Below are 248,082 nucleotides of genomic sequence, written 5' to 3'. Positions count from 1 at the left end.
GAAAAGGCTTTCTTGACACGCTTAGATAATAACATTCAATAGAAAGTAGATTTTACTCAGAGTATATTACACGTTATTTTGATCTATTCATTTCTGCTATTCATCTGTATCCTACAATCTCCTTCACCCCTACTCTTTGAAGGTATGGATGCTTGATGGATAAGATAAAACGTAGAGACATGTAAAAAAAATCATTATCTTTCACGAATCATAAAAATTTTCAAAACATTTCCCTGTTTTTCCATGCATTCTCTCAAAACTAAGTTGCGATCATCAATAAATTTAACCAATATGGTTTAATTTAAAGCTCACGCTTAGATAGTGTAAATGCGCTAAATGACTGATTATTTCTCTTTTTTTCAATCTAGCTTTGTTCAACTGTTATCGCAATAACAATGACCTGCAGGGTGAAGAATTTTCAAAATCTTCATTAATAAAAAAATTTTTCTATACGTATATGAAATAATTATGTTAAGATTTTTTTGTTTATTCCTATTGAAATCCTTTTTTTTATTTATCAAGTACATAAAGAAGATTGTCATCAATATTTTTCCTTTTATTTCAATATATTTTAAAACTTTCGGAGGCCACAGCTTTATTACAAAGTATACATCCTTTTATAAATATTTATACTATGTAGTTAACGAAACTTTTTTTTTTTCATACGAATCAAAACTGTTATGTTAATTTTATTTTTTTTTTATATTTAAAATAAAATAACTCTTATCAAAGTTGAAAAAAACATATAGTTTCTAAAGTTCAAATTTACATTTTTATTTTATTTTAAACTTATTATTTCATTTTCGTTCTTGGTATTGATAATTTATTGATAAATTATTAATAAACAAATTCAAACATGGTTTTTTTTGTAAGATCTATTTAATTTTACAATCCTTTTCTTGTTTTTCTTTAATGAATTATCATTTTTTTTTAAAAACTCCTTCAATCTAAAAATTTATTCATTATTCAATTTCACCTTCCCATCGATGTTAAATAATACTGACATTTTTGTTGAATTGATTTATTTTTGCTATATTACCTTTTTTTCTTTATTGATTTTTTTTTTTTTTGAGACCTAGTTAGTCACAGTAATTATTTATAAACTAATTCAAACGTTTTTTTAATGGTCAATTTAATTTTACAACCCTTTTCTTATTTTTCTAATGAATCATCATTTAAATTCTTTTTTCCTATCTTCTTCCTAAATGTTCATTCATTATTGAAGTTCACCCATCGAAATTAAATAATACTGGCATTTTTGTTGAGTTTATTAATTTTACAAAAATACTTTTATTTTATTTATTGAATTTATTTTGAGACCTATGCCTCCCCATCGAAGGTCTGTGAATATTTACTTCATAAAGTCTTGTTTTTTTTTTAATCTTTCAAAAAAAAAAAATCTGAAACAAATTCATTTATATTTTAGATTTATTCGCCAGGCCTTACTATCAAAAGCAAGTTTCAAGTTATGTCCAAATCTTCGGAAACTTATCTCATTACTCGTTTGAGGCATTAAACATACTGAAACATATTTTTTCAAAAGTCCAACAAAATCTAATAAGTTTTTTTTTATTTATTTTTTTTTTTCATGAATCGTATTGTTTTATTTTGTTTTTTAAGATATTTTTATATCGAAAGAGTTAATTAATTATTCAACTCCGCCTTCCCATCGGAGTCAAATTATATCTATTGAGGCATGTTTCATTTATGTTTCACACATTCTATCTTTTTTTTTTTTGAGATCCCATGTTGGAAATCAATCATTACTGGCCTCGAAATCATAAGACACACTTTTTTTAATTTCGCAATATCTGTATGTGTTAACACGAATCATACGGACCTTTGTTTTGAGTATTTAAAAAGAGCTTTTTTTGCTCAATTTTTGATATAAATTGTTCATTATATTCGAAATTTTTTGTCATTGTTGTTATATTCTTTTATTGAATTCGATTTGAGAATTCCAAATTGTCATTAATTTTACCATCAAAAATTTCTGTCTTTTTATTTTCACATAAATCGCGCGTTCGTTTTTCCAAGAATCTTTTCGATATCAGTTTTATTAAATTTTATTTCAAATTATATTTTTACAAGAATATTTTTAAATATTTTGAGGTTTTTTTTTTTGAGCAATTGATAGAACGTAAAAATTCCTTATTTTTTTTAAATATCAAACTATCAATTTCAATTGCTTTTGTCAAAAAATGAAAATCGAATTTTCACAGAGTTTATATTGAGAATCTTTTTTTAACATTACACTATTTTTTAACTATTATTCTTCGTTAAATTTTTCCACTGATATCCAAATTATTAAATTGATAATTGCCTGCTACGAAATCATAAGATAAACAATTTTCCATATTTTGCATTTTTGATTTTCAACGAATTAATTTTTTTTTTCTCGATGAACTTCGATGTTTTTGCTTTTTTCGAAAGAGTTTCATTCATTCTTTTTCTGAGTAACTTCCCTGTTCCCTTGAAATTCATTTCCCACATTCTTAAAAAGGCATTATTCAAAGAAACCTAAGAAGCTTTTCTTAATTAAATATAATTATTAAATATAATCTCAATTTATTTTACTTTTACCACTATTGCTGGAAATACTTGTTTTTCTTCTTTTTTTTTTAAGAATTTCGCCTTCTCATCGAAATCCGTTACATTTATTATTGAACTTCGCCTTCTCATCGAAGTCAAATATTATTTATCAAGAACTTCGCCTTCCCATCGAAGTCCATTACATTTCAATTCATCATTTTTCTATATTTTTTTTCTTTCAATGACAACAAAAACATCTTTTGAGAACTTCGCCTTCCCATCGAAGCCCCATTCTAAGCTCATTATTGTAATTATTATTTTTCCATCAATCATTCAGGATCTTCGCCTTCTCATCGAAGTCCTGTTTCTGAAAAAGCTTCTTAGATTTCTCTTTCTTTTTTTATTTTTTTCGAAAATTTTCATTTTACGGAAATCAGATTCCTAAATTCATCATTTCATTCAATTTTCACACTTGCTTTTTTTTAGTTCCTAAGGCACTCACTGATCCGAGGAGTCCCACCCGACTGCGCCAATGTCGTATTCTTCCCAAGAAGCTTTCGAACAACTTCATTCAGAATTTAAAACTCGCGTCCGTTGCCTCTAAAATTCGCCAATAAACTGACTCTAGATCTATAACCGTTTTTTCTTTCCCTTTTTTTCCACTTCTGAAAAGGCTTTCTTGACACGCTTAGATAATAACATTCAATAGAAAGTAGATTTTACTCAGAGTATATTACACGTTATTTTGATCTATTCATTTCTGCTATTCATCTGTATCCTACAGGCTGCACTCTAAGACAACTTGCAGATGACGGAGTAGTGTCTGTCACAGGATCTACTGAGTCTCATCTGCACAGGCCTTTACAAGATACTTTAGACAGATTGTCTTCCTGGGCTTTGGGGCTTGGGATTGAGTTTTCCCCTCAGAAAACGGAAATGGTTGTTTTCTCTAAGAAACGTAGACCTGCTCAACCTAAGCTTCAACTCCTAGGCAGAACGATCACTCAATCGAGGAGTTTCAAGTATCTTGGGGTTTGGTTTGATTCCAAGTGTACCTGGAGAGCCCACATTGAGTATCTGAAAGGAAAATGCCAACAAAGAATCAATTTTCTCCGATCAATTACTGGCACCTGGTGGGGAGCCCATCCAGAAGATCTTATCAAATTGTATCGAACAACTATTCTATCCGTTATGGAATATGGTAGCTTCTGTTTCCAGTCAGCTGCCAAAACTCACCTCATCAAACTAGAGCGTATCCAATACCGTTGTCTCCGTATCGCTTTGGGCTGTATGCCCTCAACACACAACATGAGTCTTGAAGTTTTGGCAGGAATACTCCCTTTGAAAGATCGATTCAATTTACTATCACTTCGGTTCCTCATCAGGTGTGAGGTCATGAACCCATTGGTGATTGTAAATTTCGAAAGGTTACTTGAGCAAAATGTTCAAACCAGATTTATGTCTATATACCATATCCTCATGTCAATGCAGGTAAACCCTTCTTCGTATTCTCCAACTCGTGTTTGTAGCCCAGACTACGATCATTCTTCTGTCCAGTTTGATTTGTCTATGCAGCAGGAAATTCGTGGAATCCCGGATCCGCATCGTCCTCTTCTGATTCCAAGAATTTTCGAAGCTAAATATAGACACGTCGATGCTGATAAAATGTACTTTACCGATGGATCACTTATAGAGGAAACAACAGGATTTGGAGTGTTCAACGAAATATCCAGCGCATCTCACAGTCTCCAGTCACCATGCTCTGTATATGTTGCAGAGTTAGCAGCTATTCACTGGGCTTTGAATAGTATCGCCACACGACCTATTGAACACTACTATATTATAACTGATAGTCTCAGCTCTGTTGAAGCAATCCGCTCTATAAAACCAGGAAAATTCACGCCGTACTTCCTCGAAATGATACGAGATATATTGACCACTTTATCAAGACGTTGCTTTTCTATCACCTTTATCTGGGTCCCCTCACATTGCTCAATAGCAGGCAATGAGAGGGCAGATTCCCTTGCAAAAGTGGGTGCGATGGAAGGCAACATTTACCAGCGTGAAATCGTATTCAACGAATTTTACTTCTTGGCTCGAAGAAACTCTCTTGTCAATTGGCAGCGTAGATGGGACGAGGATGAGTTGGGTCGGTGGTTCCACTCGATTATCCCAAAGGTAAGCCTTAAACCCTGGTTTAATAGATTGAACCTGACTCGGGATTTTATTCGTATATTTTCCCGTCTCATGTCCAATCATTATTCCATGAATGCGGTACTCTATCGTTTAAATATTGCTGGCAGCAATTTATGCGGATGTGGTCTAGGTTACCATGACATCGAGCATATTGTTTGGTCGTGTGAGGACCACCTATTCGCCAGAGCGAACTTTATAGATTCCCTTCGGGCCCGAGGAAAACCACCCGACGTTCCAGTGAGGGATGTATTAGGTATGATGGACTTGGACTATATGTTCGAGATATACCTTTTCCTAAAAGCTATCGATCTTCGACTATAATTCTCTTTATTTTCATATTTCCCTTTCTATCTTTCTTTTTCTTCAAAAAAAAAAAAAAAGTGAACTAGATCTAAGTACACAATTGTAATCAAACAAAACGAGTTTGGCTCCTTAAAGCCTAAAGGTATGAGCCGTTTCAAATAAATAATTTACAAAAAAAAAAAAAAAAATAGTCTTCCGGTAATTGTTCCGGAACGACAAAATTTTGCGACGTGTTCGTTGGTTGCTGTTCCGGCTCGAACTGAACTCGCTAAGTGTTTTCAGTCCAACAAAGAGAGTTCAATTTTTAGTTCATAAGGTCGAACTCAGCTTTGCTCCCTCGCCGAAGGAAAAAAACGGATCAATTTTGAGTTCGCAGTTCGAACTCCATTTTGAACCATAGCAAGGAGGAAAAAGGGTACTTAACTTTAAGTTCATAGAATCGAACTATGTTTTGAACCTCGGTCGTACTTAATTTTGAGTTAAAATAAAAGAGCGTGCAGGTTGCTCTTCACAACAACAGCAATGGTGAACACGTTCCACACTCCACCAGAACAAATCGTTATACATATTTATCAATTAAACCGCGCGCGTTCATATTTTCGAAATTTATGAAGAAATTAGTGTACGTACATAATTGTTCAACCATTTGAACTTGAGTGTTGAAAAGAGCTTAAATATAAAAAAAAAAACATACCGGTATTGATTTACGAGAAGTAAAAGTGAAATCTCCCGGAAGTTGACCCTTGAGCAGCCATGCTGGCGAAAGTTCAATCAAACGCCGTTTTGAGACCATTCAAATTTGAAGGTGTGACTACCAGAATATCCAATGTCGATATGTGTCGGAGCCCTTGAAAAGTTAGTCGGTAAGTGAACGGAATAAGTTGAAATATTTTTATGATATTTGAAACGTATCTACTTGATTTTTTCATTCAAATATTTCACGAGCCTCTGAAATCTTTATTATAGTAACTTTTGTCCTAAAATTAAGCAAATTGATATTCTATACCGAATGTAAAACAGAAAAGCAATGAAATATCTCCTTTTCTATGTTTCATTACCACCAAAATTGGCCACCTAGAAATTTATCAATTTTGGCCATTTTCTTGTTGGTTTGTCTTGTCAATTCTTCAACTTTAAAGAATTAAACGGTTTTTTCTCAAATCAGTCATGGTTTTGTTTTCGCCATTTGAAGTCTGTTTTGTTTTTTTTTTCAATAATTTTGGGCTTTTTCGTTTGTTTTGTCTTTTTAGTTCTTTTTTGTCTTTTTTTCTGTTTTGTCTTCTTATTTTTTTGTCTTTTTCGTTTTTTTTGTCTTTTTAGTCTTTTTTTTGTTGTCTTTGTTGTCTTTGTTGTCTTTGTTGTCTTTTTTGTCTTTTTTGTCTTTTTTGTCTTTTTTGTCTTTTTTGTCTTTTTTGTCTTTTTTGTCTTTTTTGTCTTTTTTGTCTTTTTTGTCTTTTTTGTCTTTTTTGTCTTTTTTGTCTTTTTTGTCTTTTTTGTCTTTTTTGTCTTTTTTGTCTTTTTTGTCTTTTTTGTCTTTTTTGTCTTTTTTTTTTCTTTTTTGTCTTTTTTTTTCTTTTTTGTCTTTTTTTTTTTCTTTTTTGTCTTTTTTGTCTTTTTTGTCTTTTTTGTCTTTTTTGTCTTTTTTGTCTTTTTTGTCTTTTTTGTCTTTTTTGTCTTTTTTGTCTTTTTTGTCTTTTTTGTCTTTTTTGTCTTTTTTGTCTTTTTTGTCTTTTTTGTCTTTTTTGTCTTTTTTGTCTTTTTTGTCTTTTTTGTCTTTTTTGTCTTTTTTGTCTTTTTTGTCTTTTTTGTCTTTTTTGTCTTTTTTGTCTTTTTTGTCTTTTTTGTCTTTTTTGTCTTTGTTGTCTTTGTTGTCTTTTTTGTCTTTTTTGTCTTTTTTGTCTTTTTTGTCTTTTTTGTCTTTTTTGTCTTTTTTGTCTTTTTTGTCTTTTTTGTCTTTTTTGTCTTTTTTGTCTTTTTTGTCTTTTTTGTCTTTTTTGTCTTTTTTGTCTTTTTTGTCTTTTTTGTCTTTTTTGTCTTTTTTGTCTTTTTTGTCTTTTTTGTCTTTTTTGTCTTTTTTGTCTTTTTTGTCTTTTTTGTCTTTTTTGTCTTTTTTGTCTTTTTTATCTTTTTTGTCTTTTTTGTCTTTTTTGTCTTTTTTGTCTTTTTTGTCTTTTTTGTCTTTTTTTGTCTTTTTTGTCTTTTTTGTCTTTTTTGTCTTTTTTGTCTTTTTTGTCTTTTTTGTCTTTTTTGTCTTTTTTGTCTTTTTTGTCTTTTTTGTCTTTTTTGTCTTTTTTGTCTTTTTTGTCTTTTTTGTCTTTTTTGTCTTTTTTGTCTTTTTTGTCTTTTTTGTCTTTTTTGTCTTTTTTGTCTTTTTTGTCTTTTTTGTCTTTTTTGTCTTTTTTGTCTTTTTTGTCTTTTTTGTCTTTTTTGTCTTTTTTGTCTTTTTTGTCTTTTTTGTCTTTTTTGTCTTTTTTGTCTTTTTTGTCTTTTTTGTCTTTTTTGTCTTTTTTGTCTTTTTTGTCTTTTTTGTCTTTTTTGTCTTTTTTGTCTTTTTTGTCTTTTTTGTCTTTTTTGTCTTTTTTGTCTTTTTTGTCTTTTTTGTCTTTTTTGTCTTTTTTGTCTTTGTTGTTTTTGTTGTCTTTTTTGTCTTTTTTGTCTTTTTTGTCTTTTTTGTCTTTTTTGTCTTTTTGTCTTTTTTGTCTTTTTTGTCTTTTTTGTCTTTTTTGTCACTTTTGTCTTTTTTGTCTTTTTTGTCTATTTTGTCTTTCATTTTTTTTTGTCATTTTTTGCTTTTTGTTTTCTTTGTCTTTTTTGTCTTTTATTTGATCTTTTAATAGACTTTTTTGTCATACATATTCATTTGAAAAATGACACTTTTTAGTATCAATCAGGCACTATAAGAAAAGCCTTACAAGGGTCAGGTATAAATCAGCAAAGCAAATATTCTAAGGCCAAAAAACACTAAAAAAAGACAGGTGATTCCCACATGAATTTCAAATTAGTTTAATAACTAGACTTTCCACATCAACTCAAAACTGCCATAATTTTCATCTTCAATTTGTCCAACCCGATTTGATTCTCCGTTTCATAGTAGGGAAGTAATTTCATTTTTCCATACCATGCCACCAACCGGGGCCATCGAATGCCGTCGCTGACCGGGCATGCAATTTCCGCCGTGCTCAAAGTTGCCACTATCGAAAAGTCCGCAATTGTAAGCTGTGTGTAATAAGAAACGTTTGAATAATTAAAAGCATCAAGGACACATGGCTACCGGCTTTCATTTTAACCAACCTCATCACATGCGACAAAGCTGGATTTATTCAAATAGGACTCCAAATAGTCGAACGCTTCCTCGATTGGTTTTGTGTGTTCCGATAGGTGTTTGATTGTCCCTCGAAACACTTGTTGCTGGAAAATAATGATAGGTTCAATTGATAAAATTTTCAATCGTTACATTTAGCTAATTACAAATAATTCTGAATCCCGTCTGAACAGGACGGCATTGTTGAAGCACAATCTATTGTGCACTCGGGCCCGTTTCTTAGGATCTTTCAATGAAAACGGCGAATCCATCCCGTACTCGTCGCAGAGGTACATCAATATTGCATGACTGTCGGTTAAAATGAGGTCGTCGTGCTGCAAAACCGGTACCGTGTGCAGTGGATTGAGCTGAAATATGAAAAGGCTGTAGAAAAATATTGATGTGTATTTTTGAATAAAAATCTTACCTTAATGAAACTTTCTTCCAAATGACCTCGAGAAAACAGATCAATCCATTTGAAGTCAAATTTATCTTTGATTCCTAGAGCTGCAAGTGTCAGCAAAACGCTTCGAACTGGTGGGCTAATGTCATCATAATAGAGAACCGGATTGGGCATGATTTCGCAGCCTATGGGTGAAAAAAGTATACATTTAATATTGGTAAACCTTAATGTCCATTTTTGAATATGATAATTTCCAAAAATATTCTTGGTGTTACTTTTTAAACGATGTGTTTAAAAAGCTTATACCTCTTTTGTAGAATGGCATGAAATCAGAACTGTAATACGTACATTTAATTTGCAACCCAAGCAACCAGAATTCCTTTAAAAAAGAATGGAAGCTTAATCAGCTCTCGTTTGTTTCTGAAGAGAATGCTAATCAGCCCAAAATTCTCTTAAAGCTTAAAGCTTAAGGTTCTTAAAGCTACTTTGAAGTTCGTTTAGGTGGCTGTAGAGAACGCTATTCAGCTTCTAAGAGAATGTCAAGAAACTTCTACGCGCCGAAACAAAAATCCGATTGACAGATTGCTCTGACAACCAGATGTCAGATTACTAGGTTGCCGGTCTATCATGGTCTATCTCATTGATTTTATTTACATATATTGTTTTGATTACAAAAGCTGCTTACGCCTAGAGAATTGAACCGTAGCTCTCTAGGTTGCAATGAAACTCACCAGCCTCTCGACCAATCCAGCATTTTACATTTTTGCATTTCATTGCCACTTTTATAATTAGTATTTAAACTTAATGTCATTTGAGATTATTGAATGGGTTGGTCAGTAGATTGTACCGTATTTCGTTTAAAGGACTTTCAGTACACAATATGAATAATAACAAAAATTAGCATCATCAAAAATTTATTCGAATATCTTAACATTTATAAGAAAAATTCGAAAAAATCTAGAATTCCATTTGTAAATATCAGTACATATATAAACAAAACAAATACCATGACAAGAATTTGACTGACATTTTTGACATGTCTCTTAGAATTCCCATATAGGTTCTTTAAAACACCTTTAAGTATCTTAATGGTGCGTTAGAAAGTTTTACGCGAACGTTATCGACCTTCTTGAAAGAAGTTCCATTAAAAGCGCTTAGAAGTTCCGTTATCGATAATAACCAAAGGACTGAAGCAACTGTCAAATCACATACAAACGGACCGTACCGACTTTTTGGAACCAGAACGTCAGTTCCCCTTTGATTTCAATGGCATTTTGGTACCAAAACGTCAGTGCGGTACTGAAATGTCAGTTCGGAAATTTCCTTCTCTTTCAGCCCCTTGATAATAACCTTTCAAAGGGAGATGGAAGTTTCTGAGTAACTTTTACGCGACAAGAGTCACCTGAAGTTCCCGTAAAACATTTTTTCAGCCAAATGTGAACTTCTGAGTTCCATCTTTAAGTAAAAACGCGACTTTTGGTTGCTTGGGAAGTTTATCACCGATGAAGCCTGGTTCACACTTCCCGTGAAAATGAACGTGAAAATGTCTTATTTTGTCAATAAATCAAAAACGCGACACAACTATAGTGTATGTAATATGGTGGTGTAAAGTCAAACTGGTCTTGTTGTTTAAAATCTCCTAGAACAGTTTTTATCCCGATTTCCCCGATTTTCACTGCAGAAAATTTATCATAGTGGGGGAATCGGACAAACAGTTCTAGGAGGTTTTCAACAACAAGAACAGTTGAATTTTATCTTTCAAAATTTTCCCATCGATGCCACCCTATTAAAAAATCTAGTTTAGTCGCGTTAGTAAATTGACCTGTTAGGAAGCACAAAAAAGATCTTTTTCTTTTTTAAAGATACCCAAACTACTAAAATTCTATTTAAACTAAGTCCTAGGAAATCAATATTCTTAATGTTCACTAACCATTGTCGACGATAAAAACAGAAAACAAGAAGCCATTTGAGAAATATGTATTGAATCGTCGTAGAGTCGTTAAGAGCTGAGTTGAGAATTGGATATCCCTGGTACCTATACAGTTGGGTGGGCTTTAATTGATGTTGTCTACCAACTTGAATTGATTTAGCTCGTTAACCGCAAAGGTGACATCGCGAAGCTGGAGCTCAGATTAAATTTCTTCGATGCTTCTCGATTGTTCAAAGTGAGAAATTGAAATGTTTGAATAGATCCAACGCAACAAATAACATGAGAGTGCCTAAACTACACATAATATGTACAGTACGTAAGGTTATAATTTGAAATTTGACAAAAATATTAAAAAAAAATACGAAAATTATAAACAAAAAAGGACAAAAATTTGAAAAAAAATATAAAACAGGAAAAAAAATTACAAACATGACAAAACTGACAAAAATGACAAAAATGACAAAAATGACAAAAATGACAAAAATGACAAAAATGACAAAAATGACAAAAATGACAAAAATGACAAAAATGACAAAAATGACAAAAATGACAAAAATGACAAAAATGACAAAAATGATAAAAATGACAAAAATGACAAAAATGACAAAAATGACAAAAATGACAAAAATGACAAAAATGACAAAAATGACAAAAATGACAAAAATGACAAAAATGACAAAAATGACAAAAATGACAAAAATGACAAAAATGACAAAAATGACAAAAATGACAAAAATGACAAAAATGACAAAAATGACAAAAATGACAAAAATGACAAAAATGACAAAAATGACAAAAATGACAAAAATGACAAAAATGACAAAAATGACAAAAATGACAAAAATGACAAAAATGACAAAAATGACAAAAATGACAAAAATGACAAAAATGACAAAAATGACAAAAATGACAAAAATGACAAAAATGACAAAAATGACAAAAATGACAAAAATGACAAAAATGACAAAAATGACAAAAATGACAAAAATGACAAAAATGACAAAAATGACAAAAATGACAAAAATGACAAAAATGACAAAAATGACAAAAATGACAAAAATGACAAAAATGACAAAAATGACAAAAATGACAAAAATGACAAAAATGACAAAAATGACAAAAATGAAAAAAATGACAAAAATGACAAAAATGACAAAAATGACAAAAATGACAAAAATGACAAAAATGTCAAAAATGACAAAAATGACAAAAATGACAAAAATGACAAAAATGACAAAAATGACAAAAATGACAAAAATGACAAAAATGACAAAAATGACAAAAATGACAAAAATGACAAAAATGACAAAAATGACAAAAATGACAAAAATGACAAAAATGACAAAAATGACAAAAATGACAAAAATGACAAAAATGACAAAAATGACAAAAATGACAAAAATGACAAAAATGACAAAAATGACAAAAATGACAAAAATGACAAAAATGACAAAAATGACAAAAATGACAAAAATGACAAAAATGACAAAAATGACAAAAATGACAAAAATGACAAAAATGACAAAAATGACAAAAATGACAAAAATGACAAAAATGACAAAAATGACAAAAATGATAAAAATGACAAAAATGACAAAAATGACAAAAATGACAAAAATGATAAAAATGACAAAAATGATAAAAATGACAAAAATGACAAAAATGACAAAAATGACAAAAATGACAAAAATGACAAAAATGACAAAAATGACAAAAATGACAAAAATGACAAAAATGACAAAAATGACAAAAATGACAAAAATGACAAAAATGACAAAAATGACAAAAATGACAAAAATGACAAAAATGACAAAAATGACAAAAATGACAAAAATGACAAAAATGACAAAAATGACAAAAATGACAAAAATGACAAAAATGACAAAAATGACAAAAATGACAAAAATGACAAAAATGACAAAAATGACAAAAATGACAAAAATGACAAAAATGACAAAAATGACAAAAATGACAAAAATGACAAAAATGACAAAAATGACAAAAATGACAAAAATGACAAAAATGACAAAAATGACAAAAATGACAAAAATGACAAAAATGACAAAAATGACAAAAATGACAAAAATGACAAAAATGACAAAAATGACAAAAATGACAAAAATGACAAAAATGACAAAAATGACAAAAATGACAAAAATGACAAAAATGACAAAAATGACAAAAATGACAAAAATGACAAAAATGACAAAAATGACAAAAATGACAAAAATGACAAAAATGACAAAAATGACAAAAATGACAAAAATGACAAAAATGACAAAAATGACAAAAATGACAAAAATGACAAAAATGACAAAAATGACAAAAATGACAAAAATGACAAAAATGACAAAAATGACAAAAATGACAAAAATGACAAAAATGACAAAAATGACAAAAATGACAAAAATGACAAAAATGACAAAAATGACAAAAATGACAAAAATGACAAAAATGACAAAAATGACAAAAATGACAAAAATGACAAAAATGACAAAAATGACAAAAATGACAAAAATGACAAAAATGACAAAAATGACAAAAATGACAAAAATGACAAAAATGACAAAAATGACAAAAATGACAAAAATGACAAAAATGACAAAAATGACAAAAATGACAAAAATGACAAAAATGACAAAAATGACAAAAATGACAAAAATGACAAAAATGACAAAAATGACAAAAATGACAAAAATGACAAAAATGACAAAAATGACAAAAATGACAAAAATGACAAAAATGACAAAAATGACAAAAATGACAAAAATGACAAAAATGACAAAAATGACAAAAATGACAAAAATGACAAAAATGACAAAAATGACAAAAATGACAAAAATGACAAAAATGACAAAAATGACAAAAATGACAAAAATGACAAAAATGACAAAAATGACAAAAATGACAAAAATGACAAAAATGACAAAAATGACAAAAATGACAAAAATGACAAAAATGACAAAAATGACAAAAATGACAAAAATGACAAAAATGACAAAAATGACAAAAATGACAAAAATGACAAAAATGACAAAAATGACAAAAATGACAAAAATGACAAAAATGACAAAAATGACAAAAATGACAAAAATGACAAAAATGACAAAAATGACAAAAATGACAAAAATGACAAAAATGACAAAAATGACAAAAATGACAAAAATGACAAAAATGACAAAAATGACAAAAATGACAAAAATGACAAAAATGACAAAAATGACAAAAATGACAAAAATGACAAAAATGACAAAAATGACAAAAATGACAAAAATGACAAAAATGACAAAAATGACAAAAATGACAAAAATGACAAAAATGACAAAAATGACAAAAATGACAAAAATGACAAAAATGACAAAAATGACAAAAATGACAAAAATGACAAAAATGACAAAAATGACAAAAATGACAAAAATGACAAAAATGACAAAAATGACAAAAATGACAAAAATGACAAAAATGACAAAAATGACAAAAATGACAAAAATGACAAAAATGACAAAAATGACAAAAATGACAAAAATGACAAAAAAGACAAAAATGACAAAAATGACAAAAATGACAAAAATGACAAAAATGACAAAAATGACAAAAATGACAAAAATGACAAAAATGACAAAAATGACAAAAATGACAAAAATGACAAAAATGACAAAAATGACAAAAATGACAAAAATGACAAAAATGACAAAAATGACAAAAATGACAAAAATAACAAAAATGACAAAAATGACAAAAATGACAAAAATGACAAAAATGACAAAAATGACAAAAATGACAAAAATGACAAAAATGACAAAATTGACAAAAATGACAAAAATGACAAAAATGTCAACAAAAATCACAATAAAAATCACAACAAAAATGACAACAAAAATCACAACAAAAATTACACAAAAGTTACAACAAAAATAAAAACAAAAATTACAACAAAAATTACAACAAAAACAACAACAAAAATGACAACAAAAATGACAACAAAAATTACAAAAGACAAAAATGACAAAAATGTCAAAAAAGACCATTTACAATTTATTTGGTAAAATTAACTGTTGTTCGGTAAAATTACCGAGCTTTTATAGACCGCTGTGAATGTTCAATGCTCATCAAACAAATCACCGATCGTTCGGTAGAATTTTCCAACATACCGATGAAAAATAATACCGAACTCTCGGAAGTACAAATGCAAACTTCATAAACTTAGCTTATTCGGTAAAAATCCCCGGCATTTTCTATTTTTCACTGTATTTCACGTTACAAAATTACTTAACTGGTTAACGAATTCCGTATCTTGAGAATTCGGTAAAAAAATACCGATGTTATTGATACCCGCTTACTGTGTATCTCTGTAGTGTTGTTTACCTTTTTTATTCGTTATGTTTCGCGTACGAAATACGATACTCAAGAAACGTGCGCGGATTAACGATTCGAACTGGTACACACAACAGAACAGACAGAACTGAGAGTTTCAGGTGCTGAGAGCTCTATTTAGAATAAGAAATCTTCTCAAGATTACCGCATTAGTAGGGTAAACGACTCTTCCCTCGTTGTATTATTAAATACAGTTTAAACCTCCAACAGCCTTCGGTCTGTTTCTTTTTGGATTTTTGTTACTTTTCTTTTTTTTCTAATTTACACGTTTTACTGCTGGTAGTCAGGTTACCACATCTGATTCTCAAACGTTCCTCTGGGCATCTTTGGACTTTTCATCTTTTTGTTTTTTTTTTTCATCCAAGTTCTGCTTATCTTGAGAGGACGAAAAAAGAAACAAATCAAACGCACAACAAATCCAATCTGCCTCTGAGAAAAGCTGAATGAATAACTGAGCATCAACTCGAAGATGATTCTTGAAAAATGAAATCACGACGAAACATGTATAATGTGCATTCCAATTTTCAGAGCACAAGAAAAATCTGAAATTGCATTTAAAAAACTTTATTCAACGGCAATCGGTGCTGTTTAAACTTCAAACTTATGTGCTTCATTGCCACGCTGTGGTGATATCCTTTACCATGATCAGGAATATTTTACTCCACTTCCTTCTGATTTGCAGCCAGCTTGGCATGAAAAAACGCAGCCAAATCCTCAGCACCGTCCTGGTTGATGCGTTTATAATACGGCAAGGCAGCCATCTGGGCCATCCAGCGGCCCAAGTTCGGATACTGACCGGCATCAACCGGAAACACGGCATGCATCGAAGCAATACTGGTAATGCAGCTCAGATCCGCCAACGTCATCCGGTTTCCGACGATGTACTTATCGACAATCGTATCGTTAAGCAGCTGATAGGCTTTATGTATGTAATCAATTTTCTCCTGCGGCGTGTCCGTGGACTTGGTGAAAAGGACTGGTTCCTGGAAAAGTAGAGGTTCATATTAATTTGTCCACTTAGTCACATGACAAAGTCAATTAGCAAATGAAGTTTCTTACCAAATAGAAACGAAGCCTTGCGAAAAGTACCCCAGAATCGAAATGAAGGGCGGCATTTATCTTCGATTGCGTTACGATGTCCTGCGGATAGAGCGATCCGTCTCCATACTTTTGGGACAGATAAATGTTTATTGCGTGACTATCGCGAACGATGGTCCCATCCTCATCGATTATCAACGGCACGGTATGCTGAGGGTTCAGCTGAAAAAAAAATTTAAAAAATACTTATAATAACTGCTAATCCACTAGTCGTCAATAAAAACACATACTTTTAGATTGCGATCTAAATCTGTCGCTAAATGTAAAGTAAACTTGCGAATAAGATTGTTCCGCTAACTGTAGAACGCTGAATTGCCTAGTACTGATTTGTCCATATACGAAAATTGAAATGTTTATGGATTGAATCCAGAAGATGGATAAATGGATAATTCTTTTACCCCTGGATCTATGCAACATAGAAACTTTGCGCCAAGCGCGAGTATAAGAAAAGGTTAAAAAAAATTGACACAATAGGAATATCAGAGGAGTTATGGACATACGGGAAAATTACAAAAATATAACACATATGACGGGAATAACTTAAATGACAAAATTTACAAAAAAGGCAATAATCAATCTAAAAGCTATCTCTATTCATCTCATTTTACAGCACCACATTTCTTCCTGCCTAGATATATCTTCAAACGCTCACTGAAGAAGATAGTAAGTTGCTATCAAAACACCGGTATCTGCACTTTTCTTATACCGTGGTTGAATTAAAAGGAATCTTTTGATTGCTTTGTTCAATAGAATAAGTCAACCAAGTCCTCAAAAAAACTTGAAATTTTGCTGTTCAGTCATAGACAATTCTCCTCTCCTGAAACAAATATTTCATTCTGGTTTATCAAAAAACTTATATGAAAGGCTAGGATGATCAGTACTAAAAAACCAAAACCCACGAGACCAAGTGTCAGGTAGTCAAGATCCCCCAACATCAATTTTTTAAAGCATGTTAAAACCACCAACCTTAACGAATTCCGGATCCAAATGTTCCCCGGCAATCAAATTTAACGGCCTTACTTCCAGCTCCAGACCCAACACTTTGGCGGTGAGCTCAACGGAACGTCCCGGAGGGCTCACTTTGGTGGTATACAGGACAACTTTTGCCATTATTTCAAGATTTTTTTTTCGCGATTGAAGGAAAACCCAAGCTAAGGATAGCAATAACCAACCGTTCGAGAAGGACTAGGAAACCTCAATAGCCTGACGTGGATCTTATAGGCCAAAGGCTGTGTTTGAGTATGAATTTTTAATGAGGCAAACGAAATCGGGCTTATTAGAGAACTGCAAATATGGAACTTTCGACTAAGAAGCTTTTGGTTGACGCTGATGACGTTATAACTTAGGGTTGAATAAAAAAAAACCTTTGATCTAACAGTTAAGAAGGTTGAAAGTACAGCAATCAAGTGGATTACATGATGAAAGAACTTCTTACAATTGGTGATAATGTAAGATGAACGCAACATTAAAGTTGCAAGCCATACGAGGCGTGAAAGCCACTTTGAAATGTTCTTCAAATTTAAAAAAACCGTAAATTTATTGTTAAACCCTACCCTCGACATTCAGACATTTCGGCATGTCAACGAAGGTTTATTAAGCCGTACCTCAGATATTGTGTTACTAACTTTCCGGGAAAAAAATATCACGCTACATTTTGATGTATTAATTTACAATACAAAAGCGCTGCAACTCTAAGAAAACCTATGGAGGACATTTCACAGAGAAAAGCAATCCTTGAGATTTCTAACCGGAAGGAACATTTTCATATCATCTTCTTACATTATCAGTTTAAATACGTAACGCAGCACTTCGGACAATTCGTTCATAACAGCGATGAACAGAATGTTTCCTAAGTGACTCCCTTGTGGTACACCACCTGTTGATTGACAACTCAAGCAACAGACATTCAAATTATTAATACGCAAACAACCTCTCTCATATTATATGGTATCTATTGCTTAATAGGTATTTCATTTACGCTTTTAAAACATGGCATGAAAAAATTAAATTGTTATATAAAGTCGAAAAAATTTAAAAATTTAAATAAGATTTTTGTCAGTTTTGTTATAATGTATTGAACTTTAATTATCGTGCGTACAGATTCTGTGAACAAAAATTTAATGGTTTTTCTTTCTTATTCGTCTGGAAATCGGAAATTCAACAAATTGAAGCTTTTGGCAAAGTTGTAAATGATAAGATATCGGAATAAGAGACAGGTTCTGAATGCCCATATGAAGGCAGGTTAAATGCCTATATCAAGAAAAATAGATTAGTCTTATAAATTTTTTACTTTTTATCATTGAAATTGAAGAACTTCATACTGATCCGATAAAAATACGATATGAACAAAATATTACCATGAAATACCCAGACAACCATTTGGTGGGTATTTCGAATTTGCAACACAAATATACGTGCAAATATATGTGTAAACATATCGTATATAATGTAGCAAAACCAGTAGGGGAGAGAGGGGATAATTGATCCCCTTTTCTTATTTTCACCATATCTTTTTGGATTAATTTAGCAACTCGTCGTCTTTGACATTTTCTGACAGCTTGTATCTTCAAGTTTCTATGATCCAAAAATTAGAACGATACTTGAACCCGGTGATGCGCTAGAAGCATTTTCGTGGGAGTAAAAAAATTGCGATTTTTCTGAAGTTAGGGGAGACTTGATCCCCTATTGAAGGAGACTTGATCTTTTATTCAGGAAGCCCTAATCCTTGCATAAAAATCATACAAAACCCCAAGATAGAATGTTAATTGATTATTTTGGTCATGTTTGTTCTCAATTCACAATTTATAGCAGACATAAGAAGAAAATTCTATAACTTTGTCTCAACGCTAATAACATTGCATACTTAAAGGCGCTATTTTTTATAATTAATAGAAAATTAATTATTTTTGCTCTTTTCTTCAGACAATTGTTTGATAAATATTAGTTTTTGGATAAATATTAGTAATTTCGTAATCAGCAATCTAACGATCAATTCAGAAGAAGAATATGCCGTTTGGTAGGGGGATCAATTGTAACCAACTCTAGGGGATCAATTGTACCCATAATCAACATTTTAGAAAACTTTTTCTGGAGAAAGTTGAGAGTTTTCCATTGCTATGAAAATATGGCATTATGAAGTTCATTTTACGCTCGAACGATTGATACATTGGAACAAATATTTTTTTCATAATTTTCCCATGTAAGGAACATTTTAAAGTGATGAAAAAAGATCTTCAAGTTACATTTTGTGAAATTTTTCAAACAAAGTTCAATTACTCAAACAATTATTTTGTTAAAAATTTTTAAACTACAAGCATTGTTATTTTGCTCATTTTGGCACATTTTTCTAGAACATTTGATCTTTGTAAGACATTCCAGTTTCGAGATATAGCTAAGGAATCAAGTATCCCCAGGGATCAAGTATCCTCATTCTCCCCTATATACGTATCACTTTGGAGGCCATATAGGTACATTAGCAAACATATTCTTGATTAGGATTGTATTAAATTACGATTTGCACGACTTGTCATGCGCATCATTTACGACTACCCTCATTCTTTTTGGAATATACTATGACAAATTACATCATCATATATGTAGATGATTGAGGTTGTAATATACGACATTTTTCGTAACAATATGGAAAGTTTGACGACTTATTTGGTTGTCTTTTGCGACTTGAGTGCAGGGCTCTCATTTTCCGTCAGTTGAATAAAAATAAGATTATTATTTTTTTTTGTACTTTAAACTAAATGGATTATTCATCCCCAAAAATAATAAAAATAAGATTATTTCAAAGAAATGCGTTTTTTGCTGTCAAATTCAAGTTTATATCGTACAAATTTATTATTTGCCTGATTGTCGATTTTTTTCAACGTTCATGAAGTTATTGTCAGTACCTGGACTTGATCCCCTAACCATACGATCTGCAGCTCATGATGGTTCCTCGACGCTATCTGGAATATATAAATTCAAGGGGATTTGCTTCAAGGCATTAAACCAAAAGCAAATCGTATATTTCTATAACTTGAATCTTTTAAATCGTAGAACACGTTATCGATGATCTAAAAATAGACCAACATTTTGAAGCCTCCTTTAATACGATTCCAATCATCGATGTCCCATTATCATAAACGATATTATTGAACTTTTTTGTATTCTTTTACGATTGCCAGCATATACGTTTTACGAAAATCAGACATGCGAATTAATTTGCAAAGGTATACGATTGCATGCACATTATTACGAATCAATGCAGTTATATACGTTTTTTATTTCGAATTATTTTATGCATAGCACGACAAAATCTCTCAGTCACGGCTGATCACCGTATATCGGTTGTTTCAAGGATTTATAGCGAATTGTCGTACACAAAGGTCGAGTTCATATGTACATAAATACGAGTCTCTCTTCTTGTCGTAATAAAATCATGCAATGCTTTTAAATACGATAAAGAATATGCATGGACCGCACATTGTAGGTGCAGATATACGAAAATGAGTATAAATAACATTCTATACGATGTAATCTGTTAAAGAAAATACGACTTCTGGTTGTCTGGGTATGGCCATATGGAATAACTAACTATGTTTCATGCAAAAGAACTAGTAATGTAAAATATTTCACCAAAATTTCAGCCTTGACGTATGCTTAACATCCGTTTCTACCATTTCCAATTCAATAGTATCACAATATGGCAAGTGGTGATAAAATATAGCTAAAAACATAAATATGCGCATTTAGCCCGCCAGTTTCGGAAATCGGCTATTTTGACTTCTTTTATTACAAAATTATTTTCACAAAAACTGTAAGAGATTTTAACAGAAAAATTGCTCTAACGTATATAAAACAGATGTCCGCTCATGTGCATATAGTTTTTAGACTCCTATTTATTGGAATATGGGAGAAAATTAGTGCTTTCCTTAATATGCGCATATAGCCCGCCTCTCCCCTACAAACAAAATTTATATGGAGCCTCTTCCTTTCTTCTCTCTCTACACTGTAAAGCGTAAGGGTCTATAACAATCGTAAAAACATGTTTCGTAACCAAGTACCTTTCCATGCCATATTTGTTTCCATTTATTGGCTTCGTTAGCATAAATTGAGAACTTATGCTAACAAAATTGTATTGGGCTCACCTCCTTCCTGTCATGTACCTACTCAAAGAAAGGAGGATGGTGTGTCAGATAATGATAGAATCATACCAAAATCATTTTCAATGTTAAGTTTTGTCCATTTCTCGGATTTTGTAAAAAAAAAGTTAAATGTTAGCTTTCCTCTTCCCTTCCTATGTTCCCAATTCTATCATCCTACTGCATAAAAAAGAATTGTTTCACATAAAAAAAATTCTCGTATTGAAATACCATCGCATGCCAAATTTGGTTTTATTTGCGTAGTTAATTTTTGAGTTATGCATAAACTTGAAAGGGAGTACCATCCCCCCTTCTGTTCTCCCCATTGAATGGAGGGGTGAGAATTTAATATTCATGAAAGTGTTTTTCGTACTCAAATACTTTTTGATGTCAAATTTGGTTTAATTTGCTCGATTAATTTTCGAGTTATGCAATAAAATTGTATGGAAGCCCCCCTTTCCCCCTTTATATCTTTCCGCTGAAAAGGTGGACCTTCAATTTATGAAAAAAAACGTTTCTCGTATCCAAATACCCTCACATGCCAAATATGGTTCAATTTGCTCGATCTGCTCTCCAGTTATACTTAGAAATTGTAAGGGAGACCACTCCTTCCCATTTTCATCCACCTCTTTGAAGGAGTGAGGGAAACCCAATATTCATAGAAGCATTTCTCGTACTCAAATATCGGTCCGTGCTAAATTTGGTTCCATTTGCTGTTGTAGTTCTTGAGTTATAAAGTAAAAATTGAATGAAACTCTCAAACAATCATTAGAACATGTCACGTTCCCAAATACCCGCCCATGCTAAGTTTGGTTTCATGTGCTTAATTAGTTTTTGAGTTATGTAAAAAAATATAAAAGAGGCCCCCTCCCCCCTTTATATCTCCTACTGGAAAAAGGGTGGGGTCTCAAATAATCATAGAAATATGTTTCGCATCCAAATACCCTCCCATGCCAAATTTGGTTCCATTTGCTTTATTTGTTTTTGAATTATGTAAAAAAAAAATGAAATAGGCCCTCTCCCCCTTTCTACTGGAAAAAGGAAGGGGTCTCAAATAATCATTGAAATATTTTTCGTATCCAAATACCTTCCCATGCCAAATTTGGTTCCAATATCTTGATTAATTTTCGAGTAATATGAAAAATTGTAAGGTATCCCCCATCGCCCCTATCTGTCACTCCACTGAGAGGAGGGAGAAGCCTACCTTATATTCATAGAAATATTTCTCGTTCCTAAATACCACCCCATGCCAAATTTTATACCATCTGCTTGATTGGTTCTCGAGTTATGCAAAAAATTGTCTATTGTTTGGAAGGCCCCTCTCCCCCTTCATGAGAGAGGGAGGGGTCTCAAATCACAATAGGAACCTTCCTCTGCCTCCAATACTCCCACCTGCCAAGTTTCACGCAAATCGTTGATTGTTGATTCTTTGACGGGAGGGGCCTTTGTGAACCATAACTATCAGAATTTGTAAATGTATGCATTTCCACAACATTTGATGAGAATCACTTTTATTGTATTTTATGATTATTTTGCATGCCCAAATCTCACATGCTCTCCATGCCAAATTTCACATCAATCGGTCTAGTGTTTGAAGCTTATTGAAGCTCTAAAAGCATCATTTTTCAATACATATTGCCTCATAACTTCAATACAAACCCAAACTTTGGAAAATTGTTTCCCTTCGATAGTTTTCAGCAAGCTGTTTTGAACCGTTTTTGTGAATAGGCTTAATGTATTAATACGATGTTCAATAATTTTGGAAACCGACCTTAACGAGTTGAAATATAAAAATAAAATAAGATAAAATAAATAAAACATTGAAATATAAAAATAAAATAAAATAAAATAAAATAAATAAAACATTGAATATTTTGAAGTTTCCGAAGAGCTGTAAATGGGAATGCAGATGGATTCGTTGTGGTGTTGCCAAGGTGATTTGAGCTGGTTTCCGGTACGATTTTGCTTGGCTGAGAAATTCAACATCGCAGCAACAATATTTTTTCGTCCATTTCAGCCATAAACATCTGTTTGTTGTTTTGAAAACATTGGTAACAGTATTGATGAACTTCTCCCATCACTGACTTTATTCTCAGGGTGACACCATTCGTTTTTCGTGCGCAAACTAGAGTAATAAAAAAGCACAATGACAGCAATTAGTTCTGGGTTGTCACAGAATGAAAAAAAAAAAACACGCTATAAGAATGTGCTGCTAATCCCAAATTCCAAGCTCCTTTCTTTTGTACTATGTGCAAAATTGATCGTCTCCGTCAATTACGGAGTAACAACCATTGGTGACGTGGAACTTGTTCTACCGAACCACACCAACAATTGAAGAGCTCGGAATGTTTTTCAGGCCAAATTTGAAAATTCGTCATAAGGAACAATTTTCAAGCATTTCGGGCTCAAAGATAAAAGGTGGATCTGAGTAATCAAATAAGCTAAGCCAAGCTAACGGTTGCAGCGTGCCTAGTTTGTATTCAAGTAGCTTACGCTGTAAATACTGCGGGCGAATAATTCAGAGGCCTCATCCGAATTATTTGCATTTTTATTGTCGGAAGAATTGTTTTTCGGGATATGTAGTCTTTTAATTTGTTTTTATGACCCGTTCACTCTGTCATATTTCTTGTTGAAATTCTCAAAAAAAGTTAATAGATCCGAAACTTGAGAATTGGTCAAATCATGAGCCACATGATTAGGATAAGGAGAACAAATACATGAAAAATGATGACAAATACAATATTTCTGAGTTGAACAAATCATATTAATAATTTTGTCATACTAATTTAACATTTTTTAAATGTTAGTCACTGCATTTCATGCCCTGATCACTTCTGATTCCGAATGTTCTCCTCCAGTCTTTTGTGATAAAGTGCAGCCAGCTCCTCGGCACCATCCTGATTGATCTCCTTGTAGTATGGCAGCTTCGACATCCGGTTTATCCAACGCACCAAATTCGGATACTGTCCAGCATCGGCTGGAAAAATGGCATGCATAGAAGCGATACTAGCGATGCAACTCAAATCCGCCAGAGTCATGCTGTTCCCAACGATGAAGTCGTCAACGATCGTGTCATTCAACAGCTGATAAGCCTTGTATAAGTAGTCTATCTTGTACTGAGGCGTATCGCTTGAGTCGGTATAGAGAATTGGCTCCTGTTTGTGTGTGGAGGTCACGAAAAAATAAATTTGAATTGTGCATATTTCACGGGATACCAGTTGAATAATTACCACATAGAAACGTAAACGGGCAAACAGCACCCCGGACTCGAAATGCAGAGCAGCGTTGATTTTCGCTTGAATCTTATTATCCTTCGGATAAAGTTTACCATCACCATATTTATTAGACAGATATATGATGATGGCGTGACTTTCGAAAACAGTTGTACCATCTTCATCGATGATCAACGGAATTGTGTGTTGAGGATTCATCTGTAAACAATAATTGTTTAGAATGCAAAGCATTATGATTTATGAATTTCAAGGTCAAACATTTTACCTTCACAAATTCGGGCTTCAGATGGTCACCGGCGATCAAATTGATCGGTCTTATGTCCACCTGCAGTCCCAAAGCCTTGGCGGTTAATTCAACAGCACGGCCTGGAGGGCTGAGCTTTGCAGTATACAGAACTATTTTTACCATCGTTCAAGCAAACTTAAGCTGAAAATCTAGAGATCCGGATTGAACAAACGTTCGAAAAGGATTGACCATTTCCGATCGCACAATTGTGACAGGAAAGTTTTCATTTAGGTACTCGTTAAAGCTTATTTGCAAGTACCTTCCTAGGTTTGTTCGACAAACATCTGCCTCCAACTATTGCACTTATTTCGAACCGGTTACACTCAAAGCTAGAAGAATTCCTCAGGGTTCGATTCCTCTTTAACTTTAGAAAGATACTAGCACATCTTTCCTTGGATAGATTTGAAATATATGAACGATTAAGAGTCATGGTTTAAGTAAGTATAATTCATCTGTATTTAAGAAAGTTGACATGAACAGTCTTTAGTTATCTTTCTGGTTCTGTATAATAATGATTTAAAATATATTTGAGTGCATACTTACACTAATCAAGAACTTATCATTTCGAGCAAAATGTTCTACGTGCTGCAATGAATGATAGAAAACAAACGTACATATATAGTGTGGTGCATTTGTACGTTTATTGCATTCCATGCCAGATGAGACTGATTCAAATAGCTTAGTCTTACCTATACTGATTAAAACAATTGCCTAAAAACATTTTAAATAGTTATATTTCTTAACAGTTTGATTGCTTCGGAACTATTATCTATACCCTTAGAGAAATTTCAGACAAGGTAGTACTTTTTTTTATTTTTTGATAGGAGTTTAACCCGTTAAGGTCATTCTTTCTCGGACAAGGTAGTACCGAAAACCTTGTTTGAAATATCTTTTCGTGCTGTTCTAACTTTTTAATTTAACAAGTGATGCTTAGCTCCAAAAATGTAAATAAGCTGAGTGACAACCCGTATATCATGTCCAAAAGTTAATAACAAATGAATAAATAATTCATCATTCGTCTATTGCAACTGGCAAGGCATCGAACCGTCATAGTACTTGATAGGTACACTTTTGGTTATCAATGACTTGGCATGGAAAAAAAACGAACAATCTCAACTGTTGAAAAACTGCACACTCATTTCGGTATTCTGGCAACGTTAGAACGTTCTTAACGAAAACGACTTTATTAGATAATAAATCACAACAGAAACTGCGTTTCATAGGGTTCACAGCTGAGAAGGTATACCTATAGACAAAAATGATATTCTCTACATTGCTAGCAAAACTCTTTCTCATTAAGCATCATATCGAAAAATATGTCAAAACGCAATCACAATGAATAGAGAAATATTCAGTATAGCATTGAAGCATTGGTCAATTAGCATTGACCTGAACCAAACTTAATCGAAGAAAAAAAAGTACATAAATTGAAAGAATTTTTACAATCAATTTTTTTTTTTTTTTTATTTACAAAAGGTTTTATTAGGCATTTTACTTATAAAGTTTTTATGTGCCGGGAGTATTTTTCCTAACTTTGGGTTAGTAAGAAGGGGGCCGTAATCGTCGCGGCTACTCAACTGTTAATTCAACTATGTATAGGAAAGGAAAGGGGATTAACTGGGGTCACTTCCAAGAACAGTTTCCGTTAGGGTCCGGTGGTGGCTTCCTGTAGCTGTGGTTTCGATAGCTACCTCAGGGTTTTCGACTTCCTGGCCAGCCTTCTTTGTGGTGTTGTAGGACCCGTCGGATGAAAGTTTGTTCTAATAAATAGACGAAAAGAGCATTAGATAGAGTACAGACAGAGGGGAAGAGGACTAAACGACCAGTTCAGACATTTTAAGATATTTGTATATAGGGTACAAATATTCAAGATCTAAGTTTGCAAAGATGTCTCGAATTGGAACACCAGGTAGTTTACTTCGGGCCCTAAGGGTATCCAGTAGCCAAGCCCTCGATCGATCAAACCGTTCACACGTGCACACAACATGATCAATGTCGTGGTAGCCATCCCCACAAACACAAACATTGCTTGTAACTAGTTGTATACGAAACAAATGCGTGTCAAGCCGGCAGTGATTTGACATGAGCCGAGAAATCACGCGAATGAAATCGCGACTCATGTTAAAATGCTTAAACCATGCCTTCGTCGGAACCTTAGGGATAATCGTATGGAGCCAACGTCCCTTTGTGCCATTGTCCCAGCTAGACTGCCAAGCGTTAATCGCTAAAGTGCGAGGTATTGAAAAATATTCATTGTAAGTTATTATCCTCTCAAAGATTTCACCTTGTAACGCGCCCACCTTAGCCAATGAGTCCGCATTCTCATTGCCTTGAATAAGACAATGAGACGGGATCCAAGCTAAGGTAATCTTGTACGAATTTTCGATCAAAGCGCCCAATAGCCCTGAAATTTCCAGCAAAAAATGGGAAGAGCGCTTCATCAGTTTCATCGATCGAATCGCATCAACGGAGCTGAGACTATCCGAATAGATGAAATAGTGGTCTACGGGCAGAGTGCGAATGTGTTCCAAGGTACAATAAATTGCGGCTAGTTCGGCAACGTAAACGGAGCATGGCTCTTGAAGCTTGAAAGAAGCTTCAAAGCGCTCATTATACACTGCGAAACCAGTCGCGCCGTCGATTCTAGAACCATCAGTAAAGAACATTTTTGTAGGGTCAATTTCACGTACTTTGGATGCAAAGATTGAAGGAATGACGTTGGGTCGGACGTGATCTGGAATTCCACCGATGTCAGCGGTCATGAACAGATCGAATTTTATTAAGGAATTACTGATCGGGTAAAAGTGACTCGTGTACGAATTTAACAAAGAAGGGTTTATTTCTAACTGATTAAAAGTTTTATAATTTACAATCAATTTCTTAACAATAATTTTTGTACAACCCCAAGTGGGGTGAATAGGGACAGTTGTTATTTATTGAGAAACTGCACCCATAGAAGAGGTTGCAAAAATTAAAAGCCTTTTTAGCACTTTTCTGTGCCGAAAATGCGCTGAAAAGTGAACTGTATGCCAAAGATGATATGATTGGAAAATCACTACTGGCATAAAGACACGGACTCTCAAGCAAAATGATGCATGACTGCTACATTCAAGCGGAACAAGAAAAACATTTTATGGCATCCTATTGGATAATTCATCAAAAAAAAAAAAACATTGTGAGAATCGAACTCACTGCAACATTCTCATCTCGGCTTGCCAGTCCGATATCTTGCCCAGTGTACCATTTCTGTCGGTTAGCAATCGAAGGTTTATTGTCATAGTCTTTCTACCACTGTAGATTACCAAAAAAAAAACGCAATGCAATGACCGAATACCAGCCGATTTACATCCATACGCACAGCTCATCTTGGCTGATGTTTTTTTGCCGACGGTTGGAAACAAAGAATGTTTTTTTTTCTAATGCCGGTTTATACAGCGCTCGATACATCATTCGACAATATTCTTGCTAGCTGATTGTTTCCATCCTGCTTTGTCTTGTAACAGAATATTGGATATGTTTTGTTAGGTTTCTTTCAGAGGGAGGGCTGCAATGCGGTTGCGCTGGGAGGAAAACGCCAGTCAATAGAAAGCTTATTAATGCCGGTCCGGCAAAGAGTATTATGCCAATAACTTCACCTCCAAGGAAGTTCATTATTGGAGTAGAGTCTGATTTGTGGGTGTGGTGTACTTAGAAACTGTTAAACAATAAAAATGCGTTCATGTTAGCTTCCATAATTGAAAACGCATAACAGTGCATAGTTTTTCGCTTTGTAGATATTTTTTTTTATTTTTTCCAATCCCCAGCAATAACCCTCTTTGTCACCCACACTTTTAATCGAAGAAATGTGGAAATATAGAAATGTAGGTTGTTTTTTATCTCCTGCGGCAAAAAAACTCAAATATAGGGTGATCGATCAAAATTTGGTCAAGGGAAAACGCGTGTAAATCGGCGAAATCGTTCATTTAAAAAATCAAATGAAATTTCTTTTTCAAGTTTAATTCATATAAAATTCAGGAAAAATATTCAGTTAGGCTTCCGCTTTTCCAAATCCGAATTGCCGGGCCTTACGTCCACCTTCTTCGCCGCAGAAAGCCATATTGGCTTGAACTGCTGCTCGTCCTTAGCAGTTTTTTGGTCTTCTTTAGGTTCCGCTTGACAATAGCCCAGTATTTCTCAATCGGGCGGAGCTCTGGCGTGATGGGTGGGTTCTTGTCCTTGGGAACCACCTGCACGTTGTTGGCGGCGTACCACTCCATGGCCTTTTTATCGTAATGGCAAGATGCCAAATCCGGCCAAAACAGTACGGAACAACCGTGTTTCTTCAGGAAAGGCAGAAGACGTTTATTCAAACACTCTCACGTAAATTTCTTGGTTGACAGTCCCGGAAGCTATGAAAATGCTGCTTTTCAAGCCACAGGTAAAGATGGTTTGCCAAACCAGATATTTCTTCGCGAACTTTGACAGTTTCATGTGCTTGAAAATATCTGCTACCTTTCCCGTTCCTTTTGCCGTATAAAACTCCTGTCCCGGAAGCTGCTTGTAGTCGGCTTTGACGTAGGTTTCGTCGTCCATTACCACGCAGTCAAACTTCGTCAGCATCGTCGTGTAGAGCCTCCGGGATCGCGTTTTGGCCGTCGTATATTGTTTATCATCGCGATTTGGAGTCACTACCTTCTTGTAAGTCGATAATCCGGCTCGTTTTATGGCTCGATGCACGGTTGTAGACGATACACCCAGCTTATTTGCGGCATCTCGAATTGAGAGGTTAGGGTTTCGGCAACTACCGGCAACTCTCTTTGTCGTCTCAGCGGCTTCCGGTTTTCGATTTCCCCCCGATCCAGACTTCCTGGCTGTCGACAAACGTTCCCCAAATACTTTCATTACATTTGTAACGGTTGATTTTGCAACTTTTGGCGATTTTGCCAGCTTTGCGTGCGAGTAGGTCGGATTTTCGCGATGAGCGAGCAAAATTTTGATACGCTGCTCTTCTTCCTTGGACGACATTTTGACAACTGAAGAGTGAATTCCAAAATCAAAATAGAAAGCAACATTCTACACAGACACACCTTCAAAATGAGGTGTTCAGGCCCTTTCTTCTAGCATCATCTTAAAAGTAAATCTTCTTCAGTTTCATATTATTTTCCAAAATCTTGACGGAATTTAAACACTTTTATGGACATGTCCCGATTGACCCCACGATTAATGGGACCAAGAATGTTTTTGTTAAAATATGTCACCGTTCAAAGCAGTTTGAACTTATTGTCTCACTTTTTCGCTAAAATAATGTTGAATGAGTTCTTCATCATATATCAAACTGGTAAACGTGTGACATCACTATTTTAAATAATTCCAAACAACAAATTTCGTTGTATTAAGTTTAGAGATTATATCATTGAAGCATATTTTTTAAATTTATTCAAACAACATAAGGTAGATTGAATTTATATTTGATTTTAATCAAATTTTGGGGGGGGGGGGGGGGGGGGATTATATTATTGCAAGTATTTTTGACATTACTGTGGAAAGTTAAAAAAACTTGATTTCATTCACAATTTTGTTGGGACCTGCAAAACGATTAGATTTATGCGTTAAAATCTAAAATTTCAATTTGATTACATCTTTAAAAATTCGTTAAATGAGGCAAAGTAAACAAATAAAAAACTTCTATAAGTTTTTTCACACAGAGTAAAATTACTTGAAGTCTTGAGGAAAGTTGATAGTTGATTCAAAGCTTTTATTCCTAGAAAGTATTTTGTTGTTTTCGAGTTTTGTTAAAAATTGCAGAACTTCTTTAAATTGTTTTTAACTATTTTGAAAAGTTACTTCAATTAAAAAAAGGTAATAGAAAAACTGCATATTTAGTTTCAGGGCCTTGTGTAATTTATCAAAACCTTTTCTAATGTGACGTTGAGCATTTAGAAAAATACAAAATTACATTGAGACATGAGGCATGAGGAACCTCAATTTGATGTAATTTTCACTACTCAAAATTAGAACTCGCGACATTTTTGGAAATTTTTATCGTTTTCAAAGGTGGAATGTTTAACAGGCTTCTCATAACCATCTGGAAGATAATTAGCGAATTTAGTTCTAAGGGCTTGAGCCACAAACGTTTTGATGAAAAAGTTGCTAAGTCGGGTAAGACGGACACCTTAAGGTCGGGTACATTCAAAAGGGGACATATTACAATTGATCAACTGATTGCGATACCCAAAAAAAAGAAAGGGTTTGTGATATAGATTAAAGGTTATCCAGCTGTTTTTCGAGTGTGTATTTGATTGGAGTGCTTTGGACAAAAGGCGTTAAAATACAATCTACGTTCTAGAGACAGTGGATATGTTTATTGTGCAAAAGGTTCAAACAAACGCATTATTGAAATAAATGTATGTATGTCAGTTGTTTTCGATTGAACCCTCTACGGATGGAACATGTTATCTCTAAATTAGCTGGTTTATCAATCGAAGCTTTCTGATAATGGTGAATTGAAATACGAGCCGCACCGTATGTTATCGCAGTACATTTCGAATGAAGATGAACCCATATGGTTCCGTCTCCAGCTTAGCCGGACTTATTCTCCACGGCTGAAACGACGTGCTGGGCCAACTGGACCGCTCCACTTCCGTTGGCTTCCTCGTAGTAGGGCAGCGTCTTCAGCCGATCGATCCAGGCGTGCACCTTCGGGAACTTCTCCTTCTCCAGCGGAACAACGCCCATAATGGTGGCGATCGTTGAAATACAGCTGAAATCCGCGATGGTCAGAGAAGATCCGCAGACATAATCATCCACCAGGGTATCTTCCAGCAGTTGATAGGACCGTTGAATGAAATCAACTTTTTCAGCCGGCATTTCCTTGCTGCCACGGAAGATAATTGGCTCCTGAAATGAGAATAAATTGATTTGAACACGATATGTTTCTCTAATTTTGCACTTTGTGGGGTAGGTCAAAATAGCCGGAGAGAGTAATTTTGTACGTTTCAAATGACAACTATACTTACAAACAGAAATCTCATACGAGCAAACAGTACACCCGTTTCAAAATGCAAAGCGGCATTCACGCGAGCCTGTTTGATGATATCTTTCGGGTAGAGACTGTCATCTTTGCCATACTTGGAAACCAGAAAGATCATGATGGCGTGACTCTCCGGAATGATTGTGCCATTATCATCCAAAACCGGAACCGTATGTTGAGGATTGATCTGTAAATTTAAAAGTTTTAGTAAGAAGAAAAATTTTCCCCAAAATAATCAACAGTAAGTTCACACCTTAACAAATTCCGGAGTCAAGTGCTCACCCGTAACCAAATTTATGACTTTTTGTTCCAACTCGAGCCCCAGTGCTTTGGCAGTTAGTTCGACCGCACGACATGGGGGACTGAGATGTAGGGTATAGAGAATGGGCTTGACCATTTTTGCAAAGCACTTCCAATTCACCGGCCGGTTCAAAATGTACTGGCGAATCGGTGCGACGCTGGGATGAAACAAGTTGTTATCTCATGATGGGACGGCCAGTCGCCTTGGCTTCACAGAAACATAGCCAGAGATTATATTTCACACTGAACTGTGTAGGTGTGTCGTTTCACATAATATTGAGAGAGTCGTAAACGACAACGTATCACCAACGTGAACTTGTTTAAACGATATCTTCGAACCAGACTGGCGATTGGTGTGACGCGCGTATTTTCGAAAAAAAAACATGACTCGGAACTTTGGAAGATCTAGGTTTAAGACTAAAATGAAGCTCTTGTTTATTTGGAGATCATCAGTTTCTAAAAACTTACATAAATCTGAATCTACAGTTCAAGCCCCCTCGAGGCACCTCCTATCCACATTATTCAATTACATATTAGAAAAATATGATAAGGTTCCAGACTGATTATGGTTTTATCAGTTCAAAAATAAGCTTTAATTATCACCGTGGAAAGGTGTCGCATCAGTTCATCTGTATTTTGAAACCCATGTACAAATAACTTACAGATGGTCAACAGATTTCTTTTTTTTTTCTAAGAAAAATAAATTTTTATTCTATCCTTGATTTATTTAAGCAATATATTGAACTTAAAAAATACTGCTGCTTATGAGAAACGATAACAATATATTTAGACCTATTCTTCCAAAAAATATTGTTGAAGCGTATTGAGACTTCGATTAATTTCAAATTTCAGATTTAAAAAGATTTCATTTTTATTCTTGACTAAAAACAGTTTAAGGGTGCCGAATTGTGTTTCTGTTTGTCTTTTGGTTCCTTAAAAGTACTATTTATAATCATTTTCAAATAACACCGTGCAGCATTCCAAACTGTGTAAGATCGCATAATACTACTTCTACCATCAAAACTTCTGTTATCTCAAAAACATGAAAAAAGACTTGAAAAATCGATCTCGATCGGATTTTTACAGATGCATTAAACTTATACACCCAGATATCAGACTCTACTCCAATAATGATCTTTCTTGGAGATGGAATTACCGGCATAAGATTCTATGCCGGGTTGGCACTAACAAGCTTTCTCAAATCATATCCAATCACACGACAAAGCAGGACGGAAACTATCAGCCAGAAAGGATACTGTCCAATGATGTATCGAACGCTATGTGAGTTGGTATATCAACCGGCAATAGAACAGTTTTCCATTCCCGTCAAAGAAAAAGGAGGATGAAAAAAACCACCGGCCAAACGGCAGACGGCCAACGTAGAGCGTTTTTTTTTGTGATCGGGCTTTGCAGGAGGACTATGGCAGTAAACCTTCGTTTGCTAACTGACCCAGTTGGTACACTGGTTAAGTTATCGGACTGGCAAGTCAAAATAAAAATGTTGCGTTGGGTTCGATTCGCACTTTTTTTTAATTTTGGGATAAGTTGTCGAACAGGATAAATATCCCATAAAATGTGTAGTGGTCACTGGTCATGCATCATTTTGCTAAGGAGCTCGAGTTTTTATGCCAGTACACTCAAAAATAACTATAGATATAGATATCAGTTGAATTAGGTGTCAACTAGAACATAAATATGGTTGTTTGATTCTGACCCAAGATTTCGATCAAGCCAACCATCAGATTATGTGATGACACAAAATTGGCTATGGCTAAACTAGCGATACTTAGCCGAACAGGATGGCTGTTTAACCATAACTGCTTAAGCTTGCTTCATTTAGAATTGGAACAAACTTTTGCTCATATTGTGGCGTTCCTGGTGGACAGATTTAGAAGTTTTTGGCACCAACGTGTCGGGAATTCTGTCAGATTCACGAATGTGTTTTTGACATTCCGCAAATCGACTGTACTTTGCAAACAATTAACATGGAAGCCGAAAGAAGGGAAAAAATTCTGCATAGTTTTTTTTTTTTTTGGAAAATCCATTGTGGTCTGCTGCTAGGCTAGCTAAACAGCTGAAATTGCCCAGAAATACCGTATGGCGCATTATCAAACGGTATAAACAAACATGTGGAACTGGCGACCGGAAACTACAGGGTCCGAAAATTGAACTGCTATATGACTTCAACAGTAATTATTTCGTTGCACACGAAACAGTATTGAACGACCCCTCGTCGCTTTGTTTACATTAAGTCTTAGCTATCATTGGATGTAAGTACTCAGTACTAAGACTTTTGTAATCAGGTGTTATCCGGAAAAATGGATCTCGAACAGAAACGTAGCGCGGTGGTTGCTTTGTTCCTAGCTGGCAAACGGCAGAAGGACATAGTTCGTGAGCTGTCCGATATAAGTGTGTGCAGAAGTTTTGTATACCGTACAGTCAAAAAATACCTGGAGTCCAGAAGTGCCAAAAAACGGTATGGTAGTGCCACTAAATTGACAGAGGATCTCAACATATCGGATCGAAGTCTCCGTCGGATCCTGAAAGATAAACTTCAGACCAAGCCCTACAAGATACAAAAGCTTCAAGACCTTACGGTGAAGCAGAAGCGAGAACGGGTAAAAAGAGCGAAGGCGCTGCTGAAGAGAGCCGCGGAAGGAAGGCTGAAGAATATCGTGTTTACCGACGAGAAACTCTTCACCGTGCAGCAGTTCGTGAATAAGCAGAACGACAGAGTTTGGTTGCCAGCCAGATCACGAAGCCATGTCGACTTGTTGACGGCCACCTGGTGACAGAAATTAGCATCGGTGATGGTTTGGGCCGGAATCGCCCGTGATGGCCGGACTCCGCTGGTTTTTGTCCCTGAAGGAGTGAAGATCAAACCAAAATACATATCGGGAACTAGTTCTACAGAATGAGGTGATATACGCGATGACTGTGAGTTACATAGTTTTTTTTCCTCTTGGCCAACCTATTCGTTACCAGCAATAATCTATGCTAACCTGCTATGGTTTTTTTTTGTTTTTAAATGCATTTTTTTTTTGAAAATAATACTTTAAAGGAAATTAGCCCTTATTCTGTTGGTTACACGAATCGTCGTATTTGTTCCAAGTCGAATTGAACTAGAGGCCCATTGATAGTAGCAGAATGAAATTGCCAAAAAATATAGTGATTAGATTAAGTAGTTTGCTGATTTTTGTCATTTTAAATGTAGGGTCTGCTCTTGAATCCTTTTTGAATTCAGACTTAGAAATTTTTATTCTTTTTGATGGATAACGTTTTGAGGGATGATGCCTGCACGAACTTCTCTGTTACCAGAACAGTTTTACAAAGCGTCCTTTTGAGTGATAAACTTAACATATGCCACATGAATGTTCAAAGTTTATGCGCCCGGCGATAAAGCAAATTCCTCGAGCTAAAAAACATATTTACTCAAAGTAAGGTCGACATTATTTTTATGACTGAAACATGGTTGAGTGATGTTGTTAGTGACACAATGATAGCTATTGATGGTTTTAATATAATTCGTAATGATCGTAATAGGAATGGTGGTGGAATATGCATCTATATTAAAAAATCTCTTCGTATTGAAATAATTGAAAAATCTAATAATAGTAACGGCTTATCTCATGGTTATCCAACAGAATTTATCTTAACTAAACTACACTTGGGAGCAAACAAATTATTCTTTGGAGTCTACTATAATCCTCCGGATGTTGACTGCTCTGAAACATTGCAATATCATGTACAGCAGTATTCCTTAACTTGCAACAATAGTTTTCTTATAGGAGACTTTAATACAGACATTATGAGAAAATCGCGTAGAATAGATTGTTTTAAAGATACAATTTCCAGTTTTTCATTTCATTGCATAAACTCAGAACCAACTTTTTTTCACAATAATGGTTGTTCGCAATTGGATCTGATTCTCACTGATACACTAGATAAAATTAATCTTTTTAGCCAAACTTCAAATCCAGGTGTTTCACATCACGACATGATTTTTGCATCTCTTAACTTTGAAAAAAAAATAAGAGCAAATGGGCTACTGGTATCGCGACTACAAGCATTATAACGCAAGTGAGCTTTTTGCAAATCTCTCCAATTTGCACTGGGATTCATTTTTTAGCATAAATGATTCCGATATGTTAGTGGAATTACTGAATAATTTCCTAACAGAAATACACGATCTATTCTTTCCCTTAAAATTTAAAAAGTTCCGTAATCATAGCTGGTTCAATAAGGACATACAAGTTGCAATGATTAATAGGGATCTGGCATACAGAACATGGAAGCGTTCTCGGAGTTTAGCCGATCGAAACCGATATAAAGTTTTAAGAAACAAAGTGACCTCATTGATTTCGGATGCCAAACTCAATCAAGAAAAGCGTTCTATAAATTTGAGTGTTCCTGCCAGAAAATTCTGGAGTAACTTGAAAAGAATTGGTTTATCTAATACGCTTCAATCTTCCACAAATTTCAGTTCCACTGCAACTGAAATCAATTCTTTTTTCACTTCGAATTTTACCATTAATAACAACGCAGTTCTGCGACTGCCTGAGAACTCTAGAGGGTTCCGTTTTCGGATTGTGGAAGAATATGAATTGTCAATTCTGTATCTCAAATCAAATCCGATGCTGTGGGCATAGATAATATTCCGATAAAACTTATAAAAATTCTCCTGCACTCTTTATTACCATTATTAACTCATCTTTTCAACACCATTATTTTAACTTCAAAGTTTCCCGTTTTGTGGAAACGGGTGAAAGTTATACCTATTCCAAAAAAATCAAACGTATCAGATATTACCAATTTTAGACCAATCAGCATTTTGAGCTCATTATCTAAGGTATTTGAAAAGCTTATTAAACAACAAATATATGATCATATCGGTGAACATAACTTTCTCAGTGAGTTCCAGTCCGGTTTCAGACCTAATCATAGCACTGAAACAGCGTTAATGAAAGTGCACAATGATATAGCCCTTGCCTTGGATAAAAGAGGAAGCGCATTACTTCTGTTAATTGACTTCTCGAAAGCTTTCGATAGGGTTGCGCACAACAAACTTGTTCAAAAACTGGTACATAATTACAATTTTTCTAAACATGCGGCTGAATTGATTTTCTCGTACCTTCAAGCGCGCACGCAATCCGTTTATTTCAATGGTGTTTTTTCGGAATTCTCAGAAATTGATTCGGGGGTTCCTAAAGGTTCTATTTTGGGCCCTATTCTGTTCTCGCTATTCATAAACGATCTTCCTTTGGTTCTGAAGTTTTGCTCAGTGCATCTTTTTGCTGATGATGTTCAGATATACGCAAGTACTGATGGTTGTTCTTCCTTACAGCAGTTAGGTGCCCAAATGAAACATGATCTTTCTAAATTCCACGAGTGGGCTGTTGATAACCTTCTGCCTATTAATCCAGCAAAAACAAAAGCACTTTTCATCAACAAGTTAACTCCATCTGTCCTACCTCCTAAACTTTATTATGATGGACAAGAAATTTCGTTTGTAGACCACGCTGAAAACCTTGGTGTTATTTTTGAACAAAGTTTCTCTTGGGACCGTCAAATAATCTCCCAATGTGGTAAAATATATGGATCTTTGAAAAAGCTCTACTTGACAACTAAACATTTGGATACCTCAACGAAACTCCGCCTATTTAAGTCGTTTATCTATCCTTTATTCATCTACGGTGATTTTCTTTATCAAAACGCTTCGGAGAGATCTATGAGAAGACTTCGCATTGCGCTGAATTCTTGCGTCAGATATGTTTTTAATCTTACAAGATTCTCACACGCCTCACATCTTCAAAAAGATTTATTAGGATGTCGCTTCGAGAGTTTTTATGCTTTCAGATCCGTTACTGTTATTCATAGGATTCTTTCCTCAGGTAAACCGGAGTATCTAAGTTCTGTTTACTATAGTAACTCGTTTTTCGTGAGAGGTATCGTTAACTGGAACGTTATTCCTTTCCATGTAAAATCTATTAGATCTAGGTCAGAGTTCAAGAGGGGTTTATTAGCAGGACTTGCAGATTAAGAACGACATAATCTTTAAAAAACGAACGAACAAAAATTTAGCTAGGAAAACACATCAGTATAACACATTGTAACAAGTTATAAGATTGTATCTTACGTTACATAATGGCAATAAATAAATAAATAAATAAAATAAATGTCGACGAACTGTGGGCACGTCGACATTTTGGTTCCAAGGATTGGGTTTTCCAACAGGACTCGGGGCCGGCTAACAAGGCGAAGAAAACCCAACTTTGGATTGTGCAAAATTTCCCAGGTTTCATTTCGAGCTCCGAGTGGCCGGCGAGTTCGCCAGACCTGAATCCTATGGACTTCGCTGTTTGGAGTAGGGTAACGGACTTATTTTGGACCAGAGGACCAATTTTGGGCCACCTTATCTAGCTCTCTTATAAAGCAACTAATAATGAAAAAATTAAGTGCATTACATTAAGTGTCCGGGCTTCAACAATATTTGCTAAAAAATTTTATGATTATTTGTTTTATTAGAGAGCTAGACAAGATGGTCCAAAATTGGCCCTCTGGTCCAAAATAAGTCCGTTACCCTATGTTGGAGGTCGAAGTCTGCTCTAAGAAACATAAAGGCGTGGAGGTCCTGAAGCGACATCTAGTGGCAGCCTGGGATAAAATACCACAAGAACACCTGCGTGCCTCGACCGTCTGCGGCGAGTGGTTAAACTCGGGGGCGAACAAGTCTAACTTTTCCAGTGAATTTTGAAAAAGTTATTTGTTTTCAAGAGAAATTGAATGAATTTGAAATAGAAAGTTGTTGTTTTGATCAATTTATATGTTTATTTCAATGTAGCACTTCAATTGCCGGACCCTGTAGGAAAAAAAGCCAAATGTAGATCAATTTTAGCAATAAGCAGGAAAAAAACCCCTATAAGTCAAATCAACCTCTCATGAACGGTTTGTATCGGTGTAGTAATCGATGTTGATCAGGCAGAATTATGGGTTCAACCAAAAATTAGTGATATGGAAGAACCAACCATAAGAATTTTGATAACAACTTGTAGATTTTTTTTATCCGCGTATATTAACGCTTCCTCCAACTGTTGCTTAGGAACTCTCGGAGTCTGTTGCCGCTATCCTACTCTATCTATACAAATCTCATTTAAAATTTTCCTCTTCTGTCCTCCGTTCTGTTTTTTCTTTCCGGGTCAGCCAGACGCTTATGAACTCATAATAAAAAAAACACTGGTCCTGATAATGATACCCATTATTATGGCAAAATTATAACTGACAACTTACAAAATATTAGTGGTGCATGTTTGTTCCGAAGCTAAAGATAGCACAGTTTTCGTTTTCATTTTGTGAATTAAATTTATTGATTCAGCAACCCACACATCGAGATAGTTTCTTCTATACTAAAACGAAACCGGTCTTAAGCTTTGGTTTGCTATAAACGTTCCGACTTAGCGTTAGTATGTATTTGGTACGTTTCTGCAAATTCATGCGCAACGCAACTGCGCGCTCAGTGCCTTTTTGATAGTCGAAGAGAGAGTGGTTGTATTCTAGACTAGTTCGGTTGGCAAAAATCGGTAATTATGATTCCATCGAAAATAGCTCTGTACACAACTCGCCGGTCACCGGTCGGTCGAGCCGTTGAAATTACCGCCAAAATGATCGGTCTGGAGATGGATATAAAAATTGTGGACCTCGCGAACAAGGAACATATGACCCCTGAATTCCTCAAGGTTCAATGAATTGAGTAAATGGTAGCTAAATTATCATTAATCAATTTTCACTCCAGCTCAATCCTCAACACACTGTCCCGACAATTGTCGACAATGGAGTGGCACTTTTCGATAGCCATGCAATTAACGTCTATCTGGTGTCGAAATATGCTAAAGATGATAGCTTGTACCCGAAAGATTTGGTGAAACAAGCTCGCATAAATGCTATGCTGCATTTCGATTCGGGGATTCTTTTCGCGCGTCTACGCGGAATTCTCTATCCCATCTTCTATGGAGGATCACCGGAAGTGCCGCAGGAAAAGCTAGACGCTATTCATGAGGGTTATGGACTGTTGGAAGCTACACTTCGTTCGAACTTTTTGGTTGGTAACTCGCTCACGTTGGCCGATATCAGCTGCAGCACCTCGCTGGCGACCTCATCCACATTGTTTCCCGTTGACGGTGAAAAGTGTCCAAGGGTGTTGGATTATTTGAAACGCTTGGAAAGCACCATTCCCGATTATCGAGAGTACAACACTGTCCGCGCAAACGAGGCTCTAGCTCATTTGAAATTGAAGCTTGAAGAGAACAAGAAGAAATAAATTTCGGCTTCAATATTAGAAAGCATCTTTTAAAAAAATATGTAGACAGAGCGCTTAATCCGGTCCATACTTTTATACATTATACTTCTTTTTAGACCTTTGCCAACTCTTTGGATTCAAGACCGGCAGCAAAAGAAATGATGGGTTAGATCCACGTACATTTTAAATGTTTGAAACATGAATGGTCCGAAGATGCTGCCTTGTGGAGCATCGGAAGTGATATTAAGATAATTTATATATGTATCAAATACAGGATGAGTTGTAGCATTCGTTTTTTTTCTTTAAAAATTCGTGATTTCTGCTGTTGAAAAACCCAGGGATATAATTAGTTATAAATAAAACAAAACAATCAATGAGTATCACAGCCTTTTTTGTATGCTGTTTATCCACCATGTGTGCACGGATTCACCGCAGTTTCTGCCTAAGTATGTGCTCACATGCATTCTTTAGATTATTAAGTTCGACAAATTTCCAACGCAATGTGCGTACACCATACCCGGACCCCATGGCTTCGTATGAACTGTTATGGAGTGAATGTATTGTGTTGATGTAAGTATATTTTTGAAGAACGAGTCATTCAGGTGGGCTAGTTTACTTACAGGTATTCCGGCATTCGTGTATTAATATACCTGGCCAGCTTGCAACTGATTGAACATTCTTATCATATAGTCAGTTATAAGAGGAAACACATCTTACCTGTCGGCCACTTATGGGATTCGAACCCAAAAGTTTTCTTGCCGAAACCGGGAATCGAACCCAATACGCCTGGCATACCAAAACCAGACTCGCGCCAGCCTATCCGCTAGACCACATCGGCGCTATTATGAGTATCACAGCCTTTTTTGTGCGTACAAAAATCATGTTGAAGGAATTTTATGTTGATTGAGTTTGTTTTTCACCGCTAGTTTTGATGATATAGTTGATAAGTAATAGAAAATTGATCACGAAACGTTTTTGTTAAAAACAGTTTGTATCTTCAAATGTTTAAGTCACCGTTGTTGTTATCTTCTCGTTTTTTGGATTGATTTTTTTCGGTGATTCAATGATTTAACTGCCGTGTAGTTTACGTTTCGGTTTACTTATTTTATTTCAACCATCTTCAGAACTAATTTTTGTAAAAAATAAACGGAAAATTTTTTTTTAATTAAATATTATAAACTTTCTCATCTTTCTTATCTACTATCTTTCGCTTACACTAATAGCTTTTCTACACCCGCTGGGGCGGTCACATTGTTTTTCTCTAGTCACTGTTGATGCTGCTGCTGCTGCGGCTAGCTGTCGACTGAATGTGTTCCGTTTTGCGATGTAGTTCCATTTCCTCTTTTTCCCGCAGTTTTTTCCACAGTCCGTTGTACACGCTCGAGATGCCTTTTGTGTCCTGTTGGATGTTAACTGCACGATTCTCTCGCATCTTTATGTGTAGTTTTTCAGCTATCCGACGGTGTGTTGTGTTTGGGATTCGTTCGAGAATTCTCGTTTTCGGGAAATCAAACACATGACCGGGGCCGTTTTCCAACGCATGCTGAGCTAGGCCTGTAGCTTTCTGTTTAAGACGCACGGTGGTTTCATGTTGTTTGATGCGTTTGGCAAGAGTTTGCGACGTTTGCCCGATGTACTCATTTCCGCAAGCGCATGTGATGGCATAAACGACATTTGTTTGTTGCATTATCGGAATTGGGTCCTTAAGTTTCGTAAAGATGTTGGACTTGATTTTGTCGCACGGCTTTGGAGCTGCAATCAAATCATGTTTGCGCAAGATCTTTGCAACTTTCTCGGTCAGACACGGTATGTATGGCAACGACATGAAACGGCTACCGTCGGGTATGTGTTGCTTATTTTCGAGGGTGTTATACAAATTGTGCACTCTTCTTTGTACAACGCTGTCTATCATGTTTTGCGGATAATTGTTTTTTCTTAATATCGACTTGACTGTGGTGATGCTGGTTTTCCTATTTTCGGCATCCGACAGTTTCAAAGCACGATCGATCAGCGCGTAAGCGGTGTTGATTTTGTGTGTGTATGGGCTTTCCGAGAAGTAATCTAGGTAGCGACCATCTGGTTGTTTGGGGTACCAAGTCTTCTCAATTTTTCCATCTCTTCTTAGCAACGTCATATCTAGGAAACGGATTGTTTGCTCATTTTCTCTCTCGATGGTAAATTTGAGACTCGTGTGTGCGGAGTTGAATTCGGCGAAAATTAACTCCACGTCCTCTTCGCGGGCGACGATGAAACAATCATCCACATATCGTTTGTAGACAGAGAGGTGTATGTTTTTTTCCTTCAATCTGTCGATGCATTGTTTTTCCAGCTGCTCCATCGCGATGTTTGCTGCAATACAACTAATTGGTGAGCCCATAGGGACCCCGTGGACTTGCTCGTAGAATTTTTTGTTGTATTGGAAAAAAGATGCTCCCAGTACAACTCTCAGTGCTTTGCCGAATGACGCGAGCGGGATGGTCGTGTATTTCCTAAGTATATGCCATTTGTCTTCGACGTATTCGTATGCGCTTGCCGTCGGTACATTCGTGAAAAGAGAGATGACGTCTAAAGATAACATCACGCACCCTTCTGGAACTTGCACTTTCGAAATTTCGTCCGCAAATTCGAAACTGTTTTTCACGTGGTATTCTGTTTTCCCAACAATATTCCCGAGGCACAATATCTGGCATCAATCCTCGGGAATATTGTTGGGAAAACAGAATACCACGTGAAAAACAGTTTCGAATTTGCGGACGAAATTTCGAAAGTGCAAGTTCCAGAAGGGTGCGTGATGTTATCTTTAGACGTCATCTCTCTTTTCACGAATGTACCGACGGCAAGCGCATACGAATACGTCGAAGACAAATGGCATATACTTAGGAAATACACAACCATCCCGCTCGCGTCATTCGGCAAAACACTGAGAGTTGTACTGGGAGCATCTTTTTTCCAATACAACAAAAAATTCTACGAGCAAGTCCACGGGGTCCCTATGGGCTCACCAATTAGTTGTATTGCAGCAAACATCGCGATGGAGCAGCTGGAAAAACAATGCATCGACAGATTGAAGGAAAAAAACATACACCTCTCTGTCTACAAACGATATGTGGATGATTGTTTCATCGTCGCCCGCGAAGAGGACGTGGAGTTAATTTTCGCCGAATTCAACTCCGCACACACGAGTCTCAAATTTACCATCGAGAGAGAAAATGAGCAAACAATCCGTTTCCTAGATATGACGTTGCTAAGAAGAGATGGAAAAATTGAGAAGACTTGGTACCCCAAACAACCAGATGGTCGCTACCTAGATTACTTCTCGGAAAGCCCATACACACACAAAATCAACACCGCTTACGCGCTGATCGATCGTGCTTTGAAACTGTCGGATGCCGAAAATAGGAAAACCAGCATCACCACAGTCAAGTCGATATTAAGAAAAAACAATTATCCGCAAAACATGATAGACAGCGTTGTACAAAGAAGAGTGCACAATTTGTATAACACCCTCGAAAATAAGCAACACATACCCGACGGTAGCCGTTTCATGTCGTTGCCATACATACCGTGTCTGACCGAGAAAGTTGCAAAGATCTTGCGCAAACATGATTTGATTGCAGCTCCAAAGCCGTGCGACAAAATCAAGTCCAACATCTTTACGAAACTTAAGGACCCAATTCCGATAATGCAACAAACAAATGTCGTTTATGCCATCACATGCGCTTGCGGAAATGAGTACATCGGGCAAACGTCGCAAACTCTTGCCAAACGCATCAAACAACATGAAACCACCGTGCGTCTTAAACAGAAAGCTACAGGCCTAGCTCAGCATGCGTTGGAAAACGGCCCCGGTCATGTGTTTGATTTCCCGAAAACGAGAATTCTCGAACGAATCCCAAACACAACACACCGTCGGATAGCTGAAAAACTACACATAAAGATGCGAGAGAATCGTGCAGTTAACATCCAACAGGACACAAAAGGCATCTCGAGCGTGTACAACGGACTGTGGAAAAAACTGCGGGAAAAAGAGGAAATGGAACTACATCGCAAAACGGAACACATTCAGTCGACAGCTAGCCGCAGCAGCAGCAGCATCAACAGTGACTAGAGAAAAACAATGTGACCGCCCCAGCGGGTGTAGAAAAGCTATTAGTGTAAGCGAAAGATAGTAGATAAGAAAGATGAGAAAGTTTATAATATTTAATTAAAAAAAAAAAATTCCGTTTATTTTTTACAAAAATTAGTTCTGAAGATGGTTGAAATAAAATAAGTAAACCGAAACGTAAACTACACGGCAGTTAAATCATTGAATCACCGAAAAAAATCAATCCAAAAAACGAGAAGATAAAAACAGTTTGGTGACCCAAAAGGCACCGGAAAAAACATATGGGAGCAAAAAGTCATTTTTTGCAGCGGTCTAGTGGGACACCCTTTACTTGGCTATCAAAAGCTAAAGCCTACTAAGCTTTCAAGAAATTTTCTGCCTGCAGAGGCTGAGCAAATCCGGGCAGTTTTATCAGAACTTTTTTTTTTTGTTTCCAATTAGCATGACCTTTCCAACTGATAATTTCTACCATGCTGTTTCACGGTATTATTGTTAATGCTGGCTGGTAGTAACTTGGTAGTATGGGAGTTTTCTCCGATAATTCCGACCACGCTTCAGTGTGCGATGTTGCTATAAATATTCTAATTTGATTATGCAAATTGAGATTTGGACAAATTTCTGCGCCACGTAACTGACCACTGATCAGAGTCTTTTAGGTGGTCGAGAGAGTTGTTTGTTTAGCGAGTTTCAAGTTCAAGCATTCGATACGATTTCAGTGAAAATGGCTCCCATTGTGATGTACACCACCAAACGGACACCGGCTGGTCGAGCCGTCGAGATCACCGCCAGAATGATCGGTCTAGAGCTGGATTTAAAAATAGTGGATCTTGTGAAGAAGGAGCAACTGACACCAGAATTCCTTAAGGTAATCAGAATTTGTCAAACACTGTGTAGTTAGTGTTAATCAATTTTTAATCCAGCTCAATCCACAACACACCGTCCCCACGATTGTCGACAATGGAGTGGCGCTGTTCGATAGTCATGCCATAATCATTTATCTGGTGGAGAAATACGCAAAAGATGATAGCCTGTACCCGAAAGATTTGGTGACACGAGCACGGATCAATGCTATGCTGCATTTCGATTCCGGAATTCTTTTCGCTCGTCTTCTGGCAATGGTCCAGCCCATCTTCTACGAAGGATCACCAGACGTGCCCCAGGACAAGCTGAACGCAATCCATGGAGCTTACGATCTGATGGAAGCGACACTTCAATCAGATTTTTTGATTGGTAACTCGCTCACCCTGGCCGATATTAGCTGCTGTACGACACTGTCGACGCTGGACATGCTGTTTCCGATTGATGCTGGAAAATGTCCCAAGTTGGTTGCTTATATGAAAAGGCTGGAGGGTGTAATTCCCGATTATCACGAGTACAACACTGTGCGTTCTGAAGAAGCTCTGGCTTATCACAAATTGAAGCTGGAAGAGAACAAAAAGAAATAAACTCAAGTTTCTTTAAATTTCAAATGAGTGTGTTTTCTTTTTTCCTCAAAACTTGGTTCTGCTCATTCAGTTGTTGTGTTATGGCCATGCGTGAAGGCTTATCGAGATGAGGGCATGACTTGGCGTAGCTGCGCATCAGAAGTGGATATAAGTTTAAATATGGTTATACAAATAACACTGCCTTCTGCATGTTCTTATTTTAAGTGCTTTCGTTCGTTTGTCAAAACGTTTCCATCTTTTTTCTCGAGAAGATAAAGAACCAGTTAAAAAAATCTACAATAAAAGCAACTGATGATTAAAAAATGAAAGTATAGGGTTCTTGAAGTTTCTATTTATAGAATTTTAAGGTTCTTAGAAGGACTCTTTTATCCCTATTTAAAACTTCAAATATTGACAAACACATGTTTGTGTCTGTATGTCTACAGCTTATTAATTAATCGATTAAGAGGAATATTCAAACTTGGAAGGATGCTTCGAATGAAGTTACGAAAAATATCATAGAGACTCGTTCAAACGGACTCGTTGCGCTTCCTCTTCCCATGCGCTTCCCCGACCCCTTTCCATGATCCGATCTGGCATAAATTAGCATGGGACCTTGTGTTATGCCAAGGATCAATTTAAGCCTGCAGTGCGTAACATTCTCAAAAATCGGCTGATTTGGGGAACTCTAATACACACGGATGCCGTGACACCTGTGGAAAATGTACAGTATTGAAAATGTTATAAATTCACCTGATTGACTTAAATATACAGATTATACTAACAGTTACATGTCATATATTCACTACATATCAGCTCACACAAAGTCATAGTGCCAGATATGATGGACACTTCATTGAAGATTTGTCAAGCTATCTAAATAATGTATATGGATCCATACTTTGGTAAAACTGCGGTGAATCCGTGAACCCATGGAGGATTATCAACATACAATATACATACCAATAGAAGTAATATCCTGTTCAGCAATGGTCTGATGCAATTTACGAGAAAACTCAAGGGATTAATAGAATCCATAAGTGACATTTATAAAAAATTGTTCTAAAAAAGGGATAGCTTCCTTTTTTAGAACAATTTCTCTTAAAACATATGGCGTTATTAAGGCCGGAACAAATTTCAAATCCTTCTTTTGTCACTAGGAGTTGGAACATCGCGAGGAGGGGTGGGGGGGTCAATAAAAAATAATGCGAAAAACAAAGAACTTGAAATAAATTGCACGAAATATGCCTCTTATATGCCACAATGTTGCATACTATATCATTGCACGGAACCTACAAATCAAGTAATTTTTTAACGAAAAATTAAAGAAAATCAAGAATACAGAAGGTAAAATAACGATTATCTTCCACAATTTAGTTTTTTGGTCTTGTAATCTTTCAGATACCAGTATTTTTTTTTTAAATTTACATAAAATACTTCAAACTTTATTTATTTCCCCCTTCGGTTTTTTTAGAAAATTTCGGGGGAGGGGGGAGGGGGGTGGTTTGACAAAAGAAGAAATTTATATTTGTTCCAGCCTTATTTTTGCAAATCTTTATCTAAAAGGCATACCTTTAGGATTTAAGGAGCTATACTTATTTTGTCTGTTTTCAATTGTATGTTAAATCCAGTTCATCAGTAACCACACAAATTGCTGCCAGCAATATCAAGCAATATTTGGACATGAGACGAGAAAATATACGAATAAAATCCCAACTTAGGTTCAATCTATGAAAGCAGGTTACCTTTGGGATTTGGCTTTTCACGGCTCTGAGTGGTAGTATTTCTTGCTTCGAGTGGTAAGTATCTCGAGTGGTTATTGGTTTAAGTGGCTTAGGGGCCCGACATTGACTCTGAATGGCTTCTGTCTCTGACTCTGAGTGGCCTTTTCACGACTCTGAGTGGTAGTATTTCTTGCTTCGATTTATTTTATTTACATAGTATTCCGTCTCACGACATAACTTGACGAACATAATTCCTAAAATTCACTCGGTTCATAGCAACCGTTCTCCAATTTCTTGGGCACCCCACGTTCGCTAGATCACGCTCCACTTGGTCTAACCACCTCGCTCGTTGCGCCCCCGCTCGTCTTGTTCCTACCGGATTCGTAGCGAACACCTGTTTTGCAGGACAGTCGTCCGGCATTCTCGCAACATGTCCTGCCCAGCGTATCCGGCCAGCTTTCACCACCTTCTGGATACTGGGTTCGCCGTAGAGTCGCGCGAGCTCGTGGTTCATCCTTCGCCTCCACACTCCGTTCTCCTGTACGCCGACAAAGATGGTTCTTAACACTCGTCGCTCGAATACTCCGAGTGTACGCAGGTTCTCCTCGAGCAATATCCATGTCTCGTGCCCGTAGAGAACAACCGGTCTAATAAGCGTCATATACAGGTTACACTTCGTGCGAGGGCTAAGTCTTCTCGACCGCAGTTGCTTGTGGAGTCCATAGTAGGCACGACTTCCGCTGATAATTCGCCTCCGGATCTCACGGCTGGTGTCATTGTCTGCGGTCACCAGTGAGCCGAGATAGACAAAGTCTTCGACTATCTCCAGCTCGTCGCCGTCGATCGTGACCTTGTTATTACTGGACAAGCGGGTTCGGTCGGTCTCGGATCCGCAGGCCAGCATATACTTCGTCTTGGACGTATTAATCATCAACCCAATCCTTCCTGCTTCGCATTTCAGTTTGCGGTAGATCTCCTCCACCGCCGCAGATGATCTGCCGACTATATCAATGTCATCGGCAAAGCAGATAAGTTGACTGGATCTGTTGAAAATCGTGCCCCGCATTTCGCCCACCGCTCGTCGAATAACACCTTCTAGCGCCACGTTGAACATCATGCAGGATAGACCATCACCTTGTCGAAGCCCCCTGCGCGATTCGAATGAACTCGACCATTCACCGGAGATCCGCACACAGCACTGCGTTCCATCCATCGTCGCCTTGATCAGTCTGATCAGCTTCCCGGAAAAGCCGTTCTCGTGCATGATTTTCCATAGCTCGTTACGGTCGATCGTGTCGTGTGCGGCTTTGAAGACGATGAATAGATGGTGCGTAGGGACTTGGTGTTCCCGGCATTTTTGGAGGATTTGCCGTAATGTGAATATCTGGTCCGTCGTTGACCGTCCCTCCATGAAGCCGGCCTGATGACTTCCCACGAATCTGTTTGCTTGTGGTGTTATGGGGCGGAGTGGGATTCGGGACAACACTTTGTAGGCGGCATTGAGGACAGTGATCGCTCGGTAGTTCTCACAGTCCAATTTGTCGCCCTTCTTGTAGATGGGGCATATTACACCCCCCCCCCCTTCCACTGCTCCGGTAGCTGTTCTATGTCCCAGATCCGTATTATCAACCGGTGTAGGCAATCGGCCAACCTGTCCGGGCGATGTACCTTCCCCCACCGTCTTGATCTCCTGCATGTGCGCCGTTCAGCTGTTCATCGAAGTGCTGCTTCCACCTTTTGATCACCTCACGATTGTCCGTCAGGGGGGGTATCCTTATCCCGGCACATTTCGGCTTGCGGCACGAAGCCTTTGCGGGATGCGTTGAGTTTCTGATAGAACTTTCGTGTTTCTTGGGAACGATGCAGCTGCTCCAGCTCCTCGAGCTCCTCCTCCTCCAGGCGGCGCTTTTTCTCCTGGAAAAGTCGGACTCGCTGCCTCTTCCGCTGTCGGTGATTTTCCACATTTCGACGGGTGCCTCTCTGCACTACTGCCGCCCGCGCGGCATTCTCTTCGTCCATCACCCTCCTACTCTCCTCGTCGAACCAGTCGTTCCGTCGAGATCGCTCCACATAACCGATGACGTTCTCCGCAGCACTGTTGATGGCTGTTTTGATGGTATCCCAACAGTCCTCGAGAGGGGCTTCGTCAAGCTCGCCCTCTGCCGGCAGCGCTGCTTCGACTGATTGCGCGTAGTCTGCCGCGACCTCAGGTTGCTTCAGCCGCGCGATATTTAACCGAGGCGGGCGCCGGTTTCGCGTGTTGTTCACTACGGAAAGTTTTGGGCGCATCTTCACGATCACCAGATAATGGTCCGACTCGATGTTGGCGCCCCGACAGGATCTGACGTCGATGATGTCCGAGAAGTGCCGGCTGTCAATCCAAACGTGGTCGATCTGTGATTGCGTTTGGTACGGTGATCTCCAGGTGTACTTGTGTGGGAGGCGGTGCTGAAAAAAGGTACTACGTACGGCCATTCGTTTGGAGGCGGCGAAATCAATAAGTCTGAGGCCGTTCTCGTTGGTCAGCTGGTGCGCACTGAACCTTCCAATTGTCGGTTTGAATTCCTCCTCCTGGCCGACCTGAGCATTGAAATCCCCGATGACGATCTTGATATCATGTTTTGGGCAACGGTCGTATTCACGCTCCAGCTGCGCGTAGAATTCGTCTTTGTCGTCACCGCTACTTCCGAGGTGAGGGCTGTGCACGTTGATGATGCTGATGTTGAAGAACCGGCCCTTGATTCTCAACCGGCACATTCGAGAGTTGATCGGCCACCACCCGATCACGCGCTTTTGCATCATTCCCATCACTATAAAAGCTGTTGCAAGCTCGTGTGTGTTGCCGCAGCTCTGGTAGATGGCACGACCATCTGGATACGTTCGTACCGTGGAGCCCTTCCAGCATACCTCCTGCAGCGCTACGATGTCGAATTTGCGGCTCTTCAATTCGTTGGAGAGCACGTGGGTACTGCCCACAAAATTTAGAGATCGTCAGTTCCATGTTCCAAGTTTCCAATCGCTAGTCCCTTTTCGTCGCGTGGGCCTTGCCGATTTCCATCCGAAATTTGTTGTTCGTTGTTCGTTGCTTATGTTTTTTGTAGTCACAGGCTCGCAAGGCCCGCAGCTAACCCCACTATCTCGCAGGAGGACCGTCGTGATGTTGCTGTTTTGGGTCCCGAACACCACCAGGACGCTGTTGCACTCCGCACGCCGCCCCTGACATGGAGAACAGACGCGTACGAAGCCCCCTGACTCAGTCTGCATGCGACCAAAGCATCCACCGGGGTTGGGTACCCGATCTCCGCTAAGGTTGCTCGCACCCAAGCTAGCACCACGGGGAGGTAGAGAATCGGAGTTGCAGACAAGAGGTTATATGACCACTACCCGAAGATTGGGTGTATGGGGTCTCGAGTTGCACATTGTCTACCGTTCACTAGCCACACATTTCTTGCTTCGAGTGGCAAGTATCTCGAGCGATTCTTGGTTTAAGTGGCTTCGAGTGACTCAACTTTGATTACGAGTGGCTTTCACGACTTTTAATGAATGAAGATGCCTGGAATGGAATGGACCTGGTGGAATAAGGTAGCTAAAGCGATGGACGAAGGCCGCCTTATGAGCCGTGTTACTGGAAAAATCAGGTTTTTTTCGAAACCGTGACAAATGATTTTATCCGTATTTTTTCTTAAAAGTATGAAGAAAATGCTACATTTGTATAAACAAGATCTTGAATTCAATAATAACTAACTGAAATACAAACAATTGTTTTTGTTCTGAAGCAAGCTTTATACAAAAATTGATGACCCGGATCGGCCATTCGAAATTCTTCGTTAAAGGTGGCGACTGGGGATCTTTAATCGCGAGCATCTTGACTACGTTTTTCCGCGATGGCGTTTTAGAAACTCACATGAACATGTGCGCCTTGGATAGCCCGACCACGATGCTGAAAACCGTCATCGCCAGCCTTCATATGTCATCGAAATATGTCCCTTATTATTTTCCTGCTCTATCAAAATTGAAGGAGCTGATGCTTAGTCAAGTCAGGATACATGAACATCCAGGCCACCAAACCATCGACTCGAATCTCGTTGGGAATCCCATAGGACTTGCAAACATTCTGGAGTCTCGACCTGAACCAATCCGGCCTACCGACAGCTTGCCGGAGATGTCTGGAGAAGTACTTCACTATGGATGCTTTGCTGGACAACATCATGCTGTAGTACCCACGAGATGCGCCAAATTTCGTTATGAGCTGGCTCACACTATCGATTGGGCCCTCAAAGATCGCTTCGTCAATCTGATGCATAGCAAACATTTCGAGAATCAAGGACATTTTTCCGCCATGCAGTTGCCAGCCGTCCTCACCAAGCACTTTATCGAGTTAGTGAAGAAATTTGAAAATGTTAACCTGTAGGCTAGTTTTCTCGTGAGAAATGTGTCATCTTATCATCATCTATCAAAGGTGATGGAAAAGCGACGTTTTGATAAAGCACTCAAATCATCCCGTATCTTCTCGAGAAAGTACGGAGAGTGCTTTCCCAGTTTTATTGAGTAATTGCTTTAACAGAACTCGAACTATCCGTTACGACATAGCAAGGTTCAGCAGGCCGTGAAGCGACACTGTCCAAAGTCCAATGCATAGCTGCTACTCTGTAAGGCATCGTACACAAATTACGTAACGCATGTTGGGGGGAGGGAGGTTGAGTCTGCGTTACTTGCTGTTACATAGGGGGGAGGGGGGGTACATGGTTCAGTTACGTAACAAATTAATGAAAAAAAACATAAAGAAAAGAATACCTAGTAATTTTCTTTTTTTGGCGAGCAAATCTACGCACCCCTTGTTCGAAAGCGTCAATGGTGGTTAAGTAGGTGCGTTCAGGGAAACACTGTTCATCAACAGCTTTTTCCCATGGACTGGATTTCAACTGGGTGTATAAACTACCAGAGTTCGATGAAATCATGCGTTATCAAGGAGAGATCAAGCCCATTGTAATTATTACCGTTGACGGGGGCCCAGATGAGAACCCCCGTTACTTTTACTTTTAGTTTCAAAATTGAATATGGGGGGGGGGGGGGGGTATTTAGCGTTACGATCAAACGTTACTTATTGTTACTTAGGGGGGGGGAGGGGGTCTAAATTCTAGATTTTTTGTGTTACGTAATTTGTGTGCATATTGAATGAAGGTTTTATGAAGCGCTTGATATTTCGTTAAAAACTTCAAATCCCGTTGATTTCTCTATTAGAAACCCATCGGTAAACAGTAAACAACATTTTATGAGCTTCGTCCTGTCTATATTTAGAATTTGGTATTTTTTTTTAAAGATGTTTATGTTTACCTGCATCGACATAAAGAGCTAAAATATAGACATAAATCTAGATTTTGTTTAAGTAGTCTTTCAAAATTCACAATTACCAATGGGTTCATGACCTCACAACACTGATGAGGAACCGGAGTGCTAGTAGTTTGCAGCCGAAAGCGATTCGGAGACAACGATATTCAATATACTTGAGATAAAATATGGCGTTAAGAAGTTCATATTATTCTGCAACAATTACTCTATTGGAAAAAGTGATTTTGACATAATTTCTTTATGTGAGAAACGTGTAAAAATGATGAAAAAAGATATTAACCACAGTTAACATTGTTCGGCATTAAAACGTTAATCGCTAATTTGCCTGCTCCGTTTTTGTTAGATAATTATCGTTTTCACTTAGATTTTCATAAAATTTTTGTACTTGCGTATGAAAAAACTCTACCACAAGCAATGAGTCAAAGAAGAATGCTAATACATGCTTTTGTCCAGTCTCTGGCGTTAAATCGCTAATAGTCCGCTACTTTTTTGTTGACAAATTTATTTTCTCACAGGATTTCTGGTGAAGTAACGGATAAACAAACTCCACTAGGTGAAATTCTTCAAGTAATAATGCTGATAAATGTTATTTTCCACAAGGTGGTGGAGTTTTTTTTAGCCGTAATTTCACCAAAGTTAAAAAATTAATATACAAACAAAAATGTAGCGGACTAACTAGCCAAAAGCGTTTTAATGCCGGCCTCTGACAGTTTAATAACTTTATTTTCAAGGTAACAGCTACGTCGTTTAGGGCAAATTTTTCAAAAACATTTGATTTTTTTAAGATATTCCAGTTACGACATGGCCGAGGAGTCACCCCAGAGATGAAGTCTCCTCAGTGAGGAGTCCTCACTCTCTCCAACAGATTTTCCAACCTCTTATTTCCTTTTCAACCATCTGAATTTTTTTTTTAATTCAAATTTAAACGTTGTTGACTGTACCGGTGCGCACTTTTGACCGTTTGACTCAACACTAAACCGAAACCGGTCTGTTGCCATCGTTGTTGCTATAAATACTCTCACTAAGCGTTAGTAGGTCCCTATATGAAGGTATTGGATACGTTTCTACAAATTTCTGCGCCACGCAACAGAGCGCTCACTCAGTGTCTGTTTGGTAGTCGGTCGAGAGAGTTGACTGCTTCAAATTGATCTTTCCCGGTGGCACGGTTCCAGTAGAAATGGCCCCAATTGTATTGTACACAACTCGCCGGACGCCGGCCGGTCGAGCTGTCGAAATAACCGCCAAGATGATCGGTCTGGAGCTGGATGTTAAAATTGTGGATCTCGTTAACAAGGAACATTTGACTGCTGAATTTCTCAAAGTAGGTAGATTTGATTAAATAACAGGTAAAATTTCATTAATACATTTTTGTTATTAGCTCAACCCACAACACACCGTCCCAACGATTGTCGATAATGGAGTGGCACTTTTCGACAGTCATGCAATAATCATCTATCTGGTGTCGAAGTATGGCAAAGATGATAGCCTGTACCCGAAAGATTTGGTTACACAAGCTCGGATCAATGCTATGCTGCATTTTGAATCAGGGATTCTTTTCGCGCGCCTGAGAGGAATGCTTGAACCCATCTTCTACAAGGGATCAGCGGAAGTCCCACAGGAAAAGCTGGACGCCATCCATGGAGCTTACGATCTGTTGGAAGCGACACTTCAGTCGGACTTCTTGGTAGGAAACTCGCTAACCTTGGCCGATATTAGCTGCAGCACTTCACTGTCAACTTTGGCCACGCTGTTCCCAATTGATGCTGGAAAGTGTCCTAAGCTAGTGGCTTATTTGAAACATTTGGAAAGTGCCATCCCCGGTTACCAAGAGTACAACACTGTCCGTGCTGGAGAAGCACAAGCGCACTTCAAGCTGAAGCTGGAGGAGAACAAAAAGAAATAAACTCATATTTGAAATGTCGGCAAATAATTGTGTTTTATTTATTTTTGCGATAAGCTTATAACATAAGGGAACAGCATTTTTGGGGCCTATGTTTCAATAACTGATGTTGGAGGATTTTTATCAGATTTTACTACTACGTGTAGTTTTGTTTTTGGCCTTGTTTAATTAGCATAAAATTTAAGAATACATTTTTTACTTCAAAATCTGTCGTGATTCGTGACATTAGGATTTCAGATTCAGATTCAGATTTCAGATTCAGATTTCAGATTCAGATTTCAGATTCAGATTTCAGATTCAGATTTCAGATTCAGATTTCAGATTCAGATTTCAGATTCAGATTTCAGATTCAGATTTCAGATTCAGATTTCAGATTCAGATTTCAGATTCAGATTTCAGATTCAGATTTCAGATTCAGATTTCAGATTCAGATTTCAGATTCAGATTTCAGATTCAGATTTCAGATTCAGATTTCAGATTCAGATTTCAGATTCAGATTTCAGATTCAGATTTCAGATTCAGATTTCAGATTCAGATTTCAGATTCAGATCTCAGATTCAGATTTCAGATTCAGATTTCAGATTCAGATTTCAGATTCAGATTTCAGATTCAGATTTCAGATTCAGATTTCAGATTCAGATTTCAGATTCAGATTTCAGATTCAGATTTCAGATTCAGATTTCAGATTCAGATTTCAGATTCAGATTTCAGATTCAGATTTCAGATTCAGATTTCAGATTCAGATTTCAGATTCAGATTTCAGATTCAGATTTCAGATTCAGATTTCAGATTCAGATTTCAGATTCAGATTTCAGATTCAGATTTCAGATTCAGATTTCAGATTCAGATTTCAGATTCAGATTTCAGATTCAGATTTCAGATTCAGATTTCAGATTCAGATTTCAGATTCAGATTTCAGATTCAGATTTCAGATTCAGATTTCAGATTCAGATTTCAGATTCAGATTTCAGATTCAGATTTCAGATTCAGATTTCAGATTCAGATTTCAGATTCAGATTTCAGATTCAGATTTCAGATTCAGATTTTAGATTCAGATTTCAGATTCAGATTTCAGATTCAGATTTCAGATTCAGATTTCAGATTCAGATTTCAGATTCAGATTTCAGATTCAGATTTCAGATTCAGATTTCAGATTCAGATTTCAGATTCAGATTTCAGATTCAGATTTCAGATTCAGATTTCAGATTCAGATTTCAGATTCAGATTTCAGATTTCAGATTCAGATTTCAGATTCAGATTCCAGATTCAGATTTCAGATTCAGATTTCAGATTCAGATTTCAGATTCAGATTTCAGATTCAGATTTCAGATTCAGATTTCAGATTCAGATTTCAGATTCAGATTTCAGATTCAGATTTCAGATTCAGATTTCAGATTCAGATTTCAGATTCAGATTTCAGATTCAGATTTCAGATTCAGATTTCAGATTCAGATTTCAGATTCAGATTTCAGATTCAGATTTCAGATTCAGATTTCAGATTCAGATTTCAGATTCAGATTTCAGATTCAGATTTCAGATTCAGATTTCAGATTCAGATTTCAGATTCAGATTTCAGATTCAGATTTCAGATTCAGATTTCAGATTCAGGTTTCAGATTCAGATTTCAGATTCAGATTTCAGATTCAGATTTCAGATTCAGATTTCAGATTCAGATTTCAGATTCAGATTTCAGATTCAGATTTCAGATTCAGATTTCAGATTCAGATTTCAGATTCAGATTTCAGATTCAGATTTCAGATTCAGATTTCATCTTAGATCTCAGATTTCAGATTCAGATTTCAGATTCAGATTTCAGATTCAGATTTCAGATTCAGATTTCAGATTCAGATTTCAGATTCAGATTTCAGATTCAGATTTCAGATTCAGATTTCAGATTCAGATTTCAGATTCAGATTTCAGATTCAGATTTCAGATTCAGATTTCAGATTCAGATTTCAGATTCAGATTTCAGATTCAGATTTCAGATTCAGATTTCAGATTCAGATTTCAGATTCAGATTTCAGATTCAGATTTCAGATTTCAGATTCAGATTTCAGATTCAGATTTCAGATTCAGATTTCAGATTCAGATTTCAGATTCAGATTTCAGATTCAGATTTCAGATTCAGATTTCAGATTCAGATTTTAGATTCAGATTTCAGATTCAGATTTCAGATTCAGATTTCAGATTCAGATTTCAGATTCAGATTTCAGATTCAGATTTCAGATTCAGATTTCAGATTCAGATTTCAGATTCAGATTTCAGATTCAGATTTCAGATTCAGATTTCAGATTCAGATTTCAGATTCAGATTTCAGATTCAGATTTCAGATTCAGATTTCAGATTCAGATTTCAGATTCAGATTTCAGATTCAGATTTCAGATTCAGATTTCAGATTCAGATTTCAGATTCAGATTTCAGATTCAGATTTCAGATTCAGATTTCAGATTCAGATTTCAGATTCAGATTTCAGATTCAGATTTCAGATTCAGATTTCAGATTCAGATTTCAGATTCAGATTTCAGATTCAGATTTCAGATTCAGATTTCAGATTCAGATTTCAGATTCAGATTTCAGATTCAGATTTCAGATTCAGATTCAGATTTCAGATTCAGATTTCAGATTCAGATTTCAGATTCAGATTTCAGATTCAGATTTCAGATTCAGATTTCAGATTCAGATTTCAGATTCAGATTTCAGATTCAGATTTCAGATTCAGATTTCAGATTCAGATTTCAGATTCGGATTTCAGATTCAGATTTTAGATTCAGATTTCAGATTCAGATTTCAGATTCAGATTTCAGATTCAGATTTCAGATTCAGATTTCAGATTCAGATTTCAGATTCCAGATTCACATTCAGAATTCAGATTCAAAATTCAGATTCAGATTTCGGATTCAGATTTCAGATCCAGATCTCAGATTCAGATTTCATATTTTAAATTCAGATTCCAGAATCAGATGTCGGGTTCAGATTCTGATTTTTAATTTCAGATTCGGATTTCCACGCTCCATCAAGCCACGCTGAAAGAAGCTGATGTGTTGATGATTTATCTTATCTTCGAAAACATATGCACATTTTGAATCTGTTATTCTTTTTTGGCAACGATTAGATTGAATTGTTTTGTCTCTAGTTTTAAGACGAAAGCGAAGTCAGTCTTCATTGAGTCGCCGATCTGAGAAGTTCAAGAAAAATGCCTCCAATAGTGATCTATACAACTCGCCGAACACCGCCAGGTCGAGCTGTAGAACTGACGGCCAAGCTTATCGGTTTGGAGCTGGAGGTGAAGTGGCTTGATCTGACTAAAAAGGAGCATCTCACCCCGGAATACCTGAAGGTGAGCTCACATAATTTAAGGTACATTTTCGAAGATACGATTAATGTAGTAATTTTGTTTTAGATGAATCCCCAACATACGATTCCAACAATGACAGATAATGGAGTGCCATTGTTCGACAGTCATTCGATAATGATTTACCTGGTATCAAAATACGCCAAAAATGATGACCTGTACCCGGAGGATTTGGTGATGCGTGCCCGGATAAATTCGATTCTATTTTTCGAAGCAGGTGTTATGTTTCCCCGAGTTAGAGCAATTTTGGAACCAGTTATCTACCAAGGATCTACGGAAATTCCACAGGTCAAGGTCGATGCCATCCATGCCGCATATGACTTGTTGGAAGCAACCCTGCAGTCGGATTATCTCGTGGGAGATCGATTAACTTTGGCTGATATAAGTGTGAGCACTTCGCTGTCAACGGCAGCTGGCCTTTTTCCGGTCGATTCCGGCAAATATCCGAAGCTGGCAGCATACATGAAGCATTTGGAAAAGAATATGCCACACTACCAGGAATTCAATGTCCAGCGGGCAACTGAAGGGATTGACTACTTCTGGCATAGGATGGAGTTTAACAAACAAACGTGAAGAAATAGTTTTCGTTGTGAAGTGTGGTTGAATGAAACTATTATTGAAAAAGTTTATCGATAAAGTCATTTTTATTCAACCATATTTATGGTTAAATTAAAACGAATTTGTCGAAATCCACTTCTCATTCATATATGTACATGAAGACACTTTGCAAAATATTTCAAAATACAATAGGTACTTACAGTTGTCAAAGAGACATTTTGTTGAAAAAAAATCAATTGTAAAAGAACAGTCCAAAAAAATCGCATTAACATGCAACCAGGGTCGAAAAAGTGGAGATTCAATATCCAAACCGATCAGAATTTTTTTTCTCTCGAATCACCATAAAAACATCAGGTCACCTCCCCAGAACCAAACACTTTTGTTCATTGACGTTTGAAATAGTATTGTTCTTTCATCGTTTTCATTCAAACCAACTCACATTGGAGCCCAGTGAAAAGCTTTGTTTGATTGATGCAAATTTGTGCCGCAGCATAATGGTCAGCTATACGTTGTACACATAGATACCTACTTATCAAGGTTAGAGCAACTCCTACTCACTGTTGCTGCTGCTGGGGGTGATCACGACACGACAATGAAATGCGGTTCGGCCTTTCCAAATACCAAAGTGCCTTTTATGGGAATTCTGTCTGTATGTGGAAACAGATGTTAGCCCGATATAGTTAACAGAATAAAAGTATGGGCTTGCAGCGGTCTAACTAATGTACAAAATATAATGTACACAAAACTCCTAGTCCTTTTGACGAATAATAAAATGGACGTTAAATTTAAGAAAAATAATGCCGTGATTCATGTTTTCAAGAGTACTTTGGAAGGATTTTCCGAGAAGAAAATTTATTTTCCAGATTGCAAATCTGGTTTCTATTGGAAGTTCATGGGCTGAAAACATGTTAAAGAGACAAAGTAGTATTGAAAATCTAAGATAATCAAATTGAATAATTTTTGTGATTTGTTATTCCAGTTGATAATAAACCTCAAAAATGTTAGTGCTCTTATAGGATTGCTAGCACTGTATGCCATAAACAAAACTTTCGAAAAGCTTGGGTTTAGTAAAACCATAACATAGACATGTCCTGTGCAATGACAACATTTTATTCCAATTTTTTCCTAATTTTAGTCTTAGATTTGGGTTATTATAAATTTAAAAAAAAATGTTAAAAATCTACTCACAATCTGATTTTGTATTTTTATATAGCTGATTTGAATCGGGTTCACATAAAATATAAATTAAAATAAGTCGTTCGACTTTGCGAAATTTTGGAAGCATCTTTATGAGAAATTTAGCCCCATGTTTAGCAATGTAAGCTTTGTAATGTAATTTTTCTTACCTTTCTTTTTTTCCAGACAAAGCACGTTCAATAGTCTAATCCCCCATTTAAATTCCTACACGACTATCAAAGCATTGAGATTCCAGTCTTCAACTTATAACACAGAATTTAATTATTTTTTCTTTCTCTATGAGGAAATCCAATTATATGCAAATGGTTGGTTCCAAAACGCTGCAATTTATAAAAATCGGTCCATTATTTTTCAGCACTAAGTCAGTACAAATAGTTATGCAGCAACATATGAAACGCTCCTCATTCGTTTTTCAAGATCTAAAACTTTTATTCTGTTTTTATAAGCTTCATGGATTTTATAATAATTTCATAATATGTGTTGCACGAACTACGAAAGAAAAATTTTGTTTAGTAACATTATGTTCCATTTTTTGATAAGTTTTTTTTGCCAAATATAGGTAATATAAATAAAAACTCGCCGCCTTCTACCTGAAATAGCCCTGAATAAGGGTACTCAAACTTATTCGTACTCAAACAACCTCTCTTACATATAAGATATGTTTCCTTTTGCTTTATTGATCTTGATTTATGCCAAAAACTTGTATGGAAGCCCTCATTGGTTGATAAGTTCTTAAGTGAAAAAAAAAATAGAACCCCCTCCCTTCTCCACACTGCAATCATAGAAACATATCTCGTACCCAAATACCGTAAAAACCATGTTATAAAAATGGTTGACCATGTGTGGTATCATATTTCTAAACTTGTGTCCTATCAGCACTTGTCATATCAGCACTTGTCATGGTATGAAATCTCTAGCGATTTTTTAAACTGAAAATTACTATGTTTTTCTTTATTCAAGCTAAAAATGCAAATTAAATTCATATAAGCTTTAACGCAATGAATCAAGGAAACGATTGGTTTTGAAAGAAGGAAAAATATGTATTTTATTTATCCGACCGAAAAACGTACGTTAAGATTTTCATTATTCGAAAATTTGACCTAATCACGGCAATGTTCTCTTTTTTTTTTTTTTTTTTTTTATTCTGAGGGACATATGTATGTGCCTATTTAACCCATTTTCAAAATAAACTATTCCTCTTTAAGCTTTTGGTTGTTCTGATTTAAAAATTTCCTGAACATTGGTGATGGTGATCTTCATTCTTATTTCATTTATTCAAGATTAAGCTGTTCAATGAAAATCGATTGAAATGAAAAGATTTTCAAAATTGAATAGATCGAGTAGGAATAATCTGCTCATGCTTCGACGGTTTTATAAGTCTATTTTATTTTCTGAAATTTCTATGCAAACATAATCCAAAATCTTAAGTGATGATTTTCGTGCCGAGAAATCAACTTTCATATGTCTTAGACAAATATGTACAATATCTTTAAAAAAATCAGTTATCGTTCGTTGCATTACTAAATTAGTTCTCAACAAACTCTCGCTTAAAGTAAAATATTCAAAAATGTTGGCAAAAAAACAATTTTTTAATTCTGAGCTCTAAACGTACATTTTTCGAAGATATGATGGCTATCATCTTACAAATCGATGTCCGTGAGTTCGAGCCCAAGAGCAAACATCGAACACAGTTGTACCGGATAAGTTTTTCAATAACGATCCGCCAACTGTAACGTTGATAAAGTCGCGAATGCCATAAAGATGGTAAAACGACTGTAATCGAAAAAAAAAAAAAAAAAAAAAAAAAAAAATCTTACATCTTACATCTTACAAATTGCCAACCACCAACGCACAGAAAGTGTACTATGTACGCCGTGACAGGGATTCGATCCCATGCCCGCAGTCTTAGAAGACTTGAAGGCTATCCTATACGCCACGGGCTGCGGCTTTGAAGCTGTTAAAGCATACAAATTTAACAAATTTGGTTTGCTCATCATTCCCTTGCAAAAATTTCATGACATCAAAATGACTGCGATTTTAATAAAAAATTTCGAAGGAAAAAATCGTTACGTAACGATGAGCATAATCCCCCCTCACCTATGTCACAATTCGCAAACCACCACCCCCCCCCCCCCTCCTAGGAGAGTTACGTAATAAATGAAGGCCCCCTAGGGAAAGTCGAGTGAGACGGACACAGCGGGTAAAACGGGCGCTTTCAGTATTTCGGAAATTACAATGTTAAGAAAAATCTAATGATGGGAAATTTTTTTCCTAGGTGTATTAACACTTTCGAGACCCTTTGTTGATTTGCAGCAAGCAAAGATTCAGAATAGTAAACAAAACAAACAAAAACCTTCAGGCTGCACCACTCGATGTATTTTTCTCTACTCAGAAAATAGTCCAGAACTCGCAACATTATCGGAAATTTCAAGCGTTTTCAACGGCGGGATCTTTATTAGGATTCTCTTAACAATGACAAAAATTACAAAAATGACAAAAATTACAATCTTTATTAGGATTCTCATTGACCAGCTGGAGGAAAACCATCGAATTTAGGTCGAAGGGCAAAAACCTCTTGAAAAAAAAAGTTGCTAGGTCAGGTAAGACGGACACTTCAAGATCGGGTAAAATGGACATATAAGTTTCTTCAGATATTTCATGTTTTTTATCGGTTTGATCCTCCATATGCTTTCAGAAGACCTTGGAAAGTGCAATTGTCTGTCAAAAAGTACTTAGTATCTCGAACAGGCCATAAAAACTGCTAAAAGTTGATCCCTGATGAAAACAATCCTATTGGAAACGGAATTACGAAAACCACACTGTTCCGCAACCGTATTCGGACCAGTTGGTTCCATTTTGGTTTAAAAACATTTTTCAAATGCCTGTTTCACGAAAATATGTACTGGTGAGAAGTTTTATTAGATTTTTCAAATGAAATAATCATCACTCTGTTTGTGACATTCCAACTCTTTTCTCTCAATTTGTATCACTGTGATGTCTTCTAAAAAATTGTAGCCAGGGAAATTTCCTATTAACACGTTCGTCGCCACGTCACCCATATTCGGCAGACGGGTGTATTTCCTTGGGGGCCCCGTCACATCAAAAAGCAGGTGACGCTCTCTTACTTGAGTTTACCGCTCAGCATCGCCACACGTTTCAAATATGGGAGTTCTCCCTCTTTACTTTCTCTCTCTGAAAATTTCTTTGGGCCCGGTAGCAAAACTACCAAAATGAGCGTGGCGACGAACGTGTTAAATCATGTTATTGACATATGATGTTGGATTTGCGCTAAAGGTTGTATTGTTTTAATAGCCATCGTCCCCACTTACCCCGCGTCCCCACTTATCCCGGTGTACCTTATTTAAAAGGTCAAGTTTCAGGAAACAGCAAATATAATAAAAAGTAACCTTGATTTGAAAAAGGTGGTTCATAGTATGCATGATAGATGGCGCACGTATTGCCCAAAGATTAAAATTAAAAAAAAAAACTTCATCAAAAACAACTTGACAGAACACCACAAAAATATGCATAGATAAACATTACATTACCAGGTAACTTTGCTGAAAATTTCATCAATAAATGCATTCAAAAGTTATTCACAAAACAAAGTGTTGCATTTTTTTCGAATACACTCCTTAGATTCTGTTTTCTATTGAAGTTCCTTTTGAAATTTTTCAAAAATTTAAATTGAAAGTCAATTGGAAAAGAACTCCAACAATAATGAGAAATAAACGTTAGTTTAGTTATTTATAGATCTTCATAGGTCCGAAAAAACAGCACTTTTAGGAAAACTTCAAACATTGGCACCCTCTTTTTGTAAGGGTGGACTTAAATCAAAAAGACAAAAATATTGAATTGATTTTGTTGTATGTGAACATTTAGTATTCTAATCACATTAGTTCATATAGATATGTATCATATTATGCGGTAATATACTTGCTCGAACGAATCTTGCCCATTATCTTTCGAGCAAATGTGTTACTGAACCTACATAAAAGTGAAGTAAAAGTGGATAAGTGGAAAACCTCTTGAGGCAGGAAAAAAAGTTCAGTCCCTTGGACTCTCGCTTATCCACGTTCTACTGTAGATGAAACGTTTATTAAAGTTGTCGAGAATCATAACTACAAAAATTCTGTGAAATTTCAGATTTTTCTGTGATTTCAGCATCCTTGAGATGGTTGCTTCTAATGCCCGGCCCATGGTGATGGTGGAAACAACCCACCAAAGGGGAAAAATCGGTTGACAAAATGGGTGCCTAACTTTTGGTTCGTGGAAACAAAAACGAAAATTATATGGGAGGGTCCCTTTTTTAAGGTAGGAAGAGCTCAGAACTATTAACTCGAACTTTCTCATGTCCAATTATGTCACTAAGCGAAATTATCTTTTTTCTATTTTTTTATTCTAAAATGCGACGTCGATACACGTCATCGACGCATTTTAGAATATCGGTTAGTTAAGTCGCATGTTGCTGTTTAGTTGGAGCGGTTGGTATATTTAGTTTAAAATTCAAGATCATTAAATCACGTTTATCATCTCTTTAAAAATCAATAAGGAGTGTACTAGAAAACAAAAATGCAACACTTAAATATTGCAGGTGATTATATTGATTTTTTTTTATTTCAATTAAAACCTTTAATCAACACTCCGTCTTATCCGTTGATAGGTATACTACAAAGCTCTTAAAAGAGCTTTACTATTTATTTCAGCCTATCTCTCGTTCAGGTAAGGTAAGACGTAAGAACACCGTTTGCTCGTGCGAGCTCTGGATGAAACATAAAACGACTATCTCATCGACGGCACACGAACCGTAGCTGATGAAGATGGCATTGGGGATGGTTTGTTATTTGCTGCAGAAGATTATTTGAGACATTTCATGATGCTGACATTCAAGGGACTGATATCGTAGCTGACAAGCCCTCTCTATGGTCGTTAATTGAAGAGCGTTGTCATCGGATGGTTAAGATAAATGGTTGAAAGCAAGTATTTCAATCGAACTATTCCATTACTTAACAAATTATGTTATTTGTTCAAAAAAAAATCGTTTTGAATTTCCCTGATTTCCCGTTTCTGTTATTCTAATGAAGGAATAAAATACATCAACATTTAGCATTATAAAACATGCAAATTACTAGATTAGCTTCAGAGGTTCATAATTTAACAGTTATATGTACGCAAGTAAGTTGTTCCATTTAATATGTACGCACATAAATATTCTAATGCAACGTAACAGTCCGGCTATGGTCATTTCAGTCAGTCTTGGTCTCAACGGGGGACGAAACGTGTGGGTCCAAACTCCGGGATATTGCAAATGCAGTTGAGAAAAAAACTGGTTTTTTCTTTCATTTTTCTCATCCCATTCAAGAACCAGTTTCTCTCCTTCTTAAAGGTACAACAACACAGCTTTTCTCGATTTGATCTATACACACACCGAAAGTCACCGCATATGCAGAGACAGCCCAGCAGATTCGATCGTTTACTTTTAACCTCGTTGCTTGGTTGTTTTGGATTTGGACTTGAGTCCCTTCCTTTTTGGTCGATCGTGGCCCAGAACCACACGAGATTCCTCTTAAGGATCGGTGCTGTTCGGGTGAATGAGATTCGATATGGATTGAGTAGGTATCTATTCGAAATGGAATGAGCATTCAAAGTGGAGGAGAGCACGTGTGCCGAAACTGGTCGGTTGGTAAAGTTTTCGCGAGCTTTTCAGAACGAGAAACCCGATTGAGGAATGTAATGAATACTTCCAATGTTCTTTTAAAATATACTGTTTTGAACTGAAAAAACAATGTCAAAATTTAAATATTTTCAAGTTGGTTATCAGAAAAGATAAGGAGTGTTCAGAAAAGATGACACTTATTTTAAAAGGTATTTGAGAAAAAAAATCTTAAAATTAGGTTGAAAAATAGTAAAATAGTGTACATCTCAACAGATGTATGTAAATTTAACGGCTTACCTCTAGTATGTATAGCATGATTTTTTTTTGAAAAATGATTTTGTGAAATTTCGAACAATTTTTAACCAACTCGGACATTTTTTATAAATTTTTCAAATAATCAATCCGGCATCTTTGTTACATTTCTACATCTTTTTTATCATTTAGCGAATAAAAACAGTAAAAAAAACTATTCCTTGTGGTTTTTTTGACAATTATAGTAAACTCCACCAAAAGGGGGTTTTGGGTACTAGAGAGTCGACTGTAACATTAAGTGCCTTTCCGAATACTTCATGGTGAATTCCGTATCCTTCAACTGTTTCATTTATCATTTGTGAATAATCTATCTGCCACATGATTTGTTTTCTCGACCCATACCGAAATGAATACCTAAACTTACAACTTTTCAACATAACAACAATTCTAGTTTCTATATTTAATTCATAACATAAAATAACCAGTGTCCACTTTCGCTCGAGAACAGTCTTCATTTTACCAATTAGTCAGAACCACAACTTTTGGTACGAAATTACAGTAATTCAACTTTCTAACTCATTAGCAGACTCACACTTTGGCCTTCAGTGTGCTGCTAGTTCTAGTTTCATAAAGCATTAAGAAGTTCTGTATAGGGCATAACGGTTAATTTCTTGTCGTCATAAAATTTTCACCTCATACATATATCTCACTTTTAAATAGCCATCTGTCTTGAAAAGAGAAATGTGAGCAAAGCTGTTGGAGGTATAATTTCAAGATCTTTGAGAATTTTATAACATTTTTCAACAGAACAATACAGATTTTTGTACAAAAATTACAAAATGAAAAACATCGCTGATAAAAAATCTAACAAACAAAAACAGGATAACACCTCTAAACATTATCAAAATGACAAAACTGATAAAAAGAAGCAAAAAAAAAAGTAAAGAGATGAGAGCAACACGAAAAGGATGAAGAATAAAAAATATATGAAAAACATTTAAAACATCACAAAATAATTTGATGAATAACAATCACAGCAAAAAAATCATGACTACTAAAATAACAAAGGCAACGAAAAACTGTAAAAATAAAAACAGTCATCTCTAAGATATTTAAAACAAAAATGACGATAAAAACAAAATAGAAAAAAAAAACACAAAAAACCTTAATGATTTAAAACAATGACAAAAAAAAATCACAAAACGGATACCAATAACAAAGATTTTGAAAAAATTACAAAAATAACAAAAGAGAAAAATTAACACAAATGCACACAAAAGATCAAAACGACAAACTTTCAAAAATAACAAAAAACATAAAATTCCAAAAAAAAAAATTGTTTACATTGTTGTGAAGGAAATTTTATTTTTTTTAATTGGTAAAATTGAAATTTAAATCATTTCCTTATAATGCTATCCCTGACGTTACTTAAATTTTTTTATCTTTACCAATATTTGAATTTTTGTAAATACAGACCCCGTTCGTTTTTGACAACACATCCGTAAATTTTGTGTTGCTAAGATTTGATGAATTTTTTTCAACTGTTTTTTTTGACACAAATGACAAACATAACAAACATAACAAAAATAACAAAAATGACAAAAATGACAAAAATGAGAAAAATGAGAAAAATGACAAAAATGACAAAAATGACAAAAATGACAAAAATGACAAAAATGACAAAAATGACAAAAATGACAAAAATGACAAAAATGACAAAAATGACAAAAATGACAAAAATGACAAAAATGACAAAAATGACAAAAATGACAAAAATGACAAAAATGACAAAAATGACAAAAATGACAAAAATGACAAAAATGACAAAAATGACAAAAATGACAAAAATGACAAAAATGACAAAAATGACAAAAATGACAAAAATGACAAAAATGACAAAAATGACAAAAATGACAAAAATGACAAAAATGACAAAAATGACAAAAATGACAAAAATGACAAAAATGACAAAAATGACAAAAATGACAAAAATGACAAAAATGACAAAAATGACAAAAATGACAAAAATGACAAAAATGACAAAAATGACAAAAATGACAAAAATGACAAAAATGACAAAAATGACAAAAATGACAAAAATGACAAAAATGACAAAAATGACAAAAATGACAAAAATGACAAAAATGACGAAAATGACGAAAATGACAAAAATAACAAAAATGACAAAAATGACAAAAATGACAAAAATGACAAAAATGACAAAAATGACAAAAATGACAAAAATGACAAAAATGACAAAAATGGCAAAAATGACAAAAATGACAAAAATGACAAAAATGACAAAAATGACAAAAATGACAAAAATGACAAAAATGACAAAAATGACAAAAATGACAAAAATCACAAAAATGACAAAAATGACAAAAATGACAAAAATGACAAAAATGACAAAAATGACAAAAATGACAAAAATGACAAAAATGACAAAAATGACAAAAATGACAAAAATGACAAAAATGACAAAAATGACAAAAATGACAAAAATGACAAAAATGACAAAAATGACAAAAATGACAAAAATGACAAAAATGGCAAAAATGGCAAAAATGACAAAAATGACAAAAATGACAAAAATGACAAAAATGACAAAAATGACAAAAATGACAAAAATGACAAAAATGACAAAAATGACAAAAATGACAAAAATGACAAAAATGACAAAAATGACAAAAATCACAAAAATCACAAAAATCACAAAAATCACAAAAATCACAAAAATGACAAAAATGACAAAAATGACAAAAATGACAAAAATGACAAAAATGACAAAAATGACAAAAATGACAAAAATGACAAAAATGACAAAAATGACAAAAATGACAAAAATGACAAAAATGACAAAAATGACAAAAATGACAAAAATGACAAAAATGACAAAAATGACAAAAATGACAAAAATGACAAAAATGACAAAAATGACAAAAATGACAAAAATGACAAAAATGACAAAAATGACGAAAATGACGAAAATGACAAAAATGACAAAAATAACAAAAATGACAAAAATGACAAAAATGACAAAAATGACAAAAATGACAAAAATGACAAAAATGACAAAAATGACAAAAATGACAAAAATGACAAAAATGACAAAAATGACAAAAATGACAAAAATGGCAAAAATGACAAAAATGACAAAAATGACAAAAATGACAAAAATGACAAAAATGACAAAAATGATAAAAATGACAAAAATGACAAAAATGACAAAAATGACAAAAATGACAAAAATGACAAAAATGACAAAAATGACAAAAATGACAAAAATGACAAAAATGACAAAAATGACAAAAATGACAAAAATGACAAAAATGACAAAAATGACAAAAATGACAAAAATGACAAAAATGACAAAAATGACAAAAATGACAAAAATGACAAAAATTACAAAAATGACAAAAATTACAAAAATGACAAAAATGACAAAATGACAAAAATGACAAAAATGACAAAAATGACAAAAATGACAAAAATGACAAAAATGACAAAAATGACAAAAATGACAAAAATGACAAAAATGACAAAAATGACAAAAATGACAAAAATGACAAAAATGACAAAAATGACAAAAATGACAAAAATGACAAAAATGACAAAAATGACAAAAATGACAAAAATGACAAAAATGATTTTTTGTCATTTTTGTCATTTTTGTCATTTTTGTCATTTTTGTCATTTTTGTCATTTTTGTCATTTTTGTCATTTTTGTCATTTTTGTCATTTTTGTCATTTTTGTCATTTTTGTCATTTTTGTCATTTTGTCATTTTTGTCATTTTTGTAATTTTTGTCATTTTTGTAATTTTTGTCATTTTTGTCATTTTTGTCATTTTTGTCATTTTTGTCATTTTTGTCATTTTTGTCATTTTTGTCATTTTTGTCATTTTTGTGATTTTTGTGATTTTTGTCATTTTTGTCATTTTTGTCATTTTTGTCATTTTTGTCATTTTTGTCATTTTTGTCATTTTTGTCATTTTTGTCATTTTTGTCATTTTTGTCATTTTTGTCATTTTTGTCATTTTTGCCATTTTTGTCATTTTTGTCATTTTTGTCATTTTTGTCATTTTTGTCATTTTTGTCATTTTTGTCATTTTTGTCATTTTTGTCATTTTTGTCATTTTTGTCATTTTTGTCATTTTTGTCATTTTTGTCATTTTTGTCATTTTTGTCATTTTTGTTATTTTTGTCATTTTTGTCATTTTCGTCATTTTTGTCATTTTTGTCATTTTTGTCATTTTTGTCATTTTTGTCATTTTTGTCATTTTTGTCATTTTTGTCATTTTTGTCATTTTTGTCATTTTTGTCATTTTTGTCATTTTTGTCATTTTTGTCATTTTTGTCATTTTTGTCATTTTTGTCATTTTTGTCATTTTTGTCATTTTTGTCATTTTTGTCATTTTTGTCATTTTTGTCATTTTTGTCATTTTTGTCATTTTTGTCATTTTTGTCATTTTTGTCATTTTTGTCATTTTTGTCATTTTTGTCATTTTTGTCATTTTTGTCATTTTTGTCATTTTTGTCATTTTTGTCATTTTTGTCATTTTTGTCATTTTTGTCATTTTTGTCATTTTTGTCATTTTTGTCATTTTTGTCATTTTTGTCATTTTTGTCATTTTTGTCATTTTTGTCATTTTTGTCATTTTTGTCATTTTTGTCATTTTTGTCATTTTTGTCATTTTTGTCATTTTTGTCATTTTTGTCATTTTTGTCATTTTTGTCATTTTTGTCATTTTTGTCATTTTTGTCATTTTTGTCATTTTTGTCATTTTTGTCATTTTTGTCATTTTTGTCATTTTTGTCATTTTTGTCATTTTTGTCATTTTTGTCATTTTTGTCATTTTTGTCATTTTTGTCATTTTTGTCATTTTTGTCATTTTTGTCATTTTTGTCATTTTTGTCATTTTTCAATAAAGAACAAAAGGTTTTTATTTTCATTTTTATCCATCTCGTCATTTTGATTGTTTGTCATTCGAAAAACTAGTTGACATTTCAAACTCCTGGAGTGTACAAGAAAACCTAAAATATTTTTTTTGTCTTGAAAACCACTCTTGTATTAACTCTTCAATGCATTACTTTTTTTAAATGAAAATAACAGTTATCGATTCATTCAGTGGAATAATAACATTTCAATAAGAATTACACAACTGAACAAGTTAGAAGCCGTTATATTGAGTATTATAAAAGTTATGACAAATAAAAGTTTAGCAATTATTTAAAAAATTCTTAATTCATTGCAGTACAATTTTGCAATTTTTTTCCAAACTTTTTCCTGCACCTAATAAGTTTGTTATTGTTATTTGAAATTGATTGTAATTGTAATTGTAATTGTTTCTTTATTCAGTGACGATAACCTTTTTGTAAAATTACATTGTATCAGGTCAAGGAGATTTCAGTGGGAAAGCAAATAGAACAATGGAATGAATAAACACTATTTTAAGCTAACAATGAATTTAAAACTAATCAAACAAAAACAAGTATTGGAGGTAATTTAAATTAACAAAGGAGACGAAACGAAAAAAAAGGTGACTATTGCAGCAAGAGTTTGTATGTGGTTTTGAATGTGTCATATGAGGGTTTTTCTTTGACGGAGATAGGCGTTCCATTCCAGAGCGACGCCCCAAAAACAAGCACGCTTTTCCTTCCAGATGTACCATGCCTCGGAATGATGAAACATTGGGTCCTCTCTTGACGTCCTCTTTGCAGATGTTGGGTAACATATTTTGGTAGAATGTTGTGATAAGCTTGTCGCATAAAGCAGCATATTCGGAGTTGATAGTTGGAGTCCAGCTCGTGACCAAGGATGAGTCGAGTCTCTGCCCCGGAGGTTGAAAACAAACCGTACAGCTGACTTAAAACACATATTTAGTCGCTTCTTGAGAGCGGCTGCTAATCCAGGATAATAGATAATGTCGCAGTAAGTCAGCAAAGGAACTATCACGGATTGAACCAGTTTGAGGCGAGTAGGTCGAGATAGTACGGAAGAGAAACGACGAAAGGTTCTGAGGGTACCAAAAACCTTTGCTACGACGTCATTCACTTGCTGGGTCCATGAGAGGTTGACGTCCATGTAAATTCCAAGGTTCTTGACTGAGGTTGAAAGTGGTACAACTTCTCCTCTAAAAACTACTGCCACGTTCGGCACAATTGTTCCGGTTTTACTGAACACAATGGCTTGGGTCTTTTTCGGGTTCGGTACGAGACAGTTGTTATTGGACCATTCCACGATTCTTGTCAGATCTTGATTAACTTGCTCGATGAGGTGGTCTACTTCGCCAATAGAGCCAGAGATGTAGAGCTGTAAATCATCTGCGTAGAGATGGTATTGGCATTTCATCAAAGCGATCGGTAGACTATTGATGTACAGGCAGAAAAGAAGCGCACTTAGACAAGAACCCTGTGGAGTGCCATCGATGAGCTCTCGGTCAGTTGACAGGCTCGTACCAAGACGTACAATTTGTGAACGACTGTTCAAAAAGGATGATATGAGGTCTGAAGCTTCGCTTGTAAAGAAAAACTCGTTTTCTAATTTACTTCTTAATAGGCGATGATTGACGCAGTTGAACGCCAGAGAGAAGTCGACAAGCACCATGACTGTACAATCTCCTTTATCTAGACCGCTATAAATGTCATGGGTAACCTTTGCGAGTGCGGTAGTGGTGCTGAAATTTTTTCTGTACCCAGACTGATGCTCAGCAAGAAGAGGAGGTGTAGAACAGTCAAGATAATCAGTTATCTGGGAAAGCATGACTTTTTCGAAAATTTTCGATATTGCTGGTAACACACTGATAGGGCGATAGTCTTTGGGTTGAGCGGGAGCAGAAATCTTAGGGATAGGAGTAATAAGAGCCTTTTTCCAGATATCAGGGAATGATTTAGTATCGACTATGGAGTTGAAAAGTTCACAAAGGATGGGAAACACAAAAGGACACAGGAGTTTCACAAACGAAATAGGAATCTCGTCGGTACCAGTAGCGTTAGAATGTATGTCGTATATTTTGCGACTGATTTCACCAGCATTAGTGTGATGAAAGCTAAAAGTTGGTCTACGATCGACGTGGTTTTGTACCGGTGTTGGATGATAAGTACTGATAGGTGGTAGCATCTGTCTGTGACCTTCAGAGAAGAATGTATTCAGTTCTTCAACGTTCCCTTCGATACAGGAAGGGTTGTCTTTAGGGTTGTTATGTACACCTTCCCGTTTAAGATTACTCCACAAGGTTGATTAGGATTTAATATAATAAAATGACAGAATTTGCAAATCTTAAGAAATAACAGCAATTTTCCAAAAACCACTTGTTTCAAAAAATAAAAAAAAATTATTTTTGCAACTTTTCCGCATACTTTGATCGATAATTCACACATAGGTATTTTAAAATATCGTAATAAAAATACCATGGGCTATTTTCTTTCAATTTCTAGAATAATTTTTGTCGATACTTCATATAAATATATCCTAGCTTTGGCGAGATATTCGAATTTTGATGAAAGCAAAATCCAGGTATGATAAAAAAAAAATAATCAGGAAAAAATGTCGGAATTACTTGAAACTTTTAGTTTTTCATAAATTAAAAGCTTACAATTTTTTAAAGGTTTATTTCGATAAAAATAACTCCGAATCATTTGTGTTTGAATTCAAAAGTCAAATTTTATCATAACAAAATTTTAGAGTTCTGCTTACTTTGAAAATAATGTGAATATATAAATATCGTTGGTTTTCCAACAATTCCGAGTATCACTGGACGCACCAAAATTCTACTGAACTTTACATTGAATATCCTTCATGTTTAAATTCTCCTTTTTTTAATTTTGGGGGTCAATTTATCGAAACATTTAGTGCTTTAAAAACCCCCTTTGAGAAGTCCAATTCAGCTGAAATATTGCACAAATTAGTTTCGATTATGACCTTTTTCCAATATTCATGCAGTGAAGAATTTAATTTTGATATGAAATAACGCAAAAATGCACACAATATCGAGATCTGGTGTTATCTCGAAAAATAATGTTTGGTCAAAAATTGACTTTGAAATTTCAAAAATTAGCTGGTCCCTCATCAAAGGAAATCTTTCTGGAATAAAAAACCAAGAAAGTCGATTCTTGGCAAAAACTCTGTATTCGAGATAACACTAGATTTCGATATTTTATGCATTTTTATGTCATTTGGCATCAAAAATAAAATTCCGATTTTTCCGATTTACTATGGTCCTCCCTCAGGTGGTTTTGAGGATAAAAACCGAAAATTCCCATTTAAACTCCTTTCAAATGCCTTCGAAATATTAAAATATTGTGTTCTCAAACGTCGTCACGACCTTTCGGGACACCGGAAAAATTTAAATATGATCATTAAAACTTCCTCAATCAAAAGTGCATATGTGAGTAAGTATTGTCGAAAAATGGTTCCCAATTTGTCACACCGAACCCATCGGGACCAAACCGACCCTAAGGCAGCAATTTACCTGTCCCCGCGCCAACTTCTTGATTGAGCGCGTCGTGATCGCTGAAAAGTTTACACAAAACAGAGAACAAGATTATGAAAACACCTCTAGAAGAGAGGTAAAGCCTGATTGGCTTCTAGGGTACCAACCAGACCCATCAACAAACAAGATTTTTCTTTTCTTCAGGTATCCAGCTAAGCAAGTTGTTCGTATTAAACGGATTAGAACTTATTTGTACTTCAAACTCTCTTTCTTCTCTCTGTTGTGTTGTGTTCCATTCTATATGAGAAGTACGGGTACAGTTTGGGAGTTTTGCTTATTGGACCCCAACCAACACTCACCTGTGATGTCAGGTGAGTTGAGTGGTTTAAACTTTTTCAGTTTAAGCGACTGCTCTTTTCTGCTTCTTTCTCTCTCGAGTTTAGGGTTCCATCCATCCGGAGTACGGACTCCTCCATGACTTGACTGACGACATAAATGTTTAAAAACCAACCTTTCCGTTTAGTTCGGTTTTCATCGCGAGCGTGATCGGTTTGATATTTGGTTTGGTAGGTCGGCAGTTTAGTTACTGGGATCGTCACCATTTGGAGCCCCTCTAAATATCTCCAGGGTGTATGGTGGTGACCCCATCGTGAAACGCACAATACTCGCGCGAGCTATTCAAGTTCCGCATGGCCGTTTCTGGGGGGAAAGAGCGTTGGGAAGGAAGCAGGATGGGGATCGACTCTCCTCGCAGCTTCACGCTTTCGGCCGAAGAATGTTGACAGCCATGAGCTTTGGAATGACTGCGATAAATTATTGTACCGATGATGGGATGTGAAGTTGATTAACGAAAATCTGTGTCAAGAGTGCGCGGGTGATCTGTCTGTCTGTCTGTTTGGGTTAGGAGATGAAGAGTCCCATCACATGGGAGGTGATGCTGATGTCGACCCAGTGCTGTGGGGAGAGACGATCCATTGAGATTCGCCGTTGATGTTTTCACCCGGCGTGGCGGGACAGATGGCAAATTGAAGTGCCATTTGGTGCGTCACCTCACTGGAGCGTGTAGAAATTGGCATCAGATCAGTTGTAAAAGATCAAACTATTGTGTGCAAATTGGTTAACTCTCGACTCCATCAATGAAAATAGGCGCCCTTTTGTGCAGAAGGAAATTGCAATTGCCAAGTGACTCCTGAAGACGACGACTAAATACGTGAGATGACTGCAATTAACTTCAAAACATCTTGTGGTGTTGCGACACGCGGACTCAGTCAACTTGTACGGTTAGAGATGATCGTGAGGCTGCTGCCGGGCTCAAGAATATTCAAATTGGAGTCGTATACAAATTAGAGCAATTGCTGAGCAGCGAAGTTCATGCTTTGCATAATTTATAAGTACATGTAGAACCTGAAGTTATGTATAACTGTGTTTTGATTTAAAAATAAACCTGCATTTCAAAGGTTCTATCAGCAAACACCAGTAACTGTATAATTGTATTGTATAATTATTTTGAATAACAAAGAATAGTGTTGGTTTTCTCTATTTAAAAAACGGAACAATAGAAATCTCTCGACCATAGAGCCAAATTTTAAAATCTTAGACCAAGAAACAGAATTCCAGAATATAAAGACGCCTATGGGATTCAGAGTTGTTATTTTGGTTTCAATATTGCATAACTTAGATTTCGAATTCCATATTCAAATAGTTACAGATTCAGCTGTATCTCAAATTTCAGGCAACAACTGATATTCAAATATTGTTCCACCGACCGTGGTCTATAGGATAGCGTTTAAGTCTTCTAAGCCAGAGGTCATGAGATCGAGTCTCGGTCACGGCATACAAAGTACCTACTCTTTTTGTGTGCTGATGGTGTTAGCATTAGTACGATGCTAGCTATTAAACTAAGCTTGCCAGAATTTTTTCAGCACCTATCCGGGCCGGACAATTCCGGGCAATTTTATATAAAAACCTGGCATTTGATCTCCAAATTGTCGACCAAAAATCCGGGCAATATCCGAGCTAAGTTTGTCGAAACCCAGGAATTACTCAACAAAAATCAAGAAAAAATAGTGAAAAAAAATTTTATTTGACGTATTCCATCAACAGGTTTTGAATAATATTTTAGGCTTCCAAAAATACTTTTCAGGATTATTTTGATTACTCTTGCTAAAAAAAAATCATTTTGGAGGCATGAATAGAAAAATGGACAACACAATTTGTTATATTTTGCAAAATAAAGTGAATAAATTCGGGCAAGATCCGGGCATATTTTGATGAAATCCGGGCAACCGGGCCGGGCCGGACTGTTCCCAAATTTTGTATTAAATATCCGGGCAAACCCGGATAAAACCGGGCAATCTGGCAACCTTATATTAAACCCTTGAAATATGTACGCTTTAGTTTTAAGTAGAATTTAGATCTCTTCACAGAAGTTTCACTGAAATCCTAGATTAACTGGAAATCTGTTATTTTTAGAACCAACTTGAAGATGGATTGTCTCATTTTAAATTTTTATTTTTACTAAGACTGTTAGATATTCAGCACACTTTGCGCTTACATACATTATGTAAAATTTTGTCACCAATTAAACGAGTTCAAGTTTTTTCACTAAGTTTTTTTTCCTATACTTAATACCAAAAATCGACTTCAATATTTCAAAAATCACCTAAGGAGGAATCAAAAGTATTCGAAAAAATCAAAATTTTAATTTTAATTTTGATGCCAAATGACTTAGAAATGCATGAAACGTCGAGATCTGGTGTTATCTCGAAAAAAAAGTCTTGCCAAAAATCGACATTCAAATTTTTTTTTAATTTCGTCATTTTGACTCTAAATTTCGACGTTTCATGCAATTTTTGGTCATTTGGCATAAAAATTAAAATTTCTATTTTTTCGACTTCCTTTGGTCCCCCCTTAGGTGTTATTTGAGGCTTAAAATTCTAAACTTTGAGATCTTTGAGGCGGTTCTAAATCAGGTTCGAATGAGCTGAAATTTTGCGGAAGTCACTTTTTGTTGACCAATCTAAAAGATGTATAAGGTCGGTTTTCGGAATTCGACATGACTCATTTGGCTGCCACCCTAACCTACTTTCATACCAACTTTTGCGAATACACGAAACGAAAACCTTATAGGTTCAAATAGTTCGTTGAAGTGCGATCATAGGAAATCGGATGAGAAGTAATCTTTCCCATTCGGTTGAAATTAGCTGTAAATACTGAACACCTAGCCGTTGGAAGAAAAAAAAAATGAAAAAAAAATGACAGATAATTCCCTTGAGAAAGCCAACAAGAAATGGTTGAAACGTTGGGAATTTCAAATAGAAAGTTGTTTGATTAGAAACTTAAAAACTTCACGGGTTTTGTTGGATTAGATTTACAATAATTGTTTGTTCCGATTAACCCCATAACACGATTCGCCTCTTTTTGTATCAGATTTTTTTTTCAATCATTTTAGTAGGTACTTATTTTTGTTCCAGACAACGAAACTCTGAATTAACTTTTTTGTATCTGTATTCGAATCATCCAATCGACATCGTCTGATGTAATTCTAATTATTTGTTATTAAAAGGCTGCGTAGAAAAATTGTAAATTTCGTATTCAAATCCTGTATGTTGTAATCAACCATTTGATTAAATATTCTGTCTGAATGTAGATAATCCACCATGGGTGCACGGATTCACCTTAGTTATTAGAATTGGAATTCTGTCTAAACTATGAATTTCAAATATCGTTGTTTTAATTCTAAATTCAATTTATAAACTTTGGAATCAACACTCTGTACCAGAGATGCCATCGTGCCTGATTTTTCAAGTTTTGCCTGATATTTTGAGGCTCATCCTTACATCGTGATAAGCTATTGGATATCTCTGATTTTTGGAAATAAGCCTGATTTTGCCTAATTTTTGCGAACGTGATGAAAAATTAGAAAACATTAGATACCATTTCTGAAGTAAAAATGTGGAGCACCGACCGAATAAAAAAGGTCATCACTTTGAGCAAAATTTCCATTTATATGACGTATATTGATTTTAATCTCATCAGTCTCTGATTTAAAAAAAATGTTGGCAATCCTGCTCTATATTATGAAATCTGAACTGGGTTCTTAAAATTAAAGAATTCATCATTGATTTAAATTAATAAGTCCTTATTTTACTCTTTAGTTCAAGTCCTTATAAGCATACTTAAAAAAGATTTACATTAGCCAAATTCGTGAATGTTTCTTGTGCATTCTCTCAAAATATGTTCAGATTCGAAATCTGAATTATTAGGCACGAATAACATAAAGATGGCAAAGTTTCGCCAAAAAAAAACTGGAAAAAAAATTAATTTTGAGATTCTTAAAAGCTTCGATAAACTTTACCGGTTGTTTATATCTAATAGAAAATTGATTTTTATTTTTGCAATTCCATAAGGATTATGATATTAAATCATTTTAAATTTCGTATCGAAGAATCAAAAATTTACCGGGGGCAACTATTTGAACCGAGTTCTAAATTTCAAAGTTTCTCTAACCATTCGTAGGAGTATTTACACTGTATTTATTTGAATTGTTAAATTTTGAGACGAAAAGCTTCAATTATTAAATAGGAAATTTGAGATTTGATTTTATAAATTTCGACTGCAGGATAAGAACTCTTTTAGTAAAATACAAATTTATAAACTACTTGCGAAACAATTAATGTATTAATATTTATATATTTTTTTTAACTCTTCTTTTTGATTTAAAAATTTTCTATTTTAAATACAAACCAAAATTTGTTATGTCCATTTTGAATTTAAATTCTATATTACCAGTGTATAGCAATTAGCAATTCATCATTACCGATTTTTTTTTAAACAATCTTAAGAAAATATCAGGAAACTTGAGATCTGCATTTTGAAGGCTCTTCGATTTTTATTCTAATGTTTGTTATCAATAATTGTGTGAATTTTTTTTTATTATTTCAATCCCAATTCTAAGATTCCTGAGATTTACATCTGTCCTTTTAATTTAATTTTTCACCAAGCTTGAGAAATTTTCATTCATAACGCGTTTTTTTTTTAATTTTGGACATTATATCTTTTGATTTCTAAATTTTTGATACTCAGCTCTGACTTCTGAATTGATACGAAAAATTGAATTTTGACCTCTAAGAATTCATCTTCCGAGTTGTGGATTTAAAATTTTTCATTTTCGTCCTGTTGATGATATTAATTCCTGATCACGAGACCGCTATTTAAAGTTTGCCATTTTAAAATGTTGAAAACTACAAACTATTTATCCTGAATAAAATTCTCATTTGAAGAATCATGGATGAGCTTTAAACCAAAACGAAGCTTTTGAGGGTTTGAGAAATTCAAATATGACCTCAAATCTACTCAGTCTAATGAAACATAGATTCAAGATTGAATTTGAATGCATAAAAACAGGCTTTTCATTCCAAAATATTAATTTTTTGAATCGGTCAAACACTATTTTTCAGTTGTAAATTGTAGATGGCAGCTCTATCCTGCTGTTAAACTAAATTGAAACTCATTTTCGACTATCTCCGGGGTTAAAGGGTGATACGGTCAAAATTTGGTCAAGGGAAAACGCGTGTAAATCGGTGAAATCGTCTATTTAAAAAATCAAATTAAATTTCTTTTTCAAGTTTAATTAATATAAAATTCAGGAAAAATATTCAGTTAGGCTTCCGCTTTTCCAAATCCGAATCGCCGGGCCTTACGCTTAACCCCTGCCATCAGATTTTGTACCGCCACCTTGTCCACCTTCTTCACCGCAGAAAGCCAGTTTGCCTTGAACTGCTGCTCGTCCTTAGCAGTTTTTTGGTCTTCTTTAGGTTCCGCTTGACAATAGCCCAGTATTTCTCAATTGGGCGGAGCTCTGGCGTGTTGGGAGGGTTCTTGTCCTTGGGAACCACCTGCACGTTGTTGGCGGCGTACCACTCCATGGCCTTTTAACCGTAATGGCAAGATACCAAATCCGGCCAAAACAGTACGGAACAACCGTGTTTCTTCAGGAAAGGCAGCAGACGTTTATTCAAACACTCTTTCCCGTAAATTTCTTGGTTGACAGTCCCGGAAGCTATGAAAATGCTGCTTTTCAAGCCACAGGTACAGATGGCTTGCCAAACCAAATATTTCTTCGCGGACTTTGACAGTTTCATGTGCTTGAGAATATCTGCTACCTTTCCCCTTCCTTTTGCCGTATAAAACTCCTGTCCCGGAAGTTGCTTGTAGTCGGCTTTGACGTAGGTTTCGTCGTCCATTACCACGCAGTCAAACTTCGTCAGCATCCTCGTGTACAGCCTCCAGATCACTAAATCAAATAATTAGAATTGTATCAAAGTCACTAAAAAGTAAACTTCTTGCACCGATAATTAATCAGAATAATGTTATATTTTTTTTCCGATGAAAATTGATGGACCAGATGGCTAGCTGTATTATTGGTATGATGAGATGAGCAGAAACTTGGACGGTGGTATATTCTAGGCTGGTAAGTTTTTGCAAATCCATAGAATATTTCTTCAGTGTTTGGAAACTACCTTGAAATGATAAATCTGGGCCTTAACAAACCCGGGAAATCAATATTGAGACTTAATTTGGTTTTGACTGCAAGATAGTGCTGACATCTACAACTTGAAACTTGAAAAAGTGTGGTAGTTAAAAAAAATTTTTGAATTCCAACCTTTTTTTTCTGATTCAAAATGAATCCAAAAGGTTTGTTTCAACGTCATGTTCATGAAAAAATTAAGCAGTTTGGTGTAGTATTATAGCTGAAATGTTAAATTTCTTATTGATAGAAAAAAAAATTCTGGGGTTCTCATCCTGTCGGATGATTTATCCCTAAATAGAGGAAAATCTCTGAAAAACCTCTTGAAATCCCTTTGGAATACTAGAAATTGCCTGAAAATGCAGGTATCTTTTAAAATAGTTCGTAAAAGAATTAAGGTTCACTTTAACACTGTAAATTTTCATAGATAATCTTGATTTTTGTAGAATAACAAAAGTGGTACTATTACTTCGCACCCTTTTTTCATATTTTTGGTCCTCAACGCCAATTGCTCACCCAAAATATGTATAATTATGTTTGATTAATCTATTGAACAATTTTAATCAAATTTTAGAAGAAAATTTCGATAATTTCCATTCTTTCATATTTGAACAAGCAAAACACACTATTTACATAAATTAAGTACTTATTCAATTTAGTTAGAAGTTTCTGACTTAAAAATTTGACTTTCTCATTGCCTATTCTATATTTTTGTTAAATAAATTTAGAGTGTCAGGAGTTTAAAAATGTACAGTCTCAATTCTAGTTTTTTTTAAGGAGCATCAAAATCTCAGCTTTTTATTTTGATTTATGAACCCGGATGCCTCTCAGATGACTTGTTATATTCCGAGGTTTTAGATACTTATTAAGACCGAATTTGAAATTTTTGACTCACATGCAAGATAAGACAAAAACTGAAACTGATTTTCCAACAAAGATGTCTAGACGTTAAATTAAGTTCATGGTTTTTATTTTTTTTCAATTTTATACATATTTGAATTTCAAAAATAGATTATAGGATATAGTGCGCTCGAGAAGAGTAGGAAGATAAGTTTTCAATTTCAAGGACGCCCGAGTCGTTAGAAAAGTGTATTTTAAATTTACATGTAAAAAACCGCAATAAATTCAAGGCAAGCATAATAAAAACTTCGCTGAAAATAACTTTGGAACGAGTGTATGAAAGGTTTGTTTGGAGCCTATAAGGTTTGAGACACCGAAGGAAGAAGTTTAAAAAAGTCTGAAACTTTAAAACCTAGAGAGAAACTATTCAATGACAATCGATGAAAAAAATTGGGAGGTTTGGAAGTAACAATTGTTTCACAGTTCATTGATTTTCGTTTCGTTACAGTTGTACAAAAAACTGTTGTCCGATAGCAAAACCAAATCAGTGATTAATAAACATGAAGATAGTGACATCCGGGTGAAGAAAATGTGAGCGCAACTTTTTAAATGAAAGTGGATACCAGTAGTGTTCGACAGAAACAAAAGAAAAAAACGGGAAACGACCTAAAGTGAAATGGCAACGACCAACCGTAATCGCAACAACATTCTCACGCTGAACGGAACCGGTGCTCTGAATGGGATGCACCTACATCCCTATCATCATCAGCCCCAGCTGGCCGAACCTCAGCACCCGCAGCCATCTTCCCAGGACAGCACCGGAAGCAGCAGTCACATCGAAGGACTCCCGAAACCGTTCGTATCCGCCATGAAGACCCTGTTCGACATAATGGACGATAAGAAAACCGGTTTGGTGCGGCTGGCAGACATCGAAGATCGATGGCAGGATGATGGATCCAAGGGCCTGCCGAGGGGTGTAATTGATAGCTTGCGCAAAGTTACACCCTCAAGTGGACTGCTTTCGTTCGAGCGTTTCTGCAGCGGTCTCAAAATCTGTCTGATACGCAACCAAACAGAAAAAAATCGAACAAGGCTTGGAAAGGAATCGGAAAAAATGCCCCTTTCCCCGGCCAAATTGTCGGTGCGTCCTCCTTCGGCCCCCCTACTTGACCTAGATACCTTGCCGAAAACTTCTTGGAATATGAGTGCAAATACGGCAACCGTGAGGCCCAACAACGCAATGCCGGCACAAAAAACGCTCAGTATGCCGCAGCTGAACCCGGACAGTGACTCAGATTTGGTCCTCGAATCACCACCCATCATCCTCCCGGGCACCTTCGGCCCTCCCAAACCCCCACGAGTTTCTCTCAATTTGGAACGCAATCAACAAAACAACAATCCCGGCATCGATAAGGCTGAAATTCGAAACGCGTTGCAACACTGGCAAATGTCGCTGCTGATGAGCGAATCAGACAAACCGGATAAGTCTCATCTCCGGTTGGCCCGCGGGTCAGCCGATGGCCAGATTGACCAGTCTACGAGTTCATCACCCTCGCTGCAGCAGCTTCATGCGTCGTCGCTCGGCGGAGGGCTGTACCAGAAGAAGTCTGGCGGTGGCGGAACGGGAAATCGTCGGCGGGAACCCCGGAGACATACGCTGCAGAACGGAATCGACTACAACATGCTCAAGCGGCTGAAGCAGATCGAACAGGAGAAAGACATCCTGGTGCAGGGACTGACGGCGGTGGAGAAAGCGCGCGATTGGTACCTCAAACAGCTGGCCGTGGTGCAAGATAAGATCAAGTATCTCGGGCGGTCCGGAGCACATGTGGTAAGTGTGGGCTGGGGAAACCTGTTTATGGTTAGATTCTAGCTTTGATTAATAACGAAGAGATTTGTACTCAAATCTAAATATTTTAATCAGAAAAACGAACTGCAATTTTTGTTTGCATAATCGAATCATCAACCATGCAAAGCCAGCTTTATTTACTTCTCACGTCTTCTCACGATCGGTCAGCTAAGGTGACAAAACTCATGACCGTATTTTTCCAAATGATTAGTTATATTCATTTCAAAAGCTGGGTATAACCATCTGTGGCCTGGCTGTATGGCAGAGACCGTTTTGGAATAATCCGTCTGTTGCTGTTGCGGCCGTCACACATTTGATGATGACAAGTTTGCCTCTAAACATTAGCTAAGTAACGAACGCGCGGGGATGATTATATCGATGTAAAACCAAGCTTACAACTAAATGCTCTGTGGAATGTTGTTTGTTGGTTGAATTAAGGAGTGAAACATCTGATCGATCGTTGAACTGGGATATAATTTTTTTTGTTTTTTTTTTGTTTGTTATTGAATTATAGAGACTTTAAACTAAAAGTTCATTCATGTCTTAGTTAACTAAATTTTATCTAGCATGTCGATTTCTTTAAGGAATATGATAACTTAATTTTCTATTTCTGTATTGTCAATGCAGTTGAAATTTGAAGTTTTCCCGCTGGTGATTGGCAACCATGCCAACCAGCGACGATGAAAAAATCATCAAACACCTTTGCAAATGGCAACTTTTTCTTTTATTTGGTTCCCACACTTGGAAGATAATTGATAGATGTCTGGTCAAAATGAAATGTCGTCGGAGATGTCGCCGTCGCTGATGTTGACGAAAACTCCGGTCAAGGGATTCAGCGACAGTATCGTTGCACAACATAGTTCTTATTGATGTAGGGGAGATAAGGGCATAACGAGCATCCGGGGCATAGTAAGCACTTCTCTTTTCTACAAAAGTATGTATTTTTCAAATAAATTTTCCATGAGGATTAGTTTCTGCTATAGTATTAATTTTTCAGCCAAAAAATTACTATCCTTATCATTTTTACATAAATATTAAAAAAACCAACTAGGTTCTCAAGTGACGAAAATATTATAATTTTTGAGCACCGGAAAATAAACTCTTATGATCGTTGAATCGTCTTCATCAATAATGTATGTATGTACTGCAACATGATGTACACATTGTTATTTTGATTTTAACCATCATAAAATTTTCGATTTTTCAATTTGAAAATGCGTTTATATTTTTACTTGTTGACTCGGGGCGAATAGAGCACCATTGATCAGGGCACGATAAGTATTTTCTGCCGTAGAATCTAGCAGCGAATTCAATTCAACTGAAGTCAACTGAATTATAGAGCTAAAGCTTGACTAGTTTACATCTGGCGATTTAGCCTATTGGTGAGTGTCGTATCTCAGCCTACAGAAATATTTTTCTGCCGAACTTTACCACACATCAGCCAACAGCAATAATCGCAAATAGAATGATCACCCTCTCTATTCTACTATTTCACCATACCTATAGCCTATCACACAGTTCTCTCTTTTAATTGAAAGAGAGAATCAATTTCTCCCGAGCAGTTAGTTTCAACGGTTTTTATAGCAAACTGCTACCAGTCAAATGGTAACTGATATTATGTGTCATATACACTGAATCAAATTATTTATCCTTTCTTCAAATTGATTTTTTCAATATAAAATTCTCAATATAAGTGTCATTCACTACAGTGAGGTGTCGGAGATGTAATCAAAAGAATCGAGTTCCATTCCTGGTCGAGGTGATATTTTTTTATTTACCATTCATGATTAATTATTTTCATTGTTGCATTATATGGCTATTTAGTAGCATCATCAGCCAAACAAAGCACCAGAAACATAATGTATGAGTGTTTGTAAATTGTTTGTTTTCTACTAACAGACATCCATTATTTTGTTATTGCTTTGTTTGATGGATCTACTACTCACCGTTTTGTGCAAAATGCATCGATCATGAATGGTAAATGAAAAAAAACTTGCCACGATCAGGAATCTATCTCGAGTCCTCTGATTACCAATAGGCCAAATCGTCAGATGAATTCGCTGTTAGATTGAACGGCAGAAAACGCTCATCGAGTCCCGATTAATGGTGCTTATACTGCCCCATGGGGTGTTCTCATTATGACTGATTGCCAGCTTTCAGCAAAAAAAATTAAAATACATTTTAAAACGTTTTTATCTACTTTTTCAAGTTTCAGCCAGTTAGGAAATAGACTTTTTAATGTCTGGACACGAAACAATGATGCAAATCACATATTCAAGTTGTTTTCTATGGTAAAATAAGCGCCCTTCTTAAGGTGATCATTATGCCCTTATATCCCCTATGTATTTCATGAAATTGTTGTAAGTTGTAAGTTATGATTCCATTTCTGATTACGAGATTACTAATATTTATCCAATAGCTAATATTCATCCATCAATTATCTGAAGAAAAGGGCTAAAATAATTGATTTTCTCTTGTTTATAAAAAATTGCGCCCGTAAGTATGCAATGTCATAAGGGTTGAGAATAAGCTATAGATTTTTTTTCTGACAATTATAAATTGTGAAATGAGAACAAACATAGCCAAAATAGTCAATTAACATTCTATCTTGGGGTTTTGTTTGATTATTTCCATGGATTAGGGCTTCCTGAATAAAGGATCAAGTCTCCCCTAACTTCAAAAATATCGCATTTTTTTTACTCCCACGAAAATGCTTCTAGTTCATCTACGGGTTCAAGTATCGTTCTAATTTTAAGAGCATTGAAACTTGAAGTTACACGCTGTCAGAAAATGTAAAAGAGTGCGAATTGCCAATTTTTTCCAAAAAGATATGGTGGAAATAAGAAAAGGGGATCAAGTATCCCAACTCTCCTCTAACCTTCCTTTGCGGTTAGGGTCTGTATGACCCGATCTGTACTTTCTCGAAGCGATATCTCAGAATGGGTTACATGAAATTTTCTGACTTTTCCTAAAATGAAGAGTTAAAAATGTTTCATTTTTAGATTTTTGAATAGGCTTACTAGAGTCACCCAGCAAAAAAAAAGGACAATTAGCCGGTAAGGGTCATATAGACCCGGATAGATGTTTTAGTTATAAAAAAAAAATTACGGAACCGATTTTCATAAACACTACCAATATGAAATCGTTCAAATGTCTGCTATCAGATTCGTCATAAATTTGAGTTTTGATTTTTATGGTCCTAACAAAACAACCTTAAAGTGGAAAATGCCTTAAAAATGGGTGTTTTGCATCAAAGATAAATTATTTTGTTGAAGTCGTATTGAAAATGTTTTGATTGATTTGTATTCAGATAGATTGAGAGCTCATTTTGAAATAACAAAAAGACTTGGTTTCACAGACCACAGCTGGTTATTTGAAAAGTTCATAAAAATAGTTTCAATGACTTTCAATTGCCAGTCTGTTCAATAACGTTCCACTCCAGTGATGAATTCATAACGAAGAGATTGATAGGGTGACTAATTCTAGTATTAAATCATAGAATTTCAACATATTGAGGACCAAATCTGAGGTTTATCGACTTTTACTTTACGCTTTTTGTTACCCTGAAAACAAGTACTCTGAACAGGGCCGTAGGAAGGACCGCTTCATGGGAGGGGGTTTTGATAACCGATTTTTTTAAAGTTATTTTTGGTCCAAAAAATGTATGAATGAAAAAAAAAATTGGAAAATAATGTAGTTCAGTACTATTTGACTAATAATTTTAAAGGTTTTTTGACAAAAAAGATTTTTGTATGAAATAGTAACTTTTGAAAACACGTTCAAAAATTTTGAAAATTGTAAGCAACATTTGTATAATGAAACCTTTAGAACTTACTTTTATCAGTGGTTACAAGTTTTGAATTTGCTCAAGAGTCTGGTAGATTTAGCTTATATGATTCGAGCATAGAATAAGTTTTTTTTCAAGTAAGCATTCAAATTCTTGAAAAAAAAATTCTATGGTTAAATCAAATAAGTTAAAACTATCAAACTCTTGAGCAGTTTTTAACCATCGATATAAATAAATCAAATTTTCAAAAGTAAAAGTAAGAGATTAAAATTGTTTCGGTTCAAATCATAATGTTGCGAACTAGATCCATGATTAATACTTTAGTTTGTAAGTTGGCTCTTGAAAAAATTGCAGCATTCCTAATAGTTGTACAATAAACGTAGAAAATATGATATTTCTTGTAATTTTTTTTTTTTTTAGTTATTAAGTCATGTTTCTTGATCAGCAAATTAAGAGGAAGAATGACCAAGATGGTTAAAATCCTCTATAAATAAACAAAATAGAACAGAAATAGATCAGCAAATGTTTTCCATTAAAAATCAATTCCATACTTAATATCCTATATAGATTTTTTTTTGAAAATAAAATCAGATATTTTCATCAAACAAAACATGCAAAATAAACTCAAATTTCTCTTTTTATTTGTGATTTTCAGCCGAATTGTGTATACAAATAGACTTTGATTGAAAATTTGAAATTTAGACATAATTATAAGTCTTTGGATCAGTTTCTAAGTCGTTAAACAAAAATTATGAAAGTCCCCTGTTTCATAATCGAGAAAACATATTTAGTACATAAATCCCCTTTATGCAAAATTTTCTCGATCATTTCTCGAGTTATTAAAAAAAAGTATGGGTGCACCCCTTTTCCTTTTCTAGTCGCCCTCTCCTGGAAGTTTCCCGAAAAACCAAAGAAACCTTTCTTAACCTCCATCCCAATTACCCTCCCATACAAAGTTGGTTTCTTTCGTATGACTAATCCTAAGATATGCATGGGACTATTTTATCTTCCTTTCCTACCGCACTCAATGGAAGAAGGATGGGATCCCAAATAATTATAGATACTGTAACTCTTACCAGAATTCAAATCCACACCAAATCCAGTTTCCCTTCAAATGATTAATTTTCGACATCTTTAAAAAATGTGGAGGCCCCAACCACTTTTCCCATTTGTAAGCTGGGATGAAGGAGGGATCTCGATAACCATAGAGTCTTTTTCCGTATCCAAATATCATCCCATGGCAATTTTTTTTTAAACGAACACTAACACATACAGGATCTCAATGAAACTTTATGTTTCCTCGAAGAGAGTCCTTTTTCTTAACTCTAAGCGTACATCTTTCGAGGATATGATGGCTAGCATCTAACAAATGCTAAAACCACCAACCCACAGAAAGTGTACATGTATGCCGTGACTGGGATTCGATCTCATGCCTGCTGGCTTAGAAAACTTGAAGGCTATCCTCTACGCCACGGGCTGTGACTAAATTCATATCCATTAGCTCGATTATTTCTCAAAGTTATGAAAAAATTGCATAAGCGCCCCCTTCCCCCTTTCTGTTTCTCTTATGGAAGGTGAGAAGGGCTTCAAACCATCTTGGAAACATTTCATTCTCCCAAATACTCTCGCATCCCACCTATTTGATTCCCCTCGCTTGTGCAATTCAGTTATTTAATATAGCAAAAAATTGTATGGGCTCTTTTCCCCTTTTCTATGCTCCCAATGCAAGTCGGGAGCAGTTTCAAACAACCATAGAACCTTTTCCACCATGCAAATAAATCTCCAATTTGGTTCCATTTGCTCGAATAGATATCGATTTATTCAATAAAAATTGTATGGAAGCCTGCTTTTTATCTCCCCACTGAAAGAAGAGAGGGGTTTCAAATTATCATAGAAACCTTTCGCGTATCCAAATACCCTCGCATGCTAAATCTGGATCCATTTGCTTGACTAATTCTCGAGTTATGTAAAAAATGGTAAGAGAGTCCCCCTCCCCCTCTTAATATCTCCCCACTGGAAAAGGGAGGTTTACAAAATATTCATAGAAATATTTCTCGTAGCCAAATGTCCTCGCATGCCAAATTTGGTACCATTTGTTTGAATGGTTCTCAAGTTATGCAAACATTTCTCTTTGGCTTGGGAGACCCTTTCCCCATCTTCCAGAAGAGGGAGGGGTCTCGAACTGAAATAGGAACCTTTGTTGGCCTCAGAAGCACTCAGCTGCCAAGTTTCATGCAAATCGGTTCTGTAGTTTCCGAGTCTATAGGGACTGAAATCCATTTTTGTATAAGAAAGAATTCAAATACGACACTTCATTAAACTCATGAATTTGAAATCTGCACATTTAATCCATTTTGTGTTGAAATACGGTTGAGCAAATTTCTAAAATTTCTCGTTGTATGTTTGTCGCGATTCTTAGTTTGAAAAAAAATTCACAAAAAATTAAAGTTCAGTTAGATTCTACTAGTTTCCAGGTTTTTATAGATTAAATAATTTATCAGCCCATTTTTATAAATATAAGCTAATTATTCAGTAAAAAACCAATGGTTTTAAAGAAGAAAATCAATGATTTTTAATTTTTTCTTATATTTCCATTCATGACATATGACATCGGAAAGCAAAAACTTTTATTACTTTAAATCAGTGGTTTTCAAACTTTTTCCACTCACCGCCCCCTTTTGCTATTTTTTGGAGCTCAACGCAACCATTAACCATTTCATTAACATTCAAACAGCAGAACCAATATTTGGGACATTCTTAAGTTCTTTTGACAAAATTACCCAATTCTGACATCTCTGACATTCTTAAGTTTGTGCAAAAATATTCTATCTTCAAATAAAATTCATTATTGACGAAATTAAATAACTACAAATCTTCAGAATGCTGGATAAAAGCGGAGCGTAAAATATGATAAGTTGTGTTACCTACTTGATCAAAAAGATAAAACAAAAAATATATCTTTTTATATTGTTTTTTAAACATCATTTTTTGAGGAAATTAAAATTATTTTTGAAATAAAATAGACTTGTTGGAAAAAATAAGGTTATCTACCCTGAAATCGGTTCGAATTTCCAATTTGCGAAACTGAATCGTCAAATGCACGGTTAAGTGTTTTTACTTTAACATTTGGCTTAAAATAAACTTCACTAGCTTCCAGATTTGTGCAATTCATAATTGAATTTATATTCAATTTATCAAATTTTTAATCAATTTATTCTGAGAATTTTGGATGTTGATAAAAAAAAAATCAGCTGGTGTCAAGAAATTTAAAAAAAGGAGCATATTACTGAAACTTTCTCAGAAAAATGTATCAAGATTCCAGTATGAACTAAATAAAAGCATTTATGAGTCTTTAAACTAGCTATATACCAATCATTAAATTTCAGCCATATTAGAGATTAGTGAGGCCGCAAATTTTTTCCAACACGCAATGAGTACTTTTTACGCATTGCGTTTTATACGACAATTTTCGACCAAAATACAATCTTTGAACCGTAATAACTTTTCTGTTTCAAATCCAATATAGTTACAGTCTTCGGGGGAAATATTTGTCTCATTTTAGGCGTTAAGAAAATCAACCATAAAAAACAATCAGCTAGTGATGAAAAAAGTTATTGATGAAAAACCAGTATTTTTCGTTTCTTCCGGGCAAAATACCTCAAAATTTTATTCACGTTTGAAACTCAAGCAACCCTTCCCTATGGTCAGATCTTCCTGAAACTTGGCATGAGACCTTCTGGTAAGCTAATAAATAATTTTGACTTGGTGCGAGTGAGATTTATCATGTTTCATTGTCCCTATACTATGATAAGTGTACTGCGGTTCGTTCAATTATTAAAAACTACACAAAAAACTATTATGGTAAAGTAGCCAGAACTTCTTCAAATTTCAACCGATTTTGTTAAATAACCACTTGAAATCTTTGTTTTAAATTGACATTTAAGTACAAAAGAAAATCAGATTTTTTAAATGCTACCATCGAGTCAAAACCTTTCGTTGAAACAAAATTTTCTCTAAAAAAATGCGTTTTTGATAATTTTTTTCCTCATAAAGTCACTTATATCAACAATACTGTTGGTCAAATGCAAAAACATTGTTCATATGATCGATAGAAAATTTATTCACCTTCAATATGCAGAAAAGAGATTTCAAATTACTGTTATGCAGTCCGAGATATTTTAATCTAAGTACAAGAACTTTTTTAATTTTTCCGAAATTTTATATTTGGAGCATAACTCAAAAACGGTTCTACTGAGATTTTTTTTAATTTCATTTCCGGATTCAGCGCCCGATTTTACATTGGAAATGACCTTCAGTTTACTGAGTTCAAAAATGCTGTAAACTAGTGTAATCAAAGGTTTGAAGAACCTCTTAGCTGAATGAAACTATGATTTCAAAGTAGTCGAAGATTCCTTTGAATTCAGCTACAGTATTTGAAAGACCCAAATACTAGTATTTCACTAGCTACTTGCTAGCATCCTCAGTGGGTTATCGACTTGTCGACTTGTCGATAACCCACTGAGGATGCTAGCAAGTAGCTAGTGAAATACTAGTATTTGGGTCTTTCAAATACTGTAGCTGAATTCAAAGGAATCTTCGACTACTTTGAAATCATCATTCCTTTAGTTTAACCCAAAATAAACTTACAAAATGTACTCTGTGAAATTTTAAAAACAATCATCTTAAATCTAACTTTAATTTGGTACTTAGTTTTGCAATTCAATTTCATTGTTGTCCAAGACTTACTTGTTGTCATTTTAATTCTATGTTGTTTCGTTATGAATTATGACATTATAAATTTTGATATGACTTCACCGCCCCTCTGAGCCCATCCAACGCCTCCCAAATTTCAAATCTGCACTCGCCGTCCCCCTGGAAGCTCTAAACGCCCCCCAGGGGGCGGTAGGGACCACTTTGAAAACCATTGCTTTAAATGAATCTTAAAATGCGCCAAAGTTTAGCTGGCATAGTGAAATTTCATTATTTCAACCGGGATGGTCACGATCATCGTTCCAAACATTTATTCAAAGTTTATAATTTTTTTGAAGATTTTTTACTACTCACTGCACAATATCCGAGAGCTAAGAAATAATTGATGCTCAAAAAAATTGTCTACGAAGTTCCGATTTCAAAAATACACATAAAAAGTTTTGAAACTGGCACTGGACACTGCAAAGGACTGATAATCTACAGTGCTTCTGAGAAAAAAAATTATTCATGATGAAATGAATTTACTTTGAAATTAAGATTTTAGGTTCTTGTATAAAAACGATCTATAAAGAATTTTTCCGGTTTCGATTTAAAATTCCCGGGGTTCTCCAGGTCTCATTTTCAATTCCTGGATTTTTTTGTCTCATTTGGAACTTGGTTCTGTTCTTGTTATCCCGGTTTTTCTTGTTTGCTGGTCAGCCTGTTTCAAACAAAAATGACAAGGATGACAATTATAACAAAAAAAGGCATTCAAAAAAACATTTTTGTTCAAAAATTGGTGTTATCTATCATTTAACTTTAATTTTTAGTAATTTTTTGAATCCATCATAGTCGATAACAAATGGACTTCCCTATCGAAAAACTATAACTAGATAATAATTTTTGCCTAATAATATACGAAGTTACTGTCTTCGACAAAGTTGTTATGCGGAAGATTTGCTTCTAAAAATTAATAAATTGGCACAACGGCCATTACCAGGCTTGGTTTCACAAAAAAATGTGTGACATGGAATTCCTCACTTGAAATTGATGTTTGAAATAAAGACTCGAAAAATGGATCGTCCATATCAACTGTTAAATATTTTTGATATATGGAGGACATGAAAACGTGCACACGAGGGTTTAATGGGACTCAAAACGAATTTTTACACTCAATTTTTAAGAATTAAGATTTAAGATATCATTTAAGATGCCAAATGGAACAATACAACAGTTACTATTCAGGTAGCTCACAAAATTTCAATTTTTGATTTGTGTTAATGAACGTTGGTTGAAGAATTTTATAAAATGTTATTACAGCAATCAAGGAAATTTTAAACAATAGGGCTTTGGACGGCTAATCGATGTTGGGCAATTTCAAGTTGCTATCTAGAAATCCTTAGATATCTTGCAACTTTGGTATGAGTTTCAGTAGTATGAACAAGAGTTTCTTCAAGATTTTTTTTCTTTTTTTTTTTGGTAAAAAAAGCTTTGAATTTTCTTTCCCAACATTTTTATCTATTTACCCCGAAGCTTAAGCGTATTCTCATAAAAATATTTCAATACGTTTTTTTTTCAGGAAATATGGACCGACGCACACCAGGAACGTTTGGATCTGCAGCGGGCTAGGGTGTTGGAAGTGAACCGTCACCTGACGACCCTCGCCGATAGCTGGGAACGGGGAGGTTTTCCGATGCACATGAATCTTGCCCTGCGTCCGACCGGGCCCTACAACTACGGTCATCTCCACCACCCACAACAGCAGACACAACAGCCTCAACGAGCGCAAGGTCAAGCCCAGCCGACCGGAAACATTACTTCCCCCCAGAAACAACAACAACAACAGCAACAACCGGATATGACAATGGTGCGATTGAAACAACAAAACGTGGCGCTGTCGGAAGAGATCAATCAGAAGAACGAAAAGCTATCACTACTGGAGCGGGAAAAATCATCTCTCATCCGGGAGCTGTTGCAGATGCAGCGAAACAACCGAGCCAGCAGCATGACATCGAACACCGAGGAAATGGTCTTTTAAAACAAAGGAAAATTTCAACCAGCAACGTGTTCGGTTTAGGTTATGTTGATTAACTTCAAGAAGATTTCATATGTTGGTTAGTTCAATTTTTGAGTTACGATCGAGTGCTAGTCAATAGCAGTTTTTATTAACACAATTATAAACTAACGTTTCTTCCAGTTTGTGATTTACTTTAATCGTGACAACACTACAAGATTTGAGAAATATAAATTTAAAAACTAGATTATCGATAAACAGGTTGTGTTTTTAGTTTTGAAAAGAATGAAATATCACAAAAATCACAGGTATAAAAATTATTATTATTCAGCTTCAAATTTTGATTCAGACTTCCATATCAGCTTTAGAATCAAATTTCAGATTACAATTTAAGATTATAGATCTAGATTTCAGTTTTAATACATTGAGGACCGCGACGAAATCTTAGCCGGGAAAGACCGAAATTTGGCATTCTATATCTCAAAATGCACTGGACCAAATTTAGATAGTTAAGTATACTTGAGTTACTAAAAATTGATGTGATAAAATGTAATTTCAGATTACAGATTTCAAATTTCAAATTTCAGATTTCAGATTTCAGATTCAGATTTCAGATTCAGATTCAGATTCAGATTTCAAATTCAGATTTCAGATTCGGATTTCAGATTCGGATTTCAGATTCAGATTTCAGATTCAGATTTCAGATTCAGATTTCAGATTCAGATTTCAGATTCAGATTTCAGATTCAGATTTCAGATTCAGATTTCAGATTCAGATTTCAGATTCAGATTTCAGATTCAGATTTCAGATTCAGATTTCAGATTCAGATTTCAGATTCAGATTTCAGATTCAGATTTCAGATTTAGATTTCAGATTCAGATTTCAGATTCAGATTTCAGATTCAGATTTCAGATTCAGATTTCAGATTCAGATTTCAGATTCAGATTTCAGATTCAGATTTCAGATTCAGATTTCAGATTCAGATTTCAGATTCAGATTTCAGATTCAGATTTCAGATTCAGATTTCAGATTCAGATTTCAGATTCAGATTTCAGATTCAGATTTCAGATTCAGATTTCAGATTCAGATTTTTGATTCAATTTCAGATTTTAGATTCAGATTTCAGATTTCAGATATCAGATTCAGATTTTAGATTGTGATTTTAGATTCAGATTTCAGGTTAAGGTTTCAGATTCAGATTTCAGATTCAGATTGCAGAATCAGATTCAGATTTCAGATTCAGATTTCAGATTCAGATTTCAGATTCAGATTTCAGATTCAGATTTCAGATTCAGATTTCAGATTCAGATTTCAGATTCAGATTTCAGATTCAGATTTCAGATTCAGATTTCAGATTCAGATTTCAGATTCAGATTTCAGATTCAGATTTCAGATTCAGATTTCAGATTCAGATTTCAGATTCAGATTTCAGATTCAGATTTCAGATTCAGATTTCAGATTCAGATTTCAGATTCAGATTTCAGATTCAGATTTCAGATTCAGATTTCAGATTCAGATTTCAGATTCAGATTTCAGATTCAGATTTCAGATTCAGATTTCAGATTCAGATTTCAGATTCAGATTTCAGATTCAGATTTCAGATTCAGATTTAAGATTCAGATTTCAGATTCAGATTTCAGATTCAGATTTCAGATTCAGATTTCAGATTCAGATTTCAGATTCAGATTTCAGATTTCAGATTCAGATTTCAGATTCAGATTCAGATTCCAGATTCAGATTTCAGATTCAGATTTCAGATTCAGATTTCAGATTCAGATTTCAGATTCAGATTTCAGATTCAGATTTCAGATTCAGATTTCAGATTCAATTTCAGATTTTAGATTCAGATTTCAGATTTCAGATTCAGATTTCAGATTCAGATTTCAGATTTCAGATTCAGATTTCAGATTCAGATTTCAGATTCAGATTTCAGATTCAGATTTCAGATTCAGATTTCAGATTCAGATTTCAGATTCAATTTCAGATTTTAGATTCAGATTTAAGATTCAGATTTGGGATACCAGAATCAGATTTCAGATTTAAATTTAAGATTAAGATTTCAGATTCAGATTTCAGATTTCAGATTCAGATTTGAGATTCAGATTTCAGATATAAGATTTCAGATTTTAGATTAAGATTTTAGATTAAGATTTCAGATTCAGATTTTAGATTAAGATTCCATATTGAGATTTCAGATTCAGATTTCAGATTCAGATTTCAGATTTAGATTTCAGATTCAGATTTCAGATTCAGATTTCAGATTCAGATTTCAGATTCAGATTTCAGATATCAGATATCAGATTTCAGATTCAGATTCAGACTTCAGATTCAGATTTCAGATTCAGATTTCAGATACAGATTTCAGATTAAGATTTCAGATTCAGAATTCAGATTCAGATTTCAGATTCAGATTTCAGATTCAGATTTCAGATTCAGATTTCAGATTCAGATTTCAGATTCAGATTTCAGATTCAGATTCAATTTCAGATTTAAGATTCAGATTTCAGATTCAGATTTCAGATTCAGATTTCAGATTCAGATTTCAGATTCAGATTTCAGATTCAGATTTCAGGTTCAGATTTCAGATTCAGATTTCAGATTTCAGATTCAAATTCAGATTTCAGATTCAGATTTCAGATTCAGATTTCAGATTCAGATTTCAGATTCAGATTTCAGATTCAGATTTCAGATTCAGATTTCAGATTCAGATTTCAGATTCAGATTTCAGATTCAGATTTCAGATTCAGATTTCAGATTCAGATTTCAGATTTCAGATTTCAGATTCAGATTTCAGATTCAGATTCAGATTTCAGATTCAGATTTCAGATTCAGATTTCAGATTCAGATTTCAGATTCAGATTTCAGATTCAGATTCAGATTTCAGATTCAGATTTCAGATTCAGATTTCAGATTCAGATTTCAGATTTCAGATTCAGATTTCAGAGTCAGATTTCAGATTCAGATTTCAGATTCAGATTTCAGATTCAGATTTCAGATTCAGATTTCAGATTCAGATTTCAGATTCAGATTTCAGATTCAGATTTCAGATTCAGATTCCAGATTAAGATTTCAGATTCATATTTCAGATTTAAATTTCAGATTCAGATTTCAGATTCAGATTTCAGGTTCAGATTCAGATTTCAGATTCAGATTTTAGATTCAATTTCATATTTTAGATTCAGATTTCAGATATCAGAATCAGATTTTAGATTTAGATTTTAGATTAAGATTTCAGATTCAGATTTCAGATTCAATTTCAGATTTTAGATTCAGATTTGAGATTCAGATTTCAGATATCAGATTTCAGATTTTAGATTTAGATTTTAGCTTAAGATTTCAGATTCACATTACAGATTAAGGTTTCATATTCAGATTTCAGATTCAGATTGCAGATTCAGATTTCAGATTCAGATTTCAGATTCAGATTTTAGATTCAGGTTTCAGATTCAGATTCAGATTTCAGATTTCAGATTTCAGATTTCAGACTCAGATTTCAGATTCAGATTTCAGATTCAGATTTCAGATTCAGATTCAGATTTCAGATTCAATTTCAGATTTAAGATTCAAATTTCAGATATCAGAATCAGATTTTAGATTTAGATTTTAGATTAAGATTTCAGATTCAGATTTCAGATTCAATTTCAGATTTTAGATTCAGATTTGAGATTCAGATTTCAGATATCAGATTTCAGATTTTAGATTTAGATTTCAGATTCAGATTTCAGATTCACATTTCAGATTAAGGTTTCATATTCAGATTTCAGATTCAGATTGCAGATTCAGATTTCAGATTCAGATTTTAGATTCAGGTTTCAGATTCAGATTCAGATTTCAGATTTCAGATTTCAGATTTCAGATTCAGATTTCAGATTCAGATTTCAGATTTCAGATTTCAGATCTCAGATTCAGATTTCAGATTCAGATTTCAAATTCAAATTTCAGATTCAGATTTCAGACACCCATATGCTTAACTTTTGGTGTAATGATTACTGTGAAACATCTACTTTTGGAATGCCGAAAATATTCAACAATAAGACAGAGTATATAACCGGAAGGAGGACTAGAATTGATACTGCAAAACGAAACAGAAAGTGAAGAAAAACTGATAAGATTCCTAAAAATAAGTGAATTGTACAGTGAAATTTGATGAAAAATTGTAGAAACGTTATTTTCCAAACACGAGGGTGAAAACTTAAGGTTAATCCCTCTAAAAATAAACGATACAAAAAAAAAAAGAAAAAAACTTCAGATTTCAGATTCAGATCTCATGTTCAGGTTTCAGATTCAGATTTAGAATCTGAAATTTGGACCTGAATCTGAAATTTAAATCTGGAATCTTTGATTTAGATTTTAGATTCAGGTCTAAATTTCAGATTCAGATTTCATATTCAGATAACATATGCAGATAACAGATTTCAGAACCATTAGATTTGGAATGGAAAAAATAGTACATCTTGAAATAGTTTATTGTTTGTTTCCCATCAAAATGATTTCCATTACTGAAATCAAAGTAACTCCAAGGATAGTCTTCCGAAGTTTTATTATTATTAATATAATTAAGAATTCTTTCAAAAGGATTTCGGATCAATGACGACGACATTGTGTATTTCAGATATGAAGTATATAAATGTATAAGCGTTCTTCTTTGTAAATTTGAAGAAGTGTACAACCGCTTGCTTACTTTACATGGCAATAAATCTAACATAATTAATTCTTGAATTATTTGAAAATAATTTAATCGGTTGAAATTTTCAAATAAGATTCAAGTTTCAACATGAATGATGAATTTCGGTTTTCAGTAAGTACATTTTGAATTCAATAAAATGTGTTTAAGCATAATAATGTAATATGAATAGAAAAATATAATGAAAAAAATCATACCTATTTAATTGTGCTTCACGTTTAGCTCTTCAGTGCAGTATTGATAAACTTTGTTTGATTGTTGAGTAACGTTCTTCATTTGCTTTTATTTGCCTGTTTTTGGACGATATCCCAATTTACACCATTGATCGGCAACTCACTTCGGATGAACGGCGACAGCCAGGTAAGATGCCATCGCTGACCCAGGACCATGCGTAGATTTTCTCGCCAACCGAGGTCATAGTCAAGGCATCCCCGTTCATGGACCACTTGTCCACTCAATATCAGGCGACCATGGTAGATGAGTAGAACCCCGGTGAATAACATTCCGACCATATTTATCAGATAGATGACTAGATAATACTGCTTCGTTGAGGTGTCAATCACAAGCATGGCCAGGGGAAAAACTATTTTGACTAGTGAGGTCCAATTGCGGAACTCTTCTCCCCGGACAAACCAGATGAAATAATTGTTCAGTATGCTTGCGTACAGTGTCGCAACGAACAGATGCAGTACAAACAAGATGAAGTATCGGTGGTTTTTGTGACCGATGCAACATCCGGTGAAGACGCAGTGGTGATCTCGTTTCAAAATGCATGCTTTGCAAGTGTTACAATGCCAAGCTCGGGGTGGAGCAACAGCTTCACACGTTGAACACAAATGCCACGATCTGGAACCCAAACCTCCAGCTACGGCCACGTTACTGGGCACGTTGATAATCTCCGTTCCACAGCTAGTATCGCACATGACCACGGCCAGCATGTTTACGCTGATGTTGAAAAGTAGAAAGATTGCCGGCACAAAATGTATCCAATTGAACACGGAATCCGACCCGTGAACGCCCGGTATAACGACGTAAACTTCGAACCAAAAGGTAACCGGAATAATCGCTGCCATAAATGCTGTAGCAACGGCATCTTGCACCGACCGAGGTAGGAATCGCTTCCGTATTTTCATAGTTTACGATGTTCAAAATCAGTAATCTTTGGAAAGAAAAACTACAGAAAAGCTTAGCAACTTTTGTGATGATGGGAGGATAAACAAATGCTGCAACCCCACCCCTAGACGAACACGCGCGCGTGACAGCAGCATAAATTTGACAATATGCTTTGTTATGCTGCCATGAGGCTAGCAGCGCCATCTAAACGTGATACTAGTAATGTCTCTCTGCTTTATCGAGCTTCAAAAATTCAAAACGACGGGTACGAAAAATACTTCTGATATGTGGAGATGGATAACGCAAAATTAAACACGTTTCGAGAGAAATCATTAGTAAAACGTGATATAACTTTAACCTCTCAATCTGGAATGTATAATGTGATTTTTTTTTATATTCAGAGGGTGTTTAAAATGGTAAAATGTCGATATCTGATGCAGTGCAAGGTAAAGTCAAGATCATGGTGTTCCTAAAATCATTGTTTTGTCCGAAAATAGACTTTCTGGATTGTAAACTTAATTCTTTACTAGAGCGTTCCAATCTTTTAACAAAGGCATAGTCCAATTTTTTTTTGAAAAATAAAAGAAAATGTAAAATACAGCGAATTGCAAGAAAAATGAAACGACGATAATGGCATATCTTGCAAAAACAACAGAATTTTTAAATAATAAAAAAAAACCTAGAGTAATGAAATTTACTGAATGCCAAAAGTTTGTTTTTCCCGTCATTTTGGACCTTTGACATTTTTGTAGGGGAGAGTGGGGTCACGTGGGCCATGGGGAAACGTGGGCCACTCTAAATATCTCAGCTGTGTGTTGAGATAAAAATCCCAATCCAACTGTCATCTTCGTCGTTTTGCGTGAGCATGTTTTTTTATATGTGTTGTTGACTTATGTACGCAACATATGATTCTTTCATTTATCTAGCCGAGAAAAATGTACTTACATATTTAAACCAGCACCCGCTAATTGCATCGATGGGGAACTTAAAGTTCATAACAAAAATATGCTCATACGCTTATGATCTTAGTTTTGTCATGTTCTTTCACGAGGAATTTATGATGAAACATCAATGAGTCATACAAACGCAACCAATTTGAAAATCATATAGCTTGTGAGGTACATTTTGTGGGGTATCTTGGGACTTGGGCCACCTTTATTTTGGTGTATTTATACACATTCAGAACTTAAAATATGTTATTACTATATGTAAAGTTTTCTTATGCCAAATTAAGAGCTATGAAAAATGTTTTGTCTATCTTTTCTAATGCGATAGAGACGAACATAAATCCAATATAAGTATAGAATTTTGCCGAAACGTTCGCGAGCCAGGTTTTATGAACTATTCGATCATACACAACTCTCTTTTTCATTTCCTTATCTGAAATTGATTTAAAAAAACGAAATGAATTATGAAATTTCAGTTTTGGGTCAACTCATAAATTTTGCGCGTGATCTAGTCAATTTGGATTTAATGGCCCACGTTTCCTAACTGTTTTTCAAAATCTAAAAAAAATAACATTTTTTAAAACAAACAGAATTCGGGAGATTGATATATTTAAAAAATAATAAAAAAAATGCCTAATGATACCTTAAAAATTTAGAAAACCTTTCCATTTTTTTTTTCTTTTTATCTTTTATAATGAAAAGGTTATGAAACAAAGAAAAAAATTGGCCCAAGATAGATCAATTGTTTTCCTTGAAAGTTAACGAAGATTTATTTATTATTACAGCAAATGTCCTGTAAAAAAGTCACGTAATTTGGTTTTCGACCTGTAAAATTACGGTAAATGTCCTGCTCCTTTTTGTTACAGGACATTTGCGTAATTTAACAGGAAATAATTAATGTAATTTTTGAAATATTAAGCAATTTTTTTCGTTCATTTTTCGCTTATTGTGTCGCTATATCTTTTTTTGCAAATTTTGCAATTATTGTAATTTATTTGTTTTAGTTTTTGATGTTTGTGTTTTTATGTATTGTTTTTATTTTATTTTATCTTATTTTATTTTTATTGTAATTTTTATAGGTTTATTTGAGATAATGTTTTGCAAATGCAATTGAATTTTTGTTTTTTTTTTTCGCAAGCCATACAATTTTTTTTAATTTTAAACAATTCTTATTAAGGGGATTTTTTCCTTCATTGTAATTTTGTCGTTCTGGTCATTTTTGTAATTTATGTAATCTTTAAAATGTTAGTGATTTTTGTTATTTTTTGTCATTTTTGTCTTTGTTTTTTTATTATTTGTGTGATTTTTTTCTTCACTGTAATTTTGTCGTTTTGATCATATTTGTAATCTTTGAAATTTTCGTAATTTTTGTTATTACTTGTCATTTTTGTCTTTGTCATTTTTTATAATTTGTGTGATTTTTTTAATTAATTTCTTTATTTGAAAGGGCTCATACCTTTGAGTTTTAAGGAGCCAAACTCGTTTTGTGTTTATAATGTGTTGCTTTTTTTAATTTTTGTCATTTTTGAAATTTTTGTCTTTAATGTCTGTATTTTTTTGAATTTTTTTTTTGTTTTTTTTTAAAATTTTTGTATTTTTTGTAATTTTGGAAATGTTGGTAATTTTTGTAGTTTTGGTTATTTTTGTAATAGTAGCACTGAGTAAAAATAGACTGCGGTTTGCACACAGGGTTAACATCATGGTTTAAAAATCTAAACGGCATGAGTCCGTATTGCTATTCAAGTTCCTCATTTCGAAATATAGAAGAGTTACTCACAAGGATAATTTCTCATTCAACAAAAAAAACCAAACGATCTAATTTTCGAGAATTTTATTTTGACTGCATCGGGTTTGTTATTTTGAAAGAGAACATAAAAGTAGACAAATATTACTCGGTTACAACACTTAGCGTATATAGAACGGAATTGTACAGTTTTCGAAATGTGGCTTCATCGGTGTGCACAGTTTATTTAATATTATTTCACTAGATCAATCGGTTTAATGAGGACATTTCTAAAATGTCGCAAAAACGCCGTCGAGGTGTTCTTCTAATGGCACAAAAGTTGGTAAATATGGTTTCGTGAAGAAAAAAATCATCCATCTCTTTTGGACTTAACGAGCAATAAAATTTGAAAATTACAAAGACATTTCTAAATTGAGGCAGTGGCTAAAATGATCAATAAAAAACATCACAAGCAAATTTGCACTGGTATATTCGTACACTTTTTCTTTCATTTTATTCTATCTAAATTCGTTGCTGGGAGGTTTTTTGACTGGACAGTGGATTGATTTTTTTTATCGTACGGTTATCGAAAGAAGGCAGTATTTTGGTTCTATTAACAAATAACTAGAGGAAACTAGCACAGTTTTCAGCGCACCCAAACACGGTTTCTTCTCTTTTATAAAAGCTACAGGAATTTTAACTTGTATACTTACATACGTTTTCAGGTTTTTACATATTTTTGGTTTCATTTGGGACTCTAGTTAAAGATAAATTCTTAATCTTAAAATCCCTAACTGCATCTAAATCTCTTTTAAAAATAACTTAAGAAAGCTTTCTGTGTAAAAATAGAGATTTTTCTGATCTTCATATTGCTGTGTTACGTTTAGGAAAAAAAAACTTCGTGAACTAAACTCGCATACACACATTACATCGGGATATTCTCGATAATAAATTGCCTGCCTTCAGCGTTTGTTGCTGTGGTCGTTCGAACTGCTGATGATCTTCTAGTGAAACGAGCCAGAACGAGGTCTGTGTCTCGTAGTAATGGCAATGACCCTTTCCGCCATTACATTCGATGAACGGTGTGGCACGGAAGTCTTCTAGACAGGAACCAGGTCCTGATAGAGACTGACCTCCTCCACCATGGCCGTGGGAAGTGTGCTGTAGAGAAATTTAAAGTAAATGTAATTTTTATCCATAATAACTCTCCATAAAATCAAACTCACCATCAAGAAACTGTATCCGATCCACAAACTATCCCAGCCATTCGGGCAATTTGGAATTGCCAGGGTTTGACTGTGCACAGCTATCACATTAGCAGGAGCCTCGCATACTGTGCACCTCGAAATGTAAGGACGCATCTCGTGTTCGGTAACTGGCATCATAGGAATTGGCGCGGATGTGGACAACCAGTACGTCCTGTCGTTCCTTGAGGCGTAGTTGCATACATTGTTTTGACCGCATGCTAAAATAGGCAGTGTTGAGAATTTACGAACACAAGATCCTGCGGAACCCAAATCTTGGTTGTGAGGATAATCGTTGCCATCAATGTATAACAGCGAATAACCATCCCAAAGTTTGACGTGTCCTGGTTCACATTGTGGAATTTCCTCAGACTGACTGTGTCGGACCAACAAAATTCCGGTCATATAATCAGGAGCGTGTGTACATGGTTGACCCGGCTCTCCCTTTGGACCAGGTGTTCCAGGGAAACCATCACGACCAGGTCGACCTTCTAAACCGATTTCACCCCTAAGACCCTGAAGACCTCGGGCTCCTTCCAGACCACGTAAACCAATTTCTCCAGGAGCACCTGGAGCCCCGGGAATACCAGGAGGTCCTTGCAAACCAGGTAAGCCTTTGTCTCCCTTAGGACCATCGTAGCCTGGCGGACCAGGTGGCCCGTTCCGCTGAGGAGGCAAAATTGGCGTTTCACCTTTTTGACCCTTTTCTCCAGGAGCGCCGTCCAAACCATTTGGTCCTCTAATACCTCTATCTCCTTTCTCACCGGTCATACCAACTAATCCAGGAACTCCCTCAAGACCTTGCGGACCACGTTCACCTTTGATACCTTGAGGACCATTAAAACCATCACGCCCATCTCGACCACGGTCACCTTTATCTCCTTTAGGACCCGGAAAACCTGGTGGTCCAGGATTACCCTTTTCTCCTGGGAAACCTCTATCACCTTTAGCACCTGGCGGTCCGAGGAAACCATCCTTGCCTGGACGGCCCTCAATACCGGTATCTCCCCTGTCACCCTTCTCACCTTGTCGACCCAACGGGCCAGGTAATCCAGGTGGGCCCTCAGGACCCGCCAATCCAGGCAATCCTTTATCACCTTTCTCTCCAGCAGGACCCAAACCACCATCGCGACCATTTTTACCAGGTCTTCCTGGCAGACCCTTCTCCCCTTTAACAACTGGACAAGGTTCACCCTTTTCTCCTTGAAGACCAATATCACCTTTCATTCCAGGCAATCCATTTAGTCCTGGAGGTCCCGGGAATCCTGGTGGACCTGGTACGCCTTGTGTTCCCTTTAGACCGACCTCACCAACTAGTCCAGGTAAACCGACCCTTCCAGGTAAACCAACGGGACCAGGAAGACCAGCTTCGCCCTTATCTCCTTTCACATCCTGTACAGAAGCCGGTGTTCCCTTTTCTCCAGGAATACCTCTTTCTCCTTTCAAACCCATGTAGCCTGGTGGTCCCGGAGGACCAAGGTCTCCCTTTTCACCGCGTTCTCCTCGCTCGCCGATACGTCCCGCCTCTCCTTTAGAACCTTTCTCTCCATCAAGGCCTGGTAATCCTGGAGCACCTTCAGGACCTGGGGTACCATCCATACCAGGAGAACCGGGAATTCCTGGGAGACCCGAATTGCCTTTATCTCCTTTCATGCCTGGGAATCCAGTCACGCCAGCATCACCCTTCAGTCCATCAATGCCTGCCAATCCATTCAATCCAGGGTTACCACGGTCTCCTTTTTCTCCCGGTGGACCTGGTCGTCCGTAGCCAGGAAGACCGGCATCACCCTTTCCTCCCGGCACACCATTTAATCCAGGACGACCATCCACTCCTCGCAATCCAGGAGCACCAGGTTCTCCCTTTTGTCCCTTCTCCGACGATGAGCCAGGTTCGCCTGGCATACCAGGAGCACCCGTAAATCCTCTGTCTCCTTTCTCGCCAGGCAGACCACTGAGACCATCTAATCCAACAGGACCAATCAAACCTTTGTCACCTTTAGAACCAGGAGGACCTGGGGGACCAGTCAAGCCTGGAGAACCAGTTAGACCGTATTCTCCTTTGTCTCCCTTTTCACCGCGTTCACCTTTAGGACCTTGTAAGCCTGGCAAACCTGGAGCTCCCGGCAAACCTTGAATACCCTTGCGTCCCAGGAAACCTTTCTGTCCGTCATTACCAGGAGGACCGGTATCACCTTTCTGGCCTGGCCATCCAATAACTCCTGGAGCGCCGACGTCTCCCTTCAACCCTGGCAGTCCTTTCACACCATCCATACCTGGTCGACCAGGAGCACCCGGAAGGCCAGCAGGTCCTTTTGGACCAGGTTCACCTTTAGGCCCGACTGTTCCTGGCAAACCTGATATACCAGGAGTACCAGCATCTCCTTTCTCTCCTGGATATCCAACAATACCTGGTGGACCTGGTTCACCGCGATCTCCGCTACCACCTCTATCGCCTTTCGGACCACGAAGACCTTGATTACCCTTTGGACCTGGAGGTCCTACCATTGACAAACCAGGATCACCTTTCGTTCCTTTAGGTCCGGGTAGTCCAGGAATTCCTGGATTGCATTCTTTACCGGGATTGCCGGGGAAACCCATCGGACCTGGATTACCTTTTTCTCCTCTCGGTCCAGGTAAACCACGCGGACCAACTGGACCAGGCGGCCCCTGTGGTCCTTGACTACCACCTAGTCCTGTCAATCCTCTATCACCCTTATCTCCTTTCTGGCCCATAACTCCAATTGGTCCCATAAAGCCCTTTTCTCCAGGAGCACCAGGGGGACCCTTAATAGCTGCTTCCAAATTTGGAGGTATACTTGCACAACGTCCTGGCTCTCCCTTCAAACCTGAGTAACCTTTATCTCCCTTCTCTCCGGGATATCCTGCATTTCCTTTGAAGCCTTGCTCTCCTCGGATGGATTCACCTGCTTTTCCTGGTGTGCCATCTCGTCCTGGAGCTCCAGGTGTTCCATCTATACCTGGTTCACCTGGTCTTCCTTTATCTCCCTTGATACCGAAACTACCTTTAGGACCAACAGGACCACGTGGCCCGAATGGTCCAGGCTCACCCTTCACACCAATAGGGCCTGGTTCTCCACGATCTCCCTTCATGCCTTTCTCAGGCTTAAGTTGATCCAAATCTACGATTGCAGATTCTCCTCGTTCTCCTGGCGCTCCAGGTACACCATTCATACCAGCTTCACCCTTGATGCCAGGTGCACCACGAGGACCAGGACTTCCATCAACGCCCATTTCACCAGGATATCCACGTTCGCCAGGTGTACCAGGAGATCCTGACCTGCCTGGGGGACCATCATATCCACGCTCACCTTTTTCTCCTTTCATACCTGGTCGACAGTCAGAGCAGCGTCCTCCAATTTCACCCTTTTCTCCTCGTTCACCTTTTAATCCTGGTAACCCCGGACGACCAGAATCACCTTTATCTCCATCACGTCCTGGGCGTCCCGGAAGACCAGGGCGACCCTCTTTTGCATCGCCAGGAGCACCCAAATTACCTTTGAAACCACGTTCACCTTTTTGTCCTTTCAAACCCGGGAATCTGAAATTATTTTAATCAAGTGGTGAATCTTTTCTCATAAATGCTAAACTAACGACTTACCCGGCCATTCCTGCGTTTCCTTTCTGACCAGGAATTCCAATTCCAGGCTCTCCCGGTTCACCTCTCAAACCTTCGGGTCCTGGTGCACCCGGGAATCCTCGGGGACCTTGAGGACCTGGAAGACCTACGGCTCCAGACTCTCCTTTCTCACCTTTTTCTCCGGGAATACCTTCGGAACCTGGACGGCCAGGAATACCCAGACCACCTTTAGGTCCAACCTGTCCACGTGGTCCTGGTTCTCCGGGGAATCCATCCATTCCTTTTGGTCCTTGAGGTCCAGGATGACCTCTTGGACCTTTGGGGCCTGGTAAACCTGGGCGCCCTTCTCCACCACCAGGAGGCCCTTGAGGTCCAGGAATACCTTGTAAACCAACAGCTCCATCTCGACCGGGTTCACCTTTTGGACCAGGATTTCCTTTGAGACCATGCAAACCTTCAACGCCTCTATCTCCTTTTTGACCGGGTAAACCAACAGGACCAAAGTTACCATCACGACCCTTAAAGAATAAAACCATTATTCGTTTGCATAGATTTTAATGTTGATAGAAATTACTCTTATTCCAGGTTGTCCGGGTAAACCTTTTTCGCCCTTCAATCCCCGGTCTCCTGAGGGTCCCCTTTCACCTGCTTGCCCTTTCTCGCCAGGGTAACCAGGAATTCCACCATCACCTTTCTCTCCTTTTTGACCCTGTGGCCCAGTTACTGTTTCACTACCGGTTGCAGCGCCTATTTCCACTCCCTTTTCACCCTTTTGCCCCTTATCTCCTTTGATACAGATACCTTTTATACCCTTATCACCTTTAGGACCAAGTGGACCGGGAATACCTGGCTGCCCTGGTCTTCCTTCGAACCCTCGTTCACCGGATTCTCCTTGCCGTCCCTGAAGCCCTTCAGCACCATCTTGGCCAGGTTCACCCTTCTGACCTTTGTTGTAGTTTTCCGGATCTCTCGCAGGTTCTCCTTTGTCACCTTTGTCTCCCCGCAAACCGGGATAACCTCGAGGTCCAGGTTCACCTTTCAAACCTGGTAGCCCGGGAAGACCGTCTGTTCCATTGCATCCATCAACACCAGGAATTCCAGGTGCCCCCGGAGCACCCGGTAGCCCGTTTGTTCCAGGAACTCCCGGATAACCGGGTAAACCTTCCCGTCCTCGGTCACCCTTGGGTCCCATCGGCCCAAACGGACCAGGCTCACCTTTCGATCCTTTACTACCGGGGAGACCTTCCGCTCCCGTGAAACCTTGCATACCTTTCGGCCCTTGCAATCCCGGTGGACCAGGGAATCCCCGGTTACCTTTCTCGGCAAAGCATTTCGGTAAACAACATCCACCTGCACTGGAACAATTTTTAGGTGGGGGCCCTTGAGCACCAGTAACTGTATCTATTATGTTATAACTAGGATCGATGTATGGCTGAGCTGGCCGGTCATATTCTCGTTCGTTGCGGTTGAATAAACCGACGCCTCCCGTCAGATCTTGCCAAAATTGCTAAAAATTGATGGGGAAAACCAAAATGTAACATACCATTATTCGATGCAAATACTGATCACATTTTTTATAGCCACTGATAGTTACCGCATATGTGTGCTGTCCAAACCACACAAGAAGCGTGGTTGTTATTAACCTAAAAATAAAAAGAAACGTTAGCAATAATTGAGCATCGGGTGGCATAAAAATAACGAATATGTATGAGAAGCCAATTCAAATCTTGGTTAGTGAAAACAGTGTATCAAAGTTCAAGTTGCAAGTGCCGACCATTGGGTGCGATAAGGCGCTTCTGCGTATTCTTGGCAGAAAACTTTCTCTTATCGCTGAATGAAACATACAGAAAATTACTGAATGAGCTTGAGGTTCCGCGCGCGCGTAACTACTCGGTGGAGAGGATATCCATAAGATATAAATTTTGCAGCTGGTAACAAATGAGTTTTGGGATTTGGATAAATTGTTACTTGGTGAGATTTTTCAGGGGTAAATGACTTTTTTGTGTTGCTAAGAACAACTCTAATATTTGATGTATGATTTTACATGCCTATCAGGGTGGTCCGAAAAATGAGTTTCAGACCTTGGGGCTCAAGCTGTTCCTAAAAACCTTGGGGCTCAAGCCGTTCCCAAAAATAGCAGAGGTCCCCTTGTAAATTCATAGCTAATCCGACCAACTCAAAATAGAGGCAATTTAGCACTTTATCAAATATGTTTAAGCAAAAAGGTACCTACATATATATCTCACTTGTAGAAAACATAAAAATATCTGATTATGAAATATTCCAGCATTGATTAAGGTTTTATAATGTAAGTTTGAATGATTGTGTGATATTTATTGAACCAAATCTGCATCGTGTTTCTCAATAAAGCAGCTATTCTCAAAATTTGCCTCACGAAACGGCCGTTTGAAAAATTGTAGTTGTCTTTTTGATTTTTTTTAAATATTTTAGCTCGGCAATTTTTTAAAATTCCACATCGAATTCTACTCAAACATGGCCCAAATAAGCTAGTTTGACAGTTATATTATGAAAATAGCTTAGCTTAGCTTAGCTTAGCTTGATTGACTACTCATATCCACCTTGAATCATTGAACCCGAAATGCACCTTAATGTGTCTTGATAAAGAATTTAAAAGTATTCTATTATACTCTGTGGTTGATTTCTAAATTTGGTTTAAATATGAGTCAACACATTTCGGATTCCAAGATCGCAGGCGTGGCTCAGTAGAACGAGTTCCACATCGCCAATGGTTGCTACTCCGTGATTGACCGAGGCCATCAATTTTGTTCAGAGGTCAAATGAACGGAACCTGGGATTGGCTACACATTCACAATGCACAAAACTGATGCTCTCTCTTTGAACATCAATAACGGCGCCGGCCACGTCCTAGTAGTCAATGGATAGATTGGAAAAGGTAGGAAAGGATGAAAGATCAATTTTATGCCTTAGGACCGAGGTCACCTCTGCATCCTAGCAAAACAATTATCGTTTGGAGGTTTGGGTTCAAGGATTTGATTGGGAGACACTTTTGACTAGTGTGATCAAAACTATTGTCACTACACTACTGAAACCTAAACAAAATCTGCCTTTATTTTGAAGTATTTTCAATGAGATTTATTTCGCACCTAAAATCAGTAAATTTATGGATTAGATAAACTAGTTGAAAACATCTTTACCGAATTTTGAAATCTATTGCAAACCAATCACAAATGTTACTAAACTTTACTCTTATTTAATTGATTGATTTGGTTATTTCTGAATTGGTCGACTATTAAATACTGAAAAGTCGACTATTAAATACTGAATACTGAATACAATTAATTTAAACAAATAAAAAGCGTTTATTTGTAAATTTTTTGCATATGTATATGGTTACTTTTTGGGCGATAACGCTATCACATAAAAGATACTAATTTTTTTCCTGATTTTGCTTAAATGCTTAAAGAAACAACGGATAATGGAAGGAATTGGTCATTTTTTTTATTTTATAATTTATTTTGGCTTAGCAATCCCTACCTTAATGTAGGAAAGACGCAGGACGAATTTTTCAATTGTTATTTCATTGCGAAAGCGCGTTTAGTAAACACCATTTACTTTCATTTTTATTTAATTTTACCTTCATTTTTAAGTCTATGACAATTGACATTCTAAAATTATTAGTTAATTAAATTTCATTTATTTTGTTACATTACTTTGAAATTATTTTTTAAATAGGTTTTGAACTTGTTAAACAATCAATATGAGAATGAGTTATTATTTCATAGATGTGTGTCTAATTGCCATAGCAAAAAACATAGCTATTATAATAAACACCTTAGACCGTAAAATAATAATTTAATAAAAACGCAGACTATAGATTTCAAGAATTATATACTTTCTCAAATGATGTTTAATGATTCTTGAGACTAAATTTTCTGGTATATCTTGATGTTGTTTTAGTAGACATGCAAAACAGTATCAAAGTCGGCTGACATTGGCTGTCTGACACTGATAATTTGCAGCTCTGGTTCAGTCTTATGAAAAAAATCTTATCGATTGATGGACGAAATCATCAATATACTTGTTGAAAACACTCGACTCATATCGGCTAGCATAAAAGTTTCTATGCAATCCAAGTTTTGGAATGTTTCCAAAATTCGGAACGAAATATTTCCTGCCTACAAATACCCAGACAGGAAAAATCGCCCGAAATCGGCCCGATTTTTGTCCGTACATCTGCTCGATCGGTCCGAAATCGTATAAGAAATCGGGCCGAGTTTAGTAGAAAATCGTGCGAAAATGAAACACTTTTTCGGACGACGATAAGTTTTTCAACCAGTTCGAGCAGGTCAAATGTCAAAACAAGCGAACCGATTTCGGACCGAAACCGAACGGTTTTTCGAACCGTTTCTGAGCCGATTGCCATAGCGTCTATCCAAAAAAAGGACCGATATCGGACCGAAACCGAACGATTTTTCGAACCGTTTCTGGGTCGATTTCCCTAGCGTCCATCCGAAAAAAGAACCGATTTCGTGCCGAAACCAAACGATTTTTCGACCCGTGTCGGGACCGATTACCCGGGGTGCCAATATTTCAGGTTTTTTTGTTCTTTGCAAAAAATCTAAGGTTTTTTTTAAATGTTTATTTCTTTTTGCATATTTTACAAGAATACAATCAATTATTGTTATCATTTATCTTAAATCTATCAGTACAAATAACATAAACTAATAGTTACCATAACAATCATAGATTAAAATTGAATTTTCTTAATGCTGTTGCATGACATTGGGTAACATTTTTATAGGATCTAATGTGCCTATACATAATTTTATTTGTTTTGTTACTTTTTGTATTTATGGTTCCTAACCAGTTAAATAAAAAAATATCATCATTACTACAATCTATAATATTCGTTAAAAAAATATTAATGATCAATGTTATCAACCTGGTACGTATTATTTCCTCTTAATTACTAAGGAAATAGCTAATATTTTGGCGTAATGTGTATACTACTTTTCTGAACTTTTAATTAGCAATTAAACTGTCTAATTCAAGTAACAATAAACATATCACGGTTTAAAAAATGACTTGAATCAACTTGAACCATCAAACTGACCTGTTCAAGCTAGGACTAATCAGCGTTTATCTAGTTCTATGTATCTTTAAAAGTAAGATTGTTTAGACAATTTAGACAATTCAATCGCTGGATTAATTAAGTATTTTTTAAAACAACAGTATGCATACTTGTTAAATAAAAGACTACTCTGAGGCTTAGCTATAGCTTTGGGTCTGTCTACTGAAAAATTACTGAACATATTACTTGATCGGGTTTTATAAGCGATACCTTACTTTAATACTATGTAAAAATAACCTTAATTTCCTATTTGTTTTCATGCTTCAAGAGTTCACACGAGAACCTATTCTTCACTTGGGCCTTACTGATAAACTCTTCGAAAGTTTAAAATTCTTGTTTCGTTAACAAGAGATATTCTGATCTTGTGGTTCCATTCAAGAACCTATTTCCGTAGATTGAGTAATATTGTAAAATTGATTAATACATATTTTAAAAAAAATTGTTTAAACGTTGTGTTTGGCAGCAAGTTCCATTTCTAAAGTACAGTTACGGTGGTAGTTAGACTTAACTGTCAGCAGCAGGATGGGATCTTATGACCGACCAACCATTTTATGATTGCGGGACCACCAAAACAGGTTTCAAATGTAGCGCCTAATGAAAAACAAGTGTAAGATATACATATGTAGATTGTTTTGGGAAAAAAAACTTACTGTTAAGTAATTGCCGACATAAGTTAAATGAACACATAACCACCGTTATCCAGTTGTGGTTAATTAGCTAATTTTTGGTACCTTTGGATCGGCAGTTTCATCTGCTCCAAATAGTTGTTGTTCTCCTGTCAGGATGCTAATTGAACCGGTAAAACCGAATATGGCCCAAGCAGAGATAGTTTTTTTTGCTGTAAGTTAAGTTAAAGAAAAATGGTTTGAAATATAGAATCCAATGGTTTGTAATTCAACTTACTGCTAGTCGAATTTCGGCCGCCACAAATGCTTCAAGTTTACAAAAGGTTACAGCTACTTAGGTATAATTTTTCATCCAGCTGATGGCCTCGCAGAATTACGGTCGACATTGGCCAGGGGACCAAAGATACTCCTTACACCTAAGTGAATTCTGATTGTGTAGAATCTTGTTCGCACATTTTCTGTTCGCGTTTTTGATTTTCCGTTCGATCCTCTTCTGCCTGGTCCATTTTAGCTCCCTTTCTTTGTGCTCGATTAACAGATAACACGTCGGAAATGCTTTTCTGGCAAAGTAGAGCCTTTCTGGCAGTCAAAACCAGTTTCCGATTACCACTCTTGGTGATCATTCCTTTTCCAAGCGGAACAATCCATCACCACCGATTAGACGGGATACTAGAGTACGGGACTGGCGGGCCTGGTGATGATATCGTGGAAAGGTAACTTCGGTGTCCGATGGACCAAATTCAAAACCAATCTAGAAATGAACGGCGTGAGAATGACGATGTAGTCAAATTGAATGCGATAATTATGGTACATTATTTACCTACCTTCTTCATCGAAATTTAACAAGGTAAATTGTGTAGTGGTGGCAAATAACTGTTTTGCTGGAATATCCGTACGAGAATCGAAGGTAATTGAGTTTGTTCCTACCGATGTTGGTTGCCTGTTAGTCACCGGAGGTGTTAAAAAACGCATCCCCGGATTCATTTAATATGTTTTTCCACTTTTGAATCACAATGTATTTCTAGTGCAATGTTTGTTCGGCCTGAAACACTACTTTTCACAATTTTGCAAAACATTTCAACGAGAAACGATGCGAAACGTTTAACGCGATGACGTTTAAAAATTTCCCGCCCAGATAAGAAAAACGGCACGAAATCGGTTCGATTATTATCCGTTCATCGGCCCGAAATCGTAATCAAATCGAACCGAATTTTGACAAAAATCCAATTTCTGCTGCACTGCACTGCCCGTGTTTCGTTTTGTTCATCGCAGCACTGCAGAAAATATCGTCTGTTTTCGAGCAATCGAGCAGGCGGATGGAAATCGAACCGAAATCGGATCGAATTCTAACCGCTAGAATTCGAGTGGCGCCAACTCTGTTTTGCAATCGGCCCGATTGAGCAAACCTTCCTGACAGGGTATCTACGGTGTCAAAACCTCTAAAATATGTTTTTTTTTTCAAATTATTATAAAACATCATTTGAGAATGATGAATAATAACTAATAATGCATAAATTTGCAAAGTACTTATCTTTACATCGTCCTTAGATTATCGGAGAAGCTGGATTTCAGTCTAAGTTGGTCCGGGAGGCGTAGCACCAGTCCCCTTTACCGCAGCGTCTCAAAAACTTAACACTTATTCCTCCGATTCGAACGCCGAAAATCCACTTTCTCTTCATTAAACACTACAAAACATTGGACCACTATTAAACTTTGTAAACGTTATAACTGGATTTTTGCTAAAATTTCCTGTTTTTTATAAATTTTCGGAAGCAAGGAAACAAAGGAAAAAAAACGCGGCCGATCCCGGGCACGGCTTACTGAGACCTCCTTTGACAGTTATATTATGAAAATAGTCGAAAAACAATTCCAGAAACCACACGGTATTTAATTTCAAATTATAGGTTTTGGAATCATGATTTGGCAACTTGAAATTCACATTTCGAAATAAGAATTTGCCATTAAATCTCAAATTCAATATTTCACACTATTAAGTCTTACACCTTTCCAGTGAGAGATGTACTAGCTGTGCTAGATTTGGACTAAATACGTGTTTGAAATCTACCTTTTTCTAAAAGCTATCGATCTTCGTCTATAATTTTTTCTTATTTTCGTATTTCCCTTTCTATCTTCCTTTCTTCTCTCACAAAGTGTTAAGTTAAGCCAACAATTGTAAACTACAAAAATCGATTTTGGCTCCTTAAAGCCTAATGGTATGAACCGTTTCAAATAAAGGAATTGTAAAAAAAAGACAAATACCTGAATTCTGACATTTCATCACTGATGCTAATCATAATGCAGGGAACAGAATTGTGAATCCTCATTTGAAAATTAGAAATTTGGCACTAGCAGGGAGATAGCACAAAATAAAACATATTTACAAATATCAGGAAGCTAAACATTGAACATTTGAATTAGCCAAACACGTTCTTGAATGTTCCTGAAGATGAATACACAATTGAGTGGACTCTAGTCAGAATAAGTAATTATTGACGAATTTAAAACGCCATAGTGCTTTATGAATTTATGAAACGTTTCGGCGGCTTATGCTGTTAAAATATAGAGGATCTAGTTTGTTCAACAATATGAAAAATTCTAAAGTTATTCATTATTCATATAAAATCTTTAATATGAATATCTTAGAAATATTTCTTAGTGTTGCAAGGAATATAAACTAACTTTTTTCAATCAATATTCCCTACTTTAGAAAATAAACACTTGCATATCACGAACTAGAGTTTTAAGAAAATAATTTATTGCATATTTGGACTCAACAAATTATCTTTGTTATTCTTAGTTAAAAACCAATGTACCTTCATGCAATTTCCTAGGTCCTCCCACTGTTCCCATGTTCTTTTTTTAATTCAAACTTAACCATTTGATAGGATTTTAGCCATTTGTTCTGTACAGGCTTTCTCATAGAAAATGTCAGTTTTTTTAATATCCAAAAATTATCATAGATAGACCATAAAAATAACTCTAAAACTACATATATCTATATGAAGGTAAAAAGTTAAACTTTCATATAAACAAACCCATTTGCTTCTAAATGCTATCATTTTATCAGGAGAGGTGTTTGTTTGTGAGTGTTCGAAAAAACAGATATTTTAAAACTTTAAAACTACAGTTTTAGTAGTATAAAAATGATTTTGACAAATTTGGGGAAACTGAACTGCACTAGTTTGGCAATCAGTTTTTTTTCTATTAACTTTCTTTTTTAGAATTCAAGAATAAACAGTTTAAATAAGTTTAATGAAATTTTAAAAAAATAATAATTTTGAAACAATAGTTATCTTAGGTACTTTTTGAAGCATAACTTATTTTTTTGCTGTTCTAAAAAATCAGTCAATATAAAGGAACGTTAATATCTGGTGAAAAAAACGATCAATTGAGTGAGCGAAAAAAGGGGGAGGCCTTGCGGGGGGGGGGGGGGGGGTATAATCAGTTGCAAATGAGTCTACAATATAAGCTACACACTGCTGCTCTTTCCCCCATGCATTTCACTGAAAATTATTTAAAAAAGTATTAAACAAGAGATGAACAACGAAAACTTTCTAAAAGTTTCTCTATATACTCATTTCATTATCTTTCAACACAACTTACACATCATTTTATAAAACAACCAGCAATTCTATAATATGCGGAAACATGTTGATTTTTTTTAATATGTAGGTATATCTGGTTCTAAATATTAGCTTTCTGGTGTTTTATAAATTTGCCGATAAACTACCTAACAAACATAACTAACGGGCATTAAATTCTTCATTGGGGTATTATACTAAATCGTGATTTGGAAATTTAGGGTTATTATTTTAAAATTTGGAAACACAATATATAAAATCAACACTTTAAATATAAATTAGGTAGAAAATACGCTTATCAAAATCAGTTTCAGGGCTTGTGATATAGCTCAGTTGGCAAGTCAGTTGCTTTCTGAGCCGATGTCCGTGAGTTCGAGCCCAAGAGTAAACATCGATCACAGTTGTACCGGATAAGTTTTTCAATAACTTGTCCGCCAACTACATCGTTGATATAAGTCGCGAATGACATAAAGATGTTAAAACGACTATAATCGAAACAAAAAAAAAGAAAAAAAAATCAGTGAACAAATATTTCAAGTATTTCAGTGTTATAACCATATTCACCCCCCTATATGACTTTCTTAAATTTGTCATTTCATTAAAATTCAAAACAAAATCAAGAATTTCGAAGCTCTGAATTTGAAGCAAATATAAAATGTAGAACGATTTGCTCGTGTTAATTTAGGCATATGAGGGAAATTAGTGACAATTTAAAAAAAAAATTGTCCCTACATTTCATTGATAGCAAATACAAAGTCAACAGTCAACAACACACTTTTGTTGAGTTACTTATCAACAAATGTTATTTGGTATAATAATTCAGTCCAGGGAATCGCAAGTTACAGCCGCTTGAGTTTGGGGGACTGGGTACTGAGAATAGTTCCAACTTTTTATAGAAATTCGATCTTTTGCGGGTATTTTATAACGGTTTTTTGCCGCTTGAGGGGGAGGGATCATCGCGAGCACCACCGACACCCCCCCTCCCCCCATAGAACAGCGTATGAGTACACGGCATGCGGCTTGAGTGTATTTATTGCTTTAATGATTTTTTATTTACAGTCTAAGATTATTTCATGCAAAAAATTAAGATTTTGTGCTCAAGCAAGATGATGATCTTTCAAGTACCGTCAACTGGGGCAACATGCAACAATTTTCAACTTCAATGGCTTCTATAAAAATTTATCTTCACAGTTAATCCTACCCCTTATGTATCAAAAGTTATAAGGATGATGGGACATCAAATTGGCGTTGTAAGAAAAATTATTGGTTTCTTTAGTAATTTTTTATTTTCTAAATCATGCGATTTCACCCTCCTTAGAAAATGGGGTAACTTGCAACAAACCTTTTTTAATGAAAAATCTTATGAACACGTACAAAAATTTACAGTTTTGATATATTTGCGATGCCCTAAAGACCATTAAACATGACAACACTAATTGCAGTAATTTTTTGGTCTGTAAAATCTAATTTTCCCATTTTTTCTGAAAATAGGGATGCTGCATACATTTAGGGGTTAAATAACACTTCGAAAAATTCTAAAAGCTCAAATCATAAAAATAATCGGCTTTTCCAGTCTGTTCACGGATCCAAAATACCTTTTTTTCTTATTCCGACGTTTCGTTCTTTATTTGAACTTTTTCACAGGAATCTACTACAAACATATTGTGAAACTAATTGACAACAAAAAGGTAGTTAATTATAAACTTACGGAGAATTGTGGTAGTGCTACAAACTAGTGATCGGAGTGTTTTTGTTTTTTTTAAGTTGTGTTTTTGGAGTTCTCTCTAGACAGTAAATTTCCCTTTTTTAAATATTTTTTATACTTTTTTAAAATGATTCCTTATCTAAGTGTTTCTTTTTAATATTTCTAGCGTTTTGATGGTAAAAAGTGTCCAATTAATGTATGCAATTTAATTTCTAATGATCCTCCAGACAAAGAAACACAATTCTCTGTAAGTTTATAATTTACTACCTTTTTGTTGTCAATTAGTTTCACTATATGTTTGTTGTAGATTCCTGTGAAAAGTTCAAATAAAGAACGAAACGTCGGAATAAGAAAAGAAGGAGTTTTGGATCCGTGAACTGACTAAAAAACCCAAAAATCTTCCCGTTATACAATTTTACCAGTCGTAAACAATTATCTACCCATGAAAAAATGCGAACTTTAGCTATAGTAACATAAAAATAATTGTAAGGATGAATGAAATTTCAATGTTTACAAACGCGTGATGCAAAACATTCATATTCCAGCACATGGAAACGAGATTTACAAGGTGTTTGTTTGATTTGTATTTAGTTGCATTTTACCCCATACACCTAAATGAATTATAGAAATATTTATTTAAACAAAAATGGGTGACTGTCCGAAAAATATTTTTACACCAACAGTGTTGGTATAGCGTGAGGAAACCAGTCAAAAGTTTGTTGGTAATTTTATCAAGCCAATCCGTCATACTGGGTAAAGTTTTCTTCGGCATCAAAAAATGTTAAAATTTGTACATTTATTGCTTGATTTTTCAAATTTTGTATAAAAACAAAAAATTTGAAAAAGCTAGCTTAAGATGCGAGAAATTATGTCATCATCCTTCGTTATCATGAAAAGATAACTTTATTACAATACATTAATTAAAAATTGATTCAGTATGGTGTTATATGAATGTTGCATCGAACCCCGCTGTTGCATGATGCCCCGATTGACGGTATCTAATAGAAACGTAAAATGTACAATAGTCATGATTTTACAAGACGGCTATTTTTTTTTATTTCAAAAGAAAACAGCGTTACTAAAAAAACTAGCTTTACATAATGTTTTTTTTTTAGTTTGAATACATCTGTGTTCATAATCGATGTTTTTTGTGAAGTATTTTGTCATAATTTAATTGTCATGATAAACAAATTCATAACCTCAACCATTTTGGCCGGAAATGCTTGAATGCTAAGGACTTATTGGAAGTAAGCTTTCCTATAAGCCATATTTAACGTATATGCTCTCGACGGAAACCTTTTTTATCTGAGACGTTTTATCAAACTTTTAATTATTCGCGTCTTTAATAGGGAAGCTTATGCCGTGTTTATAATGTTTTATAATTTAAGGCGATTTTAAAGCAGTTGGCGCATGGAGTTAAAGAGCCATAATTTAACATCTAGAAAAAAAATTGCAGTTTGTTGATTTTTGCATTAACACTGAAAGGCCCAAAGTGAATTGTTATAAATTTTTTACTTGCCTCAACTTTTGAGCTTCTAAATTCTTCTTTCGCTTTCCAAATTGAAAATTCAATCAAGTGACTAAATTTTTTTTCCGTAAATTATACATATTTGCACGAAACAATGTAATTTGTTGTGTTGATTAAGAAGATTTCAACAGTATATTTTAGTGTTCAATAACGGCAAATCAGTCCATTTTTGTTTTTATTAACGACATTTAACTTATTCCGACGTTTCGGTGTTTATTGACACTATCATCAGGGATCAAAGTTGTCGTTGATTACTTGTTTTTTTTTGTGAAAACCGACTGTTCGGATTATTAAATAATCTTTATTTAACGTAGAACCAATTTCAAATTCAAAATTTAATTTTTCTCCCTAAAACTTTCTATGAAAAGCGCCGTTCTGTGCTTTTCATAGAAAGTATTGAATTTGAAATAGTTCCGACAGTACTTTTTAACAAAAAAAAAAGAAGTAATAAACGATAACTTTGATCCCTGACGTTGGGATAAATTAAACGTCGTTTATAAAACAAAATTGGACTGATTTGCCGTAATTTGTAATTTTTTCTCAATTTTCAGAAACTCCTAGAAACTTTTGTTATACAACAGGTCTTGGGCCGTCCAAAAAGTAAGTTCAATAAATTCAAAATTAATTTCTGGGATCAGAACTAGCATCACAAATTTTACGAAATTAGGATTGTCTTTCGCATAGTTAAAGGAGTTAAAAAAATAATTTTCAACAATTCATCATTCGTGTCTTTTATTTTCTTGGCTGGACCAACGCGAAAAAGTACAATCATCAAAATTTTATCATTCAAGCAACATGGCTTCGCCGCTCGGTCAGAACATATTTTTCCTTCAACTCCAACGAATCACTGAAATACGAATCTCAGAAAATCTTTGCATTCAGTCGCTTTCAAAGTATGCAGACTTGCACTTTGCTCACCAGGTTCATGACAATGCAGTTTTGGACGAAGGGATAGAAAAAAAACCCTCTGAGTTCTGTGAATTTCTGTTCATTCCTTTCCAACAGCCGCAGACGACTACACTTTCGGAACTCAGATGGACATTTAAATTCACAGGTGGTGGCAATGGATTCAAATTGTGACATCCAAAACTGTTAAACTATCTACTGGAAAAGTAACAAGATTCTCACCATTTCACAGGGGCGCCCATTTTAGTGGCGGCCCCGGAAGCCCCAGGTTGAGGGCTCGCTCAGAAACTACTAGCAGCTTATCGTGGCCAGCTTTAGGCCGTCACACCGTCAAAGGAAATTTGAACTCTCTCTCCGAACTTCGCGCAACGCAGCTCCTGAACACGTTTAACACTTGGTGGTGATTTTTTTCTGGCAGCTTTGCTTTGATGATCGTGGTTCCGGACACTAATTGGTGTATTTTTTTCGCGTTATTGCACTTTGGCCACCGATGCTCGAAGGCGTCCTATTTTTTCCCCCACAACCACAACAAGATCTTTCCTATATTTAAAACTTCTTTAAATATATTTAAGAAAACAAATGTCAACACCGCGCGTAACCCCTACCGGATTAGAATTTCTTTTTTTTTTTTTGCTTTGACGGGACCTTTCCTGCGATCTAAGAAACACTAATTTAGAAACATCACTAATGATAATTCATTCCGACGAGGAAAACTGTCTCAAATTCTGCCTTGTTCTTAGATGCAGAAAGTGATTTCCCGCGCAGAGCGCCATCCAATTTTACGATTCTGTTATTCCACGTGTTCCTAATGGGCTCCGACTCACTTCGCGTAGATCCAGTGTCAGATCCCGTTCAAGCAAGTGGAAAATGGGAAAACCGTCGCCTCTTACAATGAAGAAAAAAAAAAAAAAACCTTCCAATATATGTTGCAACAGTTTTCCCTTTTCCCACTGTCCAAGTCTTCAATGTCACTCCAGTTGAGCGGCCGAAACGCCACGATCGCGAGAAGTTTCACAGAACCCTAAGAACCCACTCCGAAAAGGGCGATCCTCGAACTATCCAGCAGGAGGGAAGAAAAATATACAAGGAGAAAACCCACGAAATACACACGTTTTCTTCGAGCGGAACTCCGACGGGCGGCCACACTTTCGATCTAACGCGTCCGATCGTTCACTGCTTACTGACTCGATCTTGGAAATTTTAGTGTTCCCGTAGCAGGTCCCGGCCCGGAGTTGCGCGCGACTGCAATCTTCTTCGGCGACCGAGAAGGAATCAGGAAAACCGAAGGAATCCGGCCGGTAGGGATGATCGAAATTTCAGCATTTTCGGCATTGGCTTATGATTTTGAATTTTTTAAATTGGAATTTTGAATTGTGATTTTAACGTATTTTGCTTACTGACTACTAATTCTCAACTCCGATACTTTATTTGTAATTGTAGTTGTTTTTTATTGATTAAATTTCAGCCCATCGATAGTAAATCATAGTTGGGGTAAAAGAAACACAACTTCATAAAATGAAATAAAATATAATGTATATGAGATTAAATAAAATTATTTATTTAATTCTAATTTAAACTATTCTGTCAAGCACCAAGCATGTAGTTATTCTAAAGTGAAAGCTGATGAAATAGTGTTTTTTTTTTGTCTGATAGGTAGTGATACGGAATTATTTTTAAAGGGGTCGTCCATATAACAAAAATACTGTTTAAGTAAAATTGACGTTTATATTCATCGGACTGAGATTAAAATTTTCACATTGGTGATTTAAAGGACGGGCAATTGATTTTAATTATCTAATTTCGGGTGAGAAGACAGCAAAAAGTGTCGTTCATATGAATTTTTAATTGTTTTTGTTATATTGACGCTCACACATGTTGAATTGTGATGAAAATTTGCACATGGGAGTTTTAAGGGACGAGTAGTTGATTTCAGGTGTCAATTTTGGAGCATAGGTCGGCAAATAGGGATCGTCCATATTAATTGTTCACTGTTTTTGCTATATTGTCGTGGTAACGCCTCAGACTGAGATCAAATTTTGTACACGGGAGGTTTGAGATACTGGCAATTGATATCAGGTGCCCAATTTTGGATCAGGAAAAAGAGGTCATCCATACGAAATATTTACTGTTATTGTCGTTATTATTACGCGATATTGTCGTGTTCATACATCGGATTGCAATGAAAACAAGTACCTACATGGGATTTTTACAGCACGGGGGCAATTGATATCAGAAGTCAAATATTGGGGCAAGGGCCGTCCCTATTTATTGTTTAATGAATCTGCATCAATTACGTTACTATGCATCGAATCGAGACGGAAATTTATGCACGGGAGTTTTACTAAATGGACAAACTATTCCTGTATTTAAATTTTGAACCAAACGACGGAAAAAGAAGCTTGATATGGACATCAACTATTTTACCCTCTATAATTGTGTAACCATGCTTCGGATCCAGGCGAAAATTCATAAACGCAAGTTTCACAGGAGGAACGATCTACGTACTTCTGATTTCAAATTTTGTATCGGAGTCCTTCATATTAACTGCTTATAATTTTTGCAGTAATTTCGTTATTATGCATCGGATCGAGACAAAAATTTGAACATGCGACTTTCACAGTTTTATAGACAATAAATAGAATCTTTGGAAAATACTGTTTTATATTTAATGCAATATTGTTGTGAAAATGCATCCTTATTACAAATCAGCTAGTCCATATAAATACAAATGAATTTCTTTCCGACTGTTCCCTATAGACTCGAAAACTACAAAACCGATGTACTTGAAACTTGGGAGGTGGCTTCTGAGGCCGGGGAAGGTTCCTATTATAGTTCGGGACCCCTCCCTCACACTAAAAGCGGGAAGGGGAACTCTCAAACAAATGTAAAAAGTTCTCATAAATCGAGAACTGACCATGAAAATTGAACCAAATTTAGTATGGGAGTGTATTTCGGTACGAGGAATGTTTTGTTTGGAACTTCTTCCTTTCTTCAGTGGGAAGATAGGAAGGGGAGTGGGGGACTCTCATACAATTTTACATATAACTCGTCAACTTATCAAGCAAATGGAACAAAATTTGGCGTGTATGGGTATTTGGATACGAGGAATGTTCCTAAGGTTATTTGAAACACCTCCCTTCTTCCAGCGGGGAGAAAGAAAAGGGGAAAGAGAGTTTCATACAATTTTTACTGCATAACTCGAGAACTGTTTCAGCAAATGAAGCCAAATTTGATATGGAAGGAGTGGATGAAAAGGGGTGGGGTCTCCCATACAATTTTCAGCATAATTTAAGAGCTGATCGAGCAAATGGAACCAAATGTGAGGGTATTTCAATACAAGAAATGTTTGCATGATAATAAATGGAATTCCTTTCTTTCAGCGGGAAATAGAAAAAGGGGGGGGGGGGGCTTCCATACATTTTTTTTGCATTACTCGAAAATTATTCGAGTAAATGAAAACAAATTTGTCATTCAAGGTATTTGAGTACGAGAAATATTTCTATGAGTATTGTACTAACCCCTCCATCCATGGTTAAAGGAAGAAAGAAAATATTTTGCCACTGTAAACAGATATCGCAGCTTCCTTTCCTGCCGTTCTGATTCAAGTAGTGGTGGACTAGCTGTACTTGTTAAAGAATCGCTTATCGTCACAGAAATTGAGAACTTACACGTTGATGGCTTCCATTACATTCACTTGCGTCTTAGACCGGGCGGCGTACCAATTGAAGTATCAAAAAAACTTAATCGTGCTAAGGCTGATGCAAAGAAAAACTACTACAACAAACTCTTTCAAAAATCCAATCAGAAGCAAACCTGGAAGAATTTGAACAACCTGATAAGATCAAGTGATTCGCAAAAGAAACGATAAAGATAGAATTGAATGGAGTTGTTACGGAGGAAGGTAAAACAGTCTCCAATGCGTTCAATCAGTACTTTTGCAACATTGGAACTCAGCTCGCTGCCACCATTCCCAGAAATATTAATAGCAATGAACAACGTTGTGATCGCAGCAGTAATAGTATATACTTTCGACCAGCTACAGAAGAAGAAGTTATTCTTAAAATAAGTAAGCTTGATTCATCAAAGAGTCCAGGACCAGATGGAATTCCAGCGCAATTTGTCAAGGCGAATCATTCAATTTTGGCTCCTTTAATTAGGAACATCTTCAACGAACGTATCCAGAACGGTGAATTCTCAGAATTCCTCAAAACCGCACGAGTTCTACCGATTTACAAAGCAGGAAAAAGGACAGACTGTAGCAACTATCGACCTATCTCGATATTATCGGTGTTTAGTAAGCTCCTAGAACAGCTTTTAGCAGATCGCGTCTCGCAATTCCTAAAAACAGCATAAGTTATTATATAGCTACCAGTACGGTTTTCGCGAAGGATCAAGCACTCTAACAGCAGCAACCGAGCTAGTAGATGCCATTCATAGTGCCCTGGATAATCGGAAGTTCATGGGGGTGTTATTTTTGGACTTGAAGAAGGCTTTTGACACAATCGACCACGCAATTTTACTTCGGAAACTAGATACGCTTGGAATCAGGGGAAATGCGAACTCCCTCTTCGCTAGTTATCTAGCCGGAAGGAAGCAATACGTCCAAATAAACCAGTCATCTAGTGACCTAGGGAACCTACCGGTTGGAGTCCCCCAAGGTAGCAATCTAGGGCCTCTCTTGTTTATCCTGTATGTAAACGACCTACACAAATTAAACTTACATGGTAAACCTAGACTGTTTGCGGATGATACGTCGCTGTCGTACGAACATTCCGATGTCGGGACGATTATATCGCAGATGTCAATGGATCTTGAAAAACTTAAAGCCTACTTCGATACGAACCTTCTCTCGCTCAACCTGGATAAAACCAAATACGTCATTTTTAAATCGACCAACCGTTTGCCTACACAACACGATCAGCTCCAAGTTAACACTACTGTAATACAGCAAGTCCAAACATTTAAATACCTGGGCCTTAAGTTCGACGAACATATGAGATGGGACGCGCATATAGACTGCCTAAGAAAAGATCTAAGTGCCATACACAGCATCCTTTGGAAGATATCAAGTTTTATACCCACAACGCAATTAACATGTTTGTATCATGCATTCGTGCAAGCAAAGTTACAATACATGATCTCAATCTGGGGAGCTGCGAGAAAAAAGGACATAAAAGCACTCCAAACCATGCAGAATCGATGCCTAAAAGCGGTGTATAAACGACCAAGACTTTTCTCCACTCTCGATTTATTCCAAGAAGCCTCTCAATCCATTTTACCAATTGCCGCATTAAGGGAGCTGCAAGGTGTCATACAAATTCACAACAAGCTGCACAATCCACTGTTCCACTTCAATCAACAGATCCAGCAGCTGAATCACAGATTTCCCACTAGATCGAGAGGAAATCTAACGCATAGAAGAGCAAATACCGAGAAGATGAAGAGATCCCCGGAGTATTTCAGCAAGATGAAATACAATAACTTTCCACCATATTTAAAGCTAGTAACAAACAAGGCCAGCTTTAAACGTCAAGTCAAAGCCTACCTTAAAGCCAACCTAACAAACTATATAGCATAAATTAGAATCAAAACTAACTAAGTCGTGAAACATGTGACCAGCAAGTCCTAAAAAGCCCCCTTAACAGAGAGTAATCTCACTGGGGGCCTGAGAAAGTCAAATTCCTCACATAGTATATATCTGCCATTAATCGCCACAATACCATTCTGCTTTTATATTCCGTCTCCACTAGCCACCAGCCACCACCCGCCACAAAACCCCCGCCACCAACCTCCTCCACAAAGTCATCACAGCCGAAAAAAAATACTGTATAATAGTGAAGCAAAGAAATTATGTTAAATTTGAATTTTGTAAATAACTTTGAAAAGATGCGTAAAAAAATGAATAAATAGTGAGGAGGTTTTATGCCTTTGGGAGAATGGTACCTATAGGAAGCCAACTCCCAGGGGCTTTTCCCTGCTCTTAAAAAAAAAAAATTAAGAACTCCAGTGGTCATGTTTTTGTAGGACTATCTAGAGCAGGCATGTCAAACTCGTATAAGTGTGCGGGCCGCATTAAAAATCTTTCATTTCAAAAAATAATATTATTTCCTCTCGAAGCAAATAAAATCTTTTTAATATTTTGTGGCAGGAAAGCCAGCGTACTTCTGTGTACTAGGGAATTTTGTGATAATTTAAGACGGGGCTACGCGGGCCGCATTGACCAAGGCCGCGGGCCGCATGCGGCCCGCGAACTCCCAGTTTGACATGCCTGATCTAGAGTATTAAAATAATTGAATCCCGAACATTATTCTCGACTCTAAATTCGAAGTATAAACTTAATATTTGATACTTCTTTGAATGTAGGGGAAAACAGTACAGAACGTATCAGTTAAACATTAGCGCTATTTACAGCGCTAAAAATCATGTAAGAACCGAATTGAACGTTTACGACGATTCAGGGATTTATTTTACGACTTAATGGAAAGAAAAATAATGATAAATACTCAACTTTGATGATATTTTTGTTAAAAATTCAACTAGCTAGAGATGGTTGACCATGGGGTTGAACGCCGAAATTAGTGGACAGAACGCACCATACCGGAATGGTGGTCAGAAATAGAATAATGATTATATGGAATTTAATGATTGCTACATCAAATATTTAGTAACATGTTCATCGATTTTTTTTTAACTAATCATACTTTGGCAAAAACTCATTTGTTATTGCTAAACGTATCAAAAATTTCGGTTTCTGAAATATACTCTTTTTGGTATCCTTATAGGTACAACACGCGTTCAAGTATGTAACGAAATTCAATTTCTTGGCTAATATTGCGGCAAATATGGCGGCAGATAATTTTTTGAATCAAATATTAGGGCAACTTTTATAATTGAAAAAGGACGAAATTTGATATAATTATGCATTCTTATCGTAATTTGAGAGTCAGCAAATAAAAAGAATGACTCAAAAGTTAACAGCATTTTAAATTTGAATTGAAATTAAAATATTTATTTTGAAAATTAATTTCACGGCTATATCAGTTAACTTTTAATTTCTCTTAGTGAGAACATTTCAAGATTTCGAAAATGATAGATGGATAGAGGAAGATTAGAAGAAAACTATAGGTGTTGAAAATGTGCAGGTAAAAATTTTTTAAGAAGCATTTTCATCACATACTCAACTTTTGTTCACCACGGACCAACTATTTTGAAATGTTAGAATCGGACAGGGGTAAGTCAACATGACACAACAGTTGATCTTACGTGGTTTGCACCGCCAAAATTGCAGTGCGAACGAACAAAAGGAAAGCATGTGCAACGTTTCGATGATGTAGGTTTCTACATTCAATTTTAGTATTCGACACAAAAGTTTCAATTTTTGACAAGCACACAGGAATTGCTTATCTACTTCAAGGCGTATTTACCAAATGGAAATGTGTTTGAATAAATTTTTTTTATAATTTTTTTGTTATAATTTTTTTGTTATAATTTTTAATTTGTTGAAAAATTGGAGTTGGAAAATTTATCAAAAAAAACACTACAGTCGAAAATTACACCCACAAATCATACTTTCCTCCAATAATTTATTAACTATTTTGGAGGTAGAATCATTGGTACGAAATTTTAAGCCGGACCGGCATTAACAAGCTTTCTAATAACTGGCATTGTCGCAACCGCATTGCATATGTCTGAAAGAAACCAAATAAAACATATTCGATATACTATCACAAAACAAAACAGGAAGGAAACAATCAGCCAACATTATATAGTCGAATGAAGTTCGATTCTCACTATAATGAATTATCCAATACGATGAAATTCCCATAAACTGTTTTTTCTGGCTTCGCTTGAATGTAGTGGTCATGCAACATTTTGCTTGGGAGCTCGAATCTTTCTATCAGTAGTGTTTTTCCAATCATATCATCTTAGGGACAGTACATTTTTCAGCGCATTTTCGGCCCAGAGATTTGCTTAATAGGTATTGGTTTTTTGCAACCTCTTCTATGGGTGTAGGTTCTCAACTAAGGTTATTTCAAACAAATTATTCAGAAATTCAATGCTATATCCTGTGAAATGTTTGTCGTAATTTATTTATATAAGGTAATGAGTAATATTATTGATCTGCACGGCCCTTTTCGTTGTTCGATCTGGCTCAAATTTTGCAGGCGCAACGTACGAGATTTTCAACGGTAGGAAGATTTAGGCCACTATATTTTGTGGAGGAGAAAGGAAACTTCATCCCGTTTTCCCTTTTTTTTTCATCATATCTTTTTTAAAAAATTTAGCAACTCACCGTCTTTTATATGTTCATGTTTACATGTTTACATAGAAATACATACAAATACATGTAACTTAAAATTTCTTTGCTCCACCAACTTAAATTATTAGAAGCATTTTTGAAGGGGGGAAAAAATTGTGATTTTTTTCTAGTTAAAGGAAATTTGATCCTTTATTCAAGGATATTTGAACTTTCATTCATGGACGCTTCAACTTTGTCAAAAATCAAGCAAGTCGAAAGATAAACGGTAGATAGACTATTTTCTATATTAGTTTTTATTTATCAGTTTCAAAGTTTTAGATACAGACAGTTATAAAGGTTTTTCCATAACCCTATTGTCATAGCATACTTTCAGGCGATAATTTATAGTTTTTAGACAAAATTGATATTTTAGGTTTTTATTAACCAGCCAATCATTGGATAAACAATTATTATTGGATAAACATAAGTTATGTCATTCTAAATTGTGATCACATCTCATTTAGTTGAAAAACATGTCTTGTTGAACTCAAGGGATCAATTGATCCCATAAGTAACATTTAAGAAATCTTTAAAAAAAATAAAAGTTGATATTTTTGATAATCTATGTTCATGTTAGAAACATTTACGCTAAAAAAAGATCTTAAAGTCACATTGTGTTAAATTTTTCATCAAAAAGTCGACACAGAAAATATATTTTTTTTCAATTCTGGCACACAAGGGAATGCGAATCAACTTTAAAATGTAAGTCATATAAACATATTGAGGATCGCTTAGAACACTTAACGAGAAATCACCAAGATTCGGAGATTTATATCCCTACCACACCCTTTGACAAATTTGGAATTCTTTGAGTAATTTTAAGAGTTTTATTTGATTTGATATAGAAAAAAAGTGTGATGGTTAGATTTACAGGTTAAATAAATCATGAATCTTCTAAGTTTAGCAAACTCGTGTCGAGCGTGCTACGGTTTATCTCGTATCTGATCCGCAGTGTGCTAATTAATGATCGTTTTTATTTAATATTTTTAAATTTTTGGCTATTTTTCGGTCTTGGATTTCAATCAAACAACTTTTATTTGTGAAATGCCCGACGTTTCGACCATTTTTGGTGGTCTTCCTCAAGGGTACTGGAATTTATTAGTTTCAAAAATTACAATGAGCATTGTTAAGAGTCTGGTTTAAAGAGTGTAAACTCACTTGTCTAATGGTTGTTATTGTCAGATTTCGTTTTTTTCCAACGTTCAGGTGTCCAGTCTTCGCTGCTCTTCTGTGAATACATATTTGTTATATTTAAATTCTATTTCTAGCTACTGTCTCACTGTTAAATTACTTTTTCGATCGGGATTAAAAAACAATGTTTCATCCGATTTGCGATGGCGCACTGTAACTGTCGTTTTGAGTTATGGAATCTATTGTGTGGAATATGTGGATGGGGTTGGAAGCTGGACTATCTGAGGTAATGAGTGGAAGTTGGTTGGATTGGTTCTTTGCTGTGTGTGGGTTTTGTGGTTTGGAACTATTACTATTACTGAATTTTGATGTTGTTCTGACTGATTGTAAAATTCCTGTATAAGTGGTATTGAGTTTAGCTGTGTCTGTCCTATTTAATAATTCGTTCAAATGAGTTTTTCTTCACGTAAGCTGTATATATTATTTCAAAATAGGATGCTTCGTCCTATACGCACAACAATATAACTGCCAAAAAACGTATGTGACCCGAATTCTCAAAATCCCTTGATTGATTAATAATAGAAAAAACTGCATCGTTAAACTGCATTCTGCTGAGAAATCGTGCATCAAGTTCCGATGCATCCGAAAAGCAAACATCTGCGAACATCCCTAGCGCCAGGAGGGAGACCCGATCGCAACGATCTGCTGCAGCATGGAATCAGCCCAACTCCTCGCGTGAAATCAGTACTGTTTCGAACGTTCAGAACATTCGATGGTGCGCCGACTGTCCGAACAACGATTTTTCTGCCTCCGCTTGATAGTCAGTCGCACGCGCGTAAGCTCCGTTCGATTTTCTCTCTCCCAGTTTGACAGCACGCGAAAAATATCAGCTTCCTTCATTGCCGGAAGTCAGGATCTTAATACACGGCTTAATTGCTACCGATATCTCGTTTGATTGACGTCCAACAATCAGGGTGCAAGAAGGTGCAATTCGGTGAAGAACATTTGTGCACAATAATAACAAAAATGCGCGGTTAGGCGTCGAACCCTCCGGGAATTTTTCGTTCCGTTTCGTAGACACTGACTGGAAGGACTACCAAAGATAGTATAGTGTTTGCCAAAAGTCATAAAAATGCTGCAACCGGCAGGCCCAGTGCTCGTGGGCCTGGGCGGAAACTTTCTGCGAAGGATACGGCGATCCGGGCGCAAACCGAGCGTGTCGTTCGACTTTTACAGTGCTTTAATTCTAGTGATATCGATAGTGCTGCAGCTGGTGGATCGTTCGAATGCTGTGGTATGTAGTTTGCTTACTAAGTATTTTAATTTTTTATTCTAAAGTTCACTGAATTAATACCTAACTGGGTACCTTAAAACCACGTAGATGATGGATTCGACAAAAAAAAAACATTAAAAAACCTTTGCATCCTCCAGAAGAATATTTCGAATAAACTTCATCGCAAAATTTATCATGTTTTTATCAGACTCCTGACACGCGTAAGAAAAAAATAACAGGTATGTTCTGTAGCTTATAATTGTGGAATACAATCAGTACTTTCACGTTCGTTTAACCCGTAAAAATGTTTTACATACATTTGTGATCAGTTTGAGGTTAAATTCTCCCGTAAGTAATTATTTCAAAAGTCCCCCCCTCTGAAAAATTTGAATTGTGTTTCTTATTGATTTAAAAAAAATATAGTAAAGACTTTTTTAACTGCTAGATTCAAGCCGACTTGAAAACTATAAATGACCCTTTAAGTAGAACAGAACCGCTGCCTGTAGTTAGGTCTTCTAGAAATGGTATAAAAAACATTAAATTGTTTAAAAAAAACTTTAAACAAAAAATTCAAAAAGTTTTTATTTTATCAAATCGTTATGATTATAGCTTAAGGTTGTCAGATTGCACGGTTTTATCTGGGTTTGCCAAGAAATTCAATATAAAATTTGGGAAAAAATCAGTCCGGCCCGATTCCCGGATTTCATCGGAAATTGCCCGGAATTTATTCTCATTCTCAAATAAAAACTTAAAAAACAAATTGTGTTGCGAATTTTTTAAATTTATTATGCGTTCAAAACGAATTTTTTTGATCATATTTCATAAAAATCATCAGGATTTTGGAAAGTCTAAATTACAATTTAAAATCTGCTGATTAATTTGGATGAAAAAAACTTTTTTTCAACTTTGTTTTCTTAATTTTTGATGAGTAATTCCTAGATTTTTACCAAATTTGCCCGGATATTGACCGGATTTTGAATCAAATGACTGGATTTTGCCAGTTTTTTATATGAAATAGTTCGAATTTGTCCGACCCGATTTCCTCAGAACTCAACCTGAAGAGTGCATGGTTGACGTCCTGAGAGTTTGCATACATAAAATCGAATGTCGACTGTCAGATATGCAAACATAGAGAAACCACCGCTGTCACATTCCTGCATTTATAATCGAAACATCTTCTTCTATTACAAATATACACAAACTACGCCCAAAATTTTAAAGTAATCTCGGTTTTCGGGACAAGGTTTAAAAGTCTTGCATCGCGCAGCTTCTGACCCTGCCTATAAAGTTTTTTTTAAACTTGACCCAATTTGCTTTGTCATTCAAGAATCTTTTAGTGAATTTCCGGAAAAATGCGTTAGATTATGTATAGGTAAAATATTACAGTTGGAATGACGAAGTTGAAAAAGTCAAATTTTCGCATAATTGTTGTAGCGCAGGTCCCATATGTTGGAGAAATCAGTAATTTCAATCGAATTTACTCGATTTTTGGTCCATTGGTCCAGGCATGGTCAACCGGAACCAAAAGTTCAAGTATGCGGAGAAGTGACATAAACTTAAAAAAAATCATTTAAAAAAAGGTTGTGTGTATTTAATAGTTGCACAGGCAAATTTGATGTCGTGCCAATGTTGTCCTGCCAAATGTTGTCCGATTTTTTTCAAATGGTTGCACCTTCTAAAAGCCTTCTAAAGGCTCAGCACCACGTGTTCTAAGGAAATGATATTTGATACGAAAGCTATTCATGTGGACTTCTAGTTCAAATGAAATTTAATTTGGAGACGGCTCTTTAAGGAGATAGCTATATAAACTGTCTAAAGCACTATGGAAAAATTTCAACCCTGAATCTAAAAAAATTGAAACCTCCGGTTGGAGAACCTTGAATAGTAGGACTTATCTTACGTAAAATTTTTAAGAAATTAAAATCTGCTCTCGGATTTGACCTGAGTTTTTTTACTGGAGTGACATTGAAATTCCATAAAACGAACCAAAAAGTTCTTTAACACTATTTTTTTTAATGTACTAAAAACAGATGAAAAGATAGTGAGTCGCGATTTGATTAGACCCCCTATACCACTATAAAAAGATGTCATTTTATAAAATAATTGCATTTTGTTTAACTTGAAACTTTGGAAATTGATCGATTTTTTAATACCTAATAAATGTCAATAAGATTTAGGGTCAAAATTTTCCCACAGTTTAACCCTAATCCGCACTTGAGTAACTTTATAAGGCTTGTAACTTTATTAGGATGAATCCAAATAAAAAAATCTTCGGGGTTATTCAATGAATTCTCGACATCTTTTATTTTGCATCAATACATTTTTTTATAGACGCACTCTGAAAGTCCAGGAAAAACAACTCTCTTATCAGACCTCGGGTTTCAATTTGACACTACTCTCTTGAATTCGCTATATCTCTCTCTTGTTTCTCAACCGATTTTTACACAATTTATAGATTTGAAAACCTCGTAATGTAACTCAAATAAGTTTCTCAGACAATATTCAACTATATCCCTTCAGTTTTCCTTTAATCTGAGACATTGTAAATTGACAAAAGGTTCGAAAAAACAGCTACTTTTGAAAATTGGTCAAAAATTCTGTGTTCCACATTTTGACAATCTAAAAATGCAAAAATGTGCCAAATTACGTCATTTTTTTCAATTCTCTTTTCAAAATTTATCTGGTATGACTTAAACAATTGACGGATCATCAATAAAAAGTACGGTTTTTACAGCACTTTTTTACTTTTTTTGTGATCATGATCTTAAGAAATTTAAACAAAAATATAAATTCTAACGTGCAACTTATAGTTTCTAACTTCAGCTTTCTTGGACACCAAGTGAATTTTTTGAGCATGCCGTAGCTGATCTACAGTATTTTCGGATTTTTTTTTCTTAGACTTTGAATAACTAAGAAAAATATTTGAGTTACATTATGAGGTTTTCAAAACTATAAATTTTGTAAAAATCGAGAGAGACATATATTGTCAAATTGCACAGAATTTTGAGAAACAGAGGTTTTGCAGAACAAACTTTAGATTTTTCACATAAAATTAAGAAATAATGGTCGGTATGAAGAATTTCAATATAAATTTTATAAAAAGGTAGTCCCTCAAAGCCAAAGTAGTTAACGTGACCTTCACACTTTTCAAACATTGCAAGTTGCCCGAATTTCCTACGATTTTAATAGACTCAATACTTTTGTTTTAAGATATGACGGTTGAAAAAATATATTTATTAAATATGGAGAACAGTTTATCATAATTAACTTTAAATTAATAAAATTATCTTAAGAAGGAAGGCCCTATATCAAACAAATATCAAGAAATTTTAATTTTTTTGTCAAAAATCACATTTTATCTGTCCTAGACCGGAACAAATATCAATTTCTTCTCTTGTCAACCCTCACTGGGTTTCCCGAACGGGAGAACAAAAAAATTTTGAAGTATTTTATGGAATTTCCGAAAAAAATTATCAAATATCCGAAAGATTACAAGAGAAAAAAAAAGAATTGTTGAAGATGACAGTTATATTACTTTTTATATTCTTGGTTTTATTGAATTTTTCGATAAAAAAATTGATTTATTGGTTTTGTGCAATAATATAGTATGCATTTTTTTTGCATACAAGCTTTTGTGCAATTTATTCCAATTTATTGTTTTTTTAACACTATTTTTTTTCATTATCATCCCCCCTCGCGATGTTCCAACTACCAGTGACAAAGAAAGGATTTGAAATTTGTCTCGGCATAACTTAAGCTAAATTATTGAAAATTATTATTGTAGTTGCAGTTGAAGAAGCACATAAAATATCGAAATTACTACTTAAACACAATTATCCACTTTTTAGCGTCATATGAAAAGGCAATTCGAGTTTTAATCACTTGCATGAAATAAATGAATTATCAGATCTTATCAAGATTAAGATTAGACCTCTTACTAAAAAAAACGATTCGAAAAATGTTTTGTTCTGCCGTAAAACCTTCTTTTCCGTTGGAGGAATATAATGGTTTTAGTTAAAATTAGCAGGAAAACCGCGCGAACGAAAACAAGAAAAAATCATTATAAAAATCATATTTTACAGCCAAAAATATCGTAAAAAGCCTTATTTTATCAGAAAACATTCCAATTAACTTGACTCAGTGTTGTTTTTGAAAATAAATTGATAGAAGTCAGATCTGAAATATTGACAATTTTAGTCATCCTGTGCAACGATGAGGAAAGAACAACGATTGGCAAATCGTCCTATATCATAATTCTGTGCTATTTGCGACAAAGTATCTGTGCTTCCAAATAACTTACATATAGAGAGCCTTTAAGAATACGAAAATAACTGTTTTCAAAATGGTTTTTTTTTAAATCCTGTCATTCTTTTCTACATTTTTAAGACTATTCCACGACCTTATCAGAATTCCATCTCTTCAAAAAAATAAAATTAATCTTTTAATTTAAACTGAAAGGTTTTTGAGTAATCATTTGTCAATGACGAAAAACCTGTTCAACGTGTAGTAAATTCAGACTTAAAAGTTTGAATGAACATTCAGTACTTCAGATGATATTCTCCTAAATTTTATTTCTTATGTTCACCACGGATATTGCTGGAATTTTGGGTTGATAATTTTGAAACCAACTGATCGTATTTTGCAAGATTTAAGATGATATGCTCGGTTTGCCCTGCCCAGATATGTGCTAAAAAATTTCAGACAAGCTTTGTTTAAAATGAAATGCTGCAACCAGACAAAATAAAGGTCCCCCTAAAAAACTTGTCCTAGTGAAAAATTAAGCGTAATTATGTGTCACCAAGCATCAGTCTAAAATATGAGATGATTTGGTTGATTCCTGAGTTAGCGTAACGAGCTTCACTTTTGTATGGAAATTTGTATGGAATAAGAAATTTTTGCACATCAAATCATCCAGGAAATTCGAATAAGCATGGAATGATGTTAGTCTTTGATTTTTGGTTTTGACTATTCTTAAGCTTCATGATTTGCTAACATGACAAGCATCTAAGCATTTCATGAATAAAGTTAAAACCATTTAAAAATAATAAATCTGAATCCATAAATCAATTAATTACCTGGCTATGCAAAGCAGTTTTTTGAAATTTTTTACTCTCATCCTGCGGTTTCACAGCATTTAAATAAGCAGTCAAAACGCTTTAATTAAAAAAAAAAAACGAAAAAAAAATTGGATCTTTTTTGCTGGAGTCGTCATAAATAGAGTTTTTTAGATTTGTGTTTACCTCTGTATCTAAATACATTGAAGTTCTTTTTAAGCATGATCGTCAGGATAGAAAAATTAAAAAATGAATTGGACAAAACCCGAACATTCAAAAAATAATGTAAAAAAAAATAAATTTTTCAATTTTTTTTTCATTATTTCAAATGTCATTTTTTCGGACTTTGTACTAAATACACTGATTGAATCTTATTGTGAATTGACAGAGCTGAATTTGACAAATATTTAACAATTCAGGAAAAGTCCCTATTCATTTCATTTTACAATTTTAATTGATAATTAATGGCATTTCGATGAAATATACATACATTCTAATAGGAATAATAATAGGAAGAATATCAAATGAAAGTAATGGAAATTATAGACGGATAGATTAGGTTAGGCGGCACGAAAGGTGTTGAAAATAAGCCAAGAGCGTGATTTGAGAAAACTTCTTACCGCACAAGACCAAATTTGTGTCATCATTATCTTTTTTCAATTTTCAGTTAGGGATTGGCAAATTGCACTATAAATTAAGAAATTAAAAAAAATTAAACTGTCATGTTTTAGGATTATTTTTCTTTTAGCATTTAAAACGTTTAATTTGGCTTTATGAATCTTAACATAAATTCAAAAGCTGATTTTTTTATCTTGATTTTATTTTTGTTGATCCAGTTCAAGTGTTTATATTCTTATAGTCACTTGTGCTTGATAGATTGTTTTTTGGATCTGATATCTGGTACGAAACTTTTTTTTGCATTTTTGTGTATTGGTTCAGATTTTTCTCTATACTTAAATGTTTCGAAATTTTAGGTGGCATGCTTGTTACTTAAATGTTAAATTTTTATATTTTTTTAAGTTTCCTTTTTTCTGATTTGAAACTGAGAGTTGGATCTAATATCAAGTTAAAGTCCTATATTGCTAAACTTTGGAAAAGTTCCTTCTAACCACTGAGCATAGAAGGTAGTGTGCATTTTCCAATGTTTCCTGATTCTCCAATCCGTTCTTATGATAGTGATGCAATTTACTTGGGAATCACAAAATTGATAACATTCAATTCTCAAACTGACTGAATAAATTCCTAACATCTTCTACAAATCAACATCTTCTACAAATAACATCGAATATCATTTCTGGGTACCAGTTAGTTTTGTGCTTTGTTCACGTGAATTGCACTGGATGAATCAAGGAATATTTTTCATCTAAAGTTATATTTTTTGCAACTTCCAGTACATCTCTGGCGATTTTTGAATGAAAAATTTTGTTTTCCCATACAAAATTAAAACTCCTTCTAGACATTATGGAGCGCTTCCAAAATTTGTATTGCTATTTCTGGCTGCAAACACAACCAAAAAAAGTTATGAGAGATGTAAAAATTTAAAATTTAAAATTCCCATACAAAGCTTGCAGCAGTCCAATGTATATATGTACATTCAAATGGTTAAGTCATTTGAAGCGATTTGTGATTTATTTTATAAGGCAACAAAACATGTTATATAAAGCTACCAGATTAACAAAAAAATGACAAGGTCTCAAAAAGATGATTTCGGCAAAAAAAAAACATTTTTGATATAACACCAGATTTCGTAGTTATGTACATGCATTTTTAAGTCATTTTGCATAAAAAAAAAAATATTTCCCCGATTTCTTTTGCTCCCCTTAGTGATTATTGACGGTCCAAAAATCAAACTTTGAGCTCTGGAGTACCTTTTTATAAAGACTTATTGAACTGAATTTGGGCACAAGGCAGTTTTTGGGCCAATTTTTTGGATCAAAAAAGATAAATGGTCCGTTTTGAAATTCGAAGATGAAATTTTTGCACAAGTTTTTAAGGCTCAACGACCTTTGCTTCCGAAGTCATCGCAATTACAATTTTTTTTTCTTAGGGGGGGGGGGGGGAGGGTCTAACGGGTATAAAAAAAACACCATTTTCACGATTTTTTTCTAGAGCTATCGTTCAAACAAATGTATTCAAATTTTTTGCATTATACAAAGCATTGTTAAAAGAACATTTAGTAATTTTTTCGTTGAAAAATATTGAAAAATGAGCCGGTGACGGAGCACTTTCGAGGATGCCTTTTTAGAAAACAGGATTTGCGGTGGACACTGTATCTCAGCACAGAATCATCTGAAGTCAAAAAATCAGAACAAAATATTTCTTATAGATGTTTTTCTGGACCCCAATGTTTTTATTTAACTTAAAAAATTTTTTATGAAATTTTTGTGGCTGTTTGAAGTAAAAACTACGATTTTTCACGAAAAAATCCGCCATTTTTCACCTATAAAATCTCCCCAAAGTAAAAAAAAAAACAAATAAGAAAAACGTTGGGGTCTGGTATTTTATATGTAGAAAATATGTTCCAAATTTGAAAAGAATCGGATAAGTAGTTTTCAAATGACGATGTCCACGGACTTTAAAAATGTGCTTTCGAGAAAAACGCGTTTGAAGTTTCTGGTCTTGCTTTCTTGCATTATTAGATAGGAGGAGATAAGGCCTATAATTTCTACAGTTTTGCTTCAATTGACTTGAAAATTTGACACAACATTCTTGAAATATTTTACAATAAGAAAATAAAAAAATAAAAAAATCGATTTTTTGAAAGCGTTAGACCCTACCCCCCCCCCCCCCCTTAAATTTGCGAATTTCTAGGGTAAAATGGGGAAAGTTGATCCATACACAAAACATTACATCTTGAAGCTTGATTCAAGTACTTCATCAAACAAAGACACTTGTCTCCAGGCGTCCGTTTTTGAGTACGGTTGGCATGAATTAGTTGAATGCTTAGTTTTTAACGAAAAAATAGAGATTTCTTGTCATTATTAAAATAAAGCCATGTTTCAAATGCACATAACTTTATCAATTTTCTGACGAAATAAAAGTAGCACATCAAAGTGCATTGAAATTTGATCAGCTTTTCAAATAAAATATTTAGAAAAAAAAATCAAACAAAATTTTTTTAAACAAAATCGTTAAAAAAAGTTTTAAAATTGTTTAAAAGTTTCAACTGTATCACCAAATATTCTGCAAAAAATACCCTTTTATAGCATTCTTGATGTTGCAACCTTCAGCATAACACAACATCTAAGCTGGAAAACATTGACATTCGCAGACTGTATCTCAGAAACCACTCGACCAAACTCTACAAGTTTAGTATCTTTGAGTAGACGAAAGTAGACGGTGTGTTTAATTTAGTTGAATATAAAAACATATGGGAGCCTATTTGCAAGGATAAGTTGCCAGCAAGTTGGGTGTACCTATCGATTGGGCTATTGAGGGAACCAAAAAGATGAATCTGAATGTTGAAAAATTCAAAAACGAAATCATCAGTTAACATAAATATGTTCTAGAAATTCCATACATATTGTTTATGGTTCCTTTTTGGTAAAACACTAAAAGCTGAAGTCATCATGACATGTCAGTACCTTTCCTAGTATCTTTTTTCGAAGAATGATCTTTCACAATAATTTTCCTGTTTTAAACTTTTGTTCCTTAACTTTAGTTTGATCGATGACGTTCAAGCTCTCCTGTCAAGAAGATTTTTTTCGTTGAACTCACACCTTACCACAATTCAGAGTGCTTGAAAGGTCGGATCAGCAACAATAATCAGTGAAACCTTCAAATTATAGCCATGCAAAGTAATCCAGGACACGCTGATCATGATCTTCACTCTTCCTGGAAGCGATAAAAGTAAAGAAAAATAAACCGCACCCTGCTACACTTGTGAATTGTTCACGCCGCAGAAAAATTCACACTCAAAGGAGTTATTTTTGATAAGATGTGGCGCGCAAATTCAGAGCAAATACCGATCGGCAATGCAACCAGTTTTGAGTCGTCTTTTCGAAAAAAAAAATGGCTCAGCTACAGAGTCAACTCGATCGTTACATTCAGCTAACACTGCCGGGCGCGCGCAAAGACTTGAAAATGCTGATAAGTGCGGATTCCGAATGCACGACCCGCGGCGGCTTGTGGACTTTTCTTGTCCAGGCAGCGTATTTGGTTCCCCGGTCATCAGCGCAAATAGAAATGGATGAGTTGAATGTGCTAATCGAAGACTTGCGCGGCCTTTATTCGAATACACCACGCTATAAATTGTTAGACTTTAGGACATTTAACACACCGAGCGCTGGATTTCGAAATTTTGGCATTGATGTGTTCCTCCTGGAGCGACCCCTGACAAACGCGAGGTTATCAGACGTCGTGGTCTGCTGGCAGTTTCTGTTTTGGGGTTGTTAAAATGTGTGCTCTCTATCATGAAGCTCGAGTGTGGAAATTTGAGATCATTGCTAGTCCTGTTGTTAAAGCATCATTTTAATTTGTTTTTTTTGGTAGGTAGAATATACAAAAATGGTTTTTATACAGCATTTGTTTGTGCCAAATTAAAATTCTGTCATTTTGTGAACCTCATGTATTACTACAGAGGGTGCCCCAATTTCAGAATCTTTGAACATTACATCATAACAGACCGAGCTATTTCACTCGATGACATCCTAGCCGAGCGACAAAACTATGCTCCATTTTATTCTAATCTACAACAAAACGTCTTCCTTCCGGGAAACAAGTTAGCAACTGGGGCACTGGACGTAACACGTACTACTAAATAGCGCCAACGCCTATTTTCCCATGATAGAAAGTGAGAAATTTACTCCAGTCGCTCTGATAACACTTGCTAATAACTATGCCGACCCGAATGCTGATAACAAAAATGTTAATTCCAACATGCTGCGAGTCTAACTATTTTTAATTATTTCACAACTAGGAAGATCACTGCTGGTGAAATCATTACCGAATTTTAATCACCGCATTTGAGTGGGGAGCGTCAAGGGTCACCACACGAAAGTGTTATCAACCAAAAAGTGAAATAAACAAACCTACGCGTTTATGAATTGCTAAACATGCTTACAACTGATAACGGCATTTTTTCTTACTGTTCTGTTGTTGGTATTGAGTTTAAATAGGAAGAATCCTATTAGATACAATTTAAAGGAATATTGAAAAAAAGGTTTGATTGATAATTCTCTTCTAAAAATAATGTTGGACTTAATAAGTACAGTATCCAATGCCGGGATTTTATAATCGGCTATCTCCAATAAATAGAGCTAAATTACTAAAAATGTACACAAAAAAATGGAAAAATACCCAACAGGCAATATCCAATAAATAGAGCTAAATTACTAAAAATGTACACGAAAAAAAAATACACGAAAAAAAAAATGGAAAATGGATCAGATTCCGAAAATAAAATGATCGTTCTACTTTGAAATGTAGCTTAGACCAGGGCCGTAGGAAGAACCGACTCATAGAGGGTTCTGTTGACAAAAATTTTCCTATAAAAGTTTTGCTTGAACTATGTATACTGCCGTTGGAAGCATAATTGTCACATGTTACATTCTGAAATTTCCTACTTTTGAATGTCTAGAGGACTTATTTCAAAATTTTTGTTTCACATATCAAAATGTAACATGTGACAATTATGCTTCCAGGCAGCGGCAGTATACATATAGAAAAGTAAAAAAAAACTTGAAATACAAAAAATTATTAAGGTTTAAGTTATTAAGTTTAAAATATAAATAAGGAATTTTGAAGGCTTCATTTTAGTAGTAAAAAAAATGTAATTAATAAAATTTGTAAATTATAAGCTTATCATTTTTAACCACACGCATTACCATTTTAAGCATTGGTGAATATGTATGAATATGTAATAATGATTTTGGGAATTAAAGTAAGACAACGTAACCTCAAGTCTTGCCCAAAATTTTTTTGGAAACACGTAAATAGTCAGCGTAAGGAACCTGGTATACCTTCAAACATGTTTTTGGACGGCATCACGGCGAACTCTGATCGTGGAATCTGCGATCTCTTCGCCCAAAAATTTTCCAGTATCTTCACTTCAGCTTCAACATCCCCAGAACATTTAGCTAGTGCTGTCAGGAACGTTTCGCCATTGAGCTTCTCAATAAATGGTATTGAAATCGAGAAGGCCGTCATCTCTAAAGCAGCAACAAAGCTCAAGAATTCCTTTTCTACGGGCCCGGACGGGATACCAGCTGCTTTTTTGAAAAGTTTCATGCCTGTTTTGCTGACCCCTATTCGGCTCGTTTTTCAAGCTTCGCTTGATACAGCCACCTTCCCTCTACTATGGAAGGAAGCTTACATGTTCCCGGTTCATAAAAAAGGAGATAGGAGAGATATTAACAATTACCGTGGAATCTCTGCTTTATGTTCTATTGCCAAACTATTTGAATTGGTGGTCTTGGATCCTTTTTTCACGTCCTGCAAAAATTACATCTCCAATGATCATCACGGATTCATGCCCAAACGCTCTACAACAAGTAACTTGCTAACGTTCACTTCTGTTGTGCATGAAAGTTTTGCTGCCAAATCTCAAACTAATGCAATCTATACCGATCTGTCCTCTGCATTCGACAAGGTGAACCATGAGATTGCCATCGGAAAACTCGAACGCCTAGGATTCTGTGGTAAGCTGGGTTGGTTCCGCAATTACTTAACCGGTCGTAAATTGATTGTTCGAACGGGTGACACCTTCTCCAGGCAGTTCCCAGCCACCTCTGGTGTGCCCCAAGGTAGCCAACTAGGACCGATAATTTTCCTACTTCATTTCAACGACGTGTTGTCACTCCTCGACGTCCCCAAACTTCGCTATGCCGATGACCTAAAACTATTTTACACCATAAACGACCACGACGACATAAATTTTCTGCAATGTCAATTCAACCTCTTCACTGATTGGTGCGACATTAACTGCCTGCCATTAAACCGCAACAAATGTGCAGTCATCAGCTTTTCTCGTGAGCGGCATCCTTTAATTGCGGAGTACTTCCTAGGAGACGAACCCATCTCACGTGTGAACCACGTTAACGATCTTGGCGTAATCTTAGATCAGCGCTTGGAATTCAAGGCACAAACCAACTACGTGATTGACAGAGCATCCAGAAGTCTCGGTTTCACGACGTGTATTGCCTGAAAAGCCTATACTGCAGCATTGTTCGTTCCATCCTTGAATACGCATCAGCTGTCTGGTGTCCCTACTACCCGAACGGTGTCGATCGGCTCGAGGCTATTCAGCGGCGATTCTTGCGATACGCCCTTAGACACCTGAACTGGCAAGACCGTTTTCGCTTGCCTGGCTACGAAAATCGATGCCACCTCTTAGATATCGATACTCTTCAAGCTCGCAGACAAGCAACACGTGCCTCAATCGTCGCCGACCTCCTGACATCGCGAATCGACTGTCCCACGCTACTGGAGGCTATTCCGCTTAGTGTACGACCCCGTGGTCTTAGAAATCTGGATATTCAGTTGTACATTCCCTTTCGAATGAACAATTACGAAGCTAAAAGCGCCCTCATCGGCTCAATGAGATCGTTCAACCGTTTTTCGGTGCATTTTGACTTCGACGTTTCGAAGGATGTTTTCCGAAGAAAAGTGAAACGGGCCTTGAGAACCCCATAGTTAGACTAAATGTTATGTTTTTAATTTTAATTTTAAGTAATCATTTGGATCAACATGTGATCCGTTAATAAGAAATAAATAACAAATAACAAATAACAAATAAATAAAAGATTAGGATTGTGGTTCAAATCAGATTTATTATCGTACCTAAGGAGTGGACTCAAAAAAAAAATGCAAAACTTTGTTTTGTGAATAACTTTTGAATTCATTGATGTAAATTGATGAAATTTTCAGCGAAGCTACCTCTTAATGTAATGTAAACATATGCAAATTTTTTGTGATGTTCTGTCAAGCGATTTATAAGATAGCGTCCAATGAGAAAACTTTTCGGCTTTAGCTTTTGGGCAACACGTGCGCTATCTATAATGCATACTAGGAACCACCTTTTTTTTAAATCAAGGCTGTTTTTAATTAAGTTTGCTGTTTCTTGAAGCTTGACCTTTTAAATAATTCAAAAATTTTGAATTTTATCGAAGTTTTAACATATTAGCCAATTGTTCTCCTTCGACACAAAAACAACATATTTAACTTTTTATCAGTTCACCACCGTTTTCGCGTGATGGCACGATTAAAGATCCAACTTAAACAACTTTGTGGGACTTATTGAAGTGCTTTGCAGAGAAAACGGTCGCATTTGGAGGTAATCTGCATTGTATTTTTAGCCATTCATCGTGTCAATCGTGATGAATGACTGAGTAATTTGCAGTTTCCACCGATCGCTGGCCTCCTCAAGTACTAGACATTAATTTTTTATCATTTTTTCTCCTTATTTATTTCCAAGAAATATAGGCGAGACTTGTCATAGAAAAGTTGCTGTTTGGAAACCTGCCCGATGACCGCTCAAGAGTTCGTTTTGCAGTTCATTACTAAATTTTTCAAAATATCTTCCCACAAGCTGTCCAAATGTTTTGCGTAAGGTTTGACCACCGTATTTTGTTTATTTTACCGGTGGGAAGCTTTTCTACCTTATAGAAATGAAGTCAGACCTATTTTTAATTCATTGTTAACGCTTTCTATATTCATATTTTCGGATTGAGCTTGAAAAAACCTCTCACTTCATGGAATTAATAATCTTCACTGTTATTGAAACTTTAGCTCACTGTTGGGTCCTCAAGGACTTCTTTAACGATTCAACATGAGAACTTTGGTCGAATAGTTGATTTCAAGCTGTTTTTTGGTCTCTCACTGTGATATTTCTAAATTTTTCTTCATCCTGCCCAAAAAAAATTGTCAATGAACTTCAGTATTGAACGCTATCTCGAAAATTATTTGACAGATTGTAAAAAAATTTTTGTAATCGTACACATTACATTACTAGGTAGCTTCACTGAAAATTTCATCAATTTCCATCCATGCATTCAAAAGTTATTCACAAAGCAAAGTGTTGCATTTTTTTTTTGTATACACTCCTTAGTAAACTCGAAAAAAGTTTAAGAATTTAGTAAGAAATTTTGTTTTTGAAAAGTCTGCAATATAAATAATGTTACACAACAAACCAATAAACTATATTTTCAACTGAATTTTCACTCGAAAATAAAGTACAAGTTCTTTGACCCAAAATAAATTTCATTGTTTATTTAGTTCATAATTAGAATCTTGTAAATACAGTAGTTTTTCGATTTTATTCACCGTGATAATGGCAAAACCGTGAATCTGGCGAAACTTAATAATATAAAAATGGAAAAAATGGCAAATGATTTATGAATGATTTCCAAAAACAAGTGATAAAATCGAAAAACTACTGTAACTACTGTAGTTAAAACTTCGCTTTTTTTTTAAATTCTGAAAACGATTTAAAAGTATTTATTTTAAATCCAAATTTAAAAAATGGTTTTTAATTTTTTTTCTGGATTTTTGATTTTGGAACTTGTAAGGTTTTTTTTCAAACGGTATCTAGTTACAAGAATTAATAGTGTTATATTTCTAAACGATCCTGAACAAAATGCTCCAAAATTCCATACAGATTTCAGGCTCGTTCAGGGTTGTCAACTGTTTTTGGAAAAAAGTCTGGAAGATTTTGAAAAAATCTCTGGAAATGGCTGGAAAAATCTGGATTGCCAACTATTGAAGGTGGTGACCCTTTTTTTTTGATCGCCAGATGTCAATGTTACAGATAGCTACTAATCGTATGTCTTTATCCATGTTAGTTACGTTACCTGCCTTATTCTCTTCTCAATTATTTAACATTCATCTTCGAAGCATTTGCCATTATTAAAAACTTTCAAACACTTCTGAATTCATAATTCAAACATTTTTATCATTTCCTGCCATATTACACCATGATCATTTTGAATTTTCATAGTTACTTAGAACAAATTCAGTTCGAACCCAAAAGTCTGAAATTGTCTGGAAGAAATGGCAAAAGTCTGGAAACCTAAACAAATTTCTGGCAGAAGTCCAAAAAGTCTGAAAGATCCATAGAAAATCTGGAAGGTTGACAACACTGGGCTCGTTGCGCCGATCGACATGGCTTTATTTTTCTTGCAACGCGAAACATTTTCAAAAATATAGAATACAATTTGTGTGAAATTTATAAGATTCATGAACAAATAAAATTAACATAATTTCTACAAATACAACGTTTATTTAACGTTAATTGAAGAGAAACAATTTGCGAACTTATTATTTTTTCTGTTTTGATGGAAAATGTACCCTGGTAGATCAACCTGGTCCTGTGAGGTTGAAGTCAATCTCTTCAAACAAAGATTTTTCATCAGAATATTCAATAGAAAAATTCATGAAAGGCATTTCTCTATTAATTTTAAATAATTGTACGTTTCTTGCGCATTTGCCTGATTGATCGAGCATTGGAAATGGACTTCCACTTTTTATGAGTTGATGTTTAACAGTAAATTTACGGCTAGCGCTTCAACGTTAACCCAATAACCTCATACAAATATTTGTATATTGAGACTATCCCCAAATTCGAGACATCCTCCATAAAATTATGACTAGAAGTCAGGAATTTGTGATTCACTCATTGGGGATTAAAAGAGAAAAAATAACAAAATTTGATAACCTTTTGTCCACTAGATTGGGTTTGGGATTAGGGCAAATGGGTGTAAGTAAAACACATGATGATAAGCCCCTTTGTCTCCAAACAAACTCTGACTTTCAGTTTGCAGGATTTTTCCAACGAGATCAAAACATAAGAAAATACTGTAGAAAAAAATGAATAACATAGCATATGATGCTTGGCAGTCAAGGATTCATTTTAAAATCTAGATGGTTATCTCGATTTTGTCAATTGTGCTGCTTACACCCCTTTGGCTCCAAGAGCCTCATATACCGTCAAACGGGGCATCATGCAACAGCGGGGTTACATGCAACATTTGTATACCACAGATCTGATTTAATTTTTAATTTAATGTAATCTAATCAAAATATCATTCAACTCTAAAAAAAACCGAAAAAACATACCTCAGAAAAATTATTGCAGTTCATGCATAACATACTCAAAAAAATATCTATCTTATGCAGATGAAAGCTTAAGTTATGGTCTACATAATGAAGTCAAGAAATATGTTTTTTAATTTTTTTTTAAATGAAAGGGTCATAAAAAGTTCAAAAAAGTGGTCTGAAAAACCTACTTTTCATTCGATTGCTAGTAAAGACTGTTTGAGGGGTGGTAAAGTTGAATAAATAACATATGACTAAAAAATTTATTCTAATTCTAACATTTTGTTGTATTTAGATTTTTGATACCACGAAAAATGAATTTACTATAATTTTTCAAAGTTTTTGAGTGTGTAATGCATGAGCTACAATAATTTTTCTAAGGTATTTTTTTCGGATTATTTTCTTTCCAGCTCAAGGCCGGATTAAGGGGGGGGGGGCAAAAGGGGCAATTGCCCCGGGCCCCCGGCTCAGGGGGGCCCCCCGAGGGAAAAAAGTTTTAACATTACTTTAATCATACTACTACAAATCTATGAAAAGAAATCAAAACTAGAAAATCGGAATGAAAACTTGAAATATAACAACAAAAGGGGCCCCGTGAAATAATATCTAGAAGAATTATTCTCTCACATATTTAAGTTAAAGAGGCCCCCTAGAGTAACAAGGAAATGAGTTCTCCCGAATTTTGCGAGCTGAGAATATCAAAATCTTGGTATAGAATAACAAAATTTACAACCCGAAATCTGGACAAAAATAATGTTAACCGAATTCGAAAGAATTGAAAAAAATTAAGAAGAGTGTGAGGCAAAACAGCTGAAATTATATTTTTTTTATCGAAACATATCAGGTAAAATAGAGAGAAAACATCTCCTCATTTTCATTACAAACAAACGTCTTGCACAATAATAATGTTTGTTATCAGGCTAATTTTCCAAGTAATGGCTGCTGCACTAAAATAGCAGCTAATTTCGCCAAAACTGAAGCTCATTGCTTAGAGAAGCTTTATGATAAACATTTAAGAATTATATCCGGGCAGTAAACGTGTTAATATCGGATTTTTTTTAATAACTTTTCACTTTTCAATCATTGTTATTGAAATTTCCGTTGGTCTATAAATTCCTTTTCCCTGCCTATCCTTGAAAAAAAATCTTCAAAAAAAACTGTAGTTGCTTGAATTGGCCAATCGGCAGTACTGAGTTTCTATATTGAATTTCCATCCCAATTTCTGTCTTAGACTAGAAATTCGTATTGAAACATTTTCAACTGATTTAACCAAAATTCTATCCTCTACTGAAGTAAGTATCCTGAATTCAGCATATCATTTTTCATATGATCGTTCTTAAATTATCATAAAAACGATCTCATAGTTGAGTAGCTAATATCATTGAGTGATTTTCTTAACATGAATATTTCTATGTTTTTAATCTTATCTATTTCCAGATTCAATTTATTGAGATTTTCAAGACTGTTGTTTTTTTTCAGTGCCTGAAATTTAGTTTCATAGTATTTCTGAATTTTGAGAACTCAGGATCTTTTTTAAAGTAACTGAACTCATTTGGATTCCTTATCTGAATTTTTGTTTTATTGTTTTGTTATTTTGTGTTTTAAGCATTTAATCTCTATTCTGATTTTTTTTTTCAATATATCAATTTAGCATTCAAACCCCTTTGGCTTTTAAGCAATCGCGATTCGATGCATCGAATGAAAATTTTGTCACATATCAATTCAGAATATCAATTTGATTTTTTTATCTGATGCGAATCATATGCATAAACATCTCACGAAAATGTTTATTTTTTCAAAGATATAAAATTGAAATTCTTATTTGATGCAATTTCTGCTTTGTTATTTGATATTGATATTTTGTTTCTCAAACCTTGATATGAAACTACGATTCAGATTTGAGACACTAAATTGTGGTATTAAATATAAACTGATTTAAATTTTTGAATTCCTAAACTCTTAATTCTGTATCCCTATGGCATTTAAATTTTGTTATATTGTTTTTTTTTTTAATTTTGTATCCTATGTTTTGAATCTTCATGATACTTTCCAATCGTCATTCGGTAAATATTTCTCGATTAAGCACAAACCAGACGATTGATGATAAAATGAAAATCATTTATAATATCTATCCGGTCATTTTTCCTGAATCAGTGAATTTTAGTTGGTTATTAGGGTATAAAAAACAAGATTTTTTATATCTTTATTAGAGAGACTTTCAGCTTTTGGCTGGTTCGCCTCTTTAAAAATGAAAATTAAATTTTGCATTTGCAGTTCAAATCAGAGCTTTCATTTTAAAGATATTTTTAAACTCTTCCGCAATGTTTGCACGAGATTAATTAACCATTTTTTATTTGTAGATACCAGAAACTATCTTCTACGCAGACAACATGGATATTTCAAGACAGTTCACTGAACTTATCTCCAGTTCTTTTAAACGTTTAAATTTATTCTCTGGGATATCATTTGAAAAAAAAAATTAATCTAGGGGCCCCCCGAGAAAAATTGCCCCGGGCCTCCCTATGGCTGAATTCGGCTCTGTTCCAGCTGAATTACGGGGAAACTAAAAGCTTCAGCTGTAAACAGGGTCCGGCAATTTAAGTGCTACATTGAAATAAATAAATGAATTGATCAAAACAACAACTTTTTATTTCAAACTGATACAATTTCTCTTGGAAACAAATTACTTTTTCAAAATTCACTGGTAAAGTTCGACTTGTTCACCCTTGAGTTTAACCACTCAAGGTGCTACGAGATGTCGCTTCAGGACCTCCACACCTTCATGTTTATTAGAGCAGACTTCGGCCTCCAACATACTCCAAACAGCGAAGGCCATAGGGTTCAGGTCTTGCGAATTCGCCGGCCACTCGGAGCTCGAAATGAACCCTGGAAAATGTTGCGCAATCCAAAGTTGGGTTTTCTTCGCTTTGTGAGCCGGCGCCGAGTCTTGTTGGAAAACCCAATCCCTGCAATCAAAATGTCGACGTGCCCACGACGTGGCCACGGTTCGACGACATTCTGTAGAACACTAGTTCGATATGTATTTTGGTTGATCTTCACTCCTTCAGGGACAAAAACCAGCGGAGTCCGGCCATCACGGGTGATTCCGGCCCAAACCATCACCGATGCTGGTTTCTGTCGCCGGGTGGCCGTCAGCAAGTCGGCATGGCTTCGTGATCTGTCTGGCAACCAAACTCTGTCGTTCTGCTTATTCACGAACCGCTGTACGATGAAGAGTTTCTCGTCGGTAAACACGATATTCTTCAACCTTCCTTCGCTCTTTTTACCCGTTCTTGTTTCTGCTTCACCGCAAGGTCTTGAACCTTTTAGATCTTGTAGGGCTTGGTCTGAAGTTTATCTTTCAGGATCCAACGGAGACTTCGATCCGATATGTTGAGATCCTCTGCCAATTTAGTGGCACTACGACGAGGAGTTCTCTTAAGGCGCTTCTTGGCGATCTTCGCCATGGCAGGTGTCACCACAGTAGGTCGGCATCCCCCACCTTACCATTTTTTGGCACTTTTGGTCTCCAGGCATCTTTTAACTGTACGCTATACAAAACTTCTGCACACACTTATATCGGACAGCTCACGAACTACATATGTTCTTCTGCCGTTTGCCAGATGGGAAGGCAACCACAGCGCTACGTTTCTGTTCGAGATCCATTTTTCCGGATAACACCTGATTACAAAAGTAACACTTATATCCAATGATAGCTAAGACTTAATGTAAACAAAACGACGAGGGGTCGTTCAATACTTTTTCGTGTGCTATGAAATATTAACTGTTGAAGTAATGTAGCAGTTCAATTGCTCGACCCTGTATAATGTTCCAATCATATTTTACTGACATTACAAGGTTTCTAGTGATATAAGTTTCGTCGTAATTTAGTTGAATGATTAATGGCATTTCGGTGAACTATACATTCTAACAGGAAGAATATCAAATGAAAGTAATGAAAATTATAGACGGATAGATTAGATTAGGAAGCATGAAAGGTGTTGAAAATGAGCCAAGAGCGTGATTTGAGAAAACTTCTTGCCACTTCTTGCGGCAAATTTATCAAAAACCACAAATTTGCATACGTTTTCATTAGATTTTTCATTAAAAATAAAGTTTGTTGCAAGTTACCCCTTTTTCTAAATATAATGAAAATCGCATGTTTTTAGAAAAATTGAGAATAACTGAAGAAATCAATATTTTTTCTGACAACGTCAGTTTAAAAGTTTTGATGCATAAGGGGTATGATTATCTGTGGACAATAGATTTTTAGAAGCCATTGAAGTTGAAAAGTGTTGCATATTGTCCCAGTTGACGGTAGTCTGAATCATTCACGAATCGAATGTGAAAACTGCCCGAAACATCAAACTGAATGTTTCCGCCCCGAAATCTGTAATCGCGATGAAAAACAGATTTCTCCGATTGAGTACAAATAGCTATACAGACAGAACAAACGTAGCGCAAACTCCTCCGCGAATATCTGATCCGTTCCCGTTAAACAGGCTAGCGTTATAGTATACACTCTGTTAGCACCGAGCGGAACAGATTGGCGAAATGTAATGTTTTTCCGATGACAAACAGCACCAATGATTTGTTTAGGATCGGTTGGAAACCGAAAATTTCTCCATTGCGCATCGGTTTGATGGCCACCACAATGTCTCTTCGCGTAGGTCAGAGAAATAGTTCACGGGATGGTGGGGAAGGTTTTGTTTGCTGGCCGGGCCCGTTCCTTCGTGACACTTTGTCGTCTTGGCAGAGCAATCATAAATAACAATTTAGCAAAGCAATGAAAATCTTTACACTAGTCGTCGTTTAAGTTGCACAAATTGAACAATTATACCCTTAACCGGCTTGTGCTCCATTTGCCCGGTAATATGTCATTTCGTTTGATCTAAGCTTAACTGATTTCTCTATGCCCATATGGCCGGCCATTGTGGTTTTGTTTTTCTTAATATATAGATGACAAAACCGCAAAATGATGCAGTCGCTTTATGAATGCACTTTTTTTTTGCTAGCTCCGCGGCCTGCCTGCCGGATCAAGATCATATGCTACGATGAATTTCGCAGGCAGGAACACTCCTCTGCCCTGGATGCATTCGGCTATCGGTTGCATTTGTCGTCATCTTGGAATACGCTTTCGTATTTATAAAATCAAACATGTGATTTCCGTATTTCTGCTGCGCCGGAGTTGGTCCGGGTTTTCAGATGGAAAGTGATGACATAGTTCTGTCGTTGAGCCGCGCCGCCACCGAGCACATTTTCGATCCAGGAGGAAGGAGGTAGTGACAATGTTTTTTCTCTTATAAAGAATGCATTTACCATTCCACCCACCGGCACACTAACGATGACGACGACGGCAGCAAAAATGCATTTGCATTCGGCTTTTTTTCACCTCTTCTGTTCTGCCTGCCATTCCATTCAGTATTCAGTAGAAGTGAGTGCACGCGTCTGAGTTTAAACGGAATCTCTAATAATTATTATGTCATCTGGAGGTCCTCAAGGCGCGCGGATGCCGGCGACATCTGTAAAGGCCATTAAACCACAAATTGGTCGATATGTTACGTGCGTGCGAAAAAATAGATCGATGCAGAGCGCTCCCATTCTTGGTGCTTATGTCTGTTTTGGAATTTTAACAACTACCTTACGATGTAAGAAACTATGTCATCATCATTTTGTTATCATAAACTGATAATTTTAATGCATTAAATAAAAATAAAAATTGAATAAGTGTTGTGGTATACAAATGTTGCATCTAACCCTGCAGTTGCGTGATGCCCCGCTTGACGGTATGAAAAAATATGGGGATAACCTTGACTCTTTTCTGGAGCCGCTGGAAATCTCAAACCATAAGAGGAACATATGTATCTTGTACTTAATTATCTACCCATGTAAAATTCGGTCTCAATTGTTCTCGAATTATGCAAAAACTATTGTATGGGAGACCTGCTCTCCAAATAAGGAGGAGTCTGGAATAATCATAGAAACATTTCTTGTATCAAAATACTATGTCAAATTACATCCCTTTTGCTCGAGTTTTTATTTTATGGGAGCCCTCCTCCCTTGTCATGACCCCACTGAAAGGAGAAGGGAGTCTCAAACATTAATATTTAAAAATATATGAAAAATATGACTTTTCTGTCTCAATCTGCGGCTATCGTTTTTTCCTATCTTTACAAGTTACCGTTTTCCGCATAAACAATTGATCATCGATCTTTTGTGGAATCTATTTTTCACAGTACAAACAAATTCAGCTGGTCAATTCATCGCTGATTTTCATGATTTCTTCAGACGCAAGCCACCGAAAAAGTCCCCCTATCAATGACACTCGCCGCTAACCGCTTGGTATAAGTAATGTGCGAACCGATCCGATCCATAACTGTTCACTGGGCTGGGATCGATTGATATTGATGGTCGGCAATGTTTTGAGAAATTTCCCTCAATGAGAATGATGCAACTGGTCTTTCGCTCGAACCGAGACACGTGTTTATTCGATCTCCTCAACCGGGGCACGATTGCAAATGGGAAGCCAGCCTGTTCTCTAACAACACATTTTCACACCAAACCTGTGAAATTTGAATTTTCCTTTTGATGATCTGTAAAGGAAATTGCTGTACCTATATCCTGTATTTCGGAATTGAAAAGTGAATGTTTTCCGAGAAATGGGAAGTTCGATCGTTCACGTTTTGTACGTGCGGAAAATTTAACCAGACTTTGCAACCAACATATGACAACACTATCGAGCAGTGGTTAGTGTATTTTGATGGCTGAAACAAATTAGAAAAACATTATATCACAGTTCGAAAATAGCCGTGACGCATGGAAACCGAACACACCCCATCCTATTCTGTTGAACACCAGCAGCATATGATCCAGACCTCTTCTCGTGTAGTGCAATGCAAATAAACGAAAACAGTATTTATAACAATAACAATAATAAAACATTGACTAAACCGCCTCGGCCGGGAACTATTCGACTTTCTTAGTTCGTTCTGTATAATGACTGCATGGATCGGGTGCACTATGTAGAAATGCACATCTGCACATTCACACACCGACTAGCGCAAATCGGCACCATCAGCAAGTATTTAGGTACGCTGAAAGTGCCACTCTGGAAGAACCGAATACATTGCAGAACTTTATGCGATAAATTTAAAATTTTACGATCTTGCAAAATGCAACGTATCTCGCAAGCGGGTGATATTCTGGAGCGAAATGAGCAGAATATTTCATACATAAGTTCGTGTGTAAATCAACCATGGTTAGGCTCGAGAATGAATTACTAGGTTATTAGTCTTCATTCATGTGCTGCTAAAAGCTGGAAATCATAGCGTAGAAATATGTAGACATGTGTGATTGCTGATAATGCGATGTGTAATTGCAATTGTGAATACGATTTTATCTTGCTCCGTAGAGTTATTACGCGTGAAGACAGGCGTCTGCAGAGAGAGTTTTTTTTTGTTTTCATTCAAGTCGTTAAATTTAAATTTTCGAAAATATTTTTTTAGTTCAGTGTTAACAACACGGTGTGTTTAGCACAGAAGCTTAGTTTTATGATTAAAAACAACTTTTGCTCTACGAAAAACTTTATAGATGAGGAAGCTTGTTGCCAATTTTTTTAAAAATTGCATAACCACAGGGGTAATCGAGCTTGAGTTTCAGTACTCTATCGGTTGAAGTTTTACACATTTCAACCATTTTTTCTCAACTTTTGAAACATATTAAGACAGACTCATAGCTTTATTTTGATATAATTTTTGTTTAAATTGTTATATAACTGATATATTTCAAATTATAAGAAAAGTGAATATTGTACATATTTTTCGAATTGTTGTCTTCGTTTCCGGAGCTCTTCTTCAGACTGGGTTTATGTTTCATCACTTCTGCCCTTCTACCTAACTGAGTATATTTTTTCTCAAAAAATCAATCCAGAATGTTGAGAACTCTTTTTTTAAGATCGTTTTTTTAAGATCGAAAACACAACGATGAAGGATTTATGCGGCTACCAAATTGATAGTTTTTGGATAAATAGGTCCATTTGCAGTTTTCTCATGTTTTCATGTTTCTCACAGATGTAGCTTTTCACAGCTGCTTTTCAAAGAGTTGTCACTAGTAGGGATTGTTCGATTAACATATATTGAGAAATTCTACACAAAAAGTAAATAAAAACTACTATGGTTTTATGTCGATTTTAGTATACCCCATCTAAAGGCGGGGCTGGGCACCAGTAGGTAAAGGCAAATGTTTCAAGCGAAGAAAACAGCAATTTTTTTTTTCAAAAATTGAAAATAAATTATTTTTGTATCATGTTCAGGAAAATGTATTTTATTTTTTACTCTCTGAAACTAATTTAATGCAATGAAAAGGTTATGATTTTTTTTACTTCTACTCTTTATCAAATTTTGTAATCACTGACCCTCTACCCCAGAAATCTTCTGCTACACAACATCAATTAATAACAACTCTCATATTGACAGGAAATAAATTTAAATATTAACTTTACTTTAGATTTTCTGTTCACGAACCGGTCAAAGGAAGAAAGAAGGAAAGATCGCACATTTATCGTAAATCAGTTTACTCAAATCGTAAATGCCGAATTAACGTATTCTCAACTATTTGGAGACATATTTACGAATTGACTATACTGCTATCCGATTCAACTTTTTTTGGGCAAAGCTTCTAGTAAATGAATGATAGAAAATCACTCAATACCAGCTTGTATACGATGGTTATTGAAAATGTCTTAATATTAGATTTGGATTATCATTTCTATTACGATTTCATGTTAGCTGGGGAAACAACTTTCAAATTTATTTTTAGTAATAGCCAAGCAGTCTTTATAATCCGAACATAAAAATTTATTATTTGTCCAACGTTTCGGTGCCTGTTTGCACCATCTTCAGGGAAACTGAGATAGTTTAATATAAATGTAAGATTTCAGTTAGAATAAAGGTGTTATTGTGGTAGAGAAATTCGACTGGAAATATGTTTTTTCGGGGAGTTTTTTCGGCTTGCAGTCTTGTTTTTAGCAAAAACGACGTATTGATTTACGTTTCCAACGTTTCGATCCTTATTGGATCTTCTTCAGGGACTAAAATAGTGTTTATTTAGTTAGTTCTGCTGATTATAATTTATGCTTTCTTACCGAAAAAATGCCGTTTTCTTGTGAGTGTCGACCCGGTTGGTCGTGTAAAGCTGTCTGTTCGCGCCAAACAGCAGCGCGATTCGATCGACAAACAAAGTAGAGCTATCACGTCAGCTACAAGCAGCATCAATTGTTGTACCTATGCCGCACGCATCTGCAGTGTGCAAAACCAACAGTGCGTGTGTGCTGCAGTATGAGTAGGTAGTTAGAGTAGGTAATAGAATGATAGCCAATTGTACTCGACCGTAGTCAGCAGCGAGACAGTAGCAAGACAAAGCAATAGTACGAATCAATCATCGGTGTCGGTCAGTCGGTCAGATGGTTTAAATACAGTCCACTTTTTGCTTTTTGTTTTCGAAGTTGAGCGTTTTTCTTTTAAGTGTAGCAAATAAATGTGTTCCGTGAACATATCACAGTACTGCGTCGTGTTGTTAAATAACTATCCGATCGTCATACGTCTGGGAACTTTCGCGGGTTAACCGAATCAGTGAATTTCCGGGGATTGGCCCCAACATTTGGTCCTTAGCGACCGGATAAACCGCGAAGTTTGTGCGCGTTTTGTGATTGGACATCTATTGTGCGTCAATGTTTTGTCCTGTGAAACCAATTGTGTTGGCTTGGCTTGTGCTAGCCTAATTTTGTGAAGTTCCTTTTATGACCGGGTGGCTTGAGTTGATCCCGTTTGGTTTTTGCTTACATCGAATGGCCTTTTCTGGGTGATTATGCGCACAGGGAGCCTTGGCGGGCAGCTAGTGAAGAGTACCGAAGAAGCAAGTTTTCGCCAAAGATGTGTATTTTTTGAACGGTAATTCTGTTCTCTTGGGGGCCCAAGTGTGGGGAAAATTCTGTTGGAAAAATACTAAAAATCACAATGGAAGAAGCGTAACTCGGTACTTGTACTATACACTGTGGAGTCAACGACATAAAGTGGCCAACATCGGGGAATCAAATTAAATGGTTTTACATTGAATGGCATAAGTGAACTTATTCGTTGTGAGCCGTTTGTATAACATTGGTGCCTTCGAAATTTGTGTGTCTGACGGATTTCGGTACGAGATTCCTGATTAGTGCAACTTAAATGCGACGCAAATGAACGTTGTATTTCGAAGCGGAGCTGCATGTTCAAGCAGAATTTTGGAAGGATTCTTCGCAGACTGGAGGACGACCTGGCAATTACAGATAAGTACTAGTAGATAGAGTGTGCGTGTGAATTATTTTTGAGTGGTCGAGGTGGCTTGCATGCGAGGATTTTGAATGATTGGTTATTTATGTTGTTTTTACCCTCCGGTAGACTGAGAGCAGCCGCTTAGCGCATGAAAGCTCATCATTGACTGATGCAAATGCTGATATTTTCATCAGAAATTAAATATTTCGCTTGTATATGCTAATCAATTCGCCGCCGTTGAGGTCTCGTAAGTGATTTTTTAGTTCGTGTTCGTAAAAAGTGCTAAGTGATACAAAATGGCTGACGAGCTTCGACACTTGTCTAAAAAAGAACGAATCTTAGAAAATTTACTTGAAAATTTGGAAGATTTCTTAGAAGAATACGACGATGTTCGAGATCAAGGGTCACTCCAACCACGATTAGCCAAATTAGAAGAAGCATACAATACGTTTTGTGCAGTGCGGATTGAGATTGAGTCTATCTTAGAAGATATGGATTCGGTGAACGAAAAAGGTGACGACGACGACGACGAGGAAAGAGCGATGAGAAAGGAAACTCGAAACAGGGAAAATAAGAAAATTTTCAAGGAATTCGTGAACCGGTATTTCTTGCTTAAACAACAGCTACTGTCGAAGATGAAGGTGATTCCTGCTCGACCAACAGAACGCAGATCTACTGTTTCCGATTCAGTTTTACCGTGTCATACGAAATATCCTGAGTTGACGCTGCCAACATTCTGCGGAGAACTTTCGGAATGGATCAACTTCCGGGATAACTTCAGGTCACTGATTCACGACAACGCACAGCTCAACGACATGGACAAGTTCAATTACCTTCGAACATCCTTGAGAGATGACGCGCTCCTCCAGATTAACCAGATCCAAGTATCAGCGCTGAATTACGGCCTGGCCTGGAACATTTTACAAAATAAGTACGAGAACCATAAGTTAATAGCCCAGGAGCACATGAGAGCACTTTTCGCAGCACCTGTAATGAGGACAGAAAATTTTGAAGGGTTAAATGCGTTGCTGACGACATTCAAAACTAACCTTCAACAGTTGGAAAAATTGGGCCAGAAAACAAGCAATTGGAGTACCCTATTGGCGTTCATGTTATCACAAAAACTGGACACAGATACATACCGCCTCTGGGAAACTCACCATGCTTCTAAAAAAGTGCCTTCCTACGAAGCCATGGTTGAGTTCCTAGAAAACCAGTGTTTTATCTTACAGTCGACGGCTAGTCGAAGTGGGAACGATAACCGATGGAATTACAGAGCCCCCATAAGCCACAGCACGATTGCAGTAGAGAGATCATGCCCTGTCTGCAGAAATGGACCGCACAAGACCGAAGATTGTTCGAGATTCAACCGTATGAGGGTAATCGATCGAAAAAGTTTAGTTCGACAGTTAGGTCTGTGCTTCAACTGTTTGGATTCCGGACATTTTGTAGCAGACTGTTTGTGTGATTCCTGCCCAAAATGTGAACAACGCCATCATTTTCTGTTGCATCCGTACTCTCCAAGCCAAAGTAGCCGACAGTACGTACAGAGTTATTCTCAATCTCCACGAAGACCTCAACGCGCGGACAGTCAAACAAGAAGGCAACCTGATACTCATCAAGCTCAGTCCCGGATGAATAGCGATCAGTTTACACAAAACAACTTCCAATCTCTACAACAGCCACCTCCCACAAACACGCCCACAGTTAGTCACCACACTACTCTACTCAGCACACAACGGAACACCCACACTACTCTCTTATCAACAGTCGTTGTTTTGCTAGCCGATAACAACGGGAAAAAAGTCCTAGCACGTGCATTATTAGACAATGGGTCTCAACTTTGTTTAATGACAGAGAATCTGTCGGAAATATTGAAATTGAAGCGTTTTCAAGAAATTCTTCCCATAAAAGGGGTAGGAGGGTCTATGAATGTTTCAAAGGAATCTGTTTTAACTCGTATTGCGTCACACACGTCGTCGTTTAGTACTGCCGAAATGAAATTCCATTTGCTGCCGGAAATCACCTTGAATTTGCCCCAGAAAAGCTTTGACACTAGCACCTGGAATCTACCATCGTCCATCAACCTAGCAGATCCTGATTTTAACAAATCAAGTTCAGTTGATCTAGTGTTGGGAGTTTCAACTTTCTACGACTTGTTGTTAACGGAGCAGATGAAGATCACTGATGCAGGCCCAATCCTACAGAACACTCACCTGGGATGGATTGTCGCAGGAGAACTACCGGAAACCACAGTTATGTCGTGCAGCGTAATGATGTCTAGAGAGCTTTCTGGCGATTCAACGAAGGATTTGTTTCACTGCAAGTCTCGATTTTGGAGATCTGTTTTCTTCGTACTCTGTCTCGTTTCATTGATCACGTCGCATTTGTTCGACTATTTTGTCAGTCCAGTTTTCGTCCAAATCAAAATGTTTCTCCAAGAGCTTTGGGAAGAAAAGCTTTCTTTGGATGCAACGTTGGAAAATCAGCGCCAATTGTATTCGCTGAAGTTTAAGGACAAGATAGATGGACTCTTAGAACTATCGACTCTCCAATGGATACTCTTCGCTACACCACTGCGGACAGACAATTTTCCTATGTTTTCGACGATTCGAGACAATCAGCCATGGTTAAGAAATTCATCAGAGCATTAGAAAACCACCATTGTCGTCGCAGTTCCTGGACAGCTTTGTGGTAGTTATGTCTAGGAGAAAGAATTAAAACTAAAATATTTTAAATAAGGCTTTCTGAACAGCTTTAAAATTAAGCCTTGTATACAAAATGCTTAATATGTTAATTTCGACTGGAACGGTTGGCTGTGTAAACAGGGCTATTTTAATGTGCATTTAGTTCATTGCCGAAAGTATGAAATTGCTTTTAATTTTTGGTTGCATGATTACTTATAGGCAAGCGTGTGAATAGAAGTGTTGGATGAATGGAATGGATGAACCTGAGTGGCGCTTTTAAGCAAAATGATATGAGTGAGAAAGAATGAGAGAGAGTACATGTGCAAGAAAAGGATAGTCAATTGACGGAAATAGATTGGTGAATGAACTTTTTATGTGGATCATTCTGTAATCCAAATTTGAAGAGGAAAGGTGGCATTTTCCTAGCCAGAGTTCGAGAAGTGTAGTGATAGTTGGAATTGTGAACCGAAAGCTGAAGGCGATTGAAGAAGAAACGTCACTTTCAAGGAAAGTTACCACAATGGCGCAGTAAAGTCTCCCAAACGTGAGTACTAGAAGGTAGAATTATATGAAATTAAAAAAAGTGGCGTCAGGTTGTATCATTCTGTCTTCAACTTTAAATTCGTTCAGTTTGGATTGTCCCGGCAGTGATGCCAAGTTAAAGGTTTTGGCTTACTTCAGACTTTGAAAATGATTAAATCGCACGTGAGAAATGAAGACAATGTTGTTGCTAGAGATGTCAAGAAATCATCCATATTATTGATTTGCTACCTTGATACCATATTTTGAATTTTTGTTTTTCCTTTTGTGGTCAATAGGTGTGCTCAAACACTAATTCTACCTTCCAAATACTATTACTTAACCCTTACTGTTACTCATAGATTAAGAAATTTGGTATTGTTCTGTTTTATTTTCGATACTTGATTTGTATATGGTAAGTTGCAATGTTGAAAAGCGGTCATAGGGGCTATGGAGAGGAAGAAACTCGAGAGGAAATATTGATGGATATTTTATTCCTCTTATATGTTTTAATTGAATATTTATATTTTAAGCCCATTCGGTACTGATTTGAAAAGTACAATGACATGGACCCTTAAACTTTCAAGTGAAAGAATCTATTTTAAGAAATCATCCAAATGAATTTAATTTAAAATAAAATACGAATTTGCTTCTGATTTGTAATGCGTGAGTTCAGTAAAACATGACTATGGTGATATAGTGTACGGTTATTGAAATGTTCGTTAATTTGCATTAATAATTGAAAATGATATTAGCAGTTAAAAGCAATTCTTGATAACTCACACTGTTATCTATCACAATGACAAATAAATTAAAAAAACCATTCATTTGATTGGTTGTTAAATTATTCCTGTAAATAAAAAAAAAAACAACTAATTTTCATTGATTTTTTGAGTTTTGAAAAGAAGGGTGTCAATCTATTGGCACCATGATGCTGTGATGAACATAATTCTTTAAAAATATTGAACGAAATTCTCTGACATAATTATATTGATGCAATGATAAAATATAAAAGAGATAACTCGCGGGAGGTCTGGTTCAGTTCGGCTCGTGCGAGACGACACGAATCGGATTATAATTGAGATGTAAAATTGAGATCAATTTTGCATAAGCAATGATGAAATGAGAGAGTTCTGAATGACAATAATCGAAAGACAACTTGCGACAGGTCAAGTTCGGTTCGGTTCGTGCGACAGGCCACGAATCGGGTTATGATTACGATGTAAAGTAAAAAAAAAATTGATGCAATGATAAAATGACAATTCTGAATGAGATAAATCAAAAGATAGCTTGCGACAGGTCAACTTCAGTTCGGTTCGTGCGACAGGCCACGAATCGGGTTATGATTACGATGTAAACAAAAAATTGATGCAATGATAAAATGACAATTCTGAATGAGAAAATTCAAAAGATAACTTGCGACAGGTCAAGTTCAGTTCGGTTCGTGCGGCAGGTCACAAATCGGATTATAATTGAGAGGTTAAAAAAAATGATACAATGACAGTTCTGAATGATAACAATCAAAAGATAACTTGCGAAAGGTCAAGTTCAGTTTGGTTTGTGCGACAGGTCACGAATCGAATTATGATTGAGATCTAAAATTGATACAATGATGAAATGAGAGAGTTCTCAATGACAATAATCAAAAGACAACTTGCGACAGGTCAAGTTCAGTTCGGTTCGTGCGACAGGCCACGAATCGAATTATGTTTGCGATGTAAAAAAAAAAGAAAGAAAATAATAATAATATTCTGATGAATAAACAGATGAAAGAGCTCTAAACCAAATAAGTAAACGATAACTTCAGTTCAGTTCGTGCGAGTGGTCATAAATCGAACTTTGATTTAGATGTAAATTACAATTGGTGCAATGATGAAGTGAACATGATAAACTTTTGAACAATACACGAGCCTAGCTGAACTCGTACGAATTTCGTTTTGCTTTTAATCATTAATTCGTGAAGATGCGTTCAGAATACAGAATCCGATGCATTATATTGAGTAAAACATTCAACGGTGTTTAAAGTCACCACTTTTTCTTGTCCTTCAACTTGAGATTCTAATTAAGATGTCGGCTGAGTTTAAAAAAATACGTGAGAGTGTTTTCTTCTCGATCGGCTGCAAGTCATTTATAAGAAAAACGTGTGCTATTTATTTATAGGAACGACTCCTTTGCTTAACCTTCACACTAAAATTGAATACACAGTATAAATTAATCGCCATACACCAAATTATTGCACAAAATACTGAAATTTTATGTAGACAGACTCTTTTTTCATGGCCCGAAATGCGATATTCGAAACATGTTTTCCTTCCTTAAAAATTCCCTTGTACAATATTTTCTATTCAAATTGAATGCCAAATAACGTCAACAGCTTGAAAACAGTGAACAGGTTATATAGAAGACCCCTTTGCCGAACCTTGATGTAAAATTTCAAGCCTGTGAATAATAGAGCGTCCCTCAAAACTCCTATGTAGGAATTTTCTTCTCAATCCAATGTATAATAACGTTAATATTGCAAAAGCGTTTAACAGTTCATATGAACAATACTTGTTTGGCAACCCCTGACCCTGAATTAGGTACCTGGTATTGACGGCTTGTCCCTCAAAACGCTCATGTGCATATTTTCATCACAATCCGATATATGATATCGCCAATATCGCGAAAACTTTAAACAATTGATATGGAGGAATACTTTGGCATATCCCTGTACCTAAATTTGAAACCTGAATATTACTTCTCATTCCTCAAGACACTCACGTACAAATTTTCATCACAATCCGTTGTATAATAACGCCAATATCGCTAAAAAAAAAAACTTTTTTTTTGTATAGACGACCTGAGAATCTGGGAACATTTTTCATCATTTCTGATCCTAATAAGCATCCTTGCCAAATTTTAGTTCTCTAGGTTTGTAGACGGCTGAGCTTATACAGGAAAACAAACATACAGAAATTGTTTTTTATATACAAATATTTTGCAACATATCGTCCGCATGAAAACGATTAGAGACCAACTAGAGAAAACTTTCGACTTCATCCGATACTATTTAAAATTCATAATATTTGGATTTTTCAGAATTTTATTTCATTTTGTTGTAAATTTAAGGTTTGAAATTTCAAGTCCTGTATAGATATACATATTTTATTATAAAATTAATGAATCTCCGTCTAAATGTCGTGTTAAAACTGCAGGATCGATTGGTGTGATAAAACTAGGCAAACTCAGATAGTTACTTGAAATATTCAATTACGTCATGTTAAAGTTCTTAGAGTGAGGGGGAAGTACTTGGATTAGTTTAAAATATTTAACATATCTCAATTCGAGAGCACAATCTCTATAGAACTCTTGAAATTAGGGTTAAGGCTGATGAACATTTATTAATTTGCAGAAGTGTTTTTCAGAGAGTAGGGAATTCAAATAAATAAAGATACCTCATAGTAGTTAATTACTGGATCCAGTTGTCATGTTTTAAGTGTTAACGGAATTCAATCACTTGAAATAGACCTATAACATATTATTGTTGATACCTAACTCATTGCATAAAGGTGGAACAAATCAGAATTTAAACTGAATACGGCAGATGATTTAAAAGCTAAATTCTGTATATAAATTTAAATAAAATATATCAAAGAAAGTTGAAGATCAATATTCGGTATTCATATTCTTGTTTAATCAATATCATCAAAATATGCAATTGGAGAAACGCATATTTTGTTGTAACCTATATAACGATTTTTTACTTATCAGGATCAAAATTATTCATATTTTCGTTTTATTGATAACATTTTAATAGATTACTTAAACTTATAAGACTATTTATGCCGATTGCAACTTTGGTTTTAAAAAAACTTGGAACAGATCACTTACATTTTATATTGGAAAACAATAATCCATAATTCATATTTGTACTTAAGCATAGTTTCTTGTTATTTCTATAGCGTATATCAAATGGGCCAAGAAAACAAGATTAAAAAATGAGTACCCATGCTTTCATAGATATCTATACTGTTTTAGGCATCGAAACGGGTTATACTGATGTGTTAGAAACCTTAACCATAACAGTTCTGATAGTTTCTCTGAAGAGTTTAATAATACTTTTAAAAACTATCGGAAATATGTTTGGTTAATAATTGTATAATAGCGTGAGAGAACTCCATTAGGTGCTCGAGCTTTTCCGATAGCCAGTTGTTCAGGGATCACATATAGTCACTTGTAAGACGGCATTTCGTTTTGATGATAAGTTAAGATTTTCTGGAAAAAATCCAATTCAAGAGTTACAAAAAAAAAAAGATGTAAATTGTGACAACTAAGAAAGAGTAAATTTCTTATTATACAATTTAGGTTTATTTACTTACTTTCTTCTATCATTCTCTGCAAATGGTATAGTATGTACTACATTTGAACTGCGTTCTCAAAATTTCCTGTAGACATTCTAGTAAAAATGAACGAACATGACATTCTCTCAAAATTTCATGTTTAGGTATACGTTGTCCACACACTAACTGCATATTTTCGGTTCTAATTCGCTTTGGGGCAACCGCACGAACTGCATAATATCCATCTCCTAAAAGAATTGTTGGGCCTCGAATAAAGTTGGTAACGGGTGGTCTGGCTATAAGGAGTAGCTGCCACAATTTTGTTGATGAATCAGGCAAATTTTCCTGGGTCTGTGGGTCGAGATGGCAATGCATAAGTATATCGGATCACAGATGGTATCGGTTGCCAAGAGATAATAAAGCGTAAACTAACAAAATTTACAGGACAATATAAAAGATGGACTTACATTTGGACATCGAACGTTGTGCTCACCAGCTGAGTTTGGATAGTTCCCGATGGTCCCAGACATTGTTTAGATTTAAAAGTGAAGCTCCTAAAGAAAAACATAGTTCTGGCTGCGTTGACTGTTAGAAATATACCGATCTCCTTCCAAGTTTCCGTATTAAAAATTACAGCAATGATGGAAAAAATAAACAAGAGCAGTCGAGCTGTCAAACGAGTGAGTGACCCTGAAAAACCAGTGATGCCAGGGAACCTATCAGGAAAGAAACTGTCAGCAAAGTGAGTGCCCTGAACAGTGATGGCAGTACACCGGTAATTAAAAAACCAGGAAAAGCTTGCGAAGTTACAAATAGCTTTATTAAATACGTGCAACTCGCCCAGTTAATTTAGATAGTAATGCTTAAAAAAAAACTTAAGGGACTTTGAGAAACGATTAATTTTGAATCTGAAGTTGTTCTACGGGCGTGAAAATAGAAGATCTTAAATAATGTTCCTTCATTGTTTGCTTTGTTTCTCATATGACGCTTTTAGTATTGTGAGATGTATAGCTATAAAATCGAATTCATGCAGAAATCTTAAAACTCGAGCAATTAATAATCGATCAGATTGAAAATAAAGTTGCTTTTGAAAAAGTGTGAAACGCAATGTCTTAATGCAGCTGATTAAAACAGTAAGTTCTCATTAAAACAATTAACTTTTCAGTATATTAAATGGATCTGTTTGTGTATATGTTTTAAAAGAGAAGATTGATTAATATCGAAAAATCTACTAAAGATGTTAATTAAATGTTGAAATTGATTAGGTTTGCTAGATATAAAAATTAATGCATCTATCAATTCACTCAGAATTAGAGTAGAGAAGAAGGCGAATGTGGTAGTTATGTCTAGGAGAAAGAATTAAAACTAAAATATTTTAAATAAGGCTTTCTGAACAGCTTTAAAATTAAGCCTTGTATACAAAATGCTTAATATGTTAATTTCGACTGGAACGGTTGGCTGTGTAAACAGGGCTATTTTAATGTGCATTTAGTTCATTGCCGAAAGTATGAAATTGCTTTTAATTTTTGGTTGCATGATTACTTATAGGCAAGCGTGTGAATAGAAGTGTTGGATGAATGGAATGGATGAACCTGAGTGGCGCTTTTAAGCAAAATGATATGAGTGAGAAAGAATGAGAGAGAGTACATGTGCAAGAAAAGGATAGTCAATTGACGGAAATAGATTGGTGAATGAACTTTTTATGTGGATCATTCTGTAATCCAAATTTGAAGAGGAAAGGTGGCATTTTCCTAGCCAGAGTTCGAGAAGTGTAGTGATAGTTGGAATTGTGAACCGAAAGCTGAAGGCGATTGAAGAAGAAACGTCACTTTCAAGGAAAGTTACCACAAGCTTTATAAAATTAGCATTTTTCGCCCCCATGAGGGGCACTGTTGGCACTGGCGGCTTATTTGGTCGTATTTGCCAGGGGGCCAACTGTTAAGTTATGTCCAACCCTACTTGTTTTGTTTGCGGAATTTATAGTGCTTTTCCACCGCCAGGGTCTGCACACCACTTAATTTGTCTTCGAAGTCCAGGGCTGTTAACGCAGAGCCATGGTGTCAACATTTAGTTAACCGGTTTCATCATAATGTCCCATCGGTTGTTCATGGTTTTAAGTAAAGCATCTTCCGCCCCCATTAGTGGCACTCTGAGCACTGGCGGCGTATTGGCCGTATCTGCCAGGGGGCCAATTTATAAGTTATGTTGAATCCTATCTGTTTCGTTCGCGGAATCTACAGTGTGTTTCATCCGCCAGGGTTTTACGTCACGCCATACGTGCAAGATGTCGAGGAAGTTTACCTATGCCGAGATCTGATGCCACCTGTTTCTTCTGCCAGCTATGATGACCAGTCCAGAGAGCCCGGGAGATCACATGCTGTTGACAGATAAGTATGCCCCCATTATTGGGGCGCTAAAGGCTAGGAGCGGCAAATAAGCCGTCGATGCCAGGGGGCGATAACTAAGTTATGTTATCTCTAAGTTTTAAATTTCGAAGATATTGTCGTATTGTTTTCATCAACAGAGCTCAGCAAAACCTGATCAGCCAGGAAACATGATTCATCGCATAGAGATGTAGGAACAACCCGCAAGGAACCGATCCTGTTGTTACTGTTGATCCTCAATCAAAGTTCTATCGAAACATTCGCCCGGAAGGCCTTCAACTACATTAGGAGTCGAGTCGTAAAGTATTATATTGAGTGAACTCAAGGCGGGCGGTATGTTCGCGCCAAACAGCAGCGCGATTCGATCGACAAACAAAGTAGAGCTATCACGTCAGCTACAAGCAGCATCAATTGTTGTACCTATGCCGCACGCATCTGCAGTGTGCAAAACCAACAGTGCGTGTGTGCTGCAGTATGAGTAGGTAGTTAGAGTAGGTAATAGAATGATAGCCAATTGTACTCGACCGTAGTCAGCAGCGAGACAGTAGCAAGACAAAGCAATAGTACGAATCAATCATCGGTGTCGGTCAGTCGGTCAGATGGTTTAAATACAGTCCACTTTTTGCTTTTTGTTTTCGAAGTTGAGCGTTTTTCTTTTAAGTGTAGCAAATAAATGTGTTCCGTGAACATATCACAGTACTGCGTCGTGTTGTTAAATAACTATCCGATCGTCATACGTCTGGGAACTTTCGCGGGTTAACCGAATCAGTGAATTTCCGGGGATTGGCCCCAACACTGTCTTTTCATCTGTTTTCCGAATAATTTAATTTAATTCGTGTTTTTAGATGAAAGGTGTAGTGTATCGACTTACTGCGTACAGATGTTTGCGGATAAAAATCCGTTTGTCTAGTGATTTTGGGATTAATTTTCCACAGCATCGAACTTTTAGCACAGTCTTCACTTTTCACTTATTTTGTTTTGATCAAAAATCAGTTGATGTGTATGTGTGTTGGTGGTGTAGTTTTTTTGTGTGTATTTTTTTTTTTTTGATTATCTGGCAGTTCGCTTATTTTTCCGAGTAGTTGGAAAATGTTGGCGTATGAAGAGTGGATGTTTTCAGTGTCTTTCTTAATGTTTACAAATATCGACAATCTTACGATGCAGATAACAAAAACTTTGCGAAACGACTATGGAAACATAAAAATTGCCAGCAAACAGATGAAAACAATTGGATCGATTTTTCCTTTAGTCAAAGATAAAACACTTTATGGGGAAAACACCAATGTAATCTACAAAATTAATTGTAATGGAGAAGAAAAACCGGAAACAAGTGATGAAAACGTGGGGGAAAAATGTAAGGCATGCTACATAGGACTGTCATGTCAAACAAACAAATTAAAACGTTTATGGGAACTTGGATACACTAAAGCAGGCTACCCAATTGCAAAGCTGAGCCAACAAACTGCACTTCTGGATCACGAAATCACCACGCACCACCTTTTCGACATCGAAGGAGCCAGGATTATCGACAGGGGAAACAACCAGGAAAAATTGAAGATATTGGAAAGCTGCCACATTAAAACAACTAAAAACACAGTAAACATTAAGAAAGACACTGAAAACATCCACTCTTCATACGCCAACATTTTCCAACTACTCGGAAAAATAAGCGAACTGCCAGATAATCAAAAAAAAAAAAAAAAATACACACAAAAAAACTACACCACCAACACACATACACATCAACTGATTTTTGATCAAAACAAAATAAGTGAAAAGTGAAAACTGTGCTAAAAGTTCGATGCTGTGGAAAATTAATCCCAAAATCACTAGACAAACGGATTTTTATCCGCAAACATCTGTACGCAGTAAGTCGATACACTACACCTTTCATCTAAAAACACGAATTGAATTAAATTATTCGGAAAACAGATCAAAAGACAGCTTTACACGACCAACCGAGTCGACACTCACAAGAAAACGGCATCTTTTCGGTAAGAAAGCATAAATTATAATCAGCAGAACTAACTAAATAAACACTATTTTAGTCCCTGAAGAAGATCCAATAAGGATCGAAACGTTGGAAACGTAAATCATTACGTCGTTTTTGCTAAAAACAAGACTGCAAGCCGAAAAAACTCCCCGAAAAAAAAAGAATAAAGGTGTTATAAATGTTCTAAGTGTTGTTTGGTCCTACTTACAATAACGTATCTGTTCTTTGTTAATTTACTTAAGGTAAGTCTATTGTCACATTGCTGGTCGATCGGTATTTGACACATGCTGTAACGTCGAGTTATATGGAAATTCATTATGAAAGTTCGAATTTGAAAAAAACATAGATTAGTGTTTTACGGAACGAGATTTTGGTCGTTTGTCTATGGCGGTCACAAGCTACTGTGATATGTTTGAGCTTTGATCGATGGAAGTTTGTTCATTTTGTTCTATGTGTTCATTCTGTAAGCTTTTAGATTGATGTTCGGAGTGTTTGTACAATTTGTCGAATATGGCAGCGTATGCAGTGTTGAGATTGTCAACATCTGTACGTTTGTTTACAGAATTTTTGGTCATGTAGATGTGGCACATTTCCAAAAATTCTAGATTTCTATGGCGTAGTGTGCTATCAATTATTTTGGTGTTTGAGAGTTCGAATCTATGTTTACAAATTTATTCAGTTTTCTATAAGGGTATATACGGATGGTAGTATTGGCGAAAAATTGGCCTCAGCCATAACCTCAAATTTTGATTTGCTGGCGACCTCACCAGTGATGCTAGGTGCGTTACTTATATCAGTATTTGCTTGTTTTAAACTTATTATAATATTTCCGAATTGATTAAAATTTTTAACTATCAATAGCTAAACGTTTGAATTCATTACGGGGCGTCCTTAAATGGACGAAGATAAGCCATCTTTTGCTAAATTTTCAAGATGAATTAAAAACATTTGAAACATATTTTCATGAACTGCTTGGTAGATTTAAAAAAGATGTTTCTATTTTCTAAACGAATACCAAATCATTCACTGTTACAAACAAGTTAGTTAATAAAAGCCCCGTCTATGTTGACTTTGAAAATGATCGCCTACATGCTCTGATTATTTTTAACAAATCCACATAATTCGTTAAATCGTTTAAATGGCGATACAGTAAGTTGTTATTTCGTTCAGAAAAATGATGCTTTTAATTTCATATTCGAATAGAAATCTACCGTAAAGTTGCCAATTCTCAGTACTCATGAAAAGGTTTTTCAATTACAAAGTCATCATAAAAATATAATCATTTTCCAAATATCAATGCATTTGGCACCCCTGACCACCCTAAAAAATCAAAACACGACCACTAGTGTATCACTTTTCCACAGGGCGAATTTGTCGATATTAGTACCGGAAAATCGCGTTTATCGTGCGCCCTTCTCAAAAATCGATTCTGTTCTCCCATGGTTTGAGGTTAGGGCTGAGGCTTAGGCTGCTAAGGTGGTGTTCGTGTAAAACTGTCAATATATCTTAATAAGAGCGGATTTTTGCATGAGTTTGTCTTACATGGGGGCTGTGTTGGAGTATGTGTTAACTATCTTGTCTAACTGGTTCATTAGTGATCTGTGTCCTGATATTCTGTCGTTTAATCTCTGTTGGGTGAGGCCAATGTATTGGTAGTCGCAGTCCTCGCATGGGATGGAGTAGATGAGCTTAGAGCGATCATCGTTTGGTACGGGTTCTTTCAAGTGTGTGTATATGTTGCCTATGGAATTCGTTTGTTCGCTTGCGATTTTGATGGACGAATAGTCGGCTTGCAGCATTTTCCCTAATTTTTCCGTCAAATTAGGTACAAATGCCATGGAAAAATATTTGAGTTGGCTGTTTTCTGTTGGAGTACCGCCATAAACAAACGACCAAAATCTCGTTCCGTAAGACACCAATCTATCCCCCTTATTCTACACCGCGCGTGAGGTGACGATAGTCGAGTCAAGTCGGAGTCACGTGAGTCTTGTCACCTTATTATCGAAGCCGATGTGACAGAGGTTCATGCCCAGCTGACTACTAGATTAGGATAAGAACTCAAAAAGTTCATTTTAAAAGACGTTTCCCAAGTAACAATTTTAGTTTTATAAAAAACTAGAAGGGCGCTTGAAAACCGCGGTATAAAACAACATTTAGTTATATAAGCTCCATTAAAACATGTATAAACCCCCTTTAAGTGTAAAAAGGCCCACCTACAGGAGGTTCTGAAGAGAACTTTACAAGAACCTTATACAACCATATGGACTTAAAAGAGGTTTTCCTAGAGCTTGTACAAGATAATCCATTCTTGCCGCAGAAAACAAAATAATTCGTGATTTTTTTTTCCGAAAAAAGGTTTTAAAATTGCTTTTGGTAAAATAAAATAATCTGATTCGTTTATGAACCGATTGAACTTTTTTTTTCAATCAAGAATCAAGAATGGCATTATATTATGAATCTATCAAATATCATAATCGATTTGTAGGCCTACTTCGTGGATAAAGTTATTGCGCTTTCAATTTTACCGATTATTTGTTCTAAAAACTCGCAAATAAACTACGCCCCCCTGCAATTTTTCGAAATAAAAGAGTTTAATAAAGAAATTTGTCAACTACAAATAATACGATCGATGTCAACGTTCATATTCTTGTTCATTATTTCAGTCACGCTCCGACATTCAGTACAAACAACTTCATTTGTATAGCAATCAATGAAAAATATCTCAATATGCTACAATAATTGATTAGAAATTTATTCTAAATTACATTAATTCCATTGGAAAATGGCGATTCATTTGAATTCCAACTATTCTGGAAGAAAGCCATTTTAGGATCAACTATTCTTCTGAACAACAGTTTTGCTTCTTTTAAAACTAAACGATCTTGTCACGGATCATTATCAGAGTTTTTATTTCAGTGCATCTGACAGCTCCATCACCATCACAAACCACAAAAACAAAACAAAAAATTACTCGTCGCCCCGCTCTCATATTTCCACTGTTAATTGAAGTTTTTCCGTGAAATAGGCTAAGCTTGACCATAAATTCTCGTCTTCTCAGCATTCGAATGAATCTACGTAATGCTGTTGATCCGGACAAGGGAATTTAAGTTGCAAAGTGAGAATCAACGATTATAAATATCCAGGTAAATATTATCAAATATTTAATTTGAGAATAATCAGGAACATAATTTCTTCATTTTCTAGATTCGTCTGTTAAAGTTCATGTAATAAAACATGAAAAAGTCTGCTAGAAAACCGTAATCTTAATCGGCTGGGAGGAAACTGAAACGAATGAAAAAACACCGATAGCTGGAAATATTTAATTAAAGGTGGCATATGTTGTGCATGTTTAGGTGTTTAGCCACTAATTGAGTTTCGTCGAACTAAAGAAGGAATCGTTCAAAATGTTCCATGAATTCATTTCTAGACTGTTCTAGTTTTCAAAAATCGAGAAATTGAAGACTTTCTAAACGTTCCGAATCCGAAAGGTCAGCAGGACGTGGTGAATTTTTACGAAAAACAAATTTAAAATGAGATTTTTAATTCTTATATTTACTGTTAAGAGTGTTTAATATTCTCGTGAAATGAAGTTTTTTTGTATAATAAAGATGTGAAATAAAAAAAATATGTATTTTAAAACCTGTTTGTTGGTCGTCTATGTTTCTGAATATAAATAATGAGTATATATAAGCACTACAAAATTACAGATTTTTGATAAAATTTTTAAATATTTCTAAACTAAAATCTCTAAACCATTTATTAGAATTACAGAATCACATTCTGTATGTTTATTTTTGTTGAGTTGTGTTGGCACAATAATTGGGGAATGTTTTCAAAGCTACTTCGATAGGAAAGTCCTTGGGAAAACACGGCTGTGAATAAAGTCTTTAAAAATGATTTTCGCCTTCTTTATTACCGCATCCATTCTGGTTTAAAATAAATTGACTTCCAGGAGAAAATTTGATGACTAACTGTGGTGCTTGGTGACAAAAACACGATCTCCGTTGTCTCCCGAAACAATTTCTTCCTTCATCGGGGGGAAATAATTGCTAATTGGTGGTAAAGATTTCAGACGATGCCACACATACACACATTTTTGTTTACATTTCTATCGGAGTTGGACTGTCATTCTTTGTTGGTTTTCTAGAGAGGTTTGATAATTGCTTTGTAGTGCTCTACTAAACCAAAAAAATTAATGGTTATAAAACCTTCTTTGTTGTGATTTTCTTCAAGCTTGGTTTTCTAGAAAGGTTTAATAATTGCTTTCTAGCGCTCTTTTAAACCAAAAAAATTATTGGTTATAAAACCTACACAAAATTTGACAGGAGTTCTATAAACAAGATTATATAGTGGCTTTTAAGCTATCTTAAAGGACATTTATATAGAGATCTTGATAAATTACGTTACAAAGCAAACAATGCTTTATAAATCCCTTATACAACAACTATTTTTTTTTATAAAACCATTCAGAGTTTAAAATGTTGCTTGGGTTTCTCACCTAAAGCGACTACTGGAATCGGGTGCTTAGGATGACTCGACTATCGTCACCTCACGCGCGGCCATCATAAGCGGGTATGTTTTTACAAATTCAAACTGGCTCTTGGTCATTCCTGATAATTTTATAACTTAAACATATTTATCCAACAGCATTGCATTTAACACGGTAACAATGTTTTGCCAACATAATTTCGACTTACTTTTTCCGCAGAATGTTTCAAAATAGCTATGTTAATCTAACAGTCCATAATAATAAAAACAGTTTGAAAAGCAGTTGTCGAAAACTATAGCTAAGAGAAACTTAAACATGAGAAAACTGGAAATGAACCTTTTTTGGAAATAAACAATTTGGTAGCCTCAAATTTCTCATCTATAATTTTTTTTCGTAGAACAACAGTTGTTTGTAATCATAAAACTAAGCTTCTGTGAATTTTTCAGCGAATAATAAAAATTGGGTTCTAGAAGGTTAAGTCATGAACCTTATGGTAGGAAGCAAACTTTCAAATCTACATTTATTTCAAAAAATTTATCAACTACTACACGAGAAGTAATATGGTTTTAAAAATAAATGCCTGATTTTTTTCCGGACGAATCCGAACCGGACAAATCCGGGAAATTTTATCTAAAAACCTGGAAAATCCGTTCATTTGATCTCAAAATGTTCAACCCAAAATCCAGACAATATCCGTGCAAATTTTGTCAAAACAACGGATTTTTTCAGTAAAAATCAAAAAGAAAACACTTGATTTTTTCATTAAAAGCATCAGCAGATTTACAATCGTTTTTAAGGCTCACAAAACACCAGTCTTGATTAGTTGGATAAAACTTGTCATAAAAAAATTCTTTTTGGGCGTAAAAATGAAGAAAGTATAATAACTTAAATTGATTAGGGTATCCGAGCCGGACTTTCCTCATATTTGGTGTCAAATATCCGGGCAAGTCCAGATAATTCCAGGTAATCTGGTAACCATATTTTAAAAATTCAAGATTTTAGCACCAACATGTGAAAAGGGTCAATGTTCATTTAAGACATTTCGAGAAAAACGCGTTTAAAAATTTGCAACCTTTTTTAAATCGCTTATTAAAATTCACGTGAAATCTTCCAAGTCTATATGGCCAAAACGGTGCGCAGGATCATTCTTAATATGTTTTTTATCGATAAGAGGGTATTTTCTTGGAAAAATAGCTCGCAATTGTTTATAGAACCTAGCTGAAGTATGAATTTACACTAAATGTGTTATACATCCTTTGCTTTGTACTGTATGTCTCATGTGTGTGAGTGGAAAGGAGATAAAATTTCCTCTATTTTGGGACAAACGCTTATGGTTCTTTCAATAGGAGTGAGTGAATCGCTCTTCGCATATTCCCCCTTTTAATGTTTTGCATCAGACCGTTTGTGTTGTAAAGGAGTTAAGGGTGTATAAATCAATTTTTGTGGGGAAAATGTCATCTTAAAATGTATCTTAATTACATACTATGAAAAACTGTAAAAGAATGTGGTATACTGATTTTTTTCTAAAATATTTATATCTTAAAAACAAGAAAATAGGTTCAATTGAAATATTAATTTTCTGACAGCTTAAATCAAGAAAAACATTCCACCCCAAGATCGCATTACCAATTTGTTTTAAATGCTGTGATTGGTCATGGCAAGTGTGAATTTTTCCTTAAAATGCCCCCGTGTCGTGATAATTTCACAATTTAGGTTTTTCATCATTTTGATCTAAATTTTAAAACACTTTCAATAAGGTGTCACCAAGCAGAGAAAAACGAATAAGACAATATTTTCTGACACATCGATAGAGGAGAATCTAAACTATGATTTTATGCTTAAAAATCATGCTGAACTCGCAAAGGTATGCTTTTTATGGGTATGTTCTATCACGGCCAATGCGTTCGTTATAACGCGCAAATCGTAGTAGGCTGAAAATAGCATTAAATTTTCAAAAAGGCCAATTTTCATTGAAAATGAACAAAATGTCTAAAACCATATTTGGAGCGTTAATTCAGCCCAAAAAATCTACTTTTCATTTTTTTCAAAATTTTGATTAGTCCATTTTGATTTTCTTTTCAGTCAAAGTGTCTGTAAGTATTGGTGTGTTTTTGGTCTTCGGCTGCTTTCGGGTGTGTTCGGCTGCTAGGCGCATATTGAATACACAGCGGCGCGTATTTGCAACACAGTTTTGTTCTGTGGCTTTGAATATGGTCTTTAAAAATCAAGGTTTTGAAGCAACTATAGCAATTTGAGTAATAAAATATCATAGGCATTTGTAGAAAACACTTTTCTTCAACGATTGCACCCATTTTCAACACAATTTGTACGTGGAATACATAGAAAATCAGCGATTCGCTTAGGTGGCGCATAATAGGGCATGTTCCCCTATAGATTCAGTTTATTTTCCTTAACATAGTTTCCATCTCACGACATAACTTGATGGAAATAATTCCTCCAATTTCTCGTGCATCCCACATTCACCAGATCACGCTCCGCTTGGTCTAACAACCTCGCTCGTTGTTCGGCATTCTTGCAACATGTCCTGCCCAGCGTATCCGCCTAGCATTCGCCACATTCTGGATACTGGGTCCGCCGTAGAGTCAAGTAAGCTCATTGTTCATTCTTCGCCTTCACACTCCGTTCTCCTGCACGCCGCCAAAGATGGTTCTTAACACTCGTCGGTCGAATACTTCGACCACGTCTCGTGCCCGTAGAGAACAACCGGTCTAATGAGCGTCGTGTACAAGTTACATTTTTTCGTTTAATACATTCGATACAGTTATAAGTTAAAGAATCACAAAAATAAACAATTTACACTAGACAAAGATAATAGATTAAAGCTTAGTTCTTTTAGAAATGGGACACTTTCATTTGCTAATAGCTCGTTAACTAGTTATTGGATATTAAAAATTTGAACAGCATTTTGTTGCCTGTAAAAAGTACTATTCGACCTATTTTTTTCAAAATTTAAAATTGACGCGTTTTTGAGATATGTACGATGCTTGAGAAAAAGAAAAAAAATTTTTTGCACAGATTCCTTTAAAATTCGTCATTATCAAATTGATAGCTGAAAAAACCGTTGATTATTCAAAGAATTACTGAGTTTATGTGGTGGATAAGTATGCAAACACTGTCAATAATGTCCACAAAGTTCAAATCAAGCATTGGAGTGAAGCAGATGATCGGCAACAACGGTTAAGGATCATCAAGGAATGCAAGTCTCATACCAGCATTTTTAATTTTCAATAAACGAAAAGCTAAGGGTAGATCGCTGAAATGTCCAAAACAATTTTCTCCGATAAGCTGAAAGTGTTGCCTAGTGATGACTCATTGAAATCCAACCTCAAACAGCCATTTTTTGATAGTTCCAAAGCTCTTAAGCTGTAAAACCGGTACCGAAAAAAAAACGTTCAAAAATGTGATAAAAAATAACCAAATTTGTTCATTTCGAAACAACTGTATCCACTAAAATGCTTCCAGTTTCCAGTTTCCAGAGAAGTATTGGACCAAAAAGTATCAGAAATTGAAGAAGGAAGGTGAAGCCACCTAAAATATAGATTTTACAAAGTATAAGTTGCAGAAACTGATCAATACCATGACAGAAAAAAGTGTGCGCCGGCCAATGGGAGACACCAAGAATAAAGTAGAAATTTCTTTTACAAAAAACGGTAAATATTTTTTTTCAAATTTTTTCATGAAATATCATAACATTGCCTACTTTTCCTTCATAGAAAGTATTTCGTTCAAACGAATGGTTTTTGAGATACAGGCATTTGTAACTGTCCCATTTCTAAAAGAACTAAGCTTTACAATGAATCACATAATATCAGCTGAATCTGAAATTGTTTATTTTTTTTGTGATTCTTTAACTTATAACTGTATCGAATGTATTAAACGAAAAAAAATAAAAGTTACACTTCGTGCGAGAGCTAAGTCTTCTCTACCACAGTTGTTTGTGGAGTCCGTATTAGGCACGACCTACACTGATCATTCGCCGCTGGATCTCACGGCTGGTGTCATTGTCTACGGTCATCAGTGGGCCGAGATATCTCCAGCTAGTGGCCGTTGATCGTGACGTTTTTATTTCTGGACAAGCGGGTTCGGTCGGTCTCGGATCCGCAGGCCAGCAAATCAAACGATGGCGGCCCTTCTTCCTCGAATACAGCGTTGATCTCGATTGGTTTAGAGTTTAGAAAGTGTCATTTCAAGTAAAGAGTAGTCCACCGTCTTGGGTCGATTCGTTAGGATCGGGGATGTACAATCGACCGGTACTTCCGATCGTGGGTTGATCGTGGTTGTGGCGAGGATTCCGTCCACTGTATCTTTTGTCCCAAAACAAAGGGGTCCTGTAGTAAGGAGACACACTGGCATTAGAGCGCGTCCTTTTTGGCGAAAACAAAATGGCGGATGATCGGTGGCGTCAGGGTGTAATTTGCACTAATGTAGTTTTGCTATTTTGATTTATGTGTATACCTGCGGTGTTTTTTAGCCAGCACCAGGAAGCCTCGTTTGACCGGCCTTGAACCGCGAGTTTCAGTCGTTGCTCTCGCTTTGCGATAGCTTCTCGTTCGTTGTATCATCGGGGCGTCGCTGCCGATCGTGTGATTACCCGGAGGCATCGACTATCCTATTTGGCCTTCTGGTTTTGAGATAAAAAAGCATTCTGGCTGCATGCTGTTGACGTTGTTGCGCAGTCGTTGCTTCGAAGGCGGATTTTTGAGGAAAAACTTCACACACACACTAGTTACTCACTGCGATATTCTACTTATTTTGAAAAAGCTACGTTAAACCGCGATCATTCTCTACCACCTCGATGGAAGTGTTATCTGACGCTTACAACTTCGTCTTGGACGTATAAATCATTGACTCAATACACAATTAACACACGACGTATTACAGGACACGACACTTAACGACACCTCCTTCCTTTAATACGTCGTGTGTTAATTGTGTAGTTAAGTTCTTACTCTGGCACAAATCCGCTTCAAAATGACTGTGTTTGTGGTAGATCTTCTCCACAGCCGCCCCCTGCGACCATCGCCTTGTCGAAGCCCTCTGCGCTATTCGGATGAACTCGACAATTCACCCGAAATCGTCACAGCGTCCCATCCTTCGTCGCCTTGATAAGTCTAGTCAGCTTCCCAGAAAAGCCGTTCTCGTTCATGATTTTCCATAGCTCGACACGGTAGATCGTGTCGTATGCGGCTTTGAAGTCGATTAATAGATGGTTCGTAGCGACTTGGTGTTCACGGTATTTCCATAGTGTGAAGACCGTCCATCCATGGACGTCCTCCATCCTGATGATCTCCCACGAATCTGTTAGCTTGTGGCTTTAGGCGGCGGAGTAGAATTAGGGATAACACTAGATTCAGTATGCTAGCCTTCATAGCCTCGAAAGATGTACAAGTGTGTGAAGTTAAACTACACACCAAGTTTTATTGAGATTCTATAGCTGTATGTGAATGTGTATTTAAAAAAAAACTCATAACTTTATTTTTTTCTTTACGTGCTTCTCTGAAGCACACCGTTCATAGTTAATTCAAAAATATTCCGTCACCTCTAGTTCAAATCAACCCCTTTTTTGTCTATGATCCTGCGACATGAAGATCATCCCGAACAGATTGAATTTCTAGGAAGTAATTTGCGTCAGGATAACACCCATGACGGTTTTCCAGCGATCCGAGACATCAAATGCTCAATTGAAGCCAATTGGTGTAAATTGAAATGGGGTACAACAGTGTAATTCCTTGCTCCAGTATATTTCAGATGGCAAGCCGCACACTTCCCATTATTTGCCCGAACGAACGAAAGTACGAACATGGTATGCAGAATATCACTTGCCTGCTGCTGGATGGTGTCATCACTTTGCTGCTCCTTCACATTGTTTTCCATTAAATTGAATTTACTACTTTGTACTTAGGGCCGCGTGGCCACACATGCTTCCTACATACTCTAGTGGAGGCAGTCGGCATATAGATCAGTGTTATAAAATGTAACCAAATCTCCCAGTTAGAATCTTGCGCTCGAAAGTGACAATTAGTGTCGCAGACATCTTTTTATTGTCTATCTCTATTAGGACGCATTTGTGTGAGAATGCAAAAATTCATTGCATTTATTAGATAACTAGTGTTAATTTACACACTTAAGAAACACAAGCCGAAGAATTTCGCTTCACACTTTAACGAGAGTCTGACACGGATTCCACAGTTGGTCGTCGTCTTATCGTGTCAGCAGCGTGGAGCAGCGTTGTTGATAGTAAATTCTGCCCATCGTCGTCGGCCAAATCACGACCGGAAAGAGTCCGAGTGTGTTTGAGTAATTATATTTCCTTTCTTGTTTATTTTTTGCTTGCCCAGATCGAAGATTTAATCAGAGTCCCGCGCGAAAAACACCGAGGGTAAAGGGGCCGGGCAGAAAAATTAATAAAGTACGAAGAACATACAATACGTTCTTTTTTTGCAGAATCATTATTCGATTTGGGAGGTTAATTCTATAGGGTAACGAGAATTTAAGAACCTGTTGGTCGGAAAGATAATATACGTTATATATTTTGGCTTTGATGTTAGTTCAGTTGATAATAAATTCAGGTTTGATGGAAATCTACTGCGTAAAATGGAGCATATCAGAACAACACTTGGGAAGATACCTTGTGGTTCTGGTCTGACTGTCTGTGTTGTTACTTTCCACTTATTTTAGTTATCCATCTTATTTCGTTTTCGAATTCGTAAGAGAGTCAGTTGAAAACTGATCGTTTTATCATACATCCAAACCGAATTTCTCCCATTTATATTGATAGAAAAATAAAGAAGATTTAAGTGAGATTTGTTAAGAGATTATTTAAAAATGTTGTCCGATACATTTCGACACGATTTTAAGAAAGAAAAAAAATTGTGATTCTATTGGAATCGGAGTTGAAGCACGTTTTTGAAAATCATTTCATATACTAGTAAGGAGACTAAAATAACGAAAAACGACAAGTTTAGATTACAACTCTGTGTTTGCTGTCAGCGTTAATACGATAAAGCGATGAATTTGTATATTCAATTCATATGATTAATGTGGACAGAAATATTTCAAAAACTGTCCATAAATTGTCCTAAATTCTTTTATCAAAATTTCCAAATTGCTTCAATGCTTTGCAAATTGCAAAATGCAAAAATTCAATGAAAGCCACCTTTTCTCGGCCACTAATCTAAAACATGAGACCAATATCGAATTGGTAGCGCTTCAAAATCACTTTGTTCTAATTTCACATTGATTATAATAAAATGGACGACAATATCACAACAACATTAAACGGTTTGTATGTATTGACAACCTCCTTTAACACTTGAAAGCAGATTTTTTAAGGGACTTGAACAAGTTTAAATCCCATCAAATAAATTTAAAAAAAAGGACAGATGGCTTGTCAAGCAGAACATTTGAGCACATTCAAAGTTATGAACAAACCATAGGCGAAATTAGAAACAAGTAGTGCTGATTAGTAGAGATTTGTTCCAATTGAATTGTTCAGTTCAAGGAATGAATCTACCTTACTTAGTACTGGGAAATTACTTGATCCCAAAAGTTATTTAGAAATAAGTGTTAAAAAACATGTCAGAAAATTGGTAGCCTCCGCCGCGGCGAAATTTGGTCTTAAATCGCTTTAAGCCTAAAACATTTAATTTTACGACACTATATTGAAACTATGAACTGAAAATTTTGAGTTGCAATTCCACCAAACTGTTGTTTTGAAATTCGAATTTTGACTTTCGAAACTCCTATCTCGTCTTTAGAATGGGTTTTCTTCAAGAAGTGTTACTAAATCAGTTCAAAACATTAAACCAAGTCAACAGAATGATCAGAAAAATATCTTAAACTTTATGTGCATTACTTTATAGCTAATGACTTTGATTATGAAAAAAATCATTTATTACTTTACAAATTTTATGGTGAACAAGCAACAGCAACAACACAGCAGAAATTTGGGCAGGCTCGGCCTGCCGGTTGCCACAAAAAAAAATCTGTATCATAAATGAGTCTGATCTTCGTCCATACATGTCCTAATTTAACAGAACTAAATACACTGATGGTATTGATTTTCGTGGCATCGCTGGTCGGCAGCCGGCAGGCCGAGCCCGACCGAATTTCGTTTGTGTTGTTGCTGTTGCTTGTTTAAGTGTTATTTTCTTCCTTGCAAGCAGCCGGTGTGTCTTCGTGCCGGACTGGACGAACGACGATCGTTTTTATTTTCTTCCAATGAGAAGAAAAAATAAAACGAAGAAGAGTGCTTGGCAAATTTCTAAAGCCAGAGTTCACATTGAGCAGCACATTGAGCAGAGTGAATCAGCTCATTGTGTTTTTCATCATTGTGAGAAACCTCTCAGAAAATTCGACTATCGGTGCGCAGTAAGAGAGCGAGCAGTAGACATTCTATCGCCGTGCGCGCAGTTCTAGAAAGCTTGAGCTCACATTGTGCTTTTAGAACACATTGTGCTGTTTTGAGGAGTATAACACCCCTGTTGCCAGGTTGCCCGGATTCATCCGGTTTTGCTAGAACATTTGAATCAAAATTTGAGGTGAGTCCGGTCTGGCCCGGTTTTCCGGTTTTGTAGCAAAAAGCCCGGATTTTGCCCGGATTTATTCACATCAATTTTAAAACGTGACATAAACTGAGATTACTATAATTTTTAATTTTATTATAATTTTTAATTTTTACGTTCAAAAAGAAGTTTTCAATGGCAAGTTTTAGAAATAATCATGACTCGTGTTTGGAAGCTTGATATACAATTTTAAATCTGCTGATGTTGTTTGTTAAAAAAAAATATTGCAAGTATATTTTTCGTTATTTTTGCTGAATAATTCCGCAGTTTTGACCAAGTTTGCCCGGATATTGCCAGGATATCGATTTGAACATTTTGAAATCAAATGCTGGCCAGGTTTTTTGATAAAATTGGCTGGATTTGTCCGGTCCAGATACGGCAATTCTGGCAACCTTATTTTACCATTTTTTAGGAAGCTTGAATTGAATTACCAATTTTTTTTTATCAAATGATAACATTTTTTTATCTTTTCTATGGGTTATCTAGTGAAAATCCCATGTATTAAGCTTGTAAACAAATGTTAACGACCTCTTTTTAAGATCTCCCATGTAGAATGGAATACCCATTTAAGTTTTATTTTGTACTTTTAGAAATTTCTAAATAGAGTTCCGCTGAAACCTCTGCATGTGTGCAATGTGCTTTATAAGCTTTCTTATAATTGGATGGTAGAATTGAACACACCGATGATCAATAATAACTTAAAATTTAAAAAATTACAAATTAAATTAAATTGTACAAAACTAAAAACTTCAGATTATATTACTAAAAGTCTCGTGCGTTGAATTTGGTTTAAATTTTTTTCATAAAATTAACGTTTAATTGTCTAATTGCTATTTTAAATTAAATTCCTACACGGCAATCAAAGTGTTGAGATCACAGCCTTGAACTTACAACCCTCAGTTTTATTAATTGTTTCCCTATGAGGAGTTCCGAAAATATGAAAATGGTTGGTTCTTAAAAGCTGGAACATAAGTGTTCAGTCCAAATAGTTATTCAACTGAAGAAGTCAATTCATAATAAACATGAATTAATGTATCCTTACTTTGCACACTGCATATTCTAGTAGATTCACTGTTCTTCTCAATATATTTCTAACAGGCGAGTAGTTTTTTTTTATCCTAAATGAAGGCTCATTATTGCAATCAAATGCCTCGCACCGGTATCACGTGCTTTGAACAGTAGAAGGAAAAAAAACCCGCCAAAATTTCCCCTTTCAAATTTTGAATGCTCAGCAAGCTTTGATTTGCTTTCCAGTACACGTGAACTTTGAATGGTCGTTTCTAATGCCCGGCCCATGGTGATGGTGAAAACAACCCCGCCAAAAGAAACGAAAATCGGGTGGCAAAATGGATGCCATGACTTTTGGTTCGTGGGAATAAAAACGAAAGTTGTATGGGAGGGTCCCTTTTCTTAGGTGGGATGGGCTCAAAACTATTACTAAAACCTTACCATGGTCCAAACACATAACTGTATCAAATTTCAAGCTGATCGGTTAAGCGGTGTGGATTTGTATAAGGTGCATACAAACAAACATATATAGTCCAACTCATCTTTATATATTAGATTGAAACATTTTTCAAAAAAAAAAACGATTTAGGCCACAATTTTATTTTGTGATTCTTGTTCTTCTAAATGCTCAAGTTTCATTTCAAAAGGCAATCAATTCAAATTTGTTCATAATTTTTTCATCTTGGAAGTGATTTGAAGTAGAACCTTTAATTTAATATTAATGGGCTAGGGCAGTGGTCGGCAACCTTTTGAGTCAGAAAAGCCAAAATTTTCAAATTTTTAAAATTCAAAGGTTGAAAGAGCATTCTTAAAGATTTTTTTTTAGTAAATGAACATTTATTTTACGGCATTACTTTAAAACCAGTTAAGTTTTCTTCTAACTCTTGGATATTTTTTAAAATCTATTTCTGATTACCATTTTGTACATGAATTCTCTTCTGGATCTTTAACTCTTCTAACATGGTTTGATTCTATATCAACTCCGATGTGTTGGTAAATATTAAGTCATAAATATTAAAAATCCATATCAAGCTTAAATGAATACTTTGCAGGGTGTTTAAGTGAAAGATTTGAACATATTAACATGAACAGTATATTTATAATTTCTTCGGCAAAGAAAAGCTTATAAATCAACAAAGTAAAGGGAAATAAATTTTCTTAAAATTTGCAAGCTTTTTATGAAACTCCCCTGATTTAGCTAATCCTTTCCAAAATCCTGAAGTATGAGGTTAAATTCCACTGAAATATATGTAGCCGAAAATTATAATCTTCTAAAATTATGCTCCTACCAAAATTCATGACATCAAGCGAACATGTCTTCAGAATGTTATGCATCTGGAAATTTAAAAAAAATCATTTTATGTCACATGTGATTCCTTAGTGTTGAAATTCAATTCATAGTAGATTATTCATCAATGCTTGCTAAAATTTAGATTACTGGGAAAAATCTGTGGTTTGACCAGTATAAATCTGTATTACTGTGATTTTGAAGACTTCGTTAAAAATTCGTGACAAATATTTAAAAAAAAACAGGCAAAATCAATTCAAGGATACTTTATACTTTAAAACTTTTTATATTACTTTATAATAAAACAACGGTGTCTAACTCTTAATAAAAAAAAAAAAAGATCGTTACTGAAACTTCGTTGAAAATTTGTGTGCTTCTGGTAAATATTGGCTGCAGGCATCACCCTTGAAATTTTAAATTTGTTCAAAGACTCAAAGATTTACTTCTTTTTTGAATACATACAATTTAATCATAAAAAACCTGCTTCGGGATGTAAAGGTTAATTTAGTAATTGATTACAAGTATTAAGTCTGTGAGTAAGTTTTCAAATAGATTTTCGGAATTGAAATTTAATTCATTCTCAATGCTGATTCGAGTTTGAAAAGCTGTCAAACTTTAATTTGTAATTCTCAATTCTCAATTTTGGAATTTTGTACTCGAATTCCATGTATCTTTTCTCTTTTTAATCTGTTATTTATTTAGTAAGCTTTGTAGATTTTGTGGAAAAAAGTGATGGCGAGTGTTTCAAATATAAAGTTTTATGATGGTTACGTTATTTTAAAACAAAACAGAGGCTATCAACTTTTGTGTTCGATTAATTAAAAAACATTTACACGTTTTGGTAATAAGTGATCTGATTTCAGTTTTTATTGTTTTGAAACAACAATAATTTTGTGCATTTACGGTTAGTGATAAATAAAAAAAGTGATAAATAAAAACCAGGAAAAGCAAAAAAAAAAATCAATTTGACTTAAAAAATGCTTTTTTGCCGCTTGGTCATTTCCGCTTTTTCCTACAGTGGGTGTAATTCTAAAAATGTCTTCTAGACAAGACTGGTAATTTTCAGTCAATTTTATGGTCTGACACTGACTATTTGCAGCTAAAACCTATGAAAATCCGTTTGTAAGGTCACAAGACTAAATTATCGTTTTAGCACGATTTTGTAGATATTTTATTCAAAAATATATAAATATTTGCACAGCGAGCTGAAGAGCCGCAGCTTTATGTCCAAACAGCCGCATGCGACTCGCAACCCACAAGTTGACGATCTATGGGCTAGGGCAACTAAATTAGTAGGAACTTCTTTTCGCTTTCAAAATTGACAATTCCTTATTCTGATTTTTATCAGTTTTTTCATTGATCAATCAATATAATCCTTTAACGATGAATTGAAGGCACAAATATATAAAGTTATAATTTTGAACATAAAAAATGAGCCTTGTATTTTCAAATCTTGGCTAAAATTGCAATAAAAAAAAAGATTGTCGCTGACTATGGGCGATGAAATCGAAAAGTTATTCTTTCTCTCCTTAAGAAAAACCCGTAAGATCTATCAAAAGTTGGGTGAAATTTTAGCTGCAACCCACTTACACTAATGCAGAATAGACTGGCCCAAATTTGTATGGGATGATTTTTACAACATTTTTTTCAACGCGGCACCCCCTAGATTGGTGCATTTAGGTGAAAAAATGACTTTCTGAAAGTTTCAGGTCATTTGGTAGAAGCACAAGCTGGCGCAAAGGATTTGAAATTTGTATGGAGATTATCGGCAACATGTAGGAAAAATCGACATACTTTCACTCTTTGTGTCCTAAAATATGTTTTCAGTATGCTGGAAAGCTCAGAATTTCAGGAATTGTAGTTCAAACAATGACAAACAAGCTTGTAGAAGATTGTGACGCGATACGAGTTGACTGTGATGAGTTATTTGCAATTGAATGCGTGTTGTTTGCCCATTTCATCGATATATCGTGAACGGTGTATAGGATTAATTAGTACTAACTTAATCGCTTTGTCACACAATGAGAATAACAGATAGAAAGTTTGTGTCCTCGGCAAAGTTGTAGCTTATTTTATAACAAATATCTTTGCAAAAAGTTCAGAGAAAGGTTTAAAAAACTATGAACTGCTGCATTGTGTGACGATGCGACCAAGTTAGTGCGATTAGCCCATACACCGTTCACGATATATCAAAGAAATGCGAAAAAAAATCACACATTAAATTGAGGAAAACTCATCACAGTCAACTCGTATCGCGTTACAATCTTCTACAAACTTGTTTGTCATTGTTTGAACTACAATTCCTGAAATTCTGAGTTTTCTAGCGTACTGGAAACATATTTTAGAACACGAAGAGTAAACATATGTCGATTTTTCATACATTTTGCCGAAAATCTCCATATAAATTTCAAGTCCTTTGCGCCAGCTTGTGACTTTTGACTTTTTTTTCTTTTTATCAAAATAAGAATCAAACATCGATAAGGTATGTGTTTTAAATAAAATTTCTTAAATGATAATTGAATACTCATTTTTTTTTTCTAATCGAGAATTCACATTTCAAATCGTGATTAAATATTTCTTCTTGCAAATGGTTTAATCGCGGAATTTTTTGATCAACCTTTCCATTTAAATTGATGAGAAAAAATGTCAATCAAACCATAGAAAATTTACAATTTTCTACATATTATCATTTTGCCTAGCAATTCTTAATCACTGTTAATTACTGATATGATACGAAATTTATTTTATATCTCGGTTCAACTGATTTTAAATCTATTGTTATATTTTATGTATTCTATTTCTGTGCATTTATTCTTATGTCCAAAGCTTTAAATTCTGGGTTCTTTCGAAATTATAATTCGTATACTTTTTCTGGTGCTCCGGAAATATTTGGTTAAGATTTATTAACGAGACTGCATTAAATTATTTTTCAGAAAATTTCTAGTTCAGAATAAGAAACATAATTTAGATTAGATAAATAATGGCTTACCAGAAAATGCATCCATTTGAAACATTGATTCTGAACTATTTCAATCCAATCAGTCAAATTCATAACTATTTTGAGTTTTTGCCAATGTCATCAGCAAACAAATCGCCTAGTAGAAATCTATTGTCTTATGTATATATTGTGTATTTTTGATATTATTTTTTTTTTGTACAGGATTATCATCCTCTGGAATGATTCCTGATATTGTTATTGTTTCTAGCTAAATTTAATTTAGCTAGAAACAATAACAATAACAATAACAATAACCAATCCCCCCCTCTATTGACAGGTCCTTCGCACGGGCCTGAGCTAAGGAGAAAATTGTAAAAACAAACATAAAAAAAATCCAGTTTGGCTCTTCAAAGCGTTTCACATAAATAAACTACAGAAAAAAATGAATTTGAAACTTGCAAAACAAACAAACTTAAACCTAAGGATTTAAGATTTGGCCGAATCAAACAAAGTATACAAATTTAAACATTACATTTCCTCGCACTAAAAAAAAGTATAGCGAAATAAGGCACACTTTTCCAATTTTGCATCACGACAACATCGAACAGTCCTAACGTTGATGTATGAAAAATAAATTTTCCAACCTGATTGTGTGTGTGCGAGCGAATATAGTCAGGCAGAACAGGAACCACCCAACGCGATCTGCCTCGACCGACCGACATCTGTGCTGTATTACAACATGATCAGGATTTGCGAGCACTTGTCTTGCCGTGCCGTTGTCTGACATCATCCGAACGCAACCGAGGCTTGAAATAACACAACTCAAAACAATGATACATTTTGCGCAAAAATGAATGAAACAGTTTATTTTCGCGTCGTCGACGACGACAACGACGACGGTCTCCGGCTCAAAGGGTTATCGTTCCGGGGGCTAATGCTCAACGATTTTCTATGAATGAAGTGAGCGCGCTGTAATCAGAACGCGCAGACACGTGGTGATATGAAATCGCTTTTCGCTGCTTGCGATTTCATTGAAATCTATCTTGCTCGCGTTTTGGTTTGGAAGTTTGCCAAAAAAGTCCGAAACTAACGAATGGAGGTCGGCTTATCACATCAAGCTCGAGGAAGAGGTAAATCAACGCACGCGCACTCTCTCCTTACTTCATATTTTGATTTGCCGGAAAGAGTGACCTTAACGATAACGTTAGATGGAAGCTTCCCGGGATTGATTTACAAAAAAAAGCAAACTAGATTTGACTAAAGTTATCAGATTAGAGAAACAAAAATAATCTGACAGATCAAAAATACAAATGTTAATTTTGGAAAAAGCCTGTTTTAATTTAAAGTTAGTTCTACTTCCAACCTATTGCCCGAACAGTTTAATAATAGACTTATTGTAAAATTTCCTCTGATCGACTCAGATTAGTTTTCGCTTAAACAACGGTTTGTTCCTGTGCTCATTACATAAAAGGGTTTCTTCCAGTGCAGCGCTTTCTTCTGGCATGGTCTATTTGAGATTTGTAGTCAAGCAAGCGTCCTAGTTTAAAAATTTTTATCGCACCGCTAAACTAACATAGCGACAACGAGATCTAATTTGCCTCACTAAACGAACTGAATCGCCGGAAGCTGAAGGCGTATCATTAGAACACATGCTATTTATGCTGTACCGTCTTGTTGCTGGGGGTTATGATTCAACTCACATTATGTACCTACATCACATTTACATTGTTGTAATCTTTTTTTCTGAGCCAAGATATTTCTAAACGTTGCGTTGTTTTGTATCCTTTCTTTGTTCTGGTGACACGATACTCAAAATGGGCTTGTGGTATAGCTCAGTTGGCAAGTCTGTTGTCTCCTGAGCCGATGTCCGCGAGTTCGAGCCCAAGAGTAAACATCGAACACAGTTGTACCGGATAAGTTTTTCAATAACCATCCGCCAACTGCAACGTTGATAAAGTCGCGAATGCCATAAAAATGGTAAAACGACTAAAAAAAACAAAAAAAAAACGCTCAAACATAAATAACTGGTTTATGAAATTTCCAATATTCTGTCGGCATTTCTAAAATGAAAAGCTATAAAAAAAGAGAAAAAAACACTTTTTTCAAAACAGCACATGCTTGCAAAACGAGCTCTCATTACAACTGTTGCGAGAAGCAACTCCAGAAAAAGAGATTTTTTGATAACATTTTAAGGAGTTCATCGAACTGCGTTTGCAAAAAAAGAAAACCCGGAATCATCGTCAGACAAAGATGTTAAACAATCTTCCCGGTCGCGCAGTCTCTTTTATCTCGTTTGCGTTATGTAATCGATTTTTTCTCCATTCGGTCACCAGAACAGTCGGTGGGCGGAAAAAAACATGCCAGTCTGCATCTTTTTCATTCTTTGATTAATTCCTGTCTGAATCTTAATGTATGTATCTTCTTTTTTTTATTGAAGAGACGGGTGCTCTGGTGGGATGCTTTTTGCAGAACTTTTTCAGCTTATTTTATCTACCATCTACAATGTATGTATGTTTGTCTAGTGAACCAGAGCAGCACTTCGTGAACCATTCCTTCATTGATGGAGTTTATCAGAGGCTAGCGAATTGGAGCGTTTGTTGCGTCTGTTTCCGGTCGGCATTTTTCTCTTTCTTTACTCATAGCGTAGCTAAACAAGGAAATGATCCGCGCCGTTTCAGACTCGGCTACTGGTCTATGAGTTTATCAAAACACGCTTTGAAGATAGATCTTGACAGTAAGGAAAAAAACACGTGCTATTGTGTATTGTATTGTGTAATGGGTAATTAAAATTTCTATTTCATTGCTAAGATCAACTAAAGATTATTGACATTGTAAACGATTCAACGCTTTTTTTCAATGGTGAAAAATATGCCAACTAGCCTTAAGACAACTCCTACCTACATATTCGAAACCGTAGGTTTTTCGGAGAAAAGCTAACACCTCAAGCCAATAGACTGAGTCGATTTGAGGTCATTTTTGAATTTCTCAAAACCCTGGGATCTCAAAAGTTTCGTTTTGATTCGAAACCATGATTTTTAAAGAATTTTTAAGTAACGTTAACATGAGTAAATTGGGTATGGAAAAACTGAATATTTTGTACAGAAAAATCAACATCATTTTTGTTTCTTCTGTGGCTTACTTTTGAAGTGCTAATTTATAAATTCTTCAGAGTAAATTTTCCGCTAAACAACTTTGTCCATGACATTAACTTTGTATCTTATAAGGCAAAAAAGTTATTAGCTGTTTAACAGGGGTATGTCTTTTGGAATTGATAAACGATAAATTCAATTGACATCACTGCTGGGTGCCTACACACAAAAAAAAAATCATAGTAAAATTACTAAATCCGTGGTTCAAATGAACAAGACGCAACCATATTTTTGAGTCAATAATGTTTTGTTCTTGAAATTACTTCGCGCATTGTAATTTTACTATGTGTTGATTTTTACTGCGCATAGTAATTTCGACTGCATTCGTAGTAAAACTGTTAATGATAGAATGAGTTATTTTTCTTCGTGCATTGTAAAAGTGCAATTTACCATTATTAAAATAACACATTAAAAAGAGTATCGTATCATGGTATACATTACAAAATTACCATGCAGCATGATATAAAGGCTTGTAAATAAAATTTATTTGTTACCAATTTAAAATTTTTATTTTTTTCAACTCATTTTAAGATTTTACGACCATCCACGGTTGGTAAACTGGGGTTGCATCGAAGCGTACAGCTTTTCTGATTACATAGAGTCTGAAATGAAAATTAGAAAACAGGAAAACAATTAATTATAGGAAATAGAAAAACTGTTCAGTTTGCTTATGGGAACATCCATAAATGACGTAGCATTTGAGGGAGACGGGGGGAGTTTGACTTTGTGTGACGATGTGTGACGAGAGGGGGGGTAGGGGTTCAAGTAAAGCTACGTAGCTTTAATTCAATATCGAAAAAAAAATCAAAATTGAGCAAAATTATGCCTAATACAATCCAGTCTGAACATGTAGCTTTTGACTCCTACTGCCCGACTGTTTTCAAGCGTATCAAGGAGCGTACATGCAAGAAATGCAATTTATATTTTGCTTCAAATGCTCTCCAAAAGGAGCATAGCAAAGTCCACAAGGCCCCAGCCTCGGAAAGAAAGATTCGTCCAAAGCGAAGTGTAGGCAAAAGAGGACACGAAGTGCTGATCATCACTCCGGAGGAAGATAGAGAGTGGGTGGAGGCAGCTGACATCGCAGATGCAATTATTCTAGCCGAACAGACGATGGAGAAAAGCTGCCCAACGATTTCATTGGAATCCCGAATGGAGATCATTTGGACCGACGCAACTGATTGAATACTTACTAGCTATCCTGTTTGTTAAAAGGTAGCTTGATTTTTTTTGACTGATTGATATGCTTTTTTAAACTTCCATTTATAACTTCTTTCCCTTTTTTTGTTAATTTTTGTATTATTCTTGCAAAATGCAGATAATAAAAGTAAAAATTAAAAACCGATTTTTAAAAATGAGAGGGGGGGGGGTTATTAAAGCTACGTTATTATCTAGGGGGGGTCTATGACTTTGTGACGAAATGCTACGAGGGGGGAGGGGGGTGGTATAAAAACTCAAAAAAAGCTACGTCATTTATGGATGTTCCCTATCCAAAAAGCATTAGAAAAATTAGTTGAAAAAAACACAATTTCACTCACCTGAAAGACTGCATTCATCGGCCCGGCAGATGTGCATGCTAAAACTGCGTCCCGCTTACAGTGCGCCAGTTACAGTTAACCGGTCACCATCCTTCGTCCTATTGTAATTTGGTCAAGGAAAAACGCGTGTAAATCGGTGAAATCGTTTATTTAAAAAATCAAATTAAATTTCTTTTTCAAGTTTGATTAGAATAAAATTCAGGAAAAATATTCAGTTAGGCTTCCGCTTTTCCAAATCCGAATTGCCGAGCCTTTGGCTTAACCCCTGCCATCAGATTTTGTACAGCCACCTTGTCCACCTTCTTCGCCGCAGAAAGCCAGTTTGCCTTGAACTGCTGCTCGTCCTTAGCAGTTTTTTTGGTCTTCTTTAGGTTCCGCTTGACAATAGCCCAGTATTTCTCAATTGGGCGGAGCTCTGGCGTGTTGGGAGGGTTCTTGTCCTTGGGAACCACCTGCACGTTGTTGGCGGCATACCACTCCATGGCCTTTTTACCGTAATGGCAAGATGCCAAATCCGGCCAAAACAGTTCGGAAAAACCGTGTTTCTTCAGGAAAGGCAGCAGACGTTTATTCAAACACTCGTTCTCGTAAATTTCTTGGTTGGCAGATCCGGAAGCTATGAAAATGCTGCTTTTCAAGCCACAGGTACAGATGGCTTGCCAAACCAGATATTCCTTCGCGAACTTTGACAGTTTCATGTGCTTGAAAATATCTGCTTCCTTTCCCCTTCCTTTTGCCGTATAAAACTCCTGTCCCGGAAGCTGCTAGTAGTCGGCTTTGACGTAGGTTTCGTCGTCCATTACCACGCAGTCAAACTTCGTCAGCATCGTCGTGTACAGCCTCCGGGATCGCGCATTGGCCGTCGTATTTTGTTTATCATCGCGATTTGGAGTCACTACCTTCTTATAAGTCGATAGTCCGGCTCGTTTTTTGGCTCGATGCATGGTTGTAGACGATACACCCAGCTTATTTGCGGCATCTCAGAGAGAGAGGGTAGGATTTCGCTTCAAACTACCGGCAACTCTCATTGTCGTCTCAGCGGCTTCCGGTTTTCGATTTCCCCCCGATCCAGACTTCCTGGCTGTCGACAAACGTTCCCCAAACACCCAAACACTCCACGCAAACAACTCGGAATTGAAAAAAACTTTTTGTGTGTGGTCATTTCAATTGCACAGCAAGAGACTGGTTACGACCAGACATTCCCGGTGCATGTTCCGTATACCCAATGGAACCAGATTCTGAGTAATACAAAAAAAACATCATGCGACCACTCTAAATACTCGGAAATCTAAAACTAGGGATCAAGTTCTGTAAACTTTATTTGTAATGTCCAGACATGTCCCAGATGTTTGTCTTGGTGTTTTCCTGACATAAGCTCGTGGCATCTAGACATAGCAAGAAAAATTGGTGTAAATTTAGATCGAAAACGATGCACGAAAACGGAACATCGATTTTGATGTAAAATTTTATCACGGTGTATTTTTTTCGAGGATGTTATTTTTGAGGCGTTTAAATTTAGATCGAAATCAATGCACTAGATTGGATCACAAAAGCCGTCGTGTAAAACTACACAGGGATGTAAATTTTAAAATTTTTTATCGTAAATATTGATATTTTTTCTACATATTAAGGGTTTTGCTTTTGTCTTGAATAAATACGCCGCATGTATAATTTTTAATTCACATTTATTTCCAAAAATGAACATAAAAAACACCATTCGGAAAGCGTCAGGCTGGAATTGTTGTTGCATCCGATGACTCCCAGCACGGGGATGTTTTTCGAATCAGCATGATCAGCATCCTCGAATGGTTCCGGAAATCATAATTTTTCGGTCAGCATCCTGCGCACTTGAATTGTTCTGACAAAAGTTTCTCCGGATAATCACTGGCCGGATATCAGCCGCTGCGAAAAATCTGACCTTGCTGTAATGGAGAGAAAACTAATCAGTTTCAACCATATTCTTCATTTCACGTCTTATACTTACACTACTAAGCCTCTTAAAGTGCTCCTTTAGCTACGCCTTTGAATGACTCGTTTCCGAATAATTTTCCGACTTGTTTACTATGTGCCCGACGCGCAAACTAACTTGAAATATAAAAAGGCACAATTTAAATATTTGCATTCAATTTTAAATCAAACAGATATAATTTTACACTGTTTGTGATATAAATTTCATTGACCGGTTGATTTTTGCATGATGCAATGTAAAATTAAATCAAAACAGTTTATTTCTATTCAATTTTGGAAAATAGACTAATATTACATCGAAAGAAGTTTAAAATTACATCTTTTTGTAATTACACTCAAGAAAAAATAGATCACTCGTGTTTTAGATTCCGTGTACTTTTAGAAATTTTTTGCTGTGGAAAGTTAAAATGAAAACAGCCAAGTTGGACCATAGTGGTCTTAGGCATAAGTCGTGTAATATATGCGCAAACAAATAAAAAAAAAGGAAAATAAACACTTTCCATTTTACCACCCCCCATGGGGTGTCAATTTTACCCGCACTATATGTTTTTTTTTAAAACAGTTGAATTAAAAAAAAAGTTATTGAAAAAAACACTTACCTGAGCACAGATATTTGTACAAAAAACTCGGCGGAAAGGCGTTTAACACTTTAAAAAACCTTAGTTGTTGTAGGCCGAAAATAACATCACCACCTGGATAGTGCACGTATGTTTTGTTTTTGTTTATTATTTTCAGTGTTTGACAGCTCGGTGTTCCATTGGGTGTCTCTAACAGCCTCTAGTGATTCTGTGATAGGGTGGCCATAAATTTTGCACTACTTTGTAAAGAAATATGTAAGATTTAAGGGGGTGTCCATTTTACCCACACTTCCTCTAAGTGATATGTTCATGACTTCATCAAGCATGCACTTCACTTGATTGTATTTGGTTTTTTTCTATAATTATTCATATCGTTGAAATGTGTTGTAGTAAAAATCCATGAAATCGCGTTGGAAAAGAAGAACAAAAATGAAAATTTGCATTCCAGAATTTTTCCAGCGCGTATCCAATCCAGGCATATCCTGTCAACCGGGCATTTCCAAAATCCGGACAATATCCCAGAAAATCTGAAGAAAGTATAATTCGAACAAATTCAGAGAAAGATGGAAAAATCACTCAAAATTTAAGTTTTTCTTCGAAACAAATCAAATCATTTTCAGTACTTCCAAAAAAATTCCAAAGTTTATTATGAAGAAAAAAAATTTTCTAACATTTATTTTTTCACTCAAATAACAATTTTAAATAATTTTGCAAAATAACTTAATGCTAAATTTTGCGACTAATATTAATAAATGCGTGTAAAATTCTCTCAATTCTTCTCTCTTGTCTCAATTTTTTCTCGGATATCCGGTAATAAATCGGACAATCTGGAATGCTTAAAGTAACAGATAAGCATGCGGGCATCTGTAAATCCAGTGGGAAAAGTGACTATTTTCTAAGCTTCAAGAAAAAATAATATATGGTAAAATGTTCCGAAGAAAAGTTATTTTGAAGATTTATTTATTTATTTATTCAAAAACTGGCTTATTTCGTTAGCACTGAAATATTAACAAAACTGTTTTAATTAAATTAGAAAAACCCTGGAAACATTATAAAATATCAAGAATTAAGAATCAAAACTGTAAATTAGATTCTTCGGGAAATTTGCTTAAAAAGCCTTAAAATTATGTATCTAAATTTCAAATTTTTCTAAACATCCCGATGTTATGATCTTATACGGAACTAAAAAAAACAGTTTATGTACCGTTTGTAACTAGCAACCAGAGCATCGAGTGCAAATTTAAATTGTAAATTGGTTCTTAAAATATGCGCAAAAAAGATAAATTTAAGTCAATAAGGCTGGAACAAATATCAATTTCTTCTTTTGTCACCCCCCCCCCCCCCCCCTTCGAAATTTCCAAAATCCCGAAGGGGGGAATAAATAAAGTTTGAATTATTTTAAGTAAATTTCAAATAAAAATTCAAATATCCGAAAGATTACAAGACCAAGAACCAAATATTTGAAGATGGAAGTTAATTCACATTTTGTATTCCTGATTTTATTGAATTTTTTGATAAAAAAAAACTTGATTTATAGGTTTTATACAATAATATAGTATGCAATTTGGTTGCATACAAGCTTTCGTGCAATTTATTCCAATTTATTTGTTTTTCGCATTATTTTTTATTGTCCCCCCCCCCCCCCCCCCTCGCGATATTCCAACTCCGAGTGACAAAAGAAGGATTTTAAATTTGTTTCGGCCTAATTGTCGAACGACGATTTCCAACAAAAAATGTTTTTTAACAATTAATTTCATTAGAGACATTCAAATGTAAGTACAACCAAGTTTTTTATAAGCCGTGCAAGGCCTTCATAAACTTTGCTTTTTTCATAAGAAAAAGCAAAGCAAATGATGCCTCTTTTTAGAGAAACGAATGATTACAAAAATGAACAAATCAATAAAAAAAAATCAATAATTTTAAAATAACTATTGAACTTACTAAGACTTACGGGTACGGGTACGGGTGTTAATTTCTCTTTTTAGATTTCAAACAAAAAAAAACAAATGAATTTGTTTCAGATTTCCTTTTTTAGTGTTTTTAATGAAAAGTTTTTAGTTACAAAAGATTTATGTTTAATTTAAATATCTCCATTATAATGATAGCTATCCCTAAACTTCTACTAATATTAATCGATGACCCACTTGGCTGAGAAAAGATTAACAGCGATTAGCCAGCAATAGGAAATATTTTTTTTTACACAATTTGAATCAATGTCATTTTGAGTGCGGCCCGTCGAAAAAATTTGAAATTGAAATTGGCCCGTTGGTTAAAAAGGTTGCTCACCCCTGCCCTAAAACATACCCCTTTTAAACAGCTAATACTTTTTGCCTTATAAGATACAAAGTTAATGTCTTGGACAAAGTTGTTTAGCGGAAAATTTACTTCAAAGAATTTATAAATTGGTACAAAAACCATAAGTAGGGTTGGTTCCACAAAAGAAACAGAAATGATTTTGATTTTTCAGTACAAATTACTCAATTTTCCCATACAAACCTAATAGCACTGACCATACTAATAGTTCCAATTTATTCATGTAAACGTTACTTAAAAGTTCTGCAAAAAAACATGGATGAGTTTTGAGCCAAAACGAAGCTTATTAGACCCCAGGGTTTGAGAAATTCAAAAATGACTCCAAATCGACTCAGTCTAATAAGCCAGTCCAGGGAATTGGTGAACCAGTCAAAACAGGAATCGGAGCCCACATTATACCGAGTACCCTCCTCCTCATAAAGTTACTAACTCCCAACCAATTCTGCACTTCGTGGTTTGGTGCAACAAGAAAGTGTCACCTCTAAATGCAAATTTGGCACACGGTCGCGTGTCCTATCGAATCTTTATAACTCATGTCTATTTCGTGTGTGTGCGATTATCACTTCAGACTGGAAAAGTATACGTAGGAAGTTCCTCCCATACAGCTTTTGTCAAAATCATTTGAACCAGTTGAGTTATTGATCGATGACAAATTAGTACTCCGCGCTAAGTTATTGTTCAACTTGGCTTCTGTTTACAGGTGTAATTCTGGAGACAAACAAACACAAGAGGGCGTGAAAGATAGCTATAAATATACCGGCAACAAAAAAAAAGTTCTAGAAAAAAGTTCTTCCCCAGCGGACTTGCCTCTCTGGGGCCTGTGTCTGGTTCCAAATTTATTTTAAGAATCCCATTAGAATTCTAGAAATCGCATCACGTGGATACGCACGAGTCTCTCCTCGGCGACGACACGGTTCTACACGGAATTAACCAACCGCAACCGGGCTTGTTGGAGGTGGTTCTGGGCGTTTGCCAACACCGTGAAGCTGAAGATAAATATGTGTAACATACACAAAACATGATCTTGGTCGTGACATTCTGTCAACGCACATTCCGCCCGTGCTTTAGAATTGCTGCTACTTACGTGTATGGCTCCGATTGGGATCAAATTTTAAAAAGAAATGTTTTGTTTTTTTTTCATACCGCTTTTCTATGCAATACAAAACGATACGTCAAAAAATTTAAGAAGAACAAAATATTTAGTAGTTTGAAATTTTTTTTAATTGGTTTTAGAATTTTATTTGTATTATTTACCGGAACATATCATCTTGACCTACAAGATCATATGGTCCAGCAATCTGGTACCTTACGTCCGTTTCGAAGACTCCTTCTTTCACATGCAAGCGTAGACAGCAGTTTCCATAAATGGGTTATCTGTGCGGTGTTCACGTGCCAGGCCTGGCGGCGGCGTGACATCGTATCGGTGCCATAAAAGGACCATCGCCTGGTCCGAGGTCTTGGCCCGCACGAGTTCGAACCACCTTTATTCATTGCTGTGAACGGTTTACGCGCCCGCAGAAAAACTGTCTTGTAGGTACCAGGTAAGTACCAGTAAAAGGCTAACAAGTACAACCGGAGCGATGTCACGCCCATCATCATCATCATCTTGGTCGATGAAAGGGGCAAGGATGGAGCTAATGAAGATATTATTGGAATTGCAGGTTACTTTTTTTGCAATCAATTGTGTCATTCCGATCACATCAATCAAGTGACAATTAAATCGATCTCGTTGATGTAAGTGAGAATTGTAACGCATTGATACAATGGCAATCGTCTTTTTTTATCAATTCTATCCAGTTTTTTTTATTGAGGATAAATTTTTGCGTCACATATACCTACTTATATATTATTACGAAAAGAGAGAATTTTTATTCCCTAAGAACTGGAATCAAAACCTCAAATCTTTAGTTGTGCAATGTTTGTAGAAAAAACACAAACTACACCGCTCGGTTGTTTATTTATGGTTTCTCTATACAAATCCAACTGTACGCCAACGATCGGATTCAACTCGATGAACGGTTGGATGTTGATCGAAATGCGCATGCACTGGGTTCGGAAATCAACGATCCGCATCCGTCGCCGTACGCGCTGCACAGCTTCACGTGAGGAAGTTAATTGTGTAATAAATTTTGTAGAATTCCCAAAAATAATCTCCAGCATCTCGACAGATCAACAACATTCAGATGTGAAACACATCCTACGGGTTGAGATATGCGTTAGAAATGCCAGACACCGGCCAGTTGGCGGTCGAATCGAGAATTCTTTCGAAAGTGTAAAATTTTAAATGTTTAATCATGTTGGTACAGTTAATCTTGACATAGTTTCGATTCGCCGAACTGCATTATTTAGTCAACAGGAGACTCAATTGACCAAAATTAGTAATACGTTTTTTCAATACTATTGGCAAAGTTTTAACGACAAAAATTATCTTCCGCACAATTTGTGCAACTGTGCAAAAACATAATACATTGTTGAGCTTCAATAAACTCCCACACACCAAGCGAAAGTAGAAAGCCGCATTGAACAAGAAGAGGTGTTGAAACTATATCGGTTGAACATCTGGTTCTCAGCATATTTAGGATGCAAATAGCTTCATCATTGAGACTTAGGGGAGGAGCGGGCTATATGCGCCTATTAAGCGGTAAACTGTTATTATCAAATATTTCATCGAAAATGTGTACAAAAACTATATGCACATGAGCAGACATCTGTTTTCTATACATTGGAGTAATTTTTATGTTGAAATCTTCTGCAGTTTTCGAGAAATCGATTTTATTATAACCGTTGTCAAAATTGACGAACCTCAAATCGTGCGGGCTAAATGCGCCTATTTATGTTTTAGGCAAAATTTCTGTTTTTTTGGCAATATTTCCGTATAATTTTATTGGGAATGCTAGAAACAGATAACTTGCAATACGACAAAGCTGAAGTCTTATAAAAATCTATTTCTTTTTTTATTTTATAGAATAAAACAAAAGTTAGGGTTGCCATATTATGGAGGCAATTCATCCATAAGAAAAACTGTATCAAATCTATTTTGAGATCTTCAATTCTCTCTAAAGGTGTTAGTTCGAGCTTAAATTCGAAGTTTAAATGATAAAAATCATGTATTTATTCTTTTAAGCTGTTATTTTAAGGTAGTGGCATTTTACAAACATGATGGGGGCATACAAAAACACTCTCTTATTCCACTTACCTATCATCATTCAACCATCAAAAAAGCTTAAATTTGTTTAACTTCTAAGGTTCATTTGTACTAGAAACAAAAACCACCCAACTTTTTGTTTAGAGCTCCTTTACGTATAGTTTTTAAAAGTCAAAATATTACATCAAAAGGTATCAAAACCATGTATGAATTTTTAAATTTTTTTGAGTTGATTTATTCATGAAATTCTTTCTTGCCTTATGTTCAAAGCGTATTACCCTCAAAATGCATTGATAAGATATGTTGTCTTGTCAGCCATTTCGTCAAACGGCCGTAGGGTCATTTAACCCGATAGGCCCATTTAGGAAACCTTTCCCCTACTACCGAACCTAGACAAGTAGAACCCAGGGAGAAGGAGGAGAATCAATTAGCACTCGTCGGTATTTACAGCTGCCCTGCAAGGGTGGTGCCGGGAAGTTTAAGCTAGGTATCGGTTCGGTAGTTGGCACCGTGTCAAGTCGAGCAGAGCTATAAATTTTCGCGGCAGTTAAAGATGCTCACGGAAAATTTAAACGTTATGCGATATGATTGAAAACACCTTCACTAGGGGAAGAATTTGTGCATCAAACGTTTGAACGGCTTGATCGCTATTAAACGTTCTAGGACTTTTGCAACTATTAGGGAATTTTATTGTCTGTTTATTATAAAAAAAAACTCCTAAGCCATTACTATAAGTTCATATCCCAAGCAACCAAAAGCTCGAATAACATTTCTCTATCAGGTTTGATCAGCTCAAACGTATATTGTAATACAACTTCTTTTTAGCTCATTTTTTAAGTAGTGAAACGAACTTTAAAGTTTACATAAAAAATCGTATAAATTGCTAAACAACTTCCAGCTTCAAAAAGCACTTTTAAAAGCAGTACAAAAAATCGAAAAAATCTTCTTCGATTCTTCTTAAGTCCGCTAAATTTGATTCAAATCAATCAACCATATTTGTTACTAACTCACATTTGAATAACATGTTCTTACGGTTCTTACCAAGCCTCGAGTCCGAGCTCACCGCTTGAAAATTGAGCTTCATACTTGCTGCTCTATATGAACATCATGAGAAGGCAACGATTTAACTTGATTTGATGATTTTCTTCGAAACGACTTTCCAGTTCAAAATTTCTACTTCATTCCCATTTTCAAGCTGTTAGAAAGTTCTTCCGGAACTACAGGGTTTGTCCGGAAAGTAATATTTAGGACTGACTGTCTTCCGCCGCGACTGTACTTCGGAGGGTGCGGGCGCCTACTTTATTACGTAAAGGCAGAGATGCCAATGTGACTGATTTTTCGAGGCTCTGCCTGACAACCTGATAAGCCATTGAATTTCCCTGATTTTTGAAAATATGCCTGATTTTGCCTGATTATTGCGAATGTCAAGAAAAATGGGTAGTAAAGAACTGGAGTAGGTACCATAGTTGAAGTGAAGAAGTAAAAATGTGGCTGAATCAAAGCTATCAAAAGATTCCCGTTAATTCTTATTTAAAACAGGGATTTAAATGGGATCTTTTGATTGCTTGATGCAGTAGAATTATTCAACCAAATAGGCTCACAACACATATTAGAGTGAAAATGTGGAGCGATGACCAAAAAAATGTCATCACTTTGAGCGAAATTTCCGCTACTTTAACGGAGCCTGATTTTGCCTGATTTTTATTTCGCCAGTTCCCTGATTTTTGAAAAAAAAAAATGTTGGCAACCCTGCGTAGAGGGCGTTCTTAGCTAACGAACGAGCGGCTGTTCGGTTGTCTCCTAGCAACGGGAGAATCAGGAAAGCCATTTTCGCGCGATGTGTTTCTGTGAGTGGTGCAAGCCAAAAATGCAGCCTTCGTTACACCTTAAACTCTGTGTGAAACTTGGTAAATCTGCAACAGAGACGTTCGAAATTATCAAGCAGGCCTACCCAATATGTTTCTTTAGCAAGAAGAAGTGGGCCTCGCTGGCACCAAGCCTTCTTGGAGGGGCCGGAAAGAGGTCTGCGATGAAGACCGTGCTGGAAGATCTTCGACACATTGTCGGTGTTTGTCGAAGTCGAAGGTCTTCCAGCACAGTCTTCAGTCAGACCTCTTTCCGGCCCTCCAAGGAAGCTTGGTGCCAGCGACCCACACTACTTTTTTCACACAGAATTTAATCGCTTACCTCTGGTCCAACGAACGCCACATTTTCGACTTGCACCACTCACAGAAACACGTCGCGCGAAAATGGCTCTCCTGATTCTCCCGTTGCTAGGAGATAACCGAACAGCCGCTCGTTCGTTAGCTAGGAAAGACCTCTACCTCATCCAGTCGGCTCGTGAATGCTCTGAAGTACAGTCGCGGCGGAAAACAATCAGTCCTATTACTTTCCGGACAAACCCTGTAAGTGTGTACTTCACATTGTCGTTTCCCAAGTAACGACGTGTCTGTGTATGTAAACATGAGTTCGATACAAGTAGAATTCCTTTAAATCTACTTCAAAGTTCTTAAATTGCAAAGTTTACAAGTTTACAAAAGAGCACAACAGATATTTTTTACGAACTATTGAGCTGTACAAAAAGATTTGTAGCTTTGATAGCTACTTCTGTGGAAAAAATAAGAAGTTCGCAACCAGTAGATTGTTTTTCTTCATACCAACTTTTAAGTTCTCAACAGAAACAGAATCCAAAATAGTACTTACTTTGAAGCTTTTTTGAGCTTTGACTGAACTTGATAGAGAATAAAGTTCCATGGATCTCGAAATTAATAGTATTTTGAACAGCAAAAAAGTTCCACAGAACTTTTGTACAGCTCTATGTGAACTTATGAGTTTGTTCCTTAAGGGGCCGTCCATAAATGATGTCACGCAAAATTTGGAAAAATTTTGACCCCCCTCCCCCCTCTGTCACATATTGTCACAACTTCCGTAACCTCCCTTTTTGTATTACGTCACGTTTTCCTAAACCCCCCCCCCCCCCTGGAATTAAACTTCAGCCCTTCAGAAATTTGATTAAAAATTTTGCTTTTTTAAATTCATCAGTTTTATCCATGGAATTGAAAAAAAGGTTAACAACTTTTAACAAGCCTTCAATCATTGCTTAAAACACATTTCAGTCATGAGTCCATGGATTATATTTATGACTTTCCATATCAATGAGCGAGAAAGTCGAGGCAGTAGCTGCAGCATCAGCGACGATGTCGAAACCATCCAAATCTAGTTCCTCTTCTTCAATCAATTCGCAATCCAAATCTTCTCCACAGGTTAGAATAGCCAAGCAATCCTGTTCACGTTTTGCCACGATTTTAGTGGGACGGACTTTCCTGAGTGTTGCAGTGGAAGTGTTGTTGTGAACTTTCTTATGATCATAAAATTTACCAAAAGTGATTACGTTAGTATTACTATTCATTAAATGAATGGTGCAAGTATAATTTTGTTGAATTTAGGATAAAATTATTTGTTATTGTTTTGCTGTTTTCTTTTTTGCTATGATAAGTGATGTCACGCTCCAGCTGACCCCCCTCCCCCCCATGTCACAAATTGTCACAAAAATCGAAACCCCCTCTCCCCCCCCCCTAACGCGTGACATCATTAATGGACGGCCCCTAAGTGATATCCGAACTTTTGGTTGCTTGGGATGTATATAAGTAATGAAAAGAAAAATAGCACTATTATTCTAGAGATTAAAAAAAATTGAGATGCATAACATACAAACAACTTGTACTGAACACTGATATTCCAATTTAAAGTTCTAGGAGAAGAGTACCAAAACGAACATCTATGCAGCAGATTTTACAGCCTTTTGGCTGAATAAAGGCTGAAATGCTATCAACGCACCAACTACTAAAAACCAACCCAAGTGACCGAAAGTTCCATAGAACAGGCTCCCCAATGCTTACTTAGCTTTTCGATGACGGCAATAGTCATGCTATACAGCTCGAAATTTAAGTTCTAATCGGTACTTCTGAGTCTCGTTAACAGTTTCAGTGATACTGATAAAAAAAAATCTGGAGCTTTGAATCGCTTCGCTGAACTACGTTCACTAATGTATCACAGCTTCCGGTAAACCATTTCGCTGTATTTTTTTTTTTTTTTTTTTATTGATGGTCCCACAGGCCCAATTGGGTCCTTCCTCCACCCCATACGCTTCTTTAGAAGTGGGAGGGACAGTTTATCCTATGGATAATTTTGTTTGCATTATTTTATCTAATTCTGTACGACTTGTTTGTCTAACTCCCGCGTATGTCCATCACCGTACAAATTTATATCTGGTATTTCGCAAGCATATGATCCTTTTTAGGATTAGTCATTATTTCAAATTGTATGTTTAACGTGTTGTATTGCCAGTTTCTTGAAAATGTTTATGTTTGAACTGTCTTTGATATTTTGCGGCAGTCTGTTAAACATTTTTAGACCGTTGTAGAAAACTGATCGTTTTGTCAATTCCTTCCTCGTATTCGGTAATCTGAAATCATGGGCTCTTCTCGTATTGTAGCTATGTACATCGTTGCCGTACTGCAGACCGTCCATTAAGTAAGCCGGTAACATTCCGTTCTTCATTTTATATATAAAAATCAAACTGTTATACGCAATTCTCTGTTTCACTGACAACCATTGAAGTATGTCGAGCATCAATGTACTTGGTGTGTATCGATTACATCGTATCACTACTCGCATGATCTTATTTTGAATTCTTTGTAGGCGCTTTGTTTGTGTATCAGATGCATGCAGTAAAATTGTAGCGCAATAGTCGAAGTGTGGCATGATAACAGATTTAACGTAGATTATTTTCGACCAGAAAGTCATATATCTACTTACTCTACAAAGTACACCATATTTCACGGCAATCTTTTTGATTGTGTAGTCTATGTGAGCTATAAAATTCAATTTTTCATCGACTTGTACTCCTAGGTATTTGACTTGACGAACCCTTTCGATCTCACAACCATCGATTAATAATTTAGGGCTTACTCCTATTTTGCGATTTCCAATAATCATCCAGTTGGTTTTATCAAGATTTAGACATAATTTCCTGTGTTTCAAAAAATCTGCAATATTTTTCAAATCAGCATTTGCTTTTTGTACAACGAGTTCTAGGTCATTTCCACTCCAATAGGAGACGGAATCATCTGCAAATAGCTTGAGACGGCCGTGATTTAAGCACATTTTCATGTCATTGATGTACAATATAAATAACAAAGGACCCAACACACTTCCTTGGGGAACTCCTGGGTTATTTTCTCTGTATCGCGAGTAAGATGAACCATATTTTGTTCGTTGCATTCTATTCTCCAAATAATCTTTGAACCAGCTCAGAACCGTACCATTGATGCCAATTTTTACCAACACTTCTAACAGTAGTAACCGATCAATAGTTTCGAATGCTCTCTTGAAGTCTAGAAACACAGCCACTATGTAGTTTCCGTTTTCAATATTAATCTTCCAATTTCGAAGTATCAAGTTAACTGCAGATTCAGTTGAATGCTGCTTCCTGAATCCAGACTGTTCAGCAATCAATATGTCTCCACCCTCAATAAAGCGTAAGAATTGCTGTTTTACTGCTAATTCTAGCACCTTTTCTTGAATTTCTAACATGTTTATAGGACGATATAACGTCGCCTCTTGTGCATTTTTCTGTTTTTCAATAGGAACTACAGTAGAACACTTCCACGTTTTAGGTATTATTCCTAACTGCATACTCGTGTTTATAACATTTCTCAACGGGTTGGCTAATACCAGCAACGAATCCTTAAAAATTTTTAAGGAGACATTTTCGATACCAGCTGTGGGTTTCATATCGTTTACTATTTCGTCAAAATCTTGACTACTTATTGTCTCGAATGTGTGAAATTCTCCACTATTGTACATACTCTGATCCACGTAGCCATTAGAGTTTACCGGGATGCTGTTATGAATTTCCATGACGCTATCAATAAAGAAGTCATTGAACTTCTCTGCTATTTCTTTTTCGTCTTTGACTTCAACTCCGTTGAATGTGACTGAATCTGTCTTGGTACTATTTGACTTCATCAACCTTTTTATTGTTTTCCACAATTGTTTCCCATTAGATTTGTTTCTCTCCAACTCATCTTGGATAGATTGGTTTTTAGCTTCTTTTAATTTTCGCGAATATTCGTTTCTCACAACTTTGTAATTTTGCCAACTCCTTGAACATTTTGATCTTAAAAATTGTTTGTAAAGTTTGTCTCTACGTCTTTTGATTTCAATTAGGCTTCTGGAGTACCATTTAGTACCACGTTCAGTACCATTGAGTACCATTTTTTTACGAACAAGTGCATTAACACTATCTTTCAATAAAACATCGATACGTCTTACCAACTCATTAAAGTCAGCGCATTCCAATGTTGGCAAACCTGCCTCAAGAAGCTGTCGAAATACAATGTTGTTATACTGACTCCAATCATTCACAATCTGATGGATCTTAGGTAGACCATCATTAGTACCAAATCCAACTTCAATATTTATAGTCTCATGATCTGACACCCGAAAATCAGGAACGATCTTCGCCTCGGCTCTCTCCACATTTGTGAACACCAAATCTATCCTAGAACTGCTGGATACCGTGATTCGATACCGTGATTCGTAACAATTTGTCGAAAACCATATGCCTCCATGACACGTTTCAGATCCCTACACTCTGCTTCATTGTTGAAATTAATGTTATAATCACCACAGAAGATGTTATCAATTTCGTCTACAACAGTTTGACTCAGCCAACTATTTTCCAGAATATCTAAAAACCGAGCATCGCTTGCACTCGGAGAATGATAAATTCCTCCAACAACGATTTGCCTTTTTCCATCATTGAGTTTGACTGCCAGAATCCAGTTCATTTCAACACCTGCATTTAATAAAATGTCGATTTTAAACATCTTTCGTACGTACATTGATACTCCTCCAGTATGTCTTGAATGCGAAAAGCAGTGAATCATGGTGTAACCAATTATGTCCAAAGTATTAGAATTCAAATCCTCCGTTAAGTGGGTTTCAACTAGCACTAAAATTTTAGGCTTTAATTCTTGAGCCACTACGCAAATTTCCTCGAAGCTACTTAACAAGCCGCAAACATTTAAATATAAAATATCTGATTTTGATTGCTATTTACCGTAATCGATGAACATTTTTGCCTTAGAGGCTTTTCTTTTATATATTTCACACTCATAACTCCATGCAGGGTGGCAAGTATCAACTTGCTTCTGCAAATCTAACTTCACTGTGCTATTAAAATTAATACAATTTATACACTTTTCAAATTGTGCACTGCATTCTTTTGTATCGTGACCTTCGCCGCACTTAGCACAACGAGTTGACTCTCTGCAAAATTCAGCTTTATGACCATAATTCCAACACTTATAACAACGCAAAACATTAATATCTTCAAAAATTTTGCAACGTTCCCAGCCAATATTTACTTTACCGCGATTTATCAAAGCACTAAAAGTTTCCGAATCAACTTCCACAGTAGCAATCATCGGATTATGCTTCCATTTCTTATTTTTTTCAATATGAACCACCTTTATTACAGAGTCATTTAAGCTGTTCTGTTTTTTAAATAATTCGACAAACTTTTCATCATCAAATTTATCTTCTTCTGCAAATCCCACTACTTTAATCTTAGGTTTTGCTGGTTGTTTTATTTCTATATAATATTTCTTTCCCAAAACTTTCAAAGCGTTTGTCATGAAATTCTGTGCCTTTTCCTTTGAAGCACATCTCACCAACACTTCCGCTGTTGATTCTATGTAACGAACTGAGGTTACTTCCAAAGAAACCGGATCTAACGAAGATTTCAGATCTTTACGCGTTACATCCACACTCTGTTCTTTAATTGGTTTCAAACGAACTGTTTCCTCTAATTTAGCTAATGAAGCATTTTGTATTTTGTCATTTTTAGCAACGATATCTCGTTTGGTCGAATTTTTATCATATGCCACTTGTTTACTTAAAACATTTGACACTACTGGTGTTTGTGTCGTTTTAACTACTCTAGCGTAAGTTAATGTTGGCGTTTTTTCGTTATCACTTAATTTTCTTTTTTTGGAATTCGAACGTAAGGCATACCTGGCAACTTCACCTTTATCATTAGAAGCTGATCCAGAAAATGGTTTCATTTCATCACGCACAATATTCTGAATCTGTTTTTTCAAATCTGAAGAAACTATCATTTGCTTATTCATATTATCGATTTTATCATTAATATGATTTATCATACCAACCAAATTATTAATATCACAGTCCACCTTAGAATTGTCCAAACATTCATCACACACAAAAACAAAATTTTTTATTTTTCGTATCAAATCATAGTTTTGACCCACAGCGTGCGATAAGCAGCTGATGTGAAACGCTTTCTTACAACTACCAAAACAGAGAACTTGTTCATCCGTCGATGTTATTCTCCCACAGCACTGAGAACACAACGCGGAACTCACTCTCGCGCATTCATCCATCCCCACGCATACAATCTCTTGCATACCAATCGAGACGGCCTGGCCGCTCGCCTACACACTTTGACAGCGATCAGATATGATCGTTTACAGACGCACACAAAAGACAATAACATAAAGATACTTAGCGACGGTAAAAAATGGTCTATCCAAAGCAGTCCACAATAGGCAAATTTTGATCCCTTTGCCTGGTTCTTCACGGTGATTAATTGATGTCATCCGATGAAATCAGGTGGCACAGCACTTGATCACTGTGAAGAGCACTTATTGCTTGACGAATCACAAGTTTTACACATAAAAAATAAACTTTAATTGTGCACACAAAATATACACAACATCACAACATCACAACACAATACGTTGTCATTGTGGGGGATTGTATTCGTTTTGGCGGTATGACTTTTCGCGTATGAATTTGTTTGGTGGTCTATCATTTGACGATTTGAAACACTTCGCGGTTTCTCATTTGACATTTGACCCTTTTGGCGGTTTGTCATTCAGCGATTTGTAACACTACGCGGTTTCCCAAAATGTGAATAAATCTATTTGGCGTCCTAGAAACATGGATCAGAATTACGAGGATGTCCATAGGGGATTATCCCTACTTTGAGTATACCTATAGAAATGGAGCCTTTCTAGATCGTTGAGGAAACCTAATAAAACGGGGTCGTCTCCGAAACATAGATCAGAGCTAAGAGGCTGCGTCCTCAGGCTGCGCGTTCGAACTACAATGATGTATGGTCCTACGCCTTGCGTTTCGAAACCAAAAAAAAAATATTGAAATACAAAACATGCTCAGTATATTTTTGAGTAAATATCTTACCGCGAAATGTTCCATGCCGCCAAAACGTATTTAGAAGCTCCGACGATTAGAAAAAGATTTATTCATTTACTAAGTAAAAAGACTTCAAAACTTACTTGGTGATTTTAATGACAGCCCCCACAATGTATTGATTTCTTTCATTTTTTTTCGGTTCGGAACAACTTTTTATTTTGTTTCGATTATAGTCGTTTTACCATCTTTATGGCATTCGCGACTTTATCAACGTTGCAGTTGGCGGATCGTTATTGAAAAACTATCCGGTACCTACAACTGTGTTCGATGTTTACTCTCTGGCTCGAACTCGCGGACATCGGCACAGGAGACAACAGACTTGCCAACTGAGCTATATCACAAGCCCCAACTTTTTATTGATATCAAAATTTATTTCACTATGTACCCTTTCGCTTTGAGCCTATAGTATTCTACGGCCGAATTTTACTTATTTTTCTTTTCGATAAAAATGAGATAAAAATAATAACATGATAACTTCTCCTCCGTTTTCTATTACGATCAACATGACCCGCACAACATAAATGTTTCTCAGTAGGGGAGAATGGGGAGACTTGATCCCATTTTCTTGTTTTAATCATATCTTTTTGAAAAAAATTAAGCAACTCACCGTCTTTTATATTTTCGGATAAATAAAATTTCAAGTTTATTTGTTCCGAAAGTTAGAACGGTACTTATGTTATCCCGTCTATGAATTAGATGCATTCGTCGTAGCGATATTTTTAAAGTTAAAGGGTATTTGATCCTTTATTCAGGAGCCTTAACCATTAGCAAAATGTTAAACACAATCAATAGATAAAAGATCCATTGACTATTTTTGGCCATATTAATTCTCATTTTACAGTGTAAGAAAAAGATAATTCTAAAAATATGCCTACAAGTTTATAGTAATTGCTGCATAGTTCACTGCATAAGCCCTTCATATTTCATATTATTTAGAAAACAGCAATTTTTTTGTCCTTTTTACCAGGTAATTATTGTATAAATATTAAATAGTTATTACATACACAGTATTAAATAATCTTGTGCTTTTACATGTTTCAACCTGCAAATAAATGGAACAAGTTATTTCTATTAATTTTACATGACTTATTACGTAATGTAAATTCCCGAAAAGAGAAAAATGCCATTGTGAATTTACATGACCGTAACAATAAAACCGTTCCTGCTCATTATTCTTTTTTAGTTTTTGAATTCATAATTTATCAAGTTCTAGCCATCAGCCTTACAACAAAGCATGATAATGATTAAAAAGTTGTTCAAAATGCTTGTGCTTACTCGAAATTCACGAGCTCCCCACTTGAAACAGATTTTTTTCTGGCGCATCAAATCGAACTTGCTGCTTACCGGTCGGCCGTTCGGTGTTTGTTTGTGATACGATTCTGCTACAGGGTGTATCTAAATTTTCTTTTATGTTTCGTTCATAGTTTTTGGATGGATGTTTTTTTTAAATAATTTTCTTTTTCAATGTAGGTAGCATTATGTTCACCTAGAATGTTTTTTGAGTAATATTACTTGATATTAATTCGTTGTACATTGAAATGCATTTGCAAAATGATGGGATTTGAGGAAGGGGTAATGAAGCGAATCATTTGTTGGTATGAATATTAAACAACTCAAAACGATTCACTTATATTTTTAATAGTCCATGAGCCTGTTTTTTTTAACTAACGCGTTTATATTTAAATCCAAGAACAAAAAGAGAAATAGCTTTAGTTTGCTGAAATTTTTGTAACAACAAATTAAGAATATTGTTGACCATTTTCTGCAATTTTTTTTATTCTTACCAAAAGTTAGACTACTTTTTGTGCCATTAATTTTTAAATGTTAAATTTCAAATCGACCTTATCGGTTAGAGTTATTCTTATGTTTAAAATGTGTTTAGAAATGAACAAGTGGGCAACTGTTTAGCTTAGAACAATATATCACTTCTATCCAATAATGTCTATAAATTTCTCTATAGTAATATACTATTTTTAGGTTTTTTTTTATTAAAGCAATAAAACATTTTTTGTTTCTTGGTGAAAGTTTATAAAAAGATTTCTTTTCACTTTTCATTTATTAAAATTGGAAAACAATAAGACACACCCTGTGCGCGACTGCAATGTTTTTGATTTCAAACATCGTTTCATGCAAAAGTCATGTAAAATTACAACAAATTGACCCGAATGAGGCAACGCATGGTTTTTTTCAGGGCTACGTTATAGTATACAACACATCTGACCGAATTTTACATGAAATCAAATTTTACATGAAATGTAAAGCTCAGTATTTTTTTCTGTGTAGGTATTAGTTATTTCGTGCTGATAGCGATCTATTCAGAAGAAAATGTCTTTTTTTTCTGTAAGGATCAATTGAACCCATATTGAAAATTTAAAAAAAAACTTTTTCTGGGAAGAGCTTAACTTTGCTTCGGAATTATGGCATTATGAAGTTCATACTATAGGGGAGAGTGGGGATACTTGATCCCCTTTTCTTATTTTCACCATATCTTTTTGGAAAAATTTAGCAACTCGCCGTCTTTGACATTTTCTGACAGCTTGTAACTTCAAGTTTCTATGCTCCAAAAATTAGAACGATACTTGAACCCGTTGATGAACTAGAAGCATTTCCGTGGGAGCAAAAAAATTGCGATTTTTCTGAAGTTAGGGGAGACTTGATCCCCTATTGAAGGAGACTTGATCTTTTATTCAGGAAGCCCTAATCCTTGTATAAAAATCAAACAAAACCCCAAGATAGAATGTTAATTGACTATTTTGGTCATGTTTGTTCTCACTTCACAATTTATAGCAGAAATAAGAAGAAAATTCTATAACTTTGTCTCAACGCTAATAACATTGCATACTTAAAGGCGCTATTTTATATAACTAAGAGAAAATTAATTATTTTTGCACTTTTTTTCAGACAATTGTTCGATAAATATTAGTTTTTGGATAAATATTAGTAATTTCGTAATCAGCAATCATAACGATCAATTCAGAAGAAGAATATGCCGTTTGGAAGGGGGATCAATTGAACCCAACTCTAGGGGATCAATTGTACCCATAATCAACATTTTAGAAAACTTTTTCTGAAAAAAGTTGAGAGTTTTCCATTACTTTGAAAATATGGCATTATGAAGTTCATTTTACGCTCGAACGATTGATACATTGGAACAAATGTTTTTTTCATAATTTTCCCATGTAAGGAACATTTTAAAGTGATGAAAAAAGATCTTCAAGTTACATTTTGTGAAATTTTTCAAACAAATTTCAATTACTCAAACAATTATTTTGTTAAAATTTTTTGAACTACAAACATTGTTATTTGGCTCATTTTGGCACATTTTTCTAGAACATTTGATCTTTGTAAGACATTCCAGTTTCGAGATATAGCTAAGGAATCAAGTATCCCCAGGGATCAAGTATCCTCATTCTCCCCTACTGTAACGATTGAAAAGTTGAAATAAAAGATTCTGGAATAATTTTTAGATGTTGGAAAATTTGTAAAGTTTGTAAATTTTTGTCATTTTAACCATTTTTATCGCTTTAGTCAATTTAGTCAATTTTGTCATTTTTGTCATTTTTGTCATTTTTGTCATTTTTGTCATTTTTGTCATTTTTGTCATTTTTGTCATTTTTGTCATTTTTGTCATTTTTGTCATTTTTGTCATTTTTGTCATTTTTGTCATTTTTGTCATTTTTGTCATTTTTGTCATTTTTGTCATTTTTGTCATTTTTGTCATTTTTGTCATTTTTGTCATTTTTGTCATTTTTGTCATTTTTGTCATTTTTGTCATTTTTGTCATTTTTGTCATTTTTGTCATTTTTGTCATTTTTGTCATTTTTGTCATTTTTGTCATTTTTGTCATTTTTGTCATTTTTCTCATTTTTGTCATTTTTGTCATTTTTGTCATTTTTGTCATTTTTGTCATTTTTGTCATTTTTGTCATTTTTGTCATTTTTGTCATTTTTGTCATTTTTGTAATTTTTGTAATTTTTGTCATTTTTGTCATTTTTGTCATTTTTGTCATTTTTGTAATTTTTGTAATTTTTGTAATTTTTGTAATTTTTGTAATTTTTGTAATTTTTGTCATTTTTGTCATTTTTGTCATTTTTGTCATTTTTGTCATTTTTGTCATTTTTGTCATTTTTGTCATTTTTGTCATTTTTGTCATTTTTGTCATTTTTGTCATTTTTGTCATTTTTGTCATTTTTGTCATTTTTGTCATTTTTGTCATTTTTGTCATTTTTGTCATTTTTGTCATTTTTGTCATTTTTGTCATTTTTGTCATTTTTGTCATTTTTGTCATTTTTGTCATTTTTGTCATTTTTGTCATTTTTGTCATTTTTGTCATTTTTGTCATTTTTGTCATTTTTGTCATTTTTGTCATTTTTGTCATTTTTGTCATTTTTGTCATTTTTGTCATTTTTGTCATTTTTGTCATTTTTGTCATTTTTGTCATTTTTGTCATTTTTGTCATTTTTGTCATTTTTGTCATTTTTGTCATTTTTGTCATTTTTGTCATTTTTCATTTTTGTCATTTTTGTAATTTTTGTAATTTTTGTCATTTTTGTCATTTTTGTCATTGTTGTCATTTTTGTCATTTTTGTCATTTTTGTCATTTTTGTCATTTTTGTAATTTTTGTCATTTAAATAAATTTGCAAAAAAAAATTTTAATTTAAAGAATACTTCTTTCGCTTCATTACTCACATTTTCCTAGAACGTTAGGTTTTTTTTTTTTTTTTTTTGTTTTATTTAGGACCTTTTTTGCCATTCGGGTCCGTCGTTAGGTTTTAGTAAGACTTTCCAATTTCGATATATTATATATCTAAGGAATCAAGTCGCCCCGAGTAGAAATGCACTGAAAGTGCTTTCTTCTGGGTTCCAGCTTCCCTCAAGTTAAAGATTTTTTTGTTTTCCTGATCGATACAAATGGGAAAATGTCCGGTCACGATTGGAGAGCTGCTGTCATAAAGTAGTTTCTCAATAAGTTTTCCGAAAATACACTTTTTTTGTTGAAATATTCGGATAGATTATTGATAACTGACGCAAAACAAAAGCACTGGTGCCTCTAAAATTATCCTTCGGAAATTAGAAGCTATCTTAAAATTATTAGAATTTATTTATCACACCGTACTAAACGAGTGTCGTAAACCGCTTCCTACAGTAATCACAAACCGGTGAAACTGCAGGCGAAAATCCCTTCCAGATGGGCGTTTCGAATTTTGCGCTTAAACATAAATTACAGAGCAAGCATTCGTTTCGCTTTATTTCAATGTTTATGCACCGGCCAAGCACCACTCAGATTCTGAAATTGTGTATGCTTGCCAACATCCAGCATGACTTTCTTCAAGAACCTTCTGAGCTTGGATAAGGGTGGTCCAGCATTCCATCATCGTCATTCACAGTGCTGGAGGAATCCTCCATACTCTGACTGCTGGCGTATGTTGTGTTACTGTAGCAAAAACGTGTATGTAGGATACCTTTTTTTTACTTCATTTGTCCTGAATACGAGAAAGAAAAACGGTTGATGGCGCTGATGAAATTAATGTTCGCTTCATGCTCCCAAACATCCATCTTGGCCCAAACTCCACCACCAACATCGGTCGGTCCTTCCTCTAGCAGCCGGGCAGCAATGATTCATGTGTGTGAAAAGAAAATAAAGAGATTTTCGACTGCTGGATGTGTTGCTTGCTGCCAGTGAGTGAGCCAAAAGTCGTTAAATATAATACCGGGTTGAGGAGGATGCAATTGTTTACTTCAGCGGCAGATCGGTAAGCCGCTACCCTATATCTACTGGTGGCGATCGGGATGGTTTTCCGAATCTTCTGGCTGGTGGCAACCGTTGAGATCGTGGTTTAACTCAAATTTCATCGCTCATAGGAAGCTCGATTGAGGCAACACGTTTCATGAGCGTAAACAAACGACGTATGACGATCAAAAAATCCAAATGTTTGTTTCCACTAAGCCTTAAATAAATTAATAAAAAAACCATCCATGACATAGTTCTATCTAATTAAGATAACATTACATTTTAAATTGGACACACAATCAAAAACTTTACAGACTATTTTCTGCAAAACATTTCTTATTCTTTCTCTTTAAACCTGCTTCACCAGGCAACCATACTTATGGCTAATTTGACACGAATTTTCACGATGTAGCTTAATACAAGTTATTTTCTCAGTAAATGCATAACTGCCTAAAATAATTCCATTTTCGGAAAACTTAGGGAAATTTGATCCTTTAAAAAACCTTTGTCTGACGATCGTGATAATTCCCGAATATCGTGTTTAATACCGTGCTATTTAATTCCAAAGCAGCCTGAGACACTTGATAAAGGGCGAGCGCGAAATTATTGCGACACCAAAAATGTCATGCCAATTGTTTAGAATCATACCAAAATTTTAAGGTAGTTTTATACATATATCTATTTACATAAAAAATCAAAGAAAAGTTGATCGATGGAGCCTTGAATGTAAAATTGAACGCATTTTCACTTGATGCTCTCAATCAAAGTCTGTGCAGTGCGTACAGTGTCATCCGGTACCAGCTTCTCAGTTTTTTTTTTTTTCATTTTCTAACATGTCCTTCTCGTCTTTGACTGTCTTCTTGCTCTTCCGAAGTTCCCGCTTCATTATTGCCCAGTACTGCTCCACCGGGCGGAGCTCCGGACAGTTTGACGGGTTCATGTCTTTCGAAACAAAATGGACAGAATTGGCCTTATACCACTCCAGGACACTTTTAGAATAGTGGCATGATGCCAAATCAAGCCAAAATAGCGGAGCTTCGTCGTGCTGCTGCAAGAACGGCAAAAGGCGCTTCTCGAGGCACTCAGATTTGTAGATCTCGCAATTTACTGTGTCTTTTGTCACGAATGGCTCACTCCTCAGTCCGCAAGAGTTGATGGCCTACCAAATGAGATATTTGGAGGCCAACTTCGATATTTTCTTCTTTTCAAATTTGTCGTCCACATCGAACTTACTCTTGCCGGTGAAGAACTCCAACCCTGGAGTTTGCTTGAAATACGTCGTCTTATACGTTTTGTCGTACATCACACAGCAGTCAAATTTTGCCAGCATCTTCTCGTAGCATCTTCTCATGCCCGAATTTTAGCCGTCAATTGTTGCCGCTCATCGCGGTTTGGGAAGTTCTATACCTTGTATGAATGTAGTCCAGCTCTCTTCTTTACATTCTGGACGTAGCTCTGCGAGATGCCGATCTTTGCCAAATCACAGCTTGAGACGTTGAGATTTGCTTCAATCATCCGCTCCACTTTTCCCTCCGTCTTTTTGTTCTCCGGTTTTCTTCCAGCTCCTTTGCCGTAGTCCAACGTAAACCGCTTCTGGAACCGCTTCAACACTTTGGAGACGGTGAAATAGTGAATGTTCAACATTTTCCCATTTGCCGGTGCGACAGGTCAGGGAACTCCAGGTGTTTGTTCTCTCGACTCGCGTTGGTTCATCTCCATTTTCGTGGAATCGAAAAACTTGACTTCGAGTTTGACAGTTGTAAATAATACACATCAATGAGAAAGTGTGCAAAATTGGTTGAATTTTACTCAATGCTGAAAAACTTATGCCATGTTGAATATGTCGCAATAATTCTGTTTTCCCCTTTTAATGTAGCATGAGATCTGAGACCTCGGTTTTGAGACATGAAACTTACATCCTGAGGCCTAAAATCTGAGACATGAAATCTGAGAAATAAAAACCTTACACCTGAGACCAGACACTAGAAATCTGCGACCTGAAAGCTGATATCTAAAATCCGATACCTGAGACATGTAAACAAAGACATGAGACATAAGACTCATTACATGAGAGAACGGAGGCATGAGACCTGAGTTCTAAGACTCGAGTCCTGGGCGAGACCCGAGACCGGAGACATGAGACATAGGACTCAAGACCTGAGACATGAAACATGAGACGTGAGACCAGGGAAGTGAGAAGCGACACGGGATACGTGAGAAGTAAAATTTTGTACGTTAGACGTGGTACGTGAGAAGTGGTACAGTGGGACTGTTGGTGTATCCTTACTTTTCAGGAAATGTTGGTGCATAATTTAGGTGTGTCTCGTTCTTAGTCTAGTGAGAATTTTCTGTTCCTTTTTCGATTCCAAATCGTTCCACTTTCCTGTGTTCGATTTGATTTCCCTGAAATGTTGCTCCTGTTCAGTCATCGTCAGTCGTCTATGTTAGAAAGTTCAATGTTTTTTTCAATAATGCGTGATTTTGCCTCCAATGGAAACGAAAACTCTTATATTTGGGGGTTTTTGGAACATTCAATCGATCCCTGATTTAATATTTTTTCTCAGAGATTCGTCCGTATTGGATGTTCAATGTTTTTGCAATAATTACATAATTATTCATCCAATCTAGATAAGAATCCGTTCACCAGGTCGCCCACATTCAATATTTAAATGTTCCATATTTTTGCATCACAACATAGCCTTTAACAAGCAATACAAATGCTGAATTAGAGCGCCATCAAAACGTCATTTTTCGCCAGCCGTATAAAAGCATTAACAATGCATACTTAGAACACCTTTCAATTATTTAATTGATTGATAATGATTGATGTGAAACGGAAATTCAAAATGGGAAATAATTTTTTGATTAATTTAAATGAACAAAAATTTAAAAAAATAAATCATATCAATCAACCTGCTGAATGAAGGATTATGCCAGCTTAATGAAGGGTTCTATGAAATGAGAAGTGATTATAATTGAATTATGAATTACCTTTGATGAGTTTCGAACCGAGGATCCCGCAGCAGCCTTTATCTTTCCTTGCGCCTTTACCATTTCGACCACTTTTGGTGCTCATAAGGTAGGTGAAAAAACCCGTACTTCAAGTACTGTTCGGGTCGAGGCATAAGATTTAAAACTTTATAAAAGCTCAATATAAGCATTAACAGGAAGTTTTAGTGCTACAGTCTTAATGCTTGTTAACTTTATAGCGTAGCTCTATATGTGCATATCGTGCTATCATTAGTGCTAAGTTTTTTTATTGCTTCTATGAATTAATAATGCTTATATAAAAATAAAAAGCATTATGAATGTTAATATAATGCTTACTTGCATTAGAAATGTTGATTTAATGCTTATTAAGGGCTATGGCTTAATGCTTATGGTTACTTGGGTATTGTCTTAAAGGAGCATCGGAATTGGCATTAACCCTAATCAGATCTTGAGATACACTCCTCGCTTAAAACGCTATATCTATCTTGTTTCTCAACCAATTCTTAAAAAATTTATAGTTTTGAAAAATGCTCAAAAAAACTTCACTTAGTGTCCAAGAAAGCTGAAATTAGAAGCTATACGTTGCATATAAGGAGATATATTTTTTTATTTTTTTAAGATCATGAGTAGAAAAAAATGTAAAAAAGTGATGTGAAACCCGTACTTTTCTATTAATGAACCGTCAAAATTGTTAAAGTCAAACTCGATAAATTTTGAAAAGAGGATTGAAAATTTGACATATTTTTGCATTTTTAAATTGTTAAAACACGAAACACAGAGGTTGCCGAAATAGAATCAAGCAAAGTCACACTCACGTTTAAGTTGTTCGACAAGAATTTCAAGATGTGAAATTCGAAAAAAGTGTGAATTTTAGGTTTGTTTTTTTTTACGTTTTCTAATCGGCAACGAATTAGCTGTAAAAATCAACAAGATAAAGAAAAGTTGTAAAGTTCGCCCGTATCCAGAATAAAGTAATTCCAGCGTGCTCCGTTCGTGGGTGCGCGCGACGTGAAGATTGTTGATACGGTGGATACGCACGCTCAAGTCGTTTGACAAATGTTTTATCGTGTTGATTCTTTAATCGGTAAGGGAAGTGGTTATTTGAGAAAACCAAAATAAGGAGAGGGTAGAAGTCATCAATGTTGCATAGATTGGTAAGGAATATTATTTAGAAAGCGAAAAGAACTTCCACATGTGAAAATCAGTGTAGAATGCGATGTTGGAAAATGCACCTCTTGCGCCTATGGTTTTGTGTAACTTGATGGATAGCAACCATCGCGCAGCCTACTTGGACATTTTTAAGCGGTTTGCGTATGTCAGAGTGGGCGTTTTAGATTTGCCTAATAATTGAACGATATTATGCTTTGTTCCTGCAGAACAAGCGAAAATGGGATGAAATGTGGATAAATTTCCTTTGTTAGTGTAAGTGTAAGCTTATAAAGGATATCTGAGGAGGCTTGTGTTCAGACATGTGGCAAAAGTGGTTTTGCGTTAATGAAGGGAGGGTAGTTTTTGTGGTTGATTGTTGAAAAAGATGAAAGTGCAATTTAGATAACGGAAGACTACACATCAAATATGGATTTCATTATTTGATCAGATGGAAATAAATATGGTTATGATACTGAACAAGGTGGGTTACAGCTAAAGGTAAGCTTAGTTTGTCTTGAGGTAAGTTGGGTATTAAGGTAAGGTTATTCTGTTGTATAACTATTTCATTTATTGATTATATTATATAAGAACGTTCAAGCAGTTGCCAGCTGGGCAGGTATCTACACGCATGCGGAATACCTGTCATAGATTCATAACACTGAGAATGTTATGAATTTTATACGGTTGCGAAACTGTTTGCTCGTTCTACAAATAAGACATACACATACACGAAATACATTCATTACATGACAGTTCACACAAAGCCATGGTGTCGGGTATGTGGTAATTTGCATTGAAGATTGGCCGAACTTATAATCTAAAGAATGCAATTTAGCGCATACGTTGGCGAAACTGCGGTGAATCCGTGCACCCATGGTGGATTATCTACATACATACATACATACATACATGTTAAAACACGAAACACAGAATTTTTGACGAATTTTCAAAGATAGCTGTTTTTCCGAACTTTTAGTCAATTTGCAATTTTTTCACATTATCTTGCGCTTAAGCAAAATACAACTTTGCACTGGATTTTGAGTATATTAACGCAAGATTTATATTCACCATAAAGTATAGGCTTGCCAGATACTTTCATAAAAAAGCGGGACATTTCAGAGAAAAAAGCGGGACACAGCCGAAAAAAGCGAAATATTCCAAAAAAACTCTTAAAAAAGCTTAAGCTTAGCAAAACTGTTCATAGAAAGTACACTAATGTTTTTTTCACGGTCTGATTTTGCTCAGTTTTTTTCTTACATGACTTTTATTTACAAGGTTTTATGCCATACGGTTATTATCCAAGGTTCTCGCGAATTAACACTTTATTTGAGAGAAAATATTTCAAGTCCTACATAAAAACGGCGGATTTTATACTCCTAAAAACCTTTGTAAAATAACATATATTTTAAATTTGTTTTAAATTTTGAAAACTCAAGAAAAATTCCATCTTAGTATAATTCAGCCTTAGGTGGCCAGATTGCCTGGATTTCATTGAAAAAACCCGGTTTTTGCCCGGATTGATTCTTTTTATTTTCTAAATGAAACATAAAATACAAATTGTGTTGAAAGTTGTGTTTGAGAAAGTTAAAAGAAAATTATGAAAGATTTTTGGAAGCCTAAAATACGATAAAAATTCAACTGATATATTTTAATGCAAATATTTTTTTTAATTTTTTTTTTAAATTCAATGTTCAATTTGTGTAGTATGTGTATAAAATGTATAACATATAAATTGCCTAGGCTCAAAAGTACGTAATGGATTGATCTATTTCCTGCATAGTTTCATAAAAAAATATTTAACCCTTCGTTTCATGATTTTTTATTTTTCCTTAAAAATCATTTTAAAAGGTTGAAAATGATGAGCAAATCAAAAAAAAAAATTAAAATTAAAGACGATTTTTCCATTTTTCCATACATTAATTGTTGCAAATTTGTTACTTTATCAAACGAAGGGTTAAAATACAGTTCAATGAATAAATGTCAGTATTTAAACCAACATGGAAGGCAATTCTATTGAAGTAAAAAAAACAGCTTCCTTGAGCCGTTGTCTTAGGGTCCTCTACCCTATATGGATTCAGGCGAAAATAAATAAATATCTTTCTTCGTTCAAAAGTTATTTACATTGCAACAAAGAACGTTCTCCAAGAAAGCTCAATTGAATAATAATTTTACAGTTATTTTAAACCGATTCTAGTGGTGTTTAGTTCTAAAAAACAGGTACCTTTTAAAATTCGTCAAAAATTCAGTGTTTAGTATTTTGACAATATAAAAATGCAAAATTACGTCAATTTTTCAATCATTTTTTTTATTTATCTGGTGACTGAAACATTTTGACGATTCATTGATTGAAAAGTACAATTTTTACACGACTTTTTTACATTTTTTCGTGGTTATAATGTTAAAAAAATCAAAAAAATATAGCCTTATATGCAATGTGTAGCTTCTAACCATGATATTGCCATCGGAAAGCTCGCGCGTTTAGCATTTTGTGGATCTCTTATTGGCTGGTAAATTGACAGTTAGTACGGGTAACTGTTTTTCCAGGCAGTTCTCAGCTTCAACAGGCGTGCCTCAGGGAAGTCATTTAGGGCCGTTAGTATTCCTAATCTACTTCAATGACGTGCTGCAACTCCTCGATGGACCAAAATTAGCCTATGCCGACGAGTTGAAACTGTACTACTCTATCAATGGCCCCGGAGATGTGAACTTCCTGCAGAACCAGTTTAACACCTCTTTGCTCCTGGTGTGATGCCAATCGCCTACCTTTAAACCGTAGTAAATGCGTAGTAATATCATTTTCCCGCAAATGACGCCCGTTCTCAGCCGTTTATTTCCTTGGAAACGATGCAATCTCTCGAGCTCAACACGTGAAAGATCTTGGTGTGATCCTTGACGTGCGGCTCGATTTTGAAAATCACACCAACTATATCGTTGACAAGGGCTCCAGAAGCCTGGGTCTTCTTTTGCGCATGACGAAGTACTTTAAGGACATCTACTGCCTGAAGAGTCTTTACTGTAGTCTGTTTCGATCGATCTTTGAATATGCTTCTGCGGTTTGGTTCCCATATTATCAAAACGGTTCTGATCGCATCGGAGCCATCCAACGACGTGCTTTGAGGTATGCCCTTCGACACTTAAACTGGCAAGACCCTTTTCGACTTCCCAGCTACGAAAACCGCTGCCGCCTGATCGACATCGACACGCTGCAAGCCCGCAGGACTGCCTCTCGTTTGTCTTTCGTCGCTGATCTGCTTTCATCGAGAATCGACTCTCCCGCACTTTTAGAAGTTCACTTAGCATCCGACCTCGTGGTTTGAGGAATCGGGATCTTCAGCTCTTCGTTCCTGTTTTACTAAACAATTACGGGGCCAACTCTGCAATAATTGGCGTCATCAAGACTTTTAACCGCTTCTCAGAGCATTTTGATTTTGACGTTTCGAAGGTTGTATTCCGAAGAAGAATTCTTAGTGTTTTAAGTTCAGTGTAGATTTGTATTTGTAGTTAGTCTCTTAATTTTTAAATGTCATTTGGATCCATATATAATCTGTTGATTTTATAATAAATAAATAAATAAACTTCAGCTTTTTTGGAAAATAAGTGAATTTTTTTTAGCATTCCTTAGCTGATATAAAGTCATTATTCTGAAGCATGTTTTATCGGATTTTTTTCTTTTCCTTCGAATATCGGAAATCAGAAGTTTTGTAGCCGAATATTGTCTGGAAAACATATTTGAGTCACATTACGAAGTTTGCAAAACTATAAATTTTTTAAGAATCGGTTGAGAAACAAGAGAGATATATTTATTTCAGTCAAGAGTGTCAAATTGACACTCCAGGGACCGTAACGGGTAAAACTTTCATATTAAACCAAATGCTTTCCCCTTTTTTTAATTCAACTGACATTTTTTGTAGCAACAATTTTTTTAATCAATCCTCATTTCACAAACCCGGAAGCTAAGATATACTTGAAATTGTCAGAAAGGAAAGTAGATCCTGATTAGGCATCAATTAAGACTCTGAACAATCGGCAGAAGGTTTCAAAATCGTACATGATTGACATGTTAACACAACACAAATATGTGTACAAGCACCTTGAACCCTACGCAGTTAATAATTTGGTTTCCTTCATTTTTGTTTTTGTATTGCTATTGGTCGGTTTCGGCCACTTACGCACATTATCACTATCTCGCACCCCGACTGACATGGCGGTGCGGAACAAAGTTTCCAAGAATTTCGGTGCGATCATGTTATCGCCAACGGCTTTATATTGAAAATTCGTGTCGGTTCCACGTTGACCTTTCCCTGGAAAACAACCGTGAAGTCAGGAAGAAAATGTCTGCCTCGAAGACCCCGGGTAGGGTGTTTACATCAGTGCCTAATTTTTTTTTTTTTAAATTTAAGAAAGTTTTAAGGGATTCCGTTCTTATTGAAACTCTGTTCAATAACACTTTTGAGAAAAATGATCAATCATTCGAACGACATTAGGTGAACCTACCCTAGCTTTTTTTTTATTCAATTTTCGATTTGCATTTCATTTCTTCTTGATTTTCTTTATTATTTTGGTCTCGAGACAAGGGTAAATGTTCCTTTGTTTATTTATTTATTTATTTATTTATTTTTTTTTTTGGTTAAACAGTTTACATATTTTCACTTGTGATCACAACTTTTTTTTAAGTTAAAAATCAACATACGCAATAATACCATTAACATATTCGAGGATATATGGAAACAAACTACCTTAACCACATGCTTTTACGTCCGTTACCTCCTTAATGAGACAATAACAGATAATCATAATGATTTGCAGGTTCGATTTACTTTTTGCGTTCCTCTGTTTTCGACGATCGGGCGATCGTTTTCATACATGATAATTCGACTTGAAGACTGTACTCGAAAAAAATGTAACACTGTCTTTTGTGAATAACTTTTAACCCTAGTCCGCTCTTGAGTGCCAATATGACACTATTGGAAGTTTGGCGGCTTAATTTTATTCTAGGGCATCAAAATTAAACAATTTCTTCACGCCCCCCAGTGGATTCTTGAAATCTTTGTGGACGCACCCTGAAAACCCAGGAAAAAAACTCCCTTATTTGACCTTGAGTGTCAATTTGACACTCCTGACTAAACCCAATATATCTTTCTCGTTTCTCATCCGATTTTTACAAAATATATAGTTTTGGAAACCTTGTGATGTAACTGAAATTTGTTTCTCAGACAATATTCACCTACAACACTTCAGTTTTCCGTTATTCAAAGTCTAAGAAAAAAATCTGAAAAACATGCTTCGGAAAAATCACTGTAGATCAGCTACGGAGTACTCAAACAAAATTTCACGAATTTTGGGTGCGATGGATTGAATATCAATGAAAATCTAATTGGGATAATTTAGACCAGATCGGTAGCCAAATTTGATGTAAACAAATGTAAACAGAAGAAGTTATCAGCTGGATGATAAAGTACGTTCAGAGACCTACATTTTGAGTGTACAACGTTAACTAAAGGATATTTGGTTTTCGAGAAATGAAGAAAATAAAATAAAATTTTTGCTGGGAGCTTATGGAACTGTCAAAGCGTTTTTCTCGAAACAGTGATGTTGGCGCATTCCCCGTATTCAAAATTCGGTACCGAGATGTTTATCAAATTTAGTACCACCAAACATATTATTAACCGTTTGTATTTTTTCGAGTACAGTCCTTCTAAAGATGCCTGTGAAGAAACTTACTGTACCAATCAATCAACTGTAAGGGCATTTTTAGCAAAAAAGAAAGATCGTCTGCTCTAAAGGTTTTGTGTCCTCCTGTAGGGATGGTGAAGTATGGAATTTCTATTATTTTCATATTAAAATTTTATTTCCATCCGGAAAATCAATATTTGCATACTGGAGATAGGAAAGCAGAAAAATCGGAGGAATAAATTGCATACCGAAAACGAACGACGAGTGAAGAGCAGCACTTTAAAAACAAATTGTATGCATCGCATCATGCTAATGTGAACGGGCAAGCATTGAAATGAAAAAGGCATTATCGAAGTGAAAAACTTCGATCGTGACAAAGCTGTTTTATTTTCGCCACAAGGTGGCGGCTCGAGTGAAAAAAGTGCATCAAATTCTTACTCGAGAAATATCTCTGGGAACAATCGATACCCGGTGGTTTTGGGGTAACCAAAATCGTATATGTACTACAAGTTTTTGATAAAATTTTTTTTTTGAAGAAGAGAAAGTTTTAAAGTATTGTTTTTAAATTCTTCGTTAGCTTTGAAAATGTTGGCTTCTACCAACTTTCAAACATCCAACTGTTTGGTAACCTCGTTCGAAACATAATGGTAGCTGGCTTACTTTGAAGATGCTTTGATTATCGAGTTACTCCGGAGTTCGCCGAAAGAAAATAAACTTTATCTTAGCCTTGTGCAAAGATTGGCTCAGCAAAATAAAACCAGTTTTTTTCGCCAGTTGCTCGACAGGACTCCAGCGACTTCTCAAAGAGCACTTTGGCCGAAGGTTCCCTTAAGAAACGCAGGAGGAAGTACATACGTGAATGGATATGTTTTGGAATCCCTTTTCCCCCTTCTTCTACACCCCCTCCAGATGGTGATGGATCACTAAGTGAGACCAAGAGTGAAAAGTGCAGAAACTGGTGGGCATTCAGGGTCGTTTTCACGAGCCTTTGATGAATATTTAATGCTCTTTTAAAAGTCGGTCAGCGGGCGAGATTCGTCAGGAAGGGATAGCCCCGGGGAAGCATATTGAACATAATTAAACACAGTCAGTGTATGGAAAAGTGCAATGGGGTCGCATTTTTTGCATTATACATTAATTGAAAAATGAACTTAATGGATAAACTGATCGATTATTGTACCGGTAGGGTTCCGGAGACTTCGAATGGAGGAATGGGAAAATATTGACGCTAATGATAAATTGATTTCATTAGGGCTGCATTCTTGTGTTTTTATTTATTCGCCAAGACGTTTTATAACAAGGCACACATAAATCAGCCAAATTTATGAACAAAATCACAGTTCAATAAGTCTAATTTAGCAGCACTACAACTTAAATGCACGTCAACTGGGGCATCATGCGATACTTTTCAATTTAAATGGCTTCTAAAAACTTAATGCCCACAGAAAATCATACCGCTTTTGAATAACAAGTTTGAAAGTTGATGGAGAATAAAATTGACGTTGTCAGGAAAATTTTTGGTTTACCAATTTTGTTGAAATTTTCAAAAACATATTATTTTCAACCTACTATAAAAGGAGTAAGTTTCAACAAACTTTGTTTTTGAAAGAAACTCAAATGAAAAAGTTTCAAAATTTATAATTCTGATATATTTATGATGTCATAACGCATAAAGCACTAATTTCAGTAATTTTTGATTTAGGTTGAATTAAATTTTACGTTTTTCCTGTCAAGAATGATTTAAAAAAAAAATCTGGGATGAATAAAGCCAAGAGGCTTAAAATCAAAAATAAAACAACAAAACAAAGTTAAAAAATGGTGCTGCATACATTTAGGGGTTAAGAAATTCTTCAAAAAATTTTACTACTTAGCTGAAATCATAAAAATTAATGTTTGTATGGATGAAATTTTAAAAATTATCAAACGCGTGATGCAAAAAATCATATTCCAGCATATAGCAACGAAATTTAATTGATTGAGAATGGGTCGATTTTCATAGAAATTCTTCTGGGTTTCCCGGATTTACTCACATTTTAATTTTTTTTTGTCCAAAAATGAAATTTTATGTTTTTGATTTATTTAAATAAACATAAACGATTTTTTGGGAACCTGAAAAAAGATTCAAAATCTGGCTATGTTTATCAATGAAAAAATAATCATCAAAATATTGTTCTTACTGATTTTTGTTGAATCGATCCTGGATTTTTAACAAATTAGCCCCGATATTGCCCCGATTTTCAGGGCCCAGGAAACGTGCGGGAGAACCGTAAGTTCAATTCACCAGAATTTGAAGCAAATTTGAAGATTTCAACCATCGATGAAAGTAAATTTTCATTTTTTTTTGTTCCTGAAGTGTTCGTTATAAATCTAAATAACCATTTTATAGATTTGAGGATGTATTTTCAAAAGTTTCTATTTAATACAAAAAAAAACTATTTATGTTAAATAACATTGAAATGAACAATCAAACAGCATAAAAAAAATAATATTTTAAATATTTTTTTATTCATGAACTGTTTGAGCAAAAATGTCATAGAAAAATTAAGTCATAATCTGGGATGATACGCCGTTTTCTCAGAGGAATGAAATTAATTATGTTTTTCGTTGAATGTTTAAAGCTATTTCTTTCCTTTCAAAATTTTACGAATAAAATGTTGTAGGAGACTAAAGGGCGTCCACGGAATTATTGCGACACATTCAACAGGACATAACATTTTTACATTGGGTACAAATCAACCAAATTTTGCACACTTTCTCATTGATGTGTATTGTTTACATGCTGTCAAACTCGAAGTCGTGTTTTTCGATTCAACGAAAATGAAGCTGAACTAACGCGAGTCGAGAGAACAAATTCTTTCCAAATACGTGGAGTTTCCTTATCTGTCGCACCGGTAGTTGGGAAAAATATTGAACATTCATCATTCAACCGTCTCCAGAGTGTTGAAGCGGTTTCAGTTGGACCACGGCAGAGGAGCTGGAAGAATTTCAATTTTAGAATCTGCAAACCTGGTGTGGTTGCCTTATGAAGCTGTATGGCTAGCGCGCTTTGGGACCATTCAAATATTACGTAACGCATTTAGGGGGAGGGGGTGGGGGATGGGGTAGAGCACTTTGTTACGGTTTGTGAATTTTTTATAGAAAATCTGGTATAAATGTGTTACGTGGGGGGGGTGTAAAATGACCGAAAATTGCGTTACGTAATATTTGAACGGCCCCTTTGAAGCGATTCAACGTAAATTCGTCCGTTATGCTCTTCGTGAGCTGCCTTGGGAGCACCCTTTGAACCTGCCGCCGTACGCACAACATTGTGCCCTGCTTGGACTTCAAACGCTGTCAAATCGTCATACCATTTGTCAATCACTGTTCGTGGCAAAGATTCTTCGCAATGAAATCGACTGTTCCTGGATATTATCTCGTTGCGATATATATGCACCAGGTAGAGCTCTCCGACATCGTGACTGGCTTTTCTGGAAACAAGAAGTACGCGCTATGGCAACAACGACCTTACGTTCCGCAAAAATAAGCTTCTTACGCTTCTACGCTCTGTTTGATTTTAATGTCTCAACTGTAACCTTTAAACGCCTGATTGAATGTAGCCTTCGTGATCAAATTAGAAACAATTGATAAGGACTAAATGTACGATTTCTGTAAACTTAGTATTAAGATGATCATTAAGACATCTATGTCAGATGATTTAATTTGTCATAAACAATAAACAATTAAAACCGGGACCGGAGAACAAAAATAACTAAGGAAAAGGTGAAGCAGATGATTAAAGCAAATCCCAACGTCCCGCGATTTGGCTAAAGAGATCGGTATGACGCAGAGCTACGTCCAGAATGCAAAGAAGAGAGCAGGACTACATATGTACATACAAGCCTACAAGGTTATCAACTTCCCAAACCGCGATGAGCGGCAATGATCGACGGCTAAAAGTCGGGCATGGAAATTCTACGAAAAGATGAGCTGTGTGATGGACGACGAAACGTATATAAAAGCCTATTTTGAGCAAATTCCGGGGTTGGAGTTTTTCACCGGCAAGAGCAAGTTTGATGTGATATCAGAATGAGGGTAAGCTCAATAGCTAGTAGGCTTTTTTTTATCCAAGATTTCATCATTTACCTGAGAAACCTGGAAAACCTATAAAAGGTGGAAATAAATTCAATCTATTTAAGATGGCATAAAGCCCATCCACTGAGGATTATAAGCATTAAAGCTCTTTTCTACATTCGGTAAGAAATGATAGCATGTCTTTTAAGTTTAATTTCTTAAACTCCGCCATTTTGACAAGATTTGGCCTCATGCCAAAGCGAAAAAATATCTGGCTTTTAGATGGTTAATAATACCTCATAATTCTCGCACATTTTTATCTTTTTTGAATCTATGTTTTATACAAAATTGAACCCAAACCAAATCCACTAAGGTTTTAGAAGTCAAAATGCATCAATGGATATCGCGGAGTTGATAATGTCAGACTTTTTTAACTTATCATTGGGTCGACTGAAGGAGATTGCGTTTTAAAAATTTATTCGAAGATAAGCCAACTGGCCAGTATTTAACACTGCAGAAAAAAATACGGCGAGATTGCAGTGTGCTGTCGGATTTTTCAAAATATTTGAAACACACTATACAACGGGGGAGTTTTTCTGTTTTTACTCTATTCTTATCGAAAATTACTGTTTTAAAGAATAAGAAGTTGTAGGAAAACACTGTTTATTTTCCTACAACTGGTTGTAGTAGAAAATATTAAACAAACAAGTGTACCCAAATAGAGGTTTGTGAAAAATTGAAAAAAGTCAGTTCAAAAATGAATTAACGTGACCAAAAAAACTTGACAATAAGAATACGAAAGGAAAAGATTAACTGAATTATTCGCACAATTGCGCATCAATCGCTGTCGTAATATAGCAAAACTTATTTAGTTTAAGGGTGGTCCAAAATAAGTACAAAGGGTGGTCCAAAATAGAAACGGTCCAAAATACCGACCAGAGTAATGCTCGAAGAAACGAGTTTTTAGGCTAAAATCTTGTTACATTGCTACAAACGACGATATGTTTCGATAGAAAAAGCTTTGATCGTCGTAATGAAAGGAAAAAGCAGTCAAAAATTGTAAAATGTACTTTTTATTTCAGAAATAGCATAGCCACTTCCCAAAGCGGTACAAAATAGGTCCGTTACCCTATCATCCTATGCCAAATTTGGTACCATTTGCTCGATTTGTATGGAAAAAAAACCCTTCCCTCTCCTATTTTCTCATAGTAAGGAGGGAGGGGTTCCAAATGATCATAAAAACATTTATATTACCCAAATATCCTCCCATGGCAAATTTGGTTTTATTTGCTCGATTAGATCCCAATTATGCAAACAAAAATCTCCTCTTTTTTCTCCCCACTGGAAGGAGGGATGGGTGCCAAATGTTCATTGAACCATTTCTAGTACTCTAATATTGCCCCATACCAATTTTGGATTCATTTGCTTGATCAGTTTTTTCAGGTATTGAAACAATTATAAAAGAGGCCCCCTACCCCCTTCGTATCCTCATACTGAAAAGGAAGAGGGGACTCAATTAATAACAGAAATATTTGCTGAACAAAAAAAAATTTCCCATGCAGAGTTTGGTACCATTTGCTTGATCGGTTCTCGAGTTTTGCAAACATTTGTCTTATGTTTGGGAGGCTCCCTTCCACCTCAAACCACCTTCACCAGCCAAGTAAAACGCAAATCGGTTCAGTAGTTTCAGTGTTGGCAATTCAGGTTGCACCTTCTAGGAAAACACAAAAATAGAAGGGTGGAGAACTTTGATTGATTGTAACGACTCTGCTTTGGACAGACCGGTGATGAGTGAGGTAAACACTAATTTCAATCAGTTTAGACAGATGTTTAAGTTTTATTTTTCAGTGTAAACATTGATAACTTTCTTAATCGTTCATTTGTATGGATCTCGAAACGATCGCACTTTGTAGGGCCGAAGAACCCTATGCAAAACATAACATGAATGAATTTTATTCAATCGGAAAACCAGCTCCCACCCGAACGCAACTTACATTTCATTCAACTGAATCGGTAAGACAGAAATGTCGCAGAACCGGAGGACGGACCACACAATATGCGCGAATGATGCTCTTCGTTTGCTGAAGAAAAAAAACACAAATGCACTTGACTTTAGCGGGTTTATGCAAATAATGGATCTTATTCTGCGCCGATTTTTTTTCTTTCACTTACTTCAAGCTGGGAAGATGATTCTCGGTCAGCATCAACATCAATCTCTGGAATCCCACGCTTTTTCCTTGACTTTAATATGCCTCATCAATTTGCGGTATAGTTTGCAAGAAATGTGTATGCGAGATCAGCCTGTATGTGGCGTTGTGGTTATGCTTTGAGAGAATGCGTATTACTTAACAGCAATATGGAATTGAGTAACGTTATGTTGTTTATCTTAAAAATTCTTGGAATTTACTATATTCAATTATCAAGTTATTCCAATTCAATTTTCAATTTTCTTTCTGAATCTCCTAGGAAAAAAGTACTACCTATATTTGTCTGTTATGACTCCGGGTCGTTAATATGATTCAGTAGCGAAAGAAACAACTTTATGAATGGAGTGAACGGTTTGTTTTCACAGCTGGAATACTTGGATTTTGACAGCCTCCGGCTAAGACATAAAGATTTGGAGGAAACTCCAGTTTCAATAGACTAAACACTTCAAATGTATCAAATTTCACTCTACGACTTTTCCTCATGCCACGAATGATCTGGAAAAGCGAAAGTGACAGTTGAACGATTAGCTTCATTAGAGCCAGAAGGGAAGCAAGCACCGCATCTTGAACCTGACGCATGTGGGACCTACCGATATTTGAATGGATATTAATCTGCGGCATGTGAGGCTACATAGATGAACTGAAGATGTTTTGTAAATGACGATCGACAGAGCAATTTGTAAGTGCATTGTTACAACTGGAAATATTGGGTCATTAACCGGTAGTTAGCAGATGCCTTTTTCATTCATTGAAGGCGCACTGCTGCCTGTCTTGGGTGGGACAAATCTCGCATATTTCAACTGTGAAGGAAGAATATCAGCTGTAGGCTGTGGGTGGTTATGTTTTGCTCGTATGAGCAAAACATAGTATGTGAAATGTGGAGGAAACAAACCGACGATGGAGGAGACATGTGGTATTTATCAGCTTCTTTTCTTCCGGTTGGGTCATTTCGCTTCTCGTCATTCATAATCATGTGAATTATGTGATTGATCAAGATCCGCTTGTAAAAATTTTTGAGATCGTTTTACACACTCTAGGGAAATTTGGAGATTAGAAAGATAAACCGATCTCAATTTGTTTGACATACTAAGTCGCCTTCAAATGGAATGTTGTTAACACATTGCGGACCAAATACGAGATATTTCGTTTTTATAATAAAATAATAGTTTTGTTTGGCAACACAGAAGATTAATGAAACAAAATAAACTTCTATGGCAGAGCTTGTTATTTTGGCAACTCATACAAAACAATGTCTGTCATTGATCTATTCTTGTGAGCGACAGACGTGTTTGAGTGAATCTCTGAATCCGGATTCGTTAGAATCGTAAATCTCGACAATGCATGGTGTAGTAGTTGGAAGAAAAAGCATAGCGAGCGCAAATTTCTAAGACTGCTGCTACGAAAAGTTTGTTTCTGTTCCGGCCTTCGGTAGAAAGACGGATTGGCACAGGGAGCGCAGATTTCTAAGGCTGTTGCAATGAATCTTTTTATCTGAATTTGCCTCCGGTAAAAAAGACGGATAGGCACAGGTAGCGCAGATTTTAAAGGTAGGAGGCTGGTAGGAAAAAGAAGGTTTTGATTCGCCCCCAGGGGAAAAAAAGGTTAGCTCGGGGAGCGCAGATTTTCAAGGTTGCTGCTGTTTGCTAGTTTCTGGTTCGGCCTCCGGTGGAAAGACGGATTGGCTCAGGTAGCGCAAATTTTTAAAGCTGTTGCTAAAAATGTTTGTTTCTGATATTGCCTCCGATAGAAAGACGGATTGGCACAATGAGCGCAAATTTTGAAGGCCGCTGTTAGGAAAAAAACTTGTATCTGATTTGGCTTGCAGTAGAAAAGACGGTATTAGGATAGAAATCGCAGATTTTTAAGTCAGCTGCTGCTGAGTGTTTGTTTCTGACAATGTTCCGAATATCAATCATTTTCACTGAGCCATGCTTGGATACATTCTGAGCCAAAAAATCAAAGCAGTCAAATTTTCCTTCTTCAACCAAATCATACAAACAATCATGCATGACAACGACGCTTCTGTATTTGAAACACTTTTGCGATACATGATGTGGTAAAGAAGGGCGCAGACTATCAGTAACGAACGTCTCGATGCTGATTTCCTTCCTTGACGAATTTGAACCTTTAGGATCATAACTGATATGTATCAGTTTTGAGCGATCTATGTAGGCTATCAGATGATTTTTTATTTTTTGCTTTGCGTAGGAGGACCAAATCATGATTAGGTAACCGCAATGAAATGTCCAGCATGTGCTACGGTTTTTTGAACATGTGGTCCTGATATTTCTTCAGATATTTCCTTCTGAAACATTCATGATCGTCTATCAATAACGAACATTATTAACAATGATGCAAGGATAGGCGTTCGGGTATGATTGAGGGAGCGACGTTCAAAATGTATCACCAAGTATGTCGATCACCGTCGATTAGCCACGAGACGAATAACAACGGTAGCCTCCTATGGGGCATGGTATATTTTCTTGTATCAAGTTAGTGTTGATTTTCGACATATATTCAATGGGTACTTTTACCACGTGCGTATCACAGCACTCGGAGATATCAGTATTCAAGCTAGAAACCAATCCTGATTGCTTTTCTTGAGCGATTTTCCGAACATTGGCTTCTGATTTGGGTAAAAATGATGGACTGGAAAAGCACAGATTTAAGGCTGTTGCTAAGAATGTTTTCTGATTGTTTCGACTCTAGTAAACAAAGGCAGAGCGACGGGAAAGTCACAGATCGGGAAGACTGTTGCCAAGAATATATTCGGGTTGGGTGAAGAATTTGCAAGAAGTAAATAAAATTTTAAGATTTGAATAGCCTTTGCTATTGAATGCTATTGAAAGTAGAATTGAGATGAAGGATATTTGAAAAATAATATTTTATTTTAGAGGAAAACCTCGGTTTATATTGAGAAGAGAGATGAGAAGGAATGTATAGATAAGATGAAGGATATATCTGTACCAACACGTGAAAAGGATCTATCTCCAAAAGTAAACAAAAACCATTTTCAGTATCTCATGATAGGCCAACATTTGCACTACTTAACGGTTAAAACCTCTTGAGAAAATAATATTCCGTTACATTAAAAACTCAATTTGAGTAAAGGATCAATAAACATTCTAAAACCAGAACTGCCATCACATGGATATACACCCTTTACTTCGGAACAATTTTTCGCTACTACTCCGCAAAAAACTCAAGATAATCAATTTGACTAATTATTCAACATAAAAACATAGTTGCAAATGAATGCGAGCTTATAACTAAAGCTAAAAATAAGAAAATAGCAAGGGATGCACAAACAGATTAGACAAAATAATACGTGAGCTAGGTTCTATCTACGATAGCGCGTTGTTTTTCATGAAAATTTATTCCTCTATTCTAACATACATTTAGGGGATGCTTCTAAAAATCGTTTGTCTTTCATAGAATACAAACGTTTCAAGTGATTTTTAATTAGCGATTTTTTAAAATAGGTTTTTTTTTCAAACGCGTTTTTCTCGATTCGCCATATTTGAAGATACAGATATGTAGAAGATAAATAAAATTTAATAATATAAAATAAAATAAGAGTTATATTTGACAATACGTGACAATGACGTTGGCAATAAGTGACGTACTTATACCCCTTTGCCACCAACCCGAACGTAATATTCAGAAAGTAGTGGATTTTCCTCGGTACCAGAAAATAAATTTAAAAAAAAGTTTAATTTACTTTTCTTTTGAATAGCTAATGATGTTCAATAATTTATCATTCATCTGATTACCGATAAGAATGTTAATTCTAAACATTATTAAATTTTATAATTTTTTCTATTCTAACCTCCAATGAGTGGATCACAAAATCCTGATTTATGATCACCCCTGTATGGAGTGTGTCGCGGATTTCAGGTTTATAAAAAAGCTTAAAAATTACAAAATATGTATTTGTACGAGATGATTGGATTAATGTTAAAAAGCCTATCAAAAATCAATTCAAAATGACTGGTAGTCCACTTCCAATATCGAATTAATTAGGCAAAGCTGCACAAAACATGCAATGATTTAAATTTAGTAGAGAAACATCTTTTACGATTTTTTTTTTATTATTTCGATAAAATCCATCGTTTGAAGAGATTGACATCAAGTTCACAAGAGCAGGCCTATTTTCAGACATATAATCTCTTGGCTGACTGCATAAGAGTTTATTTCCCATCAAAACAACAATCAATAAATATTAACGAAAATTATAAGACTCCAAAATAAATCTATATGCTTTTTTGCCATTTCAAAAAGCCGAAAACACCTGGCTGTAAAAATTTGTTGGTGGCAAGGGCAAAAAATTTAAAAACATGTGTTATCTGCATTCACGTCAAATATCTGTTGTTTTTTGCCATAATTGTGTCAAATACTTTGTTTTCATTTAAGAAGATCATACTCATCAAAAAACGTCAAATCTTCATCTAGATTTTGTTATCAGCACTGGTTTTTGATTAAATTAAATTAAACAATTTTTTTTTAACTTTTTTGAAAAAACTGAAGAACATCACTGATATTTTGAAAAGGTTCTAGCCTTATCAACTTTCTGGAAGATTTCTTTAATATCGAATGCTCAAATACTGTTTTGATTGATGGCAGAAATATATACAGTGAGCGAAATAAGAATAGCACCACTATGTGTTTTGCTTGTTAAAATATGAATGATTGAAAATTACGAAAATTTTCTTCGACTGTTTGTTCTGAATTGCTTAACGGATGAATCAAGCATAAGTTTACTGTTTTTGGACGTAGCAATTGGCGTTGAGGATAAAAAATGTGGAAAAAGGGTGCGAAATAAGAATAGCACCACTTGAGTTTTTCAACAAAAACAAGATATTTTTTTTAAATTTACTGTCTAAAAGTGAATAATAATGCTTCTATGAATTATTTGAATACATAACTGCATTTTAAGAAGTTTTCCAGAATTCCAAAGGTTTTCAAAGGTATTAAAAGGGTTTTTTTAAGAGATGCTCCTCTAGCGTTAAGGAATTTGATATTTGAGCTATAAAACTTTATCAAACTGCTTGATTTTTTCATTAACATACAAAAAAAATATGATGCAAAACGATGGAACATAGATTTGGGGCTGAGTTTGATTCCAAAAAGCAGGTTTGAATTAAAAAATACTTATGTTTTTTAACAGTCAAACACTATTTCTCTAGTTTCAAGTCCTAGATGGCAGCACTATCTTGCAATTTAACCGAATTCATGCTCTGGATGATTTTGGTCAAGAAATAAATACACGTACCATGTGAACGCTTTATAAATTCTAAGATCAATATCGTATTTTGCATTGGAAGTTGGATTTTCGACTCACTTTTCCAATCACAGTTCAAAACTGTTAAGTTTTGTTGCCAGGAATTATTTTGTATTGAATATGAGCATTCATAAATAAAAACATTTAAAACAGGATTTAAAAGCTCTTGAAAATACGTATTTTATTTATTATAAAACATTGAAAACATTAAATTCATACACAACAATTAATTTCTGTAAAAAAAAACATTGAAGAATCGAAATGTTTTATAAAACAAATAAAACAGTTTTTCTATCGTGATTACTAGCAACACTTCCTTGGTGCAACTGCGAATCGTCCGAGCGACTGACTGTCATCCAACAAAACAACAACAAACTGAGTAAAACAATAACAAACCCAAAAATATGACAGATCACACTTTTGGTCACAGTTTTCTACCGTCACACTTTAAAAGTGTGAAGTCCAGTAGAGTGTGAACTGCACAATAAAACATTGAAAACATTAAATTCATACACAACAATTAATTTCTGTAAAAAAAAACATTGAAGAATCGAAATGTTTTATAAAACAAATAAAACAGTTTTTCTATCGTGATTACTAGCAACACTTCCTTGGTGCAACTGCGAATCGTCCGAGCGACTGACTGTCATCCAACAAAACAACAACAAACTGAGTAAAACAATAACAAACCCAAAAATATGACAGATCACACTTTTGGTCACAGTTTTCTACCGTCACACTTTAAAAGTGTGAAGTCCAGTAGAGTGTGAACTGCACAATAAATGCAAAAAAAAAGAGAATTGCATCAAGGTCACTAAAAGTGAATTTTTTGGACCGATTCTCAGAATAAAGTGGTAGAATCAGAATATACTTTGCGATGGAGCTTGCTGGACCAGACGGCTAGCAGTATTATTGGTATTATTTGTAATTGAATCGGAAGTTGAGATGAGCAGGAATTTTAGCGGTTGTACATTTTTGTGCTGGTGATTTTTTTGCAAATCCGGAAAAGCTTTCTGCAGCGTGAACTTCCACAAAACTGTGAAGGAAAAATACCTAAAAATGGTGGATATGGGCCTAAATAAACCTGGCAAATCAATATTGAGACTAAATTTGGTTTTAACTGCAAGATAGTGCTGCCATCTACGACTTGAAACTGGAAAAAGTGTGGTTTACTGAACAAAATCAAAGTTTATAATCTCCAACCTATTTTTTTCTGATTCAAAATTAATTCCGATGGTTTGTTTCATCATTTCACGTCATTTAAATGAAGAAAGTAAGTAGTTTGGTAAAGAATCACAGCTCAAATATCAAATTCCCTATCGCTAGAGGAGCATCACCTAAAACCCCCTTTCAAAACCTTTGAAAACCTTTGGAATTCTGGAAAACTCCTTAAAATGCAGTTATGTATTCAAATAATTCGTAGAAGCATTATTATTCACTTTTAGACAGTAAATTTTTTAAAATAATCTTGTTTTTGTTGAAAAACTCAAGTGGTGCTATTCTTATTTCGCACCCTTTTTTCACATTTTTCGTCCTCAACGCCACTTGCTACGTCCAAAAAAAGTAAACTTATGCTTGATTTATCCGTTATGCAATTCAGAACAAACAGTCGAAGAAAATTTTCGTGATTTTCAATCATTCATATTTTAACAAGCAAAACACATAGTGGTGCTATTCTTATTTCGCTCACTGTAGATGTAGAGATTAATACAATTGAGAAATTGTTTTTTTTTTATTTTTTTTCCTGATAATTTTTTTTTTGTAACTTAAGTTATTTTGAAAAATGTTCTTTAAATATAAATAATCTATTAAAGTCAATATAAATTTGAGCTGAAGAGTAAATTTGAATTTACTTGGCATGGTGTTTTGCTATGTGCATTTTGTGAAGATGTCAATCACACCAAGTTAAAAGAGTGGACATATCATATGTAACACAGGACTAAAAAACTTTAAAATCTCTTTAGTGTTTATATATTTCGTTTCATTATATATTCAGGACAGGATATACAGTAAGTTTTGCCGAGAAAATTATCTGGCTTTGCAGTTCCTTTCCGTCGTCCGATCTAATCAATCAAATTTGGCATGTAACTTTCTGGAAAGACAATGACTTTAAGTCTGGAGCGCGTAAGATTGATCAGTTTCATTTTTTCCATACTAATCTTAGTAACTCTTGAATAAAACTTAACTTTAAAGACTGTATGTGAAAATTAAATATTTTGTTCTGAATTCACAATATGATTTCTCACTCACACACTAACAACAAAAATTCTGTAATAAAGAATACCAAGAAATTATTCTATTCGAATCGGCCACCTATGGAATCATCTGAAGCTGCATCTGGAACCAATTGTAGGCAGAAATATCTCCTATAACATGTTTGCTTTCCCAGAACTTAAATCGAAAAGTCGAGAAGCTAAAAATAAAGCTCTAAAACTGTTCATAACATATGTTAACTTTGTATTAGACTCTAGAAATATGTTAACTACTGAAAATCTTGATTTTGCTTTTGAATGTATGTAATATCTTGTAAACTTTTATATTTTGTACGAATAAAACCATTTTTACAAAAAAAAAATCAGTGTTTTTCTGAAACAATATTATGCATTCAAGTTTTAATTAAAATATTTGGACATTAAAGAACATAACTTTTTGGCAGTTTATAAAAAAAAGACAGATTCAAAAAACAGATTCATTTAAAATTAAACTGCATCCAGCACTATGTTTATTCCTTCCTCCTTGAGCTGTGAATAAATCAAGCAACTGACTATTGGATCGTAGGATGTTTGAAATACCAACCAAAGAAATCGTTACAGAAAAAAAACATTAAAGATTTTGCGTGCATTTCTCGTATGTGCGTATGCATGCAGTGAAAGATCGAAGATCATGCGTTATGCAGTATAGAGAAGAACTGGATTAAAAAACACGCAGTTTCGTAATCATTCAACCGGGAACCACATTTTTCAACATACATACATCCAGAATAAACAGTGAACAAACCGGCTTCCACAATATGCTGCTGGAAGTAGGTCAGCCGAATGTATTCTGGACTGGCAGCACCAGCTTCCACAACCCGAATGGGAACATTTGAACTCATCAAAAAGATCGCATTGCACCGAGCGGCAATTTTTCATTTCGCTTTTTTGTTATCCCCTACACGTGTTAATGATTGCTTTTATTGCACTTTTTCTTTCCAAACCGCCGACAGATCTGCAACCAAACCGTATGCGACTGCAAAGGTCTGAAGGGAGCACCGGGTCAAATCGGTCCACATGGTGTGCCCGGTCCCGCTGGACAACCGGGTGACATCGGCTACGATGGGCCGATTGGAGTTTTTGGAGAACGTGGCCTTCGCGGAGAGATTGGATCGATGGGTGAAAAAGGTTACCGGGTAAGTTAAAAAAAAGGCTGTCTGTTAATAAATTATTGAACAAAATCGTTTTCTTTTTCTAAGGGTGATTCGGGCGGCCGCGGATCTACAGGTTACCCAGGAATTCCGGTAAGTTACCAAAAAAGCTGATTTTTGCTCATCAGATACAAACCTTTAATTATCAAATTACAATAAGAAAGTGAAGGCCCTGTGAAGCCTTTTTTTTTGTTCTTTTGAGTCTAACGTGTTTCCTTTCAAACCAGGGCCTACCTGGAGAGGACGGTCCTCGCGGGCCAAGAGGAATCGATGGTTGTAAAGGAATTGACGGTGCCATGGGTATTCCGGGAATGCCTGGTTGGCCGGGCGATCGCGGTCAGCCGGGCTTGCAGGGACCTCTCGGCTTTCGTGGAGATTCCGGTGAAGGTGGTATCAACTCTAAGGGCACAAAGGGAGCCATGGGCGAACCAGGTCAACCTGGAGCTATAGGTCCTCCTGGATTCAAAGGAAATAGAGGTCTCACCGGTTACGATGGCATTAATGGATATGACGGAAGTCCTGGACCGAAGGGAGAGCTCGGGGACATGGGAGAAACGTCTATTTCTTTCTGCCCGGGAGAAGCTGGAGAACCAGGAGAACCTTATCAATATTTCTCTAGCAAGAATTCAACTGTAAATAAGGGAGTTGCTGGTATGAAAGGTGATAGGGGAGATGATGGAGCATTTGGTCTTTCCGGTAGAAAGGGCGAAACTGGGGCGTATGGCGAACGTGGTCTCAAAGGATTTAAGGGAGAGGAAGGAAACGTTGGTGATCGCGGAAAGCAAGGTAAAGATGGCCCTCCCGGTGAAACTGGCGAAAAAGGTGAAAAAGGAGCACCAGGTTATGCTGGAAGAGACGGAGAGCTTGGAGATAAGGGAATTCACGGAGATGATGGTATTCCTGGTTTGCCTGGCATTCAGGGTTTGCGAGGACCGAAAGGAATTTATGATGAATCACTGGCTCCTATAATAATAGGCCCTATAGGAACACAGGGTGATGTTGGTTACCCCGGATTACAAGGATTAGCTGGTACTCCTGGACAACCTGGACGCCGAGGAGGAATAGGTATGCAAGGTCCCACCGGAGATCCTGGTGAAGATGGACGCCGCGGTAGGAAAGGGTCGACCACACCAGGCCAACGAGGAGATGACGGAGAAAGCGGCCCTCGTGGTCCTGCAGGTGCAAGAGGTCCAGCTGGACCAGCAGGTCGTAATGGTGAAAAAGGTTTCCCTGGAAGAAACCTCCAGGGTTTGAAGGGAGAACCTGGTCTTCCTGGTTTAAATGGAGAGTACGGAGAAAAAGGAGACCAAGGTGATCTAGGAGAAACTGGTGACAAAGGTCTTCCTGGCATTGGTTATAACATCACAGGTCCACCTGGCCCAGATGGTACTCCTGGACGTTCGGGACCGATCGGAGATGCGGGTTGGAACGGCATGGATGGAATAAGAGGTGACAAAGGTTTTCGAGGAGAAGACTGTGGAGTATGTGCTCCTGGTCCACGGGGTATAAAGGGTGACGGAGGTGATATTGGGCGGCCTGGATGGGATGGAATCGACGGAAGCCGAGGATTGCCTGGCCCGAGAGGTATCAAAGGAGGTCCGGGTAAAATGGGAAACAAGGGAATTCAAGGTCTTCAAGGTAAGAAACAAATAACAATCTTCAAATTGGATGAATAATAATGAATATTCAAAACATCATTTAGGTATTCCTGGAGAGAATGGAGAAGCAGGTCGACCTGGGGAAAAAGGTGCAAAAGGAGAAGTTATTCGACGTGGAAGTTTGGTTTGGTTCCCGGGCGACAAAGGTGATGTTGGATATCGTGGTTTGCAAGGCGAGCAAGGTGATATCGGATACATGGGCCTTCAAGGTGATGTTGGTACCCCAGGAGAGCCTGGTGAAATAGGTGATGATGGAAATCCCGGTTTTCGTGGTCGAGATGGAGATGCTGGTGTTCCTGGTCGGGATGGTGCCCATGGCAGAGATGCTGTTCACAACTCCTATACTATTTGGTCGTTAAGAGGAGCCCCTGGTCTTCCTGGTGATAGGTAAGTTACATCCGACATAAAAAAAACTCTGGTTCTTCACTTTCCTTTTTAATTAATTTCATCCGACAATATATTTATAGAGGATCGAAAGGTGAGCAAGGCGATCAAGGAAATCGAGGCGAACCCGGAGACACTTCAGAAATGAATTATAAAATCATCGGAGACCCTGGTGTTCGTGGTGAACTTGGAGATGATGGACCACAGGGTGAAAAAGGCTACCGAGGTGATATAGGAGATGAAGGTTTTAGAGGCCCAGATGGACCCATCGGTTTACCGGGTGAAAGCATTCAAGGACAACAGGGCTACAAGGGATACTTCGGTATAATTGGTGACCACGGATTACAAGGAGAGGAGGGATTACCTGGAATTCCCGGTGCCGATGGACCTCCGGGATTGGCAGGCTTGAAAGGTCAGCGAGGTGACCCTGGTCGAGCTGTGCTTTTCGGAGAAATAGGGGAAGAAGGTGAAGCTGGATACTTTGGAGAATTCGGTGACAAGGGTTATAGGGGTCCAGATGGATACAGAGGTCCACCAGGTATTTCAGGCCCGAAAGGCGAGAAGGGAAATGATGGTTTTATGGGTCGAGTTGGGTTACCCGGAAACAAAGGTATGGTCGGAGATGTTATATACGGAGATCGTGGAGAGCCGGGATTGCCTGGAAGATCTGGAAATACTGCGCCATATGGAGACAAAGGAGAGCGTGGAGATCTTGGAATGGAAGGACCCCAGGGACCAAAGGGAGGTGTTGGTGATACCGGACGTGATGGCTTACCTGGGTTGCCTGGAGATGATGGTGCCCCAGGTGACACCGGGCCACGAGGAATTCACGGTTATATGGGTGAAGAGGGTTATCAGGGAGAACGTGGAGAGATAGGTGACCAAGGCAATATTGGTCTCACTGGTCGCCGAGGTTATGCTGGACTCCGTGGCGAAAAAGGTGAATTTGGAGATTTTGGAGACATTGGATTCCCCGGCAGAGTTGGCAGAAATGGTACCAAAGGTGAACGTGGAGATGTTGGTTTTGTTGGCGAAAAGGGTATAAAGGGATCAGCATCGTTCAGTGGTCACAAAGGAGAAATTGGTATATTTGGACTTCGCGGACCTCCAGGATTGGATGGGGCAACTGGATTACCAGGATTGAAAGGTGAAGAAGGTGATGCAGGAGTCGTGATCGATGGTTATGGTGGCATTAAGGGTCCAAAAGGAGCTCCTGGATATAATGGACTTCCAGGTAGACCAGGATTCAAAGGAGAACGAGGTGATGAGGGTACTCAAGGATTTAAAGGAATATCTGGTGATAAAGGAAGAGATGGCTATCCAGGTATACCTGGAAGACGAGGTAAAGATGGATTACGTGGTTTGGTGGGACTTAGAGGTAACTCTGGCTTAAAAGGAGAACAAGGAGAAGAAGGAGAAATGGGTTTCTTCGGATTCGTCGGAGAAAAGGGTGAACGAGGCGACATTGGACGAATTGGATTGGCTGGAGTCCAAGGTCTACCTGGTGATCAAGGCTTCCCAGGTTTGCCTGGTGATTTAATCTTCCGAACCCCACAAAAAGGTGAACAAGGTGAGTTCGGATTACCAGGTCTCGAAGGAATGCCGGGTTTACAGGGTGCCCCCGGACGACGTGGATATCCAGGTGAAAAGGGCGATGCTGGTTTACGGGGAGAATCTGGATTCGCTGGAAGAGCTGGACTAGACGGTCTGAAAGGCCAGCAAGGTGAGCCTGGTTACAAAGGACCACGGGGTACACTACTGACACGACCTGAACAAGGTGATCAAGGAGATACAGGATACGATGGTTTCCCAGGTAGAGTTGGTGTGATGGGAAGCAAAGGAGCTCCTGGCGATTATGGAGATGATGGGCCTCCTGGACCTAGGGGAATGCCAGGAATGGTTAGTGGAGCATTCAAGGGCATGAAAGGAGAGATAGGATTTGAGGGTGCTCCTGGCATGGATGGGCTACCAGGTTTACCGGGCCCACCAGGTATGATGGGTAACACAGGCGAAAAGGGTATGCCTGGAAGCATCGGCATTCCTGTAAGAGGATTCAAGGGAGAACAAGGTGACGATGGACTTATTGGTTTAGATGGCATGCCAGGTCCTCCTGGTTTCCCTGGTGAAATTGGTCCTGTTGGACGACCGGGCTTGCGCGGATTAATTGGCGTAAAAGGAGAAATTGGAGATGCTGGCGAGGAAGGTTATTTCGGACGTTTGGGTCTGAAAGGTATCAAAGGTGAACGAGGTGATCCTATACCATTGGACGATTGGAGACCTAACCAACCAGGTGTTCGAGGTGTTCCTGGAAACAAAGGAGCCCCTGGAGATGAGGGTGATTTAGGAATGCCTGGTTATCCTGGGTTATTAGGACTGAAGGGAGAGCGTGGACCTCAAGGCCTGACCGGTGAAGAAGGTCAAATTGGATTCAAAGGTGAAAGAGGTTTCCAAGGAGCTCCAGGTCGAGACGGTTTAGATGGATATCCGGGTTTGCAAGGAGAAATTGGTGATCCTGCTCCCCCTCCTCCACCACCGAAAAGCCGTGGATTCATTTTCACGAAGCATTCTCAAACAGTGCGAATTCCGGATTGTCCATTGAATACAGTAAAGTTATGGGATGGTTATTCGTTGGTCAATGTTATAGGGCACACAAGATCGGTTGGCCAGGATTTGGGAAGCGCTGGATCATGCCTTAAGCTGTTTAGTACCATGCCATATTTGTTCTGTGATATCAACAACGTTTGTAACTACGCAACGAACAACGATGATAGCATTTGGCTGTCGACGCCTGAACCTATGCCAATGTCCATGACTCCAATGAAGGCTCGGGAAGTCGAGAAGTATATTTCACGATGCTCGGTCTGTGAAACTTCGACCCGCGTTATGGCAGTTCACAGCCAATCAATGTCCATACCAGACTGTCCCGATGGATGGGAAGAATTGTGGATAGGATACAGCTATGTCATGGTATGTACAAAATCGTGTAGTAAGTAGCAATGATTTTCTATTCATTTTTTATTTTCAGCATACAACTGACAACAGTGGAGGATTTGGCATGAACTTTGTTTCCCCAGGATCATGTTTAGAGGAGTTCCGTGCGCAACCAGTAGTTGAATGTCATGGACATGGAACGTGTAATTTCTACGATGGTATTACTTCGTTCTGGTTGTCGATCATAGAGGATGGACAGGAATTCCGTCAGCCTCAGCAGCAAACGCTCAAAGCAGATCAAACCAGCAAAATTAGCAGGTATGTTACACAGGCAAAATAATTCAATTTTTTTTCCATTTAAATCATCTCAATCTTCCTAGGTGCATCGTTTGCCGTCGCAAGGCTGGATTCCTCAGGGCACTCTCAGATGGTGCAATAGCTGCCTCAGCTTTAAGACGCCCTGATATTGCTACGGTCCCGAAACCATACTACCCGCCACCTCCTCAGTCTCAACCCCCGAGACGACGAGTGAGACCTGGTGCTCGACAACGAAACCGTAATAGTGGCTAAATAAAACTAGACTTAGATGATATTATGTAAAAAAAACCACATATGAACAAATTTAGTTGCTGTTTGTGTACCATTGTAGGGTAACGAAGTGTAAGGTACTGCCAAATAATATTTTTTTGGAAAAATGTTCCGTTTCATTCTAAGAGTCTGCTTAAGAAAACATTTTTAAAAATTGCTATCCTCCAGTGTTTCAAATTGTAGTTGTATTTCTTCCTTAGTCAACTGTCGTTAATTAAGATTCGATAATACCAAAAATCGTGGGAAAGAAATACGTTTTAATGTTAACGCCTATTTAAATATATTTACACAGTTATTGCAAGTTGTCATGTAAAAAACTGCCAGAGTTAACCATATGAACGCCGTATCGCGTTTTTATTCAAGCTCAGTGAACTTTCAGAACGAATTTTAATTTTGTAAACAAACCGAAACGTTATGTGAATAAAATCTCCTTATTTTAACAGCTGAAAAACGAGTTTTTCGCTAAACATTTATCACATTCATATTGAAAGGAGGAGATGTGTGGCGTTACGAGCAAGATGCTTTCAGAACAAAAAGGCATAAAAACAAAACATCCTTCGTTGGAACTCAAACAGAGAGTAGTTTTATGTTTTTTTACGACCAATACTTTCTTGTTGTTGGAAATTTTGAGCAGCTTTATCGGTGAGTATTATTGATTTGAAATGATAGACCACAGGATAGTCATAGGAAAAAAGTTTCTAAGGTGTTGAAAAGAGCGAGGAGCATTTTTGATAGAAGCTTGACCACTTACTGTTTCCGAGTGAAAGTTTGCCAAGCGACGCGTGGTTGTTTTCAAGCGGTTATAGAGATACGTTTTTATACTGATTCTGAAGGACTGATATTCTCGTGGATACTTCCCATAACTCTATTAGACGTTCGGTTATCCGATTGAGTGAAGATTTAGTGCAAAGGGACGTGAAATTCCCCATTTATTATAATTTTGTTTCGATTTCGATCGGAGTTGAAAGTGCTATTGTTTAGGGAAATAGTTGTGTTTACACGAAAACCACACGAAAATTGAGAGTCGCTCTCTCGAGAACCTCTCACGCAAGCACTTAGCTCCAAGCGTGCTCTGCTGCGTGTTGCGTAGACGACGCAACGCATTGGTAGTCTCCCTGTGCGCAGAAATTAAGGCGATAATACTAGAATAGAGCAGTGAAAGAAAACGTAAAGGTGCTTGTGCTGCCCAATGGCAGGCACAAGCGCCGGATTGGCGCCTAAAGCGCCAGATCCTTTACGTGGTCAAAAAGTGCTAGGCGAAGACCCAACCCGCAGACTCCCTGGATGGATTGATCCTTTGGGCAAATCAGGAGAACTGATTCTGCTGAGCCTACAAGCAACAGGAGAAGATGAACTCGGTAACCCGATCCAACTTCCAAAGAACCCATTTTTAATCGCAAAGACAATCGAGAACGAAGTAGGTAAGATCGATGGAGCACTGACTGAGGCCAGAGGAACGCAGTACATTTTAAAAGTAAGAAATCCTGCCCAAGCCGATAAACTAAGGAAACTAAAACGGCTAATAGACGATACCCCAATTACCATCAAATCCCACAACAAACTTAATCGCAGACTCTGCAAAGTAACCTGCCACGAAGTTGACGGTATCAGCGATGATGTTCTGCTCGAGGAACTGAAGTCGCAAAAGGTCATCGGTGTCAGAAGAATCCAACGACAAGAAGGTATAAAGAAAATAAATACACCCCACATTGTTTTGACAATTGACGGAACAGTTCTTCCTGAATTTATATTTTTCGGGCTTATAAGAACAAAGGTTCAGATATATTATGATTCTCCAATGCAATGTCGTTCTTGCTATCAGTATGGACATACGAAGAATCGTTGTTCAAATAAACCTATTTGTGGTAACTGTTCGATCAGTCATGAAGGCACATGTGAAGCAGAAGCAAAATGCATTCA

The 248,082-nt window shown here is 35.9% G+C and overlaps 14 protein-coding genes and 2 long non-coding RNA genes across 27 annotated transcripts; 8 read left to right on the top strand and 8 right to left on the bottom strand.

The window, feature by feature from the left end:
- Positions 1 to 7,746: 7,746 nt before the first annotated feature.
- On the bottom strand, positions 7,747 to 15,113 carry LOC129746683 (glutathione S-transferase E14-like). 2 transcript variants are annotated; one of them, XM_055740533.1, is made up of 5 exons: positions 15,031 to 15,113; positions 8,760 to 8,920; positions 8,500 to 8,700; positions 8,323 to 8,439; positions 7,747 to 8,247 (listed from the first exon to the last, which is right to left on the bottom strand). In XM_055740533.1, the coding sequence occupies exons 2-5, from the start codon at positions 8,907 to 8,909 to the stop codon at positions 8,056 to 8,058; spliced, it is 660 nt and encodes a 219-aa protein (XP_055596508.1). In that variant the 5' UTR covers positions 8,910 to 8,920; positions 15,031 to 15,113; the 3' UTR covers positions 7,747 to 8,055. The 2 variants fall into 2 exon arrangements, with proteins under 2 accessions (XP_055596508.1, XP_055596507.1); XM_055740532.1 differs by having other exon boundaries at positions 7,748 to 8,247; positions 14,940 to 15,066.
- A 474-nt stretch (positions 15,114 to 15,587) lies between these two features.
- On the bottom strand, positions 15,588 to 17,305 carry LOC129746682 (glutathione S-transferase 1-like). Its single transcript, XM_055740531.1, has 3 exons — positions 17,104 to 17,305; positions 16,099 to 16,299; positions 15,588 to 16,022 (listed from the first exon to the last, which is right to left on the bottom strand). The coding sequence occupies exons 1-3, from the start codon at positions 17,245 to 17,247 to the stop codon at positions 15,696 to 15,698; spliced, it is 672 nt and encodes a 223-aa protein (XP_055596506.1). The 5' UTR covers positions 17,248 to 17,305; the 3' UTR covers positions 15,588 to 15,695.
- A 6,706-nt stretch (positions 17,306 to 24,011) lies between these two features.
- LOC129741721 (uncharacterized) lies at positions 24,012 to 32,256 on the bottom strand. The gene is made up of 6 exons (XM_055733469.1): positions 32,051 to 32,256; positions 31,784 to 31,984; positions 31,350 to 31,664; positions 24,768 to 24,914; positions 24,500 to 24,700; positions 24,012 to 24,424 (listed from the first exon to the last, which is right to left on the bottom strand). Exons 1-6 carry the CDS (start codon positions 32,192 to 32,194, stop codon positions 24,098 to 24,100), a joined length of 1,335 nt encoding a protein of 444 aa, XP_055589444.1. The 5' UTR covers positions 32,195 to 32,256; the 3' UTR covers positions 24,012 to 24,097.
- Positions 32,257 to 39,601: 7,345 nt separating this feature from the next.
- On the top strand, positions 39,602 to 40,698 carry LOC129747277 (glutathione S-transferase 1-like). 2 transcript variants are annotated; one of them, XM_055741396.1, is made up of 3 exons: positions 39,602 to 39,830; positions 39,887 to 40,452; positions 40,507 to 40,698. In XM_055741396.1, the coding sequence occupies exons 1-2, from the start codon at positions 39,681 to 39,683 to the stop codon at positions 40,409 to 40,411; spliced, it is 675 nt and encodes a 224-aa protein (XP_055597371.1). In that variant the 5' UTR covers positions 39,602 to 39,680; the 3' UTR covers positions 40,412 to 40,452; positions 40,507 to 40,698. The 2 variants fall into 2 exon arrangements, with proteins under 2 accessions (XP_055597371.1, XP_055597370.1); XM_055741395.1 differs by having other exon boundaries at positions 39,887 to 40,697.
- A 953-nt stretch (positions 40,699 to 41,651) lies between these two features.
- On the bottom strand, positions 41,652 to 42,524 carry LOC129741720 (uncharacterized). Its single transcript, XM_055733468.1, has one exon. It carries the CDS (start codon positions 42,522 to 42,524, stop codon positions 41,652 to 41,654), a length of 873 nt encoding a protein of 290 aa, XP_055589443.1.
- A 1,101-nt stretch (positions 42,525 to 43,625) lies between these two features.
- LOC129741719 (uncharacterized) lies at positions 43,626 to 44,498 on the top strand. Its single transcript, XM_055733466.1, has one exon. It carries the CDS (start codon positions 43,626 to 43,628, stop codon positions 44,496 to 44,498), a length of 873 nt encoding a protein of 290 aa, XP_055589441.1.
- LOC129747848 (glutathione S-transferase 1-like) lies at positions 44,498 to 45,940 on the top strand. 2 transcript variants are annotated; one of them, XM_055742210.1, is made up of 3 exons: positions 44,498 to 44,544; positions 45,212 to 45,360; positions 45,416 to 45,940. In XM_055742210.1, exons 2-3 carry the CDS (start codon positions 45,217 to 45,219, stop codon positions 45,938 to 45,940), a joined length of 669 nt encoding a protein of 222 aa, XP_055598185.1. In that variant the 5' UTR covers positions 44,498 to 44,544; positions 45,212 to 45,216. The 2 variants fall into 2 exon arrangements, with proteins under 2 accessions (XP_055598185.1, XP_055598184.1); XM_055742209.1 differs by lacking the exon at positions 44,498 to 44,544 and having other exon boundaries at positions 45,166 to 45,360.
- Positions 45,941 to 47,182: 1,242 nt separating this feature from the next.
- Positions 47,183 to 52,054, top strand: LOC129741718 (juvenile hormone epoxide hydrolase 1-like). Its single transcript, XM_055733465.1, has 2 exons — positions 47,183 to 47,222; positions 51,420 to 52,054. Exons 1-2 carry the CDS (start codon positions 47,183 to 47,185, stop codon positions 52,052 to 52,054), a joined length of 675 nt encoding a protein of 224 aa, XP_055589440.1.
- A 2,012-nt stretch (positions 52,055 to 54,066) lies between these two features.
- LOC129746887 (glutathione S-transferase 1-like) lies at positions 54,067 to 54,911 on the top strand. Its single transcript, XM_055740813.1, has 2 exons — positions 54,067 to 54,313; positions 54,371 to 54,911. The coding sequence occupies exons 1-2, from the start codon at positions 54,170 to 54,172 to the stop codon at positions 54,893 to 54,895; spliced, it is 669 nt and encodes a 222-aa protein (XP_055596788.1). The 5' UTR covers positions 54,067 to 54,169; the 3' UTR covers positions 54,896 to 54,911.
- Positions 54,912 to 58,066: 3,155 nt separating this feature from the next.
- Positions 58,067 to 59,003, top strand: LOC129748962 (glutathione S-transferase 1-1-like). The gene is made up of 2 exons (XM_055743778.1): positions 58,067 to 58,229; positions 58,293 to 59,003. Exons 1-2 carry the CDS (start codon positions 58,086 to 58,088, stop codon positions 58,815 to 58,817), a joined length of 669 nt encoding a protein of 222 aa, XP_055599753.1. The 5' UTR covers positions 58,067 to 58,085; the 3' UTR covers positions 58,818 to 59,003.
- A 15,867-nt stretch (positions 59,004 to 74,870) lies between these two features.
- On the top strand, positions 74,871 to 94,296 carry LOC129748354 (suppressor APC domain-containing protein 2-like). 3 transcript variants are annotated; one of them, XM_055742932.1, is made up of 3 exons: positions 74,871 to 74,906; positions 82,218 to 83,540; positions 93,614 to 94,296. In XM_055742932.1, exons 2-3 carry the CDS (start codon positions 82,386 to 82,388, stop codon positions 94,070 to 94,072), a joined length of 1,614 nt encoding a protein of 537 aa, XP_055598907.1. In that variant the 5' UTR covers positions 74,871 to 74,906; positions 82,218 to 82,385; the 3' UTR covers positions 94,073 to 94,296. The 3 variants fall into 3 exon arrangements, with proteins under 3 accessions (XP_055598907.1, XP_055598909.1, XP_055598908.1); XM_055742934.1 differs by lacking the exon at positions 74,871 to 74,906 and adding an exon at positions 79,402 to 80,812; XM_055742933.1 differs by lacking the exon at positions 74,871 to 74,906 and having other exon boundaries at positions 81,636 to 83,540.
- Positions 94,297 to 98,654: 4,358 nt separating this feature from the next.
- LOC129747127 (probable palmitoyltransferase ZDHHC24) lies at positions 98,655 to 99,935 on the bottom strand. The gene has a single exon (XM_055741161.1). The coding sequence runs from the start codon at positions 99,863 to 99,865 to the stop codon at positions 99,005 to 99,007; it is 861 nt and encodes a 286-aa protein (XP_055597136.1). The 5' UTR covers positions 99,866 to 99,935; the 3' UTR covers positions 98,655 to 99,004.
- Positions 99,936 to 102,608: 2,673 nt separating this feature from the next.
- LOC129745144 (collagen alpha-1(IV) chain-like) lies at positions 102,609 to 122,045 on the bottom strand. Of its 7 annotated transcripts, none has more exons than XM_055738055.1 (7): positions 121,927 to 122,045; positions 121,039 to 121,371; positions 108,952 to 109,000; positions 107,932 to 108,864; positions 107,379 to 107,875; positions 103,742 to 107,318; positions 102,609 to 103,676 (listed from the first exon to the last, which is right to left on the bottom strand). In XM_055738055.1, exons 2-7 carry the CDS (start codon positions 121,056 to 121,058, stop codon positions 103,422 to 103,424), a joined length of 5,331 nt encoding a protein of 1,776 aa, XP_055594030.1. In that variant the 5' UTR covers positions 121,059 to 121,371; positions 121,927 to 122,045; the 3' UTR covers positions 102,609 to 103,421. The 7 variants fall into 7 exon arrangements, with proteins under 7 accessions (XP_055594030.1, XP_055594028.1, XP_055594029.1 ...); XM_055738053.1 differs by having other exon boundaries at positions 121,039 to 121,417; positions 121,927 to 122,005; XM_055738054.1 differs by having other exon boundaries at positions 121,039 to 121,356; positions 121,927 to 121,991.
- On the bottom strand, positions 112,511 to 113,799 carry LOC129745145 (uncharacterized). Its single transcript, XR_008737088.1, has 3 exons — positions 113,374 to 113,799; positions 113,121 to 113,308; positions 112,511 to 113,061 (listed from the first exon to the last, which is right to left on the bottom strand). It is a non-coding gene; the product is annotated as an uncharacterized LOC129745145 (long non-coding RNA).
- Positions 122,046 to 131,007: 8,962 nt separating the features above from the next.
- Positions 131,008 to 246,613, top strand: LOC129746055 (collagen alpha-1(IV) chain). Its single transcript, XM_055739483.1, has 8 exons — positions 131,008 to 131,540; positions 240,404 to 240,586; positions 240,650 to 240,694; positions 240,829 to 242,239; positions 242,304 to 242,646; positions 242,727 to 245,610; positions 245,669 to 245,892; positions 245,955 to 246,613. The coding sequence occupies exons 1-8, from the start codon at positions 131,379 to 131,381 to the stop codon at positions 246,142 to 246,144; spliced, it is 5,442 nt and encodes a 1,813-aa protein (XP_055595458.1). The 5' UTR covers positions 131,008 to 131,378; the 3' UTR covers positions 246,145 to 246,613.
- On the bottom strand, positions 165,034 to 166,089 carry LOC129746056 (uncharacterized). Its single transcript, XR_008737230.1, has 3 exons — positions 165,904 to 166,089; positions 165,476 to 165,787; positions 165,034 to 165,371 (listed from the first exon to the last, which is right to left on the bottom strand). It is a non-coding gene; the product is annotated as an uncharacterized LOC129746056 (long non-coding RNA).
- Positions 246,614 to 248,082: the final 1,469 nt, after the last annotated feature.

This window comes from Uranotaenia lowii, chromosome 2, assembly GCF_029784155.1.
Source record: "Uranotaenia lowii strain MFRU-FL chromosome 2, ASM2978415v1, whole genome shotgun sequence".
NCBI classification, from domain to species: Eukaryota; Metazoa; Arthropoda; class Insecta; order Diptera; family Culicidae; genus Uranotaenia; species Uranotaenia lowii.
Note: the sequence above shows the minus strand (reverse complement) of the source record. Positions and strands in the feature narration are given on the sequence as shown.

Bases quoted from the DNA above. Each gene is read 5' to 3' on its own strand.
- LOC129746683 (XM_055740533.1), bottom strand. From the start codon at position 8,909: ATGCCCAATCCGGTTCTCTATTATGATGACATTAGCCCACCAGTTCGA. The intron at 8,701-8,759 runs GTAAGATTTTTA...TTCATATTTCAG, and splicing joins TGGAAGAAAGTTTCATTAAG to CTCAATCCACTGCACACGGT. The intron at 8,440-8,499 runs GTAATTAGCTAA...ATTATTTTCCAG, and splicing joins GACGGGATTCAGAATTATTT to CAACAAGTGTTTCGAGGGAC.
- LOC129746682 (XM_055740531.1), bottom strand. From the start codon at position 17,247: ATGGCAAAAGTTGTCCTGTATACCACCAAAGTGAGCCCTCCGGGACGT. The intron at 16,300-17,103 runs GTTGGTGGTTTT...TTTTTTTTTCAG, and splicing joins TGGATCCGGAATTCGTTAAG to CTGAACCCTCAGCATACCGT. The intron at 16,023-16,098 runs GTAAGAAACTTC...CTACTTTTCCAG, and splicing joins CAAGGCTTCGTTTCTATTTG to GAACCAGTCCTTTTCACCAA.
- LOC129741721 (XM_055733469.1), bottom strand. From the start codon at position 32,194: ATGGTCAAGCCCATTCTCTATACCCTACATCTCAGTCCCCCATGTCGT. The intron at 31,985-32,050 runs GTGTGAACTTAC...TTAAATTTACAG, and splicing joins TGACTCCGGAATTTGTTAAG to ATCAATCCTCAACATACGGT. The intron at 31,665-31,783 runs GTAAGTATAGTT...TTCTCATTTCAG, and splicing joins CTCGTATGAGATTTCTGTTT to GAGCCAATTATCTTCCGTGG.
- LOC129747277 (XM_055741396.1), top strand. From the start codon at position 39,681: ATGATTCCATCGAAAATAGCTCTGTACACAACTCGCCGGTCACCGGTC. The intron at 39,831-39,886 runs GTTCAATGAATT...TTTTCACTCCAG, and splicing joins TGACCCCTGAATTCCTCAAG to CTCAATCCTCAACACACTGT.
- LOC129741720 (XM_055733468.1), bottom strand. From the start codon at position 42,524: ATGACGTTGCTAAGAAGAGATGGAAAAATTGAGAAGACTTGGTACCCC.
- LOC129741719 (XM_055733466.1), top strand. From the start codon at position 43,626: ATGACGTTGCTAAGAAGAGATGGAAAAATTGAGAAGACTTGGTACCCC.
- LOC129747848 (XM_055742210.1), top strand. From the start codon at position 45,217: ATGGCTCCCATTGTGATGTACACCACCAAACGGACACCGGCTGGTCGA. The intron at 45,361-45,415 runs GTAATCAGAATT...TTTTTAATCCAG, and splicing joins TGACACCAGAATTCCTTAAG to CTCAATCCACAACACACCGT.
- LOC129741718 (XM_055733465.1), top strand. From the start codon at position 47,183: ATGTTGCATACTATATCATTGCACGGAACCTACAAATCAA. The intron at 47,223-51,419 runs GTAATTTTTTAA...TTTGTTCTGAAG, and splicing joins GCACGGAACCTACAAATCAA to CAAGCTTTATACAAAAATTG.
- LOC129746887 (XM_055740813.1), top strand. From the start codon at position 54,170: ATGGCCCCAATTGTATTGTACACAACTCGCCGGACGCCGGCCGGTCGA. The intron at 54,314-54,370 runs GTAGGTAGATTT...TTTTGTTATTAG, and splicing joins TGACTGCTGAATTTCTCAAA to CTCAACCCACAACACACCGT.
- LOC129748962 (XM_055743778.1), top strand. From the start codon at position 58,086: ATGCCTCCAATAGTGATCTATACAACTCGCCGAACACCGCCAGGTCGA. The intron at 58,230-58,292 runs GTGAGCTCACAT...ATTTTGTTTTAG, and splicing joins TCACCCCGGAATACCTGAAG to ATGAATCCCCAACATACGAT.
- LOC129748354 (XM_055742932.1), top strand. From the start codon at position 82,386: ATGGCAACGACCAACCGTAATCGCAACAACATTCTCACGCTGAACGGA. The intron at 83,541-93,613 runs GTAAGTGTGGGC...TTTTTTTTTCAG, and splicing joins GGCGGTCCGGAGCACATGTG to GAAATATGGACCGACGCACA.
- LOC129747127 (XM_055741161.1), bottom strand. From the start codon at position 99,865: ATGAAAATACGGAAGCGATTCCTACCTCGGTCGGTGCAAGATGCCGTT.
- LOC129745144 (XM_055738055.1), bottom strand. From the start codon at position 121,058: ATGGGCGCCCCTGTGAAATG. The intron at 107,319-107,378 runs GTAAGTCGTTAG...AAATAATTTCAG, and splicing joins GGAAACGCAGGAATGGCCGG to ATTCCCGGGTTTGAAAGGAC. The intron at 103,677-103,741 runs GTGAGTTTGATT...ATTTCTCTACAG, and splicing joins TCGGATACAGTTTCTTGATG to CACACTTCCCACGGCCATGG.
- LOC129746055 (XM_055739483.1), top strand. From the start codon at position 131,379: ATGCTGCAACCGGCAGGCCCAGTGCTCGTGGGCCTGGGCGGAAACTTT. The intron at 242,647-242,726 runs GTAAGTTACATC...ATATATTTATAG, and splicing joins CCTGGTCTTCCTGGTGATAG to AGGATCGAAAGGTGAGCAAG. The intron at 245,611-245,668 runs GTATGTACAAAA...TTTTATTTTCAG, and splicing joins TAGGATACAGCTATGTCATG to CATACAACTGACAACAGTGG.